General features: G+C 42.2%; 2 protein-coding genes across 2 annotated transcripts; one reads left to right on the top strand and one right to left on the bottom strand.

The window, feature by feature from the left end:
- The first annotated feature begins 87,023 nt into the window (after positions 1–87,023).
- On the top strand, positions 87,024–133,445 carry cat (catalase). Its single transcript, XM_060838737.1, has 13 exons — positions 87,024–87,162; positions 92,751–92,922; positions 98,914–99,024; positions 104,133–104,263; positions 107,809–107,913; positions 110,487–110,612; positions 111,100–111,291; positions 116,289–116,441; positions 119,365–119,503; positions 124,611–124,741; positions 126,367–126,474; positions 127,274–127,360; positions 131,955–133,445. Exons 1-13 carry the CDS (start codon positions 87,097–87,099, stop codon positions 132,006–132,008), a joined length of 1,575 nt encoding a protein of 524 aa, XP_060694720.1. The 5' UTR covers positions 87,024–87,096; the 3' UTR covers positions 132,009–133,445.
- Positions 133,446–143,993: 10,548 nt separating this feature from the next.
- Positions 143,994–214,763, bottom strand: f2 (coagulation factor II (thrombin)). Its single transcript, XM_060839171.1, has 13 exons — positions 214,688–214,763; positions 195,830–195,990; positions 194,426–194,450; positions 185,133–185,238; positions 182,979–183,115; positions 181,153–181,440; positions 174,917–175,045; positions 163,188–163,311; positions 161,831–161,998; positions 158,559–158,732; positions 157,337–157,515; positions 153,457–153,527; positions 143,994–144,149 (listed from the first exon to the last, which is right to left on the bottom strand). The coding sequence occupies exons 1-13, from the start codon at positions 214,761–214,763 to the stop codon at positions 143,994–143,996; spliced, it is 1,794 nt and encodes a 597-aa protein (XP_060695154.1).
- Positions 214,764–288,358: the final 73,595 nt, after the last annotated feature.

Raw genomic sequence — 288,358 nt, 5'->3', positions numbered from 1 at the left:
GATAGGTTTGCAAGCTCTGCTTCCTCCAAATTTTTATTTTAAATTTATGCCTCATTTTGAGGCAACCTTGTGTTCTCAGACTTGCTTCAAAGGGTGGGGCTCCTGTGATTTCAAAGCTACTGATCCTCTGACTGGGCTAGCGGCATCCAGGCTTTGTGCCTGCCAGCTGTGGGCAGGGAGATGGCTAATTAGGAGGCTACCTCTTGGGGAATAGATCCCAGCAATTGTGAACTCAGGAATCCCTTTTGATCCCAACACCAGGGTTCTGAAGCATGTAGTAATATCCTGCCTGAACTGTCCAGCTCAGATACATCATCAATCTACTTCTTTGGTCAGGAACTCTTACAAGTGTTAACATGTGACAATCAGTTCAATTGGCTACCTTGATAAAAGTGCTGACATTTCAGTTAAATGCCACTTTGCTCATCCCTTTTAGTTTTATTCCCAATTCAAAGTCCCAGTTGTTTGGAGGGCCTTAGGACCCAGGAGCACCCTTACAATGATTTCACAGAGCTGTTTCTCATACAGTCAGGGTAGGGGTAAAATAGAGCAAAGAGGGAAGTTTACTTAGATCACATGAACATGCTAACAGGGGTGGCACAGTGGCTTAGTGGTTAGCACTGCTGCCTAACATCACCAAGGACCCAGGTTCAATTCCACCCTCGAGCAACTGTCTGTGTGTGGAGTTTGCACATTCTCCCTGTGTCTGTACGGGTTTCCTCCTGGTGCATTTGTTTCCTTCCACAGTCCAAAGATGTGCAGCTTAAGTGGATTTGCTTTGCTAAATTGCCCTTCGTGTCCAGGGATGTGCTGGGTAGGTGGATGCACAAACTGTGGATGGGCAATGCAGGGTTACAAGGAATGGGTGAGGATGAGGGCCTGGGTGGGATGCTTTTCGGAAGGTTGGTGTGTACTTGATTGGCCAAATGGCCTGCTTCTGCACAGTAAGGATTCTATGATTCTGACAGTCCCTTACCATTGTAAGAATACGCTCTCAGATTGCCACGTATAGTTGACCATGGTGTTAACATACAATAAATATTTTCACCCACAAATCTATAGGAAATCCTTTAGCCATCTTGGAAAAGGATTATCTTCATTTAACGCTCTGGGGATGCCATTTTGGTCAAGGAAAAGTAAACCATACATTGAAAATAGTACTTTAGGCAGATTAAACTTTAGCAGCTTTCACTTTTAGTACTGCAACAACAATCTTCACACCAACAAAGAGTCAACAAGCTTAATCAAGAAACAATACAACCAGAGGAATTCTGGCTTTCAGATCTATTTGATAGATCATCAATTGATTCATGTGAAGATCATAATTCTAAAGATCGTGAACAGCTTCAGCACTGGACACCATATCAAATACAGAAGTTAGCACAGTTCTCTACTACAGGACATCACATCATGCCTGACATTGACAACAGATTGATGAGAAACAACCTAACTTCCCCACACATTCCTGCAGTCTCAGCAATGCAGAATCCTTCAACAAGTGCTACCCATTGACAATGTGGGGTCAGGTCACTAGATCAACTAAACCTTTGATCCAATGGAAGTTAGCAAGGGAAAGAAAGCTCATCAACTTTGTCTCATCCAACTTTCGACACAGACATGGGGAATGTGGGATAGGTAGGGACAAAATATAATCTAAATGTTCCAAAAAGGAGTAAACTAGGTAACTAAACTGAGAATGCTGAACCATATTTATGAAGGGGCAGGAAGCTTGGGAAAGAGATGATGTTTCAGAGCTTTAGGACCCAGAAGCAACTTGCGATCATGTCAGCTACTTACCACAGGGCATAAATATTTTGTGAGGACAGTGTTAAATTAGAGCAAAAAGAAAACCACATGTAGGTAACAGTCTCTTAACAATGTAACAATAAGCACTGAACATAGTGCATTTCAGATGACCTTTAGAGTTCTATAGAAGTCGAAGTCTGAAGGTAGTCTTTGACCTTGTCTTCTCATCGATCATTCTGTCATGAACCTAAATCCTCATGTGTGGCCCTGAAAGCAATTTAAAGGTCATAGTCAACAAGTCAAACTGAAGGCTTCTGAACATAACTGATATTTACAAACAGAGATAATGAAAGGCTAAGAGCAATAAGCACATGAATCTCAGGCAAAGTGATAAAGTAAGGAAGGACTATTAAGTTATAGCATAGGTAATCTATCTTTAAAATGAAAAATTAAAATTAATAATTAAAAAACAGTCCAAGCTAATAACATATTTAGAGAAGACTATTATATATAACATTTAATTTATTTGATTAATTAGTTATTTCATCATCAAACAAGGTATCCTTAATCTTTGCCTATTTTCTATATCACACCACTCATTCATTTGTATCTATTATTAATTCTAGCTGTTGTATTTTGAGAGTAAACTCTGGAATGATGAACAAATATTATTTCATTTGCTATTTACAAACTTGGAAAATAATTATTGTGCCATGAACAAAAGCACTAAGGTACTACACATTTTTGAAAAACAGAATGTTTTCTAATGTCCTTTAGGGAAGGAAACTACTGTCTGGCCTGCATATGACTCCAGACCCACAGCGATGTGATTGACTCTTAACTGCCCTCTGGGATGGGCAATAAATGCTGGTTATCCAGCGACACGGTCATCCCACGAATGAGTTAAGAAAAAGGAAATTAACCTGATTCTAACTGGACAAATGACTTCAACAAGTTTCCTGATTATACAGTTAGACATTCTCAGTGGATCATGTAGAGACATAGAGTCATAGAGTTGTACAGAGAAAGAGACCCTTTGGTCCAACTCGTCCAGACTGACAAAGTATTTAAATAAATCTAGTCCCATGTGCCAGATTTTGGCCCGTTTCCCTCCAAACCCTTCCTATTCATCTCCCCATCCACATGCCTTTTGAATGTTGTGATTATACTAGCCACCACCACTCCCTCTGGCAGTTCATTAACATACCAGGAGTTTGCAAATGGAGATGTGAGAATTCAAGCTTTAAAGAAGACAGCAGATGGAAGCATTTCAAAGGGGCTCAACATAATTGACTTACTTGATCTGTGGAACCCTTGATTCCTCAAAATTAATGTGCCATCATTTTGACCTTTTGAACTGTATGAAAATGTACATAATTCCAAGAGAAAGCATTCAAGGACGACTCTCCAAGTTGGAGTATGGACCAGGGAAGGTAAAGAGAGAAACTACTCAGAGATCAAATACTGTTCCGTTGAAGGAAAGTCAGACAGTGTATAAGGGCCAAACCCACAAACTAGTGAAGAACAAGGGACCATCCATCTCTCCCAAACTTTGCTGTCCTGCTGGTCAACCTGTGGAAGAAAGCACCAACTTTCCAATTACAGAGGCAATCGCAGCGACTGGAAATTCCTTCAAGTGTTAACCTCTTGACTTCAGCAACAAGAAACCTAAGTAATGCGCCCTAACAGAATATCACTACAACTTACTGGGGTTTCTTTTAATTATTATTGCTTGGTCTTATGTTCATTAGGCAAAAGTGAGGACTTCAGATGCTGGAGAGTATGGTGCTGGAAAAGCACAGTAGGTGAGGCAGCTTCCAAGGAGCAGAAAAATTGACCTTTTGCTGAAAGCTTGTCTGTTCATTACTTGTTTTAAGGTTAGTCTCAGTGATTTCCTGTTTATAACTTTATTTCGTTCTCCTTAAGGCACCTTCAATAATAGCTTGCAACAAACTAACCTTGAATTTGACTGCTGTTCTGCTTTAACTCAAATCACTACAAATTAAAATTGTTGGGGTTGGGGTGGTAATGAGTAACATTAATTTAGCTCACCTAGCACGTAGTGGACATGCCTGGGAGAGGTGGTGATGACACTTGATAAAGGATTTAGCAAGTGCAAGAGAAATGTACCTGACTATAGTATGTCACAGATGGTAGAGCTATTCCCGAGATGCTGAAATGGACTAACATCTTAATATTTATTGAAATAGTTTTGCTGCATTTATGAAATGATACAGTTGCTTTCAAAGAAAGTGCAGACAAGAGTAAGTTGGACAATTTGCTGAGGGACCCAGGCAGACCTAAAGAGACAAATTTAGCGAAAATAAAGCAAAAGAGAAACAGAATTTGAACATTTAGATCCATAATGGGATAATTAAAGAGTGTTAGACAAATATCAACATAATATTGTTGGCAACCAAGTTTACAGCATTAGTCCTGAGACCAGGGTATAGGTTCAATATCCAATCTGCTGACTTCCAGCCTTCTGATCAAAACTGTACATCTTCTGAGGCAAGTAGAACAGTGATTTCTCCCCTCCTCAAGGACTTGGGGGAGGGCATCAAAATAAATTGCTGGAGAAATTCAGCATCTACAGGAATCACTTTGAAGAGCTGGTCAATTCATCAGAGCTAAGGATTGCTGTAGCAATCTTAACATCGATTACAATAACACCACGAGTCATCTTCATTTTAATCGATCAGAAATCTGAGGCTTTTGAGTGCAGAGAAAAACTGGGGTCTAACACAGCTGTGCCAAATATTACTTAAACTGGGATGTACTCAGGGACGTAGCCCAGAGGTAGAATATAACATTTCTATGAGCAGTTTGAGAAAATATTTATTTGAGATTAAAACCAGGGATACTAAAGTTCAAAAGCTAAGGAGATTTCTCAGTGGGTCTCTCCCTCTATTATGTCAGAGGTTCATAGGTTATCATCATGGAATCTCCACAATGTGGAAGCAGGCCATTTAGCCTATCGAGTCCACACCAACCCTCTCAATGGCATCCCACTCAGACCCACCTCCCTAGCCCATGGTTAATTCCCCTAGCCTGCACATTCCAGGACATCATGGGCAATTTCTCATGGTCAAGCCACCTAACCTGCACATCTTTGGAGTGTGGGAGGAGACCCAGAGGAAACCCACACAGACACAGGGAGAGTGTGCAAACTCTGCAAAAACTATAGCCCAAGGGTGGAATCAAACCTAGGTCCCTGATGCAGTGAAGCTAACCTCTGAACCACCATGCCACTCTGATGTTAGTTATTTGAACTCAGATAAAATTGAGAGTAAAACAGCAGGGAGAGGTATTTTAGATAAATGAACATTTGCACTCATTATAAGGATCTACTGCTGAATTTGAAGTGCTTATTTACTCATAACTTATTCTCTTTCTACTTTTTTTCCAGCCAATGCCCACTTGATGGTAATCAGGCAACCTTCTCTCAAACTTGCCTGAAGATGCTGTGGGGGTGATGTTTTCTAGATAGTTTATCAATAGTGAGTTTCTAAGGTAACCAAGCAAAGCCCTAAGTAATGGTTTAGCCCACATTTGGTGCAAGGCACCATTTTGGTAAATGAGCTGAAGCTCACCCATTCAAATAGTTGCTGTTGTGCTTTATGCCTTGGAGATTTGTAGAAATTACACAATGGCCACCATGTGTGTAGGAGTTTCATGCAGTGCTTTAAAATGTCTGCTCTCATATTTACAGCTACTAGCCACCAGTTTTGTTTCTTTTTCTCAAGCTTATTAATCACATGCAGTGAACCAAGAACAAACATGACACACACACCAATTTTTAATAAAATCAACACAATATGATCTGGGCAATCATTTTGATAGCCTGCTCATCAATAAGATCGTGTTCTAGTATTCAGTGTGGAGGCTGCAGTACACCTTGGTCACAGATACTTAACAAATGTTCTCTCTTAACCGTGACGACTTGATTGTAAGTACCAGAGTCATAGCAAATGTTTGAGTGTTGCTTACAGGTCTTTCACCTTTCATTATTCACATTCAATGGGGAGGTGATGGCCTAGTGGTATTCTCACTGGACTGTTAATCCAGAGACGCAGATAATGTTGTGGGCACCTGGTTCCTAAATTCGAATCTCGCCATGGCAGATGGTGGAATTTAAATTCAATAAGTATCTGGAATTAAGAATCTAATGCTGACAATTCATCCATTGCCAATTGTTCGAAAAAACCATCTGGTTCACTAACAGCCTTGAAGGAAGGAAATCTGCCATCCTTACCTGGTCTGGCCTACATTTGACACCAGATCCACAACAATGTGGTTAACTCTTAACTCCTCTCTGGGCATTTAGGGATGGGCCATAGATGCTGCACAGCCAGTGACGCCGTCATCCCATGAATGAATAAAGACAAAAAATTGCTGAAAGTGTGATGGGGAGGACCTGTGAAAAACAGTGGGACATTATCTGGGGCATTTTGTCAAAATGTCAATGTTCCAACAACTTTCATTCTGGAAATTCACAAAAGATTTCACCTCAAAAGAGTAAGCATTGAGATAAGACTCATCGGACTCACCAAGAGAAGGGAGTGTTTGGTCATTGGCATCATGTACCTAATCAGCTCCTTATTTTTGGAAGTGTCTGTTTTTGCATCCCCAGCAAAGTTCAAATTATGGTCATCAGTAATTTGGACCTAAATTTTGTGCTAACTCCAATCTTTTGAAAAGACTATCTTGTTAGCACAGTTTTTCACTCTTTCCTGGTTCAAGAGCAGTATAGCCAAATTTGCACCCTGTCTGCAAGCATATATGTTAAAGGCAGTTGTCTTTCCGAATGGTATTTGGGGGCTCAAAGAGAAAAATGGAATTGAGACCACAAGATCATCTATGACCTATTGGATGGCAGTGCAAGCTTGATAGGCTGAATGGCCTACTGTTGTTCCAAGGTTCTCTGTTCCAATTGCAAGCTGATGATGAAAAGAAAGACTTGTATTTATGTAGCAACGATCAGGAGACTATGATATCCTATAACTCTGCACAGACAATGATCTACTTTTGGGGTGAATGTACAGTTGCAAATGTAGGAAAACTGGTAATGAGGAGCAGGAAGACTGACTGATGATTCCCTGTTACTGTCTGCTGCACAATACCCCAACTGTTAACATTAAGTTTGAGCTTGGAGTTTTCTGATTTGCCCAGATTTGTAGAGCTCTGCTGAATGCATTTAATCAACAACTCATTAAGGAACCATTTTTAAGCTGACTGTGCATAAATAACTAAATAATGCAGCAAATAGTTGTTTGCCTATTTACAATATTCTCTTCTTCAGTCTCGGTTCAGGCTCTTCTCACCACTTACCGGCTACGATTGAAACCGGAGATTTGATTTAATTTAGCAGAAGTAAATCTAAGGGGACAATCGAAAATTCTTTCCTGTTTGATACTCCTCTGCTATAATGAAGTAATTGGCATTGACATACAGAATTACCAATGTCGCAGTGAAATTCATGACAAATGAGACATGAATAAAATGATTAAAAAACATGGAGCCTTGTTTTCTTTTCAGAGAAACATGTCAAAGGGAGGTTTATCATTTCTTACTGCAATTGCTCTTCAGTCACAAAATGCTGTCAAACCCTCACACACAGTTTTTATTGTATACAACACTCATACTTCCATGTACATGACACAGAGTGGCAGGGAGTAAATAGATTATATTTTCAAATCAAATTGAGTGGTCACTCAAACATTACAAACTGTTGCATTCACTCTCATTTTCAGATCTGATATTAAATATGCCTCAAACTTGGTGTCCTTACCCAGGAATGAAACCCCAGAAACTTACAATAACAAACTGTATTTAAACAACACCTTTAATGCGGTGTACTGACTGTGGTGTAATTGAATGCCATCAAAAATTACTTAGCAATAACCCACATAAAGAGATATTGGGGTTGGTGAGAGGTAGGATTTAACAACAACAGCTTATTTTTATTTAGCACCTTTAACATAATGAAATGTACCAATGTGCTTCACAGAACCATTTAAGTCAAATATTTATCACCAAATAACATAAGGTCAGATAGGCAAGTGTTTGGTCAGATAGGCAAGTGTTGGGTCAGAGAGGCAAATTTTAAGGATTATCCTAATGGAGGAAAATGAGGGAAGAGAGCTAAATAGTTTTAGAGGAGATGTTCCAACGCTTAGGACTGAGGCAATTGATAGTGAGGCCACCAATGGAAATTGTGGATGTGCAAGATATCAATATTTGGTGAATACAGATCAGGGCCTGGAGGGCGTTACAAAGGTAGAGAGGTTGAAGCCATGCAAAGATTTGGAAATTTGATTACAATTTTAAAATCGATGTGTTGACAGATGTTAAAGAATAAGTATATTGGTAATAGGTGAATGGGCTTTAACATGACTTAAAATGTATTATGGTCAAAATTAGAGTGGTGCTAGAAAAAGCACAGCAGGTCAGGCAGCATCCTAGGAGCAGGAAAATCGACATTTCAGGAAGGAGCCCTTCATCAGGAATTCCTAGATAACTAACTTACAACAGTTTCATATTTCTGATCTGTTCTAAGCTATGAGTTGTATCAGTTGAAGTGAGATTTCTCATTAACTTTTAATAGGACCCATGGACATTAGTGTTATCGTCAACCCCACTTAAGAGAGTGGGAGCAGGCAGCCCAGAGTGGTCGGTGGTGAGAGTGGGAGAACAGGCCAAACTGTTCCTCTATCCCCTTCCACATCAGGACAAATTACCTGAAGGTGCTGGGAATATGGTTCGGAGGAGCATGCATAAAACCTTGGGAGAAGAACATCATCAAGGTGAAGCAGAAACTGGTCTTCCCTCTCTGTGGTGGGTAAAAACTTGGCCATCAGGTCTGAGGCACTCTCTGTTGTTGTATGTGGGGCAGGTCTGGCCCATTCCCTGAAACTGCACTGATTCAGTCACTCAAACCATCTTCCATTTCACCTGGAAGTCTAAGATGGACCATGTTTGCAGAGACTCCATGTACAAATGCTGGACAAGGAGGGAAAGAATGTAGCCAACATCACCCTCATCCTGATGGCACCTTTGTGTGTGGCTGCACCAAGTCTTGCATAGACCCTTCGTACGCAAACACCAAGTGTCACTGCCTATTCTACCTATCCCTGGCATTGCGAAGGATGGGACTGACCTCGCTGCTGTGGAGCACTCCATGTAGTTGGACTGATCTGCATCACCTGTCCTTCATGGAGAAATTTGCAAAGAAAATTTCCAACCTGAGGTCCATCGGGAAGTGGTCAGCACATAGCATCCTTGAGAGAAAAGGAGAGAGTGGATCCTTTCATGTGGTTCCCTTAGCAGACTGTCAAAGTCATTTGGTAGAATGCCTCATCACCAGAACTTTCCAACAAGCGCCAAGACATCCTCTGGCTGGTGTTGAGAAGGGCACTACCTGGGAGATCCTTCACACATGCCCAGTTGGTCTCTGCCACTGCACGCTGCTCTTAAAGCAGCAGCAGGGGGTACAGACTGTCACACCTCTCCTTGTGTAATTTGCCTTTGTGAAGGAAATCTGGACAGAGATGCAGTGGTTTTTGTCGAGGTTCATCCCAAGCAGCTCCATGACGCAGGGCTCTGCGCTCCACGGTCTGTTCCCCAGAACGCACACTGAGACAAACATTGAACGCACTTGGAAGATCATCAACTCATTAAAAGATGCTGTTTAGTCTGCCCTAAACCTGTTGGTCTTCCGGAGCAAGGAGTTGAACTCGTCCGGGTGTTGCAGACTGGCACATTTCAAGGTTCAGGATTACGAACTAAGGGATGCATCAAAGCCTGGGGCAGCTGTTGCCAAGGTGGGGTGGGGCAAGAACATTCCTGCTGAAGGTAAATGGGGATCCATTCAATTATCAGACCCTCCTGGTGACTCAAATGTATGTAAGTATAGTACTGTATGTGTAAGAGAGGTCTTTGGTTTGTTTTTGGATAGAGTCATACTGCAATGTTTGTTCTCTTTATTCTGCTGCTGTACAGAACAGAACTGTATTTGTGGTTATGTATATGTTCAAATAAACTTTTTATGAATAAAGTATATTTTTGAAATAGAAGAAAAAGAAGCAGATAACCTGAGACAGTGGTGGGGGCAAGGTTGAGCCTGGAGCGAGTGTAAGGAGTACCAGTCCAGCACCACCCGGTGCTTATGGACTGTGGTGTTGAACTGTTAACTGCATCTCTTTATTTTTCTACTCTTTAGTAAGAAAGACTGTAATGTTTAAATTTATAACTTTGTTTTCTTTATTTTTTTCTGCTTTGTACCAAGATTCTATACTTAGGTACTTTGCACCGAAGATAGCACCATAAGTGGCGACTTGTAAAATGTTCATTGCACTCTTGTGACTACATGTGACAATAAACCTAATTCAGTTCAATAATTAAAATGATTGCCAATTTGCCCCATTAAATATTTTTTTGCAAGCTTAACTTTATATCTGTCTTCAGTTTTTCTGATTGCTCTTGTTTTATTTTTCTCCTGCAAATACTTCCTTGAGCCCTTCACGTACTTTTGGAAGACTGCTCTCCCAAGCTTTAGTGGGTAGCTGCTTATATCCTTGTGCAGATTTGTTTCTGTGAATCACCTAATGCATTACGATCGTGGGCAATGTTTTGTAATGATGTACAGTCAGTCTTATGAATTTTGCTCATGATGAAGGACAGTGCCACAACCCTCTTTAAGTGTATGGTCTGCTTGGTCTAATGTGATAGGGAGAGGGGACACTATTTTCTGGTCCAAATAGAAGAAACTTGCAGTTAGCAAGATTTGGTTTATTACATGTTAACTTTAGCAACTACTTCCCAGTTATATTGATATGAATGACATTGCTCTGGAGACTCTGAGGAGGAGATTCTGGGCTATTCTACCCAAATTCCTGTGTAAAGTCATCAGAATGGATGGTGCTTATGGCAGTCCTCAGCACAGTAATTGTAACAATGTCTGCCAAGTGGACCTCATAGGGGCTGATTCGGACTGTTAATCTGGTTCAATGAGGGAGCCTTGGCTAACAGATAATATCAGCAGTGTCAGACATCCTGTTCACTGGATCGCTGTCAAGGGCTCTCCACGTGTAAATAAAGAGTGACGTGGTGACTGGATACCAGCCTCTGTGGAGATAGAACATAGAACATAGAAGGATACAGCGCAGTACAGGCCCTTCGGCCCTCGATGTTGCGCCGACCGAATCCTACCTAACCTATACTAGCCCAATAACTTCCAAATGCCTATCCAATGCCCGCTTAAATGACCATAAAGAAGGAGAGTTCACCACTGATACGGGCAGGGCATTCCATGAACTCACAACCCGCTGTGTGAAGAATCTACCCCTAACATCTGTCCTATACCTACCACCCCTTAATTTAAAGCTATGTCCCCTAGTAACCCCTGACTCCATTAGCGGTAAAAGGTTCTTAGTATCTACCCTATCTAAACCCCTAATCCCTAATCATCTTATACACATATTTCACTCAGTATTAATACATTCATGCCAATAGCTATTTCCCTCTTCTTGTTCCTCGGCTCATCCAATTTTATAATGTGATACATATGTATGAGAACAATAATGTATATTCAGAGGAACCGTGATTATCCAAACGAGATGGGCGGGTACCATTTCGTTCGGATAATTGAGTATTCGGTTCATTGAATCTCTGGGGCTCAGAGCTTACTGTTAAGTCTGCTCCCTGTTCAGGAGACCAGGCAGCGGCACACTGCACGCAAGCACTCACACCCCCCCCCCCCGCCACCCCCACCCACCCCACAGCCCCATCCAACACCGTCTCCCTGCCTGCCCCCCAACTCCGTCCAACACTGTTCGTCCACCCCCAACCCCATCCAACACCGCTCCCCGCCCGCCTCCACCCCGTCCAACACCACCCCATCCACTCCCAACTCCGTCCAACATCGCCCCCCCACTGCCCCAATCCCCCACTGCCCCAACCCCATCCAACACCACACCGTCCACCCCCAACCCTGTCCAACACTGCCCCCCAGTGCCCAACCCCATCCAACACCGCACCTTCCACCCCCAACCCTGTCCAACACTGCCCCCCAGTGCCCAACCCCGTCCAACACCGTCCCCCGCCTGCCCCCAACCCCATCCAACACCACCCCATCCACTCCCAACCCTGTCCAACATCGCCCCCCCATTGCCCCAACCCCATCCAACACCACACCGTCCACCCCCAACCCTGTCCAACACTGCCCCCCAGTGCCCAACCCCGTCCAACACTGCCCCCACTGCCCCAACCCCGTCCAACACCGCCCCCTGCCCGCCCCCCAACCCCATCCAACACCACACCGTTCACCCCCAACCCTGTCCAACACTGCCCCCCAGTGCCCAACCCCATCCAACACCGCACCTTCCACCCCCAACCCTGTCCAACACTGCCCCCCAGTGCCCAACCCCATCCAACACCACACCATCCACCCCCAACCCTGTCCAACACTGCCCCCACTGCCCCAACCCCGTCCAACACTGCCCCCACTGCCCCAACCCCGTCCAACACCGCCCCCTGCCCGCCCCCAACCCCATCCAACACCACCCCGCCCCCAATTCCGTCCAACACCGCCCCCCCACTGCCCCCACCCCATCCAACACTGCACCGTCCACCCCCAACCCCATCCAACACCGTCCCCTACTGCAACCCAACCCTATTCAACACTGCCCTCGCCTGCCCCAACCCTGTCCAACACTGCGCCCCCGCCCGCCCCCAATTCCGTCCAACACTGCCCCCACTGCCCCAACCCCGTCCAACACTGCGCCCCCGCCCGCCCCCAATTCCGTCCAACACTGCCCCACTGCCCCAACCCTGTCCAACACCGCCCCCCGTCCACTCCCAACTCCGTCCAACATTGCTCCTAACCTTGTCCAACACCGAACCCTGCCCGCCCCCAACCCCATCCAACACCAGCCCCCACCTGCACCCGAACCCTGTTCAACAGCGCCCCCGTCTGCCCCCAACTCCATCCAACACTGCCCCACTGCCCCAACACCGACCAACACCCCCCCACTGCCCTAACACTGTCCAACACCGTCCCCTGCCCGCCCCCAACTGCGTTCAATACCGCCCCCATCCGCCCCCAACTCCGTCCAACATTGCTCCTGACTCTGTCCAACAGCGAACCCTGCCCGCCCCCAACCCCATCCAACACCAGCCCCCGGCTGCACCCCAACCCCATCCAACACCAGCCCCCGCCTTCACCCCAACTCCATCCAACACCAGCCCCCGCCTGCACCCCAACCCCATCCAACACCAGTCCCCACCTGCACCCCAACTCCATCCAACACCAGCCCCCGCCTGCACCCCAACTCCATCCAACACCAGCCCCCGCCTTCACCCCAACTCCATCCAACACCAGCCCCCATCTTCACCCCAACCCCATCCAACACCAGCCCCCACCTGGACCCCAACCCCATCCAACACCGACCCCCCTCCACCCTGTCCACCCAGCAACCCCACCCAACCCCGTCCAACACCACCACCCCCATCCTAGCTCCCCCACCTGCCCCCCCCAAACCCTATCCAATACCACTCCCCTGTCCACCTTCCTTAACTCTTTCTCCAATACATTGATAATGATATTGATCATTTTTCCTCCTTTTGCCTGGAACCAGGAAAAGTAATGAATTTTGTTTCTAATTTCCACTCTTCTCTCACCTTCTCAATGCCAATCCCCAACTCTCCAAGATCTAGGAGAACAAGGAAATAGGTGCATTTTAACATCATCACCTTCATATTCCCTTGGATATCACATGTATCCTGAGTTGGATATTTATCATAGTTCCTTCATCAGCATTAGGTCATGTTGTATAAGACTCTTAGTACCTGTAAGTGTTAACTGATTATGAAATTATCTTCATAACCTTTAAAAGTTAAAGGACTGCTCCTGGAGAAATTCTCAGTACCAAATGCAAATGCTACATTCACTGTGTTCTTACTCTTAAGACCCAAGCCTAAGGTCTCAGAAGACACTCTCAAGTAACTCAGATGCAATGTAACTAGTTATGAAGTAGTATGTAATAAACCTATTCTGTTCAATAAGTCCGAGCCTCTGCTGAAAACATTGTTCTGGCATCATTCCCCACTTGGTATCAGTAACTTATGCAGATACCTATAAGAAGAATTGGTGGTAGTGAATGTTCACAAGGCGACTGGTGGACATGACCGAACAGCATATACACAACACAGGTATCCAGTGATTCAAGTAGAAATAAATGCTGGTCTTGTCAGTGACAAACAGATTGTAACAATGAACTGAAAACATGCAGAATCGCCACTTAGAATGAATGATCTTGCATGCATTAACTTTCCTCTTATAGTAGATATGTTTATTAAAGTTTTTAGCATTTCCTGATATATAATCTGCTATAGTTGCTACATGTCCTAGTTTTAGCCTTTTATGTTTCATGTCCTTTTTCACTCTTAGTTTAAATCAAGCTGATCACTCTGCTCAATGCTCCTTCTTCCCTCACGTTAGTTATTTGTTCTAATTAATTTCCCAGAAATAAATCAGACAATGTCAAACTTCTTGTTATTCTGAAATTAAACTGGTCTAGAAAGTGGTCCTCAATGTATTTCGAAACATTTTTTTCCCCCCACTTTGACTACTTTCAGAATCAAAATCATCAAGTCTTATTACTGTATTGTCAGTTTTGATCTGCAGATTTCACTATCTGTGTGAAAGCTGGCTAAAGGTAATGGTTCCTACAGCTGCTTGCTGACCTGAGGATAAGCCTTCAGTTCAGTCTGCAGGTAATTTTTTTTCACAGTAGGCTAAAATTGCAAAAATAAAAGGAGAAATATAGGCTTCCAGGTGGTTCCATTGATGGTAAAAATCCTTGTAGTGTAGGTGGCAAAAATAACTAAGAATGGTGTAATGAAAAAGATATTCAGGGTACTTCTGCATAATTTTCGAAAAGCCTGCACAGCTATATTCACAGCTGTTCCCATAGCAACAATAATTGATCACTTCAGGGTCATCTAGATTTATTTAGGAGAAACCACTCTTTTTTCTGCTTTTATATGGAAAAAGGTACAGTGAGAAAGAATGAACGGGAAGAAGCAGAGGAATAGGTGACAGCCATTTCACAGAAAGAGCAAAGTAGGTGGAAAATAAATGTCTCATTGTAAACAAAGAAGGGATGAGGTACAAGACAAGAAAAAATCATTGCAGGAAGATAGAGTAAAAAAAAATCACTGGCAATCTTTAAATGATTGCTAGTGAGCATTGTCACTGGAGGTCAAATCGTTATGTACCATTACACATTGACCAAATTATTTTCCAGTAATGGACTGATAACTGTAACCCAAAAAAAAAACACAGCTACATTGCAACGATAAACCCTGCAGTGCAAGTCTAATCGCATGATAATGGAGAGCACTTGTTGCCAATGGCAACCATGACAGCTGTTGTTGGTATAAAAAAAGCTCCCAAACTGAACTTTACAATATGCATTTTTGGAATAACCAACACAGTCCTCATGGTTGAAGTATCATCTGAGGTTCAGATGACAGTAATAAATGGTTTGCTCTTCACTGTAGCAGTCTGTGAACCCTTTCATCCCACTGTATCCCTCATTCTTCCTGTGCCAACTGAGGGCCCGATTACATTCCAGACTTTAACTCACTCTTAGATATCTGTTACATTTGTAAATCAATCAGCCTTTTGCCTATTTCAGGCCAGTTTATCTGTTCTGCTGACAGCTGGTTGTGTTTGACCATGGAGGATAGAGCAGTTAGGAAGGACTGGATTGAAAGGGAAATATCCCTCTCTCGAAAAGTAGACAGCCTGGGTGTAACCTCCAGGCCCATCCAGAGCCTATACAAGCACTGGCAAAGGGGCTTGTTATTAAATTCTCTGACCTTTTCAGGTACGTCAGATTCATGACCTTCATGGTGAGTAACACGTTGAGCTTCCATTAGTATGTAATGAATACTCCAGCCTGCTAGAATTATGTACACAGGCACAATTCTGTTAGCTCAAATAGGAAACACATGTGTTCACAAACATGACCGAGAATATGAAGTATGATCATCCAAGATCCAGCGAGTACAAACCAACTCAGTTACTTGGCTCCTTCATGACCAAACCACTTCTTTGCAATAAATACTTACAGTGTTTGTGGTGAAGCTCCACCTAGCCAACAAACCTGTGCAAATAATGCAATGTCACTGGCTGATGGCAGCAAAACTGTGGTTGGTAAACGAGACTGAACTCAAAAGGGTACTCGATTCAACTTTTGTAGTTGTGCTCTTGTCCCATCCAAGCCTTTGTGGAAAGCTATCAGATGTGCACACACTCTCCCTGTTGTGAAGAAAGGTCAGAGACCTCATGGAACAGGAGCTGCTGTGCATCGCAGCTCCTTGTAAGTGTGAAGCCCACCAGGTGTTTTGAGAGGCAGTACCACTGGGGCTGCTCAGCAGTGCGGCATTGGTAGCTGCAGTAAGGTGACAGACATTGATTGCACATGAGAGATCTGATAGAGATGCCCGGCACTCAAGCTTGTGTGTGTGTCCTGGGCAGTGCCAACTTTTACAATGCTGTTTCACACTCACACTAGGGGCATGGAACATTGAGTAGACAATGGTACACACCCAGGGAGAGTACAGTGGATCATTTATCTACTTCCAGCACGAGGTAGGTTCTCTTACAGCATACATGGGAGCTGGCTTTCTCAGTCACCTCTGTCCAGGTTGCCTTTGTCTGTCGGGATGGTCTCTTGTTGCCATGCACAGGAAAAAGAACTTCCCTTCTCTCCTGCCCTCAGGAAAACCTCTGGGGGCAGCACTGAAACATGGTGCCACTTTTTGCCTGGTCTCTGACAACTCCAGGGATAATTGGGGGTGATGATCTGATAGTGAGTGATGGTCCTGGACTATTAGGTGCCTTTTAAATATGGTCCCTAGATGTTGGAACCCAGAAGGTCTCAGAGAGGAGTTGGAACTTCTTGTCAATTTGGCATTTTACCCATACACATATGGGTAATGAGAAACTTGAAAGGGTTCAGAAAAGATTTGCAAGCATGTTGCCAGGGTTGGAGGATTTGAGCTATAGGGAGAGGTTGAATAGGCTAGGGCTGTTTTCCCTGGAGCGAAGGAGGCTGAGCGGTGACTTTATAGAGGTTTATAAAATGACAGGCATGGATAGGATAAATAGACAAGCTCTTTTCCCTGGGGTGGGGTAGTCCAGAGCTAGACAGCATAGGTTTAGGGTGAGAGGGGAAAGATATAAAAGAGACCTAAGGGGGAACTTTTTCACACAGAGGGTGGTACATGAATGGAATGAGCTGCCAGAGGATGTGATGGAGGCTGGTACAATTGCAACATTTAAAAGGCCTCTGGATGGATATATGAATAGGAAAGGTTTGGAGGGATATGGGCCGGGTGCTGGTACTAGATTGGGTTGGGATATCTGGTTGGCATGGACGGGGTTGGACCGAAGGGTCTGTTTCTGTGATGTTCATTTCTATGACTCTATGTGGGAAAATCCAACCCAACCCTAAGCTGAAGTACGTCTCTCTCTCTGGCCTTCCATTCACTATATTTAGCCTCAAGAGAGAAAGATTCTATCCTTTGCTTCAAATATTGTGTTCCGCTATTAAGGGACAGGCTCAAATGCTTGAATTGTCTATCGCTGTGCCTATAGTTCACTGTTGCTGAAAGAGTTTCACCAGCAGTCAAAGCTTTATCCCTTCTAAGCTATGAACTTGAGGACCTGTATGAACATTGTGCTGAAATAAAAACACATCGGATATTATCTATTTCAAATTCATTTTTTACTATGCTTTCCGAACTTTTTTCAGAACTTCTCCCCACTTTCTCCTCCCATCCTCTCCACCTTTCCCACATCCCACTGTCTCTGTTCCCTCCCCACCATAAATCCTTTGTGTTACCTTCTTCCCTACAAACCTAAAGCTATAAAATGTATCCGCGCACCTTTATTTTGATTTCACCATCTCTTCGCCTTGGTAACATCCTGAACTTGTTCATATGGAAATTTCTAAATTTGAAGGTTTTGCCTTTCAATGTAAGAGCTCACTGTAAAAGTGGCTTCACAAATAAATTGTGGGATAGTCATGTACAAGCGCTCATTGTGCTCTTGTAAAATTCCTATTTCTGCAATGATAGAAATAATTCTTCTAATATGAATTGGTCCAATATGTGATGGAACATGGAATATCATCTGAGTATGGTAACCAGCTAGTTTTGTACATCATTGTTCCACAGCTTCAATTCAAAGGTATGGATGAATGTAGGAAAACTATCAGAGACTTACAGGAGAATGACGTAATCTGCAGTTAAGTTCTGGTGATGGTTTTGCTGTCCGTTTGATGTTGTTTGCATTTGGCATCTTCAGCCTCATGTTCATCAAATCTTCCTCAAAATCTGACAGACAGAGATCAAGATGCAGTATGTAACATTACACTTGCATGTTAGATACTTTAACCAATTACATGCATTAACAGATCAGCTCCATTTCTATACATAAATGTCATAGATCTATTAAAGATCGTTACAACTTTCATTGATGAAACACTGCATTCTTGGGAACCAACTTGAACTGTCAGTTCACTTCCTTTTGCAGGAAGTTCACATTAGTGATCTCTGGGATGGATTACGAATTGGCTCATTTATTACCTGGGGCAGTGTACAATTTGAAAGAAAGTTGGAGCTGGTGGTGCTATTATGAACCTTCTGTATTTGGCCTTATAACTGGTAGAGGCCATGTGTTTGGAAGGTTACTGTCTGTACAGCTTGAGTGAGTTACTGCAATGCATCATGCAGATAGGTACATACAGCCATATCAGTGGCAGAGGCAATAAATATTTAAGGTGTTGGATGGTGTCAAGCTTCTTGAATGTTGTTGGAGCTGCACGCATCCAGGCAAGTCAGAAAGAGTCCGTTACACTCACGATTTATGTCTTGCAGATGGTAAACAGACTATGGGGAGTTGGAAAATGTGTTACTCAGTAACAATACCCAATCTCTAATCTGCTCTTGTAGTTACAATATTTGTAGGAATGTCCTAGTGAAGCTTCTGGTCAATAACAACTCTCACCCAGCAAGTTGATGGAGGGAGAGTCAATGATACTATTACTGTTAATGTCAAAAGAAGCAGGTTGAATTCTATCTTGTTGGAGATGGTAGTTGCCTCATCTTGTGCTTGTGTGGGGCAAATTCTACTTGCCACTTACCAGTCCATGTGTGAATGTTCACCAGGTCTTGCTGCACATAGACTTGGACGCCTTAGTACCTGACCAGCTGTGAATGGAACTGAGCACTGTGCAATCATCAGTGAACAAACTCATTCCTGACCACATAATTTGAGGGAAGGTGATCGATGAAGCATCTAAAGGCGATTGGATTTAGGACTCTACCCTGAAGTACCTGGGCAGCGAAGGTTTAGGAATTGAGAAGATTGACTGGGATGACTCTAATCAGTGAATTTTCTCATGATTCCCATTGATTTCAGTTTTACTGGGGGTTCTTGATGCCACACTCAGTCAAGTGATGCTTTCAAATTAAGGGCAGTCATTTGCAACTCACCTCAGGAACTCAGCTTTTTTGTTCATTTTGGACCAAGCCTATAATGAGGTCAAGGGCTCAGTGGTCCTTGTAGAACCTAAATTGAATATTATCAAACAGGTTATTAGTGAGTAAATATCACTTGATAGCAGTATTGTAAACATGCCCCATCACTTTGTTGATGAATGGTCAAGAGTGGTCAAATGGCACAAACAAAACTCTCTGGACTAGCAAAATATTGATCGTGTTGTCTATATACTATACTCCTTGACTGTAGGGGTGGAACGGGCCTGATCCTAAATGATCGGTTGACTTCAACTGGAGTGTTGAGTCCAATTCTAGGTACCACACTTTAGAAAGGATGTCAAGGCGTTGGGGAGGGTACAGAGGAGACTTACGTGAATGACATGGCAGAATGAGGGTTTTGATGTGTGCAGAGGGCAGGAAAATGTTTGTTTCTCATAAAGCAGAGAAAGTTCAGGGGGGTTAAATTATGAAGGAGCTTGATAGAACAGATAGAGAAATGGTTTTCACTGATGGTTGAATCAGTACTCAGGATTACAAATTTAACATAACTGGTAAAAAGTATAAAATAAGGATAAGGGTACGTTTATGCGGGTAATTTTTAATGTATTGTGTTGTTATGACCTAGACTGTACTCATAATGGAAGAGTATTCAATACCTATTTTCAAAAGGGATTGGACTATGAATTTTAATAGGGCAACAGAAGAAGAGTCAAGGAACTGGGATTAATTGAATATCTCTTGCAAAGAGCCAGTAGTAATGATGGGCCAAGTGATTTCCTTCACTGCTGCATGAATCTATATCAGCCCGCTCAAACCTTTGTAACTCTTTCATGCCCACTATTTCATCATGGACAAATTAATTTCCTAAAGCTTTATGCACCCTACTGGCACAGACTGACGTGAATTATAGTGAAACTCAACTGAAATGGTAAGTGATGTCATTTAAAAGAAAATATAAAGCCCAATGTTTTTTTTCAAACAAGCTAAACTAAATGCAACCAATGTAAACCAAAAGCCTGAGGTACCAATTCCACACACATGTTAAAGCACCTTTATCCTGAATGTCAGGTTTAGAGGTGAACCCATTTTTTTGTGATAGCACTCTGATTATACTACATTGTAAGGGCAATGTTTGGGGGGACAAAACCCAGCATTATTTCCATCTTTTTTAACTCATAATGAGGTCCCAGCAGCAACAGTCTCTTAAACACCCTCTGAATAGAAAATGGTGGATAATGATTGCCTGACACATTTTCAACCCCAAATTTCCTTCCCCCTTCTTAGAAAGTTTGTTCTGGAACTTATAACAAACAAAACACTATCATAAATGGCTTTAATTGCTGATTTATTAGCTGACAATCTTGTTAAATGATCCAGTCAATAACTCATACAGAAGGCAAAATCCTCGCAGAAACTGGCCGAGTGCTGATTGTGGCTGGAACTGACTGTTACCCTGACGACTTGTGGAAATGTCAACCGTATACATTTATAGAAGAAGCAGTAATTTGGCAAAGACTGAAAGCATCGAGGATAATGCTTGGTGTAATTTTGACTTCACTGCTGTGACTTACCTTCTCGTTCTGCAACAAGAAAAACACAGGATGTTGATCTTGCTGCTGACTATGCTGCTCAATGGCTACCTACAAGAGTAGTCTGACATGACCACCGACATTGCAAATCCCACAAACACACTGAAATTTCAAAGTAAGCTCACAATCTTAAAGAACACTCTTAGAGCTTGGGATTTTGACAAGCAAGTTTGAAATGTGCCTTCTGACTGTACAGATCTATTGAGACCATCATAAAGCAATGTCATGTGGCGTGAGCACTTAGTGGGGTAAGAATTGGGGACATATTTAAAAAATTATGGAGTTAACTATCACAGTTACTGAGCATTTTGGACAAACCTAAAACTCAGACCTCAGTATGACCCTCAACAATTTCCAGGAGACAAGATTTGCTGGTGTCCATCACAGAATTACAGAATCCCAATCGTGTGGAAGCAAGCCATTTGACCCATCAAGTCCACAACAAACTTCGAAGAACATTCCACCCAGACCCACACCCCGACCCTATCCTTGTAACCCTGAGTTTCCCATGGCTAATCCACCTAACCTGCACATCTTTGGATTAGGGGTGGAAACCAGAGCACAGGGAGAAAACTCACACAGACACTGGGAGAAAGTGCTAACTCCACACAGACAGTCACCTCAGTGTGGAATCAAACCTGTATCCCTGGTGCTGTGAGGCAGCAATGCTAACCACTGAGCCACTGTGCTACTTCCATGTGCCGGAAGCCAAGATTTAATGGTGACCCACTGTGAGCACTGGACCTGTACAAGTGGGGCCAGCCACATCAAGCCATGAGGTCAGCTCAAGGGGCCGTCACCTGGTGAAGATACAATACACCTGAGGCATGTCTTTAGTTATACCTCAACCTCTAACAATGACCACTGGCTCAGGATGCAGAGCACCATTGCATTTAAGAGTGATGTCAGATATAAAAACCTCAGCAAATGATACAAATCTCCATGTGGAAGTTGGATTGGGCTTTCTCTGAGATGTATGGAGTTCTATGCTTGGAAGTGACCTTTACAAAGTGTCTTAGTTTCTTTTCCTTCCATAATGTTGTTTGCTCTAACACTGCAACTCTTCATCAGGGACTCATGCACAGTTCATTTCAATGCTACTTTAATGAAATAACAACAGGCACAATAAGTGAAATGTCTTCACGCTGATATATAATTCCTCAGTCCAATGGCATAAAGCTGAATTCATAACATCTACTGTTAAAGACGGTGAGGGACAGCTGAAGTCAGCAGAGGGCTGGAATGCTGACATTTTCTCTCTCTCTCTCTGCCTCTCTCTGATTCTCTCACATTCCCATCTCTCACTCTTTTCATCTCAGGCTTTATGGATCTAAACTATTACTCCAACTCCCATAATCTCTTCTAAAAGGCACTTTTTTCCCTCACATATATTGCTTAATTTTTAAGTCCACTCTCGCGTTTTATGCACGCTTTGCTGAAACAGTCTGTAGTTACTCAATAGAACAGTATCGCTTTTATATTGGAACTTTCTCCCCCTCTTTAGTATTTGCTGCTTTGCACATTCCAATCTGAAAGTCTCTTGCGGTGTGTCCCAGCATTAGGAGTGCTGTAGAATTGCAAATTATCATCTACTGGTACTAAAAGAGCAGAAAAATCACCATTGAAAATGTTTTTTTTCTGCTTAATGGAAGGGATTGTATATGTAGGGAGTTTAGGGAGTTGGTCCAGAGAATTTTCACCAGTCAATTATTGTTCATCAACTTGTATGAACAGTTACTGTCATTTTTTAAATTCCAATTAACTTGGTACTCAATTAACTATTACTCAATTTTGAGGTGTTTTTGTAACTCCACTATTAATAAAAATGTTTTTAATGTTCAATTGCATTAAGCTGAGCACATGGATGAGGTTTCATATAAGGAGGACGATACAATAACCGTGAAAGACTTTAACACATAAAGGATAAGTTTTTTTTAAGTAGTTCCTACGGTGTGGAAACTGTTCCTTCAGCCCAACAAATCCACACCAACCCTTCGAAGAGTAACTCACCCAGACCCCAATCCCCTACCCTATATTTACCCCTGAGTAATATACTAAACACTTTGGGCAGTTTAGCATAGCTAATTCACCTAACCTGCACATCTTTGGATTATGGAAGGAAACCTGGGCACCCACAAGAAATCCACGCAGACTGGGGAAAATGTACAACCCGAGGCTGGAATTGAACCTGGGTCCCTGGTGCTGTGAGGCAGCAGTGCTGACTGCTGAGCTATTCATTTGATTTTTTAAAAATAAATGCTTGTAAAGCTGCAGTTGCAGCGATGTAATGTTTTTTACAGCAAGTTAGAGCTTAAATAATGACGATAAGGTTTATAAAACAAATGTCAATCTATATTGGCTTAGGTTTCAAAAAGAAAAACAGTTCATGATTTTATTAAAAAGTCTCTTAGAGATCTCTTGAAGAATTTGACTTCATTTGTTTTGAGCTGATGGAGTTGAATTTCCTGTGACTAACTGTCTATAAATGATAGGAAGTGAGAGGATCCCAGGTCAATCTTCTGCAGTTCCTTACCTGTAGTGGGGAAGGGGGAAGGAGGAGATGTGACCTTCCTTCATTCTCCAATGGAGAAAAGCTCACTTTCAAATGACAGAATGGGGAGAGTAATGACAGTCAGGTTCATTATCCCATAAATTGGATTTGATGCAAGATTGGAGGACCCTTAATTATTTGATCTTGATGTATCCTATTACATGAATGTATGAATTAAGAACAGAAGTAGGCCATTCAGCCCCTCAGGTCTTCTCCACCATTCAATACAATTGTTGCTGATCTGACTGTAACCTCAAATTCACATTCCCATCCCAATGACATTTTCACTCCCTTGCTACTATCTACCTTGTTGTTAAAATATTCATGGATTCAGCTTTCACCACATTTTCTAGAAAGAATTCTAAAGGCTCATTGCCCTGTTTCTTTTGTCTGGTTTCTGATTTAAATAGGCAACTCCAGTGACTTTTTAAACAGTGACTTCGGTTTCAGATTCCTGTATAAGAGAGGTTAGGTGGATTAGCCATGCTAAATTGCCCTCGTTGTCCGGGATGTGCAGGCTAGGATTAGCCATCGGAGATGTAGGGTTGCAGGGATAAGGTATGTGTGAATGGGATGCTCTTTGGAGGGTCAGTGTGGACTCGTTGGGCCGAATGGCCTGTTTCCCCACTGTAGGGATTCTATGAATTCTAAGAGGAAACATCGTTTCCATATCTACCCTGTCAAGATGCATCAGGATCTTAATATTTCAATCAAGTCATCTCTTGCTTTAGTGGACTCAAACCTAGCCAGTCAAATATCTTCTTCATAAGACAATCCTTCATTTCAGTTATTAATGTTGTAATTCTTCTCTGGACTGACTGCAATGCATTTACATTCTTCCTTAGATAAGGCAGCCAAATCTGTGCACTGTACTCCTAATGAGATTTCATCAATGCCCTGTATATGTGAAGCGTAACCTCTATACGTCTGTATTCAATTTCCCTCACAATAAAAGATAACGTTCTATTATTTTTCATAATTATTTACTGCACCTGAATATGAACCTTTTGTGATTCATGCATAAGGCATCCCTGTCCACCTCAGAACTCTGCATTCGCTCACCATTTCAATAATATCTTTCTATTGTATTCTTCCTTCCAAAATGGATAATTTTTGCACATTCTACCCCATTTGCCACATCTTTGCACACTCCACTTATCTATACCTTTTCAAAGCCTTCTTGCCCCCTTCACAATTTACTTTCCTACCTATCGTTGCATCATCAACAAATTTGGCAACCATACCTTCTGTTCATGTATCTCAATTGTAAACAGTTGAGGCTCCACTATCAATTCGTATGACACAGAGCTTGTGACATGTTGCCTAGCTCAAAAAAGATCCATTTTTGTTTATCTCTGTTTCCTGTTAGTCGACCAATCTTCTTTCTGTGCTAATATATTATTGCCTACACCTTGAGCTATTTACAACAATAACATTTGATATAGCTTCTTATCAAATGCCTTTGAAAATCTAAGTGCCGTACTTCCACTGTTACCCCTTCAAAGACTTCAACAGATTGGTTGAACACGATTTCCCTTTCACAAATCCATGTTGACTGAGCATAATTAAACTAAAATTATCCAAATGCCCTGTTGGAATTTGTTTAATAGTAGCTTTTAACATTTTCCCAATGACAGAGGTTAAGCTTGTAGTTTCCTGCTTTCTGTCTCCCTCTTGCTTTGAAGAAAGGAGTTACATTCACTGTCTTTCAATCTAATGTGACCATGACTAAACAGGGGGACTTTGGAGAATTAAAACCAATGCATCACTTTGAAGATCCTGAGATGAAATCCACCAGGATCCATCACTTGTCAGCCCACAGCTCCAACAATTTGTTTAGCACCACCTCCCTGATAATTGTAATTTTCCTGAGTTCCTCCTTTCCTTCCATTCTAATGTTTCCACGTTGATTCTTCTACGGTGAAGACAAATGCAAGATATTCAATTCATTTACCATTTCCTTATTTTCATTATGGATTCTCCAGTTTCAATTTCTATAGGACCAGTGCTCACTTTGTTAACTCTTCTTTGAATATTTACAGAAACTCTTATTATCTATTTTAATATTTCTGGCCAGCTTCCCCTTGTCTTCTGAATATTCTACCGTGTACCAGCCTGTTTGGCAGAGATGCACATCAGTAAAGATGTATTGTGCAGTTACAGACAATTAGCTTTGTAGATTAGTATTATCACGATTATTTACTGTGACCTTGTTGAAAGTATTTTCTCATTGACATTGAACATATTAATGAAGCACAAAGAATCTACACAAAATGGAAAACTATGCATGACAGGAAACATCATAATAATCAAGAATGTTTGTCTTCTTTTTGTTTTATTAAAAATAGATTTGTTCTTTTCTGTTCTTTTAAAATCACTTGCCTGATTGTTCCTTACTTTCTCATAAGTGCCTGGTTGAAGATATAACTGTCTTGTCTTCTTTGCAGATGTTGCTCTGCACCCAGACTGAAAGGATGCACAATCCTCCAAAATATTACTGGCATCCTTCTTCCCAGTTCCCACCTTGACACTCTTTCTCCTTCCTCTTCTGTTCATGTTGACGCTCTTCCTTCCCCTCTGCACTGTTCACACTTGAACTCTTCTTTCTTGCTATCCAGTTTACCCATTTTATTTAGCATTGGCATCCTTATTCACACCCAGCTTTTCTCCAGATGCCCATACCCTGGCTCTTTAACCTGCTTCCACTGCTGTGGGTTGGAAAGGTTAATTTTGTGTGAATTCCCAGTCAGCAGGCACAACTTTAACCATGGCACACTGAGCCCACTGATGAAACAGGAAGTAGGTACCACTTCTGCTTTCTTGCTGCTTACTGCTCCCACAGCAATTATAATTAAATTTTGAAGTGTTGTTGGTGTGCACTGAACATATATGATCACACAGGAGTGAAAACGTTTGAGTGGTGAAAATTGCAAACAGCTGACATAACAGCAACTCTGCACCTCTTCATCATAGCCACAAACATTCATGTACCACTCCTATGCTCCACTGAAAAAAAAGTTAGGTTAGATTTCCTACAGTATTGAAACAGGCCCTTCAGCCTAATGAGTCCACAACCACCCTCTGAAGAATAACCCACCCAGACCCATTCCCCACATTTATCCCAATTAATGCACCTAGTACTATGGGCAATTTAGCAGGGCCAATTCACCTAACCTGCACATCTTTAGATTGTGGGAGGAAACCGGAACACCCGGAGGAAACCCACGCAGACACGGGGAGAATGTGCAAACTCCACACAGACAGTCACCTGAGGCTGGAATCAAACCCAGGTCCCTAGCAATGTGAGGCAGCTGTGATGCCCTCGTCTATCCAGCCTCTCCTTATAACTCAAATCCTCTAGTCCTGGTAACATCCTCGTACATGTTTTCTGAAACTTCTCCAATTTAGCAATCCCCTTCCGAGAGCAGCGTAACTAGAACTGTACACAGTGCTTCAAAAATGGTTCACCAACGCCCTGTATAACCTCAGTGTGACATTCCAATTCCTATGCTCAATGGTCTGAGCAATGAAGACAAGTGTGCAAAATGTCTCGTTAACCATCCTGTCTACCTGCGATGCAACTTTCAAAATGCTATGTACCTGAACCACTGGGTGTCGCTGTTTGACAACACTACCCAGGGCCCTACCTTTAACTGTGTATGTATGTCTTGTCTTTTGTTGTATCACCAAGATGCAATGCCGCACATTATTCCAACTTAAACTTCATTGGTCACTCCTTGGCTCATTGGCCTAACTGATCGAGATCCCTTTGTAATCTTAGGTGACCATCTTCACTGCTAGTTATAGCACTAGTTTTGCTGTCATCTGCAAAATTACTCACCATTCCTGCTGAAGTCTCATTGTTTTTATAAATAATAATAAACATCAGTGGACCCAGCACCGATCCCTTCAGAACACCAGTGGTCACAGTTCAGAAAATAAACCTCCGATTATTAAGCCAACTTTGTATCCAATTGGCAAGCTCTCCCTGAATTCCATGTGATCTAACTTCACTAATCAATCCACCATGCAGAACCTAGTCAAAGGCTTTACTAAAGTCCATGGAAACAATGTCTGCCACTCTGCCCTCATCTATCTTCTTGGTTTCTTTCTCAAAACACTCAATCAAGTTTGTGAGACACAATTTCCCTCGTACAAAGCCATGCTGACTATTTCTAATCAGTCCTTAACACTCCAAATCCATATAAATCCTATCTCTCAGAGTCCCTTCGAAAACAACTTACCCACCACCAATGTCAGAATCACTATTCTTTAGTTCCCAGGCTTTCCCTTACAGCCTTTCTTAAGTAAAGGCACAACATTAGCCTCCCTCCAGTCCTCCAGCATCTCACCCATGGCTATGAATGATACAAATATCATTGATTGGGGTCCATTAACATCTTCCCTAATTTCCCATAACATCCTGGGATATACTTGATCTAGTCCCAGAGATTTATCCACCTTTATGCTTTTTAAGACTGCCTTGCACCTTCCCTTTTGTAATGTAGACTGTTTTCAAGACATCAATATTTATTTCCCAAGTTCCCCAGTCTCTATGTCTTTCTCCACAGTAAAAACTGATGAAAAATATTCTTTAGTATCTCTTCCATCTCCTATGGTTCCACAGATATACAACGTTGTTGATTTTTAAGGGGCCCTATACTCTCCTTAGTTGTTTTTTGTTTGCTCTTTGGATCTCTTTGGATAAGGTTATCCTTAATCTAATCTACCAAGGCTATCTCATATTCCCTTTTTGCCCTCCTGATTTTCCTTTTAAGAATGCCCTTGCAGCCTTTATAACCTGCAAGAGACTCACTTGACCCCACTTGTCTATACCTAATATATGCCTCCTTCTTACTCTTGACCAGATCCTCAATATCTTTATTCATCCATTGTACCCTACTCTTACCAGTTTTACCCTTCACTCGAACAGGAATATAATGCTTCTGAACTCTCATGATCTCACTTTTAAAAGCCTCCTTACTTGCCCGTAGTCCCTTTACCTGTGAACAGACTATCCCAATCAAGTTTTGAAAGTCCTGATCTCATACCCTCAAAATTGCCCTTGCCCCTATTTAGAACTTTAACTTGTGGACCAGACCTATCCTTTTCCATAACTACTTTAAAACTAATAGAATCATGATCACTGGTCCCAAAATGCTCCTGAACTAACACTTCAGTCACTTGCCCTGCCTTATTTCCCAAGTGGAGGTCAAGTTTTGCTCCATCTCTATAGGTGCATCTACATATTGATCAAGAAAATTTGATTGAACCCATTTAATAAATTCCTCCCCATTCAAGTCGAAAATGTGTTGCTGGTTAAAGCACAGCAGGCTAGGCAGCATCCAAGGAGATTTTAACAATCTGCAGACCTCATTTTTTTCCTCCCCATTCAAGCCTACAATGAAAAAAGTACGAGTAAAATGTTGCTTCACCTGGAACATGTGTTTGGGCCTTGATGTGAGGAAAGAGGAGTTCATAGAGTCATAGAGATATACAGCATGGAAACAGACCCTTCAGTCCAACCCGTCCACGTCAACTATATATCCTAACCTAATCTAGTCCCATTTGCCAGCACTTAGCCCACATCCCTCTAAACCCTTCCTATTCATATATCCAACAAGATGCCTTTAAATGTTGCAACCGTACCAGCCTTCACCACATCCTCTTGCAACTCATTCCATACACGCACCACCCTTTGCATGTAAAAGTTCCCCCTTACGTCCCTTTTAGGTTTTTCCCCTCTGACCCTAAACCTCTAGGTCTGGACTCCCCCAACACTGGGAAAATAACTTGTGTATTTCCCCTATACATGCTCCTCACGATTTTACAAACCTCAAAAAGGTCACCCCTCAGCTTCTGATGCTCCAGGGAAAACAGCCCCAGCCTATTCAGCCTCTTCCTGTAGCTCAAACCCTCCAACCCTGGCAACATCCTTGCAAATCTTTTCTGAACCCTTTCAAGTTAGTGAAAGTGAAAGTGGTACATCTGCTGTGATTGCCGGTGGGGGTGGGGTGGGGGGGGGGGGGGGAGGGAGGGGGGTTGTGTGGGGAATTTTTGAGGTGATGGAGGAGTGGACTAGAGGGTCACACACAGAGGGCCTGCTCATCGCTGATAGCAGAGGGAAATGGACAATGTATTTGGTGGTGGCATCCTGCTGGGGTAACGGCAGAGGATAATCCACAGAACCTGGAGACTGGTGGGATGGAAAGTGAGGACAAGAAAAACCCTTACACATTGTCCTGGGAGGGAGGGGAAGGTGTGTGGGGTCACACAAAGCTGAGGGCCCTGTCACCCATGGTTTTGAGGAGGGAGGGCGGGATTTTCAGTTATGGAAAAAGGAGGTCATGTTGGAGGCAGCCCAGCGTAAGGTGGCATCATCAGAACAGATACGATGGGGAAAGTGGGACAAATTAAACCGGAGACAAATAAAAGTGAAGAATTGTTTAACATGAGAATGAGATGAGGCAAGTGAAGGACATTTGGTGACGGATGGAGACTGTGTTGGTCTCTTTCCAAGGAAGAATGGAAAGTCTTCAGACCATTTTGATGAGCAATGGATGTGCAGAGGGGTTGTACATTCATGGGGGAGTGGAGGTGGTGAACTGAATGATGCACGTCACATTTACCTGAACATGACCTGACATGAACCTGACACAGCGAGCTTCTCACTTGCTGCTCACTTTATCTCGAAGGTAGGGGGATGTAATTTAAAAATGCTTTATGCTGATGAGTGTCCATGGTTTGCAAAAATATTAACAAGCGTTAAACCCAGACAAAGCTCAACATGTCACTCAGCGTCTCAGCTCACTGTCAGGTAACTGAAATTTTGAAGCCTGCCTAATTTACTTAGCCCACACATCATGTTTCATAGAACATAGAAGAGTACAGCACAGAACAGGCCCTTTGCCCCATGATATTGTGCCGAGATTTAATCCTAATGTAAAATATAGTAACTTAACCTACGCACCCCTCAACTCACTGCTCTCCATGTGCATGTTCAGCAGTCGCTTAAATGTCCCCAATGACTCTGCTTCCACAACCACAGCTGGCAATGCATTCCATGCGTTCACATCTCTCTGCATAAAGAACCTATCTCTGACGTCTCCTTTATACCTTCCTCCCAATATCTTCAAACTATGACTCCTTGTACTAGTCAATCCTGCCCTGGGGAAAAGTCTCTGACTATTGACTGTATCTATTTCTCTCATTATCTTGTATACCTTGATCAGGTCTCCTCTCTTCCTCCTCCTCTCCAGAGAGAAAAGTCCGAGCTTATTCAACCTTTCTTCATAAGGCAAGCCCTCCAGTCCAGGCAGCATCCTGGTAAACCTTCTTTGCACCCTCTCCAAAGCCTCTGTGTCTTTCCTATAGTAGGGCGACCAGAACTTGACACAATATTCCAAGTGTGGTCTCACCAGGGACTTGTAGAGCTGCAGCAAAACCTCACAGCTCTTAAACTCGATCCCCTTGTTAATGAAAACTGAAACACAATATGCTTTCTTAACAACCCTATCCACTTGGGTGGCAACTTTGAGGGATGTATGAACTTGCACACCCAGATCCCTCTGTTCCTCCACACTGCCAAGAATCCTGTCTTTAATCCGATATTGCATTCGAGTCGACCTTTCAAAATGCATCACTTTGCATTTCTCCAGGTTGAACTCCATCTGCCATTTCTCAGCCCAGCTCCGCATTCTGTCTATATTGTGCAGCAGCCTGCAGTAGCCCTCTATACTATCAACAGCACCTCCAACTTTTGTGTCATCTGCAAATTTACTAACCCACCCCATAACCTCTTCATCCAAGTCATTTATAAAAACTACAAAGAGCAGAGGCCAAAGGACAGAGCCCTACAGGAAACCACTCGAAACTGACCTCCAGGCAGAATACTTCCCATCTACAACCACCCTCTGCCTTCTGTCAGTCAGCCAATTCTAAATCCAGATAGCCAAATCTCCCTGTATCCCATTCTTCCTGACTTTATGAATGAATCTACCATGGGGGAACCTTATCAAATGCCTTGCTGAAGTCCGTATACACCACATCTACTGCTCAAATGTCGTTGACCCATCTTGACACCTCCTCAAAGAATTCAATAAGATTTGTGAGGCATGACCTGCCCCTACAGAGCCATGCTGACTGCCTTTAATCACACTATGCTTTGCCAAATAGTCACAAATCCTATCCCTCAGAATTCTTTCCAAAACATTGCTGACCACAGACGTAAGACTAACTGGTCTGTAATTGCCAGGGATTTCCTTATTACCCTTGTGGAGGAACAACATTCGCCTCCTTCCAATCCTCCGGTACAACTCCTGTGGAGAGTAAGGAGGCAAATATCCTTACCAGTAACTGAGCAACCTCCTTTCTTGCTTCCTGGAACAGCCTAGGATAAATCTGGCCTGGCCCTGGAGACTTATCAATCTTAATGTTTTCCAAAATTTCTAGCACATCAACTTCATCAATCTTGATCTGATCAAGATTGTATCCCAGCTCCTCTAAGTTTTCATTTACACCAAGTTCCCTTTCCTTGGTGAAAACTGAAGAAAAAAACTCATTTAGGGCTTTCCCTATCTGGTCAGACTCCACGCACAAGTTCCCTTCGCTATCCCTGATCGGCCCTACCTTCTCCTTAATCATTCTCTTATTCCTCATGTATGAGTAAAATGCCTTTGTGTTCTCCGTAATCCTTCTTGCCAAGCCCTTCTCGTGCCCCCTCCTGGCTCTCCTCAGTCCAATTCTGAGCTCCTTTCTAGAAAGCCTGTAATCCTCTAAAGCTGTGGAAGATCCTTGCTTCTTCCACCTTATGTAAGCTGCCTTCTTTCTTTTGACGAGAAGTTCCTCTGTTCTCGTCATCCAAGGTTCCTTAATCTTACCCCTTCTTACCTGTCTCAGAGGAACAAATTTGTGCATCACTCGCAACAAGTGATCCTTAAATAGTCTCCATATGTTTGCTGTGCCCTTTCTGTGGAACAATTGCTCCAAGTCTGTACTTCCCAACTCCTGTCTGATAGCATCATAATTTCCTTTTCCCCAATTAAATATCTTCCCTTAGTAATTGCTCCCTTCACTCTCCAAGGCCATTCTAAATGTAAGGCAGTTGTGATCACTTTCACCAAAGTGCTCTCCCACCGTGAGATCTGACACCTGCCCTGGCTCGTTGCAGAGCACCAAATCCAAAATGGCCTCTCTCCTCATCGGTCTGTCTACGTACTGAGTAAGGAAACCCTCCTGAACACACCTGTCAAAAACAGCTCCATCCAAACCATCTGCACTTAGGAGGTTCCAGTCAATATTGAGAAAGTTGAAATCACACATAACAACAACCCTGCTACTTTTGCATTTTTCCAGAATCTGTTCGCCTATGAGATTGTCAATCTCTCTACTGCTATTAGGTGGTCTGTGGAAACCTCAATGAGGTGGCTATTACCTTGCTGTTCCTAACTTCCACCCATATTGACTCAGTAGACAAACCTTCCTCAACAAACTTTATTTCTGTAGCTGTGATGCACTCTTTGATTAGCAATGCTACACTTCCTTCTCTTTTTCCACCCTCCCTGTTCTTTCTAAATGTTCTAAACCCTGGACCTGATTGGTGTGTCTCCATGGTCTGACCATCTAAGTACATGTTCTTCAGCTCCATTATATAACTATGCGTCAAGCACTATGCCTGAAGATCTTGCCAGATTTCATGAGTTAGTCTAATTTAAAGATTTTAAAGATTTTCGTTCCAGCTGTGCAACTTGCAAATAAACTCCAAATTGGAATCCATTTCCACCCGGGGATTACCGATAAACTGTAGGTTTCCTTCCACATAAATACTGCCAATATATCCTCGGTTAACTTTAATTGTCCTTCAAGTTTGTAATGACTTGCGCCAGTGGAATAAAGAATTCCTGCTTCATGATCTTTGGAATTTCTATGGGTTCAAATGTCATGTTATATCTCTGGCCTCGTCAGCCAGATTCTGCAACGCAAGCATCAAAACGTGGCATATGACGCTATGGAATGAATGATGGAGGAGTTGGAACTGGTGATGGATGCACTGAAGGTCTCCAGAACCATTTGATGTTCGGGTATTGTCTGATGGAATTGAACATTTAGGTCAAAGTAAGGAAAAGGCTCCCAGATGTATATTCCCTAGCCCTACACTCATCCCTGGAACTTCTGATGACAACAACTCCTCCGTAACCTCCTACTCATCCGCTACAGCTCAGCCTCCAACACCATTATTCCCTCCAGACTGATCTCAAAACTCCGAGACCTAGATCTCAGCTCTGCCCTCTGCAACTGGATCCTCAGCTTCCTGACCCACAAGCCACAATCAGTGAATATAGGTAACTGCATCTCCTACACGATAACCCTCAACACTGGAGCCTCCCTAGGATGCTTTCTCAGCCCTCTGCTGTATTCCCTGTGCACTCATGACTGTGCAGACAAATTCCATATGAACATGTGCCAGTTTGTTGAACAACACCACTGTGGGAGGACGGATATCAAACAATGTTGAGTCAGAATACAGAAAGGAGATAGAGGGCTTGGTGTTGCGGTGCAATGATAAGGACCCCTCAATATCAGCAACACAAAAGAACGGATCATTGACTTCAGGAAGAAGGGAGGAGGACATGCTCCTATCTACGTCATCGGAGCTGATGTGGAGAGGGTCGAGAGCGTCAAGTTCCTCGGAGTGACAGTAACTGATAATCTGACCTGGACTTTGCACATAGGTGTGACAGTCAAAAAGGCACAACAATGCCTCTTCTTGCTGAGATGGCTTAGGAAATTCAGCATGTCCATAAAGACACGACCAACTTTTATGGATGCTCCACAGAAAGCATACTGCCTGGGCGTATAATGGCCTGGTACAGAGACTGCCCTGCCCAGGACAATAAAAAAACCACAGGAAGTGTGCACAGCCCAGAAAGTTATGGAAGCCAACTTCCCATCCATGGACTCCATTTACACCTCTCGTTGCCGTGAAAAGGCTGCCAATATCATCAAAGACATGTCCAACCTCACTAAACCTCTCTCTTCCAACCTCTTCCATCAGGCAGAAAATACAAAAACTTGAACACAAGCACCAACAGTTTCAAGTACAGCTTCTTCCCTGCTGTTATTAAACTGCTGAGTGGACCTCTCTAACTTCAAACAGAGTTGATCTTATTTTGCGCACGTCCTGTGCAGCCAGAACGTTGTATGCCTCACTCTAGCTAAGCACCCTATGTTCTGTATGCCCTTGTTTGCTAAGATCTGCCTGTACTGCTCACAAACCAAAGCTTTTCACTGTAGTTAGGTACATGTGATTACAATAAATCAAAACGAAACATCAAATCAAACTCCCTTGACACGATGGAGGAAGGAGGCAATACAGGGTGACCCCGTATCCACAGAATAATTTCCCACTGTTCACCGTGCTGGAACATTTTATGGGGAATGTTCTGAAACCAGGGACCAGAACACTGCTGGGAAGGTATATTTCCCATTGAAGTGAAGGGGTTCACTCTTATCCGTGGTTTCTGGCTTCTGTGGTAGGTCCTGGAACGTATAACCTGTGTGTACGGGGGACTACTGTAGTTTTGGTTGGATATTCCATTTGATGGTGAGTAGGAAGCTGAACAGATTCAGGGAAGATCAGAAACATCTGGTACTTGAAGGCTGGATTGAAGACACACAGTTGGTTATGGTATCCAGGGCCCTCAGCATGAGTGACAAAGCAGGGTATCTGATAGAACATCTGGGAGGGAAAGCCCATCGACAAATACTGGGAAAAAGGTTCAGATGTTCAAAGAAACCTGTCGTGGATCTTTGAGGCACTGATAGGTGTTTATGGGACAGCACTGGACTGACGCCGATACAACAGATGATTGATGTGTACAAGCAAGTGAAAAGGGAGGATCCGTTTTTGGGTTCCTGAAGTTGATCAATCAAATCTCCTCCTGGATCATTCTGAAACATCCAGGTGTCATAGAGGAGATTTAATCGTGAACGAAACTCACTTGTCTTTTTTTTTGATGCGTGAGATCACATCATCCAGAGCCTGGGGAAAATTTGGACACCGACATCCAGGAAAGAAGCTGCTATTAGGGTGGTGACTATTGGCTGGCAGGATTTAGAGGTTTTTGATCTTGTTCTGTAACTCAAGGTATATCAACCTGTACATGAGGATATTGTTAAACTTGAGAGGGTGCAGAAAAGATTTACAAGGATGTTGCTTGGACTGGAGGGTTTAAGTTGTAGGGAGATGTTGAATACGCTAGCAAAACTTGTCCATGCCAACCAGATATCTGAAACTAATCTAGTCTCATTTGCCAGCATATGGCCCATATCCCTCTAAATCTTTCCTATTCGTTAACCCATCCAGATGCCTTTTAAATGTTGTAATTGTACCAACCTCCACCACTTCCTCTGGCAGCTCATTCCATACACACAGCACCCTCTGTGTGAAAAAAGTCCTTTTAAACCTTAGTTCCCTTTTAAACCTTTCTCCTCTCACCTTAAGTCTATGGCCTCTAGTTCTGGTCTCCCCCATCCCTGGGAAAAGACCTTGACTATTCATCCTATCCATTCCCCTCATGATTTTATAGACTTCTGCAAGGTCACCCCTCAGCCACTGATGCTCCAGGGAAAACAGCCCTGGCCTGTTCAGCCTCTCCCTGTAGCTCAAATCCTCCAACCCTGGCAACATCCTTGTAAATCTTTTCTGAACCCTTTCAAGTTTCACAACATCTTTCCGATAGGAAGGAGACCAGAATTGCATGCAATATTCCAACGGTGGTCTAACCAATGTCCTGTACAGCCGCAACATGACCTCCCAACTTCTGTACTCAATACTATTACCAATAAAGGAAAGCATACCAAACACCTTCTTCACTATCCTATCTACCTGCGACTCCACTTTCAAGGAGCTATGAACCTGAATTCCAAGATTTTTTGTTCAGCAACACTCCCTAGGACCTTACCATTAAGGGTATAAATCCTGCTAAAATTTGCTTTCCCAAAATGCAGCACCTCGCATTTATCTGAATTAAACTCCATCTGCCACTTCTCAGCCCATTGGCCCATCTGATCAAGATTCCATTGTAATCTGAGGTAACCTTCTTCGCTGTCCACTACACCTCCAATTTTGGTGTAATCTGCAAACTTACTTACTATCCCTCTTATGCTCACATCCAAATCATTTATATAAATCACAAAGAGGAGTGGACTCTGCACCGATCTGTAGCATTCCACTGGTCACAGGCCTCCAGTCTGCAAAATAACCCTCCACCACTATCCTCTGACTTCTACCTTTGAGCCAGTTCTGTATCCAAATGGCTAGTTCTCCCTGTATTCCATGAGATCTAATCTTGTTAACAAGTCTCCCATGGGGAACCTTGTTGAATGCCTTACTGAAGTCCACATAGAACACATCTACTGCTCTGCCCTCATCAATCTTCTTTGTTACTTCTTCAAAAAACTCAATCAAGTTTGTGAGACATGATTTCCCATGCACAAAACTATGTTGACTATCCCTAATCAGTCCTTGCCTTTCCAAATACATGTACATCCTGTCCCTCAGGGTTCCCTCCAACAACTTGCCCTGCCTTATTTCCCAAGAGTAGGTCAAGTTTTGCACCTTCTCTAGTAGTTACATCCACATACTGAATCAGAAACTTTTCTTGTACACATTTAACAAATTCCTCTCCATCTAAACCCTTAACACTATGGCAGTCCCAGTCTATGTTTGGGAAGTTAAAATCCCCTACTATAACACCCTATTATTCTTACAGATAGCTGAGATCTCCTTACAAATTTGTTTCTCAATTTCTCTCTGACAATTAGGGGAGTCTATAATACAATCCCAATAAGGTCATCACCGCTTTCTTATTTCTCAGTTCCACCCAAATAACTTCCCTGGATGTATTTTCGAGAATATCCTCCCTCAGCACAGCTGTAATGCTATCCTTTATCAAAAATGCCATTCCCCCTCCTATTTTGCCTCCCTTTCTATTCTTCCTGTAGCATTTGTATCCTGGAACATTAAGCTGCCAGTCCTGTCCATCCCTGAGCCATGTTTCTGTAATTGCTATGATAACCCAGTCCCATGTTCCTAACCATGCCCTGGGTTTATCTGCCTTCTCTGTTAGGCCCCTTGCATTGAAATAAATGCAGTTTAATTTATCAGTCCTACCTCGTCCCTGCCTGCCCTGACTGTTAGACTCGCTTCTCAACTGTACCAGTCTCAAATTGAACATAGAACATAGAACATAGAACCATAGAAAAATGATTGATTTCTTTCTTCACTATCTCCCTGGGTCCCACCTTCCTCCACTTTAATAATTTAAATCCTCCTGAACAGCTCTAGCAAATCTCCCTGCCAGTATATTAGTCCCCTTCCAATTTAGGTGCAATCCGTCCTTCTTATAAAGCTCACTTCTACCCCAAAAGAGCTTCCAATGATCCAAAAATGTGAATCCTTCTCTCATACACCAGCTCCTCAGCCATGCATTCATCTGCTCTATCCTCCTATTCCTGCCCTCACTAGCTCGTAGCACTGGGAGTGATCCAGATATTACTACTCTTGAGGACCTCCTTTTTAAATTCCTGCCTAACTCTCTGTAATCTTCCTTCAGAATCTCAACCTTTTTCCTTCCTATGGTTCCAATGTGGACAATGACCTCTTGCTGGCCCCTCTCCCCCGTAAGAACATTCTGCACCCTCTCTGAGACATCCTTGATCCTGGCACCAGGGAAACAACACACCACTCTGATTTTTCGCTGCTGGCCATAGAAACATCTGTCTGTACTCGGACTAGAGAGTCCCCTAACATAATCGATCTCTTGGAACCTGACATAGCCCTCATTGCATTAGAGCCAGTCTCAATACCAGAAACCTGGCTGTTTGTGTCAAGTTCCCCAGTGAATCGATCACCCCCTACATTTTCCAAATCAGCATACTTGTTTGAAATGGGGATAGCCACAGAAGAGTTCTGCACTAACTGCCTACCTCTCTTAGCTTTCCTGGAGTTAACCCATCTATGTGATTGTATCTGTGACTTTTCCCCCTTCCTATAACTGCTATCTATCACAAACTGTTGCTGTTGTAAATTCCTCATTGCCTCTAACTGTCTCTCCAACAGATCCATTCGGTCTAATAGGATTCGCAACCATCAGCATTTATTGCAAATATAATCCACAGTAACCTGTAAACTCTCCTTAAAAAGCCCACATCTGACAAGAAGAGCACATCACTCTACTAATGGCCATTTTTGCTCCTTCACAATCAACAGACCCAGAAAATAACATTGTCTTATTCCTCTACAAAACAGTGCTCCCGGTTAAATTAATAGTTATGGCTTATATTTTAAATTTAATCGAGAGACATATCTCAAAAACATATAACCAAGAAAGAACCCACTCTGTTCACTACCGCAGATGTTCTGTAGGCCACAGTTATAACTATTCACCTATCTGTTTCTGTGATGTGCCTTCGCCCAAACAGTCCCTCCAAAGTCAGTTGTAAATTTCACTGTTTGTTAATTTTCCCAGATGCACTCCGATGTCCAGCGATACATGAATTCAAACAGAAAAGGCAGTAACTGTACTTGATTTAAACAAAAAGGTTTATTACACAAAATAAATACATGCAAAATAAGCACAACAGGATTTAGGCATGGGTAGAAAAATGGCAGATGAGGTTTAATCCAGACAAATGTGAGTTGGTGCATTTTGGAAGTGAAGTACAGGTGGAACTTAAACAGTGTATTTCAGAACCCTTAGGAGTATTGATTTGCAGGGGGATCTGGATGTGCAGGTGTGCAGATCACTGAAGGTGGCAGTGCAGGCAGACAAGTTAGTAAAAAAGGCTTATGGCATGCTTGCCTTCATTGGAAGAGGCAGTTAGTATAAGGATAGGCAAGTTATGTTGCAGCTTTTTGGAACTTTGGAATATTACATACAGTTCTGGCCACCACACTACCAGAAGGGTCTGGATGCTCTGAAGAGGGTACAGAAAAGGTTTACCAGGATGATGGCTGATATGGGAGAATTTAGCTATGAAGAAAGTAGGATAGGCTGGGTTTGTTTTCAATGGAATCCAGGAGATTGAGGGGCGACCTAACAGAAATTTATAAGATTATGAATGGCATGGGTAAAGTGGAAAGTATGAGGCTTTTTCCCAGGGTGAAGGGGTCAATTACTAATGGACACAGGTTCAAGGTGTGAGGGGGAAATTTAAGGGGGAAATTTAAAAGAGTTGTGCGAGGCAATTGTTTTCACACAAAGGGTGGTGCGAGCCTGGAACACGCTGTCAGAGGAGGTGGTGGAAGCAGACATAATAGCAGCACTCAAGAAGCACCTGGACAAATACATGAATAGGAAAGGAATAGAGAGATGCAGATCCTGTAAGTGACGACTGTTTTAGCATGAAGGACAAAATATGGCGACGCAGGCTTGGAGGGCCGAAGGGCCTGTTCCTGTGCTGTACCATTCTTTGTTCTAAACCAATCCAAGCCATCTAAACATAACGGTATATCTTGAAATAAAATCACATTTATTGTCCAAAGCCATCACTTTAAGTTTACTGCACACTTTACCGTGAGTCATATTCCTACTCACACAACTAAGATCTTAGATTTTCTTATTTTGTTTTAAAATAATCAATGCAATAATCAATAAATTCAAACAATATTTGCTCATCCTACATTCTGCTAAAGCTAATGCTTTAACTTCTCTCTCTCCTGTTGCAAACCATCAAAGTATAAGCAAACGCCCAATAACACTCGAGGACGATTTGCAATCATCTGCTCTCTGATACAAACTGGTCTAAAATCATGGTTCTGGAAAATAGTCTGACCTAGGTATTTTTTTAAATCCCTTAACGAAAACAACCAACACCTAAATGTAGTTTAAAATCCAAACTCTGAAAAAAATTAAAAGTAATTTAAATCACACACCTTTTATCACAGGATCCAGAGAGTTTCTGCTGCTAACCCTTACTCAAATTCCCTCATCCTAATAGTGTAATAGAGTTCTTTGTCAATATTCTTACGCCTCCTGATCCAATTTCTTTGTCCTTTCTGAGCACCTAGAGCATTTAACTTTCAGTCATCCTCAATATACAGCCAGGTCTCAATTATGGCCATTATGTCTAACCCTCAAGAACATTAATAGGACCAAGGATTTTAAACTGCTGTAAAAAATAGTCTTTTTGTAAAAATTGGTCCCAAGGCCTTTGGTCTTAAAAACAGTGTTTTTCAATTAGCTTTACCTTTTCATGTTTCTATACATCACTTTTTCAGAAATCAAACATCAAATCACATTGTGGTATTTAATTAAATACCTCCCCTGAAAACCTGAGGACGATCAAAGGAGCCAAGGCCACCTTGCATGTTGACCAGGAAGCAATTCCATGATTCTGCAAGGTCCCGCCCAGTGTCATTTGCATTATGGGCAAAAGTAGAGGCAGAAATCAGGAGGCTGGAAAGCGAAGGGATCATCAAACCAGTCCAGGTAGCGGAATGGGCAGCACCTGTCATACCAACTGTGAAGGCCAATGGCTTTCTTGGCCTTTGGGGGAATTTTAACCAAATGGTAAACCACTTTTTGCAGTTGGATAAATACCCAATCACTTGTGTAGGGGATTTACACACTAACCTAGCAAGGGAGCTGTCCTTCATGAAGCTGGACATGAGCCATGCATACCTGCAATTGTAATTCGATGAGGAGTCCCAGAGGTCTGCTACAGTTAATACCTGTCGGGTTTGTACCAATACAGGAGCCTGCATTTGCGATATCATCAACTTGTGCAATATTTCAGTGGATGAGGGAAAACTCTTAACAAAGTCCACCCAAGGTCACCATTTATCCAAATGACATACTAATAACAGAGAGCAGTTAGAGAATTTGGACAAAGTCATTAGATATTTTTCCCAAGTGCAAGTCAAAAATGTGTTTTCCAGGCAGTCCAAGTGACCCACTTAGGCTACAGACAAGACTGGGTTGCAACCGTTGGAAAATAAAGTGTGAATGATCAAAGGTACCCCAGCTCGCACGTCTGTAATTGGATTGGTGAATTATTACAGAAGGTTCATACATAACCTGGCCTCTATCCTGGCACCTTTGCCTCAAATCTTAAAAAAGGATCAACTTTGGAAATGGTCGCATATCCAGGCCAGAGATTTCAGGGAAGTAAAGAAACAGCTATCATCCTCTAAGATGAGATCTGATATTGACATGAGATGCCTCCCCACATGGCATTGGGAGAATATTAGCTCATAGGTGGCCCATTGGAGAGGAATGCACAATAACATATACATCCAGGACTTTGGCTAATGCAGAGTGTACATACACCCAGATAGATAAGGAAGGTTTGGTGGTCATATTTGGAGTCAGGAAGTTCATCCAATACCTTTTTGGATGTAAATTTGTAATAAGAATGGGCCACAAACCCCTGCTAGGACTACTTAAAGACAAGACAATGCCATCCATAGCTTCAGGTTGAATTCAGTGGTGGGCTCTAATACTAAGAGCGTACAATTACAAGTAGCAAATGCAGGTGCATTGAGCTGCCTCCCTCTGGCATTTAGTGGTACCTCCACTGCACACACTCCCAGTCACAGCTGACAATATTGGACTTTGGATGCAGAAAGATCAAGTCCTGGCAAAACTGAAACAGCTGGTACTGAGGGGGGAAACCAAAGGGCCATCACAACCAGAATTGGAACTTTTTTGGGGCCCATAGAGACAAGATCAGAGTAGAGGATGGCATATTATTATGGGGAGCAAGAATGATTGTACTGAGCAAAGGTTGCTACCGTCTGGAGCAGGACTCTCACTTCCAGGTGGAGTAAGCCCTTGGTGGCTGGGAAGCCTGGAGCGGGACACTGTCAGCGACATGGTGGAGGCAGGAATGCCTGCAGAGGGACTATGGCAGTGGTATGGTGGAGGCTGGAATCTCTCTAAACCCTTCATGCATCCATCCAGATGCCTTTTACATGTCGTAATTGTACCAGTTTCCACTGCTTCTTTTGGCAGCTCATTCCACAAACATACCACCCTCTGCGTGAAAGATTTGCCCCTTAGGTCCCTTTTAAATTTCTCCCTCTCACCTTAAACCTATGCCCTCTGGTTCTGGACTCACCAACCCAGGTAAAAAACCTTGTCTATTTGTCCTATCCATGCCCCTCATGATCTTATAAACCTCTATAAAGCACCCCTCCAAAACTCTAGAGAACACCCCAGCCTATTCAGCCTCTCCTTATAAATCAGCTCCTCCAACCCTAGCAACATTCTGTAAATCTTTCCTGAACTGTTTCAAGTTTCATAACAACCTTCCAAGAGGAAGGAGACCAGAATTGCATGCAGTATTTCAAAAGTGGCTGAACCAATTACCTGTGCAGCTGTAACATGACCTCCCAACTCCTATACTCAATACACTGACCAATGATGGAATGCATAGTCTAGATTAGAGTGGTGCTGGAAAAGCACAGCAGGTCAGGCAGCTTCCGAGGAGCAGGAAAATTGATGTTTTGGGCAAAATCCCCTCTTCAGGAATGATGGAAAGCATACCAAACACTGCCTTCACTATCCTATCTACCTGCAACTCTACTATCAAAAAACTATGAAGCTGCACTTCAAGATCTCCTTGTTGAGCAACACTCCCCAGGACCTTACCATTAAGTGTATAGGTCCTGCCCTGATTTTGCCTTTCCAAAATGTAGCAAAATTAAACTCCATCTGCCACTCTTCAGTCGATTGATCCATCTGATCAAAATCCCGTTGTACTCTGAGGTAACCTTTTTTGCTGTCTACTACACCTCCAATTTTGGTATAATCTGCAAATTTACTGACTATATCTCCTGTGTTCACATCCAAATCAGTTACATAAAATTACAAAAAGCAGTGGACCCAGCAACAATCCATGTGGCACACCACTGGTCACAGACCTCCAGTCTGCAAAGCAACTCTCCACTATCACCTTCTGTATTCTACCTTCAAGCCAGTTCTGCATCCAACTGGCTACTTTTCCCTGTATTACATATGACCTAACCTTGCAAATCAGTCTCCCATGGGGAACCTTGTCGAATGCCTTATTGAAGTCCATATAGCAGGTTCACTGTACTGCTCTCATCACTTCTTCAAAAACTCAACCAAGTTTGTGAGACATGATTTCCCATGCACAAAGCCATGTTGACGATCCCTAACCAGCCCTTGCCTTTCTAAATACATGTACATTCTGTCCTTCAGGATTCTCTCCAACAACTTGTTCACCACTGATGTCAGGCTCACTGGTCTATAATTCCCTGGCTTTTCCTTACCACCTTTCTTAAACAGTGGGACCACATTTGCCAACCTCCAGTCTTCCGGAACCTCACCTGTGACTATCGATGATACCAATATCACAGCAAGGAGCCCAGCAATCACTTCCCTAGCTTCCTACACAATTCTAGGGTATACCTGATCAGGTCCTGGGAATTTATCCACTTTTATGCATTTTAAGACATCTAGCACTTCCTCCTCTGTAATATGGACACTTTTCAAGATGTCACCATCTATTTCCCTACATTCTATATCTTCCATGTCATTCTTCACAGTAAACACTAATGCAAAGTACTCATTTAATATCTCCCCCATCTCCTGCAGACTTGCTGATCTTTGAGGGGCCCTATTCTCTTCCTAGTTACCCTTTTGTCCTTCATGTATTTGTAAAACACCTTTGATTCCCCTGAATCTTATTTGCCAAAACTATCTCATGTCCCCTTTTGCCCTCCTGATTTCCCTCTTATGTATACTCCTACTGCCTTTATACTCTTCTTAAGATTCACTCGATCTATCCTGTCTATACCTGACATATCCTTCCTTCTTTTTCTTGACCAGAACCTCAATTTCTCTTGTCATCCAGCATTCCATACACCTACCAGTCTTTCTTTTCACATTAACAGGAATATATTGTTTCTGGACTTTCATCATTTCATTTTCGAAGGCTTCCCATTTTCCAGCCAACCCTTCACCTGCAAACATATCCCCCATAATCACATTTTGAAAGTTTTTGCCTAATACTGTCAAAATTGGCCTTCCTCCAATTCAGAACTTTAACTCTTAGATTCTGTCTATCCTTTTCTATTAGTATTTTAAGACTAATAGAATTATGGTCCCGAAGTGTCCCCCACTGAGACTCCAGTCACCTGCCTTATTTCCCATGAGTAGGTCAAGTTTTCAAAGTTTGTGAGAAGATTTGTAGCTCGGGTGCTCGTTTTTGTGTTCTGTTCGCCGAGCTGGGAGTTTTTGTTGCAAACGTTTCATCCCCCGTCTAGGTGACATCCTCAGTGCTTGGGAGCCTCCTGTGAAGCGCTTCTGTGCTGATTCCTCCGGCATTTATAGTGTTTTGAATCTGCCGCTTCCGGTTGTCAGTTCCTGCTGTCCGCTGCAGTGGCCGGTATATAGGGTCTAAGTCGATAAGTTTGTAGATAGAATTTCTGGATGAGTGCCATGCCTCTAGGAATTCCCTGGCTGTTCTCTGTTTGGCTTGCCCTATAATAGTGGTGTTGTCCCAATCGAATTCATGTTGTTTGTCATCTGAGTGTATGGCTACTAAGGATAGCTGGTCGTGTCGTTTCGTGGCTAGTTGGTGTTCATGGAGGCGTGTTGTTTTGTCTTCCTGTTTGTCCTATGTAGTGTTTTGTGCAGTCCTTGCATGGGATTTTGTACACTACATTGGGTTTGCTCATCCTGGGTATCGGGTCCTTTGTCCCGGTGAGTTGTTGTCTGAGCGTGGCTGTTGGTTTGTGTGCTATTATGAGTCCTAGTGGTCGCAGCAGTCTGGCTGTCAGTTCAGAAATGCTCCTGATGTATGGTAGTGTGACCAATCCTTTGGGTTGTGGCATGTCCTCATTTCATTGTCTTTCCCTTAGGCATCTGTAGATAAAATTGCGCGGGTATCCGTTTTTGGTGAACACCTTGTATAGATGTTCTTCTTCCTCTTTTTGTAGTTCTGGTGTGCTGCAATGTGTTGTGGCCCTTTTGAATAATGTCCTGATGCAACTTCGTTTGTGTGTGTTGGGGTGGTTGCTTTCATAGTTCAGGACTTGGTCTGTGTGTGTGGCTTTTCTGTATACCTTCGTGGTGAATTCTCCGTTTGGTGTTCTCTGTACCATCACATCTAGGAATGAGAGATGGTTGTCCTTTTCTTCCTCTCTCATGAATCGGATTCCTGTGAGTGTGGCGTTGATGATCCGGTGTGTGTTCTCTTTTTCTGTGTTTTTAATGATTACAAAGGTGTCGTCCACATATCTGACCCAGAGTTTGGGTTGTATTTGCGTTAAAACTGTTTTTTCTAACCTTTGCATTACTGCTTCTGCTATGAGTCCGGAGATCGGTGAGCCCATGGGTGTTCCGTTGATTTGTTCATATATCTGGTTGTTGAATGTGAAGTGTGTTGTGAGGCACAGGTCCAGTAGTTTAAGTATGCTGTCTTTGTTAATAGGTTCAATGTCCTGTTGTCTGTTATGTATGTCCAGCAGGTTGGATATTGTTTCTCTGGCTAGGGTTTTGTCCATAGAGGTGAACAGTGACGTTACATCGAATGAGACCATGGTTTCTTCCTTGTCTATCTGTATATTTCTGATGATGTCCAAGAATTCTTGTGTTGACTGTATAGAGTGTCTGGATCCGCTGGTCAGGTGTTTCAGTTTCTGCTGTAGCTCTTTAGCCAGTTTGTGTGATGGTGTTCCTGGTAGTGATACTATGGATCTGAGTGGGATGTCTGGTTTGTGTACTTTAGGTAGACCATAGAATCTGGGAGTGTTGTTGCTTTCCGGTTTCATTCTTTGTAGGTCAACCCTGGTTATCTGTCCGTTTTTTTGTAGATTCCTCAGTGTGTTGTTTATCCTATAGGTGAGCTCTGGAGTGGGGTCAAACTCCCTCTTTTGGTATTGAGGGAAGGATGTGTGTTGATTGGATTGATGTAGAAATATGGATGAACTTCAACATTTCAATAAACAAGACTGGGAGGGCTGGGGGAAGCACAGTGAAGACAAACGATGAATGGCATGAAAATAAAACCAGTGGCAATATTCAAGCACAAAGTCTCACGACAGAGGAGTTTTAGAAAGGGTTTATCATCCATGGTCACCTGCAGGAATGAAGGCAGTTGCAAAAAGAAATGTGGGAAAAGTGTGGAATTTGAGACCAAGGACTGCTTTTTATGTAAAGAAGAATGTCCAACTGGGGCTTGTTCAAAACCTCATCTTGCTGAGTTCAACCAACACCAGCATTGCCTTTATTCCTGGTGCCCCGCCCCCTCAAGTAACAATGTTACTCAGTCTGACAGTAAGGACAATGATTAGTTATGGAATGAGTCACTGAGACTATCAGAGCTGGCCATAATCATTATGAACAAAGTGCGGAAGATGCATGTGATAATGTTAAACAAGCGACATGAATTGTTCAATGATTCAGATAATGATCAGAGTAAGTTGAAGGTATTCAACGTGACATTTAACTCATGGTGGTATAAATTTATATTGTATATCAGTTGACTAATTAATATTAATTTTTAAAAGTTTTTTTGACTTTTGCTATTACAATAGTTGTTTGGGCCCAAATTAAACTATTTTAGTCCTCCCAAACAATACTCGTGTGAAAGCTGACCCCTTGACTTTGGCCTAAAAAATTGGTCTCAGAAATTCGACTTTTATGCAAGTACATACCAGTGTTAAAAGTGATCTGGTCATTTTGGCTGCATTACCATTTCTTCACTTGCTTCCACGCTTTGGTGAGACAGTTCCCATTATGCAGTGTGTTACGCCTCCCACTGGCCAGCTGTGGTAAGCACAGCTTCACACCACCACACTCTGGACAGTGCTGGTAATTAGGGCTTGTCGGTGCTCCACCAGCCAGTTTTGCTGAGTGTAACTTCACGCGACACATACCTGAACAAAACACTAACACTTGCTTTCCCAGTCACTTATTTCTGACCATCCCCAATTTCCCCCTTACTGTTTATGCAAAATGATATCCAAGTCTCTCCCCACCCTCTGTCTCTGAGTGTGTCAGGGCCATTTGTTCTAACGAGATGCATGGTATAAGGTTGGATTCATCGCTCAGGGGTGCAGGACAGCAACTTCAAAATTGACAGATAACACGGTTCTGTGAAGAGGACTGTGATACACTTCAGAGGGGCACAGATAAGCTCATGGAATGATAGGGGTGATAGAGTTGTAGAGATGTACAGCATGGAAACAGACCCTTAGGTCCAACCCGTCCATGTCGACCAGGTATCCCAACCCAATCGAGTCCCACCTGCCAGCACCCAGCCCATATCCCTCCAAACCCTTCCTATTCATATACCCATCCAAATGCCTCTTAAATGTTGCAATTGTACCAGCCTCCACCACCTCCTTTGGCAGTTCATTCCATACACGTACCACCCTCTGAGTGAAAAAGTTGCCCCTTAGGTCTCTTTTACATCTTTCCCCTCTCACCCTAAACCTATGCCCTCTGGTTCTGGACTCCCCGATCCCAGGTAAAAGACTTTGTCTACTTATCCTATCCATGCCCCTCATAATTTTGTAAACCTCTATAAATTCACCCCTCAGCCTCCGATGCTCCAGGGAAAACAGCCCCAGCCTGTTTAACCTCTCCCTGTAACTCAGATCCTCCAACCCTGTCAACATCCTTGTAAATCTTTTCTGAACCCTTTCAAGTTTCACAACATCTTTCTGATAGGAAGGAGATTAGAATTGCACGCGATATTCCAACAGTGGCCTAACCAATGTCCTGTACAGCCGCAACATGACCTCCCAACTCCTGTATTCAATACTCTGAGCAATAAAGGAAAGCATACCAAACGCCTTCTTCACTATCCTATCTAGCTGCGACTCCACTTTCAAGGAGCTATGAACCTGCACTCCAAGGTCTCTTTGTTAGCAACACTCCCTAGGACCTTACCATTAAGTATATAAGTATATAATGCTAAGATTTGCTTTCCCAAAATGCAGCACCTCGCATTTATCTGAATTAAACTCCATCTGCCACTTCTCAGCCCATTGGCCCATCTGGTCCAGATCCTGTTGTAATCTGAGGTAACCCTCTTCACTGTCCACTACACCTCAAATTTTGGTGTCATCTGCAAACTTATTAACTGTACCCCTTCTGCTCGCATCCAAGTCAGTTATGTAAATGACAAAAAGTAGAGGACCCAGCACCGATCCTTGTGGCACTCCACTGGTCACAGGCCTCCAGTCTGAAAAACAACCCTCCACCACCACCCTCTGTCTTCTATCTTTCAGCCAGTTCTGCATCCAAATGGCTAGTTCTCCCTGTATTCCATGAGATCTAACCTTGCTTATCAGTCCCCATGGGGAACCTTGTCAAATGCCTTACTGAAGTCCATATAGATCACATCTACTGCTCTGCCCTCATCAATCTTCTTTGTTACTTCTTCAAAAAACTCAATCAAGTTTGTGAGACATGATTTCCCATGCACAAAGCCATGTTGACTCTCCCGAATCAGTCCTTGCCTTTCCAAATACATGTACATCCTGTCCCTCAGGATTCCCTCCAACAACATGCCCACCACCGAGGTCAGGCTCACTGGTCTATAGTTCCCGGGCTTGTCTTTACTGCCCTTCTTAAACAGTGGCACCATGTTTGCCAACGTCCAGTCTTCCGGCACCTCACCTGTGACTATCGATGAAACAAATATCTCAGCAAGGGGCCCAGCAATCACTTCTCTAGCTTCCCACAGAGTTCTCAGGTACACCTGATCAGGTCCTGGGGATTTATCCACCTTTAACCATTTCAAGACATCTAGCACTTCCTCCTCTGTAATGTGGACATTTTGCAAGATGTCACCATCTATTTCCCTACAGTCTATATCTTCCATATCCTTTGTGTGGTAACATGTCAGATGAAGTTTAATGCAGAGAAGTATGAAGGGCTATATTTGGTCAGGAAGAATGAAGAGAAGAGATATAAACTAAAGGATGCAATTCTAAATGGGGTACAAGGTTCGGGGAACCAAGGTATATGTGTGCAAATTGTTGAAAGATGCACGGCTGGTGGAGAAAGTGTTTAGTAGAGCACATAGTACACTGAGCTCGATAAATAGAGGCACAGAGACTTTAGCTAAGACTACTCTCCTAAGACTTTGAGATGTGGATGCTTGTGCTTGCCATATAAGCTGCGGGTACACAGTGATGCTGTGAGATTGAGGTAACGCACAGTCATCCAGCAAGGTAGCCACACCCTTGACTGAGGACTGTGAAGCAGCAAGACACACCGCCGTGCTGTTGTGTGACTGCGCTAATAGACAAGGCAGGGGTGTTATAAGGATCAGGTGCTCCCTCAGTGCAGGTTTGTACTTCCTGAGCAACCTGCAAGTGGATGGTGGAGGTGCCATGAGGAACCTGAAGGGTTGGCAAATATCAGATGCCAATGTCTGTGGATAAGGCGGGTGTGTGTGAGGCTGGTATCCATGCTCTGAGATATTATGGCATGGTAACCAAGATGGAGGCTCTTTGTAGCCAGTGGTAAGCTTAACTCACCGATTAGATCTCCCTGTTGAGAATTCTTGCCTGCTTTATTTGCAGTGAGTGGAAGGATAGGATGCTGTCTATTGATGAAGTGAAAGTAGTAGTTAACATATTTATACGTAAGCCCTTTTAGGCAACTCACCATTGCTGCTTCTAGAGAATCTCGCCTCAACCCCAAAACTAAGTTTAAAAAAAAATCAGCTATTTGTTCCGAGATAGGCCTTGCTGGACTTCTCACGCAATTCTGCCACATTCCTCACTGTAAGCCATGTCATTCAGGCTTCTGTAAGATTTCCCATACTTTAAAACCTGGGATATTAAAATAAAATTGGCACTTGAATTCATGACCCTTTACATATTTCTACCCTGTGTGAAAATATGGAAATGTGAATTATCAAGTAATGCTCATTTCAATTTAAGATTGTATACTCAGAAGTGAGATTTTCTTTTAAATCCAATCATTTTCTAAGTTAAGCATGTTTGTGCTGACTTATTTTGACTCAAAAAAATTATTGTGAAATAATGAAAGATACCAAAGGGTTTGTTTCACAAAAGATAAATATTTCAGCCTTGAAGCCCAAAAGATACATCTGCCAGTCTATCGGGTAGAAATTCAATCTGAACTTTATGAAATGTTTTTCTTTAATCAGACGACAGTTTTAAAAACTCATCTTTACTTAATACAGTTAAAATCAAAGATCCATCTTCTGTCTGACCAGAACGGATTGGAACAGAAGTAGGCCATTCGGCCCATCAAGTTTATTTTGACATTCAATGACATCATTACTGATCGATAATCCTCTATTCCACTTTCCTGCCTTTTCTCTATTACTCTTGATATCTTTGCTGATTAAAAATCTGTCTATTCGTCTTGAATATACTTAATGACCCAGCCTCTATATCCCTCTGTCGTGAAGAATTCCATAGCTTCATTACCCTTAGAAAGAAATAATTCCTTTTCATCTCTGTATTAAATGGGCAACAACCAACTCTGAGATTATGCCTTCTAGTCTTAGACTCTCTCTCAAGGGGAAGCAACATTTCCGCATCTACCCTGTCGAGCACCCTAAAAATCTTATATATTTCAGTAATGTCTTCTCCACTTCTTCTCAACACCAATGAGCATAGGTCCAACCTACTCAACCTTTCCTCACAAGAAAGACTTCCTTGGCTGGGATCAATCTACTGAACCTTCTCCAGACTGCCTCCAATACCAATATATCTTTCCTTAGATAAGGGAACCAAACTATTCCCTTTATCATCTGCGGTCTAACTAGTGCCATTTTAGCAAGATTTTCCTGATTTTATACTCCATTCCCTTTGAAATAAAGGCCAACTTTCTATTTGCCTTCCCTATTACCTGCTGAACATGGGTGCAAGTGTTTTCATGCACTGCCACACCCAAATCTCTCTGTGCTGCAACTTTCTGCAGTCTTAAATAATATTCAATACTCTGTTCTTACTCCCAAAGTTCTTAATTTTTCACCTTGTATTCTGTCTGCCACTTTTTTGGCCACTCACTTAACCTTTCTATATCCCTGTCTAGACTCTTTCTGTCATACTCATTTCTTGACCCCTGTTTATTTTTGTGTCATCTGCAAATTTGGTGATAGTACATTCACTTCCCTCACCCAATTTTATGAACACATCTTGTAAATAACTGTGGCTCCAGCACTGATCCCTGTATCTCTCCATGAATTATAGGTTGCCATCCTGGAAAAGTCTCCTCTAACCCGACACTCTGTCTTCTCTTAGTTAGCCAATCCTCTATCCATGCTAATGTACTACTTCCAAGTAGTTTCATATGTACAACATTATTGAACACCTTTTGGAAATCCAAATATGTTACATCCTTTGATTCCCCTTTATCTTTCTTGTCTATCTGCTTGTTACCTCCTCAAAGAGACTCTAATAAACTTGTCAGATACGACTGCCCCTTCGTGAAGCCATTATCGACTCTGCCTGATTATATTGTCTATTTCTAAATGCTCCATTATTAGTCTTTATAACAGACTCTAAATGACATTCGTTAAACTAACTAGCCTATTCTTGCTTTTCCTTTTTGAATAACTGTGTTACATTGGAAGCTTTCCAAGTCTCTAAGACATTTCTAAAATCTAAGGATTCTTGGAAGATTGCTGTCAGCGCTTCCAATATATCTCTACAGCTACTTTAAAATCCCAGGATTCAATCCACCAGGTTCAGGGAACATGTAAGCCTTTAGCCCCATTAATTTCTCTTAGAATTTTTCTCTAGTGTTAGTTTTTGTATTTATTTCCACACTCCCAAACCTCTTTAACCAGTTGATTATTTTATATTTCTGCAATGCTATTAGTGTCTCGCCCATGAAGACTGATGCTCAGCATGTATTTAACAATTCTGCGGTTTTCTGGTTCCTTGTTTCTATTTACCCCATCTTATTTTCTAAGGGGCATATGTTCCCATAATGTAATGACCTAATGGTATTACCATCACGAGATATAAATCCAGAAACCCAGGTAATGTTCTGGGGATGTAGGGTTGAATCCCACCACAGCAGATGATGGAATTGGAATTCAATAATAATCTGGGATTAAGAGCCTAATGATGACCAGGAAGCCAAATGATGACCAGGAAGCCATTGCTGATTGTCAGAAAAAAAGCATCTGGTTTGCTAATGTCATTTAGAGAAGGAAACCTACCATCCTTACCTGGTGTGGCCTATGTATGATTCCTGACCCACAGAAATGACCAGGTATCTGGATTTGATTCTGGTCTCGAGCAACTGTCTGTGAGGAATTTGCATGTTCTCCCCGTATCTGCGTGGGTTTTCTCCGGGTGCTCAGGTTTCTTCCCACAGTCTAAAGATGTGTGGGTTAGGTGAATTGGCCATGCCAAAGTGCCCCGTAGTGTCCAGAGATGCACAGGCTAGGTGGGTTAGCCATGGGATATGCAGGGTTACAGGGATAGGGTGGAGGGGTAGGTCTGTGCTGATTGTTTTTAAGTGGGTTGGTGTGTGCTTGATGGGCTGAATGGCCTGTTTTCACACTGTAGAGATTCTGTGATTCTGTGATTGACTCTTATTGCCCATCCCTTATTGCCCAGAGGACAGTTGAATGCTGGTCCAGCCAGTGATGCCCACATCCCATGAATGAATACAAAAACTCTTCCATTTTATATATTAAAGAAGCTCTTACTGTCCAGTTTCACATTTGAGATTAAGCAGCAAACACCAGAGATTGAAAAATCAGTTTGAGAAAAACGCTGAAAGATTTGTGAACAATTGGATTTTAATCTAAAATGCTGTCTTACCTGATGAAAGTATTTCCCTTTGAAGTTGTGAATGCTACTAATGCTTTCAGGATTTTATTTTGCAAGTTTGGAAAATTACCTGAATTTGGAGTTTGGTAACTTTTAGTTAGGAAAGGGCTTTTCTGTAAAATATGTGAAGTAGCACTGTTGTGTGGATATGGAAATGTTTTGATCACTTGACTTGTAAAATATTCGCAGATGTCAACCCTTTCCACTGACAGCTTTTTTTTGAGTTCACTACACAATGTTTTTCGTGTTCAACATTAATGTGCATCTTGAATAAAGTTTCTAAAGTGTCAGATTTTATTGAACAACTTAACCCTTGGGAAAACCACAATTGTATTCTTGTTATTTTTCTTTAAGAGCGTGACGGTGGTTTCTAGATCTCTGTGAATACTAATTGCAAGAGATTTAGCAGCTTTACAAACTTAAGAATATATTTGCATTCACCAGAAGTCACTGTATGTTGACTAATTGAACTAAAACCTTTGTCTTTTCAAAACTTGACTTTAATACATTTGTTAGTTTCCAAGAGGCAAGAGATGAAACTTACCTCTACATTTGCTGTGAGAGCCTTTGTCTCTGGTGTAAAAATATTCTGTCAAACCCACAATCCTGGACATCCGTATTTCTGAAATGAAAACTGATCAAGGAAGTTGATTTAAGTTGTTATTTCATCAAAGGCCAATGGTGGGAAGGAGTCCAGATGAATATCAAAAGGGAAAACACCTTCTGTGGGTCTGGTAGGCAGTGGAGGAATTAAAATTGAACATTGGCAAATCCAATCTGCTATTTGGATTTGCCGAATATTGAATGATAAAGTATCAGACACCACCTAGCTTTCTGGGGGGAATGTAAAAAATAGCAAACTTAAAAAGCGATCAACAAGTTTTAATAACTTGGAGCACATGGGAATTTTTTTTAATAATTATCAAAAATATTATGATAAATTTCCAGTAATACTATGAGAATATATTATTGGACAGTCAATTTCTTCCAGGGTTCATGAATCAGATAGAACGGGAACGAATGAGAAACACCCAGTCAGCATACATAATTGACATCATAAAAATCACATCACTAAATGAGTATTGGAAAAATCACAAGTGCATTGACTTGGTAGTTATCAATTTGGAATCAATGTTTATTCTCGTCTTTTCTTGGTGATGTTTGTACACTCCCCTGTGAACCTTTGTATGAGAACTGTTTTGATAGCCTGTTTATTTTTTAAGATATCAGAACAATGCAGGAGAGTTTTGTTTGTTCATTTATGGGACATGGGCATCGCTAGCTGGGTCTGCATTCAGTGCCCATTCACGTTGCCCTGGAGAAGGTAATGTGAGCTGCTTTCTTGAACCACTGCAGAACATGTGCTGTAAATAAACCCAAAAGCCATTAGGGAGGGGATTCCAGCATTTTGACCCAATGACAGTGAAGGAATGGAGATATAAAACCAAGATTAACTTGTATGACATGCCAAGCGTGGCACGAGGTTGAGGTATTGTTACGAGCTTACAGATTTTTTTATGTAAAGGAAGTAACATGCGGTTATGTATAATGAATGTGGACCGAAGTTTAAGTCTCAGATATGCTCAGCCAATTGACAACAGCATGGCATGAAATGATGAACATGACCCGTAGAGTAAGACAAAACTTTACATTATCAAGGCATACTCACAAATTAATTGAAAAGTGAATTTAAAATATTCAGGATAGAATTGAACAGATTAACACTTGCCACTGTGAGTAGTATTAACGTAAAGTGTGGTATCAAATTTAGAGTAATATGTACAATTTTAATGATGACAGGCTTGTGGCAGAGAAAGACAGAAATTTACCACATAGATTCATAGAGTCATAGAGATGTACAGCACAGAAACAGACCCTTCGGTCCAACTCATTCGTGCTGGCCAGATATCCCAACCAATCTAGTCCCACCTGCCAGCACCCGGCCCATACCCCTAGCCTGTTCAACATCTCCCTATAGCTCAAATCCTCCAACCCTGGCAACATGCTTGTAAATCTTTTCTGAACCCTTTCAAGTTTCACAACATCTTTCCGATAGGAAGGAGACCAGAATTGAATGCAATATTCCAACAGTAGCCTAACCAATGTCCTGTACAGCTGTAACATGACCTCCCAACTCCTGCACTCAATACTCTGACCAATAAAGGAAAGCATAGCAAACGCCTTCTTCACTATCCTATCTACCTGCAACTCCACTTTCAAGGAGCTATGAACCTGCACTCCAAGGTCTCTTTGTTCAGCAACACTCCCTATGACCTTACCATTAAGTGCATAAGTCCTGCTAAGATTTGTTTTCCCAAAATGCAGCACCTCACATTTATCTGAATTAAACTCCATCTGCCACTTCTCAGCCCAGTGGCCCATCTGATCAAGATCCCAGTGTAATCTGAGGTAACACTCTTTGCTATCAAACAAGCAGAAAACTAGCCACCAGGATACATGAACATCAACTAGCCACAAAACGACATGACCTTTTCTCACTAATATCCTTATATACAGATGAGGAAGGACACCACTTCAACTGGGACAACACATCCATCCTAAGACAAGCCAAACAGAGACACGCACGAGAATTCCTAGAAGCATGGCATTCCAACCGGAAATCTATCAACAAACACATTACTTGGACCCGATTTACCACTCCTTGAGAAAAAGAACAGGAAATGACATCATCATTGGAAATGGCATCACCACGGGAAATGACATCACCAACGCAAAGAAACCCAAACATATAAATAGAAAGCAGGAATCAGCAGCAATGCTTCATTTGGAGACTCACTGAAGATGTTATCTAGTATGGTGACAAAATGTCTGATCATGATCTTTACAGCTCAACGAGCAAACCTACATTCATAAACTCAACCTGAGCTACAAAGCTTCTCAAAACTCATATTCCCCTTTTATTAAAAAAAACACATGCACTATTTTTAATTTCCCAAGTTGTATCGTTTTAGTTACCCAAGTTGCCAAATATAAACATCACTGTTCTCATGCCTTAACAGTCTGTTATTTCCTTCAGTCTGTGCTTATGTACACCACATAGTCCTTAAATCATGCCTGTCTTTTAACGGCCCAGCTAGGTCAGTCAGTAGAGCCTCTTGATTTACAGAGTTGTAAGTTTGAACCCCAAATTGGGTGACTGATTTTTTGAAAATGGGCTTAGAGTTGTAAGATAACCAATGCTGACCTGATGGACCAAAGGGCCTTTTGCTAGGGTATAGATCTCTACGACTCTAAAGATGCGTATATGTGTTGTCATTGTTTATCTGGGTGATGTTGTTTCATGATGTTGTATTCCTGTGCCATTTGTTGTGCTGTGGTTGCAGTTGTGGTTCTGTTTCTATTATTGGGTTGCTGTGTTCCTCTGGGTCTGATGGTTGGCGTGTGTTGTCTGTAGGTAATGGCCTACCTAATCAGCTGCCTACAGTTAAGGAACGGATGCTACTGCAGTTCATGATATCTCTGGATGTTCTCTCTACTGTGTATCATTGAGGTGATAATTGCTCTATGCTAGTCTCTTACTTTATCAGGAGCGCTGCACTTGACAGCAAGTCTGTAATATTAGATTAGATTACTTACAGTGTGGAAACAGGCCCTTTGGCCCAACAAGTCCACACCGACCCACCGAAGCGCAACTCACCCATACCCCTACATTTACCCCTTACCTAACACTACGGGCAATTTAGCATGGCAAATTTAGATGTCACCTGACCCGCACATCTTTGGACTGTGGGAGGAAACCGGAGCACCCAGAGGAAACCCGCGCAGACGCGGGGAGAACAGTCAGTCGCCCGAGTCGGGAATTGAACCCGGGTCTCAGGCGCTGTGAGGCAGCAGTGCTAACCACTGTGCCACCGTGCCACCCAGTCTGCTTATATATGTCTGCTTTCCTGTCTTGTATGTCACATCGAGATGATATCTCTATAACCAAAGTATAACGCTTTGCAGACACTTGGGAGGAGACAATAGCAGCTTGAGGAAAATGTGGGAAGTGTGGAAACTTTGAGGAAAGTAGCTTGTGGTTGGATTTGACTGCCACTTTCTCTCTTTTGGGGAGGTATTAATGAAAATGTTCCCACACTAAGACAGTAGCCAGGCATTCTTTCTTCATTTGAGTGTATCAACTTTCAATTTGTGTTAGTACCCAGTATACAAATGCAACCAATTGTCCCTTGCTGCATTAGTAGACATTTTAAGTCCTATCTTACTGCTGCACATTACAGGATGACTTCATCATTTATTTTGTACACATTTCAGCACTGAAGTTGTTCTCACTAGTTGCTTGAATTTAGTAAATGCTGCTTCTTGTTCTCTGCACCAATACAACTCTGTGTCCCTGGGTACAAGTTGGCATGATGTTTCACACTACAGCAACAAATTGTGCGAGAATCTAGCAAATAGTTGATAAGTCCAAGAAATCACTTCACTATAATACATCTGTTGGCTTCTGCATTGTTGCTACGGCTCTCACCTTTTGAGACACATGCAAAGACACTTTTCTATCACTACATGGCATACGTATTTCACTTTTGGCATCTTTAATTATATTTTTTCCTCGTTCAACTTAAGGTTCTGTCAAGCATTCACATTAGCTTTTGGTCTTGGCCAACAATGGGTTCTTCCACAGTGTCTCCACATTCACAAACTTGAAATCATCTGCTATAGCTTTCACTAAAATAAGAATCACTGACTGTCTCATGTTGTCAGTGTTGATACTCTTCTGGAACAGTGGAAATACAAATACAAATTCACAGGTTTCTGCAAAAAGCTGAGTTATCAATGGTCGCTGTTTCACTTTATTCCCTTGTAGTTAAAATGTATCATTCACATTAAACTGAGCATGTCTTTTAAAATTTCTGCTCTGCCATTTTTCTGCTCAACAGAGCGATTTAGGGTGGGCTGTATTTTTGACAGTCTCTTTCCAACAGTGACATAAATGTAGCGACTTGTATTTGTGCTGCTTATTAGTTGCAAATGCAAATTCAAACTAAATCCTCCTCAAATCTATTCATACATTCATTCACAGACAGCACAGGCAGACTGATAAGACAGTCTTTGAGTTTTATTGACCTTCCCTCCATCATAGTGGGGATATTCACCAGTAATTGAACAATGTTCACCACCATTCACAACTCCTCTATTACTGAAGCAGTCCATCCTCAAATGCAGCAGAATCTAACCATTGCCCCTTGGTGTTTAATGACATCACTGTCGCTACTAACATCCTTGGAGTTATCATTGACAAGAAACCGACCCAGATTTTTAAAATATAAAACTCAAAGGAAGGTGGAACTGTGTGGTCATTTAACGGTTATGTAGGAGCATATAACTTCGCTATAAGTTGGATTTCGATACCTGTAAGAAGCTCTTGCGAAGTTTGTTGTTTCTGCAAAAATCATAAGGTTGAGTCATGGGGCAGGGGTATATGTTAAGCTAGATATGCTTACAAGCAGTTACAAGTAGCTGCCAAATTGCAAGGTGGAATCGTGAGGGTGTATTCCAAGAAATAACCAACGAAAAGGGAGGTGGTCGACTGGTAGAAACAGATGTCTTGACATGACCGTTGCAATTGTCATGCACACAGGGAGTTACTATAAACAAGATAACCAAGTAAGACCCTGTGTTGCATCAGCAAAAGTCACAAGACCCAACTATCAAGGGGAAGGGTTGCACACCACAGACAGATGTGGTAAGCCAATTATATTAGCAGAAATAAGAGGGGAGTACCAAGAGACTCAACTGAACTGTATAAATTGTAATGTAACCTCCTGATCCGGTGTGCCTCCTGTATGGTCACCCAGCTTGCAAGACTGTATGCTTCAGAATTTGACTCAGACTGAAATTATTGAACAGTGAGCTTCGTTTCTCACAATACCTTTACAAGATACAATTAATCCAGATGTCTTTGAACTGAAAGCAACTGCCCAACAACAGGTCAATGATGAAGCAGCTGAAGATGTTTGGGCCTAAGACACTATTCTGAGGAATCCCTGCAGAGATATCCTGGAGCTGAAATGACTGACCTCCAACAGTTGCAACCATCTTCCTTTGTCCACGTATAATGCTAACCAGCAGAGAGTTTTCCTTCTAATTTCCATTGACTCCATTTTTCTTTAGGTTCCTTGATGCCACACATGGTCAAATTTTGCCTTAATTCACTGTCACCTCAACATCAGAATTCAGCTCTTTTGTCCATGGTTGGACCAAGACTGTAATGGGGTCATAGAATCATAGAGCCACTGAGCTGTTCAGCATGGAAACAGACCCTTTGGACCAACTTGTCCATGCCAACCAGATACTCTAGTCCCATTTGCCAGAACTTGGCCCATATCCCTTTAAACCCTTCCTATTCATACACCCATCCAGAAGGCTTTTTAATGTTGCAATTGTACCAGCTTCCACCATTTCCTTTGGCAGCTCATTCCATACAGGCATCACCCTCTGCATGAAAAAGTTGCCCCTTAGATCCCTTTTCAATTTTTTCCCCTCTCACCTCAAACTTAAGCCCTCTAGTTTTGGAGTCCCACACCCCAGGGAAAAGACCTTGTTTATTTACCCTATCCATACCCCTCGTGATTTTATAAATCTCTATACGATCACCCCTCAGCCTCCGGTGCTCCAGGGAAAAACAGCCCCAGCCTATTCAGCCTCTCCCTGGAGCCCAAATCGTCCAACCCTGGCAAACCCTTTCGGGTTTCACGACATCCTTCCAATAGGTCTGGAGTAGAGTGGCCCTGACAGAACCCAAAGTGGGCATCTGTGAATAGGTGCCACTGGATAGTGCTGTTGATGATCCCTCTATCACTTGGTTGATCATCGAGGAAGAACTGATATGGTACCAATCGTATGGGCTGAATTTGTCGTGCCTAATCTGTATTGGACATGTGGGGCAATTTTTCACATTGTACTGAATAGCTTGGATAGGGCTGTAGCTAGTTCTGGAGCACATGTCTTCGATACTATTAGTCCAATGTTGTCAAGGCCCTTAGCCTTTTCAGTATCCAACACCTTCAATGAATCAAATGAGATGAAGAGTTTTCTCTGTGGTACTGGGAACCTCAGGAGACTGGGGTCGATCATCCACTTAGCACATCGGGGCTGAAGATGTTTACAAATACTTCAAATACCGATGTGTTGGACTTCCTCAATATTGAGGATGGGGATATCTGTGGAGCTTCACCTCCACAGATTGTCCATTGTTTATGTGAACATCCATCACCAGTCACTTAATGTGGCAGGACTGCAGAGCTTAGATCTGATCCGTTGGTTATTGACATGATTGGATTTTTCAGAAGTTCATTCCAAATGTCAGCCTGATAAAAGAACATTGTAACTTTCCAATCTCTAAGTCCACCCTTTAGAAGTTGAGTTGTGTCCTCAGCCCCCTCAACAATTATTATCTTCTCTGCAAACTAGCATGCTGGCTCTAATGCCCAAAATTGACTTCCCCAACTTACCCCACATTGCAGAGATAATCTCAGTGAACAGACTCTCTAGACTAACCATGGCTGACCTCCCTGACTGACTTGGAAGGACAGCCCCATTTGATGACTGACCAGAATCTAACTAATGTTTGTGCAGCTCCCCGACTGACTCAGCACTACTGCCTGACTGGTTGCAAGGGATTTGAAGGACCCCGGCCTATGCCTGGACTGTGAGGACAAGGAACGCTGACCCTAACCTGCCCAAATGCCAGACTGACCATGGCCAAGCCATTGGAATGATATTCTTCGCTAACTGTGCCAGCATCCGCTGACTAAAGATAGTGCCCCTGGACTCAACTGAAGACAGTTTGCCTTAGCCTTTCAGACATGACCATTTGTCTGAGGCACACACAGTGTGTTTGCTGCATAAGCCACAAGTGTGACATTGATGTAGCATGGTGCAGTACGGCAGCATGTCCACCCCCTTGACTGATTGTTGCCGGCAAACATGACAAACTTCCAGGTTTTGTATCTGTGCTAAAAGACAAGACAGAGGTACTGCAACCCTGTAAGTTCTGAATGAAGCAGGAATGGGCATAAAAACAAGGCAATGAAAAGCAAGGCAGAAATCTTGAGCATCCAAGTAGTCACAAAGTAAATGAGCATTAAGAATGCAAGATATTCTGGCTGGTTCAGGGCTTCCGGGAGGAGGAATCCCGTATAAGTACGGGTTTTGTTATAACTTTACATAAATTTATTTTGAATATGTATCTAGTTATTTATTTACTTATTTATTTTCTTTTCTCCTTTGTTAATTGTCAGTAATGTATGATATCCTATTTTATGTTTTGGTAGTTTGTAAAATAGATTAGTAGTTAGCATTTTTTATTTTATATTGGTGCTGTTATTGTATTGTAAAGTAGAATACACAATTTTGTACTATTGTTGTAATTTTGTAAAAAATCTCAAAAATCTTCTTTTTCAATAAAAATATCTATATAAAAAAGAATGCAAGATAAGAGCCCCACACTGTGCTCTGTGTTGATGCATTAGATCAATGTGGGGTAAGATGGAGAACCTGAGGCCTTCTAAGCCATTGTGTGTGGCCTTTTGAATGAATCCAAATTTTGCAGAACAAATCTTTTATTTTTTATTGATACGTTTTCTTTCATCCTTTATTATTTTTATTTTAATCTTAAAATGAATGTATCTAAAATACCGAAGAGTAAAAAAAAATTAAACGAAATAATCCTCACAGACTGGCTGCCACAATTAAAAAATTGGTAAGTCATAAGGGCTATTTCGACACCTGCTATGTTCATGATTTAGTTATAGTGCGACTCTAGAAATACATAGTAGTTAGATTTTTACAAAATAATGTGAATTTTGAAGAATACATAATTGAAGTTTCTTGGATGCGGCCTTATTAGATTACAACTAACATAATGTGGCCTTCCAACATGAAAAGGTTCCCTACCTCTGCATTAGATTGATGCCTAGGCCTGTGTGAAAAGCAGTCTGGCAGCAGTATTGCAATATAATGTCAGTGAGCTCTGAAGTGCAACATTTAAGTGTTGAACTGCATTAGAGGTGAGTCTGAAATGTGTCATGGTGGTGTGGTGCAGTTAATCCTTGTCTGACACCAATTTCCTTGTGTGACAAATGCAGGCAGTTGCCCTGTGATGCTGGTGAATTCTAAACAAGGGTGGAGGTCCACAGAAGACACAATGAATGACAACTGTTCCAACATGGTGTTTGGGCTGTTCCCCACTGTGGGGGCAGTGGGGGGGAGTAACCTTACACAGCTCTCCATAATCGACAGTGAGGCATCAGGTACCATCCGATTTCCTCACAGGCCAGGGAGGACTGTTGTTTGTGGAAGTGATAGGTCACAGCACACCTTGTTTTAAGATGTTCTCAGTAGCCTCAGCTATCTCAGTTTCTGTTGGTTTCAGAAATGGAGGGATCAGGTCCCTCTATATCAGTAAAAAGTGAGGTCTGCAGATGCTGGCGATCAGAGCTGAAAATGTGTTGCTGGTTAAAGCACTGCCTGACCTGCTGTGCTTTAACCAGCAACACATTTTCAGCCCTCTATATCAGTGTCTTACACCATGCTCCCAGCCAAACCCTGCCTCATTCAGTGTATATTTATAATTTTATAATAGTCTATCATGTCCTCTGGCGTGGCCCATAAGGATTTACTACAGTGAGGATCTGAAATCTGAATACAGGCTGTTGTTGGGAACAACCATTTAATACATGCTCTTACTAACAACAAAGTGTAACAGGACAAAATGGCTTCTAGGCTACAAATTGACAATTCTGCTTAAAAACTGCATAAAATGGCTTTTAACCCTGCTAAAAGCTGCATTCCTGAATTGACCATATTGTGCTTTAGTAAAGATTAGCAGACAATGCTTCCTTTACAGCATAGAAAAACTAGACTAGAGAAGACATTACTAGCCATCCTAACTGACCTTGCAAGTGCAGGTGGAGAGAATATATTCAGGAGATAAAAGTGCCTGGATGTGTAAAGCAAGGTTGGTTCCCAGAAATATAATTGGGCTACGTTGCTGTCAGTAAAGCCATTTTATTAAATTTGATTGGTAATCATTTGAATTTGCTCTGTAATTATTGCTATACCTCTTTTCAAATAAACATATAAAAATGTCTTTGTCTTAAGCCATATGTGCAGTTTCTCTTAGGGACACAGGAGTGTTTAACTTCTATGTTGCTGGACAACCTGCACCCGGCCATAATAATTAAAGTGTGAAAGCAAATTTACAAGGATGTTGCCAGGGTTGGAGGATTTGAGCTATAGGGAGAGACTGAAACAGGCTGGGGCTGTTTTCCCTGGAGTGTCGGAGGCTGAAGGTTGACCTTATAGAGGTTTACAAAATTATGAGGGGCATGGATAGGATAAATAGACAAAGTCTTTTCCCTGGGATCGGGGAGTCCAGAACTAGAGGGCATAGGTTTAGGGTGAGGGGGGAAAGATATAAAAGAGTCCTAAGTGGCAATTTTTTCACACAGAGGGTGGTACGTGTATGGAATGAACTGCCAGAGGATGTGGTGGAGGCTGGTACAATTGCAACATTTAAGAGGCATTTGAATGGGTATATGAATAGGAAGGGTTTGGAGGGATATGGGCTAGGTGCTGGCAGGTGGGACTAGATTGGGTTGGGATATCTGGTCAGCGTGGACAGGTTGGACCGAAGGGTCTGTTTCTGTGCTGTACATCTCTATGACTCTATACTCGAACCAGACTGAATTGGTAGTGTTTATTGACCGATTGCGGAACCGAGAGACCCCACCCCAGGGATCCAGATCTTCAACAGCGGACTCTGCCTATATAAGTTCCCTTTTGGATCACAGTCCTTGAATATGTGACACCCTTAAAAGACCAAATGCAGCAGTTGATTGGGCCCCAGCCTTTTGCATATGATCTGTTCCTAAGGTACGCTCTCCTTCCTGTCCCACGTTTACTGAAACAACCTGATGGGGAACGATAATTTGATGTCAATTGTCTCAGTCTCCACTATATGTAACGAGCTGACAGAGGATGTGGTGGAGGCTGGTACAATTGCAACATTTAAGAGGCATTTGAATGGGTATATGAATAGGAAGGGTTTGGAGGGATATGGGCTAGGTGCTGGCAGGTGGGACTAGATTGGGTTGGGATATCTGGTCAGCGTGGACAGGTTGGACCGAAGGGTCTGTTTCTGTGCTGTACATCTCTATGACTCTATACTCGAACCAGACTGAATTGGTAGTGTTTATTGACCGATTGCGGAACCGAGAGACCCCACCCCAGGGATCCAGATCTTCAACAGCGGACTCTGCCTATATAAGTTCCCTTTTGGATCACAGTCCTTGAATATGTGACACCCTTAAAAGACCAAATGCAGTAGTTGATTGGGCCCCAGCCTTTTGCATATGATCTGTTCCTAAGGTACGCTCTCCTTCCTGTCCCACGTTTACTGAAACAACCTGATGGGGAACGATAATTTGATGTCAATTGTCTCAGTCTCCACTATATGTAACGAGCTGACAGAGGAAGTGGTGGAGGCTGGTAAAATTACAGCATTTAAAAGGCATCTGGATGGGTATATGAGTTGGAAGGGTTTCAAGGGATATGAGCCAAGTCCTGGCAAATGGAACTAGATTAGGTTAGGATATCTGGTCGGTATGGATGATCTGGACCCAAAGGTCTGTTTCTGTGTTGTACATCTCTTTGACTCTATGACTATGGCCCTTGTTAGGAGTGATTCATTGCTCAGTCATTTACTTTATCCTTAGTGTGTTCTTCCCACAACTTAACCCTGGCCCAGACCTCCTAGGGAAAATGTAGGACTGACTTTCTATGGATCCTCATTGTTTCAAGGTGAGCTTGTGGATCAAAGTAAACCCATCACACTTTCTTTTGGTGCCAGTATTTTAAAACTAGTACTTTGACCAACTTAATACCCAGAGAGGCATTTACCCCAGTGCTCTTACTCCATGAATCTGACAATGAAATGTGGTTTACTAAGTGAAATTAACAGAGGAATATATCGTAATCCTCTTGCACATGCAGGGGTTATATTCCAGGATCTATTGTGTAAGCCTGAAACTGCAGATGGGAACGAACCTATTGATTTAAATGGGTACACAATTTCCCTTCCCATACCTTCCCATCAGCCTCCTAGTCCCTGGTGCTGGAACATTTCCCATAATATGTTCTGGCCATGGTAAACTGCAGGTAAGTGAAACCGTGGAAAACGATTCCCCGGATACGGGAGTTGTCCTGTAGTTCACTGTTCTGCTGCTCTGGGTCCCTGACCCTTTCTGTTTGTCTCTCTCTCTCTCTGTCTCCCTCCACACTCTCTGTAAGTATTGCTCCATGTGTCCCTGACCCCAATATCTGTCTCCTTGCCTCTGTGCAGGTCCCTGACCCAGTATCTGGCATCTTGCCACCCTCTCCAACTTCATCAAGGATATGGGAATCAGTTGTGTTTGGGGTCAAACGTCTGCTAAACTGCTGTTCCAGTCCCTCTAAGTCTGAGGCACATCAGAAAAAAAACACATTTGACCCTTCTGACACTCCAAGGAGCTAAGTCTTAGCCCTTTCATTTGGCTTGACTCTGGAGTTTCTTATACCACTTTTCAACTTCTATCACTTGTTCTTTCTGCTCTTCAGAACATCAATTGACGACCCGATTATTGGTCAAAAGGTCCGGGTTTTCACTCATACCCTTATATTCCTGACCATTCCATGGGCCAGCTGCCATCTTAACAACCAGCTCAAGAGGAAATGATTGAGAGGAAAAAAAACACACAATTTGAGGCTTACAGTTCACACTCGGAGGATTAAACCACTTCTTAGTGAGGCCCCACACTGGGCACCAAAAATATAAATGCCATCTATTTGATTTACTTGCTTACTTACTGGGATTCATTTCACACTAATAATGAAACGTGGCTTATTATCATTGAAATGCAAGATTTAAGAACATAAGAATATAAAAACTATGAGCAGGAGTAGGCCATCTGGCCCGCTGAGCCTGCTCCACCATTCAATAAGATCATGGCTGATCTTTTTGTGGACTCAGCTCTATCATGTTGGGGAGACGGACGCCTACTTGCGGAACACTTCAGAGAACATCTCTGGGACACACGCACAAAACAACCCCACTGCCCCATGGCCAAACGCTTTAACTCCCCATCCCACTCAGCCAAGGACATGCAAGTCCTGGGCCTCCTCCATCACCAAACCCTTACCGTCTGATGTCTGGAGGAAGAGTGCCTCATCTTCTGCCTTGGGATCCTCCAACCACAATGTGGATTTCATCAGTTTCCTCATTTCCCCTCTCCCAACCTCACCCCAGATCCAACCTTCCAAGTCGGCACCACCCTCTTGACCTGTTCTACCCATCCATCTTTCTCCCCATCTATCAGCTCTGCCCTCCTCTCTGATCTGTCACCTTCACCCCCACATTCATCTACTTATCACATTCTCAGCTACCTTCCCCCCAGCCCTACCACTTTCCCATTTATCTCTCAGCACGCTTGGCCCACAAGCCTCATTGCTGATGAAGAGCTTATGCTCGAAACATCGATTCTCCTACTCCTGGAATGCTGCCTGACTGGCCATGCTTTTTCAGCACCACACTCTTGACTCCACTTATGGCTCGCTCAACTTAATTCCTTTACTGTTCAAAATCTACCCTTGCCTTAAAAACAGTCGATGAGGTAGCCTCAACTGCTTCACTGGGCAGGGAATTTCACAGATTCACAACCTTTTGGGTGAAGAAGTTCCTCCTCAACGCAGTCCGAAATCTGCTCTCCCTTATTTTGAGGTTGTGCTCCTTAGCTCTTGTGTCAAGTAAAGACCACCTCCCTGCTTCTATCTTATGTGTTCCATTTATAATTTTATATATTTCCATAAGATCCCCCCTCATTCTTCTAAATTCCAATGAGTATAGTCCCAGTCTATTCAATCTCTCTTCATAAGCAAACCCTCTCAATTGCAGAACCAACCCTAGTGAAGCTCCTCTGCACCCCTTCCAGTACCAGTATATTTTTATACATACTGTACTTGCAATTCTACGAAACTGTTTTTCCCTAAATTTCTCCAAATTCCTAAGTAACTTTATTGTTCTTAAATAACTATGTTCTCACATTAGTTTAAAATTTGCTTTGGAAGTGTAAGATGGTAAAGAAGCATAACCTAAACAAAAACAAAATCAAAGAATTGTTCTGAGGAAGGGTCATTGGACCGGAATGTTAACACTGCTTTCTCTCCACAGATGCTGCTGAGCTTTCGCAGCAATTCCTGCTTTCGTTGTTAAAGAAGTTTATACCACCCTGGTTACAGCTGGCCAAACTAAGGTTGAGGTGGGTCCTCTTGCTCCCAAGGTTCCTGCTTCTTGTGCTGACACTGTCTCCAGTGTGTCAGAGCCTCAGATTCAATGCAGTTTAAATGCAGTCCTCTGTGTCATCCCCAAGCACTGTGGCCTACTATCAATTACTCTGTTGGCATGGTGACCGACATGCAGATTCCTGCTATGCAGTTATAGCAGTTTGATACAGCAGCATAATTAACATAATTCAGTTACTCCATATGAATGAGTTACCAACTATGAAGGGTGTTAGTGTAAGTGATTATAACCAGGTCAATCAGATGGACCTCATGGAAATGGAGTTCCCTGATTGGGGCAGTTAACCTGGTCCAATCAGGGAGCCCTGGCTGACAGATAAAAACAGGAGTGTCTCCGTGGTTACGTTAGAGCCCGGGTGTCCTTGGAGAAGGAGCACGCCGTGTCCACCAACACCCTGGAGTTGTTCAGGGAGAGGTGGGCGCCGCAGTGAGTGGAGTGCATCATTTCCCCCTCCAACTCTATTTTGATTTAGTCCCTGCCCTCCCCTTCACTGTTTTGATCATACAACATTGCCCTTTGATGTGAAGGGCACTGCTTGTCACAGGCCACTCGGGTGTTTCCTTTCTTCCTGGTGGTGGAAATTAAATGAAGATTTGTGCACTTTGTGTCTCTCACTGCATCTCGCACAAAAAGAAGAAAAAAAATAGGAGTGTCAGACATCCTGTTCATTCTAGTAGTCAGCTCTGAGCTAGCTGGGTCAGTGTCTTATATTTTGCACATACAAATAAAAATGTGACTCAGAGTCACAGTCATAGAGATGTACAGCATGGAAACAGACCGTTCGGTCCAACCTGTCCATGCTGACCAGACACTTGCTTCCATGGAGCTGTTGTCACATAGGCCCTGCCTTGTGACTGTAAAAAAAACAGGATTGTGAGATATCCTATTCACTCTGAGGGCTGGCTCTGAAAGAGCTGGATCATTGTCAAGGACTGTCCATGTGTAATTAAAGGGTGACTTGGAAATGGGGTATCTGCCCCTGTGGAGTTATTTCAGTTACAAAAGATAGTATTATATATTGTAATTTCCCTCGGAGCAATGTGAGGATACATTAGGAGCTGGGCTATCTCAAAACGGTTCCACTGAAATTCCAATCTGTTGTTCCATTCAAAACCTTGTATCATTGTTTCATCAACACCCATTCAATGTATTCTATTAAGGTAAATGGTTTGCACACTGATTGGCCTAATCTAATTTGACAGTGAATTCTGCAAGCTTCCTATTTTGGTTCCCTTCCTAGCATGCCATTCAGTTGACCAATGTTGATTTTAGCGATCGAGAAGAGCTATTATTTTGTTTATAAGACTCGTTCCATTACATACAATGGAACTGGCTGTACTGTTGTTAGAGACCTGGAGTGGACACAACATTCTCCTGCCTCGCAATAATCAATCTGGGATTCTACAGTCCCATTCTTCCAATTGTCTCAATCCTCTCCTGATTCTATTTTTGTTCTAACTGGAGTTTCCTGCTGATCTATCTTCTACCAAACTCAGTCTTCGACTGATTCCAACTTTCTCTGAGTTCTTTTCTTCCTCTCATATTACCCATTGTTCCATTGATCCCATTCCTCTTCCCGTCCATTCTTCTGTTGTTTCCATTCATTTGTAGATCTGACTCTTGAATTAGTTGTGTTTTTCCAACTGATCTACTTCTTTCACTGAACCCATTTCCTTGAATTTAATAAACATGAATAGGCTGACAAGATGTAAGGCTGGTGCCTTTGAACACTTTAAAGATTGTGTGAATGCACTGTGTTGGGACCAGTCTGTTAACATCTTCCTTAAATAATTAGTATATATTTAATGTTTGTCCTCTTTGCAGGTATAACATTTCTAAACCCGTGTGCCTATGCCATGTCCACCTGACCCATCTGCTGATAAGTGCCAAGAAAGATATTTATTTAACATTTCACTGCCCCTATTCCTCTACTTAAATTTCTTGTATCATGTTTTGTCTTGTGTTCTTTTAATAATTAAAATTCATAGCTCCTCTTTACCTTCACCATTTTTTGCTGATTATTTTGGGAATAATATTTATATTCTCCCTTGTCATGTTCTCATTGAGGATTTCTATTTCTAAGGATATGACCTATGCAGAATTATGTGTCTTTGTGAAGAGGTCCACTGTAAAGTCCCATTAATTATTAAGTTCTTGTTAACATTTCCTCTTGTCCCCTGTTTCTGAAATGGCAGGCAATCTGCATCCATCCACCTTACCACTGTCCCTTATCTCGAATATTTACATGCTGGGTGGGTCCACAAAATTCCATGTAATCGGAGGTTTCTTAACATTTCAGCTCACCTCCTATACTGGAAATAAACTTATCTCACGTAACAGTAGTGATGCACATTGATAAACAGGAAAAGTAACATTTCACTTGTTAAAAATGTGGCTTACAGTATTTTGAGTAATTAAGAGCCTTATTTTATAAGGGCCTTATAATTATCTGTTGTTTCCTATTCACTTTCTTTTATATTTTATAAAATGCATTCATTTATTGTCCAGACCTAATTGCCCCTTTTCTAATTGGTGATGGGCCTTCCACTTATATTCAATTCTTTACAATTAGTTTTATATTGTTTCTAAAATATATTCTGCGCCTTTGTTGAACAATATTTTATTAAATAGACTGGATTTTGCACTCGGGAACAAACAAGCAGTTGGAACATAGGACTAAGGAGCAGGAATAGGCCTTTCAGGGGTGAGATTGCTGAGGTCTCGACTTCATAACTAAAAGTCTCCAACCCCAGCTTCTTTCCTTAAATCTATGCCCCCTAGTTTTTGATTCCTCCACCAAGGGAAGAAGTTCCTTCCTGTCTACCCTGTCTATGTCCTTCATAATTTTATATTTTTCAATCATATCTACTCTCAGTGTCCTCTGCTCCAATCCCAGTCTCTCCAATGCCGTTTCATAATAAACTCTCCAGCCCAGGCAACATCCTCTGTACCCTCTCCAGTGCAGTCACGTTTTTCCTATACTGTGGATTCCAGAACTGCACATATGGTATGTAGAAAGTGAGAATTAGCAGCTCCAATGTGTTAAATCCCATTCAGTCATTGCATTTAATTCTCGGTTTTCAGAACTGACACTTTGATTTTGTTCAAGTTTGTCATTGCTGCTATCTCTGTGATACCAACTGGATTATGAGCAGTCTGTTTTCTTGCATTCTACTGGTAAATATTTCCATATGATGCTGTTCAATGTTTTTACTTAATCTCTTTCCAGTATCCTGACTGCACCTTGCCAATTATTAGGGTGTATAGGAGACCCATTATTGAGTCTGTGCTCAGTCTGCTATGGCATGCATTGGATTTTATTTAGGTGCAGTATTTGTTGATCCCACATTAGCTTCCTATATAGTGATTGTGGAATTCCTGATGAATATCATCACATAAATGGGTATGGATCACATACCTTCAAGCTGGTAAATGACAAAAAAGGGGGCCATGCAAATTCCATTTTAAGGTACAGTAAGACTCACTGACTTATGGTTATAACTTTGTGTGACAGAGGTCAGGGTTCAGACTCACATAGCTAATTATTTTAATGAATGAATTTTGATCGAAATAATGTGACTCCTAATGACACGCATAATGCTTCTGTGTTGTCAACTTGTTGAGTAAGATTTTGTGCTCATCTCTCCATGGTTGAAGACTGCTTAAACTATGGATTTGCCACACCACTGAACATGGTGGCATGTTAGTTTAGTCTGTGAAGAGGCTATTGAAGGAGTAGTTTTATTTGTCTCTTATAGTTTGGATTCTACAACTACACACAATACTCTAGCTGTGGTCTAACAGCTGATACAGTTCCAGCATCACCACCCTGTTCTTGTACTCTATGTCTTGGATAATAAGGGCAAATATCCCATATATCTTCTTAGCCACTTGAACTATCACCTGCTACCTTAAGGGACCAGTGGACATGTTTACCAATCTCCCTCAGATCTGCTGGCCCTGTACTCTCCATAATTCCTTCTTGAGTGCATCCTGTTGTTCTGACACACATTTATCTGAAGATATCCATTCTCAGTCCACTCTGGCCAACTCATAGCTGATCTTATTAAAATTGGCCTTGCCTCAGAGTTTTGATACTGACCCGTTTGGTCCATTTTCATAACAATCTTGAATCTAATGATGTTATGATTGCTATCTGCAAAATGCTTCCCCCACTGATACTTCAATGATTTGTCCAGCTTCATGACCTAAAACTAAATCCCCTGTCTTGTAGAGCCTTCTTCATACTGGCTTAAAAAGCTCGTCTGGACGCATTTTTTAAGAGTTCCACTCCCTCTAAATCTTTCACGCTATGACTACCCCTGATAATGTCAGGGATGTTGAAACCCCCAACTACTGCTACCCTATTGTTATTATGGTGACTATGAAAATGGTTTGTCCTTACCCATGCTGGCCTATATGTGACTATACACCCACAACAAAATGCCCTAGTAAGCCAATCAGTTGTATCAAAACTACAACAAAGGAAAGTTAGGATGTACAATAAATGCTAGCCTTGGCAGCAATCCCAACATTCTGAGTGTAAATAATTAGTAGTTGCCTAATAAAACAGAAATATGAACCATGTTTCTTCTTGTTTCTCTGATTTTCAAAAAAGATTTAACAAACATAGTAGATCTTTACCTCAGTGCACAGCAACTGATGGCTTTAATTACATTTGCTGATTTAATTTCCGTGGACCTTAGCACCTTTAGTTCCTGTCAGTTTACCATCTAAAAAATCCAGTACTTTTTACACTTTATTCGGAACCAGTAAAGCAGATTAAAGAACTATTAATGAGTCTAAATCAGGAAATTTCACTTTAAAGCTTTTACAGCATGGAAAGTAGTCATTTTGCTCTTTGTGTCCATGCAGATCATGAAAATCCATCTATTCTCACCTCACTTTCAAGCACTTGGCCAATGACCTCAATGCACATTTTATACACATAATACTTGTTTAATGTAATTTTTTAAAAAAACTAGGTAAAATAAAAGAACAAATCTAAGATAGAAAGAAAAAATAAAATTAACTATTTGATTTATCTCAGTTTACAATAATTAAACCTGGGTGAATGGGAGTTTGTTGATGTTAATAGAGGTTGTTTGGCAGTGGTTATGAGTCAGGTGGTAAGTTTGCTTGCTGAGTTGGAAAGTTTGTTTTCTGACCTTTCGTCAGAAAAGGTAACATCATCAGTAAGCCTCCAGTGAAATTCTGGTATTCTGCCCCACTTTTTATTTATATGACTTGGTGTGTTAGAGTGGGTGATATCATTTCTGGTTCTTTTTCTCAGAGGTTAGTAAATGGGATCCAAATCAATGTGTTTATTGATGGAGTTGTTGCTTGATTCTGATGGCTTGTTCTCGTGTGAATGGACAAGCACACTAGAACAAGCCATCAGCATCAAACAACGGCCAACCCCAATAAAAAGAAAAAACTATCCCTACAACAAAAACTGGACAAGCTCACACAAAAAAAACACAGACAATTCAGAAGTTTGGATTAAGAAGCTATTGGACTGACCACTAACAAACATGGAAAAAGCCATCCGAGTAAGAGGATAAACTACAATAATAGAGTCGCAGACAAAAAGGCCTTCTTAGTAGCATTAAAATCATCCCTGAATGACAATGGACTCACAGAAGAAATCCAGCAGACTATCAGACAGACAGTTGCATCAATACTAAGCAGGAAGAAGGAAGGGAACACCCTCAACACTCAGGAAAGGAAAGCCCTAAAAGTACTCAGAAAAGACAGAAACATTGTAGTCCTACCTGCAGACAAAGGGTATATGACCGTGCATTGAAAAGGTGAACTCACTGCTTGCAGATGCTGACACCTACCAACAGGTGGCGATAGACCCAACTCCACAGCTAGAAAACCGTGTCACAGCTACATTGAAGAGGCTTCATAAATCAGATGAAATTAACAAGACAGATCTCCAAAAAATGAAACTTGATGGATCCCATACACCTCCCTTCTACAGATTACCTAAGGTACACAAACCAGGGACCCCCTTAGACCCATACTCTCACTCCCTGGCACACCGACGTACAGACTAGCAAAGGAACTCCACCAAAAACTGAAATACCAAGTAGAAGACTCATGCCACTCCATCCACTCCACCCAAGAATTCCTGAAAATCATCAAAGACATCAAAATAGAAGAGGATGAAATAATGGTCTCCTTTGATGTAATATCCCTATTCACATCAATTGACATCAGCTTGGCCAAAGAAACACTGACTGCAGCTACTGGACGAACAAAGGACACAAACACCAGACAGCACCTCAAGCTAGTAGACCTATGCCTTACCACCCACTTCAGCTTCAATAGCAAGACCTACAAACAAGTCAACGGAACACCCATGGGATCACCAATATTAGGCTTCTTAGCAGAAGCAGTAATGCAGAGTCTTGAACAAACAGCCCTCCCCACGATCTAACCCAAACTTTGGGTCTGCTACGTGGATGACACCTTTGTCATCCCAAAATGGAACAAATTAGAAGAAACCTACAACATCATCAACAACATCCTTACTGGCATAAATTTCACAAAAGAGGAGGAGAACAACAACAGACTCCCCTTCCTCAATGCCACTGTGGAAGGAACAGTCAACGGAGAACTGCAGACCAGCATCTACAGGAAAGCAACACACACAGATCAGATACTTAACTACAGAAGCAATCAGGTCAGGGAGCATCCAAGGAGCAGGAGAATCAAGATTTCGGGCATAAGTCCTTCCTGGAGGAGTAGCAGAAGAAAAATACCTATGCAGCATATTCAAGAAGAACGGGTACCCAATAAACACAATCTGCCTATTCCTAAACAACAAACCCAAACATGTAGACACAACATGCCCAAACACTGTAGCCACATTACCATATATCAAAGACATCTCGGAGATGACTACCAGACTACTCTGACTCTTGGCATCGTGGTAGCCCACAAACCTACCAACACACTGAAACAGCTACTAATGAACCTAAAGGACCCTATACCAACAATCAGCAAAACAAATGTCCTTAACAAAATATCCTGCAAGGACTGCAACAAACCCTACATCGGATGGACAGGCAGAAAACTAGCCACCAGGATACCCGCACACCAACCAGTCACCAAAACACATGACCCACTATCACTAGTATCCTTACATACAGATGAAGAAGGACACCACTTCAACTGGGACAACACATCCATCCTAAGACAGGCTAAACAGAAACACACATGGGAATTCCTAGAGTCCTAGCATTCAAACTGGAACTCCATCAATAAACACATCGATTTGGACTCCCATTTACCAACCTCTGAGAAAAAGAACCCGAAATGGTATCACCCACCCTAACACACCACGACACATAAACAGAAAGCGGGATAGAACACCACCACTTCACCAGAGGCTTACTGATGATGTTACCTAGCATGGTGATGAAATGCCTAAGAACATACCTACCAGCTCAGCCAGAAAACCTACAACCTGAATTTCAACCTCAGCTACAACTCTTCTCAAAAGTCGCAGTTGTTAAGATAAACACTGTTAGAAGGATACTTTATTTTTATTCCACTCTCTCCTGGTTATATTTTTTTTTGTGTGAGACACAGTGAGAGACACAAAGTGCACGAATCTTTATTCAATTTCCACCACCAGGAAGATAGGAAAACACCCAAGTGGCCAGTGACAAGCAGTGCCCTTCATGTCAAAGGGCAATGCTGTGTGATCAAACAGTGAAGGGGAGGGCAGGGATTAAATCAAAATAGAGTTAGAAGGATACTTTTATGCTCAAATGTCAGTTTAAATTTGGCAATTACATCTATTTGAATGATATGGTCCTTGATGAGATAGCAGTTTAGAAAGGACTCTGAAGAAGCTGAATTTTTCTGACAGCAAGTTCCTAACGTATACATTTAACTGTGCATTTGCTGTGGTTACAAGTACTGTCTGATTTACATGTTTGGGATTGTGAATGTTGTTAGCCTCATTGTTATATTTACTGCAAAATTTGACCAAGAATTACACTGATCACTATTACACTCTCTGTTCTAATACACCTAATGTTCTGGCAAAGATGTGTGGTCGCCTTGGCACAGGCCAAATGTAAGTTTGCCCTTTAGAGCATCATTTGTGCTTAGCTGTGCAGTAAACAAAAGTCAAGGTAGTGTATACTTTAAGGAATTGGCTGTGCATCACAAAAATAAGTGGAGGGTGGGTTGCATGTAAATCCAGAAACTGTTCTCTGATTGGCTATAAACTGGTTACAAAACATAGGTCATTAATCTATTTTAATGCAAACAGTGAATTTGACCTCGTGGCTCCAAGGATAATGACATTTTGATACATTTTGCCAATTGAAATTGTGTAATACTTCGTGATATGTGCATCAGCAAAACAAGTGATTGGCAGCAGTGCAAACCACTTGAGACTTGAACCACGTCTAGGAACTTTTCTTTATAGGAATTGAATGGGCCAATTATTTTCTTAATCGGCAAAAATGGAGCATCTTACAGTTCAACACCTCAATGCACCTAAATAAGATGAAATAAAACATTAAAAATATATACTTTTTAAAAAAAACCAAGTAAGTTAAATGCCCAGAATTGGGGGAGGCAGTGGTGTACTGGTCGTGCTGCTGAATAAATAATATTGTAATTTGGAACCTGGGGCTAAGGTTTAGGGGATGTAAGTTCACATCCAAGAATATTGGATTGTGAAATTTAAATTGAATTCAAAATATGAAATTGAAAGCTAGCCTAATGACCATGATCAATTGTCATTAAAATACTTTTCTGGTTCACTAATGTACTTTAAGGAAGTGATGTCCGTATCTGCACGTGCATGAAACAATAACATGTCCAAGCTCTCATCCAGGCCACAACTTAATCCAAACGGCATTTACCCGTTATGTCTCAAATTGCCCAGACATGTCCTGTTAGTGTTAGTCAGGAATTACTAGACAAGAAATTGAATTGGACTAGCCACATAAATACTGTGGCAATAAGAGCAGGTCAAGGTGCTGAGATTCTACAGCAAAAACTCACATCCTGTCTCCTCACGGCCTATCTACAAGGCACAAGACAGGAGACTGATTGAATACTCTCCATTTGTCTGGATGAGTGCAGCTCCAACAACACTCTAGAATCTCAACACCATCCAGGATGACGCAGCACATTTGATTGGTACCCTATCAACTACCTTCAACATTCACTCTCTTCACCATGGCTACACACGAGATCAGCGTGTACCATTGAAAGAATGCACTGCAATAACTCATTAATGCTCCTTAGACAGTATCTTCCACTACCACCTAGAAAGGCAAGGGCAGCAGATGCATGTAAACATCACCGCCTGCAAATTCCCCTCCAAACAGCACACCATCCTGACTTGTTACTGCTCCTTCACGATCATGGGGTCAAAATTCTTGAACTCTCTTCCTAATAGTAAAATGGATGTATCTACATTGCAAGACTGCAAGCAGTTCAAAGAAGACAGCCCACCACCTTCTCAAGAACAATTCGAGATTGACAATAATCCTTACCCAGCCAACAATTCCCACATTCCATGAAAAAATTAATAAAAAGACATTGCATCATCCTTTCTGTGACAATAACATGGAACTTTGTGCCTAACAGATTGCTGGAAATTGTTTCACCACAATGGACTACAGTGATGCAAGAAAGACACCCACTACCACCTCCTTAATGGCATTTAGAAACAAGTGAATATACTACTCTTTATCAACCATGCCCACACCCTGAGACTGAATATAAAGGAACTACGTACACTGCAGGAAAAGTCCAATATTTAATTGGAAAAAGTTGACTGCTTACTGTCTTATATGACCTACTGCTATTGGAAAGAAAAAGACTTGTATCCACACACTGCTTTCCACAATTCCCGGATATCACAATGCAAATGAACCAGCTTTTGCCATTCATATTATAGATGTTTGCCAGACCCCACCCTCCTCTAGCTGATCTCTCCACGCTTCAGGCTCTCTGCCTTTATTCCTGATGAAGGGCTTTTGCCCGAAACATCGATTTTACTGCTCCTCGGATGCTGCCTGAACTGCTGTGCTCTTCCAGCACCACTAATCCAGAATCTGGTTTCCAGCATCTGCAGTCATTGTTTTTGCCTCGCTGATTTTAACCCTACTGCGAATCCTCTTGCAAGGATGCCTGCCTTGAAGAAGTTTTCCTCCTCTCTCTATAAGAATCTCAGGGAGTCCCTCTCCCACTGCAACTCCCAGGTCATTTCCTCTGCCCCGAGCTCTTCAACCATGTCCTGAAACAAACTCGCTACCACAGCCACATTTGCTTCCTTAGTGCCTGCCTCCGTAACCAACTCATCCCACACACGGACTCCGGACCACCTTTAAACCAGCAGAGTTCGGACCCAAACAGGACAAACAGTACAGACTACAGATTCAAAAACACCAGCAACAGTTCCCCTTCAAGATCCTCCACTCCAGGCTTGCAGCAATGCGCCGGCACCTAACCTCTCTAAAGTCAGCCCTGCCTCAGCTGAGGGCCACACTCTCTCAGAATTGCAAAGGACCCACTCTGTACTACATCCTCAGGAGAATTCATACTCTCAACAAACAGTATTTCAACTCCATCTCAAACATCAAAAACTGTAAGTACAACAAACTTTTATCTATCCACCCCCATAACCAGCACTCCTCAAACATTCCAGAAGATTCCCCTGGCCTCTGGAACTGATCAGACGCCATTAGCCATGCGGCTGGTGCAGCTGCGACCCCCATGCTGACTGATGATGTCACTTCCACACCATCATGGCCACTCCCACAACCACTTCCGCCCCTCACAATTCCTCATGCATCACACGTGACATCACTTCCACCCCTCACATCATCGCTGATGTCACACGCTCAGTGACTTCCGCCACCCTTACTGCCGTGTCTGCCACCACTTCCGCCCCCACCAACGCCACTCACCTGCATTCTGCTGACAGGTCCCCCCACAGATCCCACTGTCACTATTCCCGGCCTCCAGAACCCTGAGGGGAACACTACTCCTGCTCATGACTCCACCCCCAGTCCCCCCACCATCACACCCACTCCAGTTACTGGCTCAGCCCCCACTCCCAACTCCACACCCATACCAGATCCCAGCTCCCAGCCCTGCCGAGTTTTCACCATCCCTCCAGACCTTCCCCTCACTGAGGATGAATGATCAGTCCTCAGCAAAGGACTCACCTTCATCCCCCTCCGTCCACGCATCAATGAATTTAATACACGACGTGACGTCGAACACTTCTTCTGCCGCCTCTGAGCTTACTTTTACAATCAGGACTCCCGCCCACCTTCCGAGGACCCCTTCGCCCACCTCCAACACACTGCATCCACCTGGACACCCCGTGCTGGCCTATTACCTGCCCTCGACCTCTTTATTTCCAACTGCCGCCGGGACATTAACCGCCTCAACCTGTCTACCCCCCTCACCCACTCCAACCTCTCACCTTCACAACGCGCAGCCCTCCAATCCCTCTGCTCCAATCCCAACCTCACCATCAAGCCAACAGATAAAGAGAGCGCAGTGGTAGTCTGGCGCACTGACCTCTACACTGCTGAAGCCAAACGCCATCTCGAGGACACCTCTTTCTACTGCCCCTTGACCATGACCCCACTCCCCATCACCAAACCATCATCTCCCAGACCATACAGAACCTCATCACTTTAGGACATCTCCCACCCACAGCTTCCAACCTCATAGTCCAGGAACCGCACACTGCCCGGTTCTACCTCCTTCCCAAGATCCACAAGCCTGACCACCCTGGCCGACCCATTGTGTCAGCATGCTCCTGCCCCACTGAACTCATTTCTACCTACCTCGACACTGTCCTATCCCCCCAATCCAGGAACTCCCCACATACATTCGAGACACCACCACGCCCTCCACCTCCTTCAATACTTCCGTTTCCCTGGCCCCCAATACCACATCTTCACAATGGATATCCAATCCCTCTACACCTCCATCCGCCATGACCAGGCCTCCAAGCCCTCTGTTTTTTCCTCTCCCGACGTCCTCAACTGTACCCTTCCACCGACACTCTCATTCGTTTGGCCAAACTGGTCCTCACCCTTAACAATTTCTCCTTCGAATCCTCCCACTTCATCCAGACCAAAGGGGTAGCCATGGCACCCGTATCGACCCCAGCTATGCCTGTCTCTTTGTTGGCTACCTAGAACAGTCGATCTTCTGTAATTACACCGGCACCACTCCCCACCTCTTCCTCCGCTACATTGATGACTGCATTGGCGCAACCTCGTGCTCCCGCAAGGAGGTTGAGCAATTCATCAACTTCACCAACACATTCCACCTTGACCTGATATTTGCCTGGACCACCTCTGACACCTCCCTCCCCTTCCTGGACCTCTCCATCTCCATTAATGACGACCGACTTGACACTGACATTTTTTACAAACTCACTGACTCCCACAGCTACCTAGACTACACCTCTTCCCACCCTGCCTCTTGTAAAAATGCCATCCTGTTTTCCCAATTCCTCCGCCTCTGCCGTATCTGCTCCCAATAGGACCAGTTCCACCACAGAACATACCAGATGGCCTCCTTCTTTAGAGACCGCAATTTCCCTTCCGACGTGGTTAAAGATGCCCTCCAACGCATCTCGTCCACATCCCGCACCTCCGCCCTCAGACCCCACCCCTCCAACCGTAACAAGGACAGAACGCCTCTGGTGCTCACTTTCCACCCTACCAACCTTCGCATAAACCAAATCATCCGCCGACATTTCCGCCACCTCCAAAAAGACCCCACCACCAGGGATATATTTCCCTCCCCACCCCTTTCCGCTTCCGCAAAGACCCTCCATGACTACCTGGTCAGGTCCACGCCCCCCTGCAACCCACCCTCCCATCCTGGCACCTTCCCCTGCCACTGCAGGAACAGCAAAACCTGTGCCCACACCTCCTCCCCCACCTCCATCCAAGGCCCTAAAGGAGCCTTCCACATCCATCAAAGTTTGACCTGCTAATATCATTTATTGTATCCTTTGCTCGCGATGCGGGCTCCTCTACATTGGGGAGACAGGATGCCTCCTAGCAGACTGCTTTAGGGAACATCTCCGGGACACCTGCACCAATCAACCACACCGCCCTGTGGCCCAACATTTCAATTCCCCCTCCCACTCTGCCGAGGACATGGAGGTCCTGGGCCTCCTTCACCGCCGCTCCCTCGCCACCAGACACCTGGAGGAAGAACGCCTCATCTTCCACCTCGGAACACTTCAACCCCAGGGCATTAATGTGGACTTCAACAGTTTCTTCATTTCCCCTTCCCCCACATCACCCTAGTTCCAAACTTCCAGCTCAGCACTGTCCCCATGACTTGTCCTACCTGCCTATCTTCTTTTCCACCTATCCACTCCACCCTCCCACCGCCCTCGAACTATCACCTTCATCCCCTCCCCCACTCACCTATTGTACTCTATGCTACTTTCTCCCCTCCCCCACCCCCACCCTCCTCTAACTTATCTCTCCATGCTTCAGCCTCTCTGCCTTTATTCCTGATGAAGGGCTTTTCCCCGAAACGGCGATTTTACTGCTCCTCAGATGCTGCCTGAACTGCTGTGCTCTTCCAGCACCACTGATCCAGAATCTGGTTTCCCGCATCTGCAGTCATTGTTTTTACCTCGACTGCTGTAAGCAACCGAGCAGTTACATTTCTCCAGTCAGTGCTGTTCCAAAAGCATCTAATGAACTATTAAATGCTTTGTGATCAGAAAAATCACTATATAAGTGTAAGTTTTGTTTTGTTCGTAATGCTGGTTCTACAAAGTGGAAAGGGAAAAAAGACCTACTATTGGGCTAAATATTATACATTGATATAGACAGCTGTTTCTCTCTGTTAAAATAAACAGCAGTTTCTGTCTATTAAACTGCTAGACATAACCAAAGCCGTAAGAATTTTATATTTAAAGCATATTATATACACATTTCACAACAAGCAAATTTACAATAAATATCATAAGGTAAGGCATATTCATATTAAGCGAAATAAATCTATTTTTAATAAATCTATTTTTAATAAACTGGTGTAATTTTTGATAAATTGATTCATCTTGTACCAGCTTTAGTGTCATGTTAATGGTATAAAATATAACTAATTAAACATGATTTTATTTCACTATGCTCATTGGAAAATGGTTCCTTGAACAATGGTTAGGTTTATCGAAATGTGTTAAAATGTTGCTGTTAATAAGAAGGAGAAAGCTAACTTTGATTGCATTTAAGGTGATCCATTGAAGGGGAATTCTGATGGTGATTCCAAACATTGTGAGGTATAAGATTATCATAATAAGCCAGTAATAATAAGCCAATAATACAGTAATGACATAATTACATAATCTAACGAGGTTCATTGGAGAAGTGGAGTCATACAGTTACATGGCATGAAAATAGACCCATTGGTCTCTAACTTGTCCATGCCGACCAAGTTTCCCAAATTAAACAAGTCCCATTTTCCTGCATTTGGCCCATATCCCTCTTAAACCTTTTCTGTTTGTGTACTTGTTCAAATGTCTTTTAAATGTAATTGTACCTGTATCTACCATTTTCTCTGGCAGTTCATTCCATATATGCATCATCGCATTCTGTGTGAAAAAGTTGCCTCTCAGATCCATTTTAAATCTTTCTCCGCTCACCATAAACTTATGCCCTCTCGTTTTAAGACAATAAGACCATAAGACATAGGAGTGGAATTAAGGCCTTTCGGCCCATCGAATCCACTCTGCCATTCAATCATGGCTGATGGGCATTTCAACTCCACTTACCAGCATTCTCCCCGTAGCCCTTAATTCCTTGTGACATCTCTGCCTTGAAGACATTTAGCGTCCCGGCCTATACTGCACCCTGTGGCAATGAATTCCACAGGCCCACCACTCTCTGGCTGAAGAAATGTCTCTGCATTTCTGTTCTGAATTGACCCCCTCTAATTCTAAGGCTGTGTCCACGGGTCCTCGTCTCCTCGCCTAACGGAAACAATTTCCTAGTGTCCACCCTTTCCAAGCCATGTATTATCTTGTAAGTTTCTATTAAATCTCCCCTTAATCTTCTAAACTCCAGTGAATACAATCCCAGGATCCTCAGCCGTTTCCTCGTATGTTAGACCTACCATTCCAGGGATCATCCGTGTGAATCTCTGCTGGACACACTCCAGTGCCAGTATGTCCTTCCTGAGGTGTAGGGACCAAAACTGGACACAGTTCTCCAAATGGGGCCTAACCAGAGCTTTATAAAGTCTCAGTAGCACAACGGTGCTTTTATATTCCAACCCTCTTGAGATAAATGACAACATTGCATTCGCTTTCTTAATCACGGACTCAACCTGCATGTTTACCTTTAGAGAATCCTCGACTAGCACTCCCAGATCCCTTTTTACTTTGGCTTTATGAATTTTCTCACCGTTTAGAAAGTAGTCTATGCTTTTATTCTTTTTTCCAAAGTGCAAGACCTCGCATTTGCTCATGTTGAATTCCATCAGCCATTTCCTGGACCACTCTCCCAAACTGTCTAGATCCTTCTGCAGCCTCCCCACTTCCTCAGTACTACCTGCCTGTCCACCTAACTTCGTATCATCGGCAAACTTCGCTAGAATGCTCCCAGTCCCTTCATCCAGATCATTAATATATAATGTGAAAGCTGTGGCCCCAACACTGAACCCTGCGGGACACCGCTCGTCACCGGCTGCCATTCCAAAAAAGAACCTTTTATCCCAACTCTCTGCCTTCTGTCAGACAGCCAATCCACAATCCATACCAGTAGCTTATCTCGAACACCATGGGCCCTCACCTTGCTCAGCAGCCTCCCGTGTGGCACCTTATCAAAGGCCTTTTGGAAGTCTAGATAGACTGCATCCACTGGGTTTCCCTGGTCTAACCTACTTGTCACCTCTTCAAAGAATTCCAACAGGTTTGTCAGACACGACCTCCCCTTACTAAATCCATATCGACTTGTTCTAATCAGACTCTGCTCTTCCAAGAATTTAGAAACCTCATCCTTAATGATGGATTCTAGAATATTACCAACAAACGAGGTTAGGCTAATTGGCCTATAATTTTCCATCTTTTGTCTTGATCCTTTCTCGAGTAAAGGGGTTACAACAGCGATCTTCCAATCATCTGGAACTACTGTAGGGAAAATACCTATAATATTCAACTTATCTATGCTTCTCATGATTTTATAGACCTCTATAAGATTACCCCTCAACCTGCTGCAGTCCAGGGAAAAAGTCCTGGCCTATCTAGCCTCTCCTCATAACTCAAGACTTTGAGTTGTAGTAGCATCATTGTCAATCTTTCTTGCACCCTTTCCAATATCTTTCCTACAGTAATGCAATTAGAGTTGTATGCAGTAGGTCAAAAGTAGCCTCACCAATGTCATGTACAACTGTAACATGATATCCCAACTCCTAAACTCAATGAACTGAGCAATGAAAGCAAATCTGCCAAAAGACTTCTTCACCACATTGTCTACCTGTGACACTGCTTTCAAGGAATTATGTACATGAACCTCTGGAGTCTCTCTACTTGACAACACTACCCAGTGCCTTTACCATTAACTGTGTAAGTCCTGCCCTGATTTATCTTACCAAAATGCAACATTTCAAATATTTCTAAATTAAACTCTTTCTGCCACTCCTCAGTCCAATGGCCCAACTGATCAAGATCCCACTGCACTCTTAGGTAACCTTCTTCACGGTCCACTATACCACCAATTTTGGTGTCATCCGCAAACATATTAACCATGTATTCTATATTCTCATCCAAACCATTCATATAAATGGCAAACAACAGTGGATCCAGCGCCGATCCCTCCGGAACACTGTTGGGATCACAGGCCTCCATCCAAAAAACAACACTTACTGACCTCTACCATCCAGCCAACTTTGCATCCAATTTGTGAGCTGACCCTGGATACCATGTAATCTAACTTTACTACCAGTCCAACATGCAGAACCTTATCAAAGGCCGTGTTAACATTTATATCTCAGCTCTACCCTCATCTATCTTTTGGTTAGGTCCTCATAAAACTCAATCAAGTTTGTGAGTCATAATTTCCCCTGCACAAAACCATGTTGATTATCAGTCCTTGCCTCTCTAAATGTATGTAAATTCTATCTCTCAGAATTCCCTCCAACAACTTATCCTAATGACATCTGACTCACTGTCTATGGTTCTTCTGTTTGTAGCCTTTCTTAAATAAAGGCATAACATAAGCCACCCTCTAAACTTCCGGCACCTCACCTATAGCTGTAGGTGATACAAATATCTCTGTTAGGGTCTCTGCAATTTTTTCCCCATCTTCCTACAAAGTCCTGTTGAAATATTAGTATGAAGAGTGACTTTATAAGGCTCCACGTTACCAATGAAGGTTGAAAATCATCACTGCACTGATAATGACTCATAAATCTATTTTACGCAGAGAATAGTAATTTCCTCCCACAAGGAGTAGTTGAACCAATTAGAGAATAATCCTATTATAGTAACAATCAAGGGCGGCTAGACAAATATATCAGGGAGAAAGGAGTAAGGAGTCATACATCACTGAAACAGACACTTCAGTCCCACCAGTTCATGCTGAACATAATCCCAAACAAAGCTTGTCCCATCTGCATACTCTTGGCCTGTATCCCTCCAAACCTTTCCTAATAAATGTACTTATCAAATGTCTTTTAAACATTGTAATTATACCCACATCCACCACTTCCTTGGGAAGTTCACTCCACATGCAAACCACCCTCTGTGTAAAAAGATTGCCCCTCTTGTTTTTTGTAAATCTCTCTCCTTTCACCTTAACAACGTGCCCTCTTGTCTTGAAGTTCCCCATCTGAGGGAAAAGATGCCTAACATTAATCCTATCCATACATCTCATGATTTTATAAACTCCTATAAGGCTTCATTTTAATCTCCTATGCTCCAGTGAAAGCTGTCCCCGCCTATCCAGCCCTTCTTTATCACTCAAAACTTCCATAGCTGGCAACATCCTAGTAAATCTCTTTTGAAGCATCTCTATCTTATTAATGTCAGAAGTTGCACAACACCAGGTTATATCCCAACAGGGTTTATTTGAAACCATAAGCCTGAAGACTTCACCCGATGAAAGAGCGTCACCTTGAAAGTTTGTGACTTCAAACCTGGTGTTGTGTGACTTCTGACTGTTCTGACCGCCCAGGGGAGGCAACAGCCTAATGACATTATTGCTGGAATGTTAATCCAGTAACCCAGTAATGTTCTGGGGAGTTGAAAGTATAATGCTGGAAATGTACAGCGGGTCAGACAGCATCTGAGGAGCAGGAGCAGGAATCGCTGATGAAGGGCTTATGCCCGAAACGTCGATTCTCCGGCCCCTCGGATACTGCCTGACCTGCTGTGCTTTTCTAGCACTACACTCTCGACTCTGAACTTCAGCATCTGCAGTCCTCACGTTCTCCATTATTCTGGGGACCCAGGTTCAAATCCTGCCATTGGAGATGGTGGAATTCAAATTCATTAAATATTTGGAATGACCATGGATCAGGCGTTGATTGTCTGGAATAACCCATCTGGTTCACTAATGTCCTTTAGGGAAGGACACTGCCATCCTTACCTGTTCTGGCTACTTGTGACTCCAGACTCAAATGTGGCTGACTCTTAACTGCCCTCTGCGCGATTTGGGATCAGTGATAAGTGCTGGCCTAGCCTCATCTCGTGAATGAATAAACTTTAAAAAACCAGTCTGGCACTTCCACATCATAGCTTGATAGTAACCTTTCCTATAACTAGGGTGGCATGGTACCTCACTGCTGCCTCACAGCACCAGGGACCTGAGTTCGATTCCAGCCTCAGGTGACTGCGTGGAGTTTGCACATTCTCCCCGTGTCTGCGTGGGTTTCCTCCGGGTGCTCTGATGTCCTCCCACAGTCCAAAGATGTGCAGGTTAAGTGAATTGGTGTGGTAAACTGCCCATAGTGTTTAGGTTAGGTGCGTTAGTCAGGGGTCAGTGTAGAGGAAATGGGTGTTGGGTGGGTTACACTTTGGAGAGTTGGTGTTGGACTGCAGGGCCTGTTTCCATGCTGTAGGGATTACTATGGATAACTGGACACGATATATAGAATCAGAGAGGACAGAGATGACAATCACCAGCAAAGGGCATTCAGGCACAATGGGCCTGTTTGTGTTTGCAGTACATGCAATGAATAGTCCGAGCTCTGGAGACTCTCTGTCTGTTAGGGGTGGGGGGGCGCGGGTGTCAATCAGCCGGTGACGCCAGGCAGGGGCGGTGTGAAGTTTGAATGACGTCTTTGTGATCCAATAAGCGGCGGGCGTGGACGGTGGGCGGGGCCGGCGGTGCGACGGTTGGCCAGCGGTCCCGGATTGAGAGTTTTTCTCCTGGAGAGGTGAGCGTGCGGGTGGCAGCGCGAGCTCGGTACTTGGACATTCAACATGACGGACGCGAGGGATCCGGCTCGTGACCAGCTTCGTAACTGGCTCTGCACGAAGACCGACAAGGTGAGCGCGGCTGGGCACGCTTCCATGTTGTCCCCCGGCCTGAGGGAATTAAACCCTCGTTCACTGATGTTTCTCGAAGACCCAGCACCCTCCCCTTGAGGGGGTGGTGTCACTTTTCCACGATCTTTTAATCTTCATTTGTTATTGTTGTTGTTGTTATTATTAACCGCTTCTTATAGCCTTAACATGGGAGGGGGGACAATGCACTTGAACTTATGACTTTCATGCTTACTTGGGTTAAAAGGCCAGCAATATCCTTCTCTCCAATTCCTCCCCCTCCCCAAGCTTGTGCGTTTGCTGCAAAGTGAGTTTTTTTTTAAAACAAAATCTCTTATTCTAGATCTCCTTGAGGCAGCTATAACCGGAGCAGGTCGGTCAATGCAGTGTTTACATTCCTGCACCACGTCCCATTCCAGTGTCATTGTCCAAAATCTCTCTGCATTTGGAAACGCTGAACGGATTTCTTTGTTTTTCTTTTTTGTAGGCCCTGCCTACGAGCCCTGCTCTGAACCGATTGGCTGTGTTTGTTGTCTTACCCGACTCATCAGTTGCAACTTCTTTTAAGTTTTAAGCCCTTCGAGCGATCTAAAAGATGAACTCCATTATGAATTGGGTGTGTCAGTTTTTGGGTGCCCCGAGAGGCTTCAGATTTATCCCCTGTTGTGTTTTTTTAGTTTTGATCTGTGGATTGCATCTTGTTTAAGAAATGGATCCTGGAGCATGCCATTAGCCCTGCTCCAGCATTTGGCAGAACACGTTCTACCTTCAGTCTGTCCTTCTGCATTATTCCCATAAATGTCTAATTTATTAGCTAAAAATCTGTAGACTTCTATCTTGACTATCCACAGTCTTCAGAGGTAGAGAATTCCAAGATGCACAACTCTTTGCAGCAAATTTCTCCTTGCTGTGTTCTAAACTATTAATTAATTATTGACGTATTAAAGTCAGATGTACAGCATGGAAGCAGACCCTTCGGTCCAACCTGTCCATGCCGACCAGATATCCCAATCCAATCTAGTCTCACCTGCCAGCACCTGGCCCATATTCCTCCAAACCCTTCCTATTCGTATACCATTCCAAATGCCTCTTAAATGTTGCAGCTGTACCAGGCTCCTCCACATTCTCTGGCTGTCTTTCTGTACACTCACCACCCTTTGATTGAAAGGTTGCCCGTTCGGTCTGAGATCGTAGTACTGTGTTCTATATTCCCCAGCCAGGGAAATTTTTTTTTGGCTTCAGTCCTGCCCAACCCCTGAAGAATGTTCTATTTCAATTAGACTGCTTCTTGTTTAATTCTTCTAAATTCTAAGAAATGTAGGTCTACACATTCTCTCTTTGGACAAACCACTTCTCTCCTCCAGAGCAAGTTTATCCTTTTTGGTGTAAGGACCAAACCATGCACACTACTCCTCTGATTTCATCTAAGCTCTATGTAATTGTAAGACTCCTGTTGTTTGTTTGGTACCACAAGCCTTCTGTAACTAAAGCTAACCTACCTTTTGTCTCTTGGAAGTATAAACTGAAGTGTTTGGAATTGCTCTGATCACTTATCAAATTCATTTTTAATGTTACAAAATGTGAAAATTGATGCAGGGCAAAAAGACCCTTTATTGAGGGTGCCCCACACTCGTGTTGTTTTATAGAATCATCCTCCAGATAAAATTTGGAGCTGTATAATGGCTTTGATAAGATTAGCTTTATGGCCATGATTGGCTTGCTAATCAGGATTTTCATTGTGGAAGATTATTCCTTTAGATGAACCTTTTGTAGAGGTTTATAAAATCATAAAGGGCATGGATAGAGTAAATAACCAAATCTTTTTTCCTAGGATAGGGAAGTCCAAAACTAGAGAAAATTGATTTAAGGTGAGAGGGCAAAGACTTAAAAAGGACCTATCTTTTTCATGCACAAGTTGGTGCATGTATGAAGTGAGATGGTGGAAGTGGGAACGATTTCATAATTTAAAAGGCACATGGATGGATATATGAATAAAAAGGGTTTAGAGGGATATGGGTCAAATGTTGGCAAATGGGATTGGATCAGATGGGATGTCTGGTCAATGCAAATGAGTTGGACCAAATAACAACCTGTTTTTGTGTGGAATGACTGTATGACCCTGAATATGTTTCAAGGATCATTCCTGTGTTAAAGATTAACAAAGGAGAAATCTTTGATAGTGCAAGAGTAAAGCAAGATTTCTCACTATAAATAGACAGTGTACTGAGCACAGTTCACTTTCCTGATTTAATGTTTAGTGGATTTGTGTATTCTGAACTGTGGTCATGGTATGACACATTTATCCAGCAAAGTGACCCAGAGTTTGGTGACTTCTCTTCAGCCTGTCCAATAACAGGCAGCCCAAGCAATGTCTGGATCATGGAGTATACAAAATCAACTTGGTAGAGGCTGATGCTCATGAACCAGAGAAAAATATCAAGGATTATAAAAATCCAGGCTTATAAATTTCCGAAAATTCTGATTTTGCTAGGTTGCTGATTCTGTTTTTCAGCATTGCTTATATTACCACTACCATTTAAAATGGACAATTGCAACATGCCAAGTTAGAAGATTGAATCTGGGATAAGATGAGAGGAGGGGAAATAAGCAAACCAATTTCCTCACTTCCCCTCCCCCCACCTTATTCTAGATCCAACCTTCCGCATCGACACAGCCCTCTTCACCTTTCCATCTTTCCTCCCACCTATCTACTCCACCCTACTCTTACACTTCAACTACCTATCGTATTCTCAGCCTCCTTGGGCCACCCCCCTCATTCCCGATAGTTATGCTTGAAATGTTGACTCTCCTGCCCGTTGATGCTGCTGACCAGGACCCCACACTTTGACAATATTTATATATTCAAGTTCTCAAATCTTTGACAGTGCGAGACAAAATTGACAGATATTTAAACTTTGTAACCCTAATATATTTACAGAAGTTGTGCACAAGAAAAATAATGATTAAATTTATAGATAGTGTTGACTAATCTGTTTATGGAAGGATAAAATCTGGGGCACTTCATAAGGTTTTTATTGAGTGCAGAGGTATATTTGGAAGGAGATACGTTCCCAGCAATCTTTTGGTTTTTAAAAAGAAAATAAATTCCTAAAATGAAAGCTAAAGGGTGTAAATAAGCAGATTTACAAAAAGTTGTAAGGGAGTAAGATGTTAGTTTAAGTTTTTGTCTTGCCCTCAATGTCAACCCTCAAGTATTTCTTTATAAATCCTGCGTGAACTATCTTGTGACAATAGACAATAGGTGCAGGAATAGGCCATTCTGCCCTTCGAGCCTGCACCACAATTCAATATGATCATGGCTGATCATCCTTAATCAGTATCCTGTTCCTGCCTTATCTCCATAAACCTTGAGGCAGAGCATTCCACACAGCCACCACTCTCTCTGGATGAAGAAGTTTCTCCTCATCTCTGTCCTAAATGGTCTACCCCGTATTTTTAAGCTGTGTGCTCTGGTTCGGCACTCGCCCATCAGCGGAAATATGTTTCCTGCCTCCAGAGTGTCCAATCCTTTAATAATCTTATGTCTCAATCAGATCCCCTCTGTCTTCTAAACTCAAGGGTATACAAGCCCAGTCACTCCAGTCTTTCAGCATAAGGTAATCCTGCCATTCCAGGAATTGATCTCATGAACCTACGCTGCACTCCCTCAATAGCCAGAATGTCTTTCCTCAAATTTGGAGACGAGAACTGCACACAATACTCCAGGTGTGGTCTCACCAGGGCCCTGTACAGCTGCAGAAGAACCTCTTTGCTTCTATACTCAATCCCTCTTGTTATGAAGCCCAGCATGCTATGAGCCTTCTTCACTGCCTGCTGTACCTGCATGCTTGCCTTCATTGTCTGGTGTACAAGATCACCCAGACCTCTTTTTGTACTGCCCCTTTACCTAAATTGATTCCATTTAGGTAGTAATCTGCCTTCCTGTTCTTGCCACCAAAGTGGATAACCATACATTTATCCACATTAAACTGCATCTGCCACTCACCTAACCTGTCCAGGTCACCCTGTAACTTCCGAACATCCTCTTTACATTTCACCAGCAAATTTGCTAATGTTATTACTAATACCATCTTCTATATCATTAATATATATTGTAAAAAGCTGCGGTCCCAGCACTGATCCCTGCGGTACTCCACTGGTCACTGCCTGCCATTCCGAAATGGAGCCGTTTATCACTACTCTTTGTTTCCTATCAGCCAACCAACTTTCAATCCAAGTTAGTACTTTGTCCCCAATATTATGCACCCTTAATTTTGCTCACTAACCTCCTGTGTGGGACTTTATCAAAAACTTTCTGAAAGTCCAGGTACACTACATCTACTGGATCTCCCTCCTCCATCTTCAGAGTTACGTTCTCAAAAAATTTCAGAAGATTAGTCAAGCATGAATTCCCCTTCATAAATCCATGCTGCCTCTGACCTATCCTGTTACTACTATCCAGATGTGTTGTAATTTCACCCTTTTATAATAGACTCCAACATCTTTCCCACCACTGAGGTCAGACTAACTGGCATTTTCTGTTCTTAATAAATCGTAAGAGGCACCAGTATTCTTTGGCACACCTTTGGAGAAATTGTACCTTTTACTGTGATGTATGGATGGAGAAGCCACTGCACATATACTTTCTTTTTGCCAGCCAAAACCATAGGAAAACAGGCTTATGACGGTAGTCTGTGGGGGACAAAGTTTCAGAATAAAATTTATTTGGTTGGCAATAATTGATGTTTTAAAGGAAATGGAAAATAAGTTAAAGTCGCACATCTACTGCATTTGGCCAGTTCTATCTATTTGTTTGCGCTGTTGTGGTGCGGTGATCGTATCCCTACTTCTGGGCTGTGACACCCAGGTTCAAGTACACTTGCTCCATAAGAATGTCGTAAAAGTTCTGAACAGGTTGATAAAAATCTCTATCATTAATGGAAGTGAATTCTGATTGGAAGAATTGGAACAAGATTTTTTAATACCCTATAGTGTGGAAACAGGCCCTTCAGCTCAACTAGTCCACACTGACCCTCCGAAGAGTAACCCACCCAGACCCACTTTCCCCCTAACCATTTAACATAACTGCACATCTTTGGACTATGGGAGGAAACCAGAGCACCTGGAGGACATGGGAGAATGTACAAACTCCACACAGTCGCCCGAGGCTGGAATCGAACCTGGCCCCTGGTGCTGTGAGGCAGCGGGGCTAATCACTGAGCCACTGTGCCTCCCTATTCAATTCAAATATGTTCTGGATTTGCAGCAAGAGTTTTGGAAATATAATAAATTGGAACATGCACAGAAACAGATGCCAGAACTGTTGTACCTGATAATTGGAGGTTTTGAGGCTTTTCTTATTTTAGATGGAACACAACCTCCTGTATCAATACAAAGTGAAAAGTTAAAATATTTGTGCCTGGACTTCGATGTACAATGGTGAGGTTTTTACGAATGTGGAGTGGACAGAAAAAGATGATTTCTTCAGTTTCTGTGCTTTTCAATGTGCATTTTCAGTGGCTTAAGACAGCCAACTCCATAAATTGTCCCTTTTTTTTTGAGTTTTGTAATTTTTATGTCATTTCTTTTAGAATGTGGATACCTTGACTACTGCAGGTGGCCAACCTATTGGTGACAAGCTAAATGTCATTACGGCTGGACCTCGAGGGCCAATGCTTATGCAGGACACTATATATCTTGATGAGATGGCACACTTTGACCGGGAAAGGATTCCTGAGCGTGTTGTACATGCAAAGGGCGCAGGTCAGTTGAAACCTTGGCTAATAAATTGGTAAAATAGATGTCAGAATGTTAGCTTTCTCATTAAAGCTATGTTTCACAATCAATATGTCAGCGTACTTTTATGATAACTCCATCAAAGAATGTGACCTGGGGGTACAAGTTAAAACTCCATCTTAACTCTAGCCACTTGAAGCATGACATGCTGATGAAAGCATAATGTACTGTGTAAATTAATAATATGATACTAGTTCAAGGAAATGCACCTGTCATTGTAATATTTAAATATAAAAGTGAGCTGCAATAAACATTTAGATTTTACAAAACCATATTATCTGTAACGAGCTGTGCAGTGTTAATTAATGCATATTAAGGCAGTGTTTCTAGGACCGGGGCTGAGAGTTTAATTTTACAATTAATGCCAGCAAAAGGCATCACCTTAGAGAAATGGAGGTGAGCTGTGAGTGTGACCTTGGAAGTGTCAACATGATGAAGACAAAGAATGGCAGAGCTAGCACACCATCCTGGCTCAGATCCCTGTTGCCAGGTTTCCAAGAATTTGATGTTTTGACCAATTTTATGATGTCTGAAATCTGCCTAATTTACCTGCAGCTCTTGGATATCCAAGTAATGGGGAAATTGATCATGCATTATTCAAGTGTCAGCTCTGGTAGAATATGAATTCACTTACTTGTCCATCTAAAATGACAACCTTTAGTTGCAATGAAGAAATTTAAGAAAATGCATGGATCTGTTTGATCATCGTTATTGCACTATTTTCTGTCTGAATCTGTCTAGGAGCTATGGAAATAGCTTAATTAAGATGCAACGCTTATCAACATAAGCCAAAAGGACACACCAACTTGTGGATCCAGGGTGATCAACGCTGTCTTTGACTTGTTACACTTGCATGGTTTGGAGTGACACCAGGACCACACAACTTGGGCAACAGAGGAAATATTTTCAATCCACTCTTTTAATCATCTTAACCTCCATTAGACCACTTGCCTCCAGCTGCTCCCTTTTAAGATGATCACTATTTGGGACATTCCTGATAGAACTACTATCCTAAACGTAGCTTGGTGCTAATGTTTATAAAGAACTTCTGAACTTCAGACTCAATAAAGGGAGGCTTTAGACATTTACCTTCTCGTGTTCTCTCTTGTATCCTCACTTCTCCAACCCATTGTCTTAAACCAAGTCACTATATATTTTCCCTTATCAAAGGGAATGGGATATATATTTGAAAATTTAATTTAGTCTGTTTTTAGACACCAGATGTAATCTCTTCTCCGTCTAAATACTTCAGAAGCTCACAGCTTTCATCCAGAAAGGGCATGTCCTGAAATAGCTGCTGGGACTAGGGAATAGGGTGATACATCTGGGTAAAATGACCTGGGCCCAGGACACCAGGGGGTCCACCATCCTTGGTTTGAGTTGGTGGGGGGCTCACTGTCCTCTGGTGAGGGCTATCAGTTTGATCCCAAGATCTAACTAGAGCTTTTTAACTGCTACAGATTTAATGCACATCATAGGAGCTGGAAGTTCTGCAGCTCTTGATATCAGACCTGTATTGCAACATCAAATCATGAAAGTGTAGTCATTTCAGTTGCAGGGTTCTGAAGTGAGTTGCAGTGGCTCAGTTGTAATGACACTATTCTCAGAATTTAAAGGTTTATCAAAGTGGATCACTTCACACTTCTCCAGCTTGAACTCCATCTGCCACTTATCAGCTCAGTTCTTCATCATGTCACTGTCCCATTGCAACTTAAATAGATAGGCAGGAGGCTGGAAGAACATAGCAAGCCTGGCAGTATCAGGAGGTGCAGAAGTTGACGTTCTGGGTGTAAGCCTTCTTCAGGAACAGCCCTTCATACTATCTACCACTCCAATCTTCATGTTATCGGCAAACTTACTAACCTATCCTTCCACTTCCTCATCCAAGAATTTTATAAACCTGACAGAGGTCCCAGAACCAATCCTTGCGGCACAACACTGGTCATAGAGATGTACAGCATGGAGACAGACCCTTCGGTCCAACCCGTCCATGCCGACCAGATATCCCAACCCAATCCAGTCCCACCTGCCAGCACCCGGCCCATATTCCTCCAAACCCTTCCTATTCATATACCCATCCAAATGCCTCTTAAACGTTGCAATTGTACCAGTCTCCACCACATCCTCTGGCAGCTCATTCCATACACGTACCACCCTCTGTGTGAAAAAAGTTGCCCCTTTAGGTCTCTTTTATATCTTTCCCCTCTCACCCTAAACCTATGCCCTCTTGTTCTGGACTCCCTGATCCCAGGGAAAAGACTTTGTCTGTTTATCCTATCCATGCCCCTCATAATTTTGTAAACCTCTGACGCTCCAAGGAAAACAGCCCCAGCCAGTTCAGCCTCTCCCTGTAGCTCATATCCTCCAACCCTGGCAACATCCTCGTAAATCCTTTCTGAACCCTTTCAAGTTTCACAACATCTTTCCGATAGGAAGGAGACCAGACTTGCACGCAATATTCCAACAGTGGTCTAACCAACGTCCTGTACAGCTGCAACATGACCTCCCAACTCCTGTACTCAACACTCTGACCAATAAAGGAAAGCATACCAAACGTTGCCTTCACTATCCTATCTACCTGCGACTCCACTTTCAAGGAGCTGTGAACGTGCACTCCAACATCTCTTTGTTCAGCAACACTCCCTAGGACCTTACCATTAAGTGTAGAAGTCCTGCTAAGATTTGCTTTCCCAAAATACAGTACCTTGCATTTATCTGAATTAAACTCCATCTGCCACTTCTCAGCCCATTGGCCCATCTGATCCAGATCCTGTTGTAATCTGAGGTAACTCTCTTCGCTGTCCACTGCACCTCCAATTTTGGTGTCATCTGCAAATTTACTAACTGTACCTCTTATGTACGCATCCAAATACATTATGTAAATGACACAAAGTAGACGACCCAGCACTGATCCTTGTGGCACTCTACTGGTCACAGGCCTCTAGTTTGAAAAACAACCCTCCACCACCACCCTCTGTCTTCTACCTTTGAGCCAGTTCTGGATTAGTGGTGCTGGAAGAGCACAGCAGTTCAGGCAGCATCCGAGGAGCAGTAAAAATGGCGTTTCGGGCAAAAGCCCTTCATCAGGAATACAGGCAGAGAGCCTGAAGGGTGGAGAGATAAGTGAGAAGGGTAGGGGTGGGGAGAACATAGCATAGAGTACAATAGGTGAGTGGGGGAGGGGATGAAGGTGATAGGGTAGGGTGGGAGAGAGGAGGGTGGAGTGGCTAGGTGGAAAATAAAATAGGCAGGTAGGATAAGTCATGGGGACAGTGCTCAGCTGGAAATTTGGAACTGGGGGGAGGGGGAAATGAGGAAACTGTATCCAAATTGCTAGTTCTTCCTGTATTCCATGAGATCTAAGCTTGCTAATCAGTCTTCCATGGGGAACCTTGTCAAATGCCTTACTGAAGTCCATATAGATCACATCTACTGCTCTGCCCTCATCAATCTTCTTTGTTACTTCTTCAAAAACCTCAATCAAGTTTGTGAGACACGATTTCCCACGCGCACAGCCATGTTGACTATCCTAAATCAGTCCTTGCCTTTCCAAATACATGTACATCCTGTCCCTCAGGATACCCTCCAACAACTTGCCCACCACCGAGGTCGGGCTCACTGGTCTATAGTTCCCTGGCTTGTCTTTACTGCCCTTCTTAAACAGTGGCACCACACTTGCCAACCTCCAGTCTTCCAGCACCTCACCTGTGACAATCGATGATACAAATATCTCAGCAAGAGGCCCAGCAATCACTTCTCTAGCTTCCCACAGCGTTCTCGGGTACACGTGATCAGGTCCTGGGGATCTATCCACTTTAAACCACTTCAAGACATCCAGCACTTCCTCCTCTGTAATCTGGATGTTTTGCAAGATGTCACCATCCATTTCCCTACCATCTATATCTTCCATATCCTTTTCCACAGTAAATACTGATGCAAAATATTCATTTAGTATCTCCCCCATTTTCTGTGGCTCCACACAAAGGCTGCCTTGCTGATCTTTGAGGGGTCCTATTCTCTCCCTAGTTACCCTTTTGTCCTTTAATATATTTTGTAAAATTCCTTTGGATTCTCCTTAATTCTATTTGCCAAAGCTATCTCACATCCCCGTTTTGCCCTTCTGATTTCCCTCTTAAGTATACTCGCACTTCATTTATACTCTTGATCTATCCTGTCTATACCTGACATATGCTTCCTTCTTTTTCCTAACCAAATCCTCCATTTCCTTAGTCATCCAGCATTCCTTATACCTACCAGCATTCCCTTTCACCCTGACAGGAATATACTTGACCAATTTTCGGGCTGAATACTTTTTATCTACCACCTCCTTCTGTCTTCTATGGGCTAGCCAATTCTGTATCCAGATAGCCAGGTTTCCCTGTATCTGATGCCTGTTTACTTTGCGAATGAGTTACCATGGGGAACTTTCTCATATGCCTTGCTAAAATTCATGTACGTCACATCCTCCAAGCATTCAGTAAGATTTGTGAGGCATGAATTGCCCCTCTCAAAGCCGTACTGACTATCTCTAACGAAACTATGGGTTTCCAAGTAATCATAAATCCTGTGTCTCAGAATCCTCACCAGTACACTACCCAGTAGAGCTGTGAGACTGACTAGTCTAATTCCCAGGATTAGCCCTATTCCCATTCTTGAATGCCAATATGTTGCTCCCTATACCATGATCTTTTGCTTTCCTCAATATCCTTTGTGGCATCTATCAAATGCCTTTTGGAAATCAGTACAATACATCCCCAGATTTCACATACTATCAACACACCTTCAAGGCTACTTTTGCCAATCTAATTTGGCTAATCTTCATGTAAATCAAAATTACCTTAGGTTCTTAGAATCATAGAGATGTACAGGATGAAAATTGACCCTTCGGTCCAACTCATTCATGCTGACCAGATATCCTATATTAATCTATTTCTATTTGCCAGCACTTGGCCTATATCCCTCTAAACTCTTCCTATTCATATACCTGTCCAGATGCCTTTTTAATACTGTAACTGTACCAGCCTCCTCCTCCTTCCTCTGGCAGCTCATCCCATATATTCACCAACCTCGACATGAAAAAATGTCCCTTGGGTCCTTTTTAAAAAATTTTTACGCTCTCACCCTAAATCTATGCCCTCTAGTTTTGGACTCCTCCACCTCCGGGAAAAGACCTTATCTATTTACCAACTGTACCCCTTATGACTTTATAAACCTCGACAAGGTCACCCCTCAGCGTCCGATGCTCCAGGGAAAACAGCCTCTCCTTATGGCTCAAATTCTCTAACCTGGCAACATCCTTGTAAACCTTTTCTGAATCCTTTCAAGTTTCAGAACATCCTTCCTACAGGAGGGAGACCAGAATTGCATGCAATATCGCAAAATGGCCTAACCGATGTCCTATACAGCTGCAAAGTGACTTCACAACTTTTATATTCAATACTCTGACCAATAAAGGAAAGCATACCAAATACCTTGTTCATTATCCTATCCTCCTGGGGCACCACTTTCAAGGAGCTATGAGCCTGCACTCCAAGGTCTTTTTGTTCAGCAACACTTCCAACGACCTTACCAATAAGTGTATAAGTCCTTTGAGTAGAACAATGAAACACATGACAAATTGCTTGCCTTGGCTGCATTTCCAGTTTATTCTGAACATTGTCCACTCAAGCCAAAAGCTGATGAATAAAATGCAGCCACCTTTTAGGGCAGTGATGCTTATGTGACCAAAATGAATAAATCAGAAATAAAGGCTCTGTGATTATACTGTTCCTTTGAGTCGTGTACGTTAATGTGATCTTGCACACTGCTTTAGTTCATTGAACTTTGAACATTGTTGCATATGTTACCCTTCGATGTACAATGTGTACATTCGGGTATAATTAAGGTGACTGAAGTGAAATTTGAAAATGAAACAGGAGACTGTTAGAGCTTATGACTGTCTTTTTGCCTTTCTGTTAGGTGCCTTTGGCTTCTTTGAGGTGACCCATGATATTTCAAGGTACTGCAAAGCCAAATTATTTCACCCAGTTGGGAAGAGAACATCTGCATCTGTCCGCTTCTCAACAGTTGGTAAGAGTTCCTACTCTTCCTTTTTTAGGTTTGGGGTCAATTTTGTCTGCTTCCTTTTTTTTGTTTTTGTTGTGTGTAAGTAATGTTTTCCCCATATCAAAGGTATCAAATCTGTCTAGCTTCCTTTTTGATATTAAATGGTGGATTGTAATATTATGATTCTGGTACTTAATAAGTAATCGAGAGACTAAGAATAATCCCAGATCAAATTAGTTTAAATCCCCCAATGAGAGTTTACAGTTTCATTTTAAAGGTTGAAGTTGGATCAATAAATGGATACCATATTTTTGGTTTCTCATGAAAACCCAGCCAATTCATAAATATTCTTCTGAGAACTGCCATCCTTGCCAGATGCATATGTGAGTCAGAATGTGGTTTATTCTTAACTGCATCTTAAAGGAAACTTTTTTTAAGGCTGTTAATGTACAAGTTTGAAAAACATCAGGTTAATTTGCACTGCTTTATTCAGTGTTGTGAGCCAGTGACAAATCACTTGCCTTGGCTGTATTTCAGTTTATTCTGGACGTTGTCCACTCAAGCCATTCAGTTGTTCAAAACCATGCATAAAATTGCTGGCACGTTTTAGGGCAGTGATGCTCATGTTCCCAAATGAATAAATCAAAAATAAAGGCACTTTCTGATTGTACTGTTCCTTTTGAGTCTGTACTTTATCACTTCTTATCTTGCCTAAGTGTTGGGAACTTATTGTCTGGAAAATTTATATTATTCCATGACTTGTCGCTTAGCATTGAGGGGAGTGTTTGGTTGGGGGGGTGGGTCCATTTTTAAACTTCTAAAAGTATCTAAACTGCTAGTATCTTAGTTACCTGGAAGAATCAAAAAGAAATTTAATACATTCTTATGGATTGGCATTTCAATCTAAGATTTTTGGTGCTGCCTGCATATGAATCAAAGACCTGACAATTAGTAAAGCAACATTTAAGATGCATTTAGGCAGACACACATGAGTTGACAGGCAATAGAGGGATATGGAGCATATACAGGCAATTGGATTAGTTTAGAATGGCATTGTGGTTAGCACAGATATGGTGGCCAACGGGCCTGTTCCTCTGTGGTACAGTTCTGACTTCTAATTTTCTGCAATACTGTTACTCTACAACAGGCTATTCACTGATATGTTAAATTATACTGAACAGTTTCGATTTCATAAGCTAAACAGCTTCACTATACTCCTTTTTACATCAGTAGATATAATTTGAAGAAATAGTCAAAACCAAAACAGTGCCTTATTCTGCAGACTTGCTGGATATTTGGATATCTTCGTCTGACTGCACATCACATGAACAATTTGTCTGCAAATCTATGCTGCACTTCAGGAATTAGCATCTTAATTTGTTTATCTGAAATCACAAAGCCTCCCTTGTTTCTTGTAGACATTTTCTTTTTGTCAAAAGACAGAAATTGCATATTCTAAAGTACAGCAACATCTCAACTCTACAAACACAACAAATCGTTTCCTGAATATTAAAACAAATGTCAGCAGAAATCTACAGGCCTACAAAGTATATAGTTTTAATAATTAAAGTCAGCACAACAATAACAGAAATGCACACCTTGCTTTTCAAAAAAAAAGCTTGACTTTTCCCTTTTGAGAAAAAAGTGAAAATATATCAACAAGAAGTATAGGATACAATGACAAACCATGGAATAATGTAGTTGTCCACTCAGCAAAGGCCATGCTAAATAAGAAGTGATAAAGAGCCAGGTTTCTAAACTCTGCTTGTTGTTTCAGAATGGCAGAGGCCTCCATTATTGACTTTATCTACTAGGACTCACCTGCTGTAGGAGTAGGGCATCCTGAGTTCAGAAAATGCTGTATTTACCATAGAAGATTAACATTGTTATGTTTTGACATGGCTTATGCCACAAATTTCAGTACAGTTTTCTTGATGTGGGCAATCGTTGATAATGAAGGCAATGTTGTCTTGAACTAGTTTGTTGGTTTGAAATTCAACCTTGGGCATTAATGTGTAATATATCTATAGCTTGTATTGGCATACCAGTACTTATGAGCTTGGGTCCTGTCAAGCAGTCAAATCTGCTTTTCTGCTGCAATAGAAAATAATTAATGTTGGGTTCATGCTATGTGAAGAATTCCAGCAGAAGTGAACCACTACCATTTACACATGCTTTTGCCATGATTGCCTTGGAACTTTTGCTTATCCTTGCCATCACCCAAAAGGAAAGATCCACAAGCCAAAAAACTGTAAGTGCAGAGCAGTGAGAACAATTGAAATCTGTCTTAGGAAAAAAAGCATTGAAAACATTTGGCTTCCCAATCCAGGAGGAACCAAGATTGCTTTGATGGAGACAAGTTAAAATCCAAGCGTTTCTTCCAAAGAATCAGGAAAGCAATTTACAACTTTGAAACAAACCAGGATGAGACCACTAAAGGCAGCAGAAAGGACTTGCTTTAAATCAGGAATTCTTGTGTTCTAATAGGTCAAGGGTTGCCAATTACAAATTGACTACTTAAGTCACCAATGGTCATGCATCTACTATAGAGATGAGCATTTCCTTGAATTTCGTCTGGAAAGCATCTGCTATCATCATTTCACTTCAATTTTCAGTTGATGTGCAGTGCACAGGTAGTTCTCCTATAACACTATAGTTGCTTTCCAGTGAAACCTCGCTTAATAGAAAATTGTTTAATAGAAGTAATGGGGACTGGAGAAAGCGGACATGGGGATAGACCAGCAAAAATCACAATCACTCAAAAATCACCCAAAGGCCAAATGCACACAGTATGGCACAGTCTGAATGAAAGTCTAACTCTCGTTTATTAATGAATCAAAAGTAACGATAACATTGAAAAAAATGTTGTTAATGCAGGGACAGAGTCATCATCATCATCACTATTGTTAGGTGCAGTTTTGGTTGCAGAAGTGAATGGCTGCGGTTGATTGTCTTCTGACTGTCTTTTTTTAAACCAACCCCCAAGAAACATTCAGTTTTTGCTGCTTCGCCCTACTTCTGAATTGAAGAAGTTGTTCACAGGGTGCCAGATAATAACTTACTGAATGAACTGCAACCCTGCTGTGTTCTGTGTTGTAATCATTGTCCTCTAAGAGCTGCAGCTGCCTCTCAAATTCCCTCAGGATGGAAGACAAGAGAAGTGCAAGGCTGTCATGGTATTACATCCTGGACTTCATCTTTTTCATCTCCAACTTCCATTTCCCCTTAGCTGTTGTAGATCAGCTGTAGAGAGTGGAACTCAAGCAGCTCTTCAACATCCTCAGTTTTCACTTCTTCAAACCTAACCTGCTTTGATATTTGGAAGCACCTCTTTAAAGCTGCTGCGAAACTGCATGCAGCAGTCCTTACTGATATCATCCCAGGCCTCTACAATAATGTCAATAGCATTCTTGCTGTTTAAGCTCTTCAAAAATTGAAGAACTCTGTCCTCCTGATCCCCATCAGTAGCTGCAATCAGCCTCTTGAATGTGCATCTTAAATAATCTTTAAAAACTGATATTGCACCCTAGTGAATGGGCTGAATGAGAGAGAGGTTGTGTTTGGAGGTAGCAGTAGTGCTATCGTGGCAGAATGGCTTGGTGCATTATCCTGGATAAGGAGAGCCTTAAAGTCCACATTTTTTTTTGTTTGCAGTACTATTTAAAAGCACCTTCCAGAACATCATCAATAAGCTCAGAAAAAAATTGCCCTGTCAGTCAACCTGTTTTGCTTGACCTGAAGTGGATGCCTGGAGTAGACTTAGGGTAACCTTTCAAGGCTTGGAGGTTGGCCTCATTCCTGAAGAAGGGCTTATGCCCGAAACGTCTATTCTCCTGCTCCTCGGATGCTGCCTGGTCTGCTGTGTTTTTCTAGCATCCCATTTTTCAACTCTAGTCTCCAGCATCTGCAGTCCTCCCTTTCTCCTTGGAGGTTGGCAGACTGGTACACCACCATAGGCTTAAGTTTTAAGTCTCCACTAACATTGGCAACTAGCAGCAAAGTCAGAGAGAATCCTTTGCCATCTCAAAGCCTGGAGCATGTGCTTCATTGTTAGAAATGTAGATTCTTGCTGGCATTTTGCTTCTGGTATAAAGCTGTCACATCCAAATTGAAGGTTTGACCTAAGGTATAGCCGCCTTCATCAATTTTGTTTTAAATGGGAGGAAATACACCAGCGCAAGCTTCTCATCTGCATAGGTAGATTCACCACTTTGTTATAGAATGCATAGTATTTCCTAAAGCCAGGCATATCTGCAGGATTTTGAGTACTGTTCTTTAGATTTTCATAAATAGATATTATGTTGAGAGAAATTGTCCCAAGTTGCTTTTTTTGTTAGATCTTCTATGCAAACACTTAGCCTCTCCATCTCCTCAAGTTTCTTTGGCTGTGACCTCTTAGATTTGCTGGCACTCAGACTTGTTCCAGCTGTACAACTTGCTTTAATCTTTTCATATTTGCCTCGCTTGGTGGGTGAGGTAGACTCCCTTATTCCTGTTAAGTGAGCTGTATCACGTTGTCTCTATGCCCAAAATGCTTTATAGCGTCTAGCTTCTCTTCCAGTGTCATAGTCTTTCTTTAGCATTCACCACCTGCAATTTTATCACCAAGATGCTGTGTGCTAATGTTCTTGACACTATGCCCCTCCATGTTTTGCAAAAAAAATCTGATTAGATTGTGTGATATGTAGGTACAAGAACAAACTAGAGGCAAATGGTATATTTAAGAGTAATGCAGTCCTGCAGGAATTATACAAGAATATTCTTGTCTTTGAGGGAGAGCAATGAGTATTCATTAGTAGTTTAATTGTTGAGATGAAGCTGCTCAGTGTGTAGTACTGTACCCCTCTCATGCTCTACGAGAGCCGATGTCGGCGCATGCCCAAAATAGCACAGAGACCTTGGTGCTGACAGTGGCGCATGCATGGAATGAAGTGTGTGAAATGATCGCTGCTGGAATCGTGCTATTGTGAACGGAGGGAAGCATTCTCAAGTGCCATTCCCTAATTATTCAGCAACATTATAACTAAATTGTGCTACCAAAATATGCTTTTTGAGAAGTATCTGTATATCCAAAGATTCTGTTATTGTAACATTCAATCACTGGATTGATTGATCTGTCTGTCTATCTATAGGTGGTGAATCAGGTTCTGCAGACACCGTCCGTGACCCTCGAGGATTTGCTTGTAAGTTTTACACTGAGGATGGAAATTGGGATCTAACTGGTAACAACACCCCCATCTTCTTCATCCGGGACCCTCTCTTGGTTAGTGATTGCTGAAAATTGGCATTTAATGTCTGTGTTGACACTTTGAAAAACAAGTCCGTTGAATATTATGGAAAAATAATTCTTCTCATAATGCTTTGAATGCATTTCTCCAACTTTTCAAATAGAATATATCTTAGATAAAACTACTAAAATCTTTTGTATGAATCTGTAAATAGAATATTTTCTGTTAAAATGTTTTTCAAATGTCGAAATCAAGATGTTATTTTGCTTCCAGCAGTATCTTGCTAAGAAATTCATTACTGAAACACATGATATGGGAAATGTTTCCAGTGTGATAGTGATAGATAACTACAATAATCATTAGGAGATGCCCCAATTTTTCATGTGATTTTATTTCCCTCTTTTATCTGTGTGCTTTTATCATAATTGCTTAAGAACAACATCTATGGTACTGAAAATATAACTTTTATGTGAAGTCTCAATCTTTCAGATTGTTTGGATGTACATGAAGTTGGCGTGTTTTCACACAGTTTCCATGGCATTTAGCCATGGAGGGAGGCTGTTTCAGGAACTTGTTAATGTAATGAATGACTGACACATTTCATTCTGCATTAACTACAGAATCTGGGCTGTTCAGTGTACTTCAAGATATAGAGAGAATTTTTGAAGTTTCCTTTAAAATTGATGTGATATTAATTGGGCTGTACAGCACGATCAATATTTTTCAGAGAGCTGGAGATGCTATATGGTGTCTCCCTTTCAGCAGAAAATTTTCTTAAGCTCAACAGGGAGGGGAATATGTTGCACTGGGTGGTGCATTAAGATATATTGTTGAAAGTTAGAAAATCTCGATTTGAAAGTGAGCAAGTGGGAAAATAAGCTCTGCAAGCTGACGTCTCTTGCAGTGGTTGCCCGATTGAGTGAAATTTATCATTTACAGTATTTTGTTTACCTTTTGAGGGTAATTCTGATATGTATTTATAATGGCAGTTAGATAACTAAGGTCATTGCCTTGTAATTATATTCAAACTTAAGCAGCGATGCCACTAAGAAAAGGGTTTACTTGTATGGTTTCCATTACAAAATACATAATGGAAAAATGCACTTGTGGAAAGTAAAATTTATTAATCACTATTGCATTTATGGTTTGCCTCTCTGATTCTGCTTCTCTCTCCTCCTTCTCCTCCCCTCTCCTTTCTCTGTCGTATGTGACAATGTTGTCACTTTAAAAACCAAGGACAAAATGACCTTTTTTGAACAGAGGCCTTAAAGGCAAAGGTGACAGAGTCTAATTTAGCAATGAAAGGGGAGTGACCAGTTCTCCTAGTTCAGGTTTTTTTCTAGTTTGGTTTTAACTGTAGCAGGCACAAGATATGTGGATCTAGAAGAGTTGCAAGCTTACAATAAAGAATTCTTCAGTCTGTCTTCTGAAATCTCTCTTGGATGTTGTTCTCTCTCTCTCGCGCCCATAAGAATCTGTTTGAATTTACCTTTTTGCTATGGGATGGGTTTATGAGGGGTTACAGTATTGGAACAGTTAATTAGTTAAGTTGCTGTGTTGGGTTGGTTGTTATTTGGAATTCCGCTTTCTTTTGTTTATTTCAACTGTAGTCATAGAATCATTAGAGTCATAGAGGTGTACAGCATGGAAGCAGACCCTTTGGTCCAACTCATCCATGTTGACCAGATACCCCAACCCAATCTAGTCCCACCTGCCAGCACCCAGCCCATATCCCTCCAAACCCTTCCTATTCATATACCCATCCAAATGCCTTTTAAATGTTGTAATCGTACTAATGTCCACCACTTCCTGTGGCATCTCGTTCCATAAAGGTAACCACTCACTGTGTGACAAAGTTGCCCCTCCGATCTCATTTACATCTTTCCCTCTCACTCTAAGCCTATGTCTCCGAGTTATGAACTCCACCACCACAGGGATGTTTCAGAGTTTCTCACCATTTTACACAGAAACATTCTGCTTTTTCTGTTGTTCCTGCAAATCCACACAGCAAAGTAAATGGTTATGGTTGGATGTAGCAAACTCTTACGCTCAGTATCTTCATGTTGCAATGTAATAATATTCAGTCAGAAACCTGCCCTCCCTCATGGAGGAAACCTCCCTGGGATTGGAAGTGTGGACTGGGTAGGAAAAGGGGATTTGAATCTGTCACTGAGCTATTTTGGAAATCTATGTTGCACATGGACATTTCTCCACATTATATTCCATCTGCCAATGACTTGCCCACTTGTTGAAGCTGGCCATATCGGGTCACAGCCTCTTTGGTCGTCCCCACAGTATTTTTGTCCCACCCAACGTGGGTCTTGTCAGTCACCCTGGAGACATTCCATAGAAACATTGAAGATAGGACCAGGGGTAGGCCATTCGGTCTCTCAAACATGCTCTGTCGTTCAATATGATCAAGACTGATCTTTTGAGCTAAGTTCACTCCTCCCATCCTCTTCCTCCCCCCCCCCCCCCCCCCACACACACACACACCCACACACCCCCACCCCAGGTCACCTTGGTTCATTTAGACACCAGAACCAAGCAGAGATTGAGAGAGAGAAGTTGTATATAGGAGAAAGTGAGAGAGATAATGAGATTCTTGGAGTTGGCAAGGCAATATGAGAGTGAGATTGTATGAGAAGAAGAGATACTTATCCAGGGTGTTTAAATAAATTCTGTTTTGCTAAAGAATGATTTGACTGGCTGCATCATATCTGGAACACCCACTTCACGTCTGCCTTTAAAATAAGAAAAAGCTAGAGTCTAGGCTACCTCCTTAAAATATTTTGAGGGGTTCTGGCCTAGTTCATAACTTGTATGTGTCCTTGTCTTTCATGGCTGTCTTCAATCTTAACTTTTTCTTATGACAATTGTCAAAATATGGAGAAAAATGCATTTATATTCCTGCCTGACGAGTGTGAACATTATCTCTCTTGCACTCTCTAAAATACACAGGACTCAAAATGAAGAGTTGAAAAGGTATGCAATTTTTTTTTCTCAGAACATATCATTTGACTTTGAAGCTTTTGGAATTAGCCTTTCCTTGGAGCAGATTTGGTGGAAATTAATAGTTTATATTGTGAGACAGCTGCTTGAACATTTTTTTGTACCCTGAAAAGTGAGTTTGATGTGTAATTCACTGACAAACTGATATATCTGTAGAAAAATACATTAACTCGAGCCCAGATTTCTGGGATAGGCAAAGGTCTTCAGATAGACATATCTGGAAAAGGATAGTCTAAATAATAGATATATTTCACTATAACAATTAAATGTGTAACTTTTGTTTTGTTACGTTATTTTAAATTAACAAAATCTTTTACTGGGTAAAAGATGCCAGATGAAAAGCAATTCCAGAAAACCATTTTTGAAGGAATACTGGGAGCCTGTTGGCTGAACTATGGAATCAGAATGGCTAACTTGGGTTCCATTATAAATGTGAACATAATAGTAACAAATCCAAAAAATTAAATCTGAAATTTTGTTTTTTATGATTTTCTGTTTGATAAAATGGCTGCGTGTTCAAAGTGATTCATATGTTCATATTCCTCTTTCTCTCGCTTTCTATTTTCAGTTTCCTTCATTTATCCACACCCAGAAGAGGAACCCCCAAACCCACCTCAAGGATGCGGACATGACCTGGGATTTTTTTTCACTTCGTCCAGAGACACTTCACCAGGTGAGAATTTGGGCAGTCCTTGAAACATAGTGAGCTGTTGGATGGTAGGAATTATTGTGTACAGGTAGAACTACAGGTAGTTCTCCTCTAAAGCGTTCCTGTGCATCATTATTATAGAAAATCACAATGGGAAAAACAGGGTTGGTGTGAGGCGCCAAAAATATCAGCAAAAATCAAAACAAAATAATAACCAAACACACATGGAAGCATTGTCTAAGTAAATATTTAAATCATATTTTAATGTAATAATACAGTATTTTTAACACTTTGACACTAAAATCACAGAATACTGCACTGTACCTTTCACGGAGCTCTTCACCAGAAAGCTCGCAAGCTGACTGACCACCTCCAGATTCTCTCCCAGTTTCAAATAAGGTTCCTTCCAAACATAGACTACAATTCACAGTTCCAAGTTAAGTTTCAAGGCTTGCAGAGCTAATTGCATTTCTGCTTCAGCTGAACAGACTGAATTTGCATTTTGCAGACAGGATCACTAGGCTGTCTTTTGCTGTTCGGGTAAGTGCCAGAAATGGATTTGCATAACAGCAAACAGGAGTTATCTCTCTTTCTAAAATAAAATGGTCCACAATTCTCTAATCGCTTGATAGCCAAATTGCGTTTAATACGCGCATTAGAGGAGAACTACCTGGATGGAATCAGCACAGTGAGGGCACTTAAATTGCTTTTGTTAATTTGTCTAGAAGTTAATATTTCCTGAGCAAAGCATGTTCCTTTCCGTTTTATATAAATCCATGCTTATTTTGATGGTCTGTATGTGGTTTACTTTGCTTTCCCTCTGAAAGTAGCTTAATAAGTTTTTGAAGTTTCCTGTTTGCTTCCCTTTTTTTTGTTTTGCTTTAAATGTTCAGAAGCATTAGGGAATGAGAGATCATGTCATAAGTAAGCTACAAGAGCTGAAAAATGTTTTGAAATTACACTATTTCAAAATGTTGGCAACTTGGGACTAAATCAGTTTGGGATATTCGGTCAGCGCAAAGAAGTTGGACTGAAGGGTCTGTTTCAGTGCTGTATAGCTCATGACTGTCATACTTTAAATTTGTTTATAAAACGTAAAATCGTGGAAATCTGAAATAAAATTACAAAGTTTATTAATACTCAGCAAATCTGACAGCAGCAATGGGAAGTGAAACTGGCAATGCTTGAGGTCTGTGACTTGGCATAAGAAGCAGAAATGTAATGGTTTTGACCAAATGAAAGGACAGAAGGGTGGGAAAATGGAGGGATGAAAGAACAAACTGGAAGGTCTGTGCTAAACTAACGGAGCGACTGACAAATGCTGTCATGGTGCCAAAGAGATGGTACTAGGACAAAAAAAGCAATAACTAAAGGTGTGAGTGGAAGCTTTCTGAAAGCAAATAAGCAGGACATACTAGCAAAGAGAAAGGAAAACAAGATAATGAAGAGATTACAATTTGAAATTAATGAACTCCAATGAGTTTGGAAAGCTGTAAAATGCTGAATTGAAAGAAGAGGTAACATTGCTCAACCTTGCATTGAACTTATTTGAAATACTGGAATTAAAATGAAAAATTCTCAAAGCACTGAGAATCTTTGAAGTAGCTTTGTATGTTGGAAAGCTAGTAAAAAGTGGAATGCTGGGATCATGGGGTGGGGAATCTCTTTCCTGCTTTCTTCTCCAACACGAGTGTAGTTTAGTTCCGGTTAACTTAAGGCTGAGGGGCTGAGTCCAAGTCAACTTCTCTGACAGAAAAGTTGTAATCATAAGCTCGACAGCACCGAAAGCGATTCTTCAGCCCTTCAAGTCTGTAGTCAAAAACAACCACTTAACTGTGCTATTTACTTGCACTTGACTCATAGCCCTGGCATCGCAAGTACACATCTAAATACTTAACTGTTATGAGGGCTTCTGTGTCTGCCACCTTTAGTGCCAGTGAGTTCAAAATTCCCACCGTCCTCTTTGGGGGAGGGGGGAGTGGATTCTCACATCTCTTCTTTAATCCCTGTCCCTTACCTTAACTCTTACTCAGGAGGTGTAGATTTTATTCCTGTCTGTCATCCTAGTAACTTTATACACCAAAAACATGTTCCCCCTCGATCTCTTCTGCTCCAAGGAAAACAGCACCAATCTATACAATCACTCTTCATAACTAAACCTCCCCAGGCTAGGCAACATCCGGTAATCTTCTCCACACACACACTCCAGCGCAAACACATCCTTCCTTTGAATTCCAGAACTGCACATATGGTATGTAGAAAGTGAGAATTAGCAGCTCCAATGTGTTAAATCCTATTCAGTCATTGCACTTAACTCTTGGTTTTCAGAACTGGCATTTTGACTTTGTTCAGGTTTGTCTTTGCTGCTATCTTTGTCATATCAGCTGGATTCTGAGCAGTCTGTTTTCTGGCATTCTGCTGATGAATTATTCAATGTGGTGCTTTTCAATGTTTTTACTTAATCTCCTTCTCAGTCGGTGTCCTGATTGCACCTTGCCAATTATTAGGATGGAAAGGAGACCCATAGTTGAGTCTCTGCTCAATCTGCTATGATGTGCATAGGATATATTTTTAGATGCAGTATTTCACTATCCTAGGTTAGCTTCCTGTATAGCGATCGTGGAATTCCTGATGGATATCGTCATATGAATGGGTATGGGTCGCATACTTTCAAGCTGGTAAATGATAAAAAGGAGGCCGTGTATTGCAAATTCCATTTAAAGGTACAGTAAAACTTACTGATTTGTGGTTATAACTTTGGGTGACAGGTTAGGGTGCAGACTTGCATAACTCGAATCACAAAAAAATAGAAATACTGTAATTTCTAATGACATACATAATGCAGCTGTGCTAATTTCTCAATGATTAAATACTACATAAACTATAGATTTTCCATACCATTACATCTGTAGCATGTTTGTTTAGTTTGGGCGAAGGGTAATGAAGGAGTAGTTTTATTTATCTGGGGATAATTAGATTAAGATTACTCTTTGGAAATTACTTCAGATCAGTACAGCTGGCAAAGAAATGGGGACTGACTGAGCTAAAACTACATAATCATTCCTGTTGCTAAGTAGTTAGTTTTAGTTTGCATATCTAAATCATGACAGTTACTGCGTTTAATGGATATGAAAGCAAACAAAATATGACTTCCCAATGTGCATGTCGTTGAATTGATAGGATTTTAAAAAAAGTAATGACTTTTCACAGACAAATCAAGGCATCAAAAATCTTACTGTTGAGGAGGCTCGCCAGCTGACGACTGATGACCCTGACTATTCCATTCGTGATCTCTACAATTCTATTGCAACTGGAAATTATCCGTCCTGGAGTTTCTACATTCAAGTAATGACTTTTCAGGAAGCACAAGTATATCGATGGAACCCCTTTGATCTCACTAAGGTCAGCTAATGAGATTTGCAAATCATAGCTTACTTAGAGAATATTTCTTAAGCAAGGCTCTCAAGGCTGTGGGTTTTATTCAACCAATTGGAGTGTGATCAGTGCCGAATAAATTCCCCAAACTAAATTTTAGGCTCAGCTGCCAGGCCACTCAGCCACTGCTCCCCCCAGTCAGGATGAAACCATTGTGAATTTCTGAAATTACAGCACCATTTTAAACCATTGGAGCAAAGAAGGAGAGGTCACTTGATAGAGGTGTACAAGGTGATGAGAGGCAGAGGGAGATTTTGTGGCCTGAGATTTTTTCCCAGGGTGGTAATGGCTATCCCAAGGGGGCATAATTTTAAGGTGATTGGTGCAAGGTTTAGGGGAGATGTCAGAGGTAGGTTCTTTAGAGTGGTGGACTGCACTGCCAGCAGCAGTAGTAGAGTCAGACACATTAGGGACATTTAAGTGATTCTTGGATAGGCCCATGAAAGATAGTACAATGAAGGGTATGTAGGTTAGTCTGATCTTATAACTGGATAAAAGGTTGACACACCAAGGACCGAAGGGCTGTACTGTACTGTTCTAAATTGTAAACTTGTAGCAAGTTCCTTAATCCTGCAATTCCTTTTTCAATATATAACTAAAAGAAAGTATAATTGAGTCAGACTTTGTCAGCCAAAGGTTATATGGTTGGTAATTCTTTCTTGTTGAATATTGATCAACTCTAAGTGGTGTACGTTCTATTAGAACTTGATCTTGCAGCATGCTGCTTTTTCTAAAAAAAAGACTTATTTTGACCTATTCCTGAAAATCCTCATTTAATGAAGATCCAATGATGGTATGAAAGAGCTAGGATGATCTAGGTTAAAAAATCACACAACACCAAGTTATAGTACAACACATTTATTTGGAAGCAGTAGTTTTCAGAGTGCTGCTCCTTCATCAGGTGGTTATGGAGTATAAGATCGTAAGACACAGAATTTATAGCAAAAAGTTTACAGTGTGATGCAACTGAAATTATATATTGAAAAAGACCTGGATTGTTTAAGAGTCTCATCTTTTAGAATGACCATGTTGGTTTCAGCTATTTCATGTGTAAATCTCAGAACTTTGTTTTAAAGTTACATTCTCAAGTGAACTTTAACAATAGATGCCATGTCAGCTCAGATAATGCATTGAAGGTGTGAGGTGCCTTGTGTGAGGCTGTCTCTGGCCCAATGTTCAGATTGATTCTGTTCCTAAAAAAGGGATTTAGAGTCTTACATGGATTCATGCAGTTTTTGCGGGAAGGGGAAAGAGTGAGACAGAGAGCGAGCGCAAGAGAGAGAATTCGCAAGACAGAATGTGCAAGAAACATGGCACCTATTGTTAAAGTTCATTTGAGAATGTAACTTAAAGGTCTAGGATTTATACATGAAAGAACTGAAACCAACATGGTTTCTAAAAGATGAGAGACTTAACAAACAATCCAAGTCTTTTTCAATATATTTCAGTTGCATCACCGCAGTATACTTTTGCTATAAATTCTGTGTCTTATGGTCCACAACCGCCTGATGAAGGAGCAGTGCTTCGAAAGCTAGTATTTCCAATAAACCCTGTTGGACTAGAACCTGGTGTGGGATTTTTAACTTTATACACCCCAGTCCAACACTGCCACCTTCAGATCATGGAATGATCTAACTTGATCAGTCTATTGAGCAATAGATTGTTAGAGTTTGCTGTCTGTGTCTCTTTTTTTTGCAAACAAGTGGTTTCTCTTATTCCTTTATTTTTAATGATTGAGAACAGTTCCACATTTGTGAAAACTAATAGAATAAATAAGAATGTGTTTGCCATTAAATATGCTAAAGATGCAGGATGCTGCTGGATAGCTCATTATAATGCTTTTTTCACTGCTCCAACAGAGAACAGAACTAATGTTGAAATATGTACCTAAATGATAAATATCTTGAGTAATTACTTTAAGCTTTGTCGAAGCTTAAAGCGTTAAACTTTAAGCATTGTGCTCAATCTTATACTCCATGTTGTAGAAACTATATTGAATTATTGGAGAGTCTCCAAGACTAACCCTGAGGCTGTTTTTTATTTTAAAAAACTTTGCAATAGCTGCATTTATGAGAAAAACTTATGAAGTTGAGGAGAAGGGTAAGGGAGCATGGTAGAGACCATGAAGTAGGATTTTGATTCAGGAAAGTTCTGAGTGTTGAATCTGAGGGATTCATTTAATGTTAAGGATGTGAAGATTTCCAAACATCGACTGGGACTGCCATAATTTTAAAAGTTTGGAGAGGATTTTGTGTGTATAAGAACATTTTCTGATTCAGTATGTTGATGTACCTGCAAGAAAAGATGCAAAACTTGACATACACTTGGGAAATATGGTAGGGTAGGTGACCGAGATGTCAGTGGGGGAAGTACTCTTGTGCCAGTGACTATAATTCTAAGTTTTAAAATATTGATGGAAAAGGATAGAATGGCTGTAAAAGTTCGAGTTCTAAATCGGAGGAAGGCTAATTAGGTATTAGGCAAGAACTTTCTAAAGTTGATTGGGGGCAGATGTTCGCAGGTAAAAGGATGGCTGGAAAATGGGAAATCTTCACTAGCAGGAGCATACGATCTCTGGACACTCCATCTCATTTTTGAAAAGCAAGGCTAGTAGGTGTAGGAAATGCTGGATGACTAGAGAAATCGAAGTTTTGGTCAAGAAGAAGAAAGCATATGTCAAGTATAGACAACAGAGGTCGAGTGAATCTCTAGAAGAGCATAAAGACAGTTGAAGTATACATGAAAGGGAAATCAGGAAGGCAAAAAAGGAACACGAGAGCTTTGGCAAATACAGCTAAGGAAAATCCAAAGGTATTCTTCAGCTAATATTAAAGACAAAAGGGTAACTAGAGAATAGGGCCCCTAAAGATCAGCAAGGCCATCCATTTTTGGAGATAATAAATGACTTTAGTGTTTACTGTGGGGAAGGATATGGAAGATAAATGATATGAAGAAATAAATGATGACATCTTGAAAAGTGTCCATATTACACAGGAGGTGGTGTTGGATGTCTTAAAACACAGAAAGCTAGATAAATCCCCAGGATATGATCAGGTGTATCCTATAATTCTGGGAAGCTAGGGAAGAGATTGCTGGGACTCTTGTTCAGGTATTTGTACAATTTGATAACCATAGGTGAGTGGTGGGAGACTGGGGGTTGGCTAACCTGGTGCCACTATTTAAGAAAAGTGGTAAGGAAAAGTCAGTGAACAATTGACTTGAAAGCCTGACATTGATGATAGGCAAGTTTTTGGAAGAAATCCTGAGGGGCAGGATTTATGTGCATTTGGAAAGGTAAGGGCGGATTAGGGATAGTCAGCATGGCTTTGAGCATGGGAAATAATGTCTCACTAACTTGATTGAGGTTTTTTTTTGAAGTAGTAATAAAGAGGATTGATAAAGGCAGAGTGATGGATGCAATCTTTACAGACTTCAGTAAGACCTTTGACCAGATTCCTTGTGGTAGACTAGTTAGCAAAGTTAAGTGACCGGAATAGATGGAGAACTAGCTATTTTGGATACAGAACAGACTCGAAGGTGGTGAAGGAGGGCTACTTTTCAGACTGGAGGCCTATGACCAGCGGTGTGGCGCAATGATTGGTGCTGAGTCCACTGCTTTTTGTCATTTATATAAACTATTTGAATGTGAACAAAGGAGGTATGGTTAGTAAATTTGCAGATGATACTAAAATTGGAGATGTAATGGACAGCGAAGATCTCGATCAGATGGGCTGTGGAGTGGCAGATGAAGTTTAATTTAGATAAATGTAATGTGCTGCATTTTGGAAAGACAAACCAGGGCAAGATTCATACACTTAGTGGAAAGCTACTGGGGAGTTTTACTGAACAAAGCGACCTTGGAGTGCCAGTTCATAGCTCCTTGGAAGTGGAATTGCAGGTCGATAGAATAGTGAAGATGATGTTTGGTATGCTTGCCTTTATGGAGTATAGAAGTTGGGAGGTCACATTGCAGCTATACAGAACATTGGTTAGGCCACTGTTGGAATATTGTGTGTAGTTCTGGTCTCCCTGCTATAGGGATGATGTGAAACTTGAAGGAGTTCAAAAGGATGTTGCCAGGGTTGGGGAGCCTGAATTAACGGGCTATTTTCCTTAGAGGGTCAGAGACTGAAGGGTGACCTTACAGGTTAGCATAATCATGAGGGATATGGATAGGGTAAATAGAAAGGATCCTTTCCTTGGGTTGTGGATGACCAAGACTAGAGGGTATAGATTTGAGTTGAGCAGGGAAAGATTTAAAAGGCATCTAAAGGCAACGTTTTCAAGCAAAGGATGGTGCATGTATAGAATGAGCTGCCAGAGGAAGTGGTGGAGGTGGGTACATTTGTAACATTTTAAAAGGCATGTGGATGGGTGTATGAATAGAAACGGTTTAGAGGGATATGGGCTAAATTCTGGCAATTTGGACTAGATTTATTCAGGATTTCTGGTCAACATGGACAAATTGGACCAACTAATTTGTTTCTGTGCTGTATATTTATCAGAGTAGAGTATGTGGTGCAGGAAAAACACAGCAGATCGGGCAGCATCCAAGGAGCAGGAGAATCAATGTTTTGGGCATAAGCTCTTCGTCAGGAATGGCTTATGCTTGAAATATCAATTCTGCTGTTCCTTGGATGCTGCCTGACTTGCTATGCTTTTCCAGCACCACATTCTCGACTCTGATCTCTAGAATCTGTAGTCCTCACTTTCTCCTCCCTCTATCTCTGACTCAATAGTTAAGCAACTTTTTTTTTAGCAAAAGCACAGTGGATTTTATAAACCAGCAACCTAGAATGGTGGACATTCAGTTTCCTTTAGGCAAAAGGGTGCAGTGCTTCTGGTTTCTTAATCTAAAAGAACCTGATGAGAGGTTTGAATGTTTGGCAAGATGAATAGTTGTCTTCTATGCAAAAAAAAGTATTTCTTTTTAATTGCAAATAGATTTCTGTTTTATTTTCCAGGTTTGGCCTCACAAGGAATTTCCACTAATCCCTGTGGGGCAGTTGGTCCTCAACAAGAACCCAGTCAATTATTTTACAGATGTGGAACAGATTGCTTTTGATCCCAACAACATGCCACCAGGCATTGAACCTAGTCCTGATAAGATGCTGCAGGTATGATTTAAATATGTGGGCTTATTAAAACATTAATTATGGAGGGTTTGAAACTCCCATTTAATTTTGTCGTCTTTCCTGGTCCAGAGATTTTTCTTTTTTGTTGTCTTGACATGCTACTACACTGCAGTTCCATTACTCTGAACCTGACTATTCGAAGCAAGTGAGAGCATCCTAGGTTGGGTTGTGGGTGCAGTGAAAATCTGCCACAGTTATGTAGTGATGTTCCTGGTCTAGAAACCCAGAGCTCAGATCACTGACAACACGATGTCTGCAAAGAAACTACAAATAAAAATTACTGGGTTGTGTGGTTAATCATAAGGTCCTGATTTCCTTAATCTGGGACTGGGTCCAAAATAATGTGGTTAACTCTTAATGATTTCAGGATAATGACGGATGAGCAAGAAATGCTGTCTTGCAAATGTTACCAACTTAAATTTTTTTTTGTAGTTTTCTAGTCCTTGTGTACTATTCTGAGAGGTATGCTGTAGAAAAATGTACTTCATAATTGTGTTTACTGAGTCACCCTTGAGTTGAATGTACATGCAAGTATATTTGTTTGTCTCTTTCTCCCTCATACTACTTTGTCATATTTCTGTATTGGATATAATTTAAGGAGAAAAAGAATTTAATTATTCAGCAGACCAATTCCCTCGACCCTCAGGGAATAAGTTGCTAAGTACAATGTTAGGCTGGGCTGCACAGATTCTAGGAAAGACCAGTGAATGAAATCATTCAGCATAGATTGAATTAGTGAATGAAAATGCACCTGTTGTACATTTATTCTCCTCTGTCTATGTAACTGTCCACTAAGTGAGTAAGTCTAATGGTGTTACCATTGGAATCAAGCATTCAATACATTCATAAACTTCTCTTTTTCACAAGCTCTGACTATGCCATGTATTCATTTTGAAGTAGTGCTGTGCCATATTTCTTCAATCTTTATCAATATCCTTTCTCTATATTGTTAAGCTTTTGTTTCTGTTCGAAATCTAACTGTTTTTAGCTAGGTAAATATTAATTGTTTCTGGAGCCAAATGTTAGTGAATTTCATATGCTGACTATGTATAATCCTCCTGTTTTTGCAAGGCAGAATAGCCTTGCAATATAGTTTAGTTGCTAATCAAACTTGTCAAACCATAATTGGATCAGCTTAGAGTAGCAGTAATGTAGCAGCTTTAGAGGTAATTAGGCTTATTCTGATCCTCGGTTAATAAAACATAATGCATGCATCATTTGCAAAGTCTTGCACAAGTAATATTCTTGGACTCCATGGAAAATATAACTTGTAGGGAAACCTCTTCCTAATTTAAAAAAAAACAAACAAGAGTCGACAAAATACCTTCAAAGTATAACTTGGGTGCTGTCAAATAATTGAAATCAAAAGGTATGTCTAATTTGGAAAAAAAAGTTAAATAATCCCAAAAGTTATCTGCATTTGAATTGATTGGCTTTATTGATTTGTCACTGACACCAGATACTGATTTAGCAATAGTTGTCAGAATGAGCTAGAATATTTTTCTGTGAAAGAAGCTGCCTTTTTTTTAAACCCCTGTATGTAATTCTCCAAGTGACCTGCTTTCGGATCTCCAGTCTTTCTTCGGGACTGTTTCAGCATTGTACCTCTCTGGTACACCATCTCCATAATTTTAATATTTTGAGAGGTTTGGCTAGGACATCAAGTTTAAGGTGAATCTTCGAGTTTATACTGCTCTGACCTCTGGATACAATTAAATTATCTAGTTGCTTTGTTTAAGGTCAGTCAATACTGACATTAAATGCTGGGTTTACTATTACTCCAATCGCTTCCTACTTCTCATTCAGCTATTTCTGAGCCAGAGGCTTGCTGTTGATTGATGCTCATTTCTGTTAGTTTCTGAATTGTGCATTTTGTGCTAAACCTGTGAAGACCTTCAGCATTAACGTTGGCACAATTACACATTTTTATAACATTGCCCCAGTTGTTTTGGCCAATCTGCTGTAAAACAGCAGAAGATGCTGTCTTTTCCTTTCCCTTCCAGGTGCATTGGGAGAGACCATCAGACTACGCAGAGGGTAGTATGTGTATGGAATGAGCTGCCAGCGGAAGAGGTGGAGGCTGGTACAATTACAGCATTTGAAAGGCATCTGGATGGGTATATGAGCAGAACATTTTAGAGGGGTATGGGCCAAATGTTGACACCTGGGACTAGTTGAATTTGGGATATCTGATCAGCATGGACGAGTTGGACCAAAGGGTCTGTTTTCATGCTGTACATCTCTGACTCTATTACTGTTTTCCATGATATCACTGAGATTGGGAATGTGAAAGATGTGAAGAAATCTGGAATGATTCCCGCTTTCTGTAGTTCTATGAATGTTTGTTAATGCATCAGTTCACAACAAATAAAGTTTAGTAACGTTCACACCAGTTCCAATTACATTGTCAGCTTACTACCTTTTTGAATGTCTGCTCTGCGTTTTATGATTCTTTATTCTAAAGTATTCCTTTGTGATGTGTGGAATAAAAGTGGTTTAGTTTCCATTCCAACCAGAAAGATAAGAGAATAGGAAGCAAGGGGATGTACCTGCATTATGTCAGAAGGAAATTAGATGATCAGGAGAAAGGGGACAGGGACTGGACTGCCAAACTTTAAACTGATTTATTAGAACCCAATGCTGCTCACTGATCTCATCTTTCATAGCTGTATCTCCCAGGCTCATCTAACTGTATAAGCTGGCTGTATATTTCAACTGGGGCCAGTTGAGATTGGATGACTTCAATTACTTTGTTATTTTAAAAATAGCCATCTTGATTTTTGAATTTTAAACTTTTGGAAGAGAGATTCTCAGTAGAAAGTAGTTATAACTTCATTCCTTAGTAATGTCAAGTCTGTCTGCACGGATGTCTAACTACTCTCATTTTCTTCCGATTCTCTCATAGGGTCGCTTGTTTGCATATTCTGATACTCATCGTCATCGCCTGGGTGCTAATTACCTTCAGCTTCCTGTGAATTGCCCATTTAAGTGCCGTGTGAGTAACTACCAGAGAGATGGACCCATGTGCTCAACTGATAACCAGGGTAAGCATTCTACCTTCATCTGGGAGGATCAACTTTTGTACTAGATCACTGCAGTTATGGTGGGTGTAGAAGAGCAAGTTGTCTCGCAGTTCCTCAGTGACAACTGTCTTGACTGCTGGTGAGCAAAGACTACAAGAATTGGATTGATGTCCAAGCATTCTGTTGTGCTAAGAAACCTCTGTGGTTGTAGAATGAGTGGAAGTATAGTGTCAAGCAAAATAAGAGAAATGTGTTGGCAGCAGAGAAATTTATAACACAGAAAGAAGTCATTTAGCTCATAATGCCTCTGCCAACCCAAAAAAACCCCTATTAATTTCAATTTTCAGATACTGTCCCAGAATCCTATGACTCTTTAAAATCATTTGAATATAACTTCAGAGTTCAGTGGAAAGTTTTTCCTCTATCACTCACTTACAGACTATGATTTCAAGATCCCTATCTCCCTCGGGGTGAAAGAAAATTATCATGCAATCCTCTCTAACCCGGTCACCAATTTACTATAATTTGTAATCACTAGTTATCGACCTGTATGCCAAAGAAAATAGGACCATTCTAACCACACTTGGAGCCCTCAAAACTTAATATATCTCAATTAAATCTCCATGTGTTCTGTACCAAAGTAAACCCCGCAGTTGAGTGTCTTTTCTCTGTTTAAAATTTTTCAGTGCTGACTGCATTCTCAAAAATGTCATCTAATTGTCTATGATTTAAATCTTAGGTCTCCCGGACTCCAAGGTTTAAAAATTGACCAAATTGGGATTTCAGTACCTCATTGTAGTTAATAAGGCGCCAGTGAGAATTGCTGTAAATTTATTTCTTTTAAACAAACCAAGTCTATTCAGTGTAAAGGCAAGAACATGTTGTACTGTTTCCATAGCAATTGCCTTTTCATCCCATATAACTGATCAGATCTGCACAATCCTGCTGAGTTTCACTTGAACATTAAACACTAATGAAGTTTTTGAGCTTTTTTCCTTGCGTTTTACTAGGCCCTGGAGGCTCCTGTGTAATTCCAAATGCATAGCAGGTTGTGGAGGAAGGTAGAGGCAACTGGTTGAGGTGTAGCTTTCAACAGTATGAATCTAAACTGTCTATACTCTTGTGTATCGGGTTAGTTGCAAAAAAAATCAACGTTTTGGGCATAAGCCCTTCATGAGGAATGAGGCTTGTGAGCCGGGGGGGCTGAGAGAAAAAAGGGAGGAGGTTGCGGCTGGGGCGAAGGTAGCTGGGAATGTGATAGATGAAGGTTGGGAGGTAGGTGGGTGGGGGCGGGGAAGGGGGTGGTGGGAAGTAGTAGTGGAGCAGATAGGTGGGAAGAAAGATGGAAAGGTCAAGAGGGTGGTGCCAAGTTGGAGTCTTGGGACAGGGGAAATGAGGAAACCGGTGAAATCCACCATGATTGCACGGTCCCAAGAAGATGAGGCGTTCTTTCTCCAGGGGTTGGGTGGCTAGGGTTTGGCAGTGGAGGCAGCCCTGGATCTGCATGTCCTTGGTGGAGTGGGAGGGGGAGTTACTTGTTCATTCAAGGGACGGTGGGGTTGGTTAGAGTGGGTGTCCCAGAGATGTTCCTTGAAACAATCCACAAGTTGGCGACCCGTCTCCCAGAGACCACATTGTGTGCAACAGATACAGTAGATGACGTGTGGGGAATACAGGAAAATTTCTCAGATGTGGAAGGATCCTTTGGGGCCTTGGATAGAGGTGAGAGGGTGGGTGTAGGTGCAGGCTTTGCACTTTTTGCAGTGGCAGGGTAAGGGGCTGGTGGGGTGTTTGGATCTGAAAAGGGAATTGTGAAGGGACTAGTTTCTGTGGAATGCAGATAGGGGTAGTGAGGGAAATTTGTCTGTAGGTGGCAGGAATGGTGGAGGATGATGTGATGTATCTGGAGATTGGTGAGGTGGAAGGTGAGGACCAGGGCATCTGTCCTTGCTGTGATTGGAGAGGTGGGGTTCGATGGTAGAGGTGCAGGAAGTGGGGAAGATGTGCAGGAGGATGTCGTTGACCACGTGGGAGGGGAAATTGCAGTCTTTGAAGAGGGAGGCCATCTGAAATGTTCTATGGTGGAATTGGTCATCCTGAGCACAGATGGGGTGGAGCTGGAGGAATTGGGAATAAGGGATGGCATTTTTACAGGAGACAGGGTGGGAGGAGATGTAGGCCAGGTAGCTGTGGGAGTCAGTGGGCTTGTAGTGGATGACTGTGGCTCGTCAGTTGCTGGAGATGGATAGGTCCAAGAAGGGAAGGGAGGTGTCAGAGATGGTCAGGGTGGAAGGTGTTGGTGAATTTGAACTGTTCGACCTCCTTGTGGGAGCATGAGGTAGTGCTAATACAGTCATCAATATGGCTGAGGAAAAGGTGAGGGATGGTGCCAGTGTACCTACAGACATTGGACTGTAGAGGCAGATGTAGCTGGGACTCATGTGGTTTGGAGAAAGTGAGAGGACTGGAAGGAGAAGTTGTTGAGGGTGAGGACCAGTTCACCCAGGTGAATGAGTGTCAATGGAAGAGAGGAAGAAATGGAGGGCTTGGAGGCCTTCATTGTGGCAGATAGATGCATACAGAGACTGGACATCCATGGTGACGATAAGGCTTTGGGGGCCAGGGAAACAGGAGGAGGTGGTGAAGGGCATGGGTGGTGTTCTGAACGTAGGTGGGCTATTCCTGGACTCGAGGTCAGGACGGTGTCAAGGTATGCAGAGATTAGTTCAGTTGGGCAGGAGCAGGCTGAGACAATGGGTCAACTGGGGCAGTCAGGCTTGTGAATCTTGGAGAAGGTAGATCGGGCGGTGTAGGGTTCTCAGGCTGAGGTTGGATGCTGGGAGTAGGAGATCACCAGAGGTGATGAGGTTGTGCATGGTCTGGGAGATGATGGTTTGGTAACGGGAAGTAAGGTCGTGGTTGAGGTGTATGTGAGATGGTATCTGGCTTCAGCAGTGTAGCGGTTGGTGCGGCAAACTACCACCACACCCCCCCGCCCCCCCGCCTGCTGGTTTGATGGTGATATTGGGGTTGGAGCAGAGGGATGCAGGGCTATGCATCGAGGTTGAGAGGGGTGAACAGGTTGAAGTGGTCTAGTCACGGTGGCAATTGGAAATGGAGATTAAGAGCGGGTAACCGACCAGGATGGGTGTCCAGCTGGAAGGGGTGTGTTGGACGTAGGAGAAGAGGTCCTCTAAGGGTGGGTGGGAGGCTTGATGGAAAAAGTGGGCTCTGAGGCAGCGGAAAAAATATTCTAGGTCACAATGCAAGTCAAACTCATTACATAGTGAGATGTAGGTGAGGCCTTTGCTGAGGACAGTAAGGGGGAGGTCTTGGGAAATGGTTAAAAACATGACATGGCTAGGGGGCAGGAGCTGGGAGTTGGGGTGGAGACTGCCACTGGAGCAGGCATGGTTATGGGGTTGAGAGCGATGTCTGTCAGTAATGGAGGTGACACTCACCTCGGGGACAGAAGTAGGGCCCGCGGTAGTACCCGGAGAGGCACAAGTGGCTGTGCTGCAGCTACCGTGGGGCTGGAAGTGACATGCATGATGTATATCTCGTTGGTGCCAGTGGCGGTGGATCTTATAAATCCTGTGGCACAAGCAGAGGTGGTTATCTACCCAGTGATTGCAGAGGTTGTTGTCTGGACAGCGATCGCAGCACAGTCAGCAGTGGCTGCAGTCTGTGGAACAGCAGGGGCAAAAGTAACATTATCGCTTGCTGCGATGGTCTTAGCTGGAGCAGCCGTGTGGCTAATGGTGGCAAAGCAGTTCCAGAGGCTAGGAGAAGCTTCTGGAATGGTCAAGGAAACCTGAGTATTGTGGTAAGTACATAAAAGATCGTTTAACCTTCCTGTCTTTTATATCCAATATAGTGTACTGTACCCGTTCCACTTGATGTGGTCTCTTCTACATTGGGAAGGCAGGTCACCAACTTGTGGGTTATTTTAGGGAGCATCTGAGACACCTGCACCAACCAACACTTCTGCCCCATAGCCAAATGCCTTAACTCCACTCACGCTCCACCAAGGATGTGCAGGTCCCAGGCCTCCGCCACCGCCAAACCCTAACCATGCATCGGGATCCTGCAACCACATGGGATCAATGTGAATTTCACCAGTTTCCTCATTTCCCCTTCCCCCACCTTATCCCAGTCCCAAGCCTCCAACTAAGCACCACCCTCTTGACTTGGCCATCTTCCTTCCCATCTATCCACTCCACCCTCCTGTCCTAATAGTTCCCCCCCATCCACCTTCATCTACCTATCACATTGCCAGCTATCTTCCCTCCAGCACCACCCATTTATCTCTCAGCCCCTCTGGCCCACAAGCCTCATTCCTGATGAAGGGCTTATGCCCGAAGCGTCAATGCTCCTGCACCTCAGATGCTGCCTGCACCCCACATTCAACTCTGATCTCTGGCATCTGCAGTCCTCACTTTCTCCTACCAGTTTAGTTGTTTATTTTTCAATTGTAAATCTCATTATCTCTGAAAGAGTCAGGAGTCCAAAGAACAAGGTCTAATTATATGGCAAGATAAGATTGGTGAAATATCACTTGTCCTGAGTTGTAGGAAAGTAGATTTCCCTGGCGTGATTTCAGTCATACTGAATGTAAATACTTAAACTACTATTAGTTTTCACAACCCATTATTAAGTAAAACAGCTGAACTGCTGGTTTTTTTTCCTCTATTAATGAGACTTGAATTGCTTGCTTCATGAATGTGAAGATAAATTGCAGAGAAATTCCCTGAGATACTGTTATGTTTTCAAGTACACCTTCAGTGACCTGCTATCAGAATTATTTTTGGAGAATTGTAGGCACAGGCAGATATATTGTCACCTATTATCTAAATCATTCCTTTCACGCATCATATTTTAACCATTCTAAAGCTTTGTCCATAAATGGAGAATTTAAAAGCTTCTCATAACCCTGGATAACTTATCCTCTCCTGAACTGACAATTAAAACCCGGGGTGGTCTGTGTTGGCAGACTGTTTATGGAAAAATTTGGATTGGCAGTGGGTTATCTGACAAGATGAGCATCACTGCCCTTGCTGATATCCTCTCCTAAACAAAATATCAGTACTGTGAAAGTAAAAGCTGATTTCGTTGTCCTCTGGTGTAGGTGGTGCACCAAACTATTATCCGAATAGTTTTAGTGGCCCTGAAACCCAGCCTCTAGCCATGGAGCACTCTTTGGCTGTAACGCAAGATGTTGCTCGGTACAACAGTGCCGATGATGATGATTACTCTCAGGTAAGTGCAGCAGAATGTCACTGCATGAAAATTTGCTTATTCTTTCTCCTTCTCTGGTTGTCCTCTCCCTCACCTCCCATTACTCACCTTCAGACAGCAAAAAATGCATCTTGTGTTCATTAACCTTTTTGATTGTTTCCTGATGTACTCATGTTTTGAATGTATATGAGGTTAGGGCTGTTTCTATGTGAGGTTGGGTCATGTCCTATTTGCTATGTGCTACTTTTGAAAACTGAAACAACCAGTCAATACCTCGCAATTGAAAAAGCTGTAGTACAGCTTTTTACCAATTTAAATGACTTGGTGTTTCTCCACTATTGCCAAATTGTGTCTGACATACAGTTTCATAGGTCAGAGCTTGAGCAGAGGTAAGAAGAGAGAAGGGCTGTAACAAAAAAGTACACAGTTACAATCTAACTGTTATCTTAAGCAAAGAAAAAGCAAATGGCAGGTTACAACAATGCTTTATTTAAACCAGAACCCAAGCTGTGTTCACCATGTTTATCAGTACATTGGTATTATGTCATGGGTTTTCCACAGGGACATTGTAACCAAATGAGGAGATACAGCCACATGGGACCTGGCTGAATTGTGAATCAGCTTACTATCTATTTATCTTGTAGGACTTGGGTTTGATCCAACCCAGAATGGGTCAAAAAGATACCCATAATAATTCAGCAAAGCACAAAATAGACAATTATTTCACAGTGATAATATAATCATTTTGATAAGGATTTCTGGTGTGGGAAATGGAAATGGCACATTACAGTCAGTGTTTTCACGTATTCAGTGATTTGCATTAATGCTTAGTAGCATAACAAGTGCTGTACCATACAATTTTGACATTTCTGCATCTGAGCCTTAATATCCCTGATGAAAAACTGGCTTTGATTGCTATTGTAACAATCATCACTTACTTAGTACTGATATCTACCAGAAAGTTAACAACTATCAGAAGTACATTTATGATATTCAACAACTTTATGGTGTTTCAGTAGCTCAGCTGGTCACTAATCTTTTGTATGAATTTTGGTAATGACATTTTATCAGGCAGTTGTAGGTCTGACTGATCTGGATGTCAGAGTTAAGATACATACTTTACCAGTTAAGCGTTAACTCGATGGTTAGCTAGATCAAAATCCTCAGGTTTGTTTTGAGGAATATTTCAACAAACTTAAAGGTTCAGTGCAAAATCTTCCAAAAGTGCAGCATCTATCCACCCCACGGTGTTACTAGTTGTATATTAACATTCTTATAACTTTCTTTCCTAAGAGGAAAGATTTTTCCTTGTTCCACTTATTATTGAGATGAGATCCAAACTGTCATTTGCAAAGTCCAAGGTTTAAAACTAAACCCTTCCGAAATGATGATGCTTGATGTCATTTATGTAGTGCATTGAGATCATAGAATCCGATAGCACAGAAGGTGCCATTCACCCCATCATACCTATACTAGCTATTTTAAAATATCCATTGCCCATCAATCTGCTGCAAGATTGGAAGTCCGCCAGATTGGTTTATGCTGCCTCTTTATTGTAAAATCCTTTTTGGCATTTTGTGTTCAAGAAATGAGCACTTACAAGCACTATTTTGCACAGCTTTTGATTTTTTTTTGGTCTGGACCAGGTAACCACATTTTATCTGAAAGTGCTGAATGCAGATGAGCGCCGAAGACTTTGTGAGAACATAGCAGCCCATCTCAAGGATGCTCAGGTTTTCATTCAGAACAGAATGGTGAGTTGAGTGTTGTTTGGACAAGATGTTTAGCTGCTTTTGGTTGTTGCAGAAAAGAAAACTGATACCTCATCAAATCGATTGAGGATTGGCTGTCTGACAAGGCAGAGTGTTGGGATAAAAGGTTCTTTTCTGGAATGGCAGCTGGTGACCAGCGGTGTCCCACAGAGTTTGATTGATAAATTCTTGATGTCACAAGGAATTAAGGGCTACGGGGGGAATGCTGGTAAGTGGAGTTGAAATGTCCATCAGCCATGATTGAATGGCAGAGTGGACTCAATGGGCTGAATAGCCTTATTCCACTCCTATGTCTTATGGTCTAAATTTTATAGATGTTGTAAAAACAATTTGGCTTCTGATAGAAGGAGCAGTTACCAATATTCCTTTCTTCAGGAGGTGACTTTTCTCTAATTGGTCCACCTCGTGATTGAATTTTCCTCAGTATTTGGCTGGCTTTTGAGGGCAAATTCAGTCAATCCTATATATTTTGAGCCCTGCACAGTGATTTACTGACCTCCATATTTCACTATAGGGAAGAACCTTGTTGAAACTTGTTACTTTTCCACAGAAAAGACTGTTTGCAGAAACAGTGACCAAGAACCTGGATTTACTAGAAGGAAAGACTTGCATTTGTGCCTGAGTTAATGTGTTGGTACGTGATCTGACCTCTCAGAAAGTTCTGTGTCACAAAGAGATTCAAAGAAATTCAGAAATGTACTCTGATAATGGCTGTTGTTCTGCAGGATGCTACTGTTCAAGGACAAATATGTATTCATGGCTATAATCATTGTCTTTCTAGGTGTGTCTGTTAGGCAAAGTTCATCCTGACTATGCTGCTCAGGTTCGCACATTGCTGGAGCAGTACAATTCTAAATGTCCTCAGAAGGTACTCTGTCTATTTTAATCTTTTTACTCCACTTTCAATTTAATTGTACTTGTTATCTCTTCCACCACTACTTACCTATTTATTAAATTGTTTGTAGTCTTTTCCTGAGCCATGTGGTTTCCTTATGACCACAGAATTAAAACCTAATTTAAGCTGACTGGGAAAGTATCTTTAAGCTACATCAGCAATCTTTTGTTTGATCCCATTTTCAGTACTCTAATATAGATCTTCCTTGTGTGGAGTGCCCAACATTCAGTGGAAATAGCCAGTAAATTGCAGACACTTCATCCCTTTCACTCTCAACAAATTATCTCTTTATTTCTTCCTAGTTTTCATCTTCATATTTTCTGGGATAGTATTTCAGCTTTATAGTATGTCTTTACAGGCTCAGGAAGCTGTGTGGCATGGTCACCGGGTTTTGTTTTTAGTTGCTTGAATGAAAATTGAGAAGTACAATGCAATATTGATTGTTCATCCTCTTATGTATCAAGTCAGACCCCCTCAAAATGTTTTAAGGTAGCCTAGACCCTAACTTTTCTTTCTTTTTAATGGCAAACGTAATGTGGATATTTCAGGTATGATGCAGCTGGTCAAACCACTCTGCTTTAAACAAAACCAAATTTATTGAGACACGCAAAAGAAAATGGAATTTAGAATAGCTTAACAATTGAAAAACATAACCAACCCGATACAGCAACTTAACTAAGGATGTTCAAATCAGTAACATCCCATAAACACATCCTTTACCAAAAAGGTACATTGAAATGTTGATGCTTATGGACAGAAGGGAACAACTTCCAAAGAGGTTTCAGAGATAAAAGTCAGTTAGGAATCATCCCTTAACTTTGAAATGTTTCTGCACTCGAGCAGCTTTTTATAGCTACAGCTAACCAAACTAGAAAACAACTTGCATTGGAGAACTAGCCACTCCACTATCATTAATTAAACTAACCCCTCTCCAGACTCCCGGTGCTTCTGCCTTTATGACTTGTCTTGAGAAAACTCGAGAACAAAATAACCTGATAAGTGACAGGTTACAATCCTTTATTTGAGTGAGTAATTATTTCACCTGCATATTGTGAAATTTGTGTCACATGGTTTGGAGCAGAAGATCACATTCCCCAAATTCTTGGGTGTGTCTATGTAATTATTTAGAACCCTCCACTGTTATTGTACAACACTTTTGAGTTAATGGATTTATCCAATTCAATTTAGCCACTTACCTTTTTGAGATTTAAGTTTTCAACCTCGAGATTGTTAATTTTGTTCTATAACCAATGGGTCATTGTACCCATGACCAAAATAATGTGTTCTGACTGAAGTTGCTAATTCTATACAGATGTGGACTCTATATTTCCTTTTTCTGTATAGTCTAATGCGCCACTAGGCAGCGACTGTTAAGAACTTGGATGCCAAGGGAAATGGTGGGTTTTTTTCAGTGAAGAGAAAATATATGGAAAAGACTTATCATTTTATTGACAAGAACTTGTAGCTGATAACATTTGTGTTAAGTGTGTGCACGGTCAGCTTGAGGGAGCCCTGATTCACATCTCTTAGACTAGGGTTCATCAGATGTAGAAAGCAGCCATTGAGTCTGCTCAGCCATTCAATGAGATCATAGCTGATCTGATAATCCTTAACTCCACTCTTCTGTTTTATTTCCCCTTAACCATTGATTCCCTTACTAATTGAAAATCTATGTTCTCCGTTTTGAATCTATTTAATGACCCAGCCCTGTGTACGGGGATGATACTCCTCATCTGGTTTAAATGGTCAACTGGACAGGGTAAATGCAGAGAGGTTGCACTTCCACTTGTGGGGAGGTTGACCTAATCAACCTTTCCATCTGACAAAAGCCCTCCATATCTGGAATCAACCTAGTGAACCTTCTTTAGATGACCTCCAGTGTATTTTTTTCTTTTAGAGGATCAAAATTGTTCTCTCTATTTTTGGTCTATCTTCCGATTTTGGTCAGGGAAAGGAAGGTGTGATGGCGAGTAAGGCAGGTAAAGCAACACCGGGAGCATGAATGCCGGAATCTGAACCTTTGCAGTTGTTGAATTGGTTTGTAGTTCTTTTCAGTTTGGTAAAATGAAAGGACTGTAAGGTGAATGGCCTAACTGAGCAAGGCACTATAGTACAGGATGCTAATTAAATGGAAGGGATAAAAGGTAATGTGTAAATAGTGGGGTGCAGTATAGTGTTCTCTTTTTTGAAGAAAAGAGCTGTAAGGGTCATTGTCTGCTTGGTACCAATGTTTAGTACATTATCTTAGACCTGGAAGGGAAGTTATAGTGTAATCAAAAGAATCTAGTCACTGTGCGACCAGTGTTAGTAACATACAAGGTGTGAGACTATAGATGACAAAAGAACTTGATATCATTTAGTTTTGAAACAGGACTTCGAATTTGTGCTATGTGGGTTTTGGTCTGGGGACACAAAGGAGTTTGATGATTAACTTGTCAGTATATCCATTCCCTACAGTGTGGAAACAGGCCCTTCAGCCCAATAAGTCCACACCGACCCTCCAAAGAGCAGCACACCCAGATCCATTCCCCTACATTTACCCCTGACTAATGCACCTAGCACTACGGGCAATTTAGCACGGCCAATTCACCTAACCTGAACATCTTTGGACTGTGGGAGGAAAACTTAGCACCCGGAGGAAACCCACGCAGACACTGGGAGAAAGTGCAAACTCCACACACAGTTGCCCAGGACGGGAATTGAATCCCTGGTGCTGTGAGGCAGCAGTGCTAACCACTGAGCCACATCTGGAGCTATGTTGAAGAAAACAGTATGAAAAGAAAATTCTTGATGGAAATTTGTTTGCATCTGGGAGTTTGAGTGGATAGTCTAAATATTTCACACATTTGGCTACTTTCAGTTGGTGGGATTCAGATTTTTTTTTTGTGAAGGGGAAATGTCCATAGCTTGATATGCCTTTTGATTCCAATGCACAGATGTCCTGGTAGAAGTTAGTTTAGGACTGTTCAGAATGGATTATCTCCATTTGAAAGTTACAGATCAGAAGTGTTTGGTTAAAGTCATGGAAAGGTTATTTGAAGCTGAGAAATTTAGCTGTGTGAATACTCAGATTCCTTAATTAGCTAATAAGGACAGCTTATAGCTTAAATGGAATGCTACTATTTATTGCAAGGGAAATTTAAATGCAAAATTAGGAAGGTTATGCTTCAGTTAAATAGGGCACTGGTGAGACCATATCTGGAGTACTGTGTACAGTGTTGGTTTCTGGCTACCAAAGCATACACATAGTAGCATTCAGATGCAGAGTAATTTTATTGCCTGTTTTTATGACCTCTAACCTTATTCACTAAGTTAAAAATCTCAACACCAGGTAATAATTCAACAGGTTTATTCGGAAGCACTAGCTTTCGGAGTGCTGCTCCTTCATCAGGCAGCTGTGGAGCTGGATCATAAAATACAATTTGTAGCAAATGATCAGTGTCATGCATGCAATTGATATGATGTATTGAACGAACCTAGATTGCTGTTAAGTCTTTCATCTTTTAGAATGGGTTGTGGGTTTCAGTTCACTAATATGTAAATCCCAGAACTTCTTTCAAATCATGTTCTCGAGATAACTTAAGCATTTATATAAAAAAAGGTAGTACCTTAGCTTAGACAATGCATTAAAGGTGTGAGACCCCACCACCAAAATGGCAAACACAGAGGAATTCATCAAAAGACAGACTCTAACCTCCACATGGAGCTCAGGTGAAAGCTGTCCCAGCAGTACAGTCCTGTTTCCCAGAATGCTGCTGCCAGTGTCCATGAGTCAAACAGCAAGCAGTAGGCAGTGTTCATGGAGAGAGAGCACACAAACTTGTCAAGTTCAAATGACTCCTCTTCAGAGCTGCCGTGAAGTATGGAGGCAACAGCAATTATGCTCACTTCATCGGTCTTTGAGCCAAACATTTAATACTCTCATCTTATTTATCCAGTGGCAATTTGCTGGTGGATCTGGAGAATTATTATATTATGTAATTATTGTTACTTTTTTTTTGAGGTTTTGCTTTTTTAAAATTTGGTCCTAGTGCTTCCCTACTTTTACTTATTGGTACCTCTGCAGACCAGAACCACTAGATCCTTGCTCCCCTTGCAAGTTCCTCTTGAGGCTAGAGCAAACCCAAGCAATGGAGTGGCAAAACAACCCTAAACACATCAAAATCACCTGCAAAAAAGACAAGAATAATCAAAGAATTTTGAACTGTGACAGTTAATGGAAGGAAAATATAACTGTTGCCCAAAGTAAGGAGTTTGTTTTGGGGACTTTAATCTGCCTAGTGTTCAACGAGAGAAAATTGAACCCATCAAAATTGAATGTTGGATAACAGAGTTAATGTGCCAGTATTTAATTGTGGAATGAAGTTAAGCAATTAAATTTGGTATGAAATTAGTACCCTTTCTGAAAATGTTTTCTGCTTTGTAAACTGTAAAAACCAAGTGTTTCAATTCTTAACTTCAGTATTTGGCCTTGTTATTATAACTTGGGTGTTTACCCATGCAGTGTGTGTGTGAGCAAATGAGCACTTAAAAATGGGTGCTAATATTCGGTGTCTGTCTTTTACAGCCCGTGGTCAGAACCTACAGTCGTCATGCTTCTGCTGAGAGGTCAAACCTGTGAAGGTTTAATGTGAAGCTTTGTGTCACAGCTACAATCAAACTTGCCAGAACCATTTATGCTTCAATCATTAGTTAAGATTGTATAATTGATAATGATCCCTAAATTTCAGATCTTGTAACTGAAGAATTTTCTTATTGCATATTTTGTTCAAAAGCTAAAATGTATTGTCTGATTTAATGCTTTCATTTAAAACCAATGCTACCAAGTTTCTCTCTCTCTCTCCCTTCTCCCACCTTTCCTCACCGACTTTACATGTGCAAATTCCATCCACTATTTCTTTTGAGGTTTAAAATTTGTGATCTTGAAGATGAGCCTTTTTTAATACTGTGCACCTCTCGCAGTGTTTGCTGGATCTGCAGCATGGTATTTGTTTGGCTGAGAATTCACATTGGGCTTTTCTACCCCCACTGCTTGCTTTTAACAGCACTCTTACAGATTGTTCTCCCTGTACCTAACTATATGCCATTTAACATTTAGTCTTGTTACATAGGTTAAGGCTTCTGCTAAGTATAATTTTGAATATCCGGTGCATCAGCTTCTATCCTTTGTTCTTGCAATGAAGTGTCCAGGCTAATAATTTAGCTAAAAATGTGAATGCTGCATTGAACAATGAAAATTTTAATTTTTGTTAATCTGGGAGGTGATGCACAAACTCATATTATTAATACAACTTACAAATGTTATAAATATACACTTGCACAAATGTCAACAGTGGCTCAATTGAGAGCACTTTTATCTCTGAATGTGAAGGTGATTGGTTTAAAATGGATAGGAGCAACTTGAGCACAGAAATCTGTGTAATATTGACAAATCACTGCAAAGTTGAACCTGTCACCTTTTGGATATGACATTAAGCCAAAAGGTCGGTCTGTCCTTTTAGGTCCAAATTAAATATTCTGTGTAAGTATTTTGAAGACGAACTGGTCTTACCTGCATCGGTACAACAACAACTGAATGTCTGGTCATTATCACATTGCTGTTTAGAGGAGTATGTTGGCTGCCATGTTGCCTAAATCACAACAGAGTTGACACTTAAACAGTTCGCCGTTTGGGGGTGACCTGAGGTTGTGAAAGGCACTTCAGAAATGCAGGTTTGTTTGCTCATCTTTTTACAGGGAATCTTTCATTTGGAGTTTGTTCAAGGTCTAGTTTTACTGCCTTTTTTGTTTTGAGCTGGTGTCAGATGCACCATCCTGTGAGTTGTCCTCATTTGATTTTATTTCTTTGTGTTAAATTATTATCTGTTCTGAGCTGTTATAAGTTTGATTTCTTACTCAAGTGCTTATCCCTCCTGAGTTTGTATTTTTGTAGCCAGTTCCTTTTGGTTCTGATTTTCCCTTCTCCAAGGCCTTGTATGGTGGCATCTTTTTGCTTTTTTCCCTCTATGTTGCCCAATGATGAAATAAAAGGTTTGCCCCAACAGTGACTGGACAGCCAGCAGGCATTGCAGTCTTCATTTGTAATGTCACAGCGTTTTAAAATTAACCCATTCCCTGTTTCAGTAAATGTGGAATTGTGATGACGATCCATTTAGTCATTGTGAAAATCCAGAGAATTTTTGAAAATATTGTAAAAGCGCAAATATTGTTTGTTTTAAAAGTAATCAATGAGGAAAATACTGTGATTCAGCAAAGGGCTTATATAGAATCTTTCCAGGGCAGTTCAAAGTATATTCCATCAGTTAAGTATTTTTGAAGTGAAGTTGGTGTTATAAGGTTCCAAAAAACAAAAAAAGTATAGGTACTTCGATAATCATATTTTATTAATTCAGGATTAAAATATTAGCCAAGATATCAGAAAAACTTCCACATTCTTAAATGCATCTTTGAATTCTTTTACAACCATGTCAGACATGTCTGGAAGACTTTAGAGAATTAATATATTGCTCACAGTTTAATGGAATACAGATTTGTACCCAAGATTCTTCCCCCACAGTGAAATCCTGAACAATGTCTATTCCCTGCAACAGGAAAACTCAGAGGAATCTTTACTGTAGGAACTTTGGTGAAGGTTGATAAGTGTGACATATTCATCTGGGCTCCCTTACAGCACTTTTCATGGGCACAGGTAATTTCCCATAAGCCAACTGTTTCAGTTCCCAAAGCATTTTTCTTTGAAGTTGATGTTTGTGGATTGCACACCATGTTTAACAATTCACTCAATTGTGGCAGTTTGTTAATTGAAGGATACATATGCTTACTGTGTTGTTTTCAGAGATGCAGTAATGCCACTAAATCAAAGCCTACTGGTATAAACATTTTGGTCAAATTTAGCTTATGTGAAAACTAATACACTAGGGAAAAAAATCACACTTAAATTCAGAAAGCATGCATGGGTTTGTAATTTTAAAAAAACAAAGGAAAAGATTAGTTCCTCTCCAAGGTTATTGTTGGTTTTACACTATGATGACACGTAGTTTATATCCATAAAGAGTAATAAAATAAATAACCACCACAAGATGGAAGCTTTACTTTTAAGGTAGCTTTAAAATTTATTCACTTTAAAATATATTCACTTTATAACACCTTTTAAAATTGGATTCAGAGATATAATATTCCTTCAGAAAAGCTAGAGATTGAGATTGAGGTTATTGTTGTTTAAAATTAGACAATGGTTTCCTTTCCTAGTAAAGCTCAGAGTTGACATTTAATTTTGGCATCTAGGCATGCTTTTTAAATCAATCTAATCTCTCTGAAGAACTACATGCATTTGCATTGCAGGTTACATATGCATCTATTCAGCTTATTTACTCATTTATTAATTAAGTTTGATCCAATCACTACTGAAACAAATGTAATAGGAGATCAGTAGTAATGAGAAGTTGGGACTTGGACAACAAGTTAAACCTGAATAATCAGCATAATCTACCAACACAAGAAAGGAAATGAAGCCAATTATATTAGTTGAATATTTGAATGTCTTTTGAATTTTTTTTTGTCTTCTTTTAAAACTGAGGACTTAACGCTGGAAATACCATTTGTAACTTGATAAAGATGATTTTTAATGCTTAATAAAATTCCAGGAATGTGATTAAATACATACAAACAATAGCATTTTGTGTTTGTTTCAAAATAACTTGTGCCTCTGTATCCTCAGACTTAAGTTCTGAAGCTTCCAAGTGAAGATAATGTGAGGCGAAGCTTCTTAACACTAATGGATGACCGTTCTCAGATGGAGTCGAACAACTAGAACTACTTTTAATCATTTACAAAAAAAAAGCTCTGGCTTTTTGATTGTCCTTAACACTGCCTACCCCAATTGTGAATAAATGGAAAGTTTGATGATTGATTTTAAAGTAGCAGCCTTTAAAATCAATGTGATTGTAAACAAGGGGTCTTTTTAACGAACAATATATGCTTGTGTCAAACGAAACTTCACTTCAAAATTGTACATTTGATTTCCGTGAGTGTGTTGATTCATACAGCCTCAATTCTTTTTGCACTAAGCTTAAAATAATAGTTCTGAACGAACTCTCATTTATGACTATGTTCTGAACTAAACATTGCTTGAGTAACCCCATTCATGTTGACACTTAATTTAAGGATCTCAATTGAACTATAGGTTGGGAACGCAGCAGGATTCAAGCACATCACTACTATGCATAACCTCCAAATGTGCAGCATGAGAGAGAGTAAAACTGAACTCTAGTGATCTTCCTACACATATTGAAATCAAAGTTTGCATCTATGCACTTATTCGTTCTAGTGGATCTATCTTTGAGCCTTAAATTTTTAACTTGTGTGTTCAAATCAATTGATTCATTCATCTGAAACTATTTGGGGTCTTACGGCACACTGGTAGTGTTCCTACCATTAGATCAGGAGTTCAATATGTAATAAAATCTCTGAAGAGATTGTTTAAACATATCCACAATTGTTACCTGTAATTTATTTGAGGGTAGGGTTAGCCGTTGTTGAAATTTGGGGGTTCTGTGATCATAGTTAATGAATATAGGCAGTTGATAATTTGTGGCAATGTTCTGAACACTTGGTAAACTGTGGTTTAGATTTGGCACATTACGTATTTCCTTTCTTCACGGAATTCACTAAATCCCATGACTGATGGCAATAATTGACTGATTCCAAATCCATTCTGTTAAATGAAGGAATGGATCCGGGGTACTCGCATATTCCAGATGTCTTTGTTCTCCCATGGGACCCCTGGTCTTCCCTGAGAAGATAATGACTTATGCTGTTGTTCATAGCCTCCTCCATCAGTCCCTATTAATAAACAGTGCGTCTTCTCTGCCTTGGCTGTCTTAAACCCCCTCAGCCAGTGACTATGGGTGGTTACTCATGACATCAGGATGACTTGTCATATACCCTATCCTTACAGCTGAGGCTTAGTTGACTTTTTTTTTCCAAAGAACATTGAAACTATTATTGAAGGTTGAGGGGCATCAGGGAAACAAAACTGAAATAATGCAGTACTGGAAATTTGTAAAAAGCCGTAAGTACTCAGGCAGCATCTTTGGGGTAGAGAAACAGACTATTTCAGGTTGTTGAAGGTTTCTGATGAAAAAGATGTACAGTTTTAAGTTGATAAAGGGAAGGGAGGAAGAAGAGGTGTGTAGTGAAATGACAAGATGATTTGGGTTGCAAGCTGGGGAGGGGAGACATCGTATTTAGAACACGAAACAGCAGAAGGGTGGGATTATTTATGGTTAAGGTTTCTGTTAACCAGGAGGGAATCCTACGTTGACAAAAGGGAAAATGCATTGGTATGGAATGGTGGTATGGAAGGTTAAATTGATAACAGAGATGTTTGCAATTGTAATCTTGGAAGTTGTAGGAGTAAATGGTTCTATAGGGAATCTTCATTAGTAGCTTATCCCTGGAAATGGAAACTAAAAGTCAAGAAAAAGAAATGTTGGAGATAAACCATGGTAAGACGAGTGAATTTTGGAAATTTGAAGGAAAATTGATTATATTTTAATTAGAACATAAAGACACTTATTGCCTGTGCTTGAGACGATGGTGTGAGCAGTCATCTTGAACTGCTATAGTCCACATATAGGTTGACTTGCAATGCTATCAGGGAATGAGTGCCAGGATTTTGACCCAGTAACACTGAAAAACCCTGATATGTTTCCAAGTCGGGATGGTGATTGGCTTGCGGGCATGGTGTTCCCATAGGTCTACTGTTTTTGTCCTTCTGGGTGATAGATGTCATGGTTTGGAAGGTGTTGTCTAAGGAGTCTTGGTGAATTTGTGCAGTGCATTGAAAAGGTTATACACACTTGCTACTGGGCATCAGTGGTGGTAGGAGTGAATGTCATCACATCTGCAAATGATCAAGTTGCTATGGGAGATGAAGAAGGAAATTACTGGGGCTCTGAACCAAATTTTTAATTCCTCTCTGGGCACAAGGGATTGTGGGACAGCTAATATGGTTCCACTCTCCAACAACGGTGGTAGAGATAAACAAGGGAATTATAAACAAGTGAGTCTCGTATCAGTGGTAAGGCTATTTAAATTCTGAAGGAGAGAATTAATCTCCACTTGGAAGGGTGAGATTTGTTGAGGGATGGCTTTGTCAGAGGCTGGTCATGCTGAACAAATCTGACATAATTTTTCAAGGAGGTGATCAGGTGTGCAGATGAGGGTAGATGAAGTTATATGGATTTCAGCAAAGCCGTGGATAAGGTCCCACACGACGCACTGGTAAAGAAAGTAAAAGCACACAGCATCCAGAGTGACTTAGCAAAATGGATCTAAAATGGACTTAGTTCAGATCCTACCATCGATCTTATAACGGAGTAGTCACTTTTTAAAAATAAAACCTTAAGTTATCTCAAGAACATGATTTGAAAGAAGTTCTGAGATTTACATATTAATGAACCAAAGCCTGCAACTCATTCTAAAAGATGAAAGACTTAACAGCAGTCTAGGTTTGCTCAATATGTTTTATCAGTTGCATGCATAACACTGTGATCTTTTGCTATAAATTATTTGTCTTATGACCCTGCTCCATAGCTACCTGATGATGGAGCAGCGCTCTGAAAGCTAGTACTTCCAAATAAACCTGTTGGACTATAACCTGGTGCTGTGTGATTTTTAACTTAGTGGTAGAAGACAGAGAGTGGTGGTAAAAGGCTGTGTGACTGGAAGCTGGTGTCCAGTGGTGTACCATCGAGATCAATGGTGGGTCTGTTGTGGATGACACAAAGATTGGCCAGTTGGTTTATAATGAGGAAGAAGATCTTAGTTGCAGAAATACATATGCAGGTTAGTCAGATTGGCAGATCAATTACAGATTGAATTTAAGCCTGAAAAGTGTGAGATGATGCAATTTGGAAGAAGGAAAAGACAAGGGGTGCTCATTGAATGGCAGGACACGAGGCAGCTCACAGGAAATGAAGGGGCCTTGGGGTCTTTGTCCACAGATTCCTGAAGGCAGCAGAACAGAGCAACAGGATAGTTGAGAAGCCTATGGGATACTTTGTAAGTTGAGGCATGGAGTTGGAAGAGCAGAGAGGTCATGTTGGAGCTGTACAAAACTCTGGTTATGCCATGGCCGGAGGTGTTCTTCACCATAAAAAAGGGTTTTGATTGCACTGGAAAGCTGTACAGATAAGATTCCTTAGAATGTTACCTGGGTTGGAGCATTTTAGCTATTAAGAAAAGCTGAATAGGTTTGAGTTTTCTTTCTTTAGAACAGAGCATCGGCAGGGTGACCAGAAGGCAGTTGTTTCCCATAGTTGAAGGATCAGTAATGAAGGGGAATAATTTTAAAGTGAGGTTTAGATGGGATTTAAGGAAAGATATTTCTACCCAGACAGTGGTGGGCATCTGGAATACACTGCCTGAGGGGGCAGTTGAGGTTGGAAATGTCGTAATCTTTGAAATGTACATGGATGAGCACTTGAAATGTTATAACATTCAAGGCTATTGGCCAAGTGCTGGAAAGGCTGGATTAGTTTGGATAGTTGGTGCAGACTCTATAATTTTAAGTGGTGTCAAGCTTCTTCGTGTCTTACAGTGTAGTTGGAGCTGCACACATCCAGGCAAGTGATGAAGGTTCCATCACACTTCTGATTTGCACCTTATAGATATTGTCCTTGATTCTCCAGCCCTGGGAAAAATACTAAGTGCATTCACCTGATCCACTGCCTCTCATGATCTTATACACTTCCATAAGATCTCCCTCAGTCACCTGCACTCTAAAGAAAACAAACTCCTAGGTTGTCCAAACCTCCCTGTATAGCTGAGACCATTGAGTCCTGGCATCATCCCTGTAAATTTATTCTGCAGTCTTTCTAGTTTAATAACATCCTATAGTAAGCTGACCAAAACTGAACACCATATTTCAAGTGCAGCCTCACCAACATCCTGTACAACTGTAACATAACTTACCAGCTTCTATACTCAATGTCCTGACTGATGAAGGCCAGTGTGCCAAAAGCCTTCTTCACTGTCCGATCTACCTGTGACTCCACTTTCAGAGAACCGTGCACCTGAACTCCAAGGTCCCTCTGTTCCACAACACTCTTTAAGGCCCTACCATTCACTATGAAACTCCTACCTTGATTTGACTTTACAAAATGCAAGACCTCACACAACTATATTAAACTCCATTTTTCATTTCTTGGCCCACTTTCCAGCTGATCAAGACTTTTTGCTCAATTTCTGATAACCTTCCTCACTATTTTATTTTATTTTATTGTAATCTGCAGACTTACTAATCATGCTTTGTATGTTCTCATCCAAATTATTGATATAGGTAACAAATAGCAATGGGCCCAGCACTGACTCCCTGAGGCAGTCTGCTCATCACAGGCCTCAGTCTGACAAGCATCCTTCCATTTTACCCTGTGTCTTACCATCAAGCCAATTGTGCATCCAGTTCTCCCTGGATTCCATGTGATCTAACAGCCTACCATATGGAACCTTATCAAAGGCCTTCCTGAAATTGATAGAGACTATGTCTAATACCCTGGCCTCTTTGACCTTCCTGGTCACTTCATTAAAGAACTCTAACAAATTTGTGAGTCATGATCTCCCATACACAAAGCCATGCTGACTACTCCTAATCAAACCCTGTCTTTCCAAATGCAAATATCTTATCTCAGAATTATCTCAAGTAACCTACCTACTACAGATGTTAGGCTTATTGGTCTATAGTTCCCAGTTTTTCTTTGCAGCCCATTTTGAATAAGGGCACATTTGCTACCCTCCAGTCTTCCTGGAACTTACCCATGCCTAATAATGATGCAAAAATATCAGCCAGGGTGCCCAGAATTTCATCCTTAGCCTCTTAGTGTTCTTGGATATATCTGGTCAGGACTAGGATTTATTTAACTTCACACATTCTAATACATCCTATTGTGATATGGACTGTTCCCAAAATATGACCGCTAACTTCCCCTAGTTCCCAAGTCTTCATGTCTTTGTCCACAGTAAACAGAGAGGAGAAATATTCATTGAGCACCTCACCCATTTCTGGCGGTTCTACACATACATGTCCATTTTAGTCCCTGAGGGGTCCTGTTCTCGTTAGTTTTTTTTCCCCCTTTAATGTGTTTAAAGAACCTTTTTGGATTCACCCTCATCTTCTTAGCCAAGACTATCTCGTGCCCCCTTTTCACCCTCATGATTTTGTTCTTCAGTAAACTCTTGTGTCCCCTATATACCTCCAGAGAATCCCTTGATCCCAGCTGCCTGTACCTGAGCCACACCTTTTTACTGGTCAAATCCTTAATATTTGTCATCCAGGGTTTCCTGTTTCTATCAACCCTGCCCTTCACCATCATAAGAACACACAGACCTTGAATTCTAGCTTTTAAAGGCCTCCCGCTTGCCGCAGGTCCCTTTGTCTACAATCAAACTACTCCAACCAATTCCTGCAAGCTCCTGTCTAATTCCATCAAACTTCACCTTGCCCCAATTTAGAACTTGAACCTGTGGGCCAGTTTTGTCCCTCTCCATAACTATTTTAAAATTAAGACAACTATGGTCACTGGTCCCCCACTGTCACCTCTGCCACCGGTTCTGCCCTGTTTCCCAAGAGTAGGTTGAGTTTTGTCCCTTCCTGAGTAAGACCCTCTATATACTGTTTGAGGAAACTTTTTCCTAAATGTATTTAATGAATTGTACCCTATCTAAGCCCTTAACATTATGGCAGTCCCAGTCTAATTTAGAAAATTGAAATCCCCAGTATGACAACCCTATTGCTCCTGCAGGTCTCCCCAATCTCCCTGCATATCTTGTTCTTCGAATTCCTCTAGACTATTTGGGGGTCTATATTACAACCCCAATAACGTTGCCATCTCCTCCTTCTTTCTTAGTTCCACCCACAAAGCCCCACTGGATGATTTTTCAGTTATTTGATCTCTGATTACTGCGATGATATTTACCTTAATTAAGAATGCAACTCCCTCTCCTCTCCCTCCACCACCTCTGTCGCACCTAAGACACCTACAACCTGGCACATTAAGCTGTCTGTCCTGTTCCTCCCTCAGCCATGCTTCTGTTATGGCTATAATATCCCAGTCTAATGTACCCTATTCACTTCCTGAGTTCATCGGCCTTACCTGTCAACCCTCTTGCATTAAAATAGATGCAACTTAATCCAACAGTCATTCCTTGCTCACTGTTGCTTTCCCGCCTAACATGTCTCTTCAGTTTACTATTTCTAATTACTGTATCTCCTTCCAGCCTTGCACCTGCCTCCCTGCTGTTGTGAATTCCAACGCCCCTCCCCACACAACACACCACCACTACTAATCTGGTTTAAATCTTCTCTTGTAGCACTAGCAAACCTGGTCACCAAGATAGTGGGAGAAAGTGAGGACTGCAGATGGAGATCAGAGTCGAAAAGTGAGGTGCTGGAAAAGCACAGCTGACCAGGCAGCATCTGAGGAGCAGGAGAGTTGACATTTTGGGCTTAAGTCCTTCGTCAGGAATAGTGATTCTCCTGCTCCTCGGATGCTGCCTGACTGGCTGTGCTTTTCCAGCACCACGCTCTTCGACTACCAAGATATTGGTCCTCCTCCAGTTCAGATGCAACCCATCCCTCTTGAACAGGTCATCTCTGCCCCAGAAAAGATTCTAATCGTCTAAAAATCTGAAAGCCTGCTCCCTGCACCAATTCTTTAGCCACACATTCATCTGCCATATCCTCCTTTCCCTCACTAACGCATGGCACGGGAAGTAGTCCAGAGATTACCAGCAATGAGGTCCTGGACTTTAACCTTTTCCGAGCTCTCTATAATCACTCTGCAGAACCTCATCCCTATTTCTACCTATGTCATTTGTGTCAAAGTGCCCAATGACTTCTGGCTGTTTAATTGTTTGCCACCATTCAGAACTGCAAAGCATTGATTTGTTCCATTGGTTGTGGAGTTGCTTAGGTCTGTCCATCACTTGCCTATTATGTGGTTGGCATAAAAGTAGTCCTGTTGTGTATGTTCTAGGGGAAAGTGAGGACTGCAGATGCTGGAGATCAGATCACTTTCCTCATTCCTGAAGAAGGGCTTGTGCCCGAAACATTGATTCTCCTGCTCCTTTGATGCTGCCTGACCTGCTGCACTTTTCCAGCAACATATTTTCAGCTCTGTTGTGTATGTTTACCAGGTTGGCAGTTCATTTTTAAGTATGCCTGATGCTGCTCCTAGCATACCCTCCTGCACTCTTCATTGTAAGGTCAAAGAATGGGACACTTAATTACTATGATTAAAGAGTCAACATGGTCTCATCAAACAGAAATTGTAGTTGACAAATCTCTTGGACATTTTCAGGGTATGCCAGCATGACTGACAATGGGAAATCAGTGCTTGTAGTATATTTGGATCTTCAAAAGGTAGCCAATAGACAAAAGCATTTTACTAAAGATTGGGGTAATATATGAGTACAGATTGGCTTCTGTCCATCAACTAATTCTCAAAGTAGGAAGCAACAGATTATTCTCCAGATGGCAGGCTGTAAGGCATACAGTGTAATAGTTTTAGGGTCTCAGGTATTTAAAAGAATAATGAATAACATAGAAGAAGGAAGAAGGGTATAATGCTGGTTCAGTGGTATGATACATAGATCACATTGTCAAATCTTCATCATTTGATGATGTCCAAGATGGTAATTAATGTACAAGTTTGATACTTTTGGTGGAATTGAAATAGGTACAGCATTGACATTCGTGTGTTTATATGTGAGTTATATATTAATGTATATCAGTCTGTATTCAGCATTCCAACTGCAATAATTCAATTTCCAAATCACTGGGCGTAAAACAAAATTTAAGTTTAATTGATTAAAAGTAAGAGTTTTCATTCATTCAGAATAGTGAAATGCAAAATGAAATGTGATAAAGAGATGTCATTTAAATGCATGAATTATTGGAGGAAAAGAAAACACAATAAATGGAAGGAATTATTTAATTTTTACCCATTGTGACAACTGCGGCATGGTAACGTCGAACTGCCTTTGAATAAAGCAAGTAGACAGGTCCCAAATCTCTCCACGCTTCAGGCTCTCTGCCTTTATTCCTAATGAAGGGCTTTTGCCTGAAACGTCGATTTTACTGCTCCTCGGATGCTGCCTGAACTGCTGTGCTCTTCTAGCACCACTAATTCAGAATCTGGTTTCCAGCATCTGCAGTCATTGTTTTTACCCAAATAAACACCAGCTTAGAACAAGGGTTGAACACAGTTCTGATCCACCAACTGTCCAGCAACTGAACCAATCAACTCCAATTGAGTCTCAGATTTTGTGGCGACACATATTTTCTCCATTCATATCAGAGTTTGTAGTGATGAATAGTTATAGTAAAAGCTGGAGGGAATGATATACATGGGGAAATCTATGAAATCAGTCAAGAGAAGGTGAAGGCAAATAATACTCTTCAAAACTAACAGTAATAATTTGACTTTATTTCATTAATGTTGAAAATTAATTCAGGTACAGGGAATGACTGAATCATTGATAAACATCAAATTTCTTGTCAATTTCCTCTAAAAGTGCCTATATCCTCTTTAAGACACTGCAATTTTTAACTCTTTCGTGACGGTATCTTGGTCTGTATAACTTTCTCCAACCACTTTCTAAACCTGAATACATGAGTGTAGAATCCATATTTCCCATCCCGGTCACATCCTTCTCCCCAGGAGACAATGCCCATCAGGTACCATCGCCCATTGTTTGGATTCTGTGTGACATTCAAAGAAAATGCTTATTAAGGAAACAATATTGCTTCAGTTAGATACAAAGGAGAACTGTACTATTTAATTAATGTCTTCACAATCACAGAATGTCGCAAAGTATGTTGTATTGACATGTAGGAAACACTATACCTAATTAGTGCATAGCGAGCTCTCAAAAAGCAATGTAATAGTTTTCCAGAAAATCTGCTTTCTGAGTGAGGAATAACGCATAACAAGAATTCCTTTACTCATTTTCTAACATTTACCATTCACAGGATGACTGAATCACTGGCTAGGCCAACATTTATCACCCATCCTTAATTGTCCAGATGGCAGTTAAAAGTCAACTACATTGCTGTGGGTCTGGTGTCACATGTTGGTCAAACTAGGTAAGGATGGCAGTTTCTTTTCCTACAGGGCATTAGTGATTCTGATGGGGTTTTCCAACAATCAAATTTTGGTCATCATTAGACTCCTAATTTGAGACATTTTCATTGAATTCAAATTCCACCATCTGCCACAGCGGGTTTCAAACCCTCGTCCTCAGAACATTACCTGGGTCTCTGGACTAACAGTCCGGCAATAATAATAAGTCATCGCCTGCCTAAACACAGATTCATATGGATCTGGGAGAAGGGGCCTAACCTCGACTTAACATTTCAGCTGCAAGGTGATGTTTCCAGCAGAACTGTATTGAATTGTCAGCCTAGGTTACACCTGTAGCCTGTGAACTGTACTGCAGTGTCAGCCGAGGTTACACCTGTAGCCTGTGAACTGTACTGAAGTGTCAGCCTAGATTACACCTGTAGCCTGTGAACTGTACTGAAGTGTCAGCCGAGGTTACACCTGTAGCCTGTGAACTGTACTGCAGTGTCAGCCGAGGTTACACCTGTAGCCTGTGAACTGTACTGAAGTGTCAGCCTAGGTTACACCTGTAGCCTGTGAACTATACTGAAGTGTCAGCCGAGGTTACACCTGTAGTCTCTGAAGTGAGTTTTGAATCCACCTCAATTAACTTTCAGCTCCCACCATGAAGCCAAGGCTGGCACATAGGTCTGTAACAGAGGAGCCCATTTATTTTTCATTCTTTCCTGTGATGTGGCTGTTGCACACTGTGCCAGTATTCAGTCCCTATTCCTAACTGTCCATAGGGCAACTTAGTGGACCACCTTGGGTGTTTACCACAATCTAAAGTAATTACATGGTCTCCATGAGGCCAGCTTTTTATTTTAGATTTTTCTTTTACTGAATTCTGCTTTTTAAAAATTCATTTGTGGGACATGGGCATCACCGGCTGGCCAGCATTGATAGCCCATCCCTATTTGTCCTGGAGAAGGTGGTGGTGAGCTGCCTTCTTGAATCGCTGCAGTCCACTTGCTGTGCATTGACCCACAATGCCAATAGGGAGGGAATTCCAGGATTTTGACCCAACGACTGTGAAGCAACGGCAGCATATTTCCAAGTCAGGGTGGTGATTGACTTGGAGGGGAACTTGCAGGTGGTGGTGTTCCCATGTACCTGCTGCCCTTGTCCTTCTAGATGGAAGTGGTTGTGGGTTTGGAAGGTGCTAAGGATCTTTGGTGAATTTTTGCAGTGCATCATATAGATAGTACACACTGCTGCTACTGAGCGCCGGTGGTGGAGGGATTGAATGTTTGTAGATGTGATGCCAATCAAGTGGGTTGCTTTGTCTTGGATGGTGTTAAGCTTCTTTAGTGTTGTTGGAGCTGCACCCGTTCAGACAAGTATTCCATCATACTCCTGACTTGTGCCCTGTAGATAGTGGATAGACTTTAGGGTGTCAGGAAGTGAGTTACTCACTGCAGTATCCCTAGCCTTTGACCTGCTTGCTGAGTTTTTGATCAATGGTAATCCCAAGGATGCTGACAATGGGGGATTTAGTCATGGGTCAAACCGTTGAATGTCAAGGGGTGCGGTTAGTGTCTCTTATTGGAGATGGTCATTGTTTGGCATTTGTGTGGCGTGAATGTTACTTGCCACTTGTTGGCCCAAGCCTGGATATCATCCAGATTTTGTTGCATTTGATCACGGACAGGTTCACCATCTGAGGAGCTGCGAATAGGGCCGAACACTGCAATCATCGGTGAACACCCCCACTTCTGACTTTATGACAGAGTGAAGGTCATTGATGAAGCAGCTGAAGATTGTTGGGCCTAGGACACTACCCTGAGGGACTCCTGCAGAGATGTCCTGGAGCTGAGATGACTGACCCTCCACAATCACAACTATATTCCTTTGTGCCAGGCATGACTCTAACCAGCAGAGAGTTTACTCCCTGATACCTATTAATTCTAGTTTTGCCAGGGCTCCTTGATGCCATACTTGGTCAAATGTGGCCTTGATGTCAAGGGCTGTCACTCTCACCTCACTTTTGGAATTCAGCTCTTTTGTCCAGGTTTGAACCAAGACTGTAATGGGGTCAGGAGCTGAGTGACCCTGGCAAAACTCAAACCGGACGTCACTGAGCAGATTATTGCTGAGCAGGTGCTGCTTGATAGTACTGTTGATGACACTGTCCATCACTTTACTGATGGAACAGTAATTAGCCAGGTTGGAATTGTCCTGCTTTTCGAGTACAGGACATACCTGGGCAACTTTCCACAGTGTTGGGTGGGTGCCAGTGTTGTAACTGTACTAAAGAGCTTGGCTAGGGGAGTGGCAAGTTTTGGAGCACATGTCTTCAGTGCTGTTGCCAGATTGTTATCAGGGCCCATTGCCTTTGCAGTATCCAGGGCCTCCAGTTGTATCTTGGTATCACAGGGAATGAATTCAATTGGCTGGAGACGGTATCTGTGATGCTGAGGACCACTGAAGGAGCCTGAGATGGATCATGCACTCGGCACTTCTGACTGAAGATTGTTGCGAATGCATCAGCCTTATCATTTGCACTGATGGGATAGGGTCGCCAATCATTGAGGATGGGGACATTTGTGGAGCCTCTGCATCCAGTGAGTTGTTTAACTAATCCACCACCATTCACAACTGGTGTGGAAGGACTGCAGAACTTAGACATAATCCGTTTGTTGTGGGATTGCTTAGCTCTGTCTATCCCTTACTGTATATGTCATTTGCCATACAAGTAGTCCTGTTAGGTAGCTTCACCAGATTGATACCTCATTTTTAGGTCTGCCTGCCGCTGCTCTTGGCATGCCCTCCTGCACTCTCTATTGCACCAGGGTTGATCCTCGGGCTTGATAGTAAGGGTTGAGTGGGGGATATGCCAGGCTATGGAGTTACAGATTGTGCTGAAGTACAATTCTGCTGCTGTTGATGGCCCACAGCAATCATGGATGCCCAGTCTTGAGCTGCTAGATTGGTTCAAAGTCTGTCCCGTTATGCATGGTGATAGTGCCACACAACACGATGGAGGTTATTCTCAATGTGAAGGTGGGACTTTGTCTCTACAAGGACAGTGCGGTGGTCACTTTTACCTATACTGTCACGGGCAGATGCTTCTGCAACCGGCAGATGAGTAAGGATGAGATTAAGTATGTTTTTTCCATCACCACCTGTCATAGACCCAGTCTAGCCGTTATATTCTTTAGGACCCAACCAGCTTGATCAGTAATGCAGCTGCTGAGCTACTCTTGGTGGTGGACATTGAAACCTCACCCAGAGTACATTTTGCACCCTTGCCACCCTCAGTGTTTCCTCCAAGTGTTGTTCAACATGGAAGAGTACTGATTCATCAGCCAAAGGACAACAGTATATGGCAACCAGTAAAAGGTTTCTTTGCCCATGTTTAACCTGAAGCCATGAGATTTCATGGAGTCCAGAGGGCAGTTGAGAGTCAACCACATTGCTGTGAGTATGGACTCACATGTAGGCCAGACCAGGTAAGAATGGCAGATTGCCTTCCCTAAAAGGACATTAATGAACAGACGGGTTTTTCCAATAATTGGCAATGGTTTCATTGTCATCAGCTGACTCTTAATTCCAGATTTCTAAAAATTGAATTCAAATTCCACCATCTGCCATGGTGGACTTTGAACCCAGGTCCCCAGAACATTATTCTGGGTTTCTGGATTAATCATCAACAGATAATACCACTGGGCCATCACCTCCCCAGGTCCTGGTGAGATTTGAACCCATGTCCCCAGAAGATTAACCTGGGGCTCTGGAATATTGGGTTAGCAACATTACTACAATGTCACCATCTCCAGACCAGCACCAATATAAATCTTCTCAAAGGTCCCATTGATAGTTTCCACATCCATCCTGCTTCTCTTAGGGTGTATTCTGAGGAAGCAAGGAGACAATGAGCCACAAAATAATGGTTTTATGCAGGAGATTTTAAATTAGAAGATCCACTGAGACCCACAAGAGTATAAGGGTGTATTGACTCAAATAGACAATAAACTATGGGAGGTTTTGGAAAGACTGAGATATATCTCGTGTGATCCCATCACTAAAGCTGCTGTATGGTGCTCGACTGATAAATTCACAGCTACAGGCCAGGTGATCTACTCCCTAAGACTCCATCAATGTTGCTGTTAATCCTGGTCTGTATCGTAAGCGTTGAAGATTAGAATCCTTGTCATAAAACATCATATGAATGGGGAGGCCTGAGAAAACCAATGTCTTTGAAACGCGAGGGTGTTTTAAGGAAAAGACATATGAAAATAGGAAGGTAGGAAATATTTAAGCACCCTCTTGGGAAACTAAAAATCTGTGTGTGGAATGAATGGTCGACCATAAAACCGTAAGACATTGAAGCAGAAATAGACCATTCTGCTTATCAAGACTGTTCCACCATTCAATGAGACAATGACAGACCTGATTATCTTCAACTTCACTTTCATGCCTTTTCTCTGGCCATTAGAAATTAAAGTTCTAGTACATTCACTTCCTTTATCCTATGGCCATTAAAAATTAAGTATAGTACATTCACTTCCCCTTATCCCAGTCATTGTAATTGTAATTGCATTGTAAATAATTCTGGCTTCAGCACTGATCCCTGTGACACTCCATTACTTATGGGTTGCCACCCTGAAAATGGCCCCCTTATCCCAACTCTTCTACCAGTTAGCCAATCCTCTATCTATGCTAAAATACTACCTCAAAAACCAGAACTCTTACCTTATTAACTATCCTAATGTTATTTAAATTATCAAAAATTGCATACATTGCTTGTTGTGGGTTGTTATCTCATCAAAAAATATTCTAATAAATTTGTCAGACCTCATTTCCCCTTCATGAAGTCCTACTAACTCTGCTTGATCATATTACATGTTTCTAAATGCTTTGCTATTGCATTCTTTACAATAAGGTAAAGCTGCCTTAATTCTACAGGGCTCCTCTCTCATGAGAGACAAATATGACTGATGCTCAGTTTAATTTGAGGGTGTTCACACCTCAGGTAAGGCACAAGTTTGAGAAGGCAGGATTTCAGCTAGTGATGGAATTAAACTTGCACTCTAGGCATCACTCTGCATCACCAACCTTTCAGTCAGTCAACTGAGTTCTGATCCCAAATCCTTTATAACAGATGCTAACATTTTCCCAATAACAAACATTCAGCTGACAGGTCTACAGGTATCTGCTTATTGTCTCCTTCTCTTTCTAAATAAAGGTGTGAAATTGGCAATTTTCTAATCTTTTGGGACTTTTCCAAAACTTAGAGATTCCTGGATGATTGCTACTAGTGCATCCACTCTCTGCATATTTTAATACCTAGGATACATCCCATCAGGTCCAGGAGACTTATCAGTCCCATTAGTTTCCCTAGCTTTTGTTCTCGAGGACAGTTATTTATTTCCTCGCCTCCTTCTGCCCGTTAATATTTAGTAATTTTGGAATGTTATTAATGTCTTCTACGGTGAAGACTCTTGCGAAGCATTTATTCAGTTCCTCTGCTGTTTGCTGGTTTCCTATTATTATTTCCCCAGCTTCATTTCCTAAGGGTTCTATATTATTTTTGGCCTCTCTCTTTCTTTTTATATATTTAAATGCATTTTTTTTGCAGTCTCTCTTGCAAATTTACCCTCAACAGTTATTTTCTTTTTATTTGATTGTCTAATTAAAATTTTCTCAATCCTCTGGTTTACCACTAAATTCTGCCACGTTGTTTGCTTCTGATGGTGTCCTTAACTTGGTGGGCTTATTCCCTTCCTAAAATCTTTCCTCCTTACTGGGATATGCATTTGCTGTGAGCCATGAAATATTTTCTTAAATATTTCCTCAACCTTCTTTGCTGTTAAATTGTCTTTCCCAGTTCACTCCAGCCAGCATTGCCCTTATTCTTATGTAATTATCCACATTTAAATTTAACACTAATGTTTCTCACCCAATGTCTTCCCCTGAAAACTGAATGCTAAGTTCTACCATATTATAGTCACTGACCCGAGGAAATATTTTACCCGAACAAAATTTATTAAATCTGCCTCATTACACAGTCTGGATTAGTGGTGCTGGAAGAGCACAGCAGTTCAGGCAGCATCCGACGAGCAGTAAAATCGATGTTTCGGGCAAAAGCCCTTCATCAGAAATATAGGAATCATTGTTTTTACCTCATTACACATTATCAGATCCAAAATGGTTGATGCCTGTTTGGATCCACCAAATATTTTTCTCGAAAACTGTCTTGAATACACTCTACGAATTCTTCCTCATGGCTACCTCTGCTAATCTGACTATCCCAATTTACATGAAGATTAAAATTACATGATTAATGTGATGTCTTTGTAAGATGCCCTCATTACCTTCTTATTTATTGCTATCCAAACATACAGTTGCTGTTGGGTATTTAAGGATGCTCCAAAGTGTTTTCTTTCTCTTTTTATTTCTTACTTCCTCTCGTATGACTTCTACATTTTTTGATTGCAGATAATTTCTTGCTATCATACTTGTTCCATCTTGTACTAACAAAGCTACCCCACCCCTTCCCATCCTGCCTGTCCTTTCAAATACATACTTCTGAATATTTACTTCCCAGCTTTGATCTTCTTGTACCCATGTTCTGAATACTACTCCAAATTCAAGAGCCATTAATTTAGCTTTTTTACCATTTTCCCCTTTTTGATCCAATTTACTGCTGTTTTCTATGTCTGTGTACAAAGTGTATTATTATCAGTTAGCTGCCCTGTACTGATGCTATTTTCTCTTGTTTTGTAAGCTTACATTCCCCCTCTCTCAAATCTCCAACTCCCCTCTAACTAATTGAAAGCCCTTTTGATAGCCCTAATTATTTGATTCACCAGGACACAGATCCCAACATGGCTCAAGTGAAGCCCATCCCATTAGAATAGCCCTCTTCTATCTCAGTACTAGTGCCTTTACCCCACAAACTGGAACCTATTCTTCCCACACCAATCTTAGAGCCACTCGTTGTTGTGGTTCTGTTCGCCGAGCTGGGAGTTTTTGTTGCAAACATTTCGTCCCCTGTCTAGGTGACATCCTCAGTCCTTGGGAGCCTCCTGTGAAGCGCTTCTGTCATGTTTTCTTCGGCATTTATAGTGGCTTGTCTCTGCCCCTTCCGGTTGTCAGTTGCTGTCCGCTGCAGTGGCCGGTATATTGGGTCCAGGTCGATGTGTTTGTTGATAGAATCAGTGGATGAGTGCCATGCCTCTAGGAATTCCCTGGCTGTTCCCTGTTTGGCTTGCGCTATAATAGTAGTGTTGTCCCAGTCGAATTCATGTTGTTTGTCATCTGTGTGTGTGGCTACTAGGGATAGCTGGTCGTGTCGTTTCGTGGCTAGTTGGTGTTTGCGGATGCGGGTTGTTAGCTGTCTTCCTGTTTGTCCTATGTAGTGTTTTGTGCAGTCCCAGCTATCCCTAGTAGCCACACACTCAAATGACAAACAACATGAATTCGACTGGGACAACACTACTATTATAGCGCAAGCCAAACAGAGAACAGCCAGGGAATTCCTAGAGACATGGCACTCATCCACTGATTCTATCAACAAACACATCGACCTGGACCCAATATACCGGCCACTGCAGCGGACAGCAACTGACAACCGGAAGGGGCAGAGACAAGCCACTATAAATGCCGAAGGAAACATGACAGAAGCGCTTCACAGGAGGCTCCCAAGCACTGAGGATGTCACCTATACAGGGGACGAAACGTTTGCAACAAAAACTCCTAGCTCGGCGAACAGAATCACAACGAGCACCCGAACTACAAATCTTCTCCCAAACTTACAGCCACTCGTTTAACTGCTTGATTCTAGTTACCCTATGCTGAAAATGTGTTGCTGGAAAAGCGCAGCAGGTCAGGCAGCATCCAAGGAACAGGAGATTTGACGTTTCGGGCATAAGCCCTTCTTCAGGAATGATTCCTGAAGAAGGGCTTATGCCCGAAACGTCGAATCTCCTGTTCCTTGGATGCTGCCTGACCTGCTGTGCTTTTCCAGCAACACATTTTCAGTTCTGATCTCCAGCATCTGCAGTCCTCACTTTCTCCTCTATTTACCCTATGCCAATATATCTGTGGCTCAGATAGTAATCCTGAGATTATTACCTTAGAGATCCTGCTTTTTAATGTAGCTCCTAACTGTTCAAAATCTTTTAGTAAACCCTCCTTTCTAATCCTATGAATATTGTCAGTAAGAACATGAACAATAACCACTGGTTCCCTCCCCTGAGAAAATGTCCTTAACTCTGGCACTCATAGTTGTAGAGAATAGTATCTTCCTAATTCTCCTGCCCCAACCACTACTATATTCCTATTAATTTCCCCCCACTTGGATAGCTCCCTGTACTATGGCATTGTGGTAGGTTTGCCCATCCTCCAGAGAGTCCCTTGTCTTGTCTGCACAACTTGGACGACCCTTGTAACTGTTTGATAATTGCAGGGGCTAAGGCCCCTCAATTTGAACCCTGGGTCCCTCTACCTGCTTCACCTTAAGTTACATCCTTCTGTCTGGGATCACAGATCATCTTTGACTGACTTAGTCTAAGAGATATGACCGCCTTCTGGAACAAAATATTCAAATAATTTTCTGCTTCCCTGATGTAGCTCAATATCTGCAGCTTGGATTTCAGTTCCTGAACTTAGATTTAAAGTTCCATGAGTTGCAAACACTTAGTAAAGATGTGTTCGCTCTGGATCACGTTGGTGCCCAGCAGCTCCCACATGTTGCAGCAGCAACACATCACCTGTCCTGCCTTCACTATCGTATTTGACCAGAGCATGGACAGATGTGAACAGGTTTATGAAACATAGAACAAAGTAAGTTCGGTCTCAGCATATTCATCAACCCTTTTAGGTTACTTGGAACATGCCAACTCAAACAGGTTACAATATGCCCGCAAAATTTGAAGAAATTAGAAATAACGTAAAACTAACCTTCATCACAAAGGGGCCCCCGCTGTCTCCCTCACAGGCATCTCCACGCTGGCTAGATTCTGGAGGGAAACCTAACACAGACAAAAAAGAAAACATTTTAAAGGAAGCAATCAAACTACATATTAGGTGCACAATATACCTATGTCTTCTTTTGTTTTTCTTCAGTTGTTCTTTTCTGACTCAGAATCTCACTGAATCCATCCCAATTGCTATATAAGCCACATTCATTTCTAAACAATGCGAACAAAATGACTGAAAAACACACTGATCCTTATATGTTACCTTCAAAAGAAGGTTTGTTTTTATTATTTCAGGATGGATAATGATATTTGCTATGGACCAGGTTAGAGTACATCAAAACATTTCAAGAAGGTAGTCTAGACCCTAACTTTTCTCATTGTTTTAATCAGATGTAAAGTGGATATTCCAGGTGTGATGCAGCTGATCCAACTACTCAGTTTTAAATAAAACAGAAATTATGGATTGACTATTGAATGAGCCACAAACTAAAGTGAACCGAATTTAGAACAACCACCAATCTGAAAATCCATTCGACTCTTATCACAACTTAATGATGCTGTCCTAAATCCTTGCAACAATCGCCATAAACACCCCCTTGGCTCAAAAGGGGAAATCAAACACAGGTTCTTACAGGAGACTTGTCAGAGAGAAACAGGATCAGCATGGAACTGCTTCTCTGGGTCCCCAGACATGACCAACAATTGCAAATAAAACAGCTTGCTAAAACCAAACCCTGAACTGGGAGATCTGGCCACTCTCCTTTCATTGTACAAGTGTTTTTTAAAAAAAGCACTTAAAATCTTTCTCAAGTAGATATTTCCAGACATATTGGACCCTCTGCCTTTACAATCCCTCTGGAAAAAAAACCCAAGGGCAGTATAACCTTGTTAAAGGAGCAGCATCGTCACATATTCACTAGGATGTTACCTAGTATGGAAGTAAGGTCTTACGAGGAAAGGCTGAGGAACTTGAGGCTGTTTTCATTAGAGAGAAAGAGGTTGAGAGATTACTTAATTGAGACAACTAAGATAATCAGAGGGTCATATAGGGTGGACGGTGAAAGCCTTTTTCCTCAGATGATGATGGCTAGCAAGAGGGGAGATAGCTTTAAATTGAGGGGTGATAGATATACGAGAGATGTCAGAGGCAGTTTCTTTACTTAGAGAGTAATAGGGGCGTGGAATGCCCTGGCTGGAATAGTAGTAGGCTCACCAACTTTAAGGGCATTTAAATGGTCACTGGATAAACATATGGATGAAAATGGAATTGTGCAGTTTAGACGGATTTCAGAATGGTTTCACAGGGCTGTGCAACATCAAGGGATGAAAGGTCTGTACTGTGCTGTAATGTTCTATATAGTTAAAAATCACACAACACCAGGTTATAGTCCAACAGGTTTAATTGGAAGCACACTAGCTTTCGGAGCGACGCTCCTTCATCAGGTGATAGTGGAGGGCTCAATTGTAACACAGAATTTATAGCAAAAATTTACAGTGTGATGTAACTGAAATTATACATTGAAAAATTGATTGTTAAGCCTTTCATCTGTTAGAATACAGTATAGTTTCACTTCTTTCATGTGTAAATCACAAAACCTTTTTGTTAAAGTTGCATTCTCGAGCTAGCTGTTAACAATGGTGATAGCTAGACAATATGTTGAAGGTAAATATATTGTCTAGCTATCACCATTGTTAACAGCTAACCCGAGAATGCAACTTTAAAAAAAAGTTTGTGATTTACACATGAAAGAAGTGAAACTATCACAGTATTCTAACTGATGAAAGGCTTAACAGACAATCAATTTTTCAATGTATAATTTCAGTTACATCACACTGTAAATTTTTGCTATAAATTCTGTGTTACGATCGAGCCCTCCACTATCACCTGATGAAGGAGCGTCGCTCTGAAAGCTAGTGTGCTTCCAATTAAACCTGTTGGACTATAACCTGATGTTGTGTGACTTTTAACTTTGTACACCCCAGTCTAACACCGGCATCTCCACATCATGTTCTATATAGATCACCATTTATTGGGAAGAACATGGAAGAACAAATTTGCAAGGAGTTTACAGAGAGATATAAACTTCAATTGAGTACTGAAATGGGGAACTTTAATCTTTGATAATATTAGTATATTGCACATTATTTTCAACACTTTTTCCTAATTTCTCCATTCTACCATCTTTACTTTTCATTTCTCTTCATCTTATGAGATCTGGTTTTCTCACATCATCATTCTTAATTTTCATTTCCGAACTTCACTCTGCAGTCCATCACTTCTCATCTTCACATCTCCCTCATTACTCTTCACCCTCACTTCCTATCGCACTAATTCACGCTTTTACACATTATTTGTGCCTTTACTCCTCCCGTTATTAGCATTCCTTCTAAAAATTACATTTCCTAACAGCACCTTCTGTTATAGAAATACTTTTTTAACCACTATCTTACTAATTGACCTAATTTAGAGGTAGGAGAATTGAGATTAAGGAATTATATTGTGTAACATCTTTATTTCATTGTATTTATTCCAAGAATATAATGGTTCATTTGTTTCATGCCCTCATTCCCAAATAACATTTTGTATTCATTAATTGAGCATTAGATTAGAAGCAGTGACTGGACGTAGATACAACCAATGAAGCCAGGCAATACGATGGCTCAGTGGCTAGTGCTGCTACCTCACAGTGCCTGGGACCTGGGTTCGATTCCAGCGTCGGGAAACTGTCTGAGGAGCTTGCACATTCTCTCTGTGTCTGCGTGGCTTTCCTCTCGGTCCAATTGACCATCTAACTCGTTCATAGTGTTCAGGTATGTGTAGGTTAGGTGCATTAGTCATGGGTCTGGGTGGGATTCTCTTCACTGTGTACTTGTTGGGCCAAAAGGCCTGTTTCCTCACCGTAGGGATTCTATGAACAGCACCAGGCTCACACTGAATCTGTGGATCAGTCTTCAACTAATATTGCTGTAAAGCCAGTCACAAGAATATAAATAAAATACCTGTCATTTTCCTTCTATGAACAAGACGGACTATTTCATTTCATGATATCCACTCCCACCGTTGCTGGTGCACTGTGGTTGCTGTACAGGCAGATCGCGGTTTCAGTTACTCATGGTTTACTGTGACCGAATATATTATAGGGAACGTTCCAGCACCAAGGAGCAGGAGGACGCTAAGAAGGCATCCCACTGAAATGACTGAGGTCGCTCCTATCTGCGGTTTCGGGTTTCCGTGGTTGGTCTTGGAATGCATCCAATGCGGGTACGGGTTGGGGAGGGGGGGGGGGGCGGGGAAGCTACAGTATATACAATGTGCAAGATGCTCTGTAGTTAACTCCTGATGTTAATTTGATGGCACCATCCAGGACCTGAGACAAATTTCACAACAACAAACTCCTGAGAAACATCCACCTTCAATTCTTGCACTTGCCCTGAGCAGAACACATCTTATTGTTCTGGAATTCCCCACTTAACATCATTATGGCAATGCCATTATCTTGGGGGCATCACTGATTCAAGAGGAAAACTCAATGCTAGCTTCAAAGGGCAACTCAAACTGGACAATGAATACAGCCTTGTTAGCATCACCTATATTCCGAGCCCATGGGTCAAAAGACATTTCAGCAAGAATGGGTTTTGTTTATTTTGTTATTATTTACCATTTGAATTATTTAATTACTTATAAGCCACTGTTGTGAGCCTGCTACCAAACTGCCCTTATTTAGGAATTTTCCAACATTCCAAGGGCTGCAAGAAAAAGGATAATTTCAATCCCTGCCAGTTTTGAAAAGATCATGTTCTAACCAACACCAGTACCCATACCCCTACAGAGATGCTGCTTCAATGATGCATTGACTCACCGGCACAGAACATGTTCTTTGTAACATGAATGGAGGTGGATAATGTACACTGTTGCTGTGAGATGATGGGAAGCTGGATCATCTGCAGTACCTCAGGCAAACTGGTTGCTGTATTGACAAAGGTTTCCTGCAGGTTTCCCCAACCTGTGATCCGACCCAAATGCTGTTTGTGTAGTAACCTGGAAACAAGGACAAGTGACTAAATATTCCTGCTACTCAGACAAGAAACCAGAAGCTGATGTTATTTTAATGCCTCATCCATCCCCTCTCTTATTTGGTTTGCTGAAAGAGCCAGAACTGGTGACACAGTCAGAGTCCAAACACCACTCCCATCACTTGAATTTGTAGATCTGTAATGTTAGCCCTCCCTCTCAGAATCAGTCTTGCAGTGTAATGTTCCTGCCTGTCAGCCTAGGTGTAAGTCCCACTCCAGCACTTGTTGGCCAAGGAGGATGTGTTCATAATGAAATTGAGGATCAACCTGAAGAGTCCTCCAATATACGTCAATGGCAGGTGACAACAGTGGGAGACATCCTGGTCAACCATGTGATGGAAAACATGTCTGACACACTATCATCACATAGCAAATAAGAGTGCATGTTGGTACAGTGACCTAAACTCCCTGAGTGAACGGTAACACAGCATTGCCGCACTCATTCATACATAAGATATAAAGAACAAAAGACTTGCAACTATATACCACTTCTGACAATGTGGGACTTTCCAAAGTACCTTACTGCAAATCCAGTTTGTTTATGAATGTAAAAGGGCAAATAGTTGTAAAGTTGCATATATGTCTTATTTTTCAACAAAATTGTGTATTTATATGGCCCTAATAAACACTACCAAGGTACTTAACAGCAGAATTAATTCAGAGGATCAAAAACTCACTCAATGAGGCAGGTTTTAAGAATTAACATAAAGGAAAAGTAAGAAATGGAACTAAATGTTGTTCTATTATTGGTGAACAGCCCCTCTTCTGACCTTATGATGGAGGGAAGGTCATTGATGAAGCAGGTCACCTGATGAAGGAGCAGCGCTCTGAAAATTTATGATTTCAAATAAAGCTGCTGGACTATAACCTGGCGTTGTGTGACTTCTGACTTCATTCATATGTCCTGGTATTTGCATCTCGCTCAAAGCTATGCATAAATAATAAAAGTTCTCTACTCTGTCTATAAGCATAACAAGGTGAAAAGACCAAGTAGAGTGGAATATTAACCTGCGGGTTAATTCCTTGCTTGGTAGACAGACGGGCGATATATACTGAGTGAATACAATGGGTTTTTTCAAATGCAACAATGCAATATCACGGTTAAGGTTCATTTGCCACTCATAATTGCGATGAACAATAATTTTATCAATTGCAACGACTTTTTCTCTGTCCGTTTCGTACCTAGAGGATAAAATAATCACAATCAACATCTCTTAGTGGCGATGGGATAAAGAAATTGTGCAACAATAAAGGATGAAGTGGCAGGAAAGAGAAATGAAGCAGGACTGAAAGGAAATCTTAGCATAAGGAAAAGCAACAAGGAAATAAACAGCAAATGTACAATTCCTTTCACACTGAATGCACACCACTTACCTGCCCACACGTTTCTAAACTATAACATACTGTCGCCTGGACTTAGTTCCGTATTGTTATGGACCTGCTGCCCAAGTCTCAACAGAATATCTCAAGCCTGCAGAGTGAAATGGTTCTCGGTATGAATGGCTAATGTCAGATTGCAGAGAATTCTCAAAAAGACCATGATTGTATAGCCAGTGCACTTCCATGAACGACTAGTGGTAGAGCGAGGTAAGAATTGCAGCCATTTCTTTGCGTGTAAACAGTTATAAAGCAGTCAGGTGATCTGTACAGGAGATTACCCTACTGTGGAGACTGTGGAATATGTTTTTAGGCATCCAAAGTGAATAGTTAAACAGTTGTAAACATGTCAACAATGTACTTATGGTGGACCCATGGCCTGTTTAGATTAGATCCCCTACAGTGGAAACATGCCCTTCGGCCCGACAAGTCCACACCAACCCTCCAAAGAGTAACCCACTCCCCTCTAACTAATGGACCTAACACTAAAGGCAATTTAGCACGGTCAATTCACCTAACCTGCACATCTTTGGAATGTAGGAGGAAACCGGAGCACCCGGAGGAAACCCGCACAGACTACAGGGAGAATGTGTAACCTCCACATAGATAGTCGCCTGCGGCTGGAATCAAACCTCAATGCTGTGAGGCAGCAGTACTAACCACTGAGCTACTGTACCACCCCATAAAAATGCGGGGTCATGCGGGATTGCTTCCTCCTACATGCCTTGCCTCTAAGTTGTCTTCTCTTCCTAGGAGAAAGTGAGGACAGCAGATGCTGGAGGTCAGAGCTAAAAATGTTTTGCTGGAAAGGCGCAGCAGGTCAGGCAGCATCCAAGGAGCAGGAGAATCGACGTTTCGGGCATGAGCCCTTCTTCAGGAATGAGGAAAGTGTGTCCAGCAGGCTAAGATAAAAGGTAGGGAGGAGGGACTTGGGGGAGAGGCATTGGAAATGCGATAGGTAGAAGGAGTCAAGGTGAGGGTGATAGGCCGGAGTGGGGGTGGGGGTGGAGAGGTCAGGAAGAAGATTGCAGGTTAGGAGGGTGGTGCTGAGTTTGAGGGATTAGACTGAGACAAGGTGGGGGGAGGGGAAATGAGGAAACTGGAGAAATCTGAGTTCATCCCTTGTGGTTGGAGGGTTCCTAGGCGGAAGATGAGGCACTCTTCCTCCAGCCACCGTGTTGCTATGGTCTGGCGATGGAAGAGTCCAAGGATCTGCATGTCCTTGGTGGAGTGGGAGGGGGAGTTGAAGTATTGGCCTTGGTGGAGTGGGAGGAGGAGTCTTCAACTCCCCCTCCCACTCCACCAAGGACATGCAGATCCTTGGACTCTTCCATCGCCAGACCATAGCAACACGGTGGCTGGAGGAAGAGTGCCTCATCTTCCGCCTAGGAACCCTCCAACCACAAGGGATGAACTCAGATTTCTCCAGTTTCCTCATTTCCCCTCCCCCCACCTTGTCTCAGTCTAATCCCTCAAACTCAGCACCGCCCTCCTAACCTGCAATCTTCTTCCTGACCTCTCCACCCCCACCCCACTCCGGCCTATCACCCTCACCTTGACCTCCTTCCACCTATCGCATTTCCAATGCCCCTCCCCCAAGTCCCTCCTCCCTACCTTTTATCTTAGCCTGGTGGACACACTTTCCTCATTCCTGAAGAAGGGCTCATGCCCGAAACGTCGATTCTCCTGCTCCTTGGATGCTGCCTGCCCTGCTGCGCCTTTCCAGCAACACATTTTCAGTTCTCTTCCTGACTACCTCACTGACCCCATTCACAACCTAAGTGCCCCCTCCTTATGATTACTAAGACAATCACCACCTCCCTGCTATTGCTCCTTTCAAAAATGCATGGCCATTTCACCAGTAAGTTGTTAAGCATCCATTCCTAAAACTGCGCTGCTCTAAACAAAGACAGTACGAGGTCTATTATGGTTAGGTTAACAAGTTTACATTGACTTAACCAGCAATCTAAAGGGAATCACAAGTGCAACAAATTGTTTCATCCAATAAAAAAAGTTAAAAAGACAATTGCTTCCTCCTGCATGTCTTGCCTCCAAAGTTGTCTTCTCTTCCTGATTACCTCACTGTCCCCACTCACGATCTAAGTGCCCCATTCTTATGATTACTAAGACCATTACCATCTCCCTGCTATTATTCCTTTCAAAAATGCATTTCACCAGTAAGTTGTTGGTCATTAAAATAAGGCCTGAGGCCTAATTTCAATCAGGTCTTAGGCCTAGCTTGTCTAATGTGAGGATTGTTCCCTGCTTCCAACATAAGGCAAGTGAATATAATTTCTGTTATCTGATGTTGCGACGCCCAAATTGTCTAAATCCTGGGGTCATTATGTCACTGAAATGGCACCAAACCCAGTATATTTCCTGTGGCCAGATAAATCTACAGAAGTAGGGTGGAGCTACATGGTGGTTTTCATTAATCTGAAACAATTGGCCAGGAATGGCTAACAAAGCTGATTCTGATTTCCATTTGATTGATATGTACTTCACTTTCTGATGGGCAGTGATCTGAAGATTACGGAATGGAGTTTAAAGAAGTGTTTTTTTTATCTTTTACTTACATGGTCTCATCCAGTTTCCTTTATAATTGATGATCAGTGTAGGAAGAAAGGTTTCATTTCTTCACAACTCTATTCATAAACTCAGGACATCACACAGTGCTTTACAGTTAATTTGAACAATGGAAATTGGTGTCATGTAGAAAACATGGTAGCCAATTTGCACACAGCAAACTCCCATATACATGCTCAGATAATCACCACAATTTTGTGGTATTGGTTGAAGAATAAGAGAGGCCTCCTCTTTATACTTATGCCATGGAATATTTTACAAGAACGATGTTTTGTGAACCAAAAGTGAGTTTGAACTGACATATCTTTTTGGCCTACCCAGCTCGTTTGTGCTTCCCAAGACGGACTACAATGTCGTTTTCCGTGAAGTTCTTGTCCCATGGAGGATACAAGACACAGTGGGCTGCTGTAATAACCCACTGGTCACTCACTAGGCTGCCCCCACACAACATCTGCTGTGGCCTTTTACGGAACAGCATTACTTGCCTGTTAAGGAGAAAATAGAAAAAAATTAGGAAGTTGAAATCCTGCCTGATGATTATTACTAGATTGTTTGGTTAGTAGTAAAGCCTTCCCTTCAGTTGGGTGGCTCAGTGGTTAGCACTACTGCCTTACAGTCCCAGGTTCAATTCCACCCTTGAGCAACTGTCTATGTATAGTTTGCACATTCTCCTCATGTCTGCATGGGTTTTCACAGACCCATGATGTCCAGTCCAGATGGAATGGCCATGCTAAATTGCACCATAGTGTCCAGGGATGTACAGTCCAGATGGATTAGCCTTAGGAAATGCAAAGTTACAGAGATAGGGTAAGGTGAATGGGATACTCTTTGGAGGGCTGGGGTGGACTCAATGGGCCAAGTGACTGCTTTTACATTGTAGGGATTCTATGATAGTATGAAAGAATAGATCAAGGAGACATAGTCTTAAATTGAGAATGGGCTTTTATAGTTGTAAAATCAGAAATCACAAGCAAAAAGCGATTTGGAAAAGAACTTGCTTTTATATAATGCCTCTCAGATGCTCAGGGTGTCACTTTATTCTTTGTGATGCTGGAAGTGAGCATAGACCAAGGTCCCAGGTTCGATTCCTGGTCTGGCCAAGTTGCTTGATCACTACTTTTAATCTTAGCATTCTTGAACTAGTAACAAGATACAACAGCCAAGGTTCCCACTCTGAAACATGATCCAGAGACTCATTCTACGAAGCTGCCTGGAGGTGTCAAGATGCTAGAACTCTCTGCCTGGGCTTACACATGGCTGATGCCCATTTGGCCTTGGGTGCATTGCCCCTTTTTGAGCAGGACTCCTACATAGTTAATGAATTTGGAAAGAATAGAATCTCAGCTGGTAATCTTACAGAATCTCATCTTTTCATGAGACAGCACGGTGTGGGACACATGGCCAAAGTACTGTACTCACTGGTAGTCTATTACCCACCAGAAAATAAATGAAGCCACAGCCATTTGCTATGTGTGTATATTCATTTAATTATAACAAGAAGCAGACTTACCAACACACATGTTGGCCTTATACAGTTAGTTCTGCAGGGGGTCAACAGTGCCAACAATCTGGTCCACCAATGCCTTTTGCAAACCTTCCCTTCTGCATAAGTATTTGATGTTTTACTACATTGAATGGCATTGATACATTGGCAGGAAAATCTTCATACATTACCATGGGGCACTCCCTACTTCAGCATTGCTTCCGTGCACAATTCGACCTTTGATGGATGCCAGCAATTCCTTTTCTCCTCCATCTTCCTTGTTTATGCGTTCATACAATGCTCTCAGACCACATTCTAGAAACAATGGGAACAGCTCAGTCACCAACATTTAAAACTTCCATATGTCCTTACGTTAGGTTAAAAAGACAATAACAAACATTGTAACATGTTGGGAACAGGGTACCTTGTTCTAATAGAACATTGAGTTCTATCTTGCCTGGTTCCACCCCAACCTTTCAGACAGCCAGACCCTCAAATCAGCCCTGCACTTTTAATCCTGCTGGATATATCTATTGCTTGCAGGTATCTGAGACCATCTAATCAAATCTAATGTGCAGACTGATGGAGTGGGCCAGTGGGACAGTGGTTGGTACATGGTCAACAGCTGGCAAGTGGAATATTAGGAAAAGTATGGTGTACAATGAAGATTAACAGTGGGCTGTAGAGTATATCTGTGTAGGGGAGAAGCATAATAGCTCAAGAAAAGCCGGGAGTGACGCGCAAAATTTTACAATGAAATCATAAGACATGAAATGTAGACTTACTATTTAATGTTGGAGAATCGACGTTTAGGGCAAAAGACCTTCATCAGAAATGAGGCTTGTGAGCCGAGGGGATGGAGAGAAAAATGGGAGGGGGGTAAGACTGGGGGGGGAGGGGAGGGGGAAGGTAGTTGAGGGTGCAATAGATAGGTGGAGGTGGGAGTAATGGTGTTAGGTCAGAGAGGAGGGTAGAGCGGATAGGTGGGAAGGAGGTTGGACAGATAGGACAGGTCATGTGTGCGGTGTCGAGTTGGAAGGTTGGAACTGGGATAAGGTGAGGAGAAGGGGAATGAGGAAACTGGTAAAATCCACATTGATGCTGTGTGGTTGGAGGGTCCCAAAGTGGAAGATGAGCATTTTCCTCCAGGCATCGGGTTGTTAAAGCGTGGTGATGGAGGAGGCCCAGGACCCGTATGTGGAAGGGGAAGTTGAAATGTTCAGCCACGGCACAGTGGGGTCGGTTGATGCGGGTGTCCTGGAGATGTTCTCTGAAGTGCTCTCCAAGTAAGCATCCTGTCTCCCCAATGTAGAGGAGACTGCATCAGGAGCAACAGATACAGTAAATGACAATGTGTGAAAGTGGATGTGGAAGGCTCCTTTGGGGCCTTGGATGGAGGTGAGAGGGTAGGTGTGGGCGCAGGTTTTGCAATTCCTGCGGTGGCAGGGGAAGGTTCCGGGAGGGGAGGGTGGGTTGGTGAGGAAGTGTGGCATGGGAAGAACCCCCACTCCTATCTGCCTTTTGTAAAGCTCCCTACCACTATCTGCTTTCAGTAAAGACCATTTCCTCCGCGACTCTCTTGTCAGGTCCACATCCCCACCAACCCACCCTTCCCTCCCGGCAGCTTCCCCTGCCATTGCAGGAATTGCGAAACCTGCGCTCACCACCTACCCCCGCTCCCCCCCCCCACCCCATCACCTCCGTCAAAGGCCCCAAAGGAGCCATCTACATCCATCAGTTTTAACTGCACTTCCACACACACCATTTACTGTATCCATTGCTCCTGATGCAGTCTCCTCTACTTGAGAACGCTTCACAGAACATCTCCGGGACACCTGTATCAACCAACCCCACTGCCCTGTGGCTGAACACTTCGATCCCCCTCCCACTCAGCCAAGGACATGCGGGTCCTGAGCCTCCTCCATCGCCACACCCTAACTATCCGATGCCTGGGGGAAGAACGCCTCATCTTCCATCTTGGGACTCTCCAACCACAGGCATCACTGTGGATTTTACTAGTTTCCTCATTCCCCTTTTTCCCACCTTATCCCAGTTTGAACCTTCCAACTCGGCACCGCACTCATGACCTGTCCTACCTCTCCATCTTCCAGCCCACCTATCCGCTCCACCCTCCTCTCTGATCTATCACCATTACCCCCCATCTTCACTTACCTATCGCACTCTCAGCTACCATCACACCAACCCCACCCCCTCCCATTTATCTCCCAACCCTCTCGGTTCACAAGGATTATTCCTGATGAAGGGCTATTGCCAGAAACTTCCTTTCTCCTGCTCCTTATAAGTTGCCTGTCCTGCTGTGCTATTCCAGCATCACACTCCTGACTGATATTCAGCATCTGCAGTCCTCACTATCTCCTTACCATTTAATGATGTCAATGATAAATGATTTGGATGTGAACATAGGAGGTATTTTAGTATGTTTACAGATGACACCAAAACTGAAGGTGTAGTGGACTGTGAAGAAGGTTACCTCAGAGTAGAACGGGATCTTGATCAGATGAGCCAATGGGCCAAGGATTGGTAGATGGAGTTTAATTTAGATGAATGCGAGGATCCACATTTTGGAAAGCCAAATCAGGGCAGGACTTATACACTTAATGATAAGGTCCTGGGAGTGTTGTTGAACAAAGAGTGCAGGTTCATAGTTCCTTGAAAGTGGAATCACAGGTAGATAGGATAGTGAAGGTAGTGCTTTCCTTTATTAGTCAGAGCAATGAGTATAGAAATGCTGTGACTGTACAGGACATTGGTGAGGCTACTTTTGGAATATTATGTGTAATCCTGGTCTCCTTCCTATAGAAAACATGTTGCGAAACTTGAAAGGGTTCAGAAAAGATTTACAAGGATGTTGCCAGGATTGGAGTGTTTGAGCGACAGGGAGAGGCTGGGGCTGTTTTCTCTGGAGCATCAGAGGCTGAGAAGACCTTATAGGCATTTAAAGATCATGAGGGGCACAGATAGGGTAAATAAACAAGGTCTTTTCCCTGGACTGGGATGGTCCAAAACTAGAGGGCACAGGTTTAAGGTGAGAGGGGAAAGATTTAAAAGGGACCTAAGGAGCAACATTTTCCATGCAGAGGGTGGTGTGTGTATGGAATGAACTGCCAGAGGAAGTGATGGAGTCTGGTACAATTATAACATTTAAAAAGCATCTGGATGGATGTATGAATAAGAAGGATTTAGAGGGATATGGGCCAAGTGCTGGCAAATGGGATTAGATTGGTTTTGGATATCCAGTCTGCACAGACGAGTTGGACCGAAGGGTGTGTTTCCATTCGGTACACTCTATGACTTTATATTGTGACCTCAAATACAAGATGGCGCAGGTGAATGGCAACTTTGTAAACTTTTCACTGTATTCCTGTATTCTTATACTTGAGTAGGTGAGACAATAAAATAAAACTCTAATTCTAATTCTAAATCATTATCTGCGAGGCAGTTTAGCTTTCTTGGGTCTGATTACTAGGAAGCTGCTTTTGGGACAAATAGATTATTAATAAATTATCATGTCTTCAAAGCACCAGAACTGTTTAGTGCTTGGCACATAACTTATTAATTGAGTCACAAAAGTGAAGGGCAATACAGAGTGGGGCAGGCAAGTCAAATGTCCTCTTTTTGGGTCTGCTACTGGGACCAGCCAAGGTGGCCATCAATGGGTCTAGGCTGTGGGCCATGGAAGAGTGATTATAACTGACTGCCTGCCTTTCTGTTGTATTTTATGCTCACATCCAGGTGACCCTGGAGAGGGATCACATTGTGTCCATTGGTAGACTTAAGGCCTTCCTGTAGTGATTGAACAAGGTCAGCCAGGTTGACCTCATACAATGCGAGTTCTCTGAATGGGGATGTTAACCTGGTCCAGTCAGGGAGCCTTGGCTGACAGATATAAGCAGGAGTGTTAAGGGCTCTGCTCACTCTAGGGGCCAGCTCTGAGCAGGATGACTTGGCGATGGGATACCAGCCTCTGTGGAGTTATCTCACGTCTGAGACAAGGAGCTATAGATTATAGCTACTCCCAAGACCATATTTGAATTTCCTTTGAGATTTTGTCTTTAAAAGGTTGCCACTTGTTTAGTTTGTTTCAATTTGGTTTAATTTGATTTTGTTTAGTTTAATTCAATTTAATTGTTTTAATCCTTTTATTATAAGAATACAATGAGAGAAAGAGAGAGAAGACTACATGTGGCTTCTCCAGCCTTCAACGGTCTGACAGTCCTAGGTGTGTGAGACTACATCTGTTATTTTTTTGTCTAAAGGATTAATTGTAAAAACTTTTATAGGTTTGTAAAAAGGGGAACATTAGCAAAGAAATGTGGGTTCATTATAGACAAAAGAATTTGCAATTGGGAATGGGGCAGTGAAGCTAAATAAATCCTTTGTGTCTGTCTTCATAGACGGAGGCACAAGAAATCTCCCTGATAATACGGAGATCCGAGGATTGAGAGAGTGTGTGGAACTGACAGAAATTAGTATTAGCTCAAAAAAAAGCAGCATCGGAAAAATGAATGGGACAGAAAGCTGACAAAGCCTCACGATATGATAACCTTCACCCTATAGAGTTGGAAGTGATGGCTACAGAGATAATGGATCCATTGGTGATCATCAATCAAAATGTATTCATTCTGAAATGGAACTAATAAATCAAAACAAATTGTAAATGGAACCTCACTGTTTAAGAAAGGAGAGAGAAACAGGGAACTATGGACTTAATATGATAGCCTGACATCAATACTACGGAAAATATAAGAATCTATCATAAAGGACCTAATTACTGGATATTTAGAAACGAATTGCCCCATTGGACAGAGCAACATAGATTTATAAAAGGAAAAAAAAATTTTCCAACCTGGTAGAAATTTTTGAAGATATTACTAGCAGAAGTTGAGCAAAATTGCGAGTCAAACAGTCAGGACAGGCAGGGACAAAGCAGAGAACAAGATAGGACTGATAAATTAAATTGCATTTATTTCAATGCAAGAGGCCTAACAGGGAAGGCAGATGAACATGGTAAGGAACATGGGGCTAGAACATCATAGCAATTACAGAAACATGGTTCAAGGATGGACAGGACTGGCAGGTTGATGTTCCAGGATACAAATGCCACAGGAAGGATAGAAAGGGAGGCACGACAGGAGGGGGAGTGGCGCTTTTGATAAAGGATAGCATTACAGCTGTACTGAGGGAGAATATTCCCAGAAATACATCCAGGGAGTTATTTGGATGGAACTGAGAAATAAGAAAGGGATGGTCACCTTTTTGGATTGTATTATAGACCCCCTAACAGTCAGAGGGAAATTGAGAAACAAATTTGTAAGGAGATCTCACCTATCTGTAAGAATAATAGGGTGGTTATGGTAGAGGATTTTAACTTTCCAAGTATAGACTGGGACTGCCATAATGCTAAGGGTTTAGATGGCGAGGAATTTGTTAAGCGTGTACAAGAAATTCTTCTGATTCAGTATGTGGATGTACCTACGAGAGAAGGAGCAAAACTTGACCATCTCTTGGGAAATAAGGCAGGGCAAGTGACTGAGGTGTCAGTGGGATCGAACTTTGGGGCCAGCGACCATAATTCTATTAGATTTAAAATAGTGATGGAAAAAGATAGACCAGATCTAAAGTTGAAGTTCTAAATTGGAGAAAGGCCAATTTTGATGGTATTAGGCAAGAACTTTCAAAAGCTGATTGTAGCAGATGCTTACAGGTAAAGGGACAGCTGGAAAATGGGAAGCTTTCAGAAATGAGATAATGAGCAGTATATTCCTGCTAAGGTGAAAGGAAAGGCTGATAGGTATAGGGAATGCTGGATAACTAAAGAAATTGAAAGTTTGGATAAGAAAAAGGAAGCATATGTCAGATATAGACAGGAGAGATTGAATTAATTCTCAGAAGAGTATAAAGGCAGTAGGAGTATACTTAAGAAGGAAATCAGGAGGGCAAAAAGGGGACTTGAGATAGCTTTGGCAAAAAGAGTCAAGGAGAATCCAAAGGGCTTTTACAAACGAATTAAGAACAAAGGGTAAACAGGGAGAGAATAGGGCACTTCAAAGATCTGCAAGGTGGCCTTTATGTGGAGCTGCAGGAGATGGGTGAGATAGTAAACAAGTATTTTGCATCAGTGTTTACTGCAGAAAAGAACATGGAAGATATAGAATGTCGGAAAATAGATGGCGATATCTTGCAAAATGTCCATATTACAGAGGAAGAAGTGCTGGATGTCTTAAATGCATAAAAGTGATTACATTCCCAAGGCCTGATCAGGTGAACCCGAGAGCTCTGTGGGAAACTAGGGAAGTGATTGCTGGGCTTTTTGCTGAGATATTTGATCATCGATAGTCACAGGTGAGGTGCTGGAAGACTGGAGATTGGCTAACATGGTGCCACAATTTAAGAAAGGCGGTAAGGACAAGCCAGGGAACTATAAACCAGTGAGCCTGATGTCGGTGGTGGGCAAGTTGTTGGAGGTAATCCTGAGGGACAGGATGTATATGGATTTGGAAAGGTAAGGACTGATTAGGGATAGTCAACATGGCTTGAGCATGGGAAATCCTGTCTCACAAACTTGATTGAGTTTTTTGAAGAAGTTACAAAGAGGATTGATGAGGGTAGAGCGGTAGATATGATCGATATGGACTTCAGTAAGGTGCTTGACAAAGTTCCCCGGGAGACTGGTTAGACAGGTTAGATCTCATGGAATACAGGGAGAACTAGCCATTTGAATATAGAACTGGCTTGAAGGTAGAAGATAGAGGGTGGTGGCAGAAGGTTGTTTTTCAGATTGGAAACCTATCACCAGTGGAGTGCCACAAGGATATGTGCTGGGCCCACTACTTTTTGTAATTTATATTAATGATTTGGATGTGAGCTTAAGATGTATAGTAAGTTTGCAGAGGACACCAAAATTGGAGGTGTAGTGGACAATGAAGAGGGTTACCTCGGATTACAATGGGATCTTTATCAGATGAGCCAATGGGCTGAGGAGTGGCAGATGGAGTTTAATTTAGATAAATGTGAAGTACTGCATTTTGGGAAAGCAAATCTTAGCATGACTTATACATTTAATGGTAAGGTCCTTGGGAGTGTTGCTGAACGTTCATAGTTCCTTGGAGTGCACGTTCATAGCTCCTTGAAAGTGGAGTCGCAGGTAAATAGGATAGTGAAGAAGGCATTTGGTATGCTTTCCTTTATTGGTCAGAGTATTGAGTACAGGAGTTGGCAGGTCATATTGCAGCTTTACAGGACATAGTTTAGGCCACTTTTGGAATATTGAGTGCAATTCCTATTTGAAAGATGTTGTGAAACTTGGAAGGGTTCAGAAAAGATTGATAAGAATGTTGCCAGGGTTGGAGGATTTGAGCTATAGGGACAGGTTGAATAGGCTAGGGCTGTTTTCCCTGGTGTGTCAGAGGTTGAGGGGTGACCTTATAGAGGTTTATAAAATCATGAGGAGCATGGATAGGCTAAATAGTCAAGGACTTTTCCCTGAGGTAGGGGAGTCCAGAACTCGAGGGTATAAGTTTAGGGTGAGGGGGAAAGATATAAAAGAGACCTAAGGGGCAACTTTTTCATGCAGAGGGTGGTGCATGTGTGGAATGAGCTGCCAGAGGAGGTGGTGGAGGCTGGTACTATTGCAACATTTAAAGGCATCTAGATGGGTACATGAATAGGAAGGGTTTGGAGGGATATGGGCCAGGTGCTGGCAGGTGGGACTAGATTGGGTTGAGATATCTGGTCAGCATGGACTAGTTGGACCGAAGGGTCTGTTTCTGTGCTGTACATCTCTATGACTCTATCACTCTATCATTGAAAAGGTGGAACCAGTGGGTATAATGTAATTGGACTTTCAGAAGTCTTTTGATACAATCCTACACAGGAGGTTAGTAAAGTTAAAGTTCATGGAAATAAAGGCAATATACAAAGATTGATTAATGTGTATAAAGCAAACACTACGAATAAATGAGTCATTCCTATTGGCTGTGAGCAATAAGATACAGAAGGATCAGTATTAAGTTCACATTTGTTTGCTATCTATATCAATGATCTGGATGTGGGGATAATTGCAACATTTCCATGTTTGCAGATGACACAACACTTGGTGAGGACATGAATCGTGGGGACAATGCAAAGAGGCTTTGGGAATATTTAGACAGGAGGCTGAGCGAGTGGGCAAGAACATGGCAAACAGAATATAATATGGATAAGTCTGAGGTCATCTGAGGCAGAACAAAGGTGTACCATATTCCATAAATGATGAGACATTGGTCAATACTGCAATCCATGATGTCTTTGTTCATAACTCACTGGCATGGAGATGCAGCAAGTGAATCAGAAGACAAACAGTATGCTAGACTTTATTGCCAGAAGATTTGACTACAAGAGTAAAGAAGGCTTGCATCAAATGTATAGAACTCTGGTGAGATAGCCGTTGTGTCCAATTACAATCCCCTTGTCTAAGAAAGGAGATAGTTCCTTTCGAAGGAGTGTAGCAGAGGTTCAGCACATTGATTCCTGTGACGATCTGTCAGTCCTATGATGAGAGAGGGAGAAGACTGGGCCTGTATTCTCTGAGCTGAGAAGAATGAAAGGTGATTACACTTGAAACATATAAAATTCTTCAAGGTATAAACAGGCTACATGCAGAAAACAGAAATTTCTGAAAAAACTCAGCATCTGTGGAGCAAAAGCAGAGTTAATGTTTCAGGTCCAGAGGTCTGTGATAGCAGCTCATGTAATGACCAGTCCTGGTAAGGACATGGGAGAAGATGCTCCAGCCCTAAGTTGTTGAACTCGATATTGAGTCCAGAAGGCTATAGAATTCCCAAGTGGAAACTAAGGTGCTTTTCTTCCAACTTGCACTGAGCTGCACTCAAACATTGCAGCAAGTGTAAGACAGAGATGTTGGCCAGGGAACAAGGTGGCGTGTTCAAGTGGCAGGCAACTGGAAGCTCAGGGTATTTTCTGCAAACAGAATGTAGGCATTCTGCAAAGCAGTCACCCAGTCTATACTTTGTTTCCCCAATGTAGAGGAGTCCACATTGTGAACAGTGGATAGAGTAGACTTGATTGGAAGGGTCACTGGACCAGAAATGTTATCTCTGATTTCTCTCCACAGAAGATGCCTGATCTGCTGAGTTTTCCCAGCAATTTCTGTTTTTTACTTTCTGATTTCCAGCATCCACAATTCTTTCAGTTCTTTGTTACATGCAGAATAGATATTTATCTGGTCTAGAATCAGGGGGCACAGACTCAATAAAAGGCAAGGTATTCAGAATTGAGATGAGAAGAATTCTTTTTCACTCAGAGGGTGGTGAATTCTTAACCCTAGACAGCCGTGAAAGTTCAAGCATGACATGATAGAGAATTGGCTAATAGGCAGGAAACAATAAGTGGGAATTATTGGTTCTTTTTCAGATTGGTGACCCGTAAACATTGAGGTTCTACATGGATCAGGGCTGGGACATCAACTGTATACAATATATTAATAACTTGGAGCAAGGTAGTGTAGCTAAAATTGCATATGACACAAAAATAGATGGAAAAGCAGATTGTGAACAGGATAGAACAGTTTAGTTTACAGAGAGATATTGATAGAGGGAAAAACTTGGCAAATAGACTATAATGGAGGAAAATGTGAAGTTGGTCATTTTAAAAGGGTGAATCAAAGAACAGTATTATTTAAATGGAGAAAAAACTGGAGAAAGTTGCAACACAAAGGGACTTGGAGAACTTGCACATGAAACACTGCAAGGTGCAGCAGGTAATCACGAAGGCTAGTGGAATGTTGGCCCTTAATTCAAGGGGTATGGAGGATAAGAGTAGGGAAGTTGGAGTTAGAGTAGGGAAGTCTTCCTACAACTGTACAAGGTGCTGGTAAAATCACATCTGGAGTACTGTGGGCAGTTTTGTTCCCCTTATTTAAGGAAAGATATATCATGTCCTATCAATTGCCTGCGCCTCTTTTTGTGGTTATATCTACATCTTGGGGGCGGGGGTCCTGGAGAGCTAGCACATGGTTCCCAGAGGTAGACTTGAGGCCTCCCACTGACTTTTTTTTGTCAATTATTGCAATAATCATTGTCTCCTCCTTAATCTACCTACTCTGTCACCTTGCTTTTGCTCGATCTCCTTAGTGAGACACTAAGTAATCAAAGTGACAGAAGAAAATTGTTTCTGAGGCCCTGAGAGGTTTATGGAATGTAAAGCGCCAGCAAAAAAAAGCTTTCAAATTCCAGAAATAGTTTGGTATTCAAAGAATGGATTGTATGATGAAGCTGCTGTGTGATACAGGGGTCACAAGCGATAACATATGGGTTCACTATCTCAAAATAACATGCTACAAATGATAGTGAGCAGTGAGCTAACATTGATTTGCAATCCTTTATACTGCTGATCACATTATAGCTGGGTGTAGATAGAATAGAAACCCCTGCAGATGATACACAATGCAGCAATGTTCATGGAAAGCCAAAAAAACCTAGCAATATGGACCAATGGCCTCTAAGCCCAGTTTCTTAGAAACTCAGCCAAACTGTGTTGTAGATTGTTTTTTAACCAATCTGTTCATCCAACTCCATTTTCATTTTGTCCCTTCCCTCTTCTCCATGTTTGATTGTTTGCATGTAAATTAATCAATTGGAAAACATGGGTAATTTACTGGTGGTGGTTAATAGATGGAAAAAAATACTGCAGGTGATTTGGTGATGGGGAAAAGAAAACTTTCAGTTGTTTGTAAGAGCATTTCTGAACATAAAGAAAATCAGCCACTTCAGAAGTGTTATGACATAAGCAGGTGGGAGTTGAAGCTAGGCCTCATGGCTTGGACGTAGAGATATTACCACGCATTTCAACAGCTGTGTTGTAGTTATTTTAACCAACTTGTTCATGATGTGTTATAATACATCTCTGGAGAAAGTAGGAACTGAACCTGGACACTACCAATGCATCATAACATCTCTAGGTCTTATGTGTATAAATTTTCTGAATGCACTGTCTGGAATTCTGATGCATCTCTGGACTTGAACCTGGACTTCCTGGCCCAAAGAAAGGGGCATTACAACCACATCGTAAAGTCCCCCACACGGTGTTGTATTTTCCAGTTAACCTGTTCAGAGGTTGGGAGCACCTGTAGTGCAGGTGGAATTTGAACCTGGGTTTCCTAGCCCATTGGTAAGGATTCCACCACTGCACCACAAAAACTCTGAACTGCCTTGTACCTTCAATCACCTGACACTACACAGGTACTTTGTGAGGAGCCCAATGACTAAAACCAGAGAGCATCATGAGCAGCTAAGCGGAAAGCCTACCTAAAACCATACAGGCAGGTGACCCTGAAGGCCACATATAACACCGCAGGGATTTTAACTACATTTGATCTGGCATTTGAAGCTTTTTGTTAATGAAACAGAACAATTGTCTCCCAACCTTCCTGCTAAGATTGTTGATACACTGCTATGCTGTCATTCTCAGGATGATATACTACTGACATGCCTTGCTTTGTGACTTGACCTTGTTTGTGTCCTTCCCTACTCACTGAATGCAGTACAGGTTCCCATTGACAATGGTGGTGGCATCTGAATGCTGACAGAGAACTGTATTTGAGAAATCCAAGGCTTGGAATAAGGCAGACTGTCCACTTAGCCACTCATGACTCTGGCAACCAAAAATCTAACTTTTCTGACATCACTCTGTCCCTTACGTAAAACATCTTGAAAATAAGTCTCACTTTTAATGCTCATACAATACTGTTCTAGTCCCAGTGCTGACTTTGCATGATCAAACCTCAGACACTGCAATTCTTCACAGATCTCCAACAGTCCAGTAAAGAAATCTGAAGAAAGAGATAACTAATTCTAAGTACAGTTCATTTTCATATTTATAAGAAGCATGCATCTGGACTTACCATCCTCTCCTTTACCAAAAAATTTAGGATTGAAGGAAGTCGTGTACCCAGAACCTACTGTTCGACCAGTTATCTTGCTATCATCCATTTCCTCCTCTGAGTGTTCTTGGAATATATCCACAAGGTCATCTGTGTGGGTGGTGAGAAACATTGATGACTATGTACAATGGATAGATATGCTAAGGCCAAGTGAATGAGAATTCAACAAACACTAACTAGAATATTGACTGCATACAGCTCCATCTTTATATGAGAGTGGGGCTAGAGGTAAACCTGAAGTTATTACTGGATAGAGTAAGGGTAGATCACTGCCATAATCAAAACATAAAATGCTAGAAATACCGAGCAGATCAGGTACTAGACAACAGAATTAGTGGACTGGATTTTCAACATAGAAGCGGTTAGCAAGGATCAACAAGTTTATTAGCTCAGCGCATCCACCTCAGAAGAACGTAATTTTTGTTTCAGGGTGTGGGCGGACAAGGGTATGCTAGAGTGGTGACTGGTGCCTCCGGAGCTCATAGAGGCTGCCAAATGCAGGTTGGTTAAAATCTCTGGGATTTAATCCCACTTGTGGTTTTCAATATTGGATTCTTTAGCACTCAGCTTTCAAATTTCTTTCAACACCCCTCACCCACCTACTCCTGATACTTTACCCATGGCAACCTTTGCCAATCCGCGCAACCCCTCCCCCACACGTTTCTCCTGACTGCCTAAGATCCATGTCATCCTAGAATACTTCCATGTCCCCTTCATCCAATGTATGCTCTGAATAAAATGAATAACAAATGGAAAGGTTTGTTTAAAAACCATAATTTTGTCTTTTTGTAAAAGTTTTGTTGCTCCTGAAATCCTAGAAAAGTACCACAAACAACCAAAGCATTAAATTATCAATAGTAGAAATTACAAGCACACAATTTTGTAAATGTATAGCTAACCATTAACAGACAAGAACTACAAAATAAGAGAAATCAATCAAGCACTGTTTTCCCTCATGCGCAGTTGTGTCAACAAACTAATAAATATCTGGGCTCTCTTCCAAGTGCTATGATTAAGGCTAGAGGGGTTAGTCGTGATTCTAATCTCACTGCCCTGAGGTCAGAACACAACGTAAGAATACCTTTTCCAGTTACTAAGATGACCAATTAAATACCCTATCTATATCAAGTTTCAAACAAGACAATTATGTAGAGGTTTCTTAAAAAACAATTATTTTATTATCAAATTATTGAATTAGGATGCAATTATTGGTCAATGTATAGAAATATAAATGCTTATATCCCTAAATATCCCCAAATCCCAAAGCACACAAGTAAGCATACATTCTCTTCAGTAATGGGGGAAAGACAGATTTCTCTGCAGAGTCTAACATCCTGAAAAAAAGAATATTTGGGCAATAGGTTACACTTGAAGGCAAAAGGATAAACTGTGGAACGTTCTGTTGCTCTAATGTTCTTGTATATTGGTCAAGTCACTAATCACACAAGGTTATCTCTGAAGTTCTGTGGATACAGCATATCCAGGAAGTTCTATCTTAACCTGGTCTTTAGTTACCCTTTCAAAACAACGAAGAGGATTCACCCCGAGTTCACTAAGAGGGTTTTCTTATCAGTAATGGGTGAGATCAACTGCAATAGGATTAGGCAACATCCTGGTAAATCTCCTCTACACCTTCTCCAGTGCTATCATATCCCTCTTAGAATGTGGATTACAAACTGTACACAATACTCTAGCCAATGTCTATATAGTTCTAGCATAACCTTTCTACTTTTAAACTCTATGCCTCAGCTAATGAAGGCAAATATACTGTAGGCTTTCTAAACCACTTTTTCTGTTCCATTACCTGCACATTAAGGTCCCACTGATCCTTGGTGCTTCCTAGGACCCTACTGTTCTTCATGTATTTTCTTGCTTTGTCTGTCGTGTCCAAGTGCATCACCTCACACTTATCCAGTTTGAATTCCATTTGTCACTGGTCAGCCTACCTGATCAGCTTGTAATCCCTCTTGTAATCTAAAGCTATCCTTCTCACTATTTACCACCCCATCAATTTACATATCATCTATGAACTTATTGATCAACCCTCCCACATTCAAGTCTAAATAATTTTTATACACTACAACCAACAAGGGTCCCAACACAATGAACAGTGCAGAACCCTACTGGACACAGGCTTCCAGTCACAAAAACATCACTCACCTACCACCCTGTTTTTGCTTCCTGTCACGCAGCCAATTATAGATTCAAATTTGCCAAATTTTTGGATCCCATGGGTTTTTATCTTCACTATCAGTATCGCACATGGGACCTTACCAAAAGCTCGCTGAAGTCCAAGTAGACAAGGTTGATTGCATTGCCCTCATCTACACATCTGGTCACCTCTTCAAAAAATTCTATCAAGTTGGTCAGACATGACCTTTCCTTAACAAAACCATGCTGTCTTGATTAATCCCTCCAAATGCAGATTCATTCTGTCCCTCAGGATTGCTTCCAGTAGTTTCCCACTATCAGGTTGGATTGTCTGGCCTGCAGTTTCCTGGTTTAACCCTTGCTCTCTTATTGAATAGCATTGCTACATTGGCTGTCCTCCAGTCCTCTGGTACCTCTCCTGTTTTATTGACAGCACTCCTGTGGTTTCTTCCCTTGCCTCACTCAGCAATCTGGGATACATTTAATCAGGCCCTGGAGATAAATCTACTTTTAAGCTTGCCAGACCATTCAGAAACTGCTTTCTGTGTATGATAATTTCTTTAAGTATATCACAGACCTTCTCCTTTTGAGTTCACATTGTCGCTCTCACAAGTGAAAACTGACACAATGTATGCATTGAGAAAATACTTTAGTGCTCCTCAATAACCCCCTACTCTTTCCCTAAGTAACATTTTACCCTTATGGAAAATATCTTCTTACACAATCTGTACTCCTCTCAGTGTCTGCTGTTTGGAGCACTCAGTACCTGCCACCAGCCTCCCTTTTTCTCTTTATGCAATCTTCTATATCCCTTAATATCCAGCGTTCACTGGATTTGTTGGTCCTTTATCTTTATTGGAACATGTTGGGCCCTGTATTCTCCCTATTTCATCTTGAATGCTCTGACACATATTTATCTAAAAGTATCTGCTCCCAGTACGCTCTGGCCAAGACATACCTGATCTTCTTAAAATCAGCTTTACTCCAATTTAAAACTTTGCTTTCAGGCCCATCTTTGTACTTTTCCAGAATAATTTTGAATCTAACAGAATTATGATCTCTGTCTGCAAACTTCCTTCCTACTGATACTCTAACCATATGTCTGGCTTCATTCACTAAAATTAAGTCCAGCACTTTCCTCTGTCTTGTGGGGTCTTCCATGTATTGACTTAAAAAGCTCTCCTGGATGCATTTTAAGAATTTCACTCCCTCTAAATTTTTCATACTATGACAACTCAGTTAACATTGGGGAAGGTGAAATCCCCTAACATCTCTGTGCACTTCCTTGAAATTTACCAACGTATTTTCTACTGCTCCCGGACTGTTAGGGGCCTATACAATATGCCCAGCAAAGTTAATTTGAGCAGCATCAGAAGATATCACCCCTTCTTCCGTGATAAATATTGCAAATTCTCTTTCCCTGTTTCATTAAAGACTGAAGATCCTGGAATATTGAGCTGCCAACCCTGTCCCTCTCTCAACAATGTCTCAGTGTTTGCAATGACATCATGGACCCATGTTTTAATTTGTTTTCTCAACTCACCCTCCTTGTTAATAAAATTCTTTGTGTTAAAACAAATATGATCCAACCTTTCCAAATTCCCTTATGCCTTAAATGGCCTATAATTTCTAGGCTTACTTAACTCGCTTGCTGCCTCTTCTAATTTTAGCCACTGATGTCTCTCCTGATGCCCTTTCTTTCAAGATCCTGATCCCCCTCCAAGTTAGTTTAAATTCTCTCCAAAAGCACTAGCAAACTGACCCACAAAGATGCTGGTTCCATTTCAGTTCAGGGTGCAACCTGTCTGACTTGTACAGGTCCTACTACCATTAAAAGCACTCCCAATGTCTAAAGATCAAGAGCCCTTCCTCCTGCACCATCTCCCCAGTCACACAGTCATCTGGAATAACCTCCTGGTTCTCTACTCAGTAGCACATGGTATCAGTTGTAATCCAGAGATTAGAATGGTTTGGGTCCTGTTTTTTTAAAATCTATTTTGTGGCTCCCTAAATGCTGCTTGCAGGACTCAAGATTAGAGAGTGCTGGAAAAGCACAGCAGGTCAGGCAGCATCTGAGGAGCAGGAAAATCGATGTTTTGGGCAAAAGCCTTCATTAGGAATGAGGCTGGGAGCCTTGGGGGTGAAGAGTTAAATGGGAGGGGGTGGGATTGGGGGGGAGGTAGCTGAGCGTACAATAGGTGGATGGAGGTGTGGGTGAATGGTTATAGGTCAGAGAGGAGGATGGAGCGGATAGGTGGTAAGGAAGATTGACAGAGGGGACAGTCATGAGGATGCTGCTGGGCTGGATGGTTGGAACTGGGGTAAGGTCTGGGGAGGGGAAATGAGGAAACTGGTGAAATCCAAAGTGATGCCATGGGTTGAAGGGTCCCAATGCGGAAGATGAGACGTTCTTCCTCCAGGCATCGCGTGGTAAGGGAGTGGTGATGGAGGAAGCCCAGGACCTGCATGTCCTCAGCAGAGGTGGAGGGGGAGTTGAAATGTTGGCCCGGAGATGTTCTCTGAAGTGCTCTGCAAGTAGATGTGCAGTCTCCCCAATGTAGAGGAGAATGTATCGGGATCAATAGATACATAAATGACATGTGGAAGTGCAGGTGAAACTTTGATGGATGTGAAAGACTACTTTGGGGCCTTGGATGGAGGTGAGGGAGAAGGTGTGGGTGCAGATTTTGCATTCCTGCAATGGCAGGGGAAGGTGCCAGGAGGGTGGGTTGTTGGTGGGGCATGGACCTGACCAGGTAGTCGCAGTGGGAATGGTCTTTATGGAAAGTGGATAGAGTCGGGGAGGGAAATATATCTCTGGTGGTGGGGTCCGTTTGTAGTTGGTGGAAATGGCGGAGGATGATGCGATGTATACGGAGTTTGGTGGGGTGGAAGGTGAGAACCAAGGGGCTTCCTGTCCTTGTTGCGGTTGGAGGGGTGGGTTTAAAGGGCGGAAGTGCAGGATGTAAATGAGATGCGCTGGAGGGCATCATCAACCACATGGGAGGAGATATTGCGCTCTTTAAAAAAGGCAGCAATCTAGTGTGTTCTGTGATGGAACTTGTCCTCCTGAGAGTCGAAGTGGTGAAAGCGGAGGAATTGGGAATAAGGGATTTTTGCAGGAGGCAGGGTGGGAGGAGATGTAATCCAGGTAGCTGTGGGAGTCGGTGCGTTTGTAGAAAACGTCAGTGTTGAGTTGGTCATCGTAGATGGAGATGGAGAGGTCCAGGAAGGGGAGAGAGGTGTCAGAGATGGTCCAGATGCTTGCAGGACTCCCCCAACCTCCTTTCCCTACTTCTGTTGTTGGTACCAATATGTACCACATTTTCTGTCTGTTTGCCCTGCCCCTTCAGAGTGCCCTGCAGCCTTTCAGAAACATGAATAGGAAAGGTTTGAAGGGATATGGACCAGGAGCAGGCAGATGGGACTAGTTTAGTTTGGGATTAAATTCGGCATGGACCTTTTGGACTGAAGGTCTCTTTCTGCGCTGTCTGACTCTATGACGTGATGATGTCCCTGACCCAAGACACCTGGGAGGCAACACACCTGGAGTTTCTTTTGCAGTTATAGAAATACCAGTCTGTTCCCCTCACAGATGAGCCCCAATATCCCTGTTACACTCTCTTCTCCCCTCTCGTCTAGCAAACCCTTCCATGATGCCATGAAATTGGCTCCCATTGCTTTCCCTGGCTCAGTTACTGATCCTAACTTTTTGTCTTGCCTGATTAAACCCGTTGTCTCGCTGACTCTTTTCATCTCATCTGATTCTAACAACCTTATCACTGATTTTACTCCTTGTTTTGCCCGATTCTACACCTCTTCTTTCCATAGCTATGCCATTCAGGGCATGGTAAGATTTCACCTTTCATCCTCCTTCATTAAACAATTTCTACAATGTCAAAGTCTCAAAACCTATGCTATCACTGTTATTGGCTCCTCATTGATTACGTCATCAAATTCCAACATGATTGCACCTGTTTCCCCACATGTAGGGACTTCTTCGGTGACTGGAGACTGTGTATAAGTAATGTTTTCTGATAGCCTACCACAATAATTAAGGTTGCAGTAATCGAGTTCTACTTCTGGGTCAGTGGTGAAACACCATGCACCATCCTCATCCCCATCTGGATTTCTGCAGTAATTTCCTTCTAGATTTGCTGATATCATTTCCTCTCTGGTAAAATTGTGCTTGTGGGGGTGTTGAGAGTTCCAGGCCTGGCATTGTTTTCCATGTCTAGTTACATTCTGTGTTCCCCTGTAGTCTGCTCCCTGATTTGGAACACAAGAGCCAACTGATATTGGTGGTTTTGTCGATAACGGCGGCAATTCTTCACCTAAAGAAGCAACAGAAACGTGTTAAAAAAAGTAAAAGTTGGTTGAACATCTCCAATATTCACTTGGAGAAACGATATATCATTGTCAGCTCTATCTGGTGTGATACTGTGAAGAGAGCTTCAAGCCATTGGCTGGACATATCTCACTGGCTTGTGCCTTGACATCTTAAGTTGACCATTTTCATGTTACAGTCAGAAAGGTTAGGCAGAGCTCTCCAATGAATGCAGAAAAAACAGACAACTATCACACCTAGGATGCACAAGTATAATAACAACAGAATGAGCCTGGGATACTTCACGACTTCTGCTTGCTACAGGAACATACTACAGGGGATTGAATGGACAGAAAATGCTGATGATGTCCCTTCAATCTACAGCATTAATTGTCAATGACTTATATAGAATCCCTACAGTGTGGCACCAGGCCATTTAGCTCATTGCGTCCATACCAATCCTCTAAAGAATATCTTACACAATCCCTCTAACCTGTATTTGGCATGGTTAACCACCTAGCCTGCACATAGAACATAGAACAGTACAGCACAGGACAGGCCCTTCAGCCCATGATGTTGTGCCGACCACTGATCCTCACCCTCAAATTTCTGTGACCATATGCATGTCCCGTAGTCTCTTAAATGTCTCCAATGACCTTGCTTCCACAACTGCTGCTGGCAACGCATTCCATGCTATCACAATTCTCTGTGTAAAGAATCCACCTCTGACATCCCCTCTATACTTTCCTCCAACCAGCTTAAAACTATGACCCCTCGTGTTAGTCATTTCTGCCCTGGGAAACAGTCTCTGGCTTTCGACTCTATCTGTGCCTCTCATTATCTTGTATACCTCAATTAGGTCCCCTCTCCTCCTCCTTTTCTCCAATGAAAAAAGTCCGAGCTCAGTCAACCTCTCTTCACAAGATAAGCCCTCCAGTCCAGGCAGCATCCTGGTAAACCTCTGAACCCTCTCCAAAGCATCCACATCTTTCCTATAATAGTGCGACCAGAACTGGACGCAGTATTCCAAGTGCAGTCTAACCAAAGTTTTATAGAGCTGCAACAAGATCTCACGACTCTTAAACTCAATCCCCCTGTTAATGAAAGCCAAAACACCATATGCTTTCTTAACAACCCTGTCTACTTGGGTGGCCATTTTAGGCGATCTATGTACCTGCACACCAAGATCCCTCTGTTCCTCCACACTGCCAAGAATCCTATCCTTAATCCTGTACTCAGCTTTCAAATTCGACCTTCCAAAATGCATCACCTCACATCCCAGGGGTTTTCAAATAAACAAGAAATGCGGTGATTCCAAAAATAATACTACAGACAGCAGAGATGGCAATGGTCACACCAGACTGTTAGTGCAGTGCAAGGTTTGTTAAGTATAAAGATGCTTTCAGATCTGTGCTTGTTCTGCGTCATAATTCATTGGAATCTTTGCACTGAGTTACTGCCCTGCCACTGAAACTGACATGACCGAAACCCCCCCCACACACACATACACACACACACCAAAATAAAGGACAAAATGAGACCTACCACATTGCGGAATGTAACATTGTTCCAACTTGACTGTTGGGTCTTTAGTGTAGCACCACGGTGCCATGTTACTGTCATTTGGATTTCGGCAGTGGTTATTTGTAAGGTCATATTGGCTGTGTGTGTCAGGATTGTATCTGAACATATCACAGAAGTGGCAGAAAAAACACAATTCATTAGATCTATCAATTGAAAATGCTGGAAATATTCGGCAAATCTGGTTGTTCCTGCACAGAGTGGCACGCAGAATTAATTGGCTGAATTTTACTAGCTGCCGGAGGACACTCTGAGGAGGGTTGTGGACACTGGGTAGACTGCCCAGTGTAGTCCCTCTGCCCTGTCACCTTGCCAGAGGCAGGGAAGGTTGATGGTTTCAACCAAAGGTCAAAGGGAGTGATTTAAGAGACTAATTAAAGGCTAGTTCCTGCCATCACTGGAATTTTACCACTAGAGGATGTCTACTGCCTGGGGAGATCATCAGGCAAACCCCGTGACATCCAATCCAGCTCAGGGTGGGGGACTGACCAACTACTCTGTAGGCTTCCTTCCCCAAACCCATCCCTCTGCTTCAGTGGGACATTCCTGACCAGGCCTGGCACCCCACCCCTAGTTAGTTAGTTGGAAGGCAGCATGGTTTCATTACGTCCTCTTCTTGCAGATGCAGTCCTGGCAGAGGACGTAATGTGGCACTGTTGAATGGCCAAATCTTATTTGGCAATGGATCGTTAATATGGACGGCAGCCTGAGTGGTGAACAATTGCCCTGACATGTTAACGCACTAGTTCCTACAGATCACTGCAATTATGTTTCTTCAATACGTGAGACCGAAGCAATAGCTTATATAATGTTATCACATCTTCGTTGCTTTGCACTCTAGGCCACTGTTTACCTTGACTGTTTTCTCTGATGTTGTAAACTTTGTATTCATGCTGTTACAGGCCCTTTCATACCATGGTTTTCTAACTTTGTGCACTTTGTTTTGGCAGTCTATGTACATCACATCAACCTCATTACCCTCATCTCTTGTCAGTAACCAAGGCTTCATCATCAAAAATATCAACTAAGTTAATTAAACACGATTTATCCTTAATTAACCCATATTTGTACAAATGACTTAATTTGGGCCTGAATTCTGGTTTCCAACTAGCAAGGTTAAACTGTCACCAGGGATAATCTATCTTTTCAATTATTGTTGGCAAACTTATGTTCTTTGTCAAAAGTAGGAGTGTTTTTCTGGATAGATTGATAAAGTTCGAAATATAATCACAACAATAAAATCTACCATACATAATTAGCTGCCATTGAGAGGACTTTGTCACATTCAAATAAACTCTCTAATTTAGAATTGTCAGGATGAGGGTTTTCTTGCAAGAGTAACTTTTATTGCACATCCTGAGTTGCCCTGAGAAGGCAGAGTCATAGAGTCATAAAGTCATAGTCACACAGCATGGCAACAGACCCTTTGGTCCAATCAGTCCACACAGACCATAATCCCAAACTAAACTCGTCCCATCTGCCTGCACTTGCCCCTTTTCCCTACAAATCCTTCCTATTCATGAATATATCCAAATATCTTTTAAATGTTGTAATTGTACCTACATCCATCACTTCCTCTGGAAGTTCATTCCACATTTAAACCACTTATTGTGTAAGAATGTTGCCCCTCATGTCCTTTTTAAATTTTTCTCCTCTCACCTGACAAATATGCCCCTTAGTTTTGAACTCCCCCACCCTAGGGAAAAGACTCTTGTCATTCACCATATCTATGTGTTGTCTATGTGATTTTTATAAACCTCAAAAAGATCATCCCTCAACCTCCTAAGCTCCAGGTAGTGGAGAGATCCTTCTACAGCTGTAGAGATTTGATGTAAATAACTGGGTGAGTTTGGGAGTTCAGGGAGCAGTTAAAAGTCGACTATGTTGGCATGGAACTGAAATCACTTGCAGGACTGAAGATTTCCTTCTCTAGTGAGTACTAAGTTATCAAGTTGGATTTTGCTAATAACCTTACAGCAGCGCAGCCATTTGTTTCAGATGTCATCTTTTTATGTGTACAGATTTTGTAAATTGTGAATTCAGCTATCATGACAGGACAAAGAAACAGAGAGCTTTTTAATGTCTGCTCAATGAGCTGAAGCTGCCTTAGTCACTTACGTTGGTTTGTGTGGAAAGTTGCTCGACCAACTCTGACATGATCTTCCAGACATAGTTATCGAAGCGTTTCCTTTGTAATGGGAGCCAATCCCCACATAGCATTCTCCTGAACAAGAGACATAGAATGTCATTTCCATTATGCTTTCCTTTCTTATGAATAGACCAAATAGTAATTCAACCAATTGACTGCCATACAGGTGACAACTGAGGTTCAAAGACTTCAGTTTAGAAGCAGAGGCTCATTTTGATCTACATTTTGTTGTGATGTGGAGATGCCAGTGTTGGATTTGAGTGGACAAAGTCAGAAGTCACACGACACCAGGTTACAGTTCAACAGGTTTATTTGAGATCGCAAGCTTTTGAAGTGCTGCTACTTCATCAAATGAAACACATTTTGTTGAGCAGAGACATCTCAAATCATTTTCAAGGTTTTTCAAGGACACATCACTTTAAGGTTCATGTTGTTGTGTTCAACTGAGAAGCACTTGCACCCATTATCCTAACACCCATGACCTGTTGCTGCTTCAGCTAACTGTTGAGCTGTGGGGGCTAAGACAACTGGAATCAGTGCTGATCCCTCTGTTGTTCTTGTTCTTCAGTAAGAGATGCCAAGGTCAAATCTTATTAGGAATTGGTTTTTCCAGGACCCACATGGGAAAGAAAGGCCATTATTAAAATACAACAATAAGTATACAGCTTTGGAAACTGTTGGGGGGGGAGGGGGGGGGGACAGCCTTGCAGGTGTAAGCTACAGTGACCGGGTCTGTGGCGTGAGGTCTGGCTCTGAGACTCAGAAGGGAAAGGGGGAGAGGAGGAGAGTGCTAGTTATAGGAGACTCTCTAGTTAGAGGGACGGACAGGCGGTTCTGTGGACATGGGCGAGACTCTCGGATGGTTTGTTGCCTCCCGGGTGCCAGGGTCCGAGACATCTCGGACCGTGTCTTCAGAATCCTTAAGGGGAAGGGTGTGCAGCCAGAAGTCGTGGTACACATTGGCACCAACGACATAGGTAGGAAGAGGGGTGGGGAGGTCATTCAAGAGCTCAGGGAGTTAGGCTGGAAGCTAAAAGCTAGGACAGACAGAGTCGTCATCTCTGGGTTGTTGCCGGTGCCACGTGACAGTGAGGCAAGGAATAGGGAGAGAGTGCAGTTGAACACGTGGCTGCAAGGATGGTGTAGGAGGGAGGGCTTCAGGTATTTGGACAATTGGACTGCATTCTGGGGAAGGCGGGACCTGTACAAACAGGACGGGTTGCACCTGAACCAGAAGGGCACCAATATCCTGGGGGGTAGGTTTGCTAGCACTCTTTGGGGGGGTTTAAACTAATTTGGCAGGGGGATGGGATCCGGACTTGTAGTCCAGCAAGTAAGCTAGCTGTTTGTCAGGATGTCCAAGAATGTAGGGAGGCTGTGGAGAAGGTAGCACTGACAGGGAATACTTGCGGACACAGAGATGGGCTCAAGTGCATATACTTCAACGCAAGGAGTATCAGAAATAAGGTGGGTGAACTTAAGGCGTGGATCGGTACCTGGGACTACGATGTTGTGGCCATCACGGAAACGTGGATAGATGAGGGACAGGAATGGTTGTTGGAGGTTCCTGGTTATAGATGTTTCAGTAAGATTAGGGAGGGTGGTAAAAAAGGAGGGGGGGTGGCATTGCTAATTAGAAATGGTATAACGGCTGCAGAAAGGAAGTTTGTGGGGGTTCTGCCTTTGGAGGTAGTATGGGCTGAAGTCAGAAATAGGAAAGGTGCAGTCACAATAGCAGCAGAGATGTGGAGAAACAGATTTGGAAACAGATTTTGGAAAGGTGCAGAAGCCACAGGGTCGTAGTCATGGGTGACTTCAACTTCCCAAATATTGATTGGAAGCTCTTTAGATCAAGTAGATTGGATGGGGCGGTGTTTGTGCAGTGTGTCCAGGAAGCTTTTCTAACTCAGTATGTAGATTGTCCAACCAGAGGGGAGGCCATATTGGATTTGGTACTCAGTAATGAACCGGGACAAGTGATGGGCTTGTTAGGGAGTGAACACTTTGGTGATGGTGACCACAATTCTGTGACTTTCACCTTGGTTATGGAGAGAGATAGGTGTGCACAACAGGGTAGATTTTACAATTGGGGGAAGGGAAATTACGATGCTGTAAGACAGGATTTGAGGAGCATAAGTTGGGAGCATAGGCTGTCAGGGAAGGATGTGGTGGAAATGTGGAACTTTTTCAAGGAACAGATACGACGTGTCCTTGATATGTATGTACCTATCAGGCAGGAAAGAAATGATCGTGTGAGGGAGCCTTGGTTGACGAGGGAGGTGAATGTCTAGTAAAGGGGAAGAAGGAGGCTTACATAAGGTTGAGGAAACAGGGTTCAGACAGAGCAGTGGAGGGATACAGGATAGCCAGAAGGGACCTGAAGAAAGGGATTAGGAGAGCACGGATTAGGATCAAGGATAACCCCAAGGCATTTTATGCGTATGTGAGAAACATGAGAATGACGAGAACAAGGGTAGGTCCGATCAAGGACAGTAGTGGGAGATTGTGTATTGAGTCGGAAGAGATAGGAGAGGTCTTGAATGAGTACTTTTCTCCAGTATTTACGAACGAGAGGGACCGCATTGTTGAAGAGGAGAGTGTGAAACGGACTGGTAAGCTAGAAGAGATACTTGTTAGGAAGGAAGATGTGTTGGGGTAAAAAATGAGGTCTGCAGATGCCGGAGATCACAGTTGAAAACGTGTTGCTGGTTAAAGCACAGCAGGTCAGGCAGCATCCAAGGAACAGGAAATTCGACGTTTCGGGCATAAGCCCTTCATCAGGAATGAGGAGAGGGTGCCAGGCAGGCTAAGATAAAAGATAGGGAGGAGGGACTTGGGGGAGGGGCGATGGAGATGTGATAGGTGGAAGGAGGTCAAGGTGAGGGTGATAGGCCGGAGTGGGGTGGGGGCGGAGAGGTTAGGAAGAAGATTGCAGGTTAGGAGGGCGGTGCTGAGTTGAGGGAACCGACTGAGACAAGGTGGGGGGAGGGGAAATGAGGAAACTGGAGAAATCTGAGTTCAGGAAGATGTGTTGGACATTTTGAACAACTTAAGGATAGACAAGTCCCCCGGGCCTGACGGGATATATCCTAGGATTATGTGGGAAGCAAGAGAGGAAATTGCAGTACCGTTGGCAATGATCTTTTTGTCTTCACTGTCAACGGGGGTGGTACCGGGGGACTGGAAAGTAGCGAATGTTGTGCCCTTGTTCAAAAAAGGGAATAGGGATAACCCCGGGAATTACAGGCCAGTTAGTCTTACTTCTGTGGTAGGCAAAGTAATGGAAAGGGTACTGAGGGATAGGATTTATGAGTATCTGGAAAGACACTGCTTGATTAGGGACAGCCAGCACGGATTTGTGAAGGGTAGGTCTTGCCTTACAAGTCTTATTGAATTCTTTGAGGAGGTGACCAAGCATGTGGATGAGGGTAGAGCAGTGGATGTAGTGTACATGGATTTTAGTAAGGCATTTGATAAGGTTCCCCATGGTAGGCTTATGCGGAAAGTCAGGAGGCATGGGATAGAGGGAAATTTGGCCAATTGGATAGAAAACTGGCTAACCAGTCGAAGTCAGAGAGTGGTGGTAGATGGTAAATATTCAGCCTGGAGCCCAGTTACAAGTGGAGTTCCGCAGGGATCAGTTCTGGGTCCTCTGCTGTTTGTAATTTTTATTAATGACTTGGATGAGGGAGTCGAAGGGTGGGTCAGTAAATTTGCAGATGATACGAAGATTGGTGGAGTTGTGGACAGTGAGGAGGGCTGTTGTCGGCTGCAAAGGGACTTAGATATGATGCAGAGCTGGGCTGAGGAGTGGCAGATGGAGTTCAACCCTGCCAAGCGTGAGGTTGTCCATTTTGGAGGAACAAATAAGAATGCGGAATACAGGGTTAACGGTAGGGTTCTCAGTCAGGTGGAGGAACAGAGGGATTTTGGGGTCTATGTACATAGATCTTTGAAAGTTGCCACTCAGGTGGCTAGAGCTTGTAAGAAGGCCTATGGTGTATTAGCATTCATTAGCAGAGGGATTGAATTCAAGAGTCGTGAAGTGAAGTTGCAGCTGTACAGGACTTTGGTTAGGCCACATTTGGAGTACTGTGTGCAGTTCTGGTCGCCTCACTTTAGGAAAGATGTGGAAGCTTTGGAGAGGGTACAGAGAAGATTTACCAGGATGTTGCCTGGAATGGAGAATAGGTCGTACGAGGATAGGTTGAGAGTTCTCGGCCTTTTCTCGTTGGAACGGCGAAGGATGAGGGGTGACTTGATAGAGGTTTATAAGATGATCAGAGGAATAGATAGAGTAGACAGTCAGAAACTTTTTCCCCGGGTACAACAGAGTGTTACAAGGGGACATAAATTTAAGGTGAAGGGTGGAAGGTATAGGGGAGATGTCAGGGGTGGGTTCTTTACCCAGAGAGGGGTTGGGGGCATGGAATGCGCTGCCCGTGGGAGTGGTAGAGTCAGAATCATTGGTGACCTTTAAGCGGCAATTGGATAGGTACATGGATGGGTGCTTAATCTAGGTTAGATGTTCGGCACAACATCGTGGGCCGAAGGGCCTGTTCTGTGCTGTATTGTTCTATGTTCTATGTTCTCTATGTTCTACAACATCAATGCTTCGATAGCTGCTTGCAGTTACAGGTTGAAATTGAAAGCACAAAACAGAATATTCTGGAAATATTCAGAACTGATGATTTATTTTAGACTGGAGGGAAATATAGAGTGAATTTCCATTGAATCACTGCTTTTCTTGATATAATTAATGATATAGACACTGGGTGCATGCAGTAGAACTTCAAAGTCTGCAGATGATGCAAAACTTAAAAAGCCATTATGAAGTGTGAGAAGAATACATGGAAAAGTTGGTGCTTTAGGCATTGAATACAGAGAAGTGTAAAGTGAGATTCTGGCTGAAAAAATAAAAAGAGGCAATATGAAAGAAAGAGTATAATTCCAAAAGGGCTTCAAGTATAAACGTGTGCAGAGCATTGACAGCTACAGTTCATAGAAGCATAGAATCATACGATATGGAAACAGACCCTTCAGTCCAGTTCATCCATGCCAACCAAGTGTCCCAAACTAAACTAGTCTTATTTGGCCCGAAGCCCTTAAAACATTTCCTATTCATGTAACTGTCCAAATGTTTTTTAAATGTTGTAACTGTACCTGCATTTACCACTTGTTCTGGCAGTTTATTTCATATACACACCACACTTCGTGTAAAGTTGCCACTTAGGTCCTTTTTAAATCTTTCTCTTTTCCCTACAAATCAATGCATTCTCGTTTATAACTCCCTCTATCCTTTGCCATTCACCTTATCTATGCCTCTCAGGATTTTATTAACCTCTATAAGGTCACCCCTCATCTCCCTGCACTCCAGAGAAAAAAACTCCCAGCCTATCCAATCCCTCCTTATAACTCAAACCCTCCAATTCCAGAAGCCCTCTTATAAATCGTTTTTGCATCCTTTCCAATTTAATAACATCCTTTCTATATCAGGTTAACTGGAACTGTGCACAGTACTGCAAAAGTGTTCTGTACAGCCACAACTCCTACACTCAATGCTCTGACCAATGAAGGCAAACATTAGATTAGATTAGATTAGACTTACAGTGTGGAAACAGGCCCTTCGGCCCAACAAGTCCACACCGACCCGCCGAAGCGCAACCCACCCATACCCCTACATTTACCCCTTACCTAACACTACGGGCAATTTAGCTTGGCCAATTCACCTGACCCGCACATCTTTGTGACTGTGGAGGAAACCGGAGCACCCGGAGGAAACCCACGCAGACACGGGGAGAACGTGCAAACTCCAAACAGTCAGTCGCCTGAGTCGGGAATTGAACCCGGGTCTACAGGCGCTGTGAGGCAGCAGTGCTAACCACTGTGCCACCGTGCGCCCATCTTCTTCATCTCCCTGTGATGCCCACACTCAAGGACCAATGTACCTGAACCTCCAGGTCTTTTCATTCAACAATGGTCCGCACGGCCTGTGGAAGTCTGACCAAACTTCCACACTTCGCATTTATCAAAGTTCAATTCTATCTGCCCCATTCCTCAGTCTATTGGCCCAATTGATCAAGAACCCGTCGTACTCTGAAATAACTTTCTCCATTGTCCACTATACTGTCCAATTTTGTTGTCATCCACAAATTTCCTATATTCTCATTGAAATCGTTTACATAAATGACAAAGTGTCCTAGGCTTTCTAATTTCCATCAAGCTTTCCTTTCTTACTAATAGACCGAATAGTAATTCAAACAATTGACTGCCATACAGGTGACGACTGAGGTTCAAAGAGCTCAGTTTATAAGTGGAGGCTCATTTTGATCTACATTTTGTTGTGATGTGGAGATGATGGTGTTGGATTCAATTGAACAAAGTCAGAAGTCACATGATGCCAGAGTACAAAAGCAAGGGAGCATCGTATAACATTGAGTTGATCTCAACTGGAGTATTATATCCAATTCTTGGCATTGTTAAGGTTTTAGAGGGGTGTGTAAAATATTTATGTGAATGGTTGAAGGGGTGAGGAACTTCAGTTATGTGGATAGATGAATGTAGCTGGGCAGTTCTCTTGAGAGAAGGTTGAAAGAGATTCAGCAGAGGTGTTCAAAACCATGAGAGTTGAGAAAGAATAAATGCAGAGAGACTGTTCCCATCGGTCAAAGAACTGACAATCAGATGACACCGATTTAAAGTAGCTAAAAACTCAACAGCAAGATAAGATTTATTTTTAAAAGCAGAATGTTGCTCAGACTGTGGTGGAGGATCAATTGTGAGATTCAAAAGGATGTTTGATAGGTAGATGAAGAGAAAAAGAAATTCTGGGTTACAGAAAAAGGCAGGGAAATGGAACCAGCAGCATGGCTGAAATGGCCTCAATCCAGGCTGGGGAGCTGATGGTGTATTGGTAATGTCAATGGGTTAGTAATCTAGAATCTCAGGCCACTGTTCTGAGGTTATGTGTTTGAATCCCACCATGGCAGATACTGCAAGTCGAATTCAATCGATATCTAGAATTAAAAAGCTACCCTAATGAAAGCCACTGTCGATGTCATCAAAACCCATCTGGTTCAGGGAAGGCAATCTGCTGTCCTTACCTGATCTGGCCTATATTTGACTCCAGACAGACATTAACATGGTTGATTTTTAACTGCGCTCTGGGCAATTACAGATGGGCAATAATAGCTCGCCTCGTCAGATGCTGATATTCCAGGAATGAATAGAACAAAAAATTGTTCTATGATTTTATATAAAAGTATTTCTGGCAGTACATGTGGAGAAAAAAAAACAAATTAACATTCCAGGACAATGGCGGTGAATCAGATTAAAAGATGTTGTGACTGTTGGAAGAAAACCTGGTTTTATTTCTGCTTAAAAGTTGTTCATCTCTTACAACTTTAAATTTTTATGAATTGTCATCACCTGAAACATTAGTTTTGTTTCTTTCCCCATGATAACTGCTGTGGTTTCTGTTTCCAATTTCAGATTTCCAACATCCACAGTGTTCTCTTATTGTGTAAAGTATGTTCGTGAGGCTGTTAAATAGTTACAATCAATACATTCCAAAGGAATTGGTATTGAAGGCTCAGATATACACTCTGGAAGAACGGTGCCACCATGGAGACTGGCACAAGATACGGGAACCTGCACAGGCACAGTGGATTGAATGGCCTCTTTCTGCACCGTAACAGTGCAGTGATTCTGTCAATATGAAAATGTAAGCAGGAGCTGGAGATATTGATAGTTTGGACATAAGACGATTATAGAATTTATACTGCATAACGGATATCCAATTGTCAAGGGAAATGCCTATTAATGGACAGATCCAAGTGATTATTGAATGGAAATGTTTGATGACCCAAGGGATTGAACACCTAAGTGAAATATTTGTTGACATAAGGGATCTATTGCAACAATTTCAACATATTTAGTTTTCCTGTATCAATACGGGTTTTTCTTTAATAGTGACATCATCAATAAATTGATTACTTTTTTTCAGGATACCTCCTGAATAATGCCTGTGATGGATTATATGTAAATTGGCATTGGAGAAGGAGGGGCAAAGGTTGATTAGCGGCATCTACGCACAGGACCATGTCCACCCTGAACTGAAAATCTGAAGTGCATGCAGCCATTTTTAAATTTGTGTCGCCAAGGCTTTTTCCACCACTGCGTGCCCAAACCAGGAACATAATTCAGGAATGAAGAGATTCAAAATGTTTGAAGTGGTTGAATGTCAGTGGCAGGTCTATACTTTTCCTGTGTACTTTGGTAACACATAGCGTGGGAGGGGTAGGAGAAAGAGAGAGGACGATGTCTGATGCCGCAAAAGCTAATTTAAAAGATATGAAAATACCAAGTTAAATTAGCATTAAATGAGTGCATTACTCTCACAATCTAGTTTTTTTAGACAAAGTTGCATGCTAACAATTCTTACCATCCAGACATTGGTTCAGATAATCTGGAGGGGAAGTGCCTTCTCTGTCACCAACACATGCTGGAAATGAAAGCATACACTAACATTAGACACAACTATGTCATGCATTGGTGTGAATGTCAGAACAGAGGATGAATAGAAAAGATTATCATCAGTCAGGCAATCTCGATTAATAATCTAGAGAATGTCAGTTCAGGTTCCACCACAGAGATTGAGAAAGAAATGGACTTTGATATCAGTTAAACTGACCACAAAACTGTTAAATTATAACTAAAATACAATTGGTTTGCAGAAGTCATTTAGGAAAGGAAACCTGACGTCTATCCTACACGTGACTCTGGTATCATATTGTATTGTCCATGGTTCATTCTTAGCTGCCCTCTGAAGGTGCTCAACAAACCCCTCTGCTCTATCAAACTGCTGGAAAGTGTTACAACAGATATTGCCTATCCAACAGTATTGTGGCAGCATTTTCACCGCATGAATGTCAGAATTCAATAAGAATTACTACCAATCTTTCAGTGAAACATAGAAATGGACAATAGGCTGTGTTGTCAGCAATGGCCGAGAATGCAATGAAAACACAAATATGTCTCTAATGGTCCAAAATTTATAATATTCAGATTTGACATTCCAAGTACGAGTGACCAACTGCTTCTTATCGTAGAAACACAGAGAAGTCTACGACAGACCAGCTGCCATCTTTAAGTAGTTGAGAAGTGGAGAAGCCGGGAGAGAGGGATGGCAATCTATGATGATGAAAATCTATATGAAATGAGAACGAAATGACATGCAAGAATTGGAGGCAAAGTTTCTTACCATCATAACTCTTCCAAAATTTTTCCTGAGAAAGAGAAAACAATTATTAATAAATAACTTGCTGTAAAAGAGAATATTGAGAAGATTTGATTTAAATATATTAATTTCAAGTTTTTTTTGTAACCATCCTGATATTATTTATTACTCTTGAATCAGAATAGAATCCCTATAGTGTGGAAGCAGGCCATTCAGCCCATACTGACTCTCGAAAGTGCATCCCATTCAAGCCGACAGCCCACAACCCTGCATTTTCCATGACTAATCAACTGCCCATACCTGGTCACTACAGGCAATTTAGCATGGCCAATCCACCTGACCTGTACATCTTTGGACTGTGGGAAGGAACCAGAGCATCCAGAGGAAATCCATGCAGACACAGGCAGAATGTGCAAACTCTACACAGACAGTTACCCGAGACTGGAATCGAACCTGGGTCTCTGGCATTGTGAAGCAAGAGTGCTAACCACAGTTCAGATAGTCAACTAGCTTCAATTTTCTCTCAGTTTGCTGAGATGAAGAATTTACGGGTTGAGGAGGACATGCATGAATCCAAAGCTTCTCACTATGGGGAAGCATGCTTTTCCTGTCTGGGCTGAAGGGTTAAATGGGTGTGATGTTCAATTGCAGAGGAAGAGAGCAATCTGTTTTGTATGTCTGCATGCAAGTTTGTCAATACTATCAGAGCTTTATTTTGAAACCACTCTGGGTTAATCATATGTTAATATGTTATATTATCAATGTGAGACTGGATGGTATAGTTAGAGGTTAAATTGGATAGTCAGTTAAAAATGATCATGGGAATCAAGATGCATTTGTTAAATGTAGCGAGGCAGCACTGCAAAGTCATTTTGCCTGCTCAGTTGAATAGGCTCTGCATTCAGTGAGCCATTATTGCACTGTGTATTGGCAATGTCAGTGAAAGGGATCAAAACCACAACTTCTTTGGGCACAATAAAGCTAATTTTCACTTCTTAAAGGAGAGCTGCATTGTGTCTGGAGCAGCTGCTCAAAACTTTGCAGCAAGGTAACAATGAGAATAGTACTCAATGTGGGAGAAGGTAGGGTCCAATGTCTTTGGACTCTGTACCTCTCTGCCTGGGTAAGATGCTGGGAATTAGGAGGGGAGTTACTTTGGCCACAGGAGACCTTGAGACACATAATGAAAAGACAGTGAAGGCACATAGCTATGGAGGTCAATATCTGAGAATCCAGTGTAGTGTCGCAGAAGTTCAATGACCTGATGTGAATCCAAAGTTAGCGAATGGGGTGTCAAAGGGTGGGGCTGGTAATTAATTAAGCTGGTTTGGTGGGACATGGCAAGAGATTTCACAGGGCTTCACGGAGAGGAATATACTTGATAAATATACTTCCTAAACAGAGGCAATTTATCGTCTCGTTCCTTACTGTTTGCTGGTCATCTTCAAACACTTCACGGGCCTCCTCGAAATCACAGTATTCCTCAATACATTCTCGCTCTAAGTTTCCAACTTTCGCCTCTTCAAAGAAACTGTTGGCTCGGCGAATCCGATTCAATACAGAGGACGCTTCCTGGTTGTTAAGGAATACTAAAGGAAAAGAATAGTGCATTATGAAACAAATAAATAACATGGGACACATAACAGGTAGAAGGAAGAAATTAACCCACACCCAAGTTTAGTTAATAGGTGTGCATTGGTGATCAGGGACGGAGAGGACATCACGTGGAAATATATTACTGATACTAGAATCGGCAGACAAGCCCTGACACCCAGAACTATTAAACAGATCTTTCTGTGAGGGAAACATTTCCATTTTGAAAGCATTTACTCAAAGGTATGCTGAATAAATCCTTTAGATAACTTTGCATGTTCATTTCATAGTTCCCCAACTTTCTGCTGTGCTCTCCTGCGCTTCCCCTGTGAGAAGGCAAGCAACAGATTCAGTGTGTACCCGATGTGCTCCTGGTAAGGTCTCACTGTCCTACGAAATTGCTGGTTAATTGGTTTCTCGTTCCGGCCAGGAGATTGCCATCTTGTCCTGGACGAGGCACTCAGAAGCAGGAAAATGTCAGGAAGCCAGCCTGGCATGCTTTTCAATAGGATTTTCTTGCCCACTTCCTCCCTCTCTAAGCCCATTCCAAGTCACTCAATAGAAACCCCTACCATAGTTTTCTAACGTGTAACTTTGGCTATTACTTTTTAGCCTGGGGTACTCAAAAGTAAGTGTTTCATTGTAAAAGAGTAATTACTTAAATCTGATATGTTAACTTGCCTATTTTACAATTGTTTGCACTTCAGCAGTACTTCACTGGGTGTACAGCACTTTGGGATAGCCAGAAACAAGCACTACATAAATGCAAGTCACTTCTTTCTTTTCAGAGGGGATTCTTAATTAGTGGTCATAAAGGGGCAATCTTTATAAGAGTTAGGAAATAACACATAACTGTCTCCTGGCCACAGGAGCAGAAACCATAATTAAATACACCTGACAGTGACTAAACACAATGATTCTCCTCATAATTGCTCATTTCATGTCCAGCTATGTAATGCTTGGATGATCCATGGTTTTATTTTTAGTTAAGAGCAATTTGAAAAACAATTTTTATTGTCATAACCTCACATAATCTAACTAGACTGACATTTTGGAATCAGAATCTTAAATACAAAATGTATAGCATAGATTTCCTGTAATAACCAAGATGTTTCATTGTTCAAAGAAAAACATCAATAAATGATTTAGTTCAAGGACATTTAACAATCAGTGAAATTACGCAACTGTTTGAAGTCGGTATGGAGGATAACTTGCATTATTGACACCCAATGTCTAGGTCAAAAGCAGCTGATGTAAAGTCTTCTGTGCTTCAATAATGCTTCATAGAAAAGGATTCTCAAATGCAAAAGTGCAAGAAATACCTTCTCCACAGCATGTTTCCTTGGGGATGGCTAATCAGCATCAATATATTGCAAACTCTAGATAGTACTGATGTCCTAAATACTTTTCTAATGCCTCTCTAGAATAAGCAGACAGAAGAGGATTCCTCCCAATGCACCAGGATCTTTGAAAGACAGTTTCCTGTTTGTTAAATCACTGTTCAAATCCAGTACATCAGTTCCCAGTAATGATAGAATCAAGCCCAATTACAGCTGAAATCCAGCATCCAGCTCTGTGTCCACCACTTCCCTGCCATTATTAAATGGCCTGCATAACTCATCTTTCCCATAGCAGGGAGACCAGAAGTACATGCAGTATTCTAAAAGAAACCTCATCAATTCCTGCACTGCTACAACATGATATCCCAACTCCTATACTCAATGCTCTGCCAAATGCCTTCTTCACGACCTTGCAACACCACTTTCAAGGAACTATGAACTCGCATACCTGGGTCCCTATGTTCAACAATACTCCCCAGGGCCTGACCCTACATTGATTCTTATACTTTTCATCAGTCTATTCACTTCAAAACTTATCAAAGTGATGTTCACTCTGCATAGAAATATATTAAGGACAGCTCGATTCCTGTGTGACCCCACGCTTTACGTGGAAGCACCTTTCCTTTGCATGCCAGCAAATAGTTTAAACCTCAAATAAAAAACAACATACTGTGGATGTTGGATGGTCTGAAATAAAAACAGGAAGTGCTGGGAAAGCTCAGCAGTCTGACAGCAGCTGGGAAAAGCAACAGAGTTAATGTTTTGAGCCCGATGTGATTCTCCTTCAGAGAGCTGGCAGTGATGTGACAGACTGAATGGTCTCATGTAATGTAACCCATTCCAGATTTATCGTAAAAGGTTTCAGTCTTAAAGTTGTTTCCAATCTTTCTTAAAAGTCTATTGCATTTTTTGTTATCCTTTATTTTCTTCACATGGCCTCAAGGAAATGCATGACGAGATGTTGAAGGAGCTTTGTGCCTGCTTCACCTGACATAGTTATTGTTGCCCTCTTACAAACCATTGTTACATCTTTATTCCTCATTGGTCCTCTCTGCTCAATAGGCTATCTCAATCACAGGGATTAAAAGGATTTCATACCACATCATGCAGTATGGAATAAGGTTCTCCAAGGCAAAGACGACCTCGTTCATCATCTAGGGTGTTTGATAGGGTTTCAGTAGTTAGGAAGGTAGGTGAGGGTTTGGGCCAATTTGGTGCAAAAACTCCCTCTTCACATAGGAAAGGATATTGCAGATGATTACATTTTAGAACAAATTGCTTGTTCAGTATGTCCTTTCCTTGTGTTTTGTCTCTGCTTATGAAATGCATTTGCTTTCGATGGAAGCTGCATTGGTTCTTATTTGGTTGCACTGGGTACAGAAATGCTGGGTGAGCTTCTCTCAGAACTTAAAGTCAATGTTAAAATTTCAAAGTTTGGCTGTCATTGAGTGCTTACAACCCTGACGTTGGGAAAGAAGCCAGACCAACACTCTCTGTAAAGATTCATTTTGGTCAACAAAGATCAGGCATTCTATCCACATGATCTTGTAGTCCTTACATGACAATTCAGTTGTGACATTCATGTGAATGCTTGGTCTACCAGTTCAGGTGAGTGCCTCAGTGTCTGGTAAAATTCCAAAAGCAATTTGAGTGGAAGTGGTAAAGATTCTAGAAAAGATGCTGGTACATGGTCCAAATCTCACATGTACAGGAGAGTGGGCAGGGCTATTGTTTCACAGATTTCAATTTAATGGCAAACTTTTTCCTCTTCATTCCCAGTCTGATGGGCAATGTCTGTCGGGAAGCAACGTGTGTATCCAAAGTTTGCATGGAGACAGTCCCGACAGTGTGCTGCCAAGACAAATAAACATATCCACTGCTGACAGGTCCTGTTCAAGGGCAGAAACCTCAGATTTGGGGTACAGCATTCCAGGACCAGGCTGGTGTAGGACTTCAGTTTCCTTTATATTGGTTGTAAGGCCCAAAGTTGTCATGTGATTAGAGAACAAGTTGCTTTTACAATGCATGCCTAGCTCTGAACCAGCAGTTTAAGACTCAAATTTCTCATATCAAGCTGAATGTGAAATCTGATCATGTTATGGTCACTCTTACCTTGGGGATCATTTAAATGAGGTCATTAATTAATCCTGTCTCATTACAATCACATAGTCCAAAATAACCTCTTCCCTGTTTGACCCCAGAGCATTTTACTCAAAGAAACTGTCCACAATGCACTCTCAACAGCCGTGCTACATTTGGCAATTTGTCAAGTATCTTTCTTAAGTCACAACTACTTCTTGACTCTTACAAATTGTTTCTTTCCTTTTTTATTTATCTTTGCCAAAAGTGAATCTTTTTGATCTTCTGAACCAAGATAATTTTTCACTATTTACTGATTTCATCCCTTATTCAGAGCCATTCTTTTTCCTTCCTTCCTGTGTCCAACATGTCAAATGCCCATGAGTATTCAGCTCCCAATGCTGCCTGACCTGCTGCACTTTTCCTGCAACACATTTTTCAGCTCTGATCTACAGCATCTGCAGTCCTCACTTTCTCCATTTTGCAACCACATCTCAATGGTTATCACATCAGCTTTGTGCTACATCAGAATCCAGGCTTGGCTGATGAGTATCGAGTGCCAGGAAATGACCCCCTCCAATAAGAGAGAAATACAATCTTTCCTTGATATCCAAGTGGACATATAAATCCTGTAGCTGCAAGAGGAGGTCAGAGACCAAGAATGATTCAGCGAGTAGCATGCCTCTCGTATTCTCTCAATACCTTTCCACCATCTACAAGGCACAAATCAAGAGTGTGATAGAAGACTGGCAATATATATATTCTTCTGAAGAGGAAAGGTTGGGCAAATGAATTCAGAGCTCCCTGGAAGGCGAAATGTATGGAAATTAAGATGAAGCAGAAAAGAAATGTGCTTATGTCAGATGGATCATACAATTGAGAATCAGGTCAAATATAGAAGGTTCAGAGGGCAATTGTAGAGTTATCAAGTCACAGATGTACAGCACGGAAACAGACCATTTGGTCCAACTCGTCCATGCCGACCCAATATCCTACCCTAATCTTGTGACATTTACCAGCACTTGGCCTATATCCCTCTAAATTCTTCCTATTCATATACCCATCCAGATGCCTTTTAAATGCTGCAATTGTACCAGCTTCCACCACTTCCTCTAGCAGCTCATTCCATAGACGCACCACCATTTGCATGAAAAAGTTGCCCCTTAGGTCCCTTTTATATATTTCTCTATCACCCTAAACCTATGCCCTCTGGTTCTGGTCATCCCCTAACCCCCCAACCCCCCTCCCCCTTGCCCCCGAGGAAAAGATCTTATCTGTTTATCCTATACATGCCCCTCATGATTTTTTAAACCTCTAAGGTCAGCATCTGACACTCCAGGGAAAACAGTCCCAGCCTGTTCAGCCTCTCACTACAGCCCAAATCCACCAACCCTGGCAACATCCTTGTAAATCCTTTCTGAACCCTTTCAAGTTTCACAACATCCTTCTGTTAGAAAGGAGAGCAGAACTGCACACAATATTCCAAATGTGGCCTAACCAATGTCCTGTACAGCCACAACATAATCTCCCAACTCCTGTACTCAATACTCTGACCAATAAAGGAAAACACACCAAATGCGTTCTTCACTATCCTATCTACCTGTGACACTACTTTCAAGGAACTATGAACCTGCACTCCAAGGTCTATTTGTTCAGCAACACACCCTAGGACCCTACCATTAAGTGTATAAGTCCTGCTAAGATTTGCTTTTCCAAAATGCAGCACCTCACATTTGTCTAAATTAAATTCCGTCTGCCACTCCTCAGCCCATTAGTCCATCTGATCAAGATCCTGTTGTACTCTGAGGTAACCTTCTTCGCTGTCTACTATACCTCCAAGTTTGGTGTCATCTGCAAACTTACTAACTGTACATTCTATGTTCACATCCAAATCATTTATATAAATGACAAGACATATTGGACCCAGCACAGATCCTTGTGCCACTCCACTGGTCACAAGCCTCCAGTCTGAAAAACAACTCTCCACCACCACCCTCTGTCTTCTACCTTCGAGTCAGTTCTGTATCCAAATGGCTAGTTCTCCCTGTATTCCATGAAATCTAACCCATGGGGAACCTTGTTGAACGACTTAATGAAGTCCAAATAGATCATGTCCACTGTTCTGCCCTCATCAATCCTCTTTGTTACTTCTTCAAAACACTCAATCAAGTTTGTGAGACATTTTTTTCCCGCGCACAAAGCCATGTTGACTATCCCTAATCAGTCTTTGCCTTTCCAAACACATGTAAATCCTGTCCCTCAGGATTCCCTCCAACAACTTGCCTACCACTGACGTCAGGCTCACTAGTCTATAGTTCCCTGGCCTTTCCATACCACCTTCCTTAAATAGTGGCACCACGTTAGCCAGCCTCCAGTCTTCCGGTATCTCACCTGTAACAATCAATGATACAAATATCTCAGCAAGGGGTCTAGCAATCACTTCCCTAGCTTCCTACAGAGTTCTAGGGTACACCTGATCAGGTCCTGGGGATTTATTCACTTTTATGCGTTTCAAGACTTCCAGCACCACCTCCTCTGTAATGTGAACATTTTGCAAGATGTTACCATCTATTTCCCCACATTCTATATCTTCCATGTCCTTCTCCACAATAAAAACTGATGCAAAATGCTTGTTTAGTATCTCTCCCATCTCCTGCAGCTCCAGCTGCCTTGCAGATCTCTGAGGGGCCCTATTCTCTCCCTAGTTACGCTTTGTCCTTAATGTATTTGTAAAAACCCTTTGGATTATCCTTAACTCTATTTGCCAAAGCTATCTCATATCCCCTTTTTTGCCCTCCTGATTTCTCTCTTAAGTATACTCTTACTGCCTTTCTACTCTTCTCAAGATTCACTTGATCTCTCCTGTTTATACCTGACATATGCTTCCTTCTTTTTCTTAATCAAAACCTCAATTTCTCTTGTCATCCAGCATTCCGTACACCTACCAGCCTTTCCTTTCACCCTAACAGGAATATGCTTTCTCATTATCTCATTTCTGAAGGCTTCCCATTTTCTATCCATCTCTTTATCTGCGAACATCTGCCCCCAGTCAGCTTTTGAATGTTCGTGCCTAATACCGCCAAAATTAGCCTTCTTCCAATTTAGAACTTCAACTTTTAGATCCAGTCCATCTTTTTCCATCACTATTTTAAAACCAGAGTGCTCCCCCACTGACACCTCAGTCACCTGCCCTGCCTTATTTCCCAAAGTTTTGCATCTTCTCTAGTATCAGCACATTTTCTTATACAGACTTAAAAAATGCCTTTCCATCTAAACCTTTAACACTTTGGAAGTCCAAGTCTATTGATAGAACAAGTAAGAGCCAAAGGGGCTGACAGCTAACATGAAGATGAATTTGAATGTTTTGTATAGGCATGTAAATAGCAAAAAAAAAGGCGGGAACGTGAAGAGTGAGATTGATTAGAGATCAAAAAAATATTTACACATGGAAGCAGTGAGAATCACTGAGGTATTAAATTAATAGTTTACTTTTTATTTATTACAGAAGAACACGTTCCCAATGTCATAAAAGAGGAGACAGTTCAGGCACTTGAAGGTATTAAAATTGATATGGAGGAGGGGGATCCAAGATGGCGGCGACCCAGCAAGACTGAGTCCACAGTGCTCTACCCAAAACTTGGGAAAAGTGGGCTATCCACCCCCACCACACTCACTAAACCATTTATAATAGTTGTTAACCTTAAATAGTTACCTATTAGTACATTTAAATAGTCTAATACTAGCTGGAAAATGAGTAAAGGGAAGGGAACAGGCGGCTCTAAGAAAGCAGGGACCCCTCCCCCACCCTCTCCCTCTTCAGCTGCAACAAAGGTGTCTTCAGCTACTTCAGGAGATTTACCAATGAAGATGAACTTTGAGGAGATGTTTGCCAGGTGGGAGGCGAAGATTGATGCTTTTATCGATGAGTCTCGGCAGAGCAGAGAAGCACTATCAGCCGAGCTGCAGAAGCAGGGCAGAGACATTCAGGAATTGGAGTGCCGAGTCAGAGAGGTGGAGTCGAAGGCTGCAGCCTCAGAGACTGGGATAAAATCAACAGCCGACCACATCCGTTTTCTCGAGAATCGAGTCCAGAACCTAGAAAACCACATTGATGACCTCGAAAATCGATGTCGTAGAAAAAATATTCGGTTGTTGGGCCTGCCCGAGCAGGAAGAGGGAGGTCAGCTGACAGCATTCTTAGAGCGTTGGCTGCCACAACTTTTAAATCTGCATAATGGATCAGGCCAGGTAAGGGTAGAATGGGCCTACCGGGTCACAGTACGTGGGCCCGGCTCAACCCAGCGCCCACGCCCGGTCCTGTTCCAGCTGCAGAGCTATAGGGAGAGGCAGATGCTCCTGGAAGCCTCAAGAAATCTGGGAAAAGATCCCCAAGCTATGACCCACAAAGGATCCAGGATCATGCTGTTCCAGGACTTCTCCCCAGCTTTGGTCCGAAAGAGGAAGGCATTCGATGAGGCGAAGAAGCGTTTAAGGGACTTAAATATCCAGTACTCCTTACGATATCCAGCGACGCTACGCCTTAGCCACGAAGGATCCATATATAACTTCGGATCACCGGAGAAGGCTAAGGAATTCTTGGACTCTCTTAAATAAACTGTAAGAGATTGTGGACGCTGGTCTGCCTTTCCCATTATTTTGGTTTACATCCCTTCATCTTTTCTTATCTTTCCCCCTATGTGTGTATGTATATATATATATATATATGTTGGGGCGTTTGGTTAATGTTGATGGGGAGAGGTGGTTACCTTATTCTATTTTACTTCTGTTTTTAGGAGCGGGGTTGTTTTTCTTTCCCCTGTTATTTTGTGGTATTATATTTAAGTATTACATGTTGAGATTGTAATCTTATAGTTATATATGGTATTAATATTCCCAAATATATTTAGATGTGGGTGTGGGTGGGGGTGGGGTGTTCACTGTTAACTCTAGCTTTATATTATATTTGAATTCTCCTCATTTTATTGAGGAACACCTGGGTCAAGGGTGGGGCACTGGTTGGAAGAGGGTAAGATGGACTGTGGGAGAGGAAGTGACGCTCCCTGGGAACAAGGGAGAAAATCTCCAATTCGGAATGTTTTATATTTTTTATACTTAGAAAGAGTTTTTTGTTATATTGTTTTGAGTGTATCAGAGAGTCTTTACTTTTGTAAATCTTGTATGCTCCATGCTCGGGATGTTCTAGATAGGGTTTCCCCTCCCGAGGGGTCTCGGATCTGTCCAGATGATTATGGCTGAACAGTCGGTTAAGTGGTGCACCTGGAATGTCAGGGGGAGTAATTCGCCAGTTAAAAGGAAGAAAATATTATCAAATCTTAAGGAGAGAGTTGATATAGCTCTCCTACAGGAGACACACCTGTCGGATAAAGAACACTTAAAATTACGACAGGGCGAATTTGATCAGGCCTTTTTTTCCTCTTTTAATTCAAAAAGCAGGGGAGTCGTTATCCTTGTCCGGAAGAACTTCCCTTTGAAAATTCTAAATCAGATAAAAGACGAATCTGGACGATATATTTTGATTAAAGCCCTCATAAATGGAGAGGAATATGGGATCTTAAATGTGTACTGCCCCCCGGCACACCCCTTTAAATTCATAACGGAAGCTTTTTCAAAACTGATGGCCTTTGGTGCCCGTCATACAATTATAGGGGGAGACTTTAATTGTATTATGGATCCGGAAATAGACAGGATTCCCAAGAGTGCCGCTGGAGTATCTCCCAGATCTAGACAATTGGCGGACCTGAATAAAGAATTAGGATTGGTAGATGTATGGAGATGTCTCCATCCACAGGGTAGAGATTTTTCTTTCTACTCTAATCCACATAAATGTCACACAAGAATTGATATGTTTTTTGCCCCATCGATTTTTCTAAACTCTATAGCAACTTGTAAAATAGGTACTATAGCAATCTCTGACCATGCCGCTGTATACATGGAAACTAAGGTAAAGAACAATGGGACATCTGCTCGGCATTGGCGTATGGACCCCTTCCTGATAAAGGATAGCAAATTTTTAAAGTACTTCTCCCAAGAACTTAAAACGTTTTTAGAAATTAATACTGGTACGGCTAGCAATCCGTCAATGATGTGGGAGACCATCAAAGCTTATGCACGAGGTTTGATCATCTCCTATTCAGCGACCCAGAGGAAAATGAAGGGAGAGCAACAGCGTCTGCTCGAAGCTCGCCTAAAAGCAGCCGAAACAGCATACGCTGATAGACCTTCTATCACAAAATTGCAGAGGATTACAGCTCTTAGGACAGCTTTAAACACCGCGCTTACTCAAACGGCTAAAAGGGAATTATTATTTGCGAAACAAAGATTATATGAATATGGCGACAAACCGGGTAGATACTTAGCATTTCTTGCAAAGAAAAAGAAAGCCCCTCAAACTATTCCGACCATCAAGGAAAGTACAGGTACCCTGACTCATGATCATAAAAAGATCAATGCGACCTTTAAAGAATTTTATTCTGAACTATATAGATCGCAGGATTGTGAAGATAGGATTAGGAGGATGCAGTCATTTTTTAAAAATTTGACCTTCCCAGGCCTGACTCCGGAACAGGTGTCGGCCCTAAATACCCCTTTAACAGTCCAAGAAATACTTGAGGCAATTAGGCAACTTCAGAGCGGAAAAGCACCGGGCCCGGATGGTTTTCAAGCTGAATTCTATAAAGAATTTACAGGAATATTGGTTGACCCACTTATGGATATTATAATTTTGCGCATAGTCAGGTCTGTCTCCCGCCCACGCTGAAAGAAGCAAATATTTCTCTTATCCTCAAAAAAGGAAAAGACCCAGAAGATTGTGCATCTTACAGACCAATATCCTTACTAAATGTAGACTTTAAAATTCTCTCAAAAATGTTAGCACTAAGACTAGAAAGGGTACTGCCATATATTATAAAGGAGGACCAGACGGGATTTATTAAGGGCCGCAGATCATCCAATAATATCAGAAGGGTCTTGAATATGATCCAAGCCTGTCATCAGGGAAAGATACCAGGAGTAGTAATTTCATTGGATGCGGAAAAGGCATTTGATAGGGTTGAATGGTCATATTTATTTTACACATTGGAAAGGTTTGGCGTTGGACAGGTGTTTACCAAATGGGTTTCAACATTGTATAATGACCCCAAAGCAGCTGTTATTACTAATGGGTTAAGATCGGATGGCTTCAGTGTGGGTAGGGGCTGCCGTCAAGGATGTCCTCTCTCACCATTGTTGTTTACACTGATAATCGAACCATTAGCAGAAGCCATCCGGACTGATCCTAATATAACGGCCCCGAGGATTGGTACAGGTAAACACAAAATTACCCTCTATGCAGATGACATTCTCTTATTCCTCAGTAATCCTTTAATGTCAGTGCCTCGTCTAATTCAAGTTATTAATACATTTAGTGCATTCTCAGGCTATAAAATTAATTTTTCAAAATCGGAAGCCATGCCAATGGGTGGTCTGGCTATGATACCCCACTTAATGGACGGATCCCCTTTTCCCTTCCGTTGGTCCCTGGAGGGCTTCTTATATTTAGGTATTTTTATCACGCCAGTATTTGATCAGCTGTATAGGGCTAATTTTGTACAATTAATGGAAAGGATAAGGCAGGACCTCCAGCGATGGAGAGACCTTCCGATTTCCTGGCTAGGGAGAATAGCATTAATTAAAATGAATGTTCTGCCCCGTCTCTTATATCCTATGAGAGTGCTCCCGCTGATGCTGCCAAGGCTAGCCCTACGTAAATTATATGGCTGGTTGGGCTCCTTTATTTGGAACCATAGACGGCCCCTTATTAAGCTGAAGAAGCTACAGCTTCCACAGGCAAGGGGAGGACTGGACTTCCCAGACTTTAGGAAATATCAGTTAAGCTCCCTACTAAGTTACATAGCTGATTGGGTTTCATCTGATCCACAATCAATTTGGCTGGATATCGAAGCCTCCCAAGTAAAATACCCACTTATTAACCTTTTATTTTCAGATAAGAGGAAAATCATTACAGACCACTGTAAAAATCCCATAATATTAAACACAATTAAGGCCTGGAATATAATGCGGCAAAATGAGGGTAACTCACATAAAACATCCCCCCATGCACCAATAGTAGGCGCATGGGGATTCCAACCGGGGATTACAGATGCCACCTTTAAACTCTGGAGATCCAGGGGCATCTCATGCTTAGGGGACCTATTTAAAGATGGGATCCTGATGTCCTTTGAGCAGCTGCGTCTGAAATTCGGAATACCTAATGGGGATCTCTTTCGATACTTCCAAGTTCGAGATTATATACAGAGGAAGACTACATTAATAGATAGTCTTTATAAATCAGACAGAGAACGTAATGTCTTACGACCAGCGGGGGCATCCTCCGTTAGTACTATATACCATTTGCTACATGATGGAGTCTCAGGAGACATGGATGACCTGCTTAAAACATGGGAGCAGGACTTGGGGCTAGAAATCTCTGAGGATATGTGGAATGACATTTGGGAAAATGCTAGAAGAATTGCTATCTGTAACAGAACTCAGGCTATCCAACTAAATATACTTCATAGGGCCCATATAGCTCCGGCTCGACTGGCAAAAGTTAAGGCAGGAGCATCTCCAATGTGTCCCAAATGCAAAATAGAGGTGGGTACTCTTGTACATTGTCTGTGGACTTGTCAGAAAATCCGCAGATACTGGACTAAAGTGGCAAATACCCTGACAGAAATTTTAGGAACGGAAATTAGGGTGGACCCTGTATCTCTCCTTTTGGGCTTTTCGAACCTCTCATCTCTGGATATGCATGGGAAGAGACTATTTTCTATTCTCTCTTTTTGTGCAAGGAAAAATATTTTGGTGAACTGGGTGGCTGAGGGCCCCCCTGGACTTTCAAATTGGCACAGATTAATTATGGAATATATCCCCCTTGACTTCCTCACAAATATGGTGCACCGAAAGACTGAATTATTTTATAAAATATGGCAGCCCTTTTTGAATTATGTAAATGCAGATATTTCGGCTATCCTAACAAGGGCTTTTATTTAGTGAAGATTTCAGACCGGGCTGCTCCGGGGCCCCTTGGGAGAGGAATCCTGCGCGAATACGGGTTTTATTATATTTGATGTTTATACATTCCGAGCATGTAAGAGACTTAGGTATACACTCTGGTCAGTTATAGGTTAGATTAGTAGAAAGTTGAGTTTTTTTTCTTTCTTTTTTCGTTTCTTTTTTTCTTTTTTTGTTTTCTTTCTTTCTTTTTTCTTTGTTAAATTATGACTATTGTATATATGATTTAATTGTACATCAATGTTTGTATTTGAGAGTTTTGTTTATTTTTGTAAATTTGCAAAAATGTTAAATTTCAATAAAAATATCTACAAAAAAAAAAATTGATATGGAGGAAATATGCATTAGGCTGTCTGTACGTAAAAGTAATAAACACCAGGACCAGGTCTGATTCATCTGAACATACTAGGGGGAAGTAAAATAGGAAATATCGGAGACCATCACCATAATTTATCAATCTTGCTTAGAATTGGGAGAGGTACTAGAGAGCTGAAGAATTGCAAGTAAGACATCCTTGTTTGAAAAACAGTGTAAAGGAAACCAAAGGCCAATTACTTTAACCTGGCTTGTGAAGAGGCTTTTAGAAACAACAGCTTAGGACAAAATTAATAGTCACTTGCACATATATGGGATAGTTAAGGAAAATTACATTGAATTTGATAAAGACAAATTGAATGCACTCCTGATGAAGCTCATTCTTGACGAATGTTTTATCCGAAACTTTGATTCTCCTGCTCCTCGGGTATTGCCTGACCTGCTGTGCTTTTCCAGCACCACACTCTTGACTCTGATCTCCAGCATCTGCAGTCCTCATTTCCTTCAAATTATGTTTAAGTAACCAGTTTAGGTTTATTTGAGATACAGAGAGTTTATTAGAGTAATGCTGTTCATATAGTGTTATAGACTTCTAAAAGGCATTTGACAAGGTCCCACCCACTGTAACAGACTTTTAGAGCTCCTAGCATGAAAGGGACCAAAGCAGCATGGAAAATGGGCTGAGACGTCATAATGTCATAGAGATGTACAGCATGGAAACAGACCCTTCAATCTAATTCATCCAAGCCGTTCTGATATCTGAAGTTAATCTAGTCTCATTTGCCAGAAGTTGGCCCATATCCCTCTAAACCCTTCCTATTCACATACCCACCCAGGTGTCTTCTAAGGGTTGTAATCACAGATGGAGTTTAATTTAGATAAATGTGAGATGCTGCATTTTGGAAAGGCAAATCAAAGCAGGACTGATACACTTAATGGTAAAGTCCTGGGGAGTGATGCTGAACAAAGCAATCTTGGAGTGCAGGCTCACAATTCCTTGAAAATGGAGTCCCCAGTAGACAGGATAGTGAAGAAGTTGTTTGGTTTGCTTTCTTTTTATTAGTCAGTGCTTTGAGCATAAGAGTTTGGAGGTCACTTCGTGGAATATTGTGTGCAATTCTTGTCTCCCTGCTATCAGAAGGATATTTTGAAACTTGAAAGGGTTTAGGAAAGGTTTACAAGGTTGCCAGGGTTGGAGGAGTCGAGCTATATGGAGAGGTTGTATAAGCTGGGGCTATTTTCCCTGGAGCATTGGAGGAAGAGGGGGGATTTTATAGAGGTTTATAAAATCATGATGGGCATGAATAGGGTGAATAGACAAGATCTTTTTCCACGAGATGGATGAGTTTAAAAAAAGATGGCATAGGTTTAGGGTGAAAGGGGCAAGATTTAAAAGGGACCCAAAAGACAATGATTTCGTGCAGAGGATGATGTGTGTATGGAATGAGCTGTCAGAGGAAGTGGTAGAGGGTACAATTACAACATTTAAAAGGCATCTGGATAGGTATATGAATAGGAACGGTTTTGAAGTATATGGACCAAATGCTGGCATATGGGGCCGATTAATTTAGGTTATCTGATCAGCATGGACGAGTTGGACTGAAGGGTCTGTTTCCATGCTGTATATTTCTATGACTCTAAAAGAACTGTTCACTTTTTCCCTCATACTGGCATCAATGCCCAATGAATCTCAACCTGTATCTTGCATACCACTCTTTGAGGCACATATTCAACCCTGATCTTATTTACCTTAGTCCAATTTGCTCATGATTCAGGTAAAGTTTTGGAGATAATATGTTCTTAGTTCTACTTCTTAATTTATACCCTAACTGTTTGTACTCCCTTCCATGATACTCAAGTGGACCATGGCAACTGAATGGTTCCCCATTCACTCCAGGTTTCTCTGTGGCCCCAAGAAGGTGTCCTTAACTGTGGTACCAATCATGTGGACTATTGCTCTCAGCTGTAAAGAACTGTCCCTAACCACTTAAGATACTATTGTCTCTTACAACTACACTCTTTTTAACTCCCTCCATTTGAATATAGCTCTACTGTGGTCAGTTTGTTAATCATTCCTGCAGACCATACTCTCATCCAGTACAAAGTGAGAACTGTAGATGCTGGAGATCAGCATTGAAAAGTATGGCACTGGAAAAGCACAGTAGATCAGGCAGCAACCAAAGGCAGGAGAGTTGACATTTCAGGCACAGGCCCTTCATCAGGAATTCTTTGACTCTGAACAACACAAACTACAACATCAAACCTGTGGATAATTGTGGGGATGGAAGCTTCTCTGTTGCAACCTTCTGCATTCCTGTACGTGCCTTATAGTCATACTCTTACAGTTTTGAACCCATATCTAAGGAAGGAAATGTTAGCATTGGAAGGAGTTCAGTGGAAGTTTACAAGAATGATCCTGAGGATGAAGAGCTTGTTGTATGATGACTTTGAGTCTGTACTCAATGGTGTTTAAAAGGATGTCGAGGGATAACTGATTAAGCTTACAGAATACTGAGGCCTGGATAGAGTGGTCATGGAGAAGATGTTTCCATTTGTAGAAGAGACTGGGACCTGAGGGCACAGCCTGAGAACGAAGAGACGAAGAAGAATTTCTTCAGCGAGAGGGTGCTGAATCTGTGGAACTCACTGCTGCAGAGGGCTGTGGTGGGCAAGTCATTAAGTGTATTTAAGACAGAAGTTTTTGATTAGTAAGGGGATGAAGTGTAATAGGGAGAAGTCAGGAGAACAGGATTAAGAAACATATCAGCCACGATTGAATGGGAGAGCGGACTTGATGACCTAATTCTGAGTCTATATCTTATAGTCTTATGATCATGCCCTCCTGTCTTTGTCCAGAGATCAAATCTGAATAATCTCCCTGGCTTTTCCTGGAATGAAGAACAGAATCATGTGGAGGTGGCAGAGCTCTCAGACATCATTAGGCCTCACATGTGGAGTTCCACTGTCAGGAGTCAGTCACAGTCTGGCGGCATTGTGGTTCTCAGCAGCACCACTGAAGAGATGCTGGCTATTGCTGGTACTGCACCTACCTGAGGCCTTGGATTGAGGAGGGACACAAGATACAATCGACAAATCTGGCTTGACTTTTTATGGGAGATGGTAGTCAATGTGAAGTCACGGAAAGTCTGTGGTGTGGCACAATGGGTTTCAAAGAGATGAAAACACACAGTGATCCCTATCAAACTCATTACTGGGTCCATTTCATCCAGCTTTAAAGCTCCAGCTTAAATTCTCTCCAATTCACACCACAGTTCCACTCTTTAAAACAAAATCAGACAGGACTAAATCCATCACTTTAAGATTCAACTTATTTCTTGCTAGTGCCTTATGTAGATTTGAAGATAGGTAAAAGATCAGCCCTGACAGATCTCCTCAGGATCTCACAACTCCATGGACAAAGCTTCCTATTCTGAGCATTCCTTGGTTAATGCTCTGGGATAGAATTTGGATTCAGTGAGTAAATCTTGAAAGTAAAACTAGTCTCAGTTAGGATTATTATTAAATTCTCAACAATTGTTGAAAAATCTAATTTGGTTCATATTTGCTCAGGAAAAGAAATCGGTCTTCCTTAACTGGTCTATATGTGATTCCAGATCCATGGTAATTAGGATGCCTTTGAAATGGCCTAACAAGCCACTTGGTACAGGGATGCAATGATAGGAATGAGGGTCAGGTGAATGTCATCCAGTATGTGATTCTGGATTGGGACTGCTAATCTGTGCCAATCAGGGAGCCCTGCTGACAGATATAAACAGGAGATTCATAGAGTCTGCTCTCTCTGGGGATTTGCTCTGGGCTGGTTAGTCAGAGTCCATTTACTTCGCAAGTAACTTAGTGATAACTGGCCTCTGCGCCTTTGAGTTGGGGTAAGCATTTCTGTCATCATGCCTTTATTTGGGAAGCTTGACTCATTTGATCCTGCCATCAAAGACTGAAATAATTGCCTAGAGGCTAGTATCCCATCACCAAGGCACCCTTTATTTATATGTGCACAGTACATGAGCTCTGACCAACCAGCTCACAGCCAGTCCTTAGACTCTCTGAATCTCCTGTTTATATCTGTCAGCCAGAGCTCCCTGATTTCCCTGGTTAACAACACCAATCAAGGATCTCACAGTCAATAATGTTCGCCTTACTGTCTTTCCAATCACTACATCCCTCCTCCCTCTAGGTCTGGTGATGTAGGCCTGTTCTTATCTCTGGTGGCTTCGCCTGTGCCATTTTTGTCCCAGGTCCCATTCCTCTGACTTGAGCACAGTGACGTGTACTGGACCATAATCCATCGCTTGCGCCCGGAGCATCTCAGAAGAGTTTCATCTTCTTCAGGCAGTAATGGTATCGAGAATGCATTCATCTCCTCTCTGCGTTATCTTCAACACCATGCAGAGCAGGAGAACCCATGGTTTCTGAAAGCCATTTGAGCTGCTCTGAGGGATCAGGTATGTTTTGCTCCTGCCCTGTTTGAGAGGTAGCACTTTCATGTGATCCACATGTTTGTTCAGCGCTGCCTCACCTACTTGAACTTTGTATGTAATGAAACTTGTCCTTGTGTCAACGTCACCCTGTGCCCAATTCTGTGGTTTCAACACCAAATTTCGTCCCTTGAAGTAAACTGCCTCTCTCTCTTACAGAAGGTATGTGGCTGGCATTGGTGTTCCTACTGCGGTTTCAGGGCCAGTTAAGAATGGGATACAAATAGCTTGTCGGAAACATCCACATCCCATGACAGAATATTTAAAAACACTCTTCAATACAGAGAAAACTTCAGAATTCAACATTGCAGCTTTGTAATAAACTGGCAATAAAATAGAATTTAATTAATTGCCCTGAGGGTAAGAACCTAAAGTGGTAAGTTGAAAAACACAAAGAAATGATTCTAGTTCCTGTCTGAATTCGAATTCCACAAAGGTTGGTATTTTTTCTAGCCCCTCTCCCCTACCACCCCCACAACTTGAATCAGCTTCAAGAACCTTGATTGTCAATAAAACTAATTCAATTCAATTCAATTTGCAATGGCAGGAGAGCCAGTTTCTCCACCAAAACTCCCATGAAAATTAGACTCTTTTTCCTCCAACCAAGAAATAAAAGCCCACTGGGATCAACCTCTGCCCCTCTCCACTCAATAATTAACTCAGAGCCCAGTCCCATTAGGTTAATGAACTGTGAACCGTGGATGGTGAACAGTAGTAGCTAATGTCCTGGATTCAGCAACGATTGTCCTGCATTGTCTTTGGCTTTGCTCCCAGCCCTACCTATTGGGATTGTAGAGGGATGAAGTCTCTTGAGTTGCAGATAACTGTTGTGGAGGTGGTGTCATGGATAACTCAGCTATCTGCCAGCTCCACACACTAAAGTTGCAGCACATCAAATGCTTTGCCATCTTTCTTTTTGTCCTATTTAACTAATTAGGTTTCAAGTTTAGAAATATTGCTTGGTGGTTCTCTGTCTTTACATAATGAAATTTAATGAGTTAATGTTCTAAATATAATAAACACTTTTATCTCTTCAGTATTGTTTTAAACTGTCAAGAAAATTAATCTAAATACTGGTTAGAGTGAGAGGAATAAAACCTTCAAAAACATCATCTGAAGCTAACATATCATACCTAAGGTGTGGTGCACAAAATCGACATTAAACATCAGGTGGTGTTTGAACAAAGCTGTGTACAATTGAATGTACCCTCCACTCTCTTATATTCTAGCCACTTCTCAAGGGCCCTTACTGAGCTCCAACCCTGCCTTCCCTACCCCCTGTTAAATTATAAACACTGAAATTAAGTTTTCCATCTGGATCCTAACCATCCACGGCCCAATTATAACACCCCATACACATTCAAATTTGGTTTAACAAAAATCATCATACATACCATTGTCAGTCCAACAAAGCTGGATAACAGAAAGGATTAAAAACTGTACAACCAGAGAGTGTCTGATTAGCCCCATGTTTGCTAACTACTGATGGCAGACTGATGGACGGGCTGGAAAAAAAACACTCTGGTTAATGGTACACCAAGATCAGCAGAGAGCAGATTGCAGCACTGAGAGGTCATGTTGCTCAAGCAAGCAAGCCTCTCTCTGTTCCAGGCCAGAGAATGGACTACAAAGTTCTGTTTGACATTTAGCAAAGGAGGGAGAAAGAGTTTGCATTTATATAGCACCCTCATGACTCAGGAAAGTGTGTTTTTAGGCCAACAAAGGCCTTTTGAAGTATAGTATTGTCACTGATTTAAGACTATCCAGCAGCCAGGATGTGGCAACCTTCCATGTTCTGTTTAATGGGTGCCAATTAATGGACAAATATTGACCAGGAAGACTCTGCAACAATGCCAAGAAATTCTTCTTATATGCAAGTGAGAGGGTAACTGGAGCCATGGTTGAGCATCTTTAAAGATCAGACCACTGTCAGACCTAAGCTTCCTCAACAGTCTCTAGAATGCTGGATTATCTAGTCATGTCTCTGGATTGGGACTTAAATCTACCACATTCAGGTTAAAATGCCAGAATGCTATATACAGAAGCATGACTGAAGTGTGATTAACTCAGCAGTGCTTTGCGATGCTAACTAAATGGGGCTATTAAATGAATAACTCCATCCGTGACTGTTGGCAGCAGTGTGATGACAGTAAAAGGAAAGGAACTTGAATCGAGGGCCAACCACTCACTGCTGTCTTTGTTTAAGACACTGAACAAATTAAAACCCTTGCAATATAGATTTATTTCATTAGAATTGCATGAATCTTATGAGAAAATGGGTAGAATTGTTATAGCATGGAAATAAATGGTTCTGGGAGTTACCTGTGAGAGCCCTGTCTGACTTAAGTTGTAATGCGTGTGTATATTTGTCTGACACTGTTGATTAACATTTTTAGCTTCTTCTTGTTATTTTCTGGTAACACTTTTAGTTCAGAGGACAAATTGATAACTCACTTCAGTTCTTGCCCAAGCATTTCTTGGGCTGCTCCGTCCAGCCAATGAGTAAAATAACTTGCCATATTTCTAACACAAATCCAGGACCGAAGCAGGTTATATGGTCATTACCTCAGTATGGTCTATGGTATAACATAGTGCAGCTGTCGCAATTCTTCAAAAATGGCCTGAAAGCATTTTGCAACGTATTACGATAGTGAAAGCTGCAAGAGCAATGCAAGCTCTTCGATTCTTGATTTAACATTGTTTAAATATTTGTTTAAGTGTTTACAGTTGGAGTAAACAGTGAATGTCACAGCAATTGATGGTGGAATGGAACATTATTGACTGAGATGCAACCCAAGGCACTTTGGGGTCATACAGCTTCAAAGCTCACAAAGTTCAGGGGCTCTGAAGAGCAGTAGAAATATCTCTTGCAGGTCGGATAGTGAAGGCACTCTTACATGCGGTTAATTCTAGAGTTCCAGGAATTTGATACAAATCAGGATAGAGTGCAATTTGGTTGGGAATTTGGAAATGCTAATGTTCCCATTCGCAAGGTCACAAAAAAAACCAAAATACCAGATTTTATTCCGAGGAGGCAAAATGTGCTAAATCTATATCAAACAGGGTGGCATGGTGGCACAGCGGTTAGCACTGCTGCCTCACGGTGCCAGAGACCCAGGTTCAATTCCTGCCTCAGGCAACTGTTTGTGTGGAGTTTGCACATTCTCCCCGTGTCTGTGTGGGTTTGCTCTGGGTGCTCCAGTTTCCTCCCACAGTCCAAAAATGTGCAGGTTAGGTGAATTGGCCATGCTAAATTGCCCATAGTGTTAGGGAAATGGGTCTGGGTGGGTTGCTCTTCAGAGGGTCGGTGTGGACTTGTTGGGCCGAAGGGCCTGTTTCCACACTGTAAGTAATCTAATCTAATTTGCACTGAAGGCACTTTATACCGGAGATGGCACTATTAGGAGCGACATTGTAAATTTTTCATTATATTGCTGTACATGACAATAAAACTAATTATAATTTTAATTCTAATCTCAAATATTGGATGGATCAGATTTAGAGTACTCCCTGCAATTCTGCTCACTGTACTACATTAGTGATCCCAAGCAATGTTTTCTTCAATACTGAACAGCCTGTTAAGCCTTATTTAATACAGTTATGGCTGATCAAACACTTCAGTGCCTTTTCCTTACTCTGCCCACTGGTAATCATAAGAAAATAAGGAATAGGAGAAACAAAAGGCCATTCCGCCCTTAACCCTGCCCTGTTATTCTATAGATCACGGCTGACATGCCGCAGTCCTCAAATCTTTTTTCTGCCACCTCCTCTTAGCTGTCAACGCCTCAATATTTCAACAATTCATCTACCTCCTCTTTAATTACTTATAGTGATCCAACCTGCTCTCAGGTAGAGAAGTACAGACATTCCTTACTCCCTGGGAGAAGAAAGCCCTTTGCATTCCCACTTTAAATCAGTGTCCCTTTGGTCTGTAAATATCTCCCTGAGTTCAAGACGCCCCATTAATGGAAACGTCCTCTCAATTTCCAGTCTATCAAGACCCCTCAGACTATTTCACGTTTCAATAACTGTTAATAAGTAAAGCCCTCAGCTGATTAGATTTTCCTGATAATTCAACCCCTTCACCCCAGGAAGCAACCTTGTAATTCTCATTTGAACAGGTTTTAAAACCAGTGTGTCCATTTTTTAAATACTTGGAACAAAACTGTACACAGTATTCCACTGCTGTCTCGCCAACACCCTATACAATAGTAATAAAACTTCCCTATTTTTAAACTCCAACCCCTACTAATGAAAGCCCAAATTCCATTTGTTATCTTAATTATTTGTTGCACCTCTGCATGATAACTTTTTGTATTTCTTTCACAAGCACACCCCTCTGTGCTGCCAGATTTTGGAGTCTCTATCCATTCAAATTATTGTCTGCCTTTTAAGTCTTCTGACCAATGTGCATGACCAGCCACTTTCCAACATTTAACTTGAGAGTTCAGAGACAGTACATTCCTGTTAGGGTGAAGGGCAAAGTGGTAGGTATAGGTACAGCTGGATGATGAGAGAAATTGAGGTTTTTGGTCAATAAAAGGGAAGCATATGTTAGATATAGGCAGCAGAGATCGAGTGAATCTCTAGAAGACCATAAAGGAAGTAGGAGAATAATTAAGGAGGAAATCAGGAGAGCAAAAGGAGACATCAGATAAGTCTGGCAAATAGGGTTAAGAATAATGCAAAGGGCTTTTATAAATGCATTAAGGACAAAGGGTAACTAGGGATAGAATAGGTCTCCTCACAGGTCTGCAAGACAGCCGATATGTGGAGCTGCACGAGATGGGGAGATGCTAAGCAAGTATTTTGCATCAGTGTTCACTCTGGAGAAGGACATGGAAGATATAGAATGGAGGAAAACAGATGGTGACATCTTGAAAAATGTTCACATTACAGAAGAGGTGGTTCTGGATGTCTTGAAACACATGAAAGTGGATAAGTCTCCTTGGCCCGATCAGATGTACCATAGAACTCTGTGGGAAGCTCAGGAAGTGATTACTAGGCCCCTTACTGAGATATTTGTAACATCGATAGGTGAGGTGCTGGCAGACTGGAGGCTGGCTAATGTAGTACTACTATTTAAGAAAAATGGTAAGGAGAAACAAGAAACTATCGGCTGATGAGCCTGATGTAAGTGGTGGGCAAGTTGTTAGAGGGAATCCTGAGGGACAGGATGTACATGTATTTGGAAAGGCAAGGACTGATTAGGGATAGTCAGCATGGCTTTGTGCGTGGGAACTCATATCTCAATAACTTGAATGAGTTTTTTGAAGAAGTAACAAAGAGGATTGATGCGGGCATAATGGTGGACATGATCTATATGGACTTCAGTAAGGTGTTCGACAAGGTTCCCCATGAGAGACTGGTTAGCAAGATTAGAGCTCATGGAATACAGGGAGAATTAGCAATTTGGAACCAGAATTGGCTCGATGGTAGAAGACAGAGGGTGGTGGTGGAGGGTTGCTTTTCAGACTGGAGGCCTGTGACCAGAGGTGTGCCACACGATTGGTGCTGGGTCCATTGCTTTTTGTCATTTATATAAATGATTTGGATGTGAACATAGGAGATCGTTAGTACGTTTGCAGGTAACACCAAAATTGGAGGTATAATGGACAGCGAAGAAGGTAACTTCAGAGTACAATGGGATCTTGATCAGATGGGTCAATGGGCCGAGGAATGGCAAATGGAGTTTAACTTAGGTAAATATGAGGGCAGGACTTATACACTTGATGGTACACTCCTGGGTAGTGTTGCTGAACAAAGAGACCTTGGATTGCAAGTTCATAGCTCCTTGAAAGTTGAGTTGATGGTAGATAGGATTGTGAAGAAGGCATTTGATATACTTGCCTTTATTGGTCAGAGCATTGAATATAGGAGTTTGGAGGTCATGTTGCAGCTATACAGGACATTGGTTAGGCCACTTTTGGAATATTGCATGCAATTCTGGTCTCCCAACTCTACAAAGGATTTTGTGAAACTTGAAAGGGCTCAGATAAGATTTCTAACAATGCTTCCAGGATTGGAGGGTTTGAGCTATTGGGAGGGGCTGAATAGGCTGGGATTGTTTTCCCTGGAGTATTGGAAACTGAGGCGTAACCTTATAGAGGTTATGATGGGCATAATCATGAGGGGCATAGATAAGGTAAATAGACAAGGTCTTTCCCTGGGTTGGAAGAGTCCAAACTAGAGGGCAGAGGTTTAGGTGAGAAGGGAAAGATAAAATGGACCTAAGGGGCAACATTTTCACGGAGAGGGCGGTGCGTTATGGAATGAACTGCCAGAGGAAGAGGTGGAAGCTGGTACAATTACAACATTAAAAAGACATCTGGATGGGTATATGAATAAGAAGGGTTTAAAGGGGCATCAGCTAAATGCCAGTAAATGGGACTAGATTAGGTTGGGATATCAGGTCAGCATGGACGAGTTGGACTGAAGGTTCTGATTCCATACTGTACTGCTCTATGGCTCTATGAATCTATGAATTCCATCCACCAAGTTTTGCCCACTCACTCACTCAACCTATCTGTATGCCCTTGCAGGTTCCTTATGTCCTGATCACAACATTCCCTCCACCTATTATTTGTATCAGCAGCAACGTTTGATACATTACATTTGCTAATGTAATTAATGTCAGTAGTAAATAACACGACTACTTATAGCTTTCTAACCTGAAAAAGACCCATAAATACTGACTAGCTTCTGTATGTTAATCCTCAATCCATGATAATAGATCACCCTGAATACCAACAGCTCCTTTCTGCTGCAATAACCTTTATCGATCGTTTCTGGAAATCCAAACTCATAGTACCCCAGCCCTGCACAGCCCAGTTCTACCTGCTCCCCAAGATCCACAAGTCCAGCTACCCCAGCTGACTCATCTTTTTGACATGTTTCTGCTTCACTGAATTTATTTTATCCTACCTCAACTCCATTGTGTTCCCCTTAGTTCAGGCACTTCCCATCTACATACGCGACACCAACCTTCTCTTCAGCAACTTTCAGTTCCCCAGGCTCCAGTGCTTTACCTTCACTATGGACGTGCAGTCCTTATACAGGCCCTCCGCTTCTTCCTCTCCAACAGACCTATCCAGTCCCTCACCACTAATGCCCTCCTCCGCTTTGTCGAAGTGGTCCTCACGCTCAACAACTTTTCCTTTAACTCCTCCCATTTCCTCCAAATCAAGGAGGTGGCCTTGGTCACTCGGATGGGCCCAAGCTACACCTGTCTCTTTGTTGTCTATATCAAACAGTCCCTCTTTACTACATACACAGGTACTGTGCCCCAACTCTTTCGCCGTTACATCAATGCCTACATTAGTGCAGCAGCATCCTGCACCCGAGCTGAACTGGAGCAGTTGATCAAATTCACCCACCACTTCCAGCCCGCCCTCAAATTCATTTGGTCCATCTTGGTCACCTCCCTCCCCTTTCTTGATCTCACCGTTTCCATGGAGAAAGTGAGGAATGCAAATGTTGGAGATCAGAGTTGAGAGTGTGGTGCTGAAAAAGCACAGCAGGCCAGGCAGCATCCAAGGAACAGCAGAATCGATGTTTCAGACATAAACCCTTCCTGATGAAGGTCTTATGCCCGAAACATCGATTCTCCTGCTGCTTGGATGCTGCCAGACCTGCTGTGCTTTTCCAGCACCACACTTTCGACTCACCATTTCCATCTCTGCTGACAGTTTCCAGGCAGACATTTACTACAAACCTACAGATTCCAATAACTACCTAGACTAAATCTCCTCCCACCCAATATCCCATTCTCTCAATTCCCCTGCATCCGCCGCATCTGCTCAGAAGAGGAGATATTCCACTCGCAAGAATCCCAGATGTCCACCTATTTTGAACAATATGCTTTTCCCTGTCATCCAGACATCCCTCTGCCAAACCACCTCCATTCCCCATTCCATTGCTCTAAATCCCCCAATGCAATAAAGATAGAGACTCCCTAGTCCTCACCTACCACCCCACCAATCTCCACATCCAAAGCATCACCTTTAAACACTTCCCGCAACTCCAACTGGACCCCACCATCAAGAACATCTTCCCCTCTCTGCCTTCCGCAAGGACCATTTCCTCTGACAGTCATTGGTTTGTGCCACTCTCTCCACCAACCCCTCCAAACCCCCACGTACCTTCCATGTACCCACAAAAGATGCAAAAAGATGCACCAGCCCCCCTACCATCTCCATCCAGGGCCACAAACAGTTCTTCTAAGTGTTCACCTCTCCTCTAAGCTAGTTTACTGCATCAGGTGCTCCTGATGTGGTCTTCTCTGCATCGGCGAGGCCAAACGTAAATTTAGGGAACTGTTTGCCTAGCATCATAGCCGGACCCACAGGGGACAATCGGACTTCCCAGTCACTGCCCATTTCAATTCCCCTTCCCATTCCCGTTCCGACATGACCTTCCTTGGCTTTCTCCATCACCACAACGAACCATGTTGCAAATTGGAGGAACAACTTTATCTTCTGCCTGAGCAGCCTACAGCCTGGAGGACTCAACATTGAGTTCTCCAATTTCAAATAACTTCCCTTCCCCCGACTCCCTTCCCAGCCACTCCCACTCCCTTCCACTCCTCCCTGCTGCCAACTGGATTCTTTCCTCCGATTGACCAACCAGGTCATATTCTCTATCTGCCTTCACCTATTCCCCACTTCAACACTCTGCCCCCACCACCCTTTTTATCTGAAGCTCCCCCTACACCCATTCCCAGTCCTGAAGAAGGGTTACACCCGAAACGTCAGCTTCTCCACCTCCTGATGCTGCCTGGCTTGCTGTGTTCTTCCAGCATCTGCCTGTCTATTTTGGATTCCACCACCTGCATTTTTGTTTTGTCTCTGGGAGTCTATAATGGCCATTTCCGTTTCACACAATGTACATAGAATAGTACAGCACAGTACGGGCCCTTCGGCCCATGATGTTGTGCCGAGCATTTATCTTAATCTAAGATCAACCTAACCTACACACCCTCAATTTACTGCCGTCCATTTGCTAGCCCAGTAGTCACTTAAGTGTCCCTAATGTCTCTGACTCTACCACCACTACTGGCAGCTCATTCCACACATCCATCACTCTCTGCATAAAGAAACTACCTCTGACATCTCCCCTATACCCTCTTCCAATCACCTTAAAATCATAACCCCTTGTGACAGCCACTTCTGTCCTGGGAAAAGACTCTAGCTATCTACTCTGTATTTGCCTCTCATTATCTCGTACACCTCTAACAATTCACCTCTCTTCCTCCTTCTCTCAAGTGTGAATAGCCTGAACTCATGCAACCTCTCTTCATAAGACAAGCCCTCCAATCCAAGCAGAATCCTGGTAAATCTCCTCTGCACTCTCTCTAAAGTATCTACATCCTTCCTATAATGAGGTGACCAGAACTGGACACAATATTCCAAGTGTGGTCTAACTAGGGTTTTAGAGCAAAACCTCAAGGCTCTTAAACTCAATCTCCCTGTTAATGAATGCCAAAACATCATATGCCTTCTTTATAACCCTATCAACTTGGGTGGCAACTTTGAGGGATCTATATACGTGGAGCCCAAGATCCCACTTTTCATCCACACTGCCAAGAATCCTTTCTTTAAACCTGTATTCAGTATTTAAATTTGACCTTTCAAAATGAATCACTTCGCATTTATCCAGGTTGGAACTCCATCTGCCACTTCTCAACTCAGCTCTGCATCCTGTCAATGTTTTGGTGTAGTCTGCAACAACTCTCGGCACTATGTACAATACTACCAACCTTTCTGTCATCAGCAAACTTACTAACCCACCCTTTCACTTCATCATTCAAGTCATTTATAAAAACTACAAAGAGCAGAGGTGCAAGAACAGATCCCTGCAGGACACCACTGGTCACTGACCTCCAAGCAGAATACTTTCCAACCACTCCCATTAGTCGTCTTCTTTCGGCCAGCCAATTCTGTATCAAGACGGCCAAACTTCCCTGTATCTCATACCTCCTAACTTTCTGAATGAGCCTACCATGGGGAACCTTATCAAATGCCTTACTGAAACCCATATAAACCACATCCACTGATCAATATTCGTCTACTTGTCTCGTCACATCCTCAAAGAATTCAATAAGGCTTATGAGGCTTGACCTGGCCTCACAAAGCCTTTAATCAAACAATGTTTTTTTCCAAATATTCATAGATCCTATCTAACAGAATATTTTCTTGTACCTTGCTTATCACAGACTTAAGACTGATTGGTCTGCAATTCCCAGGGATTTTCTTATTCCCTTTCTTGGATAGAGGAACAAAATTCACCTCCCACCAATCAGCTGGTATTACTCCGGTGGAGAATGAAGATGCAAAGATCATCGTCAGAGGCGCAGCAATCTCATTCGTTGCTTCCCCATAGACTCACATCAATGTGAGTCTGTGTAAGGAACAGGTTAGGGCAATGCTTAGTATGTAGAAACAGATGGGTGTGGTAGTTACGTGTGCTGAAATTGATGAGACCAATTTTAATTGAAATGGAACAATGGGACGCTGATCAAAAGCAAATAGGAGTCACCAAGGGACAGGAAGTGGACCCTCAATGGTTTAGCCACTGGAAGACAATTTGGGAATATGTTAACCAATCAACAGCAAATTACCCAGCAACTAACTAATCCTTATCCAGAAAGCATGCAGTCTTTCACACTCTAACTCTGGGAAATCCTGCAAAGTCAACCACTGGGACCATCAAGAAAAGTTTCAAAGGGGAAGAGTCCCTGTGAACTAAACAAGAAGACCTCAGTATAGCTCACGAAGGAGGTTGTCTGATTTAATAGAATCGGTTTTGTTTCAAATTCTTAAAAAGAGCTGTTGGATTTATTCTGCGATTGCGTCCATCACAATTCTCTGTCTCTGAATCTAAAAAAAGGGTAAAATCCCCTTTCCAATCATGATCATTATTGTTCCTGTAAACTGCACTTTAGCTCTGTATGCTTGGGAAAATGGGTTTTTTACAAAAATGCAGACAATTCTTTAGTCAGAAGCAGAATTCCCGATTTCTGTTCTCATTATTGAAGAATGTCCTGTGGAAACAGTGACAGAGAATGGCGAGGGAAACAGTGATTTCCCGAGGTACCTCTGCTAGTCTGTAAGCTGCTGGGAGTGTGTTTCCGAAGGGTGGTGAGATTATGGCTGACTCTGATCACCTTGGGGTCAGCAGGAGACTGTGTTGGTGATGAAATCTCAGAGCTACAACTTTCATATTCTGGAAGTAAGAAAATAAATGAATCAATTCAATAGATTTGAAAAGAACTGACTGCATACTCCTACACGCACACATATATATATATATATATATATACACACACACACAAAACTATTCACATGTGTGAACACTGAAGTTCACATGCAAACGCCTGTCAAAATGAACAATCACACATGTACATATACATGTACAAATATATATGCATACACACATGTACTCACTTGCACATGCGTATACTCACTTGTACAAGGACACACTCACATTCACACCAATACCTACTCACATAGCAACACACACACATACGCTCACACTGACACACACTCAGACTGATACACACACACATTCAGACTAACACACACGCACGCACATGCAGACTGACACATACGCATGCTCAGAATGACACACCTCCACACTCAGGCTGACACATACACACAGTCAGTTATGCACATACACACTCAGACTAACATACATATATACTCAGACTGATACACACACACACACACACTCTCCTGCCCAACCCCACAGACCCCAAGAAGGGCCAGTTAATTAACTGACTCCTAGTTCCTGCCAATGCTGCTGAATCTAGAGAGGGTCAATGATTGATATTAACTTGCCATCACCCAGACCCAGATCCCATCCTCCCTGTCACCCAGTACATAGCTAATCTGTGAGAGGTCCACACTGTCACCAGGAAGCTCATTTCGTCAGAAATCATCAGAGAACATCATTCCTCCACCACCAGCTAGTGCCAGTTGTTATTTTGTCAAGGTCCCTTTGGAAAGGCTGGAGAGCCCTCTCAAATCTCTTTAAGGTGGAGAAAGCTCCCATCAGATCCCTTGGCAATGCAGGAATTGGATCATTTAAACAATCACTTACCTGTTGCATTGAAGCAGAACACATCAAAAGTATCACTGGTTGGTTTTTGAATGGTGTAGACCCCTCTAAAGTTATTTGCACAATTGGGGATGCCGACTACTCGAGGGATAGCAATCAGACCACCCTGAATCCATCCATATCTGCAGAACAACACACAGCATAACATCGAACAGTCAGACAGCTACTAGTCAATCCTCAACATTCAGGTCAGTATAACAGAAAGGAATGTGCATTAAAATGGTGGTTAAAAGCCGGTGGGGAAAAGATCTTTTCCCAGATGTGATGGAAATCTCCTGTCCATTGACTATACACATTGATATTTGTGGCAGTCTTAACCTTGTTCTGATGGGCACATTTGTCAAACCAGAGAGGTTGAAACCTTTCTCCCTCGACTTTTAGTTCTCCATTCTTTCACCAATCTTCCTGGGATAGGTACATGAATAGGAAGGGTTTAGAGGGATATGGGCCAATTGCTGGCAAATGGGACTAGATTGCTTTAGGATATCTGGTTGACGTGGACGAGTTGGACCGAAGGGACTGTTTCTATGTGTACATCTCTATGACTCTACTTGTAATAAACAACATGATATTCTGGTTTCTGCCAGGCTTTGAACCTCCCTTTTCACTTGAGACCATATTATTGAGACAGTCCGTTCAGAGCTGGAGAGAGATCAAAAGGGATCAGTGAAAGAATTCCTCCCCTTTCACGGAGCAAGAAACCTCAATGGGCTTTGAAGAGGAGACAGTTTCTTGGTGAAAATGGTGATTATAAAAAGCACATTGGGAGACTCCTTTTTTAAAGGGATTTTCATGTTGGAGCTGGGAGCTCCCTCTTTAAATAAAATCCCACCTGGAGGGGCACTAAAGAAATGCCATTTCTGTCAAAGCAACTCTTCAGTTTGTAAAAAAGAACTTGACTGGGGGCTGGGACTAGCTGTGGTGAGGAATCCCCCCTTTTTAAAGGGAGTGGGAGTGAGGGCCGGGACTTATTTTAAAGGGATTATAATGTCAGAGGGAGCTTCCTCGCTAAAATGATCCCACCTGATAAATGTTAATAAGCATTGATCTGATTTGTTTTATTCACTCACGGTGAGTGAATGGCTGGGCCAGTTTCCTGCCTGTCCCTAGTTGCCCCTTGCAAAGATGGGATTGAGCTGCCTTCTTGACCCGCTGCAGTCTATGTCAGGGAGGTAGACCCATAATATTGTTAGGAAAGGAATTCCAGGATTTTGACCCAGTGACACTGAAGGAGCTGAGATATATTTCCAAGTCAGGATGGTGAGTCCCTTTAGAGGGGAACTTGCAGGGAGTGGTGTTCCCAGGTGTCTGCTGTCCTTGTCCTTCTGGATGGAAATGGTCGTGGGTTTGGAAGGTGCTGTCTGAGGAGCTTTGGTAAATTTCTGCAATGCATCTTGTAGATAGTACACACTGTTGCCACAGAGCTTCGGTGGTGGAGGGAGTGGGTGCTTGTGGATGTGGGTGCCAATCCAGCAGTTGTTTCCTCCTGGATGGCAAACTTTTTGTTTTGGAGCTGTCCTCATCCCGGGAAGTGAGGAATATTTCATCATACTCCTGATTTGTGCCTTGTAGATGGCGGACAGGTTTTGGGGAGTCAGGAAGTGAGTTTCTTGCTGCAGAATTCTCAAAGTCTTTGATGAACCAATTAGGAGTACTGATATTTCTCAGAGTTGGAGGGGTGTTTATGGATGGGGAGTGGGATATAGAATAAAACCTCTCAAACATTCTGATTACCTCTCCCAAGTGAGGTGTATGTTTTATCTCCTGACTGGCCGACTACTACAGGCCAATCTTAGACAACTTTGGGCCTGTAATTTTGCTCATTTAATTTGAATATTTTCACTTGTTAATTACTATGAGCATTAAAGCTGAAAGACAAAAGACTGGTAACACTCAAATTGAACCAGTTAGGTAAACAAAAATTTGTCCAGTTTCCTCTAGGCTGTCAAAGGACAGTGTGCCCAAGATGGTGAAAGATTGGTCAGTGTGTGTGTGTATATATATATATATATATGTGTATCATGCGTGAATGTATCATTGGTCCAGTGCTTTAATAATGGTTAAGATAGCCAGCTGTCCATCCACCAGGGGGTTGACAAACTCCACCTGTCTCCTTTACCTGCGCTAATTGACCCACTTCCAGCAAAGAGAGAGAGAAAGAGAGAGATGGATTCTTTGACTCAAACCTCTGTACCTGCAGGTTTCATAGCCAGCTCTCTGTGCCCTCTTCACTTGTTCTAATGTTGCTAGGGTGGTCCCCAGGCTCTGGCAGAGATTGATTCCTGCCTGGAAGTTCAGTTGGTAGCGTCCTGAACTGGACTCCTCCTGAAAGATTCCTTGATGCCTGCACTCTAAGTTCAGACCTGAAAACATATGATGGAGCTTTTACTGCATCGGATCATTCACATTTCCCACCTACACAGACACTTAACAGAGCGAGTTTTGATAAGATTTGTAGCTCTGGTTGAGTTTCTGGATATAGGTCTGCTCGCTGAGCTGGAAGGTTCGTTTTCCAGACATTTCATTGACTCACACTCCCTAGTATCCTTACATATGGATGAGGAAGGACACCACTTCGACTGGGACAGCACATTCATCCAAGGACAAGCCAAACAGAGACACGCATGAGAATTTCTAGAAGCATGGCATTCGAGCAGAACTCTAACAACAATCACATTGACTTTGATCCCATTTACCACCATCTGAGAGAAAAAAACAGGAAATGGCATCACCATACACCCATATGTAGGAAATGATGACACCACAGGAAATGACATCACCAACCCTCAAAACTCAAACATATAAATAGAAAGCAGGCTACACCACCAGTGCTTCATTTGGAGGCTTACTGAAGATGTTACCTAGTATGGTGACAAAAAGGACCTTCCAGCTCAGCAAGCGAACTGATATCCAGCCCTTAACATATTCAGGACTCACTATTACTGTTTAACATAATACAGCATTTTGACACTACATTAATGCAGAACCATAATCAGGGGTAACTCATTTTAGAATTAGAGTTAGAATCGCTACTGTGTGGAAATAGGCCCTTCGGCCCAACAAGTCCACACCGACCATCTGAAGTGTATCCCACCCAGACTCATTTTCCTACATTTACCTCTGACACATGCACCTAACCGATACACTCCTGAACACTATGGGCAATTTAGCATGACCAATTCACCTGACCTGCACATCCTTGGATTGTGGGAGGAAACCAAAGCACCCAGAGGAAATCCACACAGACACAGGGAGAATGTGCAAACTCCACACAGACAATCACTCAAGGCTTGAATCGAACCCGGGTCTCTGGCGCTGTGAGGCAGCAGTGCTAACCACTGAGCCACCATGCGGCCCCATTGCTTCTTTTCCCTATGTGAGGTTATAAATGTTGACAGCTGCTGAAAATGTGTTGCTGGAAAAGCGCAGCAGGTCAGGCAGCATTCAAGGAACAGGAAACAGTAGGCGCCTACTTGCGGAATGTTTCAGAGAACACCTCTGGGACATCAGGACCAACCAACCCAACCACCCCGTGGCTCAACACTTTAACTCCCCCTCCCACTCCACCAAGGACATGCAGGTCCTTGGACTCCTCCATCACCAGACCATAACAACACGGCGGTTGGAGGAAGAGCGCCTCATCTTCCACCCGGGAACCCTCCAACCACAAGGGATGAATTCAGATTTCTCCAGTTTCCTCATTTCCCCTCCCCCTACCTTGTCTCAGTCGAATCCCTCGAACTCAGCACCGCCTTCCTAACCTGCAATCTTCTTCCGACCTCTCCGCCCCCACCCCACTCCGGCCTATCACCCTCACCTTGACCTCCTTCCACCTATCACATCTCCATCACCCCTCCCCCAAGTCCCTCCTCCCTACCTTTTATCTTAGCCTGCTGGACACACTTTCCTCATTCCTGATGAAGGGCTATGCCCGAAATGTCAAATTTCCTGTTCCTTGGATGCTGCCTGACCTGCTGCGCTTTTCCAGCAACACATTTTCAGCTCTGATCTCCAGCATCTGCAGACCTCACTTTCTCCTCTATAAATGTTGACAACATTCTACCATAGTGCTGAACACTTATACTGTCTGGGCTGGCCACACCTCTAACCCAGGCATCTACAACACTGGCATATTTCTGAAAAAAATGTGCACAAAAAAAGGACAAACTCAACCTGGCCCCCATTTGTCTACTATTAATCACCAGCAAAGTGATGGAATGTGGCATTGATAATCAAGGTCCACCTGATCATTATATTCACTGATATTAAGCTTGGATTCTGCCAGAAACACTCAACTCTTGACTTTATTTTAATAATGCTCTAAACATGGACAGAAGGGCCGCTTTCCAAAGGTTACAGAGCATTACATCAGATGTATAGCATAGAGACGGACCATTCGAGCCAATCAATCCATGCTGTCTCTGCTCTACTCAAGTCTCCTCTGACTTTTTCTCATCTAAATCTGTTATTGTAACCTCCATTGCCTTTCCCTTCATTTTCTTAAATGCATCTCCACTATTAGATCCAACTTTTTCATGTTCTTACCACTCTTCGAGTGAAGACTGAATTTCTAGTTGTGTTTCTTGATGATCATCTTAGAACTGGGAAATGTTCCTCGTCTTTCTCCATTTTAAAAGTTTGATGATCAGTAGTCGAGTGAAAAGGTTAATAAAGTAGTTGCGTCAGCTGACCAAGGGACAGTTATGTGGTGGCACGATGGCTCAGTGGACTTGGATTTGATTTCATCCTTGGGGTAACTGTCTGTGTGGAGTTTGCATGTTTTCCCGAGTCTGAGTGGATTTATGCTAGGTGCTCTGGTTTCTTCCCATAATCCAAAAATGGTCAGTTTCAGTGGATTGATCGTAGGAAATGTAGGGATAGGGTGGGACGTTTGGGTGGGATTCTCTTCAGCGGATCAATATGGACTCAATAGACCAAATGGACTGCTTTCACACTGTAGCAATTCTATGGTAATCAGTCAATCACCTGAAGTCTGTACCTCAATAGGTGTTAATTACTCTTGAAGCTTAATGCGAGTTAGGCACCTCAGCTCAATTTAGGAGAGGTCAGGAAGGAGAGCTCCCATGGGAGTGAGACACAGCCTGAGTGAGGATATTGTTTGGGGAATTTAGAGGCAATGTGGGAATTCAGTGCAGAGAGATAGAAATGCTTTTTCTCATTTTGGCTTTTATAAGGTTTATCTTTTAAAACAGGATAAATGGAAGCCCAATTAGGGGTCCAGCACAAAAGAGTGACATTACAGGTAACTATAAATTCATTGGTTGGTGGCAGCTGCTAAATGGACTCCAAATGGTTCGTTACTTTTAGATTGAAGGTAAGGAGGGGAAATATTTAGGTTACAAACTAAAAGACCCAATAGGAAGTTTAAAAAAAATCAAATTAAGAACTAAAGTTAAAATAGAGATGCCAGGCAATGTGCTATAACTACAAGATGTGGGAGTTGGACACATAGGGCGGCACGGTGGCACAGTGGTTAGCACTGCTGCCTCACGGCGCCAGGGACCTGGGTTCAATTCCCACCTCAGGCAACTGACTGTGGAGTTTGCACGTTCTCCACATGTCTGCGTGGGTTTCCTCCGGGTGCTCCGGTTTCCTCCCACAGTCCAAAGATGTGCGGGTCAGGTGAATTGGCCATGCTAAATTGCCTGTAGTGTTAGGTAAGGGGTAAGTGTGGGGGTATGGGTCGGTTGCGCTTCGGCGGGTCGGTGTGGACTTGTTGGGCTGAAGGGCCTGTTTCCACACTGTAATCTAATCTAAAAAAACCATTGTAAATCATAGAATCCCATAGAGTGGAAGCAGGTCATTTGGCCCATTGAGTCCTCCAAGAAGCGACCCAACCAACTACCCCATCCCTGGAACCGTGCATTTCCCACAGCTAAGCCACCTAACCTGCACATCCTTGGACAGTGGGAGGCTTCCAAAGCACTGGAGGAAACGCATGAATACATGGGGAGAATGTGCAAACTCCACACAGACAATTGCCCGAGGTTGGAGTTGAACCTGGATCATTGGTGCTGAGAGGCAGCAGTGCTAACCACTGAGCCACCATGCCACCATGCCAAAGTTGCCATGTCTGGAGCAAATGTTGGTTGCTTGAGGAACTCCAGCTCAGAATTGATGAGTTAGAGTCTGAGCTTTGAACACGGTGATACATCAGGGAGGGGGAGAATTACCTGAGATTCTTGCTCCCTGTGTGAGTGGGGCCTGTAGGGAGGATGAGCAAACTGAACATAGCACTGAGGTACAGGCAGCCATTCAAGAGAGGGGAGAAAAGAGAAAGTATCGCTGTTAGTGAGGATAGTATAGTCAGGAGAATAGACTTTGTTTTCTGTGACCAGGATCAAGAGTCCTGAAGCTGTATTGCCAGCCTGGAGCCTGGGTTCAGGATGTCTCAACTAGGCTGTAGAGGAACCTGGAGTGGGAGGGAAATGTGGGTATCAGTGATTTCAGTATAAGTAGAAAAAGATTCTGTTAAGGGACTATGAGCAGCTTAGGGGCTAAATTATAAAGCAGGACCACAAAGGTCATAATCACTGGATTAATATCTAAACCATAGCAAATTGGCATAGTGTCAACAAGATGAAAGAGGTAACCATGTGACTCAAAGACTGGTGTGGAGAAAAAAGGGATCAGAGTCCTGGTGAATCACATAACTTGTGTTGTGGTCAGGGCTTTCAACTAAGTAGTGGGGAATGGGGTGGGGGGGGTGTCAGTTCCATGGAAAATTATGCAAAAAAAAAGGTTGGCAGTTGGGGGTGAGGCTTGGCAGGGGTTATTAAAGTTGAAGAAAAAGTAATAGGACAGAATACAGAAAGGATCAGAAATTTAACTTCGGGCACAGCAAATAAGAAACAATTATGAGAAGGGGAGGCAATCAACACAAGATGAGGGTATTGTACATGAATACACACCGTTTATGAAACAAGGTAAATGAGCTTATAGTGTGAATTGAAATTGGCAGGTATGATGTTGTGGCTGCAAGAGGGTCAGGGCGAGAAACGAAATATCCAAGGAAATGTGTCCTATTAAAAGGACAGGCAGGTGGGCAGAGGGGACATGGTTGTCTTGTTACTAAGAAATTAAGTTAAATTGATAACAAGAAGTGATTTGGAGTTGGAAGATGGAGAATCTGTATGGATAGTGTTGAGAAACTACAAAAGGTAAAAGACCCCTGATGGGAGTTATGTACAGACCTCCTAAATAAATCATGAGAGAGAAAAGACATGTATGAAAGGCATTATTACAAAATCATGGGAGACTTCAATATGTAAGCAGGCTGTGAAAATCAGGTTGGTGGTAGATATTCATAAAAGTAGAAAAACAATCAAAGAAATGTGGAAAAGTGAGGTTATGCACTTTGGTAAGAAGAATAAAGGTGCAGACTTTTTTCTAAATCAGGGAAGGTTTCAGAAATCTGAAGCAGAAAGGGATGAGAGAGTGCTAGTTCAGGATTCTCAAGGTTACTGGGCAGGTTCATTTGGCTGTTAGGAAGGCAAATGCAAAGCTGGCATTCGTTTCAAGGGGACTGGAATACAAGAGCAGAAATGTACTGCTGAGGCGCTGGTCAGGCTGCATTTGAACCTGATATCTAAGAAAGGATGTGCTGGCATTAAAGGGGGTTCCAGAGGAGGTTCACAAGAATGTTTCTGGGGGTGAAAAGATTGTCATAAGAGGAGCTGCTCTCTATTTGAGTTTAGAAGGACGAGAGGGGATTTTTATTTATTCACAGGATGAAGGCACCACTGGCTCAGCCAGCATTTATTGCCTAACCCTAAAATCAGCCTTACTCCAATTTAAAATTTTGCTCTCAGGCCCATCCTTGTCCTTTTCCAGAACAATCTTGAGTCTAACAGAGTTATGATCACTGTCTGCAAAATCCTAAAATTAAGTCCAGCACTTTCCTCGATCTTGTAGGGCCTTCTATGTGTTGGATTAAAAAGCTCTCCTGGATGCATTTTAAGAATTTCACTCCCTCTGAACTTTGCTCACTGACCAGTTCACATTGGAGAAGTTGAAATCCCCTATCATCACTGTACACTTCCTTGAAATTTATCAACATATTTTCTTTTGCTCCCGGACTGTTAGGGACCTATACCATAGACAACCAATGTGGTTTTTTTCAAGTTAATTTGAGCAGCCTTCAAAGATTCTTCCTTTCTTCCTGTGTAATTACTTCCCTGATCAATATTGCAACATCCTCCATTATTACTTCCTTCCCTGTCAGACTAAAGACCACAAAAGGCAGTGAAGATCCTAGAATATGAGTTGCCAACCCTGTCCCTCTCTCAACAGTGTCTCAGTGATAGCAATGATAGCATGGCTCCATGTTTTAATTTGTTCTCTCAACTCACCCTCCTTGTTCATCAAAGTCTTTGCGTTAAAATAAATATGATTCAATCTTTACAAATTCCCTTGTGCCTTAATTCCTAGGCTTTCTTGGCTGACTTGCTGCCTCTTTTATTTTTGATATTTTTATTGAAAAAGCATTTTTTTCATAAAATTACAGTAAATCAACAACACTGCTCAACTAAAAAAAAACTAAACGACAATGCAAATGAAACAAAACTATACTCATACATATAGAACAACAAAATAAACAAATGAATAGGAATAAAAAACAGCTCAGCATAATAAAACAGTATCTCTCAACCTTCGAGAGGCATTAAATATTACACACATTTATTTGAAGTCCTTCCTCTCAGGATACCTGGTTTTCTAAACCAAACAGTTGTGGCTATACAAAAGCCCTAGTTAGAGTCACAGGCAAGTCTGCATCAAGGTTATCCAAAAAGGGCTGCCATGTCTTATAAAAGCTTTCAGTTTCTCAGTACACCATGTTCGTAAGAAAATTCAGAGGGATATGCTCCATGACTAGCTTACGCCAACTTGACAAACCCGGAGGGTTTTCAGACACCCAACACACCAGACTGACCAGAAAGTAAGAATATTAAGACATTTTTTTTTCCATGAGCATCTAAAGAAGATAAATTGGGCTGGCTCTGGAGAAGAGAGACCAGGTCCTTCTTAAATTCGGTCTCCAAGATCCTCTCTATTACTCCCAGCGCATCACGCCAGTATGTGCGAAGCCTGTGACAGGATCACAAATAATAATTGAGAATACCCGTACTTAGTTTGCATTTGGGACATATGTGTATACTCCTACCTTAAGATGGACCCTCTGAAGAACCTTCAACTGCATGGCATGGCATTACAGAGTGAAATCTTCCTTGCATTTTCACAAATGTCCTCCCATGTCTCAGAGGAGATCTCTAGATCTCTACGCCCAACCCTCTCTTCCAGACCTCTCAAAACTGCTCAATCTCATCAGAGGAGCCACCCCAACAGATGATAAAGTGTACTAATGGGGAAAGTGCTTTTAGCGGAAAGCACCCTCTTCTCTGTATCGGATCTATAAGAGTCGATTAACAGTGTGGATACTTTCTGAATAAAATTCCTAATCTGGAAAAAATGAAAAAGGTCTCCACTAGATAATCTAAGCTTACAAGTTATCTTATCGAAGGACATCACTGTTTCTCCCTCAAATAAGTCACCCAAGCAGGAATCACCCCTAGCTGCCTTAAATAACTGATCAAAAACAAAAATACCTAAATACATAAAATCTCCCTGTGATCATTTAGAGGGAAATTGCAATTTGCCCTCAATTTCGGTTTTCCTTCCAAGACCCTTCATGGGCATGGCCTCCGATTTGGAAAAATTAATCTTATAACCCGAAAAAGCACCAAATGAATTAATACATTGTATTAGATGAGGTACTGAAACTGCAGGGTTCGACAAAAATGTCAGAACATCATCCGTGTCCAATGTGATCTTATGTGATTTTGATCCCACTTCTACAGCAACAATGTTGGGATCCAATTGGGTAGCCTCTGCCAGCGGCTCAATCACCAATGTAAAAAGCAATGGTAAGAGGGGACAACCTTGTTGACTGCTACTATAAATATTAAAATTACTGGATCTCACACCATTGATGAGAACCCGCAGCTAAAGTTTCACTATAAAGGACCCCTACCTACCTAATAAAGGCTTCACCTAAGTCAAACCGTTCCAGTGTACAGAAAAGATATTTGAACCAGTCAAATGCCTTCTCTGCATCTAGGGAATCACTAATTCTTGCACAGATTGCTGCTGACACGCTGGGATCATATTAAGCAACCCCCCAATATTGTTGGAGGATCTGCAGCCCTTTATAAAACCCATCTGGTTCTCCTTAACTATGGAAGACAAAACATTTTCCAATAATGCCAGAGTCTTGGACAAGAATTTAAAAACAATTTAAACGTGAGATGGGCCCGTAGGATGCACAATCCTCCGGGGTCTTCTTTTTCTTAAGGATGAGAGAAATATTAGTCTCTGTTAAGGATGGCGGGAGGCGATCGTGACTTACAAGTAATTGTACATGTTGAGCATTGGCTCTGACAATATATATACAACTTCTTTGTAGAATTCACTAGGATGACGATCAGTGCCAGGTGTCCTTCCACTCTGAAGCTGCTTCACAGCCTGCTGTATCTTCTGCACTGTTATAGGGGCGGTAAGGAAGGTACCTGCTCGGAGGTTACACCTGGAAGATCCAGAGTTTTAAAAAAAAGACTCCATCTTAGCCCACCCATCCTCACAACATTCCAACTGATATAATTCGGAGTAAAATCTCTTGATCATTTTAGAATCACAGGTAAGAGTCTCAGTCCCTTCCTGGATTGGGAGACACTCTTTTTACTGGCAAGATATGCTAGATATCTGCCCGGCCTATCACCATGCTCAAACAAACTTTGTTTCGCAAAGGCGAGTTCTTTCCTAGCTGTCTGTATGTGCATGGAATTCAAAGTTGACCGAAGTGCTGTAACCCGCTGCAGCTTAGCCACCGATGGTCTACTAAAATATGTCTTCTCGGCTGCTTTCAGCCGTGCCTTGAGTAAGCATTGCTGCTCTCCCTTCTGTCGCTTCCGACTGGCAGAGTGGGAAATAATTATCCCCATAGCATAAATCTTAGCAATTTCTCAGAGTGTAGACAGGTTACTGGGACAGCATGGTGGCTCAGTGGTTAGCTCTGCTGCCTCACAGCGCCAGGGACCCAGGTTCAATTCCAGCCTCGGGCAACTGTCTGTGTGGAGTTTGCACATTCTCCCAGTCTCTGTGTGGGTTTCCTCCGGGGTTCTGGTTTCCTCCCACAGTCCAAAGACGTGCAAGTTAGGTGAACTGCCATTCAAAATTGCCCATAGCGTTCAAGGATGTGTAGGTTGGGAGCATTAGTCAGGGGAAATGTAGGGTAATGGGTCTGGGTGGGATACTCTTCGGAGGGGCGGAGTGGACTTGTTGGGCCGAAGGGCCTGGTTCCACACTGTAGGAATTCTAATTCTAAATACTGGCTGTATCTGAATTAATGGTGAAGAATGCTTTAAATTCATTAGAGAAGTACTCAATGAACTTACTGTCCCTAAGAATAAAGGGATCCATTCGCCAGTGCCGTGAACCTGTTATATTGCTCTTTACCTTAACTACTAAGTCTACTGCATAATCAGAAATGGTAACATTCATAATTGTGCAAGACACCCCCAAACCCAAGAATGTTGCTGGGGGTTAGGAAAAGATCAATCCTAGTATGACATCTTTGTGGATTAGTAAAGAACGGCATGGGGTGGAGCCATCTCCAAACATCAACCAATCCTAATTCCAAATATAAGTCAATTAGTTGCTTAGATTGTGAAGAAAGTATTGGTGGACCTTTGGGCATTCTGTCCACCATGGGACCCATAAGACAATTAAAACCTCGCCCTATAATAACGCAGCGACATAAAGGTACTCAGTTTGGAAAATATATTCTTTAAGAACTTAAGGAGGTGCACCAAGGCACTCAAAATACCATATTCTTCCCCTTATATCAAGGCTTTAAGGATTACAAACTGCCCACACTCATCTTTAATATGACCTAGCAATTTAAATGGGAGGTTCTTCTGAACCAGTATGGCCACTTCCCTACTCCTAGTATTAAAAGACGAGAAATACACCCGATCAAACCTGCCCTGCGGCAATTTCAAATGCTCATTATCAGCAAGGTGTATCCCCTGCAATAGGGCAATGTTCACCCTCTCCTTTTTAAGGCTAGAGAGCACCTTTTTCCTCTTAACTGGCAAATGAATCCCCTTAATGTTCCAGGTATATCATTTAAACATGCCATTAGCCATAACCCTCTGCAACAACATTTAAACTCCTGACATGAAGAACTCAACTTACAAATCACTGAGCATAAACAAGAAAAGACTCATAGAGCCTAAAATCTACAAAAACTAAAACTACCGCAATGAACACATTTACATAACTTTCAAAACTAAATACACAAAAAGCCAAAAATCAAAATATAATAAAGGCACTCAATGAGGGAATTTACCCTCTGCACCCAGGGGACCCACAACCACCCACAACCACCTTCCTAACCCCTTTCAGCTTGAGCCACACCACAAACTCAAGCAGAAAAAAAGAAAATAGCAATATTAACAAAGAAATTAGAAGTAAGTACAGCCCCAACTACACATTAATGCTGATTATTATCAGAAAAAAATCCATCAACACTTTCTCTGAGAAAAGGAAAAAGAAAATAAAAAAATTACTGTCCAGCCTAGCTTAAAGTGTCCAGAAGGTGTTTTGCTCTCCTGAGGAGTCAAATGAGTGTGCAGACCCATTATAAGTAGAATGAAGCACCACTGGATACCTTACAGATTATGAATCCTGAGGTCCCTCAGTCTTCTCTTAATATCATTAAAAGACTTCCTTTTCCAGATCACCACCACAGAAATGTCCTGGAAAAACATAATCCTGAAGCCCTTGTAAGTTAAGGCCTTCTGATCTCTCCCTGCATTCCGGAGGCTTCCATAACTCTTTGCTTACCCATGTAACTGTGGAATCACACTAGGACCAGGTGAGGGCACTGGTCCAAACCTGACCTGTGTATTGCGACCTGGCGAGCTCTCTCAATCTTTATCCAGTCCATTTTGGACTCTAAATGAAGGAATTGCGGCAGCCAACTTTCAAAAAAACTCACTGCCTGACCGACTTCCATCCCTCCAGCAGTCTGATAAGACAGACGTTCGTTCTTCCTCCTACCTCTATTTCTGAGATCGTTGACTTGCTCCGTTAAGGACTTGTTTCTCGAGTGCCTGAATCTGCTCTTTCAAGGAATCGATTGCAGCCTCAGATGCTGTAGTCTGGTGTTCAACCTCCTCCGTTCTCTCTCCAAGGCCTTCAAGCATGTCTGCGATCGTGTCCAACCTGCCGCAGAACTTCTCTTTGGTCAAAGTCTCAATCATTTTGCGCAGCTTCGCGAACTCTGTGACCAAGGCCTGGTAATCCAATGAACTGGCAGGGGGAGTCGCAGCTGCGGCTGCAGGTATACTCGATGTCTCCAGCAGATGACCCACTTGTTGGGACGTGCTTGGACCTTTTCCATGTTTTGGCATCTCCAGTTTACAAAACAGGATTAGTAAAGGTTCTAGTACTGTTTTAATGTCAAATTTTACCAAAATGGTTTAAGTGTGGAGGGTTAGAGTACTACTTTGCTTGAGTTGTAATGCAGACCTCAGCAAAACAGACCTTTCAAATCGCCGCCATCTTGGATCCCCCTGCTGCCTCTTCTAATTTTAGCACTGATGTCTCCCCTGCTGATCATTCTTTCAGAATTCCAAACCCCTGCCAAGTTATTTTAAATTCTCTCCAAAAGCACTCGCAAACCGACCCACAAAGATGCTGGTTCCATTCCAGTTCAGCGTGCAACATGCCTGACTTGTACAGGTCAGCGCCATGAGAAATGCTCCTAATATCTCAGAGATTTAAAGCCCTTCCTCCTGCATCATCTCTCCAGCCATGCATTCATCTGGACTAACGTCCTAGTTCTCTACTCAATAGCACATTGTATCAGATGTAATCCAGAGATTAGAATGGTTTGACTCCCATTTTTTAAATCGACTTCTCAGCTCCCTAAATCTTGCTTGCAGGACTACCCCAACCTCCTTTTCCTACTTACGTTGTTGGTACCAATATATACCACATTCTTGGTCTGTTTTCCCTCCCCTTTCAGAAACATGAATAGGAAAGTTTTGGAGGAATATGGACCAGGAGCAGGCAGGTGGGACTAGTTTAGTTTGGGATTAGGTTCGGTATGGACTTTTTGGACTGAAGGGTCTGCTTCCGTGCTGTATGATTTGATGACGTCCCTGACCCTGACACCAGGGAGGTAACACATCTGGAGTTTCTTTTGCAGTTATAGAAACATCAGTCTGTTCCCCTCACAGACGAGTCCCCTGCCCTATATCCCTGCTTTACTGTCTACTTTCCTTTCCTCTAGCAAACCCATCCATGATGCCATGAAGTTGGCTCCCATTGCTTTCCCTGGCACTGTTGCTGATCCTACCCCTTGTCTTGCCTGATTCAACCCCTTGTCTCGCTGACTCTTCCCCTCAACTCACCTGATTCTAACACCCGTATCACTGATTTTACCCCTTCTCTTGCCCGATTCTACCCCTCATCTTGTCATAGCTATGTCATTCAGGGCATGGTAAGATTTTACCTTTCATCTTCCTTCATTAGACAATTTCTACAATGTCAAAGTCTCAAAACCTATGCAATTACTGTTACTGATTCCTCACTGATTCCGTCATCAAATTCCAACATGACTGCATCTGTTTTCACACATGTAGGGACTTCTTCGGTGACTGGAGATTGTGTATAAGTAATGTTTTCTGATAGCCTACCACAGTAAGTAAGGTTGTAGTAATCGAGTTCTAATTCTGGGTCAGTGGTGAAACACCATGCACTATTTTCATCCCCATCTGGATTCCTGCAGTAATTTCCTTCTAGATTTGCTACTATCATTTCCTCTCTGATAAACTTGTGCTTTTGGGGGTGTTGAGAGTCCCAAGCCTGACATTGTTTTCCATGTCTAGTTACATTCTGTAGTCTGCTCCCTGATTTGGAACACAAGAGCCAACTGATACTGGTGGATTGTCGATAATGGCTGCAATTCTTCACCTAAAGAAGCAACAGAAGCATGACAGAAAAAAAAATAAAAGTTGGCTGAATATCTCTAATTTTCACTTGGAGAAAGGATCTGTCATTGTCAAATACACCTGGTGTGATATTATGAAGACAGCTTTCAAGCTATTGGCTGGACATATCTGACTGGCATGTGCCAAACAGACACTTATCATACCCAGGGCGCACAAGTATAATAACAACAGCATGAGCTTGAGATATTTCACTACATGGACAGAAAACTAAAAATCACACAACACCAGGTTATAGTCCAACAGGTTTAATTGGAAGCACACTAGCTTTCGGAGCGCCGCTCCTCCATCACAACCACCTGATGAAGGAGCTGCGCTCTGAAAGCTAGTGCTTCCAATTAAACCTGTTGGACTATAACCTGGTGTTGTGTGATTTTTAACTTTGTACACCCCAGTTCAACACCGGCATCTCCAAATCATGGACAGAAAATGGTGATGACATCCCCTTCAATCTACAGCATTAATTGTCAAAGACTTATATAGAATCCCTACACTGTGGAAGCAGGCCATATGGCCCTTCGAGTCCACACCAATCCTCTGAAGAATATCCCACTCAATCCCTGTAATTCTGTATTTCCCATGGCTACCCACCTAGCTTGCACATTCCTGGACACGATGGGCAATTTGGCATGGCCAATCCACCTAGTCTGCACATCTTTGGATTGTGGGAAGAGATTGGAACAAGGGGAAAAAATGTTCAAACTCCGCACAACCAGTCACTTGAGGCTGAAATCGAACCCGGATCCATGGCAGTGTGAGGCAGCAGTGCGCCACCGTACTGTCTGTTCTGGAAGGGCCTGGTCTGTCCTATGTCAGCTGATCTTAGCCAGGATGCTGAGCGACATTAGGATAAGATCAGGTGAGAAAGTAATCAAAGGCTGCTGTGGCTGACTGCCATCCAGCAAACCACCACTCTCGCCCAACCCACTCAGACTGCCTGCTGGTCAATGTTTGAGCAGAGATTCGGGACTGACTGTGACATCCCATCAAGCCAATTGGTCACACAGTTCACCGCCTCAGAATGAGAAACGCCACTCAGACAAGTTACAAAACATTTTCAGGATAGGATGGGCAAGAGTAAAGAAATCAGCAGGAACTTTCAAATCAACAAGAAATGTGGTGATTACAAAAATAATACTACAGACAATAGAGAGAGCAATGGTCACACCAGATTGTTGGTGCAGTGCAAGGTTTGTTAAGTATAAAGGTGCTTTCAGATCTGTGCTTGTTCTGCTTCATAATTCGTTGGAATCTTTGTACTGAGTTACTGCCCTGCCACTGAAATTGAAATGGTCAAAACCAGAAGAGGTAATACACACAGCAATCATTGGAACTGCAGCTTTTAATTAATTGAAGCTCAAACCCACTGCCATCTCCCCCGCCAAACCACCCACCCCCCAACACACACACACAAAAAAAAACTAAAGGACAAAATGAGACCTACCACATTGCGGAATGTAACATTGGTCCAATTGGACTGTTGGGTCCTGAGTGTAGCACCACGGCGCCATGTTACTGTTATTTGGATTTCGGCAGTAGTTATTTATAAGGTCATACTGGCTGTGTGTGTCAGGATTGTATCTGAACATGTAACAGAAGTGACAGCAAAAACACAACTCATTAGATCTAGCAATCGAAAATGTTGGAATACTCGGCAAATCAGGCTGTTACTGCACAGAGTGGCACACAGAATTAATTGGCTGGATTTTACTAGCTGCCGGGGGACACTCTGAGAAGGGTTGTAAAGTGGACACTGGGTGGACTGCCCAGTGTAGTCCCTCTGCCCTGTCACCTTGCCAGAGGCAGGGAAGGTTGATAGTCTCAATCAAAGGTCAAAGGGAGTGATTTAAGAGGCTAATTAAAGGTTAGTTCCTGCCATCAATGGAAATTTACCACCAGAGGATATCTACTGCATGGGGAGATCATCAGGCATCGTGACCTCCAATCCAGCTCAAGGTGGTGGACTGATCTACTACCCTGTAGGCTTCTTTCACCAAACTCATCCCTCTGCCTCAGTGGGACACTTCTGACCAGGCCTACCACCCCCATATCTAGTTTGCTAGTTGGGAGGCAGCATGGTTTCATTATGTCCTCTTCTTGCAGATGCAGTCCTAATTTAGGCCACTGATCCCAGTGGCGCTGCTGAACGGCCAAATCCTGATTTGCCAATGGATCGTTGATGTGGGTGTCTGTCAGCAGCCTGAGTGGTGAACAATTGTCCTGACAAGCTAATGCCTTGGTTCCTACAGATTACTGAAATTATGTCAATTCAATACATGAGACCAAACCAATAGCTTATACAATTTTATCATAACCTCCTTGCTTTTGCACTCTAGGCCACTGTTCTCCTTTATTCTCAGTTTCCTCTGACACTGCCAATTTTGTATTCATGCTGTCACAGCCCCTTTCATTCCATAGTTTTCTAACTTTGCTGACAAGATTACGATGTGCCCTCTGTTTTGGCAGTCTATGTATATCACATGAAACTCATTACCCTCATCTCTTGTCAGTAACAAGGCTTCACCATCAAAAATCTCAAGTAAGTTAATTAAACACAAGTTATCCTTAATTAATCCATATTTGTACAAGTGACTTAATTTGGGTCTGAATTCTGATTTTCAACTACCAAGGTTAAACTGTCACCAGGGATAATCTATTTTTCAATCCTGTTGACGAACTTACACTCTTTAGCTGGGTGGCATGATGGCTCAGTGGTTAGCATTGCTGCCTCACACAGCCAGGGACCTGGTAGTCAATTCCAGCTTTGGGCAACTGTCTGTATGGAGTTTGCACATTCTCCCTGTATCCGTGTGGGTTTCCTCCCGCAAGCCAGGTGAATTGGCTATGCTAAATTGCCCACAGTGTTTAGGGATGTGTAGGTTAGGTGTATAAATCAGGGGTAAATGTAGAGTAATAGGGAATGAGTTGGGTGGGATACTCTTTGGCTGCCTGGTGTTGGGCTGAAGGGCCCGTTTCCACACTGTAAGGATTCTAATGGTCAAATGACAGAGTTCTTTTCCAGATAGGTTGATAATGTTTGAAATATACTCACAGCAATAAAATCTACCACACATAATTAACTGCCATTGAGAGCACTTTTTTGCATTCAAATAAACTCTCCAATTCAGAATTCTCAGGATGAGGGGTTTCTTGTGAGAGTAATGTTTATTGCACATTCCGAGTTGTCCTGAGAAGGTAGAGTCATAAATTCATAGTCATACAGCATGGTAACAGACCCTTTGGTCCAACCAGCCCAGGCAGACCATAATCCCAAACTAAACTGGTCTCATCTGCCTGCACTTGGCCCATACCCCTACAAACCTTTCCTATTACGTAGAACATAGAACACTACAGCTCAGTACAGGCCCTTCGGCCCTTGATGCTGCACTGCCCTGTGAAACCAATCTGAAGCCCATCTAACCTACACGATTCCATTCTCGTCCATATGCCTATCCAATGACCATATAAATGCCCCTAAAGTTGGCGAGTTTACAACTGTTGCAGGCAGTGCGTTCCATGCCCCTATTACTCTCTGAGTAAAGAAACTACTTCTGACATCTGACCCATAGCTATCACCCCTCAATTTGAAGCTATGCCCCTTCGTGCTAGCTATCACCATCTGAGGAAAAAGGCTCTCATTGTCCACCCTATCTAACCCACTGATTATCTTATATGTCTCAGTTAGGTCACCTCTCAACCTTCTTCTCTCTAACAAAAACAGACTCAAGTTCCCCAGCTTTTCCTTGTAAGACTTTCCCTCCGTACCAGGCAACATCATAGTAAATCTCCTCTGCACCCTTTCCGAAGCTTCCACATCCTTCCTATTATACAGTGACCAGAACTACATACAATACTCCAAGTGTGGCTGCATCAGAGTTTTGTACAGCTGCAGCATGACCTCATGGTTCCGAAACTTGATCCCTCTATTAATAAAAGCTAACACACCGTATGCCCTCTTAACAGCCCTATCAACCTGGGTAGCAACTTTGAGGGATGTCTGTACATGGTCATAGAGATCTCTCTGCTCATCTACACTACCAAGAACCTTACAATTCGCCTTCTCAAGGAACTCAATAAGGTTTGTGAGGCACAACCTATCCTTCACAAAACAGTGCTGACTATCCTTAATCAATTTACTCCGATCAAGATGATTATAATCCTATCTCTTATAACCTTTTCCAACACTTTATCCATAACCGAAATAAAGCTCACTGGTCTATAATTAGTCTCTCCTTCCCTTCTTGATCAAGGGAACAACAGTTGCCTCAGCTATTTCCTCTCAGACTTCCGTCAGTAACCTGGGATAGAGCCCATCCAGACCTGGGGACTTGTCCACTTTAATGCCTTTTAGAATACCCAACACTTCCTCCCTCCCTATGCTGACTTGACCTAGGATAATCAAACATATATCCCTAATCTCAACACCCGTCATGTCCCTCTCCTCAGAGGAAGTGACAAAGTTGATTGATGAGGGAAGGGGTGTAGATGCAAACTACTCATTAAGAATCTCACCCACTTTCTCAGACTCCACGCATAACTTTCCTCCTTTGTCCTTGAGTGGGCCAACCCTTTCTCTAGTTACCCTCTTGCTCCTTATGTATGAATAAAAGGCTTCAGGATTTTCCTTAATCCTGTTTGCTAAAGATATCCCATGATCCCTTTTAGTCTTCTTCATTCCTCATTTTGGGTTGATCCTACATTCCGAATATTCTTCCAAAGCTTTGTCTGTGTTCCATCGCCTGGACCTTATGTATGCTTCCTTTTTCCTCTTAGCTAGTCTCACAATTTCACCTGTCATCCGTGGTTCCCTAATCTTGCCATTTCTAACCCTCACTTTCACAAGAACATGTCTCTCCTGCACTCTCATCAACCTCCCTTTAAAAGCCTCTCACACATCAAATGTGAATTTACCTTCAAACAGTTGCGCCCCATCTATGTTTCCCAGCTCCTGCTGAATTTTGGTGTAGTTAGCCTTCCCCCAGTTTAGCACTCTTCCTTTGTCTTTGATCATGAGTAATATAAACGTTATGGAATTGTGATCACAATTCCCAAAGTAACCCCCTACTTCAACCACTTGGCCGGGCTCATTCCCCAACACCAGGTCCAGTATGGCCCCTTCCCAAGTTGGAATATTTACATACTGCTCCAGAAAACCCTCCTGGATGGTCCTTACAAATTATGCTCCATCTAGACCTATAACACTAAGTGTTATTCCTGAAGAAGGGCTTATGCCTGAAATGTCGATTCTCCTGCTCCTTGGATGCTGCCTGACCTGCTGCGCTTTTCCAGCAACACATTTTTCAACTCAGTGAGTCCCAGTCAATGTTGGGAAAATTAAAATCTTCTATCACCACCATCCTGTTGTCCCTACATATTTCCATAGTCTGTGTACATATTTGTACCTCTATCTCACACTTGCTGTTGGGAGGTCTGTAGTACAGCCCCAAAACTGTTACTGCACCCTTCCTATTTCTGAGCTTTGCCCATATTGCCTCATTGCCGAGTCCTCCATAGTGCCCTCTTCAGGACAGCTGTAATATCTTTTCTGTCCAGTAATGCAATTACTCCAGCCCTTTTACCTCCCTCTCTATCCCATCTGAAACATTGATATTTAGTTGCCAATCATGCCCTTCCCTCAACCAAGTCTCAGTAACAGTAATAACATCATACTCCCAGGTACTAATCCAAGCCCTCAGTGTATCTGCTTTACCTACTACACTCCTTGCATTAAAACAAATTCACCTGAGGCGACCAGTTCCTTTGCGTTCATCATCTGCTCCACACCCACTCTTCCCCTTAGTCACACTTACTTAATTATTAAGTTCCTTACAGGCTTTAGTTACTACCTCCTTACTGTCCACTAGATGTCACCTTTTTACGTGTACAGATTTTATAAATTGTGAATTCAGCTATCATGACAGGACAGAGAAACGGAGAGCTTTTTAGTAGCTGCTCATTGAGCTGATGAAGGTGCCTCAGTCACTTACTTTGGTTTGTGTGGAAAGTTGCTCGACCAATTCTGACACGATCTTCCAGACATAGTTATCGAAGCGTTGCCCTTGTAATGGGAGCCATTTCCCACATAGCATTCTCCTGAACAAGAGACACAGAATTTCATGTCCATCATGCTTTCCTTTCTTATTAATAGATAGAATAGTAATTCAACCAACTGACTGCCATACAGGTGACGACTGAGGTTTAAAGACTTCAGTTTAGAAGCAGAGGCTCATTTTGATCTACATTTTGTTGTGATGTGGAGATGGCAGTGTTGGATTCGAGTGGACAAAGTCAGAAGTCACACGACACCAGGTTACAGTCCAACAGTTTTATTTGAGATCGCAAGCTTTTGAAGTGCTGCTCCCTCATCAAGTGAAACACATTTTGTTGAGCAGAGACATCTCAAATCATTTTCAAGAGTTTTCAAGGTTTTTCAAGAACACATCACTTTAAGGTTCATGATATTGTGCTCAACTGAGAAGCACTTGCACCCATTTATTTTGGACTGGAGGGAACTATACGGTGGATTTCCATTGAATCACTGCTTTTCTTGATATTATTGATGATCTAGACACTGGGCACATAGAGTAGAACTTCAAAGTTTGCGGATGATGCAAAACTTAAAAAACCAATATGAAGTGTGAGAAGAATACATGCAAAGGTTGGTGGTTTAGGCATTGAATACAGAGAAGTATAAAGTGAGATTCTGGCTGAAAAATGAAAAGAGGCAATACAAAGGAAAGAGTATAATTCTAAAAGGGCTTCAAGTTTAAATGCGTGCAGAGCATTGACAGCTACAGCTCATAGAGTCATAGAATCATATGGAAACAGACTCTTCAATCCAGCTCATCCATGCCGACCAAGTTTCCCAAACTAAACTAGTCCTATTTGGCCCAAAGCCCTTTCCTATTCATGTCCAAATGTCTTTTAAATGTTGTAACTGTACCTGCATCTATCATTTCTTCTGGCAGTTCATTTCATATATACACCATGCTCTGTGTAAAGTTGCCTCTTAGGTCCTTTTTAAATCTTTCCCTTTTCACTTTATATCTATGCATCCTAGTTTATAACTCCCCTACCCTTTGCCATTCACTTTATCTATGCGTCTCATGATTTTATGAACCCCTATAAAGTCACCCCTCCAGTCCCTACACACCAGAGAAAAAAAATCACAGCCTATCCAATCCCTCCTGACAACTCAAACCCTCCAGTTCCAGAAGCATCCTTGTAAATCTCTTTTGCATCCTTTCCAATTTAATAACATCCTTTCTATATCAGGTTAACTGGAACTGTAAACAGTACTGCGAAAGTGTTCTGTATAGCCACAACTCCTACACTCAATGCTCTGACCAACTCTGTACAGCCACAACTCCCTGCAGTATTAATATGTCGGCTCACTACACTGCTCGCGGAGGTAGTTACCAACATCCTCTTTAAGTGGGGGGGGGAGACTTTAAGCCAATGGTAAAAAGAAACCACTACCCACTGTAACTAGAGTCTCTTGTAGTTAACAAGATATAGTTTATTGCAGGTTGCTGGTCAGCTAGAGATTCTGTTGACTTTGAAGACAGTGATTTTTGGGGAGGACTGAATGTGAGGTTCAGTCCTTAAAAATTCTAAGCTGTTCTGCCCATAAGTCAATTAGACATCATTGGTCAGAGTATTGCGTACAGGAGTTGGGAGGTCATCTGGTGGCTGTACAGGAATTTGGTTAGTCCACTTTTGGAATACAGTGTGCAATTCTGGTCTCCTTCCTATTGAAGGACGTTGTGAAATTTGAAAGGGTCCAGAAAAGATTTACAAGGATGTTGCCAGCGTTGGAGGATTTGAGCTATAGGGAGAAGTTGAATAGGCTGGGCTATTTTCCCTGGAGTGCTGGAGGCTCAGGGAAAGTCTCTTCCCTGGGGTGGGGGTGTCCAGAACTAGAGGGCATAGGCTTAGGGTGAGAAGGGAAAGATATAAAAGAGACCTAAGAGGCGACTTTTTCTGGATGTACGTTTGCTTGCTGAGCTGTAAGGTTCATTTTCAGACATTTCATCACCATACTAGGTAATATCTTCAGTGAGCCTCCGGCCAAAGCATTGCTGATGATTCCTGCTTTCTATTTATATATTTGGGTTTCTTTGGGTTCGTGTTATCATTTCCTGTGGTGATGGCATTTCCTATGGTAATGTCATTTCCTGTTCTTTTTCTCAGGAGGTGGTAAATCAGGTCCAAGTCAATGTTTTCGTTGATAGCGTTCCGGTTGGAATGCCATACTTCTAGGAATTCTCGTGTGTCTCTCTGTTTGGCTTGTCATGGGATGGATGTGTTATTCCCGTCAAAGTGGTGTCCTGGCACCTTCCCCTGCAACCGCAGGAAATGTAAAACTTGCGTCCACACCTCCACACTCACTTCCCTCCAAGGCCCCAAGGGATCCTTCCATATCCGCCACAAGTTCACCTGTACCTCCACACACATCATCTATTGCATCCGCTGCACCCGATGTGGCCTCCTCTATATTGGGGAGACAGGCCACTTACTTGCGGAACGCTTCAGAGAACACCTCTGGGCCGCCCGGACCAACCAACCCAACCACCCCGTGGCTCAACACTTTAACTCTCCCTCCCACTCCACCAAGGACATGCAGGTCCTTGGACTCCTCCACCGGCAGAACATAACAACACGACGGCTGGAGGAGGAGCGTCTCATCTTCCGCCTGGGAACCCTCCAACCACAAGGTATGAATTCAGATTTCTCCAGTTTCCTCATTTCCCCTCCCCCCACCTTGTCTCAGTCGGTTCCCTCAACTCAGCACCGCCCTCCTAACCTGCAATCTCCTTACTGACCTCTCCGCCCCCACCCCACTCCGGCCTATCACCCTCACCTTGACCTCCTTCCACCTATCCCACCTCCATCGCCCCTCCCCCAAGTCCCTCCTCCCTACCTTTTATCTTAGCCTGCTTGGCTACTCTCTCTCATTCCTGATGAAGGGCTTATGCTCGAAACGTCGAATTCCCTATTCCTGAGATGCTGCCTAACCTGCTGTGCTTTAACCAGCAACACATTTTCAGCTGTGATCTCCAGCATCTGCAGACCTCATTTTTTACTTTCTCATCCATATGTAAGGATATTAGTGAGAGTGGATCTCTAATATCCTTACATATGGATGGGACATCACATCCATCCTAGGACAAGCCAAACAGAGATATGCACATGAATTCCTAGAAGCATGGATTTCCAACCGGAATTCCATCAGCAAACACATTGACTTGGACCCGATTCAACTCACCCTGAGGAAAAAAACAGGAAATGTCATCACTACAGGAAATGATATCATCAACCCAAAGAAACCCAAACATATAAATAGAAAGCAGGAGTCATCAGCGATGCTTCATCGGAGGCTCACTGAAGATGTTATCTAGTATGGTGACAAAACATCAGGAAATGAACCTTCCAGCTAAGCGAATAAACCTACATCCAGAACCTCAACCTGAGCTACAAATCTTCTCAAAATTCGCTTAGCAACGTTTTCATGCTGAGGGTGGTACGTGTATGGAATGAGCTGCCAGAGGAAGTGGTGGAGGCTGGTACAATTGCAACATTTAAAAAGTATCTGGATGGGTATATGAATAGGAAGGGTTTGGAGGGATATGGGCCAGGTACTGGCAGGTGGGACTAGATTGGGTTGGGATATCTGGTCTGCATGGACGAATTGGACCAAAGGGTCTGTTTCCGTGCTGTACATCTCTATGACTCTATGACTCCATAACACCTGCACTCAATGTTCTGACCAACAAAGGCAAATGTGTCAAATGTCTTCTTCACCAGCCTGTCTACCTGTGATGCCCACTTTCAAGGATTTATATACCTGAATCCCTCAGTCTTTCTGTCCAACAATGTTCCACTGGCCCTGTGGAAGTCCTGCCCTAGTTTGTCTTACCAAACTGCAACACCTCACATTTATCTAAATTAAACTCTATCTGCCCCACTCCTCAATCTATTGGCCTAACTGATCAAGATTCCGTTGTACTCTGAAATAACCTTCTTCATTATCCACTATACTGTCCCATTTTAATGTCACCCGCAAATGTCCTATATTCTCACTAAAATAATTGATATAAATGACAAAGTGGGTAGTGTCCGAGGTTTCTAATTGAAAGCACGGAGTACAAAAGCAAGGGAGCATTGTACAACATTGATTTGATCTCAACTGGAGTATTATATCCAATTCTTGGCATTGTATTTTTGGAAGACGTTAAGGTTTTAGAGGGGTGTATAAAATAATTATACAAATGGCTGTAGGAAGTTCAGTAGAGTGGATAGATGAGTGTAGCTGGGGTGTTCTCTTCAGAGAAGGTTGACAAGAGGTTCAGCAGAAGTGCTGAAAATTATGAGAGTTCTAGAAAAGAACAGATGGATAGAGATTGTTCCCATTGGTCGAAGAATTGACAACCAGATGACACTGATTTAAAGTAGCAAAAACTCAATGGCAAGATAAAATTTATTTTTAAAAGCAGAATGTTGCTCAGAATGTAGTGGAGGCTCAATTGTGAGATTCAAAAAGATGTTTCATAGGTAGATAAAGAGAAAAAGAAATTCTGGATTACAGAAAAAGGCAGGGAAATGGAACCCGCAGCATGGCTGATTGGCCTCAATCCAGGCTGGGGAGGTGATGGTGGATTGGTAATGTCAATGGGTTAGTAATCCAGAATAGGTAAAAACAATGACTGCAGATATTGGAAACCAGAGTCTAGATTAGAGAGGTGCTGGAAAAGCACAGCAGTTCAGGCAGCATCCAGTAAAATTACTGCTCCTTGGATACTGCCTGAACTGCTGTGCTTTTCCAGCATGTCTCCAATCTAGTAATCCAGAATCTCAGACTACTGTTCTGAGGTTTTGTGTTTGAATCCCACCATGGCAGATACCGCAAACTGAATTCAATCAATATCTAGAATTAAAAAGCTACCCTAATGAAAGCCACTGTCGATGTCATCAAAACCCATCTGGTTCAGGGAAGGCAATCTGCTGTCCTTACCTGATCTGGCCTATATTTGACTCCAGACAGATATTAACATGGTTGATTTTTAACTGCTCTCTGGGCAATTACAGATGGGCAATAATAGCTCGCCTCGTCAGATGCTGATATTTCAAGAATGAATAGAACAAAAAATTGTTCTATGATTTTTATATAAAAGTATTTCAGGTAGTATATGTGCACAAAATTGCAAATTAACATTGCAGGGCAATGGCCGTTAATCAGATTAAAAGATGTTGTGAGTGTTAGAAGCAACCCTGGTTTTATTTTTGCTTAACAGTTGTTCATTTCTTTCAACTTCAAATTCTTCTGAATTGTTATCACCTGAAACATTAGTTTTGTTTGTTACTCCATGGTAACTGCTGAATGTTTCTTGTGGTTTCTGTTTCCAATTTCAGATTTCCAACATCCACAGTGTTCTCTTATTGTGTAAAGTATGTTTGTGAGGCTGTTAAATAGTTACAATCCATACATTCCAAAGGAATTGGTGTTGAAGGCTCAGATATACACCCTGGGAAAATGTTGCCACCATGGAGATTGGCACAAGATACTGGAATCTGCGCAGGGTTGAATGGCCTCTTTTTGTGCTCTGATCCTGTGAATATGCTGAAAATGCCAAAAGAGGTTGGGAATCTCAAAGTCCTGACCCCAAATCCATGGTGTCTCGTTTTTACCAGGGGTGGAGTTTGAGTTCAGGTTGTCATTCATGTGTGCACAGTTTCTGGATATAGCTGGCTATTTAAATGACTGGGTGCGTCTTTTGAAATGAGATTTTGGAGCCTCTGGTGCCTGGAACTCAGAGTGTGGAGATTAGCCCAGGTCAGGAGCAGCTCTGTGCCCAGTCCATTTAAGTTGGATAGCTAGAGTAGCCGTTTTGGAGAGCTGAATCACTTTTGAGGATATTGTGACAATGTAAATTTTAAAACATTAATAACTTCATGGATGGATATAAACAGCAATGACTCTTCATGGAAAAAAACTGTTTCTCGAATTGAAAAGGACAAGGAGAAGCTGTTCGAAATAAATAAAAAGCAACTTGCTTATTAGCCATCTCTGGATAGAAGGAGTTAAAGGAACATAATTTTGGAGTTTTTTTTACCTCTACTGATTTTGATTGGTGACTTGACAACTTTGCCAGTGCCAGCTTGTTGGAATTGTCTGACTGGTCAAGATCTATCAAGATGTGTTGACCAATGAAGAAGGGGCAACAAGTGTTGGCCTGTCAAAAAACTTCAAGAATTTCAAGATTTGCCAACCTGTCAAAAAGTATTAACAAGTATCATGATCTGTCTACGTATCAAGCAGTGTACTGAGGAATGAAAGTGTTTTTTTTAAAAGGAGTGTACCCTGCAGTTTAGAAATTGAAGGAATATTTTTCCTCCAATGTGCATGAATACTGTAGATACTCAATTGGTTGGCATGGTAGGTGTATAAGGGGCTATAGGCAAGGGGTAGAGGGCATTAGGTTGCATGAGTTGGCATTGATTGGACATGGGGACTTCAGTGGAGATAAGGGGAAATAAAGGGAGCTAAGATGAAGAATAGTTTTATATTTCTCTTCTTTTGGTGATAAGGTACTTGTCTGGATCTGGTCCTGGGACATGTTCGGTGGAGGCAAGACACCCATTGAGGAGAATCAAGGGACTGCTTTGGTGAAGAATAGTACTCTTTGGGATTGTGAAAAGGAACACTTATGTGTAAGAAGTGTATAAATTCATTGGCACTGGCAAAGCTGTCAAGTCACCAACCAAAATCAATGGAGTTAAAATATAACGGTAGCCAGTTCAGAGTGCCAGTTAACATAAGAGAGAAAGTGAGGACTGCAGATGTGGAGATCAGAATGAAAAGGAGTGGAACTGGAAAAGCAGAGCACATCAGGCATCATACGAGGAGCAGGAGATTCGACATTTCGGGCATAAGCCTTTAATCAGGAATGATGGGCTTTTGCCCGAAATGTCAATTCTACTATTCACATAAGGCCACTACAGAATTTGTACTGCATAACTGATTTCCAATCTATTTCTTTTATAGAGGAATGCCTATTAATGGACAGAGCCAACTGATTATTGAATGAAAGTGTTTGACGACTCAAGGGATCAAACACCTAAGTGAAATATTTGTTTACATAAGGGATTAATTGCAACAATTTCAACTTGTTATTTTTGGATCAATATGATTTTTCTTTAATAGTGATATCATCAATAAATTGATTACTTTTTTATCAGTGTACCTCCTGAGTGATGCCCATGCTGGATTATAGGTAAATTGGCATTGGAGAAGGAGGGGCAAAGGTTGATCAGTGGCAGCTAGGCACAGGACCATGTCCACCCTCAATTGAAAATCTGAAGTGCATGCAGCCATTTTAAAATCTCTGTAGCCAAGGTTTCTTCCACCACTGCGTGCCCAAACCGGAAACATAATTCAGTGATGAAGAGTTTCAAAATGTTTGACATGGTTGAATGTCAGCGGCAGATCTTCACTTCCTTATGTACTTTGGTAACACATAACGTGGGAGGGGGTAGAAGGAGGAGAGAGAACAATGCCTGATGCAGCAAAATCTAATTGAAAAGATATGAAAACACCATGTTAAATTAGCATTAAATGAATGTATTACTCTCACAATCTAGTTTTTTTAGACAAAGTTGCATGCTATCAATTCTTACCATCCAGACATTGGTTCAGATAATCTGGAGGGGAAGTGCCTTCTCTGTCACCAACACATGCTGGAAATGAAAGCATACACTAACATTAGACACAACTAGTCATGCATTGGTGTGAATACCAGAACAGGCGATGAATAGAAAAGATTATCATCAGTTAGGCAATCTCAATTAATAATCTAGAGAATGTCAGTTCAGGTTCCACCACAGAGATTGAGAAAGAACTGGACTTTGATATCAGTTAAACTGACCACAAAACTGTTAAATTATAACTAAAATACAACTGGTTTGCAAAAGTTGTTTAGGAAAGGAAACCTGATGTCTATCTTACATGTGACTCTGGTATCATATTGTATTGTCCATGGTTCATTCTTAGCTGCCCTCTGAAGGTGCTCAACAAACCCCTCTGCTCTACCAAACTGCTAGAAAGTGTAACAACAGATATTGTCTATCCAACAGTATTGTGATAACACCCTCACTGTATGAACATCAGAATTCAATAAGAATTACTATCAATCTTTCAGTGAATGGCTGAGAATGCAATAAAAACATAAATATGTCTCTAATGGTCCAAAATCTATAATATTCAGATTAGACATTCCAAGTACAAGTGACCAATTGTTTCCTATTGTAGAAACGCAGAGAAGTCTACAGCAGACCAGCTGCCATCTTTAAATAGTTGAGAGAAGGAGAAGCAGGGGGAGAGGGATGGCAATCTATGATGCAGAAAATCTTTACGAAAAGAGAAGGAAATGACATGCAAGAATTAGGAGCAGAGTTTCTTACCATCATAACTGTCCCAGAATTTATCCTGAGAAAGAGAAAACAATTATTGATAAATAGCTTGCTGTAATAGAGAATATTGAGAAAATTTGATTTAAATATATTAATTTTAAGTTAATTTTTTTTGTAGCCATCCTGATACTATTCATTACTCCCAAATCAGAATAGAATCCCTATAGTGTGAAAGCAGGCCATTCAGTCCATACTGACCCTCTAAAGAGCATCCTATTCAAACTGACAGCCCACACCCCTGCATTTTCCATGACTAATCAACTGCACATACCTGGGCACTGTGGACAATTTAGCATGGCCAAACCACCTGACTTGCACATCTTTGGACTGTGGGAGGAAACCAGAGCATCTAGAGGAAACCCATGTAGACACACGCGGAATGTGCAAATTCTACACAGACTGGAATCCCTGGCATTGTATAGCAACAGTGCTAACCACAGTTCAGATAGTCAACTAGCTTCAATTTTTTCTCAATTTGCTGAGGTGAAGAATTTATGGATTGAGGACATGCATGTATCCAAACCTTCTCACCATGGTGGGGGGGGCATCTTTTCCTATCTGGGCTGAAGGCTTAAATGACTTTGACATTCAATTGCAGAGGAAGGGAGCAATCTGTTTTTATATCTGCATGCAAGTTTGTCAATACTATCAGAGCTATATTTTGAAAGTGCTTTGTGTTTGTCACATGCCAACATGTGTCATATTATCAGTGTGAGACTGGATGGTATAATTAGAGGTTAAATTGGATAGTCAGTTAAAAATGATCATGGGAATCATGACGCATTTGTTAAATGTAGCGAGGCAGCACTGCAAAGAATTTCTGCCTGCTCATTTGAATAGGCTCTGCATTCAGTGAGCCATCACTGCGCTGTGTATTGGCAATGTCAGTGAAGGGGACCAAAACACGACTTCTTTGGGCACGATAAAGCTAATTTTCACCTCTTAAAGGAGAGCTGCATTGTGTCGGGAGCAGCTGCTCAAAGTTTTGCAGCAAGGTAACAATGAGAATAGTACTCAATGTAGGAGAAGGTAGGGTCCAATGTCTTTGGACTCTGTACCTCTCTGCCTGGGTAAGATGCTGGGAATTAGGAGGGGAGTTACTTTGGCCACAGGAGACCTTGAGACACGCACTGAAAAGACAGTGAAGGCACATAGCTATGGAGGTCAGCACCTGAGAACCCAGTGCAGTGTCGCTGAAGTTCAATGACCTGATGTGAATCCAAAGTTAGCGAAGGAAATGCCAAAGGGTGGGGCTGGTAATTAATTAAGCTGGTTCGGTGAGATATAGCAAGAGATTTCACTGGGCCTCATGGACAGAAACCCACCCTAAAACTTGGTGAAAGTGCCCCTTGGTGCTATAATACTCATTAATATTTTGCTTTACTCATGAAAACTATTCATTACTACTTTGCTTTCCTTGGGATGACATTTTGAATGCCCCCACTGTCAAGAAACATTTGGTGCTTTGATGAATGTTCAATCAATATAACTAAAGGCATCTGGATGGGTATATGAATCAGAAGGGTTTAGAGGGATATGGGCCAAGTGCTGGCAAATGGGACTAGATTAAGTTAGGATATCTGGTCGGTAAGGATTGGTTAAACCGAACGATCTGTTTCTGTGATGTTTAGATTAGATTAGATTACTTACAGTGTGGAAACAGGCCCTTTGACCCAACAAGTCCACACCAACCCACCGAAGCGCAACCCATCCATACCCCTACATTTACCCCTTACCTAACACTACGGGCAATTTTAGCATGGCCAATTCACCTGACCCGCACATCTTTGGACTGTGGGAGGAAACCGGAGCACCCGGAGGAAACCCACGTAGACACGGCGAGAACGTGCAAACTCCACACAGTCAGTCGCCTGAGGCGGGAATTGAACCCGGCTCTCTGGCACTGTGAGGCAGCAGTGCTAACCACTGTGCCACCGTGCCGCCCAACATCTCTATGACTCCATGAATCTATGACTTAAAACTTCACTTGAACACAACATCACTTCCATCACTGCAATACACCTGATAATTATACTTTCTGAATCGAGGCAATTTTTGGTCTTGTTCCTTACTGTTTCCTGGTCATCCTCAAACACTTCACGGGCTTCCTCATGATTACAGTATTCCTCAATACATTCTCGCTCTAAATTTCCGGTTTTAATCTCTTCAAAGATGTTGTAGGCTCGCCGAATTCGGTTCAATACAGAGAATGCTTCCTGGTTGTTAAGGAACACTAAAGAAAGTGAATAGCGAATTATGAAACAAAATAAATAACATGGGACGCATAACAGATAGAAAGAAGAAATAAACACACATGACATGAAAGTTTAGTTGATATGTCTGCATCAGTGATCAGGGACGGAGAAAGCTTCACGTGGAAATATACTACTGATACTAGAACCAGCAGACAAGCCCTGACATCCAGAACTATTAAACAGATCTGTCTGTGAGGGAAACATTTCCATTTGAAAGCATTTACTCACAGGTATACTGAATAAATCCTTTAGTCCCTCTGAAAGATAACTTTGCATGTTCATTTCATGGTTCCCCAACTTTCAGCTGTGCTCTCCTGTGAGGAGACAAGCAGCAGATACCGTGAGTACCCGATGTGCTCCTGGCAAACTCTCACTGTCCTAGGAAATTGCTGGTTAATTGATTTCTCGCTCCTGCCAGGAGATTTCCATCTGGCACACAATCTGGTCCTGGATGAGGCACTCAGAAGCAGGAAAATGTCAGGAAGCCAGCCTGGCATGCTTTTTAATAGGTTTTCCTGCCCACCCCCTCTCCAAGCCCATTCCAAATGACTCATTAGAAACTCCCACCATAATTCTCTAATGTGTAACTTCGGCTATTACTTTTTATCCTGGGGTACTGAAAAGTTAGTGTTTCATTGTAAAAGAGTAATTACTTAAATCCGATTTGTTAACTTCCCTATTTTACAATTGTTTGCACTTCAACAATACTTCATGGGGTGTACAGCATTTGAGATAGCCAGAAACTGTAACAGGTACTACATAAATGTAAGAGTCAAGAATGTGGTGCTGGAAAAGCACAGCAGGTCAGGCAGCATCTAAGGAGCAGGAAATCCAATGTTTTGGGCAAAAGCCTGAAACATCGATTTTTCCTGCTCCTCAGATGCTGCCTGACCTGCTGTGCTTTTCCAGCACCACACTCTTGACTCTGATCTCCAGCATCTGCAGTCCTCACTTTTGACTACATAAATGCAAGTCATATCTTTCTTTTCAGAGGGGATCCTTAATCAGAGGTCATAAAGGGGCAACCTTATAAGAGTGAGAAAATAACACAGCAACTGTCTCCTGGCCACAGGAGCAGAAACCATAATTAAATACACTTGACAGTGACTAAACACAATGATTCTCCTCGTAAATGCTCTTTTTGTGTCTAGCTATGTAATGTGTAGATGATCCATAGTTTTAGTTTTAGTTTAGAGCAAGTTGAAAAACAGTTTTTATTGTCATAACCTCACATAATCTAACCGGAATGAGATTTTGGAATCAGAATCTTAAATATAAATTCTACAGCATAGATTTCCTGTAATAACCAAGATGTTTCATTGTTCAAAGAAAATCATCAATAAATGATTTAGTTCAAGGACATTTAACAACCAGTGAAATTACGCAACTGTTTGAAGTCGATATGGAGGATAACTTGCATTATTGACACCCAATGTCTAGGTCAGAAGCAGCTGATGTAAAGTCTTATGTGCTTCAATAATGCTTCATAGAAAAGGATTCTCAAATGCAAAAGTGCAAGAAATACCTTCTCCACAGCATGTTTCCTTGGGGATGGCTAATCAGCATCAATATATTGCAAACTCTAGATAGTACTGATGCCTCTAATGCCTCTCTAAAATAAGCAGACAAAAGAGGATTCCTCCCAATGCACCAGGATCTCTGAAAGACAGTTTCCGTTTGATAAATCACTGTTCAAATCCAGTCCATCAGTTCCCAATAATGATAGAATCAAGCCTAAGTGGTGAAATTACAGCTGAATTCCAGCATCCAGCTCTGTGTCCACCACTTCCCTGCCATTATTAAAATGGCTTACATATAAATGTTGAATTACAAAATTTACAAAAAAGAATTTATGTGGCATTTTGTTGAATGCTTTCTGGGAATCCATCTTCTGGATCCCTGGGCCTAGCAGTTACATCCTCAAAGAAACAGATTAATGAAACACGATTTCTCCCTTGTTTGATGAAGTTATAATTTTCTAAGTTCATTATTAAGCCTTCCATTAAAATAGAAATACTGCACTAACCTGGCAATTGATATCAGGCAAATTAGTCTGTCATTCGCTGTTGTGTCTCCTCTTTGTGAATAGCAGAGTTACATTTACTAACTTCCAATCTGTTGTAGAATGTAGAAAAATTTAGCAAGTTGTAACCATCCACCATCTCGGCAGCTCATTCTATTGGAAACTTAGAATGTGGGCTATCAGGAGAGAAGGAGCTGAGGAAATTTGATTGGGGGAGGGATAATCAGGTACTCATGGTGGCCGTGGGGAAGAGAGAGATTGCAACAGGTTCTCATGGAGGTAACTGATACTTGCAGAAAGACTGGGTAGCCAGTTATGGAGTCATAATCATAGAGCACGGAAACAGACAATTGGGCCCAACGCAAACATGCTGACAGGTATCCAAAACTGACCTCGTCCCATTTTTCTGTATTTGGCCCATATCCCTCTGAACCGTTCCTATTAATGTACCTGTGCAAATGTCTTTTAAATGTTGTAATTGTACCTTTCTCACACCACCCTCTGTGTAGAAAGAATACCCTTCAGGTCCTTTTAAATCTTTCCCCTCTTACCTTAAACCTGCCCTCCAGTTTTGGACTCCCCTAGCTGGACTCATCCTCTCCATGCTTTTCATATTTGATAAAACTCCATAAGGGTCACCCCATATCCTCCTAGACTCCAGGGAAAAAATCCCAGTTCATCCAGCTTCTCCTTATAACTCAAACGCTCTATTCCCAGTAACATCCTTGTAAATTTTTTCTATCCCTTTTCTAATTGAAAAGCATCTTTTCAAAGCAGGGAGACCACAATTATACATATTATTCTGAAAGAGAACTTACCAGTTCCTGCACTGCCAGAACATGATATCCTAACTCCTATACTCAATGCTCTGCCAAATGCCTTCTTCACAACCTTGCAACACCACTTTCAAGGAACTATGAACTCGCATACCTGGGTCCCTATGTTCAACAATACTCCCCAGGGCCTGACACTACATTGATTCTTATACTTCTCATCAGTCTATTCACTTCAAAACTTACCAAAGTGATTTTAACTCTGCATAGAGATATATTGCGGACAGCTCTAACTAAGCTGTGGAAGCACCTTTCCTTTGCATGCCAGCAAATAGTTTAAACCTCAAATAAAAAACAACATACTGTGGATGTTGGATGGTCTGAAATAAAAACAGGAAGTGCTGGGAAAGCTCAGCAGTCTGACAGCAGCTGGGAAAAGCAACAGAGTTAATGTTTTGAGCCCGATGTGATTCTCCTTCAGAGAGCTGGCAGTGATGTGACAGACTGAATGGTCTCATGTAATGTAACCCATTCCAGATTTATCGTAAAAGGTTTCAGTCTTAAAGTTGTTTCCAATCTTTCTTAAAAGTCTATTGCATTTTTTGTTATCCTTTATTTTCTTCACATGGCCTCAAGGAAAATGCATGACGAGATGTTGAAGGAGCTTTGTGCCTGCTTCACCTGACATAGTTATTGTTGCCCTCTTACAAACCATTGTTACATCTTTATTCCTCATTGGTCCTCTCTGCTCAACAGGCTATCTCAATCACAGGGATTAAAAGGATTTCATACCACATCATGCAGTATGGAATAAGGTTCTCCAAGGCAAAGATGACCTCGTTCATCATCTAGGGTGTTTGATAGGGTTTCAGTAGTTAGGAAGGTAGGTGAGGGTTTGGGCCAATTTTGTGCAAAAACTCCCTCTTCACATAGGAAAGGATATTGCAGATGATTACATTTTAGAACAAATTGCTTGTTCAGTATGTCCTTTCCTTGTGTTTTGTCTCTGCTTATGAAATGCATTTGCTTTCGATGGAAGCTGCATTGGTTCTTATTTGGTTGCACTGGGTACAGAAATGCTGGGTGAGCTTCTCTCAGAACTTAAAGTCAACGTTAAAATTTCAAAGTTTGGCTGTCATTGATGCTTACAACCCTTACATTGAGTACCATGGGAAAGAAACCAGACCAACACTTTCTGTAAAGATTCATTTTGGTCAACAAAGGATCTTGTAGTCCTTACATGACAATTCAGTTGTGACATTCATGTGAATGCTTGGTCTACCAGTTCAGGTGAGTGCCTCAGTGTCTGGTAAAATTCCAAAAGCAATTTGAGTGGAAGTGGTAAAGATTCTGGAAAAGATGCTGGTACATGGTCCAAATCTCGCATGTAGAGGAGAGTGGGCAGGGCTATTGTTTCACAGATTTCAATTTAATGGCAAACTTTTTCCTCTTCATTCCCAGTCTGATGGGCAATGTCTGTCGGGAAGCAACATGTGTGTATCCAAAGTTTGCATGGAGACAGTCCCGACAGTGTGCTGCCAAGACAAATAAACCTATCCACTGCTGACAGGTCCTGTTCAAGGGCAGAAACCTCAGATTTGGGGTACAGCATTCCAGGACCAGGCTGGTGTAGGACTTCAGTTTCCTTTACATTGGTTGTAAGGCCCAAAGTTGTCATGTGATTAGAGAACAAGTCGCTTTTACAATGCATGCCTAGCTCTGAACCAGCAGTTTAAGACTCAAATTTCTCATATCAAGCTGAATGTGAAATCTGATCATGTTATGATCATTCTTACCTGGGGGATCTTTTAAATTAGGTCATTAATTAATCCTGTCTCATTGCAATCACATAGTCCAAAATAAGCTCTTCCCTGTTTGATCCCAGAGCATTTTGCTTAAAGAAACTGTCCACAATGCACTCTCAACAGCCGTGCTACATTTGGCAATTTGTCAAGTATCTTTCTTAAGTCACAACTACAAATTGTTTCTTTCCTTTTTTATTTATCTTTGCCAAATCTGATTCTTTATTTTGATCTTCTGAACCAAGATAAGGTTTCACTATTTACTGATCTCATCCTTAAGAGCCATTTCCTTTCCTTTTTTCCTATGTCCAAGTCCAACATGTCAAATTCAGCTCCTAGTCACTATCATTTTGCAACCATGCCTCTAATGTTTACCACATTATACTCAATTCTTTAGCTTTGTGCTTCATCAAATAATTCATCTTTATAGAATCCAGGCTTGGCTGATAGATAACAAGTGCCAGGAAATGATCCCCTCCAATAAGAGAGAAATACCATCTTTCCTTGATATTCAAGTGGCCATATAAATCCTGTAATTGCAAGAGAATGTCGGAGACTAAGAACGATTCACCGGATAGCGCACCTCCTGTATGTCTCAATGCCTTTTGAACATCTACAAGGCACAAATCAAGAGTGTGATAGAATCATGGCAATATATATACTCTTCTGAAGAGGAAAGGTTGGGCAGATGAATTCAGACCTTCCTGGAGGGTGAAATGTATGGAAATTAAGATGAAGCAGAAAAGAAATGTGCTTACGTCAGGTGGATCATGTAATTGAGAATCAGGTCAAAAATAGAATGTTCAGAGGGGTATTGATAGAACAAGTAAGAGCCAAAAGGAGTGGCAGCCAACAAAGATGAATTTGAATGTTTTGTGTAGGTATAGAAATAGCAACAAAAAAGGTGGAAACATGAGGAGTGAGGTTGATTAGAGATCAAAAAGAAGATTTACACATGGAAGTGGAGAAAATCACTGAGGTACTAAACTTATACTTTATATTTGTCTTTATTATGGAAGAAGGTGCTCCCAATGTCATGAAAAAGGAGCCAGTTCAGGCACTTGAAGCTATTAAAATTGAAATGGAGGAAATTTTGGCTGCCTATACTTAAAAGTGATAAGCACCAGTACCGATATTTTTTATTAATTCATTCACAGGATAAGGGGGTCGCTGGCTAGGCAGCATTTATTCCCCATCCCTGATTGCCCAGAGGACAGTTAAAAGTCAACTGCACTGTTGTGGGTCTGAAGACACATGTAGGCCAGATCAGGTAAGAATGGCAGCTTCCTTCCCTGAAGGACATTAGTGATCTAGATGGGTTTTTCCAACCATTGACAATGGATTCATGGTCATCATTAGACCCTTAATTCCAGATTTTTATTGAATTCAAATTCCACTGTCTGCCATGGCAGGATTCAAACCCAGGTCCACAAAACATAATCTGGGTCTCTAGATTAATAATCCAGCGATAATATCACTCAACATTTGCCTCCCATCTGAACATACTGAGGGAAGTAAAAGAAGAAATATCGGAGACCCTCACTATAATTTTTCAATTTTGCTTAGAATTGGGAGAAGTACCAGAGAGCTGGAGAATTGCAAATAGTACATCCTTGTTTGAAAAACAGTGCAAAGGTAACTAAAACTGAAAATGTGTTGCTGGTCAAAGCACAGCAGGCCAGGCAGCATCTCAGGAATAGGGAATTCGACGTTTCGAGCATAAGCCCTTCATCAGGTAACTAAAGTCCATTTACTTTAGCCTGGGTGCTGGACAAGCTTTTGGAAACAATAGCTGAGGACAAAATTAATAGTCATTTATATTTACATGGGATAGTTAAGGAAGTCTAGCTTGGAATTGATAAAGGCGAATTGTGTTTAAACAACTTGCTTAGGTTTATTTGAGATACAGAGAGTTTTTTTTAAAAGATATTTTTATTAGAAATTTAATATTTTGACAGATTTACAAAAATAAACAGAACTTTCAAGCACAAACATTAATATAAAAATAGATCTTAAATATATAATCATCAAAATTCAAAGGAATGATACTAAAGAAGAAAGAAAAACAATGAAACTCACTTAACTACTAATCTAATCCACAATTATCCAGAGTGTATAGTTGAGTCACTTACATCCTTCAAACAAGAGAAAATGTTCTCTAATACACTCATAACAGTATAATAAAAAGGAAACTATTTCCAAACAATAAGAACAAAAAAAAACATGTTTGAATGGAGATCCTCCCCCTTGTTCTCAGGGGGCCTTACTTCCTTTCTAAAGGTCCACCATATCCTCTCCCAAACAGTGTCCCACCCTTGACCCGGGTGCTCCTTAATAGGATTTAGATATAATACCGAGCTAGAGTTAACAGTGAGCACCCCACCCCCACCCCTCCCTGAGTATGTCTGATAGCATCAATGCCACGTACAAACACACATAACTATAAAATTACAACTCCAACAAATTACAGTTAAGTATAATAACATAAAATAGCAAGGGAAGACAACCCTGCTCCCAGAAGCAAAAGTAAAGTAGAGTAAAGTATCCATTTCTCCCCACGGAGTGTGGAAGAGGCAAGCCAACATAAATTGTCTCTTACGATTTATTTAAATGAGTCTAAAAGTTCCTTAGCCTCTTCTGGTGATCTAAAATTATACTCGGATCCTTCGTGGTTAAAGCATAACGTCGCTGGGTAGCGTAAGGTGTATTGAATATTTAAGTTCCTTAGACATTTCTTCACCTCATCAAACGCCTTCCTCCTTCGTGCCAAAGCCGGGGAGAAGTCCTGAAATAACATAATCTTGGATCCTTCATGAATCATAGCTTTAGGATCCTTTCCAAGCTTTCTGGAGGCGTCCAGGAGTATCTGCCTCTCCCTATAACTCTGCAGCCGGAACAGGACCGGGCGTGGGCGCTGGTTTGGGCCAGATCCGCGTACTGCAACCCGGTAGGCCCACTCCACCCTTACCCGGTCAGTTTCAGCCCCCAGGTTTAAAAGCTGGGGCAGCCATCGCTCCAGAAATACTACTAACTGTCCCTTCTCTTCTTGTTCAGGGAGGCCCAGAAGACGGATATTCTTTCTCCGATTTCTATTATCCAGGTCATCCATGTAAATTTCAAAGGCCCGGACTCTCTGCTCCAGAGCTCGCACCTGTTCTGCAGCTGTTTGTGCTGCAGCCTCGGAGGTCGTGGCCTTTAGCTCCGCCCCCTTCACTCGGCCCTGCAGTTCCTCGAGAGCCTGGCTGTGCTTTTGTAGCTTTTCTTCGAATGCATTCCATCTCTGTCTGGATTCTGCGATGAAATTGACGAGTGTCGTTTCCAGCCTGGCAATCATCTCTTCAAGGCCTGTTTTTACATCAGCTGCAGCCGGAGGAGGAGAGGAGGGTGGGGGAGGGGTCTTTGTTTTCTGAGAGCTGCGGGATCCCTTTGGTTTACTCATTATCCACTTAATATTAAACTGCTTAAATATAATAGTAAGCAGCTAATTAAGGTTAGAAAAATTTTTTGGGTGGTTTGGTAAGTGTGGTGGGGGTGAGTAACTCACTTTACCCAGGTTTTGGGAAGAGCACTGTAAACTCAGACTTGCTGAGTCGCCGCCATCTTGGATCTCCGAGATACAGAGAGTTGATGAGGGTAATGCTGTCCAAGTGGGCTGCATAGATTTCCAAAAAGCATTTGATGAGATCCTGTCACAAAGCTGGTCCTTTTTTCTAAAAGCTGTTCCTTTTCTCAAGGATACTGTGTCTTTGGATTTTTTCAGAGGGTTTTGTAAACCACCTTGGCTCCAAATCGACTGGTTTGGTACAGAGATGAAAGGTGTTTTTGTTCATAAGTAAACAGATGAGACTTTAGGTCAAAGCTTTTATGTTTTCATAAGTAACCTGTATAAGTCAAGGGGGCATGGCCAGCTTTCTAGCTCAGCAGTTCAGTTCAGTTCAGAACTTTAGTTAGGAGTTCAGCAATGGAGCTGTGTGGAAACAGGCTGCTAAGCTCTCTCTCCTTCTGTCCTTCTAACTTCGACTTGTAAGCCTTTGTTTCATTTTTACTGTGTTTAAGGTGTTTGTTTATTGGGGCTGTTGTGCATATTTAGAATAGCATAATTAAGTCTAGTTTGGATTGACTGAGTTCTGTAGGTGTTCTTTATTCACTCCGTAATTTTATGAATAGATTTTTGTGTTTTAAAACCTGGTAGTCAACCCAGCTAACTTACTCCCGGTAATCTTCACTGTCCACTTCCCAAAACAATTTGCAAAGTTACAGTCTAGGCTGCCTGCTTAAGAATGTTTTGAGTGGTCTGGCCTAGTTCATAACACCCACTACAAAAGAGGTTTTAAGTACATTGGGAGCTCCTGGTATAAAAGGGACCAAAGAGGTATGGATAATGGGATCTTTATCAGATGGTCCAAGGGGCTGAGGCATCATGGAGTCATAGAGATGTACAGCATGGAAACAGACCCTTAGATCCAATTCATCCATGCCGATCAGATATCCTAAATTAATCTAGTCCCACTTAGCCCATATCTCTCCAAACCCTTCCTATTCATGCACCCATCAAGATGCCTTTTAAATGTTGTAATCACAGATGAAGTTTAATTTAGATAAATGTGAGATGTTGCATTTTGGAAAGGCTAATCAGCTCAGGACTGATACACACTTAATGGTAAAGTCCTGGGAGTATTGCTGAACAGAGACCTTAGAGTGAAGGCTCATAATTCCTCGAAAGTGGAGTCCCAGGTAGACAGGACAGTGAAGGCGGCATTTGGTATGCTTTCCTTTATTGGTCAGTGCTTTGAGTATAGGATTGGGAAGTCATGTTGTGGCTGTACAGGACATTGGTCATCACGCCACTTTTGGAATATTGTGTGCAGTTCTGGTCTCCCTACTATAGGAAGGATATTGTGAAACTTCTTGAAAGAGTTCAGAAAAGATTTACAAGGATGTTGCTAGGGTTGGAGGGGTTGAGTCACAAGGAGAGGCTGAATAGGCTGGGGCTATTTTCCCTGGAGCACTAGAGGCTGAGGGGTGACCTTGTGGAGGTTATACAACCATGAGGAGCATGGATAGGGTAAATAGACAAGGTCTTTTCCATGAGATGGAGGAGTCCAGAACTAGAGAGCATAGCTTTAGGGTGAGAGGGGCAAGTTATAAAAGGGACCTAAAAGGCAATATTTTCATGAGGAGGATGGTGCATGTATGGAATGAGCTGCCAGAGGAAGTGGTGGAAGCTGGTACAATTACAACATTTAAAAGGCATCTGAATGGGTATATGAATAGGAAGGGTTTAGGTGGTCTGGGATCAAATGCTGGCAAATGGGACTAGATTAATTTAGGAAATCTGGTTGGCATGGACGAGCTCGACCAAAGGGTGTGTTTCCATGCTGTACATCTCCATGACTGTAAAAGAACAGCCCACTTTTTCCCCTCATACTGGCGTCAGTGCCCAATGAATCCCAACCTGTATCTCGCATACCATTCTTTGAGGCACATATTCAACCCTGATCTTGTTTACCTTAGTCCAATTTGCTCATGATTCAGGTAAAGTTTTGAGATTATATGCTCTCAGTTCTGCTTCTTAATTTAGACCCTAACTGTTTATACTCCTTCCCATGATACTCAAGTGAACGATTCCCCATTCACTCCAGGTTCCTCTGTAGCCCCAAAAAGGTGTCATTAACGGTGGTATCAGTCAGGCAGCACATTCTCTGGGTCCATGCTCTCAGCTGTAAAGAACTATCCCTAACCCTTTATGATACTGTTGTCTATTACAACTGCACTCCTTTTAACTCCCTCCACTTAAATATAGCTCTACTGTGGTCAGTTTGTTCATCCTCCCTGCAGATCGTACTCTCATCCAGGAGAAAGTAGAACTGCAGATGCTGGAAATCAGAGTCGAAATGTGTGGCGCTGGAAAAGCACAGCAGGTCTGGCAACATCCGAGGAGCAGAAGATTCGGCATTTCAGGCATAAGCGTCATGAGGAGTTCCTCTACCCTCATCCACACAAACTACAAGAACATCAAACTTGTGGATTGTGGACATGGAAGCTTCTCTGTTGCAACCTTCTGGATCCTTGTACATGCCTTATAATCACACTCTTATAGTTTTGGGCCCATATCTAACGAAGGAAGTGTTAGCGTTGGAAGGAGTTCAGTGGAATTTTACAAGCTGATCCCGGGGATGAAGGGTTTGCTGGATGAGAATTTTGGGTCTGCAGTTAATGGTGGTTAGAAGAATGTTGAGGGATATATGATTAAAACTTATAGAATACTGAGGCCTGGATAGAGCGGATGTTTCCATTTGTAGGGGAGACTGGGACTAAAGGGCAGCCTGAGAATGAGATGACCATTTAAAACTGAAACAAGGAGGAATTTCTTCAGCGAGAGGGTGCTGAATCTGTGGAACTCATTGCTGCAGAGAGCTGTGGCGGCCAAGTCATTGAGTGTATTTAAGACCAAGGTTCTTGATTTGTAAGGGGATGAAGTGTAATTGGGAGAAGTCTGGAGAACAGGATTAAGAAATATATCAGCCATGATTGAATGGGAGAGCGGACTTGATGGCCTAATTCTGTGTCTATGTCTTATAGAGCCATAGAGATGTACAGCATGGAAACAGACCCTATCTGCCGACCAGATATCCCAACCCAATCTAGTCCCACCTGCCAGCACCTGGCTCATAACCCTCCAAACCCTTCCTATTCATATACCCATCCAAATGCCTCTTAAATGTTCCTCTGGCAGCTCATTCCACACACGTACCACCCTCTGCGTGAAAACGTTGCCCCTTAGTCGTCTTAAGAACATGCCCTCCTGTCTTTGTCCAGAGATCAAATCTGAATAATCTCCCTGGCTTTTCCTGGAATGAAGAACAGAATCATGTGGAGGTGGCAGGGCTCTCAGACATCATTAGGGCCTCACGTGTGGAGTTCCACTGTTAGGAGTCAGCCACAGTCTGGTGACATTGCGGTACTCAGCAGCACCACTGAAGAGATGCTGGCTATTGCTGGTACTGCACCTACCTGAGGCCTTGGATTGAGGAGGGACACAAGATACAATCGACAAATCTGGCTTGACTTTTTCTGGGAGATGGTAGTCAATGTGAAGTCACGGAAAGCCTGTGGTGTGGCACAATGGGTTTCAATGAGGTGGAAACACACTGTGATCCCTATCAAACTCATTACTGGGTCCATTTCATCCAGCTTTAAAACTCCAGCTTAAATTCTCTCCAATTCACACCACAGTTCCACTCTTTAAAACAAAATCAGACAGGACTAAATCCATCACTTTAAGATTCAACTTATTTCTTGCTAGTGCCTTATGTAGATTTGAAGATAGGTAAAAGATCAGCCCTGACAGATCTCCTCAGGATCTCACAACTTCATGGACAAAGCTTCCTATTCTGAGCATTCCTGGGATAATGCTCTGGGATAGAATTTGGATTCAGTGAATAAATCTGGAAAGTAAAACTAGTCACAGTTAGGATCATTACTAAATTATTAACAATTGTTGAAAAGGTTCATGTGATTCATAATCGCTCAAGAAAAGAAATCTGTCTTCCTTAACTGGTCCAGCCTATATGTGATTCCAGATCCACAGTAATTAGCTTGCCTTTGAAATGGCCTAGCAAGCCACTCAGTACAGAGATGCAATGCTAGGAACGAGTGCCAGGTGAATGTCATCCAGTATGTGATTCTGGATTGGGGCTGCTAACCTGCGCCAAACAGGGAGCCCTGCTGACACATACAAACAGGAGATTCATAGAGTCTCCTCTCTCTGGGAACTTGCTCTGAGCTGGTTAGTCAGAGCCCATATACTTTGCAAATAACTTGGTGATTACCAGCCTCTGTGCAGTTATAGCCAGGGGTAACGAGAAGAAAATTTGCTTGTAACAGTCGCCTTTGAGTTGGGGTAAACATTTCTGTCATCATGCCTTCAGAAGTTTGACTCATGTGACCTTACCATTGAAGACTGAAATAGCTGCCTAGAGGCTGGTATACCATCACTAAGTCACCCTTCATTTACATGTGCACAGTACATGAGCTCTGACCAATCAGCTAAGAGCCAGTTCCTCGAAGAAGGAGACTCTCTGAATCTCCTGTTTCTATTTGTAAGCCAGAGCTCCCTGATTGGGGCTAGTTTACCTGGGCAATCAAGGATCTCCCCAATGAGATCCGCCTGGCCCTCATTCCAATCATCACATTCCTCCTCCCACTAAGTCTGAGGATGTAGGCCTGTTCTTTTTTATTGTCGCTTCACCTGTGACGTTTTCGCCCCAGGTCCCGTTCCTCTGACTTGAACATGGGTGGCATGTACTGGACCGTTGTCCATCACTTGAGCCTGAAGTGTCTCAGGAGAGTTTCCTTCTCTTCTTCAGGTAGTAATGATATCGAGAATGTTTCCATCTCATCTCTGGGGTACCTTCAAAGCTTAGTGGAAGGGGAGAACCCATGGTTTCTGACAGCCGTTCGAGCTGTACTGAGGGGCCAGGTATGTTTTGCTCCTGCCCTGGTTGAGAGGAAGCACTTTCATGTGATCCACATGTTTGTTCAGTGTTGCCTTACCTACCTGAACTTTGTATGTAAACGTCACGTTGTGCCTGTTTCTGTGGTTTCAACACCAAACTTCGTCCCTTGAAGTAAACTGTCTCTCTCGGCTGGCATTGGCGTTCCTACTGCCGCTTCAGGGCCAATTAAGAATGGGCTACAAATAGTTTGTCAGAGACATCCACATCCAATTTTTTAAAAACACCCTTCTACACAGAGAAACTTGAGAATTCAACATTACAGCTCTGCATAAACTGGCAATAAAATAGAATTTAATTAACTGCCCTGAGGATAAGGACCTATAGTGGAAAGTTGAAAAACACAAAGAAATGCTTCCAGTTCCTGCCTGAATTCAAATTCCATGAAGATTGGTATTTTTCCTGGCACCCACTCCCTCCCAACTTGAATCAGCTTCTGCCCAGAAAGGTAAAGAGGGGAGACCTTGATAGTCAATAAAGCTAATTCAATTCAGTTTGCAAAAGCAGGAAAGACAGTTTCTCCACCAAAAATCCCATGATAATCAGACTCTTCTTCCTCCACCATGAAATAAAAGCCCACTGGGATCAACCTCTGCCCCCTCTCCACCCAAGATTTAACTCAGAGCCCAGTCCCATTAGGTTAATGAACTGTGACTTGTGGATGATGAACAGCAGAAGCTAATGTCCCGTATTCAGCAATGATTGTCCAGCACAGTCTCTGCCTTTGCCCCCAACCCTTCTTGTTGGGAATTGTAGAGGGATGAAATCCCTTGCGGATAACTATTGTGGAGGTGATGTCATGGGTGACTCAGCTACCTGCCAGTTCCATATGCTCAAGATGCAACACAACAAATGCTTTGCCATCTTTCTTTTTATTCTATTTAACTAATTAGATTTCAAGTTTAAAAATATTGCTCGATTATTCTCTGTCCTTATGTAATGAAGTTTAATTAGTTAATTTTTCTAAATGTATTAAATAGTTCTATCTCCTCAGTACTGTTTTAAACTGTCAAGAAAATTAATCTAAACAACGGTTAGAGTGAGAGGAATAAAATCTTCGGAATAAAATCTTCAAAAACACCATTTGAAGCTAACATATTGTACCTAAGGTGTGGTGCACAAAAGCAAAATTAAACATCAGATGGTGTTTGACCAAAACTGCGTACCATTGAACGTACCCTCTTCTCTTTTGTGTTCTAGCCGCTTCTCAAGGATCCTTACTGGGTTCCAACCCTGCCTTTCCTGCCTACTGTTAAATTACAAACACTGAAATTTCTATCTGGATCCCAACATTCCAAAGACCCAATTATAACATCCCATATAAACTCAAATTTAGTTTAACAAAAATCGTCATACGTACCATTGTCAGTCCAGCAAAGCTGGATAATAGAAAGGATTAAAAACTGTACAACCAGAGAGTGTCTGATTAGCCCCATGTTTGCTAACTCCTGATGGCAGACTGACGGATGGGCTAGAAAAAACACTCTGCTTAATGGTATGCCAAGATCAGCAGAGAGCAGATTGCAGCACTGAGAGGTCATATTGCTCAAGCAAGCAAGCCTCTCTCTGTTCCAGGCCAGAGAACTGACAACAAAGTTCTGTTTGACATTTAGCAGAGGGGGAAGAAAGAGCTTGCATTTATTTAGCACCCTCATGACTCAGGAAGTGTGTTTTTAGGACAACCAAGACCTTTTACAGTATAGTCACTGATTTAAGACTATCCAGCAGCCAGGATGTGGCAGCCTTCCATGTTCTGTTTAATGGGTGCCAGTTAATGGATAAAAATTGACCAGGAAGACTCTGCAACAGTGCCAAAAAGTTATTTTTATGTGCAACTGGAAGAAAGTGAGGACTGTAGATGTTTGAGATCAGAGTTGAAAGATTTGTTGCTGGAAAAGCATACCAGGTCAGGCAGCATCTGAAGAGCAGGAGAATTGACGTTTTGGGCATAAGCTCTTCATCAGGAATGAGGATTGTGGGCCAAGGGGAATGAGATAAACCCTCCCACTTCCTCCAGACCAAAGCGGTAGCCATGGGTACCCGCATGGGCCCCAGCTATGCCTGCCTCTTCGTCAGGTGTGTGGAACAGTCCATCTTCAACAGCTACACCAGCTCCATTCCCCACCTTTTCCTCCCTACATAGATGACTGTACCAGCACCATCTTGTGCTTTCACGAGGAGGTTGAAAAGTTTATCAACTTTGCTAACACGTTCCACCCCAACCTTAAGTTCACCTGATCATGTCGGACACCTCCCTCCCCTTCCTGGACCTGTCCATCTCCATTTCTAATGACCAACTCAACACAGACATCCACTACAAACCCGACTCCCACAGCTCCCTGGACTACACTTCCTCCCACCCTGACTCCTATAAAAACACTATCCCTTATTCCCAATTCCTCTCCTTCTGTTGCATCTGCTTCCAGAATAATCAATTCCACCACAGAACATCCCAGATGGCCTCTTCAAAGACCACAATTTCTCCCCCCCACATGGTCAACGATGCCCTCCAGCACATCTCATTCACTTTCTGCATCTCCACCCTTGAACCTCACCACTCCAATCGTCACAAAGACAGAACCCCCCCCGGTCCTCACCTTCCACCCCGCCAACCTCTGGATACATTACGTCATCCTCCACCATTTCCGCCACCTACAAATAGACCCCACCACTAGAGATGTATTCACACCTCCACCCCCATCTGTGTTTCAGACAGACCATTCTCTCCACGACTCCCTTGTCAGGTCCACAGCCCCCACCAACCCACTCTCCACTACCAGCACCTTCCCCTGCCACTGCAAAAAGTGCAAAGCCTGCAACCACAACTCCTTCCTCACCTCCGTCCAAGGCTGCAAAGGATCCTTCTACATCCAACAGAAATTTACCTGCACTTCCACACACATCAGCTACTGTGTCCGCTGCACCCAATGTGGTCTACTCTACATTGGGGAGACAGGTCACCAACTTACAGATCGTTTCAGAGAACATCACTGGGACCCCTGCACTAACCAACCCTACTGGTCTGTGGCTGAACACTTTAACTCACCCTTCCACTCCGCCAAGGACATGCAGGTCCTGGGCCTCCTACATCACCAAACCCTAACCATCTGATGCCTGGAGGAAGAATGCCTCATCTTCAGCCTTGGGATTCTTGGATCAATGTGGATTTCACCAGTTTCCTCATTTCCCCTTCCCCCACCTTATCCCAGTCCCAATCTTCCAACCCGGCACCGTCCCCTTGACCTGTCCTACCTGTTCATCTTCCTTCCCACCTATTGGCTCCACCATCTTCTCCAAGTGATCACTTTCACCCCCACCTTTATCTATCTATCGCATTCCCAGATACCTTCTCCCCAGCCCCACCTCCCTTCCATTTATATCACAGTCCCCATGGCCCACAAGCCTCATTCCTGATGAAGGGCTTATGTCCAAAACAACATTTCTCCTGCTCCTCGGATGCTGTCTGACTGGCTGTGCTTTTCCAGCGCCACATTTTTTGACAGGGTAACTGAAGCCACGGTTGAGCATCTTATCCAAAAGACCAGACCACTGTCAGACCTAAGCTTCCTCAACAGTCTCTAGAACGGTGAATTATCTGGTCATGTCTCTGGATTGGGACTTAAATCTACCATTCAGGTTCACAGGCCAGAATGCAACACACAGAAGCATGACTGAAGTGTGATTAACTCAGCAGTGCTTTGCGATGCCAACTAAATGGGGCTATTAAATGAATAACTCCATCTGTGACTGTTGGCAGCAGTGTGATGACAGTAAAAGGAAAGGAACTTGAATCGAGGGCCAACCACTCACTGCTGTCTTTGTTTAAGACACTGAACAAAAAACCCTCGCGATATAGATTCCTTTCATTAGAATTGCATGAGTCTTATGAGAAAATGGGTAGAATTGTTATAACATGGAAATAAATGATTCTGGGAGTTACCTGTGAGATCCCTATCCCTGCCTTAAGTTGTAATGTATGTATATTTTTGTCCATCACTGTTTGATTAACATTTTTACCTTCTTCTTTTGTCAACTTAAAAAAATAACACTTTTAGTTCAGAGGACAAATTGATGATTGACTTCAGTTCTCACCCAAGCACTTCTCAGGCAGCTCCATGCAGGCAATGAGTAAAATAACTTGCCATATTTCTGACACAAATCCATGAAGCAGGTTATATGGTCATTATCTCAGTATGGTTTATGGTATAACATAGTGCAGCAGTCACCGTTCTTCAAAAAATGGCCAGAAAACATGTTGCAATCTATTACAATAGTGAAAGCTGCTAGAGCAATGCAAGTACTTCCATTCTTGATTTAAACTGTTTAAGTGTTTGCAATAGTATAGACAGTAAATGACAGAGTGATTGATGGGAGAATGGAACATTATTGACTGAGTTGCAACCTGAGGCACTATGGGGTCATACAGTTTCAGAGCTATACAATTTTCAGGGGCTCTGAAGGGCAATAGAAATACTTCCTGCACTCTGGAAAGTGAAGGCACTCATACATGCGGTGAATTCTAGAGTTCCAGGAGTTTGATACAGCAATAGTGAAAGAATAGTATACACAAATCAGGATAGTTTGCAACTTGGTTGGAAATTTGGAAATGCAAATGTTCCTATCGCAAGGTCACAAAAAAAGCAAACAAAATAACAGATTTTATTCTGAAGCACAAAAAATGCTAAACCTATATTGAACCTTTGTACTTAAGGTACTTTACACCTAAGATGGCGCTGTCAGGAGCGACATTGTAAATTTATCATTATATTCCTGCACTTGAGTACACATGACAATAATTCTAATTTTAATTTTAATCTCAAACATTGGTTGGATCAGATTTAGAGTACTCCCTGCAATTCTGCTCACTGTACTACATTAGTGATCCCAAGCAATATTTTCTTCAAAACTGAACAGCCTGTTAAGCCTAATTTAATACAATCATGGCTGATCAAACACTTCTGTGACTTTTCCCTACACTGCCCCCATTGGTAATCATAAGAAAATAAGGAATAGGAGAAACAAAAGGCCATTTGGCCCTTAACCCTGCCCTGTTATTCTATTGATCACGGTTGAGCTGCCGCAGTCCTCAAAATCCTTTCTCTGCCACCTCCTCTTAGCTGTCAACGCCTCAATATTTCAACAATCCATCTACCTCCTCTTTAATTACTTATAGTGATCTAACCTGCTCTCAGGTAGAGAAGTACAGACATTCCTTACTCCCTGGGAGAAGAAAGCCCTTTGCATCTCCACTTTAAATCAGTGTCCCTTTGGTCTGTAAATATCTCCCTGAGTTCAAGACGCCCCATTAATGGAAACGTTCTTTCAATTTCCAGTCTATCAAGACCCCTCAGAATTTTACATGTTTCAATAAACACACCCTTTTTTTTTAACTCTTAATAAATAAAGCCCTAAGCTGATTAGCTTTTCTTGATAAGTCAACCCCTTCATCCCAGGAAGCACCCAGTGATTCTCATTTGAACAAGTTTTAAAACCAGTATGTCCATTTTTTAAATACATGAAAAAAAACTGTACACAGTATTCCAGTGCAGTTTTGCCAACACTCTGTACAGTTGTAAAAGAACTTCCCTATTTTTAAACTCCAACCCCTACCAACGAAAGCCCAAATTTTATTTGTTGACTTAATTACTTGTTCTACCCTGCATGATAACATTTTGTGTTTCATTCACAAACACACCCCTCTGTGCTGCCACTTTTTGAAGTCTCTACCCATTTAAATTATTATCTGCCTTTTGAATCTTCTGACCAAAGTGCATGACCAAACACTTTCCAACATTTAACTCAACAGTCCAGAAACAGTATGTCCCTGTTAGGGCGAAGGGCAAGGCTGGTAGCTGTAGGGACAGCTGGATGATGACTGAAATTGAGTTTTGGTCAATTAAAAGGAAGCATTTTGTAGATATTGGGAGCAGAGATCGATTGAATCTCTAGAAGTATACTTAAGAAGAAAATCAGGAGGGCAAAAAGTAGAAATAAGTTAGCTTTGGCAAATAGAGTTAGAGAAATTAAAAGGGATTCTACAAGTACATTAAAGATAGAAGTGTTGAAGGGAAAGAAAAGGGCCCTTTTATAGACCAACAAGGCCACTGCGCAGGAGATGTGGGAGATACTAAATGAGTATTTTGCCTCAGTATTTACTATGGAGAAGGATATGGAAGGTAGAGAACATGGGGAAATAGATGGTGACATCTTCAAAATTATCCATATTACAGAGGAAGTGGTACTGGATGTCTAAAAACACAAAGGTGGATAAATCCCCAGGACTTGATCAGGTGTATACTCAAACTCTGTGGGAAGCTAGGGAAATGGTTGCTGGGCTCCTTGCTGATATATCTGTATCATTGACAGCCACAGGAAAAGTGCTGGAAGACTGGAGGTTGGCTACTATTTAAGAAAGATCGTAAGAAAATTCCAGGGAACTATAAATCAGTGAAACTGACATCAATGATGGGCAAGTTGTTGGAGAGAATCCTGAAGGATGGGATTTACATGTATTTGGAAAGGCAAGGACTGATTAGGGATACACAACATTTCTTTGTGCATGGGAAATCGTGTCTCACTAACTTGATTGATTTTTTTGAAGAAATATCAAAGAGGATTGATGAGGGCAGAGTGGTGGACATTATCTATCTGGACTTCAGTAAGGCATTCGACAAGGTTACTCATGGTAGACTGGTTAGCAAGGTTAAATCACATGGAATAAAGGAAGATCTAGCCATTTGTATAAGGAACTGAATCAAAGGTAGAAGACAGAGGGTAGTGGTAGAGGGTTGCCTTTCAGACTGGAGGCCTGTGACCAATGGTGTGCTGCAAGGTATTGGGTCCACTGCTTTTTGTCATTTATATAAATAATGCGAACACAGGAGGTACGATTAAGTTTACAGATGACACCAAAATTAGATGTGTAGTGGACAGCAAAGAAGGTTCCACAAAGTACAATGGAACTTTGTTCAAATGGGCCATTGGGCCAAGGAGTGGCAGATGGAGTTTAATTTAGATAAATATGCTGGATTTTGGAAAGGCAACTCAAGGCAAGATTTGTACACTTAATGATACAGTTCTGGGAAGTGTTGATAAGCAAAGAGACTGTGGAGGGCAAGTTCATAGTTCCTTGAAAGCCGAGTTGCAGGTAGATAAGATAGTGAAGAAGATGTTTGGTATACTTGCATTTATTAGTCAGTGCATTGAGTATAGGAGTTGGGAGGTCACGTTGTGGCTGTACTAGACATTGGTTAGGCCACTTTTGGAATACTGCATACTATTCTGGTCTCCCCGCTAAACGAAGGATGTTGTGAAACTTGAAAGGGTTCAGATAAGATTTACAAGGATGTTGCCAAGGTGGAGGATTTTAACTTTAGGGAGAGACTGAACAGGCTGGGGAGTTTTCCCTGGAGCATCAGAAGCTGAGGGGTGACCTTATAGAGGTTTATAAAATCATGAGGGTCATGGATAGGGTAAATAGACAAGGTATTTTCCCTGGGTGAGGAGAGTCCAGACCTAGGGTAAGAGGGAAATATGTAAAAGGTACCTAAGGAGCAACTTTTTCACGCAGAGGGTGGTGCATGTATGGCATGAGCTGCCAGAGGAAGTGATGGGGACTGGTACAATTACAGCATTTAGAAGATATCTGGATGGGTATATCAATAAGAAGGGTTTAGAGCGATATAGGCTAAATGCCGGTAAATGTTTTATTTAGGATATCTGGTCAGAATGGATGAGTTGGACCAAAGGTTCTGATTCCATACTGTACTGCTCTACGACTCCATGAATGTCTGAATTTCATCCACCAAGTTTTGCTCACTCATTCACCAGCCTACCTATATGCCCTTGCAGGTTCCTTATGTCCTCTTCACATTTCCTTGCACTTTTTTTTGTATCAGCAGCAAAATTTGATACATTACATTTAGTTCCATTCAGCAAGTCACTAATATAGAACCACTACTTATATATTTCCAGCCAGAAAAAGAGGCATAAATCCTGATGATCCTCTGTATACTAATCCTCAATTCATGATAATAGATCACCCCTTATAGTGTCAGCTCCTTTCTGTTGCAATAACCCTTTATCGATGGTTTCTGGAAATCCAAATACACTAATCTATTGGTTCCCCCTTCATCAACTTTGCATTTTATATCTGAAAGTGCTGTAGCAAATTTTTCAAACATTATTTTCCTTTCAATAAATCATGTTGTCTCTGTTTTATTGCATTAAGCTTTTGTAATCCTGTTTCTTCCTTAAAAATTGACTCTAGCATTTTCTCAAAGACAGATATTAGGTCAACTGGCCTTACTTCCTGCCTTCTGCCTCCTTCCTTCACGAACAGGAGTATCACACTGGCAGTGTCTAATCCATTGGAATCCTCTTGGAATTCAGTAAGGTGTGGAATACTTTGACCCATGCCTCTTTTATCTCTTCAGCCACTTCCTTTAAAACATTTAGGTGTAGGCCATCAGGTCTTGGTTACTTGTTTACCGACAGTCCAAATAGTTCTTCAAGTGCTTTGTCTCTTGTTATGAATTGTGGGTGTACTGTCCCTTTAGGAGAGTTAAAAGCTAGCAAAAATGACCTGACAGCACCAAGTGTTCTGAAAAAAAGATACAAAGTAACATGTGCTCCAGCTACTGGGGTAACTAGGATAGCTGGTTACCTGGAAACGACAAAACAGATTCAAATTAGGCCATTCAGTTTAAATTATACCCCAAGAAAAATTAGCCTCCAATCCAGTTTAAATTTAGTACATTAACTATCTTAAAAGCCAACAATACAATCCGACGCTTTAGGGATATAAGTCCAAGGAAAACTGAACAGTTGAGAGGAGAACTGCCAAGCTACCAGCATGTAAAGACTGTCTGAAAAATAGCTCTGTTAAAAGGTATCTTTAGAGATCAGTAACCTATGAAGCAGAATCTCCACAAAGATTCTGTGGGCAGCACGGTGGCACAGTGGTTAGCACTGCTGCCTCACAGCGCCTGAGACCTGGGTTCAATTCCCGAAGGTAGGTGGAGTTTGCACGTTCTCCCCGTGTCTGCGTGGGTTTCCTCCGGGTGCTCCGGTTTCCTCCCACAGTCCAAAGATGTGCGGGTCAGGTTAATTGGCCATGCTAAATTGCCCGTAGTGTTAGGTAGGGGTAAATGTAGGGGTATGGGTGGGTTGTGCTTCAGCGGGTCGGTGTGGACTTGTTGGGCCGAAGGGCCTGTTTCCATACTGTAAGTAATCTAATCTAAAGAAGAAAAGAGGACCCGAATACAGAGAAAACTGAAAAGTGCCTGGTTTTGAGATAAGAAGTTTTGTTTTGTAAATCATAACTGGGAGTTTTATCAGACTAGTATTATAGAAGGGAAGGTAAAAGATAGTTTAGAGAGTTGTAAATAGTTGTTAGTCAATTATTCTCTGTTATACTTTAAGAAATAAAGTTGTTTATTTTCACTTTAAATAGGTCTTGGCATCTTGAATTTTCATAGATTACTGCACCGGGTAAATCTTTTCTGTGTTGCTGGTTTACAGTAAACAGGAGAGTTTACCCAGTGTCGTAACACTTGTGATAAACACTGTAATAAGACCTTCTCTTCCGTTAGCACTATTCCTGTCATCTTTGGGATGTTAGTAGTGTCCTCCGAAGTGAAGGCCAAAGCAAAATATTGGTTTAAAATATCCATTGTTTCCCTGTTCCCCATTATTAATTTCCCAGTTGCATCCTCCAGGAGTCCATTCTCATTTTAACCACTCTGTTTATGTATGTGTAAAGGGTTTTGCTGTTTTTTTATTTCTTTTCAATTTACTTTCATAATCAATTTTTTTCATTTTTTTATTGGATTTTTAGGCATACACTGCTAGTTTCCAAAATAATTCCCAGTCCTCTTCTGTTAGTTCTTGTCACATTGTATGCTTTAGGTTTTTGATTGGATATATTTGTTGACAGCCTTTGTTAATCACATGTGGTTCATCCTTTTTATCAAGTCCTTCTTTTTGATAATAATACATTTTTGCTGAGAGTTATATCTGCTTAAAGATCTGCTACCTCTCATTCCATAGATCTTCCCCTCGAGTCAAAAGTGTGGCACTGGAAAAGCATAGCAGGTCAGGCAGCATCCGAGGAACAGGAGAGTTGACGTTTTGGGCATAAGCCCTTCATCAGGAATATCGGGGGAGAAGGGGGCTGAGAAATAAATAAGGGGGTGGGGGGGGGGGGGAAGGTAGGTGGAAAGGCGATAGCTAGACGCAGATGGGGATGATAGTGACAGACTGGTGGGGACAGTGGAATGGATAGTTGGGAAGGAAGATGTAGAGGTCGGACAAGTCAAGAGCGTGGTGCCGAGTTGGAGGGTTAAATCGATGATGAGGTGGGGGAAGGGGAGATGAGGAAACTGGTGAAGTCGATATTGAAGAGTCCCAAGGTTGAAGATGAGGTGTTCTTCCTACAGGCGTCGGGTGGCTTGGATATGGCAGTGGAGAAGGCTCAAAACTTGCATGTCCTTGGTGGAATGGAAGAGGGAGTTGAAGTGGTCGGTCATGCAGCAGTGGATTGTTTGGTGTTCCCTAAAATGCTCCGCAAGTTGGCATCTTGTCTCCCTGATGTAGAGGAGACCACATCGAGAGCAACAAACACAGTAGGTTAGTTGCATGGATGTACAGGAAAATCTCTGTCAGATGTGAAAGAACCTTTGGGGCCTTGGATGGAGGTGAGGAGGGAGATGTAGGCGCAGGTTTTACAAGTCTTGCAGCAGCAAGGAAGGTGCCGGGTGTGGAGGGTGGGTTAGTGGGGAGCGTGGACCTAACAAAGGAGTCGTGGAGGGAACAGTCTCTAAGAAACGCAGATAGGTGTGGGAATGGAAATATGTTTCTAGTGGCAGAGTCTGATTGTAGGTGATGGAAACAGTGGAGCATAATGCACTGCATTCAGAGATTAGTGGGGTGGAAAGTGAGGACCGGGGAGGGAGTATGCTATGCTTGTTCCAGTTGAAGGGATGGGGTTCAAGAGCGGAAGTGTGGGAAGTGGAGGAGATACGCTGGAGAGTATTGTTGAACACATGGGAGGGGAAATTGTGGTCATTGAAATAGGAAGCCATCTGGGATGTCCTGGAGTAGAATTGCTCCTCCTGGAAGCAGATACAGCAGAGGTAAAGCAATTAGGAGTAAGGGATTGCATTTTTACAGGAGGGTGAGGGTTGGAGGAGGTGTAGTCAGGTAGCTGGGGGAGTCGGTGGGTTTGAAATAGATGTCTGTGTTGAGTCAGTTGCCGGAGATGGATAGGTCCAAGAAGGGGCAGGAAGTGTCTGAGAAGGTTCAGGTGAACATAAGGTTCGGATGGAAGGTATTAGTGAAGTTGATGAACTGTTCAACCTCCTTGTAGGAAGAAGCTGCCTTCCCCAAAGCTCCACCCCCACCCTCCTATTTATCTGTCAGCCCCCTTATCTCCCCACACTCCTGATGAAGGGCTTATGCCCAGAACGTTGACTCTCCTCTTTCTTGGATGCTACCTGAACAGCTGTGCTTTTTCATGCCACATTTTTCAACTCTGACTATCCAGCATCTGCAATACTTACTACCTTCCAGATCTGCTCCTTGGTCTATTTTCCAAGCCTACTACATTCATTTACTCTTATTTGTCAAATTTGTTAGCAACTAACATTAAAAGTGGACACAGAGGAATATACGAGGGTTCACTTGACCTCTGGAAAAGGAAATCTACTGACTTTAGCTTTCATGAAACCTTTCACAGGATGTTTGCTGGTCCAGCACTTATTACCAACTGCAAGTGCTCTTTGGAAAGTGGTGGCGTACCACAATCTGCTCCCTTGCCCATCAACCACCACAGTCCATCTGGTGTAGAATGTTGTTAGCCAGGTTGTTCCAGGATTTTGACTCAAACTCTGAAGGGAAATGCACTTGTGCTGCACCTATTCATTTACTGCCTTCTTCCCTTCTGGGTGTTAGAATTTTTGGAGGTTGCTGCTAAAGGAACATTGGTGAAGTACTGCATTACATCTTGTTCATGGTGCATATTGTTGTCACTGGATGTTCATGGTGAAGGGAATGAATGTTTATGGTACTAAACATGGTGCTAATCAAATGGGCTGCTTTGTTCTGGATGGTGACAAAATTCTGGTGTGTTGTTGGAGCTGCATCCATTTAGGCAAGTGGGAAATATTCCATCACACTCCTGATTTGCGCCTTGTAGATTATGGACAGGCTTTGGGGAGTCAGGAGGTCAGTTACTCAGTGCAGGATTCCTAGCATCTGACATGCTCCTGCAGGCATAGTATTTGTAATATTGATCCATTTCTGTCTATAGCTGACTTAGTCTCACATTCAATGTCCTCTGAAGTTGTCCAGCAAGTCACTTAATTGTATCAAACGGTTACAAGGGGTAGAATCTTATAAGACCCTGAACAATGTAGGCTATGATGAGAAATCCAGGAGAAGTGTCATGAAAAATTTTTCAGCACTAGGGAAACCATTTTCTAACAAAGTTCCAGAAATTACGATTCTCATGAGGGAACAGTGAGATGCCTATTAACGGAGATTATTGATTGATATTAGCCTTATTAACATGAATCTCACCTCATTAATATGCAGGCTTCTATTCTACTACTTACCCAATAGTAACAAGATGTGTCTGACTAAATTAATTGAATGTTTTGAGGTGGTAACAAGGAAAGTCAATGAGTGTTGCACATATGATGTGGTCAACATTGATTTTAGCAAAGCTTCTGCTAAGTTTCCATCGAACAAAGAACAAAGAAAATTTACAGCCCAGGAACAGGCCCTTTGGCTCTTCAAGCCTGAGACGATCCAAATGTACCGTCTAAACTTGTCAGTCAATTCCTAAGCATTTGTATCCCTCTACTCCCCACCTACTCATGCATCTGTCCTGACGCATCTTAAATGAATCTACTGTGCCTGCCTCGACCACCTCTGCTGGCAACGTGTTCCAAATACCCACCACCCTACAGGAGCATGTCAGATGCTAGGAATCCTGCAGCGAGTAACTGAGCCCCTTAAACTTTCCACCTCTCCCATGAAAGCGTAACCTCCATTTATTGAATCCTTCACCCTGGGAAAAAGCTTGTCTCTCTCCACCCTGTCTATACCCTTCATGATCCTGTAAACCTCAATCAGGTCCCCCCTTAATCTCCTTTTTTCATATGGTAGGCGTATCAGATAATTAGAAATTCATCTGATCAAAGGGGAAGTGACAGGTTAGATCCAAAATTGATGAGTGACAGAAAGCAAAGGTATTGTGATAGAACATTGTTTCCAACTGTTTTCTTCTTTCTTTTTCTTTTCTTATCTTTCCTGAACACCTTGTAACTAGGAATTCTGAACTCATAGACCTGCCTTCCTTATGCCAGGTCTCTGTTACTGCCACAACTTTATAATTTCATCATGCAGGCTGTACCTGTAACTTCCCAATTTTATTAACTACACTTACATGCAGTGTATACCTAATTACGGCTTCATCAATTTATCCTTTACTCCAACTCCACGTATTTACTTACTATTCTCTATTCTAGTGTTATCTATTTATCCTAGCATTCTGTGCACCCTAGTTATCATGTAATATGTTCCCGCACCTCTGCTGAGTTAGTTTAAACCCTCCCCAACTGCATTAGCAAAATGGTCTGCAAGTAACTCAGTCCCAGATCTGTTCAAGTGTGATCTAACTTGTTCAGGTGCTATCTCTCTTCCCCAGATGGTCTTAGTGTCTCTGAAAACTAAAGCCCTTCCTCCTCCTGCAACACCTTTCCAATCACACATTCATCTGTAGTATCTTCTTATTTCTGTATTCACTTGCACATGGGAGTAGTTTGGAGATTACTAGAGGTCTTTCCATTTACTACCTAGCTCTGTAAATTTCAATTGCAGGACCATACCCCCCCTTCCTACTTACATCATTAATATAAACATGGATCAGGCACTCTAGTTGTTCACTCTCCCTTGGAAGAATGCCTTGCAATCATGCCCTGCAATCATTCTGCAACATCCTCAACCTGAACAGCAGAGGCAACAAACCATACTGGAGTCACAATAACAACTGCAGGAAGGCATGCCTGTTCCTCAATCTCTTTTCAGTTCTACCTTTCCATCTTCTTCCTCCCCTGCTGTACAAATGTGCCACCATGGTGCCATGGGCTTGACTGTTGCTGTGCCTCAACAAAAATTCATCGCCATCACAACTGTCGAAAACGGAAAGCTGGTTAGTGATTGAGTCCTCTGGGAACTCCCACAATACCTGCCTGTTTCTCTTGCACTTGAAGGATCATGCGACCCGAAACGTTAACTCTGATTCTTCTCCACAGATTCTGCCAGACTTGCTGAGCTTTTCCAGCAAGTTCTGTTTTTGTTTCTGATTTATAGCATCCATTGGGTTCTTTCAGTTTTTGTTTCTTTTGCACCCCTGCTGATGTGTCATTACCCTACACTGTGTGTGCTCCCACCACTCTAAGCGTGCTGTCCACATAATTCTTTGCTGACTCCAGTCACATCCTGAGCTCTGAAACTCGGATCTCATGCTTGTGCAGCCTGTGACACTTCCTACAAATGGGCTCATCTTGACCATGATTCCCCATATCAGATATTCCACATGATCAAGCTGTCCTGCCATACCTTAACTCATACTTTTAAATTCTTTACTAATTGTACCCTTATTTTAATGTACTGTAACTCTTGAACAATTAATTAAAAACTGAAGATTATTGATAAAGTAGAAATTCTTTGCCCTTACAAACTAGTCTGTTCTCTTGTGCCTACAAAATTCTTTCCTTTCCTGAGCTAGTTTGGAAAGCTTATGTTTTACAACTATTTGGAGTTGAAATACAATCCCTGGCAGCAGCTGCTCAACATGGAATCAACTCATGTTTTTCCTGTGATGTCACTCCCATGTCTCCTCTGCTTTCCTCATACTGTTTTATCTGGTATCTGCACCCTCTCTTCCTTCCACCTGCTGTTAGCTTCTGGTGACACTCACTGGCTCCTCCTCTCTCCAGGTCACCTTTTATCCCGCATTTTCTGGGTGCGCAAAATTTTTAAAACTTGTTGCGACAAATCCAGGGAAAAATCATGGTGTTGTCAAATGCAGATCCAGTGGAGATTTACTCAGTGGATGTGTTGTTGTCACTGTGCATTAAAGGTAAGAGAAATCTGGAGAACTCAGTTACAAAATTAATAGCTCAAGAGGGGGTTCAACTGGTCTCAGATCAGGACGATAAAAAATGAGAAGATATTTAGGATCCGACCCAGCTACCCCATATTAACATTTCATCATTGTTACAACAACCAAGAATAGGCGCAGCACCTAGACACTAGATTTAAAACACTTTTTTTCCGCTAAGAGAAAAATTTCACTGAAACTTAAGTCTTCTTTCCTTAAAGTTGCTTCAGGTTGTTTGCATTTCAGTGATTCATTTCTGACACAATAAAACAAAGTTTACATTTGCATTCAGATATTTTGAAAGCAATGAACAAACACTGAGGGCAGCAGCCTCGCAGCACACTGAATTCAGACAACTTATGATCAAATATTAACACTTGCACAATCTCACCTGCCAATAAACAGGGTTCAACCAGATTACAGCCTGCTCCCCCCCTCATAATGAGGGAGGGAACACAAGTGAAATACAGACTGTACTGCCTCCTAACATGTTTCAGTTATGTCCTGCACAGCCACAACATTGGTTCGGCCACTTTTGGAATACTGTTTGCAATTCTGGTCTCCCTGATTTAGGATGTTGTGAAACTTGAAAGAAGTTTAAGAAAAAATTTACAACGCTGTAGCCAGGGTTGGAGGGATTGAGCTATAGGGAAAGGCTGAATAGACTGGGGCTGTTTTCCCTGGAATGTCGCAGGCTGAGGGGTGACTTTATAGAGTTTTATAAAATCATGCAGGGCATGGATAGGGTAAATAGACATTTTCACCAGGGATGGGGAATCCAAACCTAGTGGGCATAGGTGTAAGGTAAGAGGGGAAAGATTTAAAAGGCATCTAAGGGGCAACATTTTCACGCAGAGGGTGCTGCATGTATGGAATGAGCTGCCAACGATGTGATGGAAGCTGGTAGAATGACACATTTCAAAGGCAACTGCAAGGGTATATGAATGGCAAGGGTTTAGAGGGATATGGGCCAATGCTGGCAAATGGGACTATGTTTATTTAGTCGTCACGTTGGACCAAATGGTCTGTTTCTGTTCTGTACACCTCAATGAATCTATGAACTGCTCCTTGTATCAGAGACAATGAAATACAGACTGTATCTCATCCAGGTGACAGTGAAATACAGACTGTACTTACTCTTGATAAGAAAGTTAATTACAGGCTGTACTTTGCGCTGTTGACAGTGACAGTGAAATACAGACTGTACCAACACCTGGGGACAGAGACAGTGAAATACAGACTGCACCTTAACCTGGTGATAGACACAGCGAATGCAGATTGTACCAACTCCTGGTAATAGAGACAGTCAAATACAGACTGTACGCCATCCTGGTGATAGAAATTGAATTACAGACTGTACCAGCTCCTGCTGACAGAGACAGTGAATTACAGACTGTACCTATTCCTGGTGACAGTAAAATACAGACTGAATCTGCTCCTCCTGAGAGAGATGGTGAAATACACACTATACCCCCTTGTGGTGACAGAGACAATGACATACAGACAGTACTTTGCACGACTGACAGTGACAGTGGAATACAGACTGTACCACCTTGTGGTGACAGAGACAGTGAAATACAGACAGTACTTTGCACTGTTGACAGCGATAGTGAGATACAGACTGTACCAGCTCCTGGTGACAGAGACAGTGAAATACAGACTACTTCATTCTGGTGACAGAGACAAGTCCACACCAACCCGCCGAAGCGCAACCCACCCATACCCCTACATTTACCCATTACCTAACACTATGGGCAATTTAGCATGGCCAATTCACCTGACCCGCACATCTTTGGACTGTGGGAGGAAACCGGAGCACCTGGAGAAAACCCACGCAGACACGGGGAGAACGTGCAAACTCCACACAGTCACCTGAAGCAGGAATTGAACCCAGGTCTCTGGCGCTGTGAGGCAGCAGTGCTAACCACTGTGCCACCGTGCCGCCCTTGTTGTCACAAAGACAGTGAAATACAGACTGTACCTCATCCTGGTGACAGAGATGGTGAAATATTGACCGTATCAGTTCCTGGTGACAGAGATGGTAAAATACAAATTGTACCTTGTGCAGGTGACAGAGACAGTGAAATACAGACTGTACTTCCTCCTGGTGACAGAGGCAGTGAAATACAGACTGTACCTAATCTTGATGACAGACACAGCGAAATGTAGACTGTACCAACTCCTGGTGACACAGAAACAGCAAACTGCAGACTGTTCCAACTCCTGATAACAGAGACAGTCAAATACAGACTGTACCCTGACCTGGTGATAGAAATTGAGTTACAGACTGTACCAACTCTTGCTGACAGAGACAGTGAATTACAGACTGCACTTACTCCTGCTGACAGTAAAACACAGACTGAATCTGCTCCTCCTGTGAGAGACGGTGAAATACACACTATACCCCCTTGCGGTGACAGAGACAATGATATACAGACAGTACTTTGCACTACTGACAGTGGCAGTGGAATACAGACTGTACTGCCTTGTGGTGACAGAGACAGTGAAATACAGACAGTACTTTGCACTGTTGACAGCGACAGTGAAATACAGACTGTAACAACTCCTGGTGGTAGAGACAGTGAAATATACACTGTGCATCATCTTGGTGATAGAGACTGTGAAATACTGACTTTATCTCGTCCTGGTGCCAGAGACTGTGAAATACAGACTGTACCCCCTTGTTATCACAAAGACAGTGAAATACAGACTACCTCATTCTGGTGACAGACACAGTGAAATACTGACTGTATCTCGTCCTGGTGATGGAGACAGTGAAATATACACCATACTTTGTCCTGGTGACAGAGACAGTGAACTACAGACTGTGCCTCATCCTGGTGACA

The sequence above is a fragment of the Hemiscyllium ocellatum genome, chromosome 18 (assembly GCF_020745735.1).
Source record: "Hemiscyllium ocellatum isolate sHemOce1 chromosome 18, sHemOce1.pat.X.cur, whole genome shotgun sequence".
In the NCBI taxonomy this organism is placed as follows: Eukaryota; Metazoa; Chordata; class Chondrichthyes; order Orectolobiformes; family Hemiscylliidae; genus Hemiscyllium; species Hemiscyllium ocellatum.
Note: the sequence above shows the minus strand (reverse complement) of the source record. Positions and strands in the feature narration are given on the sequence as shown.

Bases quoted from the DNA above. Each gene is read 5' to 3' on its own strand.
- cat (XM_060838737.1), top strand. From the start codon at position 87,097: ATGACGGACGCGAGGGATCCGGCTCGTGACCAGCTTCGTAACTGGCTC. The intron at 92,923-98,913 runs GTCAGTTGAAAC...CCTTTCTGTTAG, and splicing joins TGTACATGCAAAGGGCGCAG to GTGCCTTTGGCTTCTTTGAG. The intron at 126,475-127,273 runs GTGAGTTGAGTG...TTGTCTTTCTAG, and splicing joins TTTTCATTCAGAACAGAATG to GTGTGTCTGTTAGGCAAAGT.
- f2 (XM_060839171.1), bottom strand. From the start codon at position 214,763: ATGGGGCTAATCAGACACTCTCTGGTTGTACAGTTTTTAATCCTTTCT. The intron at 195,991-214,687 runs GTATGTATGATG...CTTTTCCTTTAG, and splicing joins GCTTTGTTGGACTGACAATG to TATTCCTTAACAACCAGGAA. The intron at 153,528-157,336 runs GTGAGTCAATGC...TGTCTGTGTTAG, and splicing joins AAAGAACATGTTCTGTGCCG to GTTTCCCTCCAGAATCTAGC.